We start from the raw sequence: 259,333 nt of genomic DNA on the forward strand, positions 1-259,333 counted from the left end.
TTGCATTCAGTGTTTATCTTTTCCCTCCTCACCCCTTGGACTAGGGGAACGAGGAAGACGCGAGAACAAGACATGTACAAAGTGCTATACTTCCACCTGGTGGAGAGAAGAAAGAGTAGATGTGGACTGTGGAACAAAGCTGCCATTACAAACAGTGACATCTTTCTGGCGCATCATCTATTGCTCTTGGATTTTATATGTATGAAGGAACAGGTCCTTAAATTCTTAGCTCCCCCCAAAAATAAAAAGCACAAAAAAGAAGACAGGTCTCTCTAATTTTTCATGAATGCTTTCTTTTATCTTCATTTCCATGGAAATATTTAATTTTTCTGTCCTGCCTCACCCACTTGTGAATTTCATGGTGATTGGGATTACATATTAAATAACAAATAAGGCCAACATTATTAAATAAATCAGTCTAGGAATTAAAAATATAAAAATTCGAATAAGTCTCAAAAATCCCACCCCACTTTATCCAGCAGAATCTTAATATAATCTAATAGTGATAATAGTTAGCACTTAAGTAACATTGTCCTATGAAAATTACATCTTATGTGTACAACCATTTTATGAAGTGCTATTTTTATCCAATTATGTGGCTGATAAAACCAAGACAAAATGAAGCTAGTATGAAGTTAGAACCCAGGCAGTCAGGTTCCAGAGATCACAATTTGAATCACTACGCTATACTGCCTCTCAGTTAATTCAAAAGAATGCACAATCCAGGCCTTAGTAATAATAAAATGTCAAGTGAAAGAGTTGACCACTTTATAAATTTCTCATGTTTCAAATGAGTACCCTTTTTCTTTTCTTTTCTTTTCCACTTCACTAACATCTTTTCCATCCACAGATTGTCTCAATGGAGAAAGAAATCATCTACACTTTCTTGCCACCATAGAAATACACAACTGGGAAAAGTGTTTACCTGGGTAAATGACTATTACTAAACTATTCTACAATGCTATATATATATTTTTGGAGATTCTATTCTCTCTCTTATTAAAGGGAGAAAATGGAAGCAAAAACACTTTAAAAACATGGAAAATTCATCACAGATCATGTTCTGAAAACTCTATTAGTTATACTGAATTGTTACATAGATATTATTATCTTAAATGTGTTTAGATACAAACATGCATACATTTGTTCTTTAGCCTAGTTATAGGTGATAGGGAAGAAAACAGTAGATACTAGAAATTTGCTTTAGAAAGTTATTGGTATAAATCTTTGTGAATTTATGAATTTAACCTGCTTGATAAGCCCTATGGTTACTGGAATAAGCTACAAATATGCCAAAAAGCTTAATTATGGTATTTGTCAGTATTATTTTATTTCCCTGTAGGTAGATGATTTGATCTATTGATCTACAATTTTTTCCCCAAATGGCTTCATAGTGATTGAGTTCTCAGACTAATATTTAGATCTCTCAGTCCCATCAATCAAACTTCTGAATATGATAAAATAAAGCACCAGAAAATAGTACTTTATCTGGTAACCTCTCAATAGTATCTGTTTTCTAAAGCCTTTACATGTTCATGGAAGATGAGTCTGAGCATGTAGGCAGGAGTTAGACCAAGGCAGAAATTACTCAAAGGGATTTATGGCTCTAATTCCAGCTTACTAGGACTCTACCTGAGTAAGAAGCAGTAATTCCTAATATCTTACCTGAGGTACAGACCAACTAACTGTTTGATGACTATCTCTACACACATAGAATCATCTCAAAATCGTTTGTATTAAATTAAATGCCTTCTTTCCTATCCTCTACCCCTACCCAAAGTTCTCAGATCTGCTCCACATTATACCTAAATGGCTTGTGAAGACATATATGGTGGAGAACTTTGAGATAGTTGAGGATAATGGTGGCTATCTAAATCAAATCTCCTCACATAGCTTTCTCGCAACTGTAGAAATCAACCAGAACAATAAAACCACATAAATGTAATGCTTCCAAAATAACAGGAAGACAGAGGAATTTACAAACTTAAGTAGAAAAGTAAACTCCAAATTCTGGAAGAGATATCTCTTAAGGTCCCACTATAAGCCTTTGCAGAGAGCAAATACAGGAATGGGGTGGGATCTGGAAAAACTGTGAAGAGAGAAGAGGAAACAAAGAGCCTAAGATAGACTTAAAATCATCCCCCCTCCATCCCCTGAAGAGAAAATACATCACAAGTGCAAAAATATTAAGTGTGTCCTGGTAGATCAGAGTATTTGCCCCAGGGAAGGGACGTAAAAGTCATGGATACTGAGGGGGATCAGTCAGTGTGACACTACTCTTGGGCAAGAGGGAAGGGAGAGACTTATCAATCTCTGTCAGAGACTGGATAGTGAAGGGAAAAAGAAGCAAGAGGGATAAACTTGTGCCCCTGCAAGACAAAAGAGAACCCCAAAACTGAAGGACATGCAAATCTCTTCACCACTAATTAAAAAAAAAGTGCTACTCATTAAAGAAACTGAACTTTGGTACAATGACAGAAAAGAACTCTCTTGAGCTAGGATTACTGTCAATTATTACAAGACAAAACCTGCCCAGGAAATAAAATAGAGAAAAGCAGTCTCCACACAAACCTATTACTGGAAGAAAATAGAAATGAGAATTGGACATTTTCATGGATAAAAATCATACCAAAAAAAAAAACCTAAAAATGAAGCAGAAGAAAACTAATACAACACTCCAAACTAATTTAAATATCTTCTAACATTCATCTGGAGATATGAAAAGCACTTTTTAAAAAAGATTTTATTTATTTGGGAAAGAGAGGAAGAGAAAGCATGAGTGGGGTGGGGAGCAGGGGGAGAGGAAGCAGGCTCCCTGGGGCTCAATCCCAGGACCCCAGGATTATGACCTGAGCTGAAGTCAGAGCTTAACTGACTGAGCCACCCAGGTACCCCATGAAAAGCCACTTTGAATCAGAAATTCAAATAAGACTAGAAGTGAAAAGGAAGAAGGGAGGGAGGGAGGAAGGAAGGGAAGGAAGGAAGGAAGACAGTTGACTGAACTCAGGAAAGAAACAAAAGAAAAAGACAAAAAATTATTTCACAGATAAAGGCTAAAAAAACACAAGATGCCAATGAAAATTTAATAAGTAGAATTTTAAAAAGGCAGAACAACAATTAAGAGAATAAAAATGAGAAAAAAAGTAGGAAAGTTTAGAGAGAAAGTGGTTGAAATGGAAGACAGGCAAAGAAGACCAAACATGTTCAGAGACCCAACTAGAGTCTCTGAAGAAAACAAAACAGTGGAACAGAACCAATAATTGAAACTATAAACTATGAAATTTTTCTGGCAACAAAATAAGATCGGAGTATACATATTGAAAAGGCCCATCAGTAGTTGGGAAAACTGAATCAGAACAATCGACTCAAAGATGTATCTGAATAAAACTATCAAAGAAAATACTCTCATAGCCTGCAGGCATAAAGACTAAACTGAAGTGTAGGAGAATGAGAGTGACATCAAATTTGTCAAGAGAACACACCATGCAACATAAAAATATAGCAGCCTTTTGAAGAAATTCAAGAGAAGAAAGTGAAAGCCAGGATTTTACACTCAACCAAGATGTCCTTCAAGTAGCAAAGTTATAGACAGATACAGTTTGAAATATGCAGGACCTCCAGGAATACTGTATTCATGAACCTTCTCAAAGAATCTACAAGGCGATAACTTTCACCCAAGAGCTGACTGAGAAAACTTCAGGAAGAGATCTACAGTAAGCATTTAATATATTTAATTGAAGACTATAGCAAAGGTGAGGAGAAGAGTGGAAGAATAACATAAACGTTAGAAATGCTGACAGTGTAGAAAATAATGCAATTAAAAATATGTTTGGGCGCCTGGGTGGCTCAGTCGTTAGGCGTCTGCCTTCGGCTCAGGTCATGATCCCAGGGTCCTGGGATCGAGCCCCACATCGGGCTCCCTGCTCAGCGGGAGGCCTGCTTCTCCCTCTCCCATTCCCCCTGCTTGTGTTCCTGCTCTCGCTGTCTCTCTGTCAAATAAATAAATAAAATCTTTAAAAAAAAATGTTTAAGAAATGGAAAGGGAAAGAAGAAAGCAGAATAAACTCATTGATAATTGAATAGATGGAAGAGTAAAATATACCATTAAAAACAGACAAACCAGAGAATAGAAGGTTAAATAAGAAAGCAGGGACTAGGAGCATTAAGAAAATATCCAAAGAAATGTAAGAAATAAAAATCAAACACAATACATAGAGAAAGAAACACAGATTAACATTGTACACATAGGGTGCCTGAGTGGCTCAGATGGTTAAGCATCTGCCTTCAGCTCAGGTCACGATTCCAGGGCTCTGGGATCGAGTCCCGCATCGGGCTCCCTGCTCCTTGGGAGCCTACTTCTCCCTCTGCCTCTCTCTCGCTCTCTGTCTCTCATGAATAAATAAAAATGAAAAAAAATCTTAAAAAAATTGTACACATAAAAATTATAATATGACAGAGAAAAGACTAATATCAGTGATATCAATAAATATGAATGAGCTTAACTCATGTATTAAATGAAAAAGATTTTCAATTTGGCTCACAAAGCAAGATCTAAGGATAAGCTCTATGCAAGAGACACATCTAAAGTGACTCAGAAAGGTTAAAAATAAAAAGACAGGGTGCCTGGGTGGCTCAGTTGGTTAAGCAACTGCCTTCAGCTCAGGTCATGATCCTGGAGTCCCAGGATTGAGTCCCTCAGTGGGGTCCCTGCTCAGCGGGGAGCCTGCTTCTCCCTCTCTCTCTGCCCCTCCCCCTGCTCATGCTTTCTCTCCCATTCTCTCTCTCAAATAAATAAATAAAATCTTAAAAAAAAATAAAACAAGCAAAGGTATTCGGGACAAATGAAAACATTAAGAAAGGAGATTTATGATCCTGCTATCTGATGAAGTAGAATTAAAACTACAAAAAGCTTTAAATACAACAAAAGGGGGGTATTTTTAATGCTAAAGCCACAATTCACAGTGAAGATATAAAAGCCCCCCAAAAACATAGCAATTACTGTTATAAAGCAGAAACTTTAGGACATGCAAGAAGACATGTATAGAAACACACTAATAATGAAACTTAAACCCGTCACTCTCTAAAAAAAAAAAAACGTAAAAAAAAAACAACAAACCATCGCTCTCAGGAAAAGGCAAGGTAAATGAACAAAAGATATGTAACTATGTAGAAGACCTAAACAATGTAACCAATAAGGTAGACCTTTAGGAGAGAAATACATTGAATTTATACTCTGATAATTTAAAATATACCTTCTTCTCAAGCACATATGGAATATTTATAAAAAGTGACTATATAGGGTGCCTGGGTGGCTCAGTTGGTTAGGCGACTGCCTTCAGCTCAGGTCATGATCCTGGAGTCCCGGGATCGAGTCCCGCATCGGGCTCCCTGCTCAGTGAGGAGTCTGCTTCTCCCTCTGATCCTCCCCCCTCTCATGTGCTCTCTCTCTCTCATTCTCGCTCTCTCAAATAAATAAAATCTTTAAAAAAAAAAGAAAAAAGTGACTATATATTAGGTTACAAAAAAACATTAGAAAGTTTCATAAACTAGAAATATTATAAAAACATTCTGATCACAAACTATCAAACTAGAAATTAGAACAATTTAAATATATATATTTAATACATACATAATACATATATTATTTATACATACTTATATTTATATTATATATACATATATATACTAAAAAAAGACTTTCTACCTAGAAACTAAAAAAGCCTTCAGTTAAATACCTGTTGGGTAAAGGGGGAAATACAAACTGAAATAATGGAATTAAAAAATAATAATAATGAAAATACTACATATCAAATCAATGAGATACATTCAAAGCAGGGTTTCTCAACTGGGGGTGATTTTGGCCCCCAGGGGAATTTTTCAATGTCTGGAGATATTTTTGATTGTTATGAGTATGCAGAGGCCAAGGATGCTGCTAAGTACCCCTCAATGCACAGGACAGAACCCCACAATACAGAATTTTCTACCCAAAATGTTCATAATGCCATGTTTGAGATACCCTGACATATAGAAATCAGGGGAAAAAAAAATCCAGAGATCAAAACTATATAGAAGAAAAAAAGAGTAAAAATAACAAATTAAACTCAACAACCTAAAAAGAGAACTACAAAATAAACCAAAACAAAGCACAAGAAACAATAAAATTGAAGCAGAAATTAATAGAGGATACAAAAATAATAGGTCTTATTAATAAACCCATATCCTAGTTCCTTAAAAAATTTAAAACAAACCTATAACTAGCTTAATCAAGAAAAAAGGGAGAAAGAATGAATATACAAAATAAGGAATGACAAGAAGTAATATCAAAATAGAACTTTTTTTTTAATCATGAGGCTACTTCGCAGGCATCTATAAAGATGAATCTGAAAACTTAGATGAAATGGATAATTTTCTAGAAAAACAGAGTTTACAAAAACTTACCTAGTTAGAGATTGAGAATTTAGAGTGGTTTCTGTATAATAGTTTGTTTTTTGTGTTTTTTTTTTTTTAATTCCATGAAAAAGCACCGGGGGTCAGAGTTTGACTACTGTGGGGTAAAGAAGTTGGTCAATCCTCCTCCTAAAACATAAGACCAGGCAAAATTTTCAAAAAAAAACTAAAACCAAAACCAAAACCAACCCGTAACAGTTTGGGGGCTCTGGAAATCAACCAAAGGCAAAAAACAAATTGAGAAGTATTTATTCATGATAAGTTAGAATTCTACTAAGGACAATGGGAGTCTGTGGCTTCTTACAAGAGTCTGCTGCCATTCTTCCTCTACCCCCGTCCCCTAGCTCAGCAGGTGCAGCAGTTCTACCACTGTGAACTGGCCATGAACCAGAAGCCTTACTCCAAGAGAAAATGTGCTTGACATGGCTCAAACCTGTGACAGGCTGAAAACCTGTGACAATACCGTCAGTAAAATTCTTACAAATTCAGTAGGAAACAAATGGGGAAAACCCCCACAGCTTTGAAAGCCTAAGGATGTGGTTCCGGTAGGGGTGAGCTGCAGATTAGCCAAAAATTTATGGGAAGATCATGGAAATGAAAGACCAATAGAAGGGTTAGGTTGGCTTTACATATCTCTGGCTAACTGAGAAAATATGAGGAATGCACAGGGAAGGTAAGGGAAGGCCCTGAGGGAAGTTAAAGTTGAGGCAGATTTGAGGACTGACTGAACTATGAATGCACTCTCCAACATACACACTGATCCACTGGAAGAGGGTGAAACACTATGGCTAGAGTTGTTTAAGTCCCACTGCTGCCCAAATTATTGGTGACTACTAAACTATGCACACAATGGTGAGTCCTAGAGAGCCAGGCTAAAAAAATAAAAAACTGAACACAGATATCAACAGTCACACACTTGGAAGGAGATGATGCTGGAATACAGGCAGGTTGCAAAAACAAAAACAAAACAAACCCACAAATAAAGCCCTAGGAAGAAAACTGGAATCCAGCATAGATATATTATCTAAAGTGTTCAGTTTTCAATTAAAAAAAATCATGAGACATGCTAAGTAAAAGGAAAGTGTGCCTGATACTGAGAAAAAAAAAAGGCAATAAAAATGGATTCTGAATGGATCCAGCTATTTTATTAGCTGACAAAGATTTTAAAGCAACAATTATAAATATGTTCAAATAATTAAAGCAATATAATTTATAGAATTAAAGAAAAATACGACAATGACTTAATAGGAAATCTCAACAGCAAAATGAAAAGTAAAAAAGAAAAAAAGAACGAAATGGAAATTTTAGAGTCGAAAAGTACCACTGAAATGAAAAATTCACTAGGTGGGCTCAATATCAGATTTGAGATGGCAGAAGAATCAATGAATCTGAAGACCGATTAATAGAAAAAGACTAGTATGCAAGAGAGGGAAAAAAACTGAAGATGAACAGAGCCTCAGAGGCCTGTGGTACAAAATCAATAGTACCAACATAAATGAAATGACATTCCCAGAAAGAGAAGTGAGAAAAAGGGGAAGAAGAAAATATTGAAAGAAATAATGGCCAAAATTATTCCAAGTTTAATGGAAAACATTGATCTACAGATTCAAGAGCTAAATGAATCCCAAGTAGGATAAATATTAGGAGATCCAGTTCTAGATACATTATAGCCAAACTGTCAAAAACCAAAGATAAAGAGAATATCTTGAAAACAGTAAGCGAGATCCATTCATGTACAAGGGAACAATATGCTTAATGACTGACTCCTCATCAGAGAAAGCAAAAACATCAATAAAACAAAAAGTTGGTTTTTGGGATGCCTGGGTGGCTCAGTTGTTTAAACGTCTACCTTTAGCTCAGGTCATGATCTCAGGATCCTGGGATCAAGTCCCATATTGGGCTCCTTGCTCAGCAGGGAGCCTGCTTCTCCCTCTGCCTGCCACTCTCCCTGCTTGTGCTCTCTCTCTCTCTCTGACAAATTAATAAACAAAAATCTTAAAAAAAAAAGTTGGTTCTTCAAAAAGTTCAACAAAATTGATGAACCTTTAGACTAAGAAAAAAGAGAAAAGTTATTCAAATCATAATCACCTATAGAAATTAAAAATGGTTAACAGAATAATACAAATAGTTTTATGCAGCCAAATTAGACAATGTGGTTGAACAAATGCTTAAAAAGACAAAATATCAAAACTGACTCAAGAAAAATAAAATCTGACTATACCAATAACAAATGAAGAAATTGAATAATAAAAAATATGCCCACAAAGAAAAGGGTGAAATGGCCTCATAAGTGAATTCTACCAGTCAAAAAAGAATTAATACCAAATCTTCACAGACTAGTCCTAAAATAGAAGAGGAGGAAACATTTCCTAACTCAATCCATAAGGTCAATATTACCTTGATATGCAGTCAAAGAAATTAACAGAAAACTACAGATCATTATTCTCATGAATATAGACACAAGAATCCCCAACAAAATAATTGGCAAATCAAATTCAGACACATATAAAAAGGATTATATGCCATGATTATGTGGAACTTATTTGAAGAATGCAAGGTTGGTTTAATATCTGAAAATCAATAATGTGTAAGACCATCATAACTGAATAAAAGACAAAAACCACATGACCATCTCAATAGACATAAAAAAAGCATTTGACAAAAGCCAACACTCATTCATGATAAAAATCTCAACAAACCAGGACTAGAAGGGAACTTCCTCAAGGGCATCTGTGAAAAATGTACAGTTAACCTGATTAAGGGTGAGAGACAATGCCTTCCCCCTAAGACTGGGAAAACGATTTGCTTTTACCACTTCTATTTAACATTGTATTGGAAGTTCTTGCCACTACAACAAAGAAAAAGAAATTAAAGTTATGTACATTGGAAATGGAAAGCAATGTTGTCATTTTCTGGAAATGCCATGACACTGTATGTAAAAAATCCTAAACAATCTATAAAAAACCTACTTGAACTAATGAACAAGTTTGCAATGTAGTAGGATACATGATCAATATACAATAATAAATTGTGTTTCTATGCACTAGCAACAATTTGAAGAGGAAATGGAAACAATTTCACTCATAACATCAAAAGAATAAAATATTTAGAAATGAATTTAACAAGTGAAGTGTAAGACCTGTATACTGAAAATTAAAAATACTGCTCATGAAATTAAAGAAGATAAAAGTAAAAGGAGAGAAATATCATGGTCATGGATTGGAAAACTCAGTAAGATGTCAGTTCTCCATAAATTCACTGACAGAGCAAATTCAATCCCTATAAAAATCCCAACAGACTTTTTTGGGGGTAGAAATTGACAAGATGAACCTAGGATTGATATGTAAATGCACAGTACCCAGGACAGCCAAAGCAACCCAGAATAAAAACAAACTGGGAAGACTTACAATACCTGACTTCAAATTTTACCATAAAGTTATAGTAAATCAAAAGAATATGGCATTGGCATAAAGATAGACATATATATCAGTGAAAGAATAGAGAGTCAAGAAATAATCCTTTTTATTTATAGCCAATTGATTTCGACAAAGATGCCATGGCAATTCAATGAAGATAGAATATTCTTTGCAACAAATGATGCTAAGACAATTGGTATCCATATGTAATGAAATAAAAATAAAAACAAAAAAAACTTAGATACCTAAATGATATACCAAAATTAACTCAAAATGGATCACAGACCAAAATATAAGAGCCACAACTACTACTGACTTCTAGTAAAAATATAGGAGAAAAAAATCTTTCTGACCTTAAGTTAGGCAAAGATTTCTACGGTATGGCACTGAAAGCATGATACATAAAAGAAAAAATTGATAAAATGGAATTCATCAAAATTACAATCTTTTGCTCTTCGAAAAAACTGCTTCATTAAGAAAATGAAAAAAACAAACCACAGACTGAAGAAAATATTAAAGGATTTGTATACACAATACATAAGGCACTCTTACAATTCAACAGGCAGCCGGATAACCCAAGTTAAAAATGACAAAAGATTTTTTTCAAGTAAACTTTACCCCCAACATGGGGCTCAAACTCCCAACCCCAAGATCAAGAGTCTCATGCTCTACCAGCTGAGCCCCAGAAATGAACAAAAGGTTTGAAGAGACATTTCACCAAAGAAGATATATAAATGTCTAATAAGCGCATGAAAGGATATTATTAATCACTAGGAAATGTACATTAAAACCAAAATAAGATACCACTATCCACACACCAGAATGGGTAAAATCCAAAAGACTGACAATATCAAGGATTGATAAGGATGTATAGAAACTGGAACTCTTACACATCAATGGTGAGAATGTTAAACGGCACAGCCCCATTGGAAACAGTTTGGTAATATCTTAAAAGTTAACCATAAATTTAACATAAAAGTTAAACATAAACAGCAATTCCACTCTTTGGTGTCTACCCAGGAAAAATAAAAATATACGCCTATACAAAGACATCCATGCAAGTGTTTATAGTACCATTATTCATAAGAGCTTCAGTAGAAAACAAACTAAATGTCCTTTAACCGATGGGAATGAAAATCCATGCAATACTGATTCAGCATTAAAAGGAAAGTACTGGTACATGCTACTATGTGATAAGCATAAAAAAACACAACTGAAAACATATGCTATGTGGAAGAAGCCAGACAACTCTCCCCCACACATATTGTATGATTCCATTTACATGAAATTTCTAGAAAAGGTAAATGAACCACTGAGAAGGACCCAGCATCTCCTTGGTGGTACTGTTGCCCGAAATGCAAAACCTGAATCGAATCATGAGAAAAAAGTAGACAAAACTTTGGATCCTACAAATAACTGGACTGTGTTTTAAAAAAAAAAAAATGGTAAGGTCATAAAAGACAAAGGTCAAGGTACTGTTCCAGAAGGAAGGAGACTAAAAAGATATGAAAATGAAATATAATGTGTGATCCTAAATTAAATCTTAGAATGGGATAACTGTAAAGAGTAACACTGGGCTAACTGGTGAAATCTAACTATTGACTGTGGATTAGGTACTAAATTTCCTAATTTTGGTAACCTGTACTGTGGTTATGTAAGAAAATGTCCTTGTTCTTAGGAAATACACACTGAACTACTTATGGGTAAAAGCACATGATGTCTATAACTTACTCTCAAAAGGTACAGAAAAATTAACATACATGTATTTATACATGGAGAGACAGAAAGGAAATGATAAAACAAATGGAGCACAATTAATGAAGGTAGATGTATGGGGGTTCATTGTACTTTTCTTGCAAGTTTGAAGTTATTATATCAAATCAAATCAAGCTATTTAAAAAAACCTACATATGGTGCGACTGAAGGGTCTTAACTCACTTTTCTTCTGCATATCTATTTCCGTTATACCAAAAACATCTTTCTCAAACATCAGCATAGTCATATATTGTCCTTCCTCAAAAATGTCTATGGCCTCTGATGCCACAGAATAAAGTTCAGATTACAGCAGGATACTTACAGTCCTTTACACTCCAGTCCCAATGTACCTTTCCCATATTGCTTCTCAAATTCTTCCCCAAACATTTTCAGATCTGTCTCTGCTTATGCCACTGCTGGGAAGTTCTGACCCCGGAATCCTCATCTTTTGCAGTTCAACTCAAATGTCTTGTCTTTTATCCTTCCCCAATCCCTAAAGGCAAGCTCTTTCTCTGCACACGTCCTATGTTCACAACTTCTCCCGCTCCTTTTTTACACTTTATTCATTACACCTGACTTGCCTTCTTAGCCCACTGGCCAGCACACGGCAGGTGCTCAACCTGTTGAAGTCCTGCCATATTTTTATTCTCTAGCCTTTCTGCTAAATATGTAAAATAATTTTCTTCTTTAAGCAAAGGAAATAATCACATTTTGATTGTGAATACAGTATCTGGGCAGGAAATCAAGATCAAGCAGTGATATAGCCACTGACAGGGAACAGATGAAACTGGGTGAAAATATTTTTCATAGTCATTAGTGACTTCAACTGAATTTACATATCTCCTGGCTATGGGGCCTCCTGACTTCAAAATTTACCAAATACTTGACTGTGAGATTAATCAAGTTCTGTGTATAAAGGCAAAAACAGATATAGACTTGGGCCCATTGGTAAATATAGAAAGATATTTGAGTGGATAAGATACTTGAGTGGATCATTAAATTCTTTGAAAGTTTCCTGTTTAATTTCCTTAGTCTGAAGGAAACGATGCACATAGAAACAGAGGAAACACTGGGAGGCAGATTATTTTCCATGATTGTATCACAAAGCAGGTCCTGAGGGCTCAAGTAAGCCTATGGAATGCACTGGGGGAAGCAAAACAAAATTAAGAAAGGGAGAGTAATGGGGTGAAAAAAATATTTATTAATCTCCTAATCTTAAATTTATAGGAAACTGGTATAAACAGCAGTGTTAAGAAGGAGGGAAGCAAGGAGACTTTTTCAAGACCAGGCTAGCCCAGTTAAATTCCGCAGGCTTAAAGTCACAACGTGCTATGTTGTTTATTGTTTCCAATAAGGAAACTTGTAGTATTCATCTTTAATAGAACTGATCAGGAAAATAGGCTGCAAACGCATTCTGCATCTGTCTTATGAACATAACACTGAATGACAGAACTTCGAAAGTACACACACCTGTTAATAAACGTCTTGGAGATAGTACAATCAGGTTAATTAAAAGCATCTCCAGGAAACCAGAAGACCATATAATTTATATAACCCAAGAAACTAATTTTGTTTAAAACATCACATTTCATATGTTCACGTATCTGGAACCTTTACCTCCAGGCCTCTAAAGCCGTCTCGACCCTTCAAAGGCAGTCCAGCTTCTTGGCTACACCTGGGTCTCCCAAAGCGCAGGTGTACCCCGCTGCCCCCTCTGCCCCCACCGGCTGCCCTCCCGCAGCAGCTCGCCTCCCCATGGCCGCACCTCCCTCTAGCCCCCAGGGAGCCGCAGCCGGTGGGGCGTGCGGCCGGCGCGAGCACCCTGTCACCTCTAGCCCTCGCCCCCACTCCGCCTGTCCCTCCGGAGGCTACCGGAGGGGAAGGCAGCCCCGCTCCCCGGCCCTCAGGAACTTTCCCTTTTCTGGGAGCGTGCATGCAGACCCCGGTCCTCTCTCCCTCAGGCCCCCCACCCGCCGCCAGCACCCCCACTTACGGCGCGGACCGGGGGCGCCCGCCACGCCGCCCCGCGCAGCCGGGAGCGGCGCCGACCGGGCGGAGGTCGCTGTGCGCGGGCCGCCACCCGCCCAGCCACTGCGGAGCGAAGCGCCGCGGCGTCTCCGGGGCAACCGGACGCTCAGGGCGCGCGGGCCGGGCGGCTTCCGGGGAGCTCCTCCGGCGCCCGCCGCTCTAGAAGCCCGGGCTCCGCCGCCTCGTCTCGGGGGACAGCCTCTGGGCAGAGCCATAACGTCGGGGGTGCAGACGCGGCCTCCGTTTCTGCTCCAGAGCCCTGAAGATGCCCTGAGGAAGGCGCTCAGGAAACATTTAAACTACTTTTCCGCGAACGCCGTGACTGTAGGAAGTCCTGTTCCTTTCCAAGTCCTCAAGAGCACTTAAAATGAAGCCCGTGTAAACGGTGAAATGAGGCCGCTTCCCTGCCTGGGCCGAGACCTTCAGTTTGTCAGATCCTCTTAGTAGTCATTACTTTTCAGTCTTGCTTTATTGTCCAAAGAGCTTTTCAGCAAACTCGTGGAGGCCTTCCCTTGACAGGCGGCTCTCAGCTGTGGGGCGCGCTGCTGCCGCGTTCACAATCCAGCAGGCACTGCGGTAGCATCTGGAGCGGGTTCAGGTTCCCAGGGGGAAGCAAGTCAAGCATATGATGCGATGAATGCCGTATCGAAGTAAATGCATTAACGCTGCACAAGATCATTTTTACCAAAGCTTACCCTTCTTGTTCTTATGAACTTAAAAATACTACGTTAATATGCACATACATACTTGTTTAGCATCAATAAAACGCTCCCCATCGTGCGGGATTTAGGGTGGTCATACTTCCCCTTCTTCCTTCAGGTGACTGTACTCTTTTCTTCTTCAGTTTTCCATTTGCTTCATTTGTTTCGAAAATAAAACCAGAGACAACCTTTTATCTCCTCTTTCAAGACCAAGCATTCTCCCAATAAACCCAAATCTACATAAACTCACATCTACTCATTTCTGCCCTCATGATGCTACAAAAAATATTCTCCCTAAGGATACAAGGGATCACCTATGCACAAACCCAGCTGCCTGTTTTCACGGGCGTGGGTCAGATCGCTGCAGTTCCTAAGTGGAGCTTCTAGCTCCTTTTCTCGTTAGGAAGCTCTCCACAGTCAGGCTCAACCTTGTTTTCTAGCTTTGTGCCTGTTGCCGTGCCCAGGCTCTCTACACCAATCTCAGCTGCATTTAGCGTCACTACGCCACGAACCTGCATTCAGAGTCCTTGAACCTTAGTTTAGCCTACCGCTCACCACCCTTTCGTACTGCACTTGATAAACCCTTCATCTGTTAACAACCTGGTTTATATAGAACTTTCCACACAAAGGCTTTCTTTTCCCCAAAGTATAATTAGGCGCAGCCTTTTGTATCTTAAAAAAATTTTTTTTTCATTCAAGTGGGCTCCTTGAATACTAGAAATGATGCCTTTTCCATCCTTTTTTCCAGCACCAGTGAGGTGCCTGGATACACTGTAAGTGATACGTAAGTTGGTTAAATAATGGAGTATCTCACAAAAAAAAAAACAAGTCTTTGCAATGAGTTTTGACTAGACTTACTTAATAAGCTTTAACTGTAATTTTATGCAAATCCTTTTATTCTAATATGAAACATTTTGAATAAAGAAATGCTTCTTGGTAAAGCCAAAAAATTAAGATAGGAAGTTGATTTCTCTTGTTGCAGAGACTGTGAAAATCAGAATTTGAAATCTAGCTCCTGGAGAAAATCCATCTAATTTCTGGGGGAAAAATGCTTCATGTATTTTAGAGGGCAGTGGATATACTGCTTGTATTCTGTGTAATACATATTTTAGTATAGTAGTTAAGGGTATACACTTTGAACCAAGTGGCCTGGGTTCAAATCTTAGCTCCACCACTTATCAGTTATATTCTTTGGCAAGTTATTTAAGCTTTCTGTGCCTCAGTTTCATTTGTAAAATAGCATTAACAATACCTACCCACTAGGCTGTTTTGGGGCTTCCGTGAGACAATCTGTGTAAAGTATGTAGAATCACACCTAGCACACAGATATAGGTACTGGACACTTACTATATTCCCTCAAGTAATACTCTTAGTGCTTACCCATTATTTTGTATAGACACATTTTCATCTTTTTCTCTAGTAATGGTGAAAACTATGTCCTTTCTTTCCCAATCTCTCCTGAAATCAGTGTAAGCTGAATGACAGCCAACAGGCCCAGAAACAACTGATCTCATTCTTCTCAATACTACGGTCTAAGAAACTAGCTAATAAGATAGATAGCTTGAACTTCAATCAAGATGAAATATATTCTCTCCAACATTTAGGTGAGTGGCTCTTTTCCTTTTGAGTGAATAAAGATCCTTAATCAAAAGTTACTAGGTAGAGCTACAAAATTTGCATTTTTAAGTCATCAAAGCTTATTCTGACGCATGTGATCCTTGGACCACCGTCAGAAAACTGATTTAAATTCAGGTCAACCAATGTTTCCCACATAGAGCCTGCACATCTGAATAATCTGCATGACTTTATAAAAATAATAGGTTATTGGGCTTGGCCCCCAAAGATTGATTTCAGGGGTCTATGTTTTTAAAAAGCCCATGAGTAACACAGAAACCAGTTGTATATTTTCTGGAAATAATTCCAAGTGTTTGACAGTTAAATACGATTGTTAAATTTTTTGAGATGTGACCATTTATATAACTTACAGGACTTGGAAATTAGAAAAAACAGTGGCCCAGAAAAACGATCAACAACCTGGTCAATAAATGCCAAGAACGGAATCTTGATTTCTTGAAAATCTTTTCCATGAGTCTCTGTTTTTCAACAAGTTGACGATAATGTTATACTGGCAAAGATGTGTTTTTAAAAGTCATTATTCAGTCATTAATGCTAAGATCAGTGACAATGTATTTATTTGGGAAAAGAGTGATACATATACACAACTGCTATGACTATTAACACCTATACGATTTAGAAGTCATGTTTTTAGATAAGGAAACTGTTCTAGAGTCAATAAATTACCTGAAGTCACAGAGAAGGGTAGTGCACTAGCAAAGGTAGAAATGGTGCCTCATGATGCACCACCCAGTTCTTCCCACCTGTCCCCGTTTTTAGTCTCTAGAACTGCATTCCCCAACACTCTCCTGTTCCTTTCTGTAACCCAGGGGTCGGCAAACTTGCTCTATACAGGGTCAGATGGTAAATATTTAAGGCTCTGTAAGCCATACGGCTTTCTTGCAACCACTCACCTCTGTCACCGTAGCACAAACACAGCCAAAGATAACACATAAATGAGGATGTGGTGTGGTGTTCCAATAAAACTTTATTTACAAAAACGGGTGGTGAGCAGGATTAGGCTGTTTGCCGACACCTGCTCCATTAAGACTATGAATGTTTAATTGGTTTTCCTGATCAGAAAGTTGAATATTCTATAAAAGATACCCCTTTATGAAACTGAGATGACAGATCAAAAATATGATCTGAGGAACCAGAATGGATATGTAGGATTCAATGCAGAATAATTAAAAAATTGTTTTTCTCCTTAATATATTTTAGTCTTACTCTATACAGATTAAGCCAGATGACAAGCTACTATACAACCGCATGTTAAAAAACATGTTTATTTTACACTATGTACAATCAGGAACATATTTAAAAGCATTATCAATTAAAATAAATGAAGACCATAAATCACAATTTAGTTTGTTCCTAGTGTATATATCCACATTAAAATATAAAGAACATATACCAAAAAAGAGCCAAGGTGTGCATTTTGCTAAAACTTGGTATATACATATTTCACTGGAAAAAAGCAATCAAAAATGACTTTAAACCAAAACTAAGTTCCTGGGATGTGTAGTAACCATTATATTGTTTATATGAGGTAGTAACTAAATTATTTTGGCCATGTGTTAATACTCTAAGTCAAAAGAAATATGAAAATGATTATAAAATAAGGCCAACCAAAGTAAAAATTTCACTAAAATTTGAACCACTCCACTCTATGGAATGTTATAGTTCTTCAATGTGATTCTATGAAATGTTTAGTGTGGACTCTTTAATAATGCTAATTTATTCTTTGTGCATACTGTAATTCAGATAACTGCAGTGTTACATCACGGTAGCGCTATTCTGTGATTCAAAATTTTTTCAAAGGTATGTTTTTAAGCACAGACAAACAATCTTACAGGATTCTGCTTAATTATAAAAAGACCAGTTACTACAACAGGTGGTTAATTGGTTTGTTTCACATAGAAAACAATCCAAATACATTTAAAAAACATGTTGTGGAGCCAAATGCATATTGACAATGTCACAGCTTACCTTTGTGACTTAATACATCACATATCAATACTTTGTGCAAATATAAACACCAGTGTACTTGCAGTAAAATTAAAAACAAGATTATAAAATGATTATAGCCTCCATTACAATTTTGAAAGTTACAAGATTTGTATTCATATTACTAAATTACATATAATAAAAATACAATAGTGTTAAATGTATGGGTTCATTGCCAGCATCCCATTTTGTAATATAGCCACACCCAAGAATATACCAAGAATTCTTAAAATATTAACCCCAATTGCATTTTCATCAACATTTACATCTGTACAGATAAGACACTTACTTGTACATCTCATAAAAGTACATTATCTACATAAATTCTTAGTGTATGTCTTCAGCAATATGAAGTTTCACAGAAAAATACCCCTGTATGTACAAAGATTACATAACAATGAATTAAGCACTTGTGTGGTTCAATATGCTAAATATATCCATACCACTTAAAACAAAAATCCTCCCCATCTCATCTCATGCCACAATAAATTACAAGTGACTGAAGCCGGGCACGGCAGCTCCGGACAGTCGCAAGCCTTCGTCCCCGCTGCAGCAGTTGTGTTCGTTCTTCCTCACACTGTGCTGAAGCACAGCCGTCCTCAGTAACTGTTCTCATGGCCCGCCAGGATGTATAAGTTGCTATTTGCTGTGGGGTTATCAGTTGGCCTACTTTCCAAAACCACGACCCTAAAGGTGATAACAAACAAAGTCATTCTTGAAAACTAATGTTAGCAGAAACATTTTCCATTGCTGCTTCATTTTCTGCCTCTATAAATGCTGTTTATTTGATTTGTGGGCAGAAAATGATTTGCAAATCACTATGATTAAAGAACCGGTTCCAGCTCCAGGAAGTACTTTCGCTGCCCACCACTCTCTAAGCCAGTGTTGTTCGAAGAATCGGAGGTGGGGAAAACCCGTATCTGGAATAATTTGGGGGAACTTAATTCTCACAAAGTATAAAACAACCTGTCATTCAAGAATCAGAAAATGTGGGCGCCTGGGTGACTCAGTCGTTAAGTGTCTGTCTTCAGCTCAGGTCATGATCCCAGGGTCCTGGGATCGAGCCCTGCATTGGGCTCCCTGCTCGAAGGGAAGCCTGCTTCTCCCTCCCTGACTCCCCCTGCTTGTGTTCCCTCTTTCGCTGTCTCTCTCTCGTCAAATAAATAAATAAAATCTTAAAAAAAAAAAAAAAATCAGAAAGTGTATCAGAATAGAACCCAAAAATTCTATTTGGCACTAAAACCAAAAAATTTTATTTGTTAGTATATGGTATTTCCTCTTTCTTGTGCTGTAAATCATCCTTTAGACACACCTTTAATGCAAAATTAGTACTGACAGATCTATATATTCCTGTTACTTGGAAGATTAGGAGCATTCTCAAAGGCTTTATAACTTCCTGACTTGTGAATTCTTTAGTGTGAAAAATACAATGTTGAATATATGACTGTAGTAATTTCAATTCCCTTGAAAAAGAAATCAGTTTCATGTTGGATTTATAAAATGCATTAAGTACTATGTATTTAATACAACCCCTTTCCATACCTGTCAGATCCAAGCAGTCGGAAAATTCTTGTGTTATCTGAAATTTCTTGTGTTACCTGTTCGATTAAAATATAAACTTAATTTCTGGAATTAAAGGCACAAAATTTTATATGGGCATTTAATTTATAACTCTATAGAAAGGAAACGTTAATTCCTAAGATGAAAATAGATCCCTGCATGACTGTTAGTTTGTTAAGTCAGCACACAGATACATCAGTTTGTTAGTCTAGGAAAAACGTGCCTAATTTTGAATTAATCATGAAATAGGAGAGTAGGAAAACTATTTACTTACTAAATTACAGACCTCAAGGGAAAAACTGAAAAGCAAGCACGCAGTCCATTTATTTATCAGAACCCTCTGTCAGTCACGTTAATGCTAATAGCAAGGCCACGGAAGAAGCAAGCCACTTAGATCTGGTCCTTTTACTTCAAGGCTGCACTGTGGTATGATGGGACAAACTCGAGACTGGAATTTGAATCCCGGTTCTCCCACTTAGCAGCTATGACACTAGGCCACTAGGCAAGGTAGTAATTTGCTGAAAATGGTTTTGCCTTCTGTAAAACAGGAGGGAAAAGCTCTACCCTGCAGCAGTATTGTGCAGTGTTCTCAGAAGTAGTAGTGGGTATAATGCCTAGCTAAGGCAGTGCTCAGCAGATGATTTTTCTTTCCCCTATCTCTCCCAGTCTCCTGAAATAGTATTTTCTGATGGCAGATATCCTTTAAGAAGTCCTCAGTGTGACCCATTACCAGTTGGGGAATTAAAGATTAAGTCTACAGGAGAAAGAAAAACCCACTATTTGTTGCTCACTGAATGTAAAACATTCCAAATTATAATGGCAGTAACTTCTCCCCACAATTTTGTAGGCTGAAAAAACAATTTGATTTCCAAACTAAATGTATTCCGTTAGTACCTCTACAATTAGTTATTCTGGAAACACCAGCGATTCTCAACCTCTTTCAGAACCCAGCACACCTGAAGGATACAACATGCTCACTACAGTAACAGTGGCTCATCATGACTGATCTTCAATGCATTTTGGGGTTTGCCTACTGGAAGGATGTAACATTTTTGGAGGAGCAGTATCAAGTAAGGGCTGCCAGCACAGTTGGAAAAAGCCCCTCAGGGATGGCTGGGTGGCTCAGTGGGTTAAGTGTCTTCCTTCGGCTCAGGTCATGATCTTAGGGTCCTGGGATCCCGTCCTGCATCGGGCTCCCTGCTGCCTGCTTCCTCCTCTCTCTCTGCCTCTTCACCTGCTTGTGCGCTCTCTTTCTCTCTGTCTCTTTCAGATAAATAAGTAACTAAAATCTTAAAAAAAGAAAAAGAAAAAGCCCCTCAGGTGATTTTTTGGACAATCTTCTTTTTCTTAAACTGCTCTCTGATATCCTGCCTATGGTGTCTTTCTTTCTCTGCCTAGTGTTTACTAGTTGTTGACTGTTCTTATCTCCCTGCTCAATTCCCCCAGGTGATTTTAAAACATCTGGAGAAGCCCTCTTGTGGGAATAACTACTAGAAACATATTGGCTACGAAGTTTCTTTTCTTCTCTTTAAATATTTAATTTTTAAGTAATCTCTACAACCCAGCTGGAGCCCAAGGTTGCATGCACGCTCTACTGACTGAGCCACAAGGTGCCCCCTGACTTTTCCTGAAAACTCACTATAAAACGGGCATTATGCCAAGCACATCATATGCTTCCTTTCATTTAATCTTAATAACCCAATGTAGTAAGTACTATTTTGTTATCCTCAATTCACAAATGAAAAGTATAGGCAAAGAGAAGTTAAGTGATACGCCACGGCTACAGTTACAGAACAGCAGGGCAGAGACTTGAACCCGGCGTTTCAACTCGAACTCATGCTCATGGTCACTCTGCTAAAATGTCCACTTGGTTAGAAGAAATACTCTGAGCTTAGAATGACAGTTTGGGATACAAATGAGCTACTTTCCTGCTTGAGGTACCTAAGGTTCTCCTTTTCCTCCAGTGCTAAAATGAAAGTTATACTACTGAGATTGGTTTGGAGATTCTGGGAGAATTTCTGATGATTTCACTTGCCTATGATATTCTTGGGGGCAAGTACCACATCTTGCTCACATTTGTAACCCCAGTGCTTTCTGGCAGAACTGTGGAAATGCTGAGCAGAACCTAGTATGTCCTAGGACTTGGGAGTTAAATTGTTCCTGGAATTAAATTAAGGTAGGAAGAAACAGGGGCGGGGCACCTGGGTGGCTCAGTCGGATAAGTGCCTGATTTTTGATTTCAGCTCAGGTCATGATCTCATGGTCATGAGGTGGAGCCTGGTGTTGGATTCTGTGCTCAGCTCAGAGTCCGCTTGGGATTCTCTCTCCCTTTGCCCCTCCCCTGCTCATGTTCTCTTTCTCCTTTCTCTAAAATAAATGAATGAATGAATAAATAAAATCTTAAAACAAACCAATCAGAACATACAATTGGCATGTCTCTACCAAACCATCTATTAAAAAGGGGGGGAAGGTAAAGAATCTTACAAACAAATGTCAAGTGAATCAAGGTTAAGAGAGACAGGAGGCAAGGGGGCTAAAAAGGAATGTGCAATCCTTTACTTATAAACCCACTCTGGTCATTATTTCTGAAATACAAAGTAGAAAGTTGCCTCAAGACAGAGAGCCAGCATCTACACTCTTGTTCCAAGTGATGGTCTCAGAGAGTTAAAAGGAAATCACTTTTAGCAGTATTAGGAACTTCTTGTTCTAAGCCTAAGAGTATCTGGCTGCACATAAAATACGCACTGAAGTTGTCTGAGTGAATGGAGAAAGAGGCGCTGCGGAGTATGTGCTATTAATTTAATTACCAGGCTGAATATAGTAAATATCAATACAGTGAGTGTATCAAGTATTCCTTGCATCATTTAAGAGTTTTCCAAAGTTAAAGAAAATTGCTTGAATAGAATTTGATAGTTTCATGACTATTTAATGGACACAATTTTGAAAAGGTTACTTACCTCATTAGATCTAAAACTTCTACCTTGCATTCCGTGTTTCCAGAAAGCTAGCACACTGTCTTGTAGGCAAACTAGCAGGCAAGAACAGCTCAGTTACTGTTAATAGTACAAAAGTTCAACTGATAAGCATCATTTTGTCCCTCTATCTTGCATAGCAATACTTCGTTTAATAACTAATGTCAGCTATTCCATATTTATATGGCATCTTTACTTTTGAAATTAAAAATATACATATACCAGATAGAACTTATTCATCTTTTTGGCAAGAAAAAGGAAAATTCTTTGAAAATATTGTTTTGTTTATTGACATTTTTGTTTGGATAAAATGACAATATTTGAAATAAGGTATTTTAAACATATAGGAAAATATGAGAATAGCAAGAAACATATGTATTTACCATCAAATCCTAACATTTTATCACATTTGCCGTTTGTTTTAAGTAAAACCAAATATAGCTGGCATCCATATACAACCCCCTGTAATCCCTTTCCAGCTCCTCTTGCCACCCTGACATAACCACGATTATAAATTTGGTGCTTGTCATTCTCATGCCTGTTTTTACTATTACTACACAATATCAAACTTTATATTGAATGTTTCCAACTTTCATACATGTGATCTGACGAACATAAAATTGTTTCTAGTTTTTTGTTATTACCATCTATAATAAACATTCTGTGCCTCTTTTTGAATACATGTGCAAATTTTCTAATTCTAGAAACAGAATTACTGGGACACAGGCATATGTACTTTCTAAAAATATTAGTGTTGTTTTTAATATTTACATATTTAAATACATATTTTTGTGTGGATTCAGTGAGGAAAACATCTAATCTTCTTTCCTGAGGATAACCAATTGTACCAGCATCATCTGCTGAACGTCTCCCATTTTCCACCGACATATTATGCTATAAATTTCCATTTACATGTGGGCCCATCTCTGAGCCTTCTATTCTAGTGCCACTGTTCTATTTATTTATCCCTATGTTGATCCCACACTGTCTTAATCACTATGGCTTTGTCAAAGTTTCAATATGGAACAGGGCAAGTATTCGTCAAAATTTATTTTACTGTTCTTGGTCTTTGGTTCTTCCATATAAGTTTTCAGATCAGCTTATCAAGTGGCACAAAACATCTTATTAGGATTTTTATTGTAAATGTACCAAATGTGTGGTTTAACTTATAAAGAACTGAAACCTTTCTCATATTCAGTCTTTCTAACCATGGACATGGTATAGTTCTTCATTTGTTCAAATCTTCTTTTATGTTTTTAAACAATAATTTGGAATTTCCCTGATAATGGTTTTAAACATGTTTTGATTACATTTATTTCCACATATTTTATTGCCATTGTCAATGAGATCTTTTCCTATCAAAAATTTCGTAATTATGGGCACACTGAAAAGCTATTCATTTGTGTTAGTCACATCCAGGAACTGAATTCTCCTACTGGTTCATTAGTTTACTCAGAGAACTATACATTCTATACAGATAATCATACCATTAGCAAAAAAGGATCTTTTACTTTTTTCTTTCTAATCCTCATGGTTTCCTTTTTTTGTCCAGTGAGATAATATTGAGATGTGATGACAGCAGGTATTCTTATCTTGTTCTTGACTTTAATGGGAGAGTTTGACCATTGAAATATGGATATTTTTTAATAAGCTTTGCTAGACGAAGAACATTTCCTTCTATTCCTAATCTAAGAAGCTGTTTTTTTCTTAAATCACGAATGACTTGTATTCGTTTTGTGTATTTACTGAAAAATTACGTGACCTTTTGCTTTTAAAATTTAATGTGCTATATTACATAAACAAATTTTCTGATGCTGAATAAACCATCCTTACTTTCATGAGATAAAGTCTATTATTTGATGATGTGGAACTGTATTTGTTAGTACTTTGTTTAGATTTTTTCAAAATTTATTTTCATGAGACTGGATAATTTTGTTTTCTGTACTAATCTTGCTTGATTTTAGTATCAGTGTTAAACACTGATTTGTTCAGCATTCTTTCTTTGTCAATAATCTGAAATAGTTTGTATAGGATAGGGATCATTTCTCTTTTTTAAGGGTGGATAAAATCTCCTAGAAATCCATCAGGGCTTAGGTGGGGAGAATCTTGGTTACTAGGCACCTCAGGCAAGGAACCTGGTTCTGGTTCCCATCTCCTGTGGGATACTTTTAGTCTTATCACCAGGAGCCCAGCACCTCTGTTGGCTTCAGGCCTGCATACTGCTTAGAGTTTCTGTTATTTATCTTACTTTTTGGCTCTGGCTATGTGTTTTTAAGCATGGATTCCATTTTAACATCTTGAAGAGATTTCCCTCATTATTATGATCAGCATTTGCCTGCTGGTAGAGAGACATTCTAGTTGGACGAGAGAGTAAAAATAGAACTAGGAATAAGACAAATGAACTATCTGCCCTTGGTCCTATACTCGACCAACATATATATGTGCAAATATCTTTCACTGATGATGAAGACCAAAAAAATTGTGTCTAGTTAAATACTGAATTAGCTCTCATTCATTTTCCAAGCACCATCTATGATCATTCTTACCTAATTTTTTTGGAATCTAATCATTTTAGAATACTGAGTCTGTAAGAAATCCTTTTTCAGAAAACACTCTAGTCAAGCAAAATGTGAGAATGACAAGGAGATTCCATGATCTCCTTACGGGGATGCTTAAAACGCTCTGATCAGCAGATACAATAGCAAAAATACAACACGGTACCCTAAGGCCTAAATTTTAAATACTTATAGGGAAACTCTATAGAAGTTTGGAGGAAATGGGAATTCATAACTGTGTTATGAAAAATAATTTATTTCTTTTGAAATGTCAAGCCTCTAAGGAGGGTAACATTATTTATAGATTATATCAGTTATTAAACTATTTCAGAGAATGTATAAAAGTGAAGATTGATACTGACCTCATATTCATTACATCCTGTATTTAAAAACAATGTGTCCTTAGTAGTATGTTTCTGTAATTTCAGATAATTATCAGGTAAGTTATTTTAAGCAGCTCTTACTGCAATCAAACAAGAAATACAAAACTTTCACTCACCTATTGATTCAATCTGGAAATCAAAGGTGAGTTCAGATGATAATTTTCTGCTAGATTTTAATCTTCCTTGAAGATTTACTATTTTTATACAACCTAAAGAAGGTGGGGAAAAGTCACTCAGAAACTAAGATAAAAAAAAATGTGTTAAAATAAGATGTTCATAAATAAAAACTTACAGTCCAAGCATACAAGAATGGTATCTCTCTCCAGTTGGGTTACATGAGTAACGCTTGTCTGTGGGCTATCTGTAACACAAACAAACTCAGTAAGCTTACACAAAAAAGTAATATTGAAAGCACAAAGATGTAAAAACAAGAATTCTGAACATCACTGAATCTGAAATGGATTTAAATTTTTAGTTATACATATGCAGTGGGTGAACCAGGCTGCTTGGGTCTAAACTAATGCACTGCTAAATGAAGTGAGTGCTCGATGGAGCGCTAACCCTGGTCCTTACTACTGGTGATGTCATTGTTTCCATTTATATGTGAAATCAGGAGTCTAATCTTCTATATTATGGTTATGAATGATTTTTGCTTTTATGCTCAGAAGGCCAGGGACTAGGCTTTGTACATCATTATATGGTAGTGCCTAGCACCACATGAAATAAGTATTTATTAAGTGAATGAATCAGAGACTCAAACAAATTATTTCAAGTACAAATGAATTAAAAGAAATACTGAAATATTTTGAGAAGTATTAAGTATTACCAAAATACAAAGAGGCATAATTTTTATTATAATGATTTATCAAAGTTCTTACAAACTGAGAATGTTTGATGATTTGCCATAAAGTGAAAAGCAGGATATCCTAAACTCCGTATGAACATTAAAACTGAAATTGCTGAGCTATAGGCCTTTGTTTCTGGCCTTATATTTCCTGCAGAATGAGTCTGATAATGTATAGTCTACCGTTTTCTATTTCCCATAGTATTTAGTCCTAGGCCATCCAAGGACTGCCATATTTCAGACCTTCAAACGTATTTTAGATCTGGTACTTCTGTAACCAAGCAGGGTTGAAAGAACATGCGGGTGCCTGGGTGGCTCAGTCGTTAAGTGTCTGTCTTCGGCTCAGGTCATGATCCCAGGGTCCTGGGATCAAGCCCCACATCGGGCTCCCTGCTCCGCGGGAAGCCTGCTTCTCCCTCTGCCACTCCCCCTACTTGTGTTCCCTCTCTGTGTCTCTCTGTCAAATAAACAAAAATCTTAAAAAAAGAAAGCAAGAAAGAACATAGAATAGATCTCCTGCAAATCAGATCTTCGTAGCTCATACACACGAGTGAAAGTTAACAATCTGAACAAATCTATACAATCTACTTCAGTTCAGGAAGCCAGTTGAGCATTACTAGAGAGAAAGTCAGTAAAGTAAGCTTTTACCAACCACTTGTATCAATTAGTTACCACCGGAATCATCTAGAGATCTTTAAAAAATACTGATGCCTAGCTGCCACGTCTAGGTTTTCTTATTTAATTGGCAGTGTGTATGACTTGAGGTATTAGGCATTTTAAAAGCCTCCGAAGGTAGATTCTAAACTGCAGCAGAGGTTAGGAAACCACTGGCTTAGAATTTCATATGATTCTGAAGTCTAACTATACTTTCTCTCTCAATTTTTATTTCATCATCTCAAAACCAGAGATGAGTTATACTTACCATATTTAACCTCTAATAAAGGGATTTCCTTACAGTAAGAGAATGAAGTAAAAAGTTCCAAAGAAGGAAGGTACCCACAGCTGTATAAAATTCTTTTGCGCAGAGATTAAGCCCCTCATTTAACAATTAGTAGAAAAAGATTTAAAATTAAAATGCTTGGGAGAAATAAGGCATGAAATGAAATTCACTAACAATAAAGTACCAGTCACCCAACAATGCCTTCCTGTTAAATAGGGAAGAAGAGATCAGGAAAGCAGAAGTGCACCCGCTGTCTGAAAGGGAAGATGGGTGTCTAGGGGAGAATGCAATACAATTTGGGGGAGCCAGAGAAGCCACATATGTTGCCAGGGGCCAACCATGTTTTCCTTCAACAATGTATCCTTAAAGGAAAGCTGTTTCAAGTGTCCTGGGCTTCAGTAAGTCATGTAATTGTCTCTAGGTTTTTATGAATGTGTTTGTGACTTTTTTCACTGCCAAAAACACCTAAACTCTTAATTTCTTTCCTTCTGTGAACATTCACGCTTCCAAAAACCTCCTAACTAATCAGTATTTACTGCCAAACTGGCTTCTTAATATTTCCCTAAGAACCCAAAGACTCTGACAGAGGGCCTCTGCAAGACCTTTAAAAATTGCCTTTTAGGGTCACCTGGGTGGCTCAGTTGGTTAAGTGAATGACTCTTGGTTTTGGCTCAGGCCATGATCTCAGGGTCATGAGACTGAGCCCTGCATAGGGCTCTGCACTGTGCATGAAGCCCAGTTAAGATTCTCTCCCTCTCTCTCCCCACCGTCCCTCTACCCCTCTGCCCCTCCCCCCTGCTCTCTAAATAAGTAAAAAGTGCCTTCTAAAATGGCCACTATTTTAGAGCAAAACACTGTACAATGTTATTTTTTAAGGGAAAAAGAGCAAAAAGAGCTCCATAATAAACACGGTACTTTAAAAATAAAAAAAGATCGTTCAGGTCACTTTTTTAAAGTGTAAAAGTTTAATCAGATTTATTTACCACGAAACAAGCTTTACTAATGTGTACTGACTGCAACAACAAAATTGAAGGTTTCAAACTATAATCAAATTTCTGTAAAAAACTCATTAGTTGGAAATATTTCCTAAGATACTAGCTATGAAGGAAAGATCTGCTATGTAACTGGACAATACAGATCAAAATTTAAGGAAACAATTTATATAAAAGAATTATTTTCAAATACCCTCTAATATTTCAGAAGGGGCTGTTTAGTTATAATTTATATCCTAATTACAAATCATTAAACATTTATTAAAGTTATTGCATAGTACCTGTGTTATCAATGCAGGAATATAATGGAAAATAAACTATACTCAATGCAGTTTTTCCTTTTATTTAAGTCAACTTTTCTAGGCCTGACATATGTGTATATGTGTAGTTCTCAAAGTGTGGTTGCCGTATCATCATCATCAGTGCCACCTGGGCACATACAGAAATGAAAATTCGCAGGCCCCACTCCAGATCTACTGAATGAAGAACTCTGGCAGTGGAGGCCAGCAAGCCTCTGGGGGATTCTGGTGCATATTCAGGTTGGGGAATGCATGATGTTTTAAATGCCTCAAACAAATTCACTATTTTAAAGCAAGCCATCTTCTCTTTTTCCAGTTTCATAAATTATTCTAGATTGGATTTTTATGCACTGTTTTTGCCTAATGAGAGATACGGTAAACTTATTATTTATAAAATCAAATGTACTGGCCTTAATAATTCAACAAAAATCACAAACCTGATTCTGTAAACCACGAAGAGGTAGAGTTTGGATTGACCGTTTCAAATCGAACCACTTGGTTGAAGTCTCTCCCTCTACTGACACCAACACAGACTAAAGGGTACTCCTGCTCCGGAACTACCAGCATCTCAAACATTCTAAGTGGACACGGTATAGGAAAATCTATGTGCTAGAGAGAGAAATGAAAATACATTAAACAAAGGAAACAAAAGCCAAATAATTTCATGAGAACACAATTAAGAATTTTTAGTTTTATGAAAATATAGAAAATAACTGTCTACTAAAAACACTGCTTCTTGTCACAGAAACTTTGGATATGCAGAAAAATACAAATTATAAAGTATTTGATTTTAGGTTTAGCACCGTAAAATTTTTTAAAGTTAAAGATCACATAATTTTAGGACATTAGGGCTGGAAGGGAACTTATAAATCACCTGTTCAACCCTCTCTTTTCAGAGGTGGAAACAGAGAACCAGAAATTTAGTGACTGGCTCAGGGTCCCCCAGCCCGTTGTGGCAGTCTCCTGCCACCCAATCTGATGCGCTTCAGTTATCCTCCCTGTCTTCTTATCCAAACGAGCAAACATGGGTAAGAGCACTGAAATGCTAATTACAAGAAACACTCCTCTTGTAAGTGGACAGGAAAAAAACCACAAATAAGAGAAATTTAGTCTTATAGCTTAAGTGACTATTCATGAACTCACAGTTATGATGCAACCAATTTTAATTTTATGTAACTTCAAAATTATTTTTATATTGCTACAAAGAGACTAAATAAATTCATATTTTTTAAGTTTAGAAAAATAGAGAACATTAACATCATCAGTAATCAGGAAATTAAACTACGAGAGACTATATATATCCACCTGAAAGGAGAGGAGCAGACAAATGCTCACAAAGTGATGGGAGCATGACCTATACAGTATGGCCACCCTGGTTAACTACATCATCTGTTCCTGCTGAAGATATGCACCCCTTTGAGACCTGCAATGATGCTCTGGTTATACGTTCCAGAGAATATGAATGTGCACATGCACAGGAGGCATATGCAAAAATGTTCACAGCAGTATTGTTCAAATAACAGAAATGGAAGTAACCCAAATGCCCATCAACAGCAGATAGATAAAGCGATGGCATATTCGGCATATTCACACAATGGGAAATTACAGAGCAATGAAAATGAATGAACTATAGCTATATCCAATGAGATAAATATGCTGCTGCACAAAAGCCAGACATGAATGAATACATACTTTATGATTCTACTTACATACTGTTGAAAAATCAGGTAAAATTAATTCTAATGTTGAGGGATGCATGTTCATACAGTAAAAATGGAAAGCAAGGGAGCTGACTTGGCAGGGGGTACCATGGGATTTCTGAGGTGTTAGCGATATTCTTCACAGTAAAAGGTTGTTTTCATAAAAATATCGGTCTTATACATACTTTAATGAGTTCACTGTTAATATATTTATATTTTTGTTGCTCTTACAAATGGGCTGTATTTTCATTTCATTTCCCAAAAGGTTAGCATTACTAGTATTTAACAAAGCTACTGAATGTATTTTTTAATCTGGCAACTGGTAAATTCTAAAGAAAGTAAAGTCTGGAGAAAACAAACAGGTGAAATGGGGGCTATCATAACTACTATTCTTACAGTGTCAGAAAACCCGACGTGGTCCTTGGGGCTAGAAGGGGAAGCTGTCTGTGCACCTGCTCTTCCTATCCAAATCCCTTCTTCGCTGGGGCTGCCAGAGCGCCTCCACCCCATGGGTGCAGACACTCCTCATCAACACTCTCCAAACCCCCTCTCTAGAAGCTTTCCTATTACCTGAAGAATAGGCTTTGACTACAATTGGTCAGATTTTTAATAAGGCAAAATATTTAAGATAACTCTCTTTGAAATGTGAGAAGAGCAATAAAGCAGAAAACAATGCCTCTGCTTATTTTGTCAGAAAATTAAAAAAACCAAGAGATACTGAATAATTCTATTTAGCTTCTAATAATGTGTTTTAAGTCATTAACAGAAGAGGACTGCCACCTAAGAGCTCTAAATCCAGCTGCTATTGGTATTGGTCTTTGAGGCCAGTGACTGTATCTTACTCATTTTTGTCTAACTAGTTAAAAAGCACTGTGCCTGGTTTTTGTAATAAGTACGTAATTGTTTGCTGGCAAGGTGTTTAGTTTCTAACTTTTATTTATGATGAAAACGTAGTCTAATAAAGCAAAAACTCTGTCAGAAATGTCATTAGGAGGAAGGAAGACTATAGAAAGAATAAAAATGTTTATAAGACTGTATAATAGAAACACCATAAATACTAATCACAATAAAGTCAAATACAGAAACAAAATATCCACAATATCTTGAAGTAGAGAGACAGGGGAAGCAGAGCTGGGTTAAGATTCAGGGTAAGAGCCTACAGAGAGCTCAGGGAGTTTAAGGAAAGTGGGAAGGCACGAAGTCTTGAGGGAGATAGTATTCTAAGTGCAGTATCTTAGAACACTGGCAACAGGCCTCATTAATTAGTCAGGGCCAGGCTCCCCGGGACTAGAGAAGTTGTGGAAAAGAGAAGATATGGATAGATAATTTTTACGCTTCCCATGTCTTCAATTATATATTTTCTCCTGCATGTTCTTCATACCTAAAACTCCTTTAATAGAGAAAAGGGTCTTTCGTTATGTTAGGATAAGTGGTATAACATATCAGGTAACACAAAAAATTCATTCATCCTAAGGTTTAATCAGACTGTATCTCTGAACACTGATACAATGAAATTATTTTTCATTCTGATAGAGGTTAGGAATGAAAGGAATAGAGAGGATGTATCTAAAATGGACTAAAGGGGGGAAGGTAGGAAGAAGACAGGGAAGGGCAGGGCTGCAGAAAAATCAAACCATGTACACTTTAGCACTCCATCTAGGAGAAGGCGTGCTTTTGTCAAATAGGCAAGAACAAAGAGGAGCTAAGAACAAAACAGTTTTTGCCGTAAATGGGCTGTATTCAGAAGCTCTGCTTTAGATCGTTTATAAGGCTATTTATTTTTTCCCCTTCAACTTTTGGTTTAAACAATTTTTGTTTCAGTGATTTGTGGCAATAGCACCTCAATGAGTTCAAGATTCTCGAAGCTATTTTTCTATTTCTTTAGCCCTACTTAATGTTGAGGTTAATAAATGGTGATATGAAAATAAAAATAGATTCCTTAGTCACGTACAGAAATTTAGGTAACAGGAATCCAATGCTTTAAATACCCTAATGCTGTATTGTAAAATTTAGGAAGAATCCATTCCAATTATATTCTGACCCCAAGTTCTAGGGAGATCTCAAATGTTCAGGAAATAAGACTACTTAATTTATATAAAATAGCAAAGAAAACGGCTTTAAAAATTCATTTGGTATCTCCCTGGTGTGAGTGAACCACTTTATTAGTTTTTCCTCCAATTTTAAGTTACAGCTGAGTAATATTAACTATTTTAAAGAATATTCATTGAAGATGCTAGAGAAACGTAGGCATAAAAAACTATCCATGGGAAGGCCTGGGCAAATTAACACCTAGCCATATAACCCAAATAAAGTTGTAAGTTCCCTCTCTGTATGGTTATCCCTAGTCCTCTTAGGCCAAATGCCAACCTGTGGGTTGTTTCTCTGCTGTGACGGAGCAGGTCAACCTTCTTAACACCTCCTGTTCGGGACATGAGACTATATGTGAGAGGCTATTTCTCGCTCCTACTGCCATCTCCCTGAACTATTTCTCTAGTCTCTTTTAAAACTTTTATCTGGCCAACTGATTTCCTTACAATCAGGCAGATTTTCACTACCCTGCCACATAATCCAAAATCATGAAATTAACTTGAGAAGAAACGGGAAAAAAGAAAAAAAAAATTTTTTTTTTTTGAAAGAACAGGAAAACTGACTTAATGAAGCTTTTATACTAAGAATGACTTAGGTTGCTTTTCATGCTTACCTTAATTAACATAAATTTCTGCATTGGTTCAACCCATTCTAATAAAACAATGCTAGTCTGAAGTGCCCCACATAGGTACTTATGGCCTGTGTAAGGATTTCGCACTGTCAAGGCAAAAAAGTATATGTAAGTTATCTTATAATACAAAGTCCTAACAATAGTAGTTGCATGCTCTGAACACAAACAAACAAAAGCTGGCTGCCAGTTCAATTTCTTAATTAGATTGTAGGGTGAAAACACTTTCAGTAAGAGCTGGAAACTCCGCCATCACATGCAGGATTTTTGTCTTATGCACAAATGAAACTGGTGGTTGTTATGGGGTCTGGCGGTGGAAAGGATTTTAGGTCTCATGGTAGCAGGGAGATTAGGTGAGGCAGCAAGATCCCAAAGGAAGGATCCTAAGTAGATCTGGGAGAAGTTGCCAAATGGACAGATTTAGCACATTTAGGGACAGGTGACTAAGGGTGCTTTTGGTAGTAATGTTCAGAGGCAGTGATGCTTTGGTTCTAGCAACATGAAGACATTATTAATCAAATCTCAAAATATAGATTTACAAGTAATAAAGCCTCAGAGGTTTTGAAGGGAAGGAAAGGAAACTCTTTTTTGCTCTTGCTATATGCAAATAAAACAGCTGACTGTGATGGAGGTGGAAGAGGAATTTAGGATGGTGGTGGGTGAACAGGGAGACTATAACTTTCACTTCACAGGCATAAGGTTTCACATATTAAAGGCATGAAAATATATGCTGAATGAGTAAACGCAGTCTCATAAGCCATTACTGAGCAGCATGTGAATGAAAAGGAACAGGCCCCCTGGAGAACAGGGTATGATAAAGTGCTGTAATAAAAAGTCATCCTACTTTCTCCATTTATCCAGTCAATAAATTATCTGCAAAACAACTGTTATGTGCAAGGTACTATATTAGGTTTAGTTTACATGGAGACTGAATGGCCAAGACATTTGTTTTACTTAAGGGGGAAAAGAAACTATTACTGGCAGAATGCCCTGGAGAAGTACTGTTTTATACTAAATTTAAAAATGAGCCTCATAGAGTTTTCTTATCTACTCTGTAAAGCAGGAGAGCTACCTGTTATGGAACGGTTTACTTACCAACACAACATTTCTGACACCACTTGGTTTCAGGGATTTTTGCTGATACAGCAAATTTCCTAAATGTAAATGAAAATGAATATATAATACATGTAGGTGAAGTTAGTATATGATAATGGTATCATTACAGATCAGTGGAGAAAGGATGAGTTGTTAAACCTACTAGGTCATCTATTAAAAATAACAATACATTTGATCTGCTTCTCATCCCTCCTCCAATCAATTCCAAATAGATTAAGGATTTATCAAAGTATGGAAAAACAAGACTATAAAATATTTAGAATAGACTTTGGGATTTCTTTAAAAAATGCAAAAAGAACAAATTATACAGGAAAATATTAATAAACTTTGATACTTTTTCATGGATGGATCCTACCACCTTAAACTACAGGTGGTAATTTGTTGAATGAATTTGTTGAATATACTGATAACTTTGGTTTACCAAAGGATACCACTAAGAAAGTAAAAAGATAAGCCATAAACTGAGGGAAGATATTTTTAGCACATATAATAAATTTAAGCTATGTAAAATGTTGTCTTACCACTAAAACAATTTTTAAGAACTTTTTTTAGACACTTTTATTTCTCTACTCAGGAAGAATGGGATATAGATTTTCTGGCAAAGGTCCTTTAGGGATTCTGCAAACATCTGATTCAAACTTAATATGTAAAAATCCATTTAAAATTACTTTTTAAAACTAAAATTTAAAAAATACACATAAACTCAAGTGTCTTTTATAATGAAAGTTGATAAAACAGACTGTTAGTGCAAGGTTGTACAAACATCAAATTATACTTCTCCATTTCTGTACACATATTTAAACTTTTTACATGTATAAATGTGTCACAGATTAGATGTCATTGCTCTGCACGTCTTAAAAAAAAAAAAAGAGTTGTGTTTTGCTGGTAATAAAACAGTAAAGCCTGCATGTGATGCTCAAAACCATTTCAAACAAGCTCAGAATAATCTTTTTTCTAGATTATTTATTTAATTAGAGAGAGAACATGAGCAGCGGTGAGGAGCAGAGGGAGAGGCAGACTCCCTGCTGAGTAGGGGGTCTGATGTGGGACTCGATCCAAGAACCCTGGGATCATGACCTGAGCCGAAGGCAGACGATTAACCGACGAAGCCACCCAGGCACGCAAGCTCAGAATAACCTCGATGGATGTTCCTGTCCTGTACAATTGGCAACTGAGTAATAACCAAACATATAATGCTGAGGTACCGTAATTTTAGCTTTTAATATGTTTTATATGCTGTTTATATTTGTAAAAATCTTTAATAACTATTGCTAACATTTACTAATAAGACCATACTGTTTGCCCTGAATTTCACATGTTCTATGTCAGTCCCTCTGATAATGCCATGAGATAGGTCACAGCACAGAAATCTGAGGGTTAGATTTAATAATTTCCTTAAGGTCACAGAGTTAGCAATTCTAGGAAGAAAGAATTCTAATCTAGTGTCTTAGTCTAACTGTAGTGTTCATAGCGATTCAACTTTGAAAAAAAAATCTATTTCTCTTTTATGATTCTGGATCAGTTTCACTAAAAAGTATTCTGAGCTTGCAAGAGAAGCTGTTAAAATTTGTTACCACTTGTAAGTACATTATCTGTATGAATTAGAATTTTGTTAGTATTATGGTACCTAAACAATGACAGAAATTTGCCCGATATTGAGGCACTAAATGACAATGATGATCTAGAATACCTTGATTTCAAACTTTGGGTTAAAGCACCTATTGTTTCCCTCACCTACGTTCATACTGGGAAGAGTTTTATGTTCCAATTCATGCATTACATTAATATTTATAAAAATACCGCTTTCATATACAGTGAAATTTCATACAGCTTAAAAAAAAACAAAAATTCCCCACACCTTTAAATTAAGTAAACTGCTTGAACCAAAGTGCTTTTTAGAGTTTAAGAAAACCTGAATCAATTTCCACTGCAACAAGCTTAATGTTCCCAGTCCACACTTGTGAACTTGTCCCCTGCATCCCAAGACTACTTAGGGGTTAATCTACTGAATCCGACAAAACCCAGGAGGATTAACTGACTGCAAGGTTCTGAAAGACTGTAAAGAATACTATACAGTCAATACGAGATCAACTACTAAGTACAGCTGAGGGTTAACAATAATGAAACTACTCAAAATAGTTGTGAGTAGCACACTGAAATGTTATAAAAGTTTAGAACTTCCTACAGTGATCTATATAGATTTACCTTACTTTTAGTCATGATTTTACAATAAGTAAAATTTATATGCCAGCACCCAGTTAACTAGAATCTTAAGTGAACCAACATTCTCAATGTAATTAATGTAAGATATTTTAGGGTACATTACAAACAGTTCAATTTACCATGCCTAACAATGATGACAACAGATCTAGTTATTAAGAGCCTACTAGGTGCCAGAAACCATGAATACTATACATACATAATTTATCATTTTAAAAACAACTTTACAAGATAGGTATATTGGTTCCATTTTATAGATGAAAGGTTGTATAATTTATTCAAGGTTCCAAACCTAGTAAGTGAACAAGGCAGGATTTAAATTCAAGTCTACCTAGATTCCAAAGCTTATGCTTTACTAAAGAAGCTTTACAGTTCAATACAGTGAGTACCTAGATTTATAGTGAGAACCACGGGACATTACAAGATGCTCAAAGGAAGTTTCATTTGTGCTCACTTTACAGTAGAAGAACTAGTACTAATACACATACAAAATCTTATCATGCAAAAAAGGTTCTCAGATTTCCTGCCAGGAAATAAAAGAATTAAGAGTAGATTTTATAATAACTGACTTCTTGATAACAAAACTGAAAGTGGGAAGGACCCAATGGTGAGTGCTACTAACACTGAAGACTGACTATAACAAAGTTACGTGAAATAACAGCCCAGGGGTAAAGTACTCTTAGAGGTAACATCTTCCTCTATGGAAATTCCTTAAAGGAAGAGGTAATACGTTATTCAATTTTGTCTCACGTATATACTAGGAAACTTTCTGCGCATCTGGTATATTCAGTAAAATTTGAAGAATTGAACCCAGCTACAAATAAGCTCAAATGAGCTACAAATGTCTCTATTCTGACAAAATGATATAAAAATAAGTGAATACATTAAAATTTGTGTGCTTTACATTCCTCGGAGGCTCTTGCACCTTACATATATTTTTATATCTTTTAGAGATTTTATTTATTTGACAGAGAGAGCGAGCATGAGCAGGGGGAGGGGCAACGGGAGAGGGAGAAGCAAGCTTCCCATGAGCAGGGAGCCTGATGTGAGCCTCAATCCCAGGACCCTAGGATCATGACCTGAGCCGAAGGCAGACGCTTAACCGACTGAGCCACCCAGGTGCCCCCTTACATATATTTTTAAAGCTTGGTGGTCAGTTTCCATGGCCAGAGGAATTTAAGATTATCAAGTTAGACAGCTAGATGGAGATGTGCTATATAAGAAGACAGAAAATCAACAGCACCAAGTGGCAGCTGGGAGAAAAAGAGGGACAGATAAACTCTATGTGAAGAAAGAAACTCCCTGACTCCATTCTTGGAGCTGGTAATAGCTAACTCCAACTGTAGGTATTATAATGTAGGTATAATAAATCAAGCTCATAGTTGCAACTCTGAGTCATCATGAAAAGGTCCAGTTAAACTCAATGTAATCTATTTTAAGAAGACAGAAAAGCATGCAGTATAATTTTTAAATGATTTTCATCAAAAAGGTTAATTTTTAAAGTCTTTTGCACAATGGGGCTAATTTTAGCTTTACTGTAAACTTAGCAACTGAGAACAACAGCTTTTCAAGGTACTTGAAAGCTAAGGTTGTACGTTAGTTGCTCTACAACTGATACGGTAAAGGAAGAATGGCTATAGTATAATGTCTTTGTAAAATACAACTTATACTAGACTCAGAAGACCTTTTGGCCAACAAATGAGGTGCAATATAATAATAACCAAAGGAAGAGAGAGCATAATGGAAAACTCCTCAAAGTAGAAAAACAAAACCCCTCAATTCCTAAGTAATTATCTTCTAATGTAAAAACCTTGATTTAATAAATCATTTTGATTTTCTAAGTTTAGAAACTACCTTGAAAAAAATTCACTTTATTCAAATTAACACAAATATGTCGGAAGCACTATATGTGATGAAAAATTACTAGCAAATCATAGAAAAAAATTAGTTTTAACCTTGTAGAAAATACTAATCAGTTTTAAAATTCCAGAGGTACCTTCAGTTCTTGTGAAAATATTACCTCTCACAATTTTTTCATTACACATGATTTCTACTAACCCAAACTGAGAGCTTTTTTCAATTTCTATAGTATAACTATTATTTAGAATTAACTAACATATTACTTCTAAGGATGAAACATAAGTAAATGTACAGCTACCTCGGTAGTATTCTGTCAGGGAGTTTGTGTGCTGGAATGGCCACAGGTAACTTCTGCATTTGTCTTGCATAGTCAAAAAGCCCTGGTAAATTATGGGAATAAAGCTGAGAAGCTTTACCTGTAAAGAAAAATAATCATGATATAAAAGCTAATAACAAATAGGAACAGTTGTAAGATATGTAAAAGTCTTTTAAAAAAGGAACAATTGTAAGATATGTAAAAGCTAAAAGACTTACCAGATATTGATAGTAAGCAATTGTTCATTACATATAACCATGTACACCTTCGGGGGAATAGCTGGTTTAAAAAAAAAAAAAAGTGCAAAGTTTACAAAAGATAACAGATAAGATAGTAACATAAATATATACATATTTAACCATGCAAGCTGTCTTATCAATGGGCTAGTTCTTAAAAAAAGAAACTTATTTTTAATAGAAATTCATTTTAGAAGACATTTAAAACCCGATGATATATATACACATACATTTCTATGGGAGAAAAATAAGTAAATTAGCAATGTAATTTCATTACCTAAGTCTCAATATGATATGATTAGTTTGAGTCTCCCTTATGGTTAAGAACTACAATAATCCCAAACTGCAAGGGCAGAAAGCCCATTTTCAAACAATGTCTATTCCTTTATTATGGTTCTGGGGTTAAGTAATTAACTTTTCTGTGTAGTTCTCCAAATACATTTGTATCTAGGCATACGAACATGCATGGCTTCTGGAGCAGAAGAGACAGAAAAAAGGATCATGGTTCAGTGGAACACAGGGTATAGAAACACTAGGTATGGAGGAAAAAAAGGCTGAGGGAATATGATGAAAATGTACAAATAATTAAGAATATAGATATGGAATTCATTTCTGAAATACAGTCCATAAGAACGGAGAGGCACCTCTGGAAGTTTGAAAGTGGTCAGTATGTAGGGCAAAGAAAAGGGAATCCATGGAACACGGTCCATATATTTTGAAGGCAAAACATAACTGCTCTCATAAATATATTTTATTATGAAGCCCAGTGGTCCCTCCATCCACATCAGCATTATTAGCATCACGGGGGCATTTGTTAGAAATGCAAATTCTTGGATTTCACCCCAGACTTAACTGAAGTAGAAGTTCTGAAAGGGGGCCCAGCAGTTTAGGTTTTAAGCAGCCCTCCAGGTGATTCTGATGCATAATGAAGTCTGAGAGCCACTGATGAATGTAATTAAGTATTCTCATTTAACAAGCCCAAGTGCTGGGTTTGCTCTGGCGGCTCCTACTCAGTTACTCCAAACTAGACTGGGATATGGGCCGGAACCGAGAGAATAAGGGACGAATGAAACTACCAAGGCCTCTAAGGGCTTACTTTATTAAAGCACAAAGTCACAATGATGGCCCCGAATAACTAAAGGAGAAAAGGTAATAACAAAAGGGAAAGAAACTAAGTAAAACCTATTTTACAGAAAACCTGATTGTTTCATTTATTTGCAAAATACTCCCATAAAGTATCTAATTTCTCCAAATAAAACATGGCAATATAGTTTTAAAAAGATTGAAACAGAGTTGACATACAATGTTATATTAATTTCAGGTGCACAGAATAGTGATTTGACAATTCTATACCTCATCCAACACTCACCACAGTTTAAGTGTAGTCACCGTCTGTCTCCATACAATGTTATTACAATATTATTGACTATGTTCTCGATGCTGTATTTTTGCCATAGTTTTTAACTTTGAAAAATGTGCCTATAGCTGTGTCTCAGACCGAAAGGACATAAACATTTCCTATTTTATGCTCGTCATAAAAAATTCACAATAGAATTGGGAATTCATTGGCTATACTGAGAAAATTAGGCAGAAAGAGGGGCAATGACTTATTATAAGCCATATAGCAGTATATTATCAAAGTAGCAAAAAACTGATTTTTATTTAATACTCTTGAACTGGGCTTATCTTCATAAAAAACTTAAGTATTTCTCTAGTATTAAATCTATGGCTTATTGTGAGATGATATATTTGTAAATGTAAGTGAGTTAGCTTGTTTAATACAAGCATACACAAAGTATCTGGGCAAGACACAAACTCCTCGCATAATTATCAACACAGGGACAATGAAAAAGCATTTATGCAAAGTTTTATTAAGTGGATTTCACATTGGATTTTTGTTTTTAACCACATTTAATAAAACCTTAAAGCTTTTCTAGATTTCTAATGTCTATTTCCTTTAGCAAAGTAGGCTCTGGGTGAAATAATCCATTCAATGAAAGTAGACAGTAGTTAAGAGTAGGTTCTGCAGTTTGCAGACTCAGATACCTGCTTTCTCAGTGACTGTGACTTTGGATAATGTGATCTCTGTGAGTCAGTGTTGTTATTTGTAAACTGGAGCACCTATACCTAACAGAGTTGCTGTGGTGATTAAACAAGAAAAGGGCATGGAAGACTGGTGCATGCGGAGCACTCAGTGAATGTTAGCTATAAATAATAAAAGCAGATAAAAAATCAGGACCCTGTTTGGTGTCATTTCCTCTCCTTCCAGCATCTTCCCCTATCTAGCAGACTCATGCCACCTGGTCTCCTTCCCCTAGAGGACAGAGAAAATCCACCTAATAATTTCATAGCAAGATGAAAAAAACTCAGGATCTCACATATTCTCATTCCCTACTCTCAAAGGCTTTCTCTTCGAGGGAAAAGGTTTCACTTTGTAGGGCATGTGTAGCTCAGAATATATTAATCAAACAGTGTAGTTTCCCCTGCTGAAGCATCTCAGGAGGGGACTTCCTGAAGACTGCGACCGGGTAAGGTTGGTGGGCACCTTCACTTAACAGTCCCTTGAATTAGGTGGATAAATGCTTACCCCACCTATGCATGAAGTTGGTCTTGTTCCTTATAATTAATATTGTTACCTGCAAGGTGATTTTTATTATTTTTTTAAAAGATTTTATTTATTTGACAGAGATAGAGGGAAAGCACAAGCAGGGGGAGCAGCAGGTAGAGTGAGAGGGAGGAGCAAGCTCCCCACTGAGGAAGGAGCCTGACGCGGAGTTCGATCCCAGGACCCTGGGATCATCCTGGGATCATGACCCGAGTTGAAGGCAGCCGCTTAACCAACTGAGCCACTCAGGCGCCCCTCAGGTGATTTTTAGATATATTATATTCAAAAAAATATCACTACCTTTGAGTTATTTACTAATTATTATAAATAACAAGACCCTTTTCATTTTTCACTAGTTTCTAATATTTTTCAGCCATGTCACTGTATACCACTTCCAGATTGAAAGATTTAAAGTATATCATACAGTTTAGGATCTTGTTGGAAAATCTAATTAAAAAATGCTGCAATGAGGGGCGCCTGGGTGGCTCAGATGGTTAAGCATCTGCCCTTGGCTCAGGTCAGGATCCTGGGGTCCTGGGATCGAGCCCCACATCGGGCTCCTGGCTCAGTGGGGAGCCTGCTTTTCCCTCTCCCTCTGCTCATGCCCTCTCTATCTCTGTCAAATGAATAAATTTAAAAAAAACTTTAAAAAAATGCTGCAATGAGAAAAGATGGAAATGTTTGGTTATGAAGAAAATACCATTACTTAGGGATTTTTTCTCTCCATTGTATTTGTAATCAATTTATATTGATAACGGACAGTTATACAACCCACAGGCACCCAAAACTCAATGTGACCAAACTTCATGCAGTATCATGCCCTTCAAATTTACTTCCCCTTCTGTATACGATACCCTGACAGGTGGTACCGTCGTTCACTCTAGCTGGAGACCTGGAGTCAACCTAGACTTTTCCTGAGCCTCCATGTTGAAGAGGTCATTTAATATGGCCAATTCTAGCTCTTTAATTTTTCTCTAGGTCTGGTGTTTCTCTACAGGAGCCATACAAGTGGGAAAGGCAGTGTGGTGAAGTAGTTAAGGACACGGACTCTGGAGCCAGCTGGCTGGGTTCATATCCCACCCAGTTCAGCTACTTAATAGTTGTGGGATCTCTGAGAAGTTACTAATCCTTTCTGTGCCTCAGATTTCTCATCGGAAATGCAATCCATGATGGTATCTGTCTTTGAGAGTTGTTGTGAAGATTAATTATGTAAAGCGTTTAAAAATAGTATCTGGCAGGGCGCCTGGGTGCCTCAGTCTGTTGGGTGTCTGACTCTTGATTTCAGCTCAGGCCATGATCTCATGGGTCATGGGATTGAGCCCTGCTAATAGGGGAGTCTGCTTGAGATTCTTTCCCTCTGCCCCTCCTCTCTCTTTCTCTCTGGAATAAATAAATCTCTAAAAAAGCTTAAAAACAGTATTTGGCACAAAGTAAGTTTTATATAGGTATTAGCTACTAACACCATCATTATCATTTTGCAGGTTGTTTAGCATTGCTGGCCCCTGGGTACTAAATATCAAAAGCTTCCCCCAGTCACTGGGACAGTAACAAATGGTCCCCATACAATTCCAAACCCCACTTTTTCCTTTCTGTCCTCTCCACTTCTGCCCCGACTCAACACTTCTTCACCCTTTGACCAAAATCTCTCCTGTCATCTCTCACCACACTGCAAACAGATAGTTCTAAAACATGGACCTGGTCATTCTGCACTCATTCTGTACTCCAGTCAGAATGTCTGTTCATGATTCCCCATCCTTGCTGCACCAATTCCCAACTTCATGCCCTCATATTTACCCTCTGTCTGTCTGGGAAGCTTCTACTCATTGCTATGAATGGTCTCTTTTCACCTGCCACAGGTGGTGCTAGTGACTTGCACCTCTGTGGCCTCGACCTTGTGCTGGCTCCTAGTGTGACAGCTGAGTGTTGCAGTGACTGCTATGTCTCTTTCTCTGTTAGATCACGAGGTCCTGCAGGGCAAGGACTAGTTCTGCGAATGTGTCCTCAGTACTGACAGATACAACATGCTCTATGAAGCTCTTATGGATAAAAGAGGCAGAAAATCCTAGAACTGAAACATTTCTTGCCTAGTATCTATATATAACTTTAAAAAACAGAAAATACAAAATAACACACCTGTTCCATTGATGTTTCATGAAGTTCATTAAGATTCAAAGTATAAATCCCTTCTTCAGCACCAAATATCAAGTACTGATCTGAAATGACAAAAGTAATTCACCGGTTTTGATATGTAAAATACTATCAAAAAGGATTTATATAGAAATTAAGTAAATATGTATTAACATGAAGAATTATTGTGATTGATAAGCAGTAAATATATTTTAATACAAATTAAGTGGCTAAACACTCTACCTTAATGAACTGAGCTATATGTAAATGCCAGCCTCAAAGTAGAGAGGAAAACTTTTATGTAAAAGGTTTTGAAGTCTGGAATGATAGGGTTCCTCGCTCATCAGAAGGTGCTGAGGACTGGCAGAGAATCTGTAGCTTCTTTTCTAAAATTCCTTTAAGAGAAGATCATGTACAATTGATGTATAAAATATAAAGAACTGATACAGATTTAAAATATTTTTGCAGATGGGCTACCATTACAAGCAGCAACATCAAAACACCAGGATCTAAAAAAAAAAACCCCAAAAAACAAAAACAAAACAAAACAAAAAAACCCAGGATCTGGCTACTGCCTATTCAAAGTTAACTAAAACTTGGATACCTGCTAGGGTACTCAATATCTGCTAGAAGACGGTAGTTTAGCCACGGTCCTGTCTGATCTGCTTTTGATAATAAAAAACAACAGGTAAAGAACTTCTCCAGACTGAACTGAAGTATGCTGAGAACAACTTAGAATGCCGAGAGCATTCCTAGACTGCCCAGTATTTAGGATTAGTGCTGGCAGATTAAAAGCATAAGCTTTGTGGTCTGACAATACAACTGAGCTGGGTTCCAAGTGCAGCTTTACCCCTGACTGGTGATGAAACAATGAACCTCTCTGAATGTCATATTCCCTATTTGTGAAATACAAGTTCCTCCACCTCGGATTTTTAAAAGATTTAGTAAGAACATGTGTGGGCATGTATTCATGTAGATCTTGCATATACAGATACTAAGATACATAGTGAGAGAATGCTGGTGGTCTTTAGTCAGTGACTAATGACAATGATTCTTATTATGATCCCCTTTAAGGTGGAGAGGTCCTCTAAAGTGTTCACTACACCCTGGACCCTTGGTAGTTAAACTCCTTTAATAACAACTGTGCCTAAAGCATAAAGATACTGAATGTGCAGCTACAGAAAAAAAACTTTTCTGGGGGAAATCAGGGTGGCAGAGAGTATAAGGTTTCACTCTATTGATATGGGGACCATACAGTGAAATTTTAGTGTTACATGTCACCTCCAACACTGCTAATAACACAGAGAAACATATTTACCTTAAATAATTTTTTAAAATTATAACAAAAAATTTTTCAGAAAGGTATTCAGAATATGAAGAAAACTGATTGCTTTCATGGCCTCAAGTTAAAAAACAATTAGATAACAGATAAAAACAAATAGTACTACCTCTTGTATCTGGGTTTATCCATGATGTTGCACAGTGAATTTTTAAGGGACATCCATTAAAAACCTTCGAAAAACATGCACCCATCTGGAAAAACAAATAACAACCAAGTAATACAATATTCCCTGATAAGAAGGAAATCATAACCTCTATAAAGTTGAAAAGTTTCTTATTTCATGACCTAAAATGTTTAATGTTAATCATTAAATTTAATATTACAACATGAAAAAGGCATAGTTGATTACAAAACCGTATTATGTACTTCAAAACATGGTCTGTACCCATTTAAAAAAAAAAAAGCAAAATGTGCTTATTTTCCCTGGATGGTCAATAAAAAGCTTTATTTCTTTATGTTAATATTTACCAAGGCCATTTACAAGTCTTACATATAATAAATACCTTATAAGGAAATATAGTATCATTCATTTGAACTTTTTTTTGATCTTCAAAGAGTAAAATGTTAATTTTGAAACTGTTGTTCAGGTTAGAATAAATAAATACAAGAAAGCTTATTCATTTAATCACTTTTTCTACTAACAACTCGGGGGGGAAAGAATACAAAAATATTTGGTGAGAAGAAGAGCACTGCATCATTTTATAGCTGGAATATTTTCTTCACAAATATGGAGACAATAGCCAGGGACAGAACGCATTACTATAGTTGATTATAAGGGATTAAAAATACTAACATAAAAAAATAAAATCATAAACCTTAAGATTTCCTTTTTCCTAGAAGAAATCTACCAACCAACATTTTTAAGATTTTAGTACCAAAAAACAATAACCTGGCAATACCATCAGGTGGTAGGAGACCAATAAAAAATGTTTTTATGGTATAGGGCAGAAATTGTATCATTTAACTAATTCCGATAATTATTCTTCAAGATCACTGCCAAAATTTTGTATGTGGAGGTGCTACCTAATCCCTAAAAATCCAAATGACAAAATGAGGTGCCGAACAATCAAACCAACCCCAACCATAAGCTAGCCTGGACAGCTGATCGTACTGGGCTTCGCACTGCAGCCAAACAGGAAATCGTGTCTGGCTGTTTAAGTGTCTCTGGGGACTTGGGAGCCCTTTACTCTCAAAACTTTCATTTTGTAAGACAAGGTATATTTAGATCTTTATACTATTACAAAGTGTAGTAAGAAACTAAAAGGGCTAAAAAGAAGAGTCAAGAGGTTACAGACTAGAAACCTTCTAAATTAGCGTCAAACTACATTTTAGGTTACAGGTTTGGAGCAGCGAAAATGCACTTCTATCTATATGATGCAACTCAATTACACTGAGCTAATATAATTTTATAATATAATAATATAATTTTAATCCTAAGGTAGCATGGTCTAATAAAAAAACAAAAAAACCAGGACAGAGTGAAAAAAACCAGAATACAGGAGTGTTATCTAGGAACTGGGTGGAGTTCTGTGATCTTGCAAAGATTCTGGGGTCTCAATTTTACTCATGGTCAAAATAGAGTTTGGGCCAGATGGTCCTTTAATGCTCCTTCTAGTTCTAAACTTCTGTTTTTGATAACTGAAAACGCTAGGAAAAAATGTGTCATATCTACATTTTGTATTTCCTATTGTATCCATGTGCCTTTTCCACATTTCTTCAAAAATATCTACAAAGAAGATATTAACAAATTTTGGAATAAAGGAGTTTTAAAATGTATAATTTACCATAATTTTATTTTGTAAAGCTACTTTTCAGATGTAACAATATTTAAATTAGTAATCTTAGAGATTTTTTTTTATTAATAAAGGAGATTCTTTTTTTTTTTTTTAAGATTTTATTTATTTGACAGAGAGAGACAAAGTGAGAGAAGGAACACAAGCAGGGGAGTGGGCGAGGAAGAGGCAGGCTTCCTGCTGAGCAGGGAAGCCCGACGTAGGGCTTGATCCCAGGACCCCGGGATCATGACCTATGCCAAAGGCAGACACTTAATGACTGAGCCACCCAGGCGCCCCAAGGAGATTCTTTCAAACCGGTAAAAAATTCTAACCAAAGATACATAGTCAAGCAATTAATTATCTTTCATTGTATTTAGATTGAAAACAACCTATTTGATATTTATACTTACATGCACTTTAGGTGTTGGGGGTAGACCATTACTAATAGGCTTCTAGAAGAAGAATACATGCATGAATACACTTCATTTGTTGCTATTTGGTATAACAATACTGTATTTCAAACACATGTATCAAAATAAAATACATGAATACTTTCTTTTTGTAAAACGAAACAATACAGATAAGGCTGAAGTTCCCTATAACCCTTCTATAGTACACTTATTCCTGGTACCTGCCCCCCACAAAAACTGGTTTAGTGTATACCCTTCCAAGCCTTTTTTCTAGACAACTATATGTACTCATGTATTTGTGTATATTTCCATACCTCTTTTGTGTGTGTGTGTATATACATGTGTGTGTGTATATATATACGATTCCCTACAGAAAACACTGTTTGTGTGTGTGTTTTATAACATAAATAGTTATGCACTGTTTTATCAACCTCTTCTTTGCCTTAATGTTGGGTCTTAGATCTTTCTATCAGTACACATAGATCTGGTTCATTTGTTTAACTGCAGCACAGTATGACTATAACATACTTTTACTTAGCTATTCCCTAATTATTACTGGATATTTAAGTTATTTTCCATTTTTCACTATAACAACAATACAGAAATGATCACCGTTGCGAATATCTTACTATGCAATGTGTGAATGATTTTTTTTAAGGTACGCTGTGAGAAGAGAAACTCCTGGAACAAAAGGGCTGAACCTTTTACATTTTGGCAGATACCGCCAAACTGTCTTTCCGAGTGCTCATTTCATATCATACCCATCAGCAATGTAGGAGAGCCCTGGTTCCTTCTGGTCTCACAGACACTTAATGTTATCAAGCGGGTGAGTAAAAAATATTTTCTCCTTAATTTGCATGGCTCTGATTGTTAGGAAGACTGAGAATATTTAAAAAACAGTTTATTGGCTATTTGTATATTCTCTTCTGTGAAGTGTCGTTTCTCATTTTTTTTACTGAGTTATTTTTTTCTTACCTATTTTTTGGAGTTCTTTATATAATTTAGATTTGAATACTTTTTTTAAAGATTTTATTTGTCAGAGAGAGAGAGTGAGAGCGCACAAACAGGGGGAGTGGCAGGCAGAGGGAGAAGAAGCAGGCTCCCCGCTGAGCAAGGAGCCCAATGAGGGGCTCGATCCCAGGACTCTGGGGTCATGACCTGAGCTGAAGGCAGACACTTAACCGACTGAGCCAACCAAGCGCCCTAGATTTGAATACTTTATCTATTAAATATATTACAAATGTCTTGTCCTAGTCTGTAGATTATCTTAACCTTGTTTACAATGTCAGCTGAAGTTTTACATTTTGATGAATTCAAATATATCAATCACTGGTCAAAGTATACTGGTAATTATCAGGAAAGTAAAAATTGCATAATCATTCACCTCCAACATACTCAAGAATACCAGATATTTTTCCAAGGGGCTACATGCCTGGAGTATATGATGTGTCCCCTGGAGAAGGAATCTCTTTGAGAGAGATGATACTTTATTTTTTTAAATGTAGTCTTTCCTAATTCAAGATTAAAAAGAAAAAAAAGAAGTTTAAGACTTTATTCATTTATTTGCCAGAGAGAAAAAGAGAGAGCACAAGCCAGGGGAGTGGCAGGGGGAGAGGGAGAAGCGGGCTTCCTGCTGAGCTAGGAGCCGGAAGTAGGATTCGATCCCAGAACCCTGGGAACATGACCTAAGCCAATGGCAGACACATCAACTGAGCCACCCAGTCGTCCTGAGATGATACTTTTTAAACATATATTTTATGAAAGTCCAGACTTCTTTGGAGGTTAATCTTAATATTTTAAGGAATGACATACTAATTTTTTCTCAATCTAAGTCAAAATCATCTAAATGATGTGACAAAAATTAACTAAAAAGCTATTAATTGATTTCGTATACATGATACAAATGAAATATTCTATGTAGTACTACTTCTGTAACTACTAGACACTTTTGAAATTAAGACCATTTGAAATTTTACTTTGTAGATATGTCTATGAAGATGTACAGCCTATTACGGCCACTAATTTCTGATGTTTTTCCATTTTGCAAATAATTTATGTATTTAGTTTTATATTGATGTCCTTAAATTATGTTAGATCATCTACTTTGGCAAAACATTTTTAATTAGGGAGCTCTGAATGTTGTAATTGTCAGATTTACATTAAGTATTGACAGAACTGGCTATAAATAATTTCAAGCTGCAGAAACTGTAGTCATGTTTCAATATACCATGGATACTGTTTATGCTATGATACAGTCATGGACATATTTCAGAATTACTGAGACTGTTAGTTTCACTACTACAGAACAGTAGTTCCTTATCCTAATGAAGTAAGGTAACAGAGTGAATTAAAAATGCACACATCTCTCACAGGTTCTTATGCTGCCCTACAGTCATGAGGCTGTATCTCTGTACTACTACGTTAACAGGGCTGCGAAAAGTTAAACTGACGAAAACAAAAAGGCCTTTCTCAGTTGGACAGACTTCATAAGAACTTATTCTTGAAGGGCATTTTACACTTTTGTTAACAATGTCCTACCTAAATTTCACAAATTATGATGGATAATCTCAGTTAAGTGTTTTAACTGAAAATAAAAAATGGTATGTCATATTATGTCATGAAATCTTAAAAAAAAAGTTGATTAGATTAGTACAAAAGCCTCTAGCAATGTGCTTCCTACATAAAATCATAGCTAAATGCACATAAACATTTTAAATGTACTATAAATATCTATAAAAATAAATATTAATATATACAAAAACGTAAAAAAAATACCATCTCAACTCATGGTCTCATCTGCTGAATTGGGGATTTTAAGGATTTTTTGTTGTTTTAAGTTCTATGAAGACAGACAAACGTGGTGATGAAGAGCAAATTCTTTACAGATATTAAAATATTTTAGTTCCCTGATAAATAGTATTTATTTATCTGTAACAGGAATAGCTGTTAAGGTTAACTTCATCTATCCTGAAGTGATATTTTTATATCTATTGGAAAGTAATTCTTCCTCCTTGTTATTTTCTTTGAGTAAGAGTAGTAATACCATGAATTATGTAATCTACAGTTAAAAATGTGTCCTGAGTAAATTCTAGCTTTCCTTATCCGTCCATGTCCTTCTTTCCATAACTTCTTGAGACTGAAAAAGGAACTTTTTAAGAATCAATCTCATCACGAGAATAATAAGAGTTACCTGTATACAGAAGGTCACATTTTATAATACACCACTATAACCAACTGGCCATCATTCAAGTTTGCCACAGCAAAGTTACTTTTTTAAAGATTTAAGCAATCTATTATCATTATATTAAATACCATATTGTAAAATATACAACGGCTACAGTTTCATTAATTATAATAACAAAACTAACTTAACAATGAGAAAGAAAAATACAAGTAGAGGTTATAAATATAAATACCTACTGGTACATCCTTCTTTTCTTTCCTTGAAGGGTTTGTGCCTCTGTGTTCATTCTGTTGTTGATATAATGAACCATCTCGTTCACCATTTAACTGGAAGGAACTCATTCCATTTCCTTCAGTGAGATGTTTAAATATATTTAAAAAGAATTAATTTTCATGAAAACTTTCATTCAGAAAATTATCAAGTAGGAAAGAAAAAAACCATCTGATCTCTCAGATGGTTTCTGCCTTCACTTGGGATCACCCAATCAGAAATATTTAGTACTCAAGAAAGAAGACTGATACACATGTTCTGCTACTTATATCTCTATTTTCATACAAATTTAAAATCAGGTTATGCCTAACTAAGCACATGTATTTGTGTAAAAGACAAAGAAATACTGAATATATAACTACTTTCAGGAAAGGGGTAATTTACACTATGTTATCCAGGAAACTTGAGTTGTTCTTTTTTAAATTGCTTCTTATGCATAATATGCAAGAATATAGTATTAAAACAGCATCTTCTAGTATTAATTTGGAGGCAAATACCTAGTAATGGTGACAATCATTTTTCTAAAAATGATAAAATGAAGAACTTAGAGTACCCTCCTCTTTTTCTAAAACACAAGTAGCCTACAACCAAAACACACTGTCCTTGTTTGTTCAGAGTTCAGTTTCTTCTGCTGCCACGCTAAGATAAATGATGAACTGAGCATTCACAATTCTCCAAGAGGGAAGAGGTTAGATATGAGATGAGAAACAAGGACATTTGAATCCCAGAATGGGTCACAGGTAATCCTGTCATATAAACACTTCAAACCATGTGGCAAAAAGCAGAAAACATCTCTATGGTCATTGTCTTTCTTCTCTCCTCTCTCAAAGGAATTTCAAATACTCTCTTAAAAGAAAGATACCCTCCATTTTTCTCACACACTACTAAACCCTGGTAACATGCTTATCTCCCCCTCCCTTCCCCCATTACCTAAAGCAATCGGCTTTTGTGGAGGTAATCTGGGTGGGGGTGGTCTAGGCGGAACTTGGGATGGTTTTGCTGGGCTCTCTGACATGGGACATCTCTTGATGGTTCCTTGATTATCATCATCAGTAGAATGAGTTTCCTGTGGTATGAATACGGACTTAGGCTGAAATAATACAGAAAAGGAGACCAAGGATTAAACATGAAATTATTCATGTTTCATTCAAAAGGAAAAATATTAAACATTTTCCCTTAAGTAAATACCATTATATATCAGAGGCTTTCGAACTGTGTTTACTAGCTAAGCTCCAAGGTTATTCAACTATCTGATTCAGATTATCTTACATACTTCCTTAAAATGTGCAATGACGTGTTTTCTCAGGAAAAAAAAAAAGGCCTCTTAATTCCTTCATAAGCCTTCCTACCTAGACTTGCTAAATAAAAATATTCTGGTTCTTCTAATCTCCAATTTAAATGAGTCTTTATTTTAAATATTCAGGCTAATCAGATTTCAGTTCTTTATAAGGCTAAACTGTCTCTTTTAGATGACTCAATGTCTTTTATGTTAATGCTTAATCTCTCAGACTGGGGCAGGAGAAGATTTAAGGAGAATTAAAATTTTTATCATACTGGAGAATACTAACACAGCAATATGGAATGGCTAAGAAACTTTCTGTGCAGACAATGAAAAAACCTCCAGTCAGCTGACAGTTTGGAGAATTTATAAATTCTTATAAATGTGTCCCTTATTAGGAAGATTGCTCAGCACTTACCTTTTTGAAATTCTAATGTAAAACTAAACAAGTAAGTACAGTATTATTTACCTGCGTGAATCATGATTTTTTCAAAAGTATAAAATGAAAACCAAATACAGTAATACGTTAGATGCCAAGACTGGTCAGACTCCAATTGTCATTTATAATCCTTGATTTCAAACCTTGTAACAGCTCATTTTATAAACAGTTCAATTTTATAATTAAAATTTGCTCTATATATAAATTTATAAATTTTTATTACCTATATTAACTCATTTTATCTTTAAAAAAAACCCATCAGTTGGAATAATTTTAGTATTTTATGATGCTTTTAACAAAAGGATTTTTTGCTAAAAAATTTTTGAAAATTGCTGTCCTATTTTGTATTTTTAACGTAAAAGTACCTTCTGATAGTTAATATCTATGATGATAAATCACTATCCATTAACCATTCTCAAGAAATCAATTACTAGTAGATCATATATTTTGAAGGAAAAAAAATCTTACAAAAAATGTGAGATTTCTAACCAGGTGAAATAATACTAACCCATTAACAATCATTTTCATGCACAAATTTCTCGAACTTATTTAGCATAAACACTAAGTGACACGTTGGAGAATTAAAAAAAGACAAACAAAAATAATCGCAGTCATCTATATCATGGTTAGTCACTTGTTCATGATTTTTTTTTTTTGGGGGGTGGATCCCAAGTGAAAATAAGCTACAGAGAAACTATTAATACAGTACTAAAGTGACAGAACAATCACACACACACCCCCACGTAATTCAAGTTGAAAAACAAACCTGCTTACCTTTGGTGGCAAAGGAGGTGGAACTTTCGCTTTCATGGTTGAACTATAAAAACATGAGAGTTTAGAATCAGAATTGAATTCTTACTAAAATATAATTAATTTTTTCAAAGATATGGTAGAAAATTTGCATAAACAAGTTCCCTTTTCTGAGATTATGAGTGTTTTCCAAAATATTCTGTGAACTGAATGAAGTTTTATTCAGAAGTAATTAAAGAGATATGCTTTCTTGGTTTCAAATTAAAACAGGAAAAGATAACTACAGTTCCAGTTTATATCAATTGGAAGGTAATTATTATAAAAACATAAGCAGCAATTAGTTTATGGAAAAATAGCAAAATGATATAGTATAAAAATATATTACAATGTAAGCTTCATTTTTACTGTTAGATATGAAATATCTCTGATGAAGCTCATCAAAAGCTACATCTATTTGCTGGAAAATTTTAGGTAGAATTTATTTGATTGAAGCTAAAATTCATTACAACTCAGGACTGGCATTTTAGATGTACAAAAAAATGAAAAGATGATCAAGCATTAACTCTCAGATGAGGAAAGGGAGGCCCAGAGAGGCTAAGTGATCTGATTCAAGGTCACAGAGTAGTGAGGTACAAAGGAAAACCTATGCCTCCAGCTGCTCGTCAGGTGTCACTCTCCCATGAAACTGCACCTTTCTTCAAAGGGGGAAAAAAAAATCTAAAAAAACTAAGTATCAATGCTTACATAAGTGAAAATATTCCCTCTTGAAAAATAGATTTATATCCAATGTATGTGTTTATTTAAAACATAACAGATGAAATTTAATCAACCAAGTACAAGCCTCTTTGTAGTTCCAGTAATAATTATAGCATCTACCAATTACAAATTTATGACATTTCAAAGTTCTTTGTCATGAGCCAGTGCTATGAACTGAATTCTGTCCACCAAAATTCCTGTTTAAGCCCTAACCCCTAATGTGATTGTATTTGGACATAGGGCTTCTAGGAGGTAATTAAGGTTAAAGGAGGTCCTAAGGGTGGGGTCCTGATCCCACAGGACCTTATAAGAGGAAAGGAGGTTGCTCCTTCCTTCTCTCTCTCTGTGTACACACTGAGAAAAGACCACGTGAGCAAGAAGGCAGCTGTCTACAACCCACGAATAGGGCCCCCACCAGGAACTGAATAGGCCGTTATTTTATCTTAGACACCTGAGACTCCAGAGTGTGACAAATTGCTGTTATTCAAGTCACGCAGTCCATGGTATTTTCTTATGGCAGGCCGGACTAAGACAGACTTGCTTGGTACCAAGAAGTGGGGTACTGCTATAACAAATAACCAAATATGTGGAAGCAGCTTTGGATCTGAGTAACGGGTAGAGGCTGGAAGAGTTCTAAGGTACATGCTATAAATACGGACACTAACAGTGATCTTGGTGAGCAGCCAGAAAGAGGAGAGCTGCAGGAGAGTTTCCATCTTCTTAGAGAATACATAATCACCAACAGAATGTTGGTAGAATGTGGACATTAAGGCCATCCTGCTGAGGTCTTAGATGGAAATGATGAACATATTACTGGAAACGGGAGGAAAGGGGATCCTTGTTACAGAGACGCAGACAACTTGGCTGAATTGTGCTCATATTCTAGTGTTTAGTGGAAGGTTAACCGAGGTCATAAGAGTGAGGTCCTTATCGGATAGGAAAAGGGGAAGAGATTTCTGTCTCTGCATGCGTGCATTTAGGAAAGCCTACGTGAGAACACGGTGAAAAGGCAGCCACCTGGCAGGCCTGAAAGAGACCTCTCACTAGGAACTAAACTGGCCTGCAGCTCGAGCCTGAACTTCCCAGCCTCCAGAACTGTGAGATCAATTTTTAAACCAACAGGCTATGGTGTTTTGTTAATGGTGCTTGAGCTAACACAACTATAATAGGGAAAGAGAAAGAAACTGTGGTATAACCCATAATACTATGTTACTAATGATATTTATGAAATCAAGTCAAATGACACATTTTCTTTTATCAAAAACAGAAACAGAACTTACTGTTTAGATTCGTCATCATCCCCTTCATCATCTTCTAAATGTGCGACATGCCCTCTAAGGACAAAGGATAATTCCACTGTCACTAAATGGACTTTACCAAAACAGCGTTAAGAGTAAATTTTAGAAAATGCAGGAAAGGCCACTCCAAGACAGAATTTTATTTCTGCAGATTTGCAGGATTCAGAATTAAACAACAACAAAACAATCTTAGGCTACATGACAGAGAGGGGGCAAACAGACTTTACTCATCTATGATATAAAGTATTTTAGGCTTAATTAAAAATCAAAATTACCGCTGATGTAATTCTTCTTCAACAGACTTCAGAAGACTCCTTAAGAGAAAACAAAAACAAAAACAAAAGATAATGTGAATAAATAAGCAAAGGAATACCAAGTACATTTTCATCACTTTAACCTTACCCACAAATTTTAAAATTACTCTTTACTATTTACTAACATCTGCTACAATGATCTCTATACCACAGAACATCAAGTTATATTTAATAATATATCTGTATTTTCTGTTGCTAATGTCTTTATACATGTATTTGAAATGAACAAAATAAGTCCTAATGTTTACTGAAAAATACCAATTCAAACAGAGGACAACCCACCATGAAATGTCACAATAGGACTGACAAAACCATAATTGCAGGGTCATAGCCAGGGGTTTCCAGGATTCAAATTTTACCTGGAACATTTTACCTGACACCTGAAATTATATTTTCTTTTTCTTAAAATAAGGAAGGTGACACACTTTAAAAAAAACATGCTCTCAGGCAATCCTACAAAATGAAACTCAACATGTTGGATCTCTGCAAAAGCATGCATGCATGTGATGTGAATACATGAATGTAGTAGCACTTTGCTTTCACAGAAGACACTCACTTACCTGACGTATCTGTTCTCCAGTGGTGTACTGGCAAACACATTTACACTTTTGGGAGACTAAGCCTGTATCAGACCAGGTGCGAGGATTTTATCATTAGGAGCAATTTATGAAACTTTGATATTTAGGAATGTAAGAGAGCACTCGTGGCATTCCTGAAGTTCCCTTACTTCTTTTCACTGCAAGTTCATGCAGCGTATCTCCTATGTTACACTCTTCAAGCATAAAAACTCCATAGCTTTCTTAAAGCCAATGGGATAGGGAGAAATATAGTTACTAATACATTATTAAGGTAAAAGTGAGTCAACAGAAATTTACTCTCCTTGAAAGTTCTAAGGCAGTACCTTCTAATCATTTCCCCCCTCATATATATTGGAAAAAACTGCCCTCAGAATGATCAAATACCAGACCATAATATCAGAGAAACTGAAAGGTACGGTTTAGCTGGTATACGCAATTAATAGAATAGATTTTGGTCTTCAAATATTTTAATTAGGCCAGCTTACTAACAACCTAAGTATTAAAAAATGACAAAGCTCTAACTCAAGTGTAAATGACATGGGAAAGCCATAAACTAACTGCAAATCCTATTTTGTAGATAAAAAAAATTGAGGTACTACAGTCAAATCTATCATCTAACTCACAAAGGTCTTCAAGGGCTAGCTCAAGGACTTCTGACTAGAAACAGGATAGCCAGGTTATGAAGCAAAGACAGCCTGAATCTGAACCTTGACTCTGTCCCTGTAAGCTGTGTGGCCTGCAATAAGTTACTTTGCAATGCTTCAGTTTCTATATCTATCAAACAGGAATTATAACAGTACCTACATCAAAGTGTTTATCTGACGATACACTGAATATGGGTAAAGTCCTTAGAATAGTAATTTAGAATACAGTAATTACTCAATTAGTATTTTCTTTATTATGATTGACTGAGCAACATTTCTTTAAACTAGCAATTCTCAGTGTGGTCTAGGGATCTCTGAGGTCCCTTTGTCTCCTGTAGGAGGTCTGCAAGAACAAAACTATTTTCATAATACACATACTACAAAAAAGCATTTACCTTTTGCACTCCTGTTCTTTCATTGAGAATGAAACTCTGGAGTTTTCCAGAGATTACAAAATGCATGACAACACAACAGATTAGTAGCTGATATGAGAATGCAGCTGTCTTCTATTAAGCCAGATATTAAAGAGATTTGCAAAAAATATAAAGCAATGTCACTTTTCTTACTATTACTTTGTTTCAGGAAAATAGCTGTTTTTCATAAAAAATATTAGTGGGCCTCAACAAAAAGTCTGTTGAATTACACTGACATATATAAAGACTGTTATCACAATTATTTGTTGCTTCTAAGTTTCATGAGAGGAATCAAGTGCTGTTACAAGGAAGGTATCATAAAGAGGTGGCATTTAAACTGGTCCTTAGTGAGGAGTAATACACACACAAAAATTGTTATTTATAACATGTAATGAGTATATTACTATTTTAAATAATATTTTGAAAAGTTCTTAGTGTAAATTTCCAATACTATAAATATTGACAATTATCACCCATATAAACAAAAGCTCACTAGAGTCCTCAATAATTTTTAAGATTGTAAAGGATCCTGAGACCAAAAATTGAAGAAGCACTGCTTCAAACTATTTTACTAAGTTAAACACAGTATCTCTGAAGTGTAGAGTGGGCTTTTATATCATTTTGGAAGATACGAAAAACACTTTTTCTTACACACGTGACAACAGTTTTTGGGGGGCACCTCTTTTTCCAGAAGAGAATATTCAAATTTGAAAATAAGAGGGAAATTCAAAATGTCGTTTATTTTCAATTATCATATTTAATTGGATTTACATAGCATTCCACTTTTTAAAAAAGAATCTTCCTGAGAGTGTTAGATTCTCCAAGAATAAGAGAGAAAGGCTTAATAAGAACACAGGAAGGCAGCTAGCCTATGGCTAGGGACTCATGTAAATTTTTATTTATTTACTTGTAAATCTCCTACTATGTGTTACAGATATTTTGTTAATAAAGTTATAGAATTCATAAAGTTTTAATGAAAAGTAGGATATATGATTTGCTTTTCAGGCTTTATAGAAGAGAAAATGAAACATGGCTAAATTTGCTAAGAGGTTCATTTACAGTAAATATTGTATCTTCAGAGCCCTAGAGAAAAACGTGACACTGATTTAATCACCAAGATTGGGTGCTCTACAATAAACAGTGTCACTATTCACTAGTCCATGTAGATTCTTCTGTTACGGAAATTTTAGAAAGTAATCAACAAAATAAAACAAAAATGATGCCCACAGATACTGAATTACTAAGTCAATCTAAAATAATCTGGAAATCTGGATGAAAAGTTAAAAATGGAACAATATGCAATTATAGATTTAACTGGTGAAGTGAAGAAACTGATAGAGGGAAGTAAAAACCACAGCCAAAATATTTAGCATATTCAAATTAGCTAAGAAATTCAGGCTGCTGGTTACTAAAATCTGAAATTGCCTAAATGGCTCAAAACAATCTTTTAGGTATTGTCCTGATTATATCCGAAAACAAAACAAAAAAACTTCTGTCTTTAAAACCAAAGTGTAGTTTTATTCACTCATATTTACTTGCTCTTATATCAACAATTACTTACTGAGTAAATACTACAGGTAAGGGCAATTAGTAAGTATTTATTAAACCCCAACTGTCCTAAATGCTTTGCAATGATTACTACCTTTCACCCTTAGCACCCTACAAGGCCGGGACTATTATAATCCCCATTTTACCAGAGAAAATTGAGGTAAATCTCTCAAAGTCACACAGCTTACAGGAAGAGAGCGTTCTGATTCCAGATGTGGCATTTACTATTACTACACTCATCTGTGCCAGGAACTGTGTAATTCAGTTACTCTTTTCGCCATTATTTAAGTCTTCAGAAGAGAATTTATCTTTAGAATTTTTGCTCTACATTAAAAACAAAATTAGAAATAATTGTTTTCTTTTAAAAACAGTATTTGTTGGTTTTAAATGATCAGAAAAGTTGATGCCAATAATAACAGCATTCAAAAGAAAAGAAAACCCAGTAAGTCAAAATACAAATCATTCTGTTAAAAAAACAAAAAAAAACTAAACAATCAAACTATCTTAGTTCCTGTTTGGTCTGGAATAGTAGAAACCCATAAATGGAAATCTGTCTGCCTGATCACCTATGGAGAAAGCAGGAAATCCTGTGAGTTTTAAAACACTGCCTAGTCACAAGAATAAAGCAGACATATCAGTACAGTAAGAGAAGTGCTACATCCATGCTCATGTCACATGTATGTATATACCTGTACACGAAACACAGCCAAAGGCCAAACTTTTGGCCAACCTACCTTGCCAGTGATTCGTTATATAGAATACAGTTCCTTAAGCAGGGATCCAATTAATCAAAAAATGAAGGTTGGGCAAATTATTAACATTTTACCTAGCCAAAGTAACTATATACTATGAAAATGTCTAACAATCAGAAATTAGACAATGGGAACTAAGGAATCTGGAAAAGCATTTAGTGATGGGCTATCTTTTTTTTTTTTTGCATTTTTGCCTGTATATTATTCAAAAATATATTTAAGATGAGCCAAAAAATGAAAAATGAAATATTTCTTCAAATTATCCACTCTCTTAAAATATACCAAAATTTGCTAACAAGGTCCTTAAAACCAGTGACCTTAAATTCAGACAAAACAACACATTAGAATTTTTATTTGCTAACCACTATGAGACAAACTTTCTTTGCTGTCCATCAATGAATTAGGACAGATTACAAATAGCACATAGTTACTCTTTAGATAAAATTTCATTTTTCTACTAGGGAAATTTTATGCTTATTTTCCATTTTAGGAAACCTAAATCAGGTTAATTTAAAAAAAAACACCTCATTGTATTTAACTGAAGTTCAGCTTAAATCAAAACTAATGCATTTCTCTAGGGTCAAAGTCTTTTCTCTGTGTTGAGAAAAGATAGTGTATTAAACATTTAGTCTATAAAAAAGGAGAGAGACATGATTTTGCATTATCTTTAAATCCAAGCTACTTGTTTTTAGTCACCATTTCTCAAATGCTTAAAGTATGGATGTACGATACTTCTCAACTCTCTAACGTAAGTGAAATCGTATGTTGATTTAAGAAATTTAAGTTGTTCTGATTATTAAGATAATATCTACATTGCTGGGAGATTTTAGCAACTTACAAATTAGATTTTAAAATGATAATCTATTCATGAACTCAGGAAATGAGAACCTACGGGAGCAGCAGAGTCCTGTCCCCTACCCTGCTGCTGACTCAGCACCGCGAGCAACTTAAATCGTCAGACCTTGTAAAGGCTGCCTTTTCACCCCAGCGCTGCACCACCCAGGCAGTGCCTAGCGTAGAGGAGGCCTTTAATAATTGTTGGATTTACTTCTTGCATGAACTGATAATTCTTAGGACACTAGACATATTTTAACTACTCTCTACTTTTTGAAAAGCTCTTAACAACTAAAAAGTCAGGATAGAGATTTCTAAACAGTGTGAATATTCCTGGCTATTTTCAGAGCCAACACACCTGGGACATGTACCAAAGCAAGTTTTATAAGGAATAAATAGGTCAACTTTAAAAATAAAAGAAGGGCGCCTGGGTGGCTCATTTGGTTAAGCGACAGCCTTCAGCTCAGGTCATAATCCCAGGGTCCTGGGATCGAGTCCACATCGGGCTCCCTGCTCAGTGGAGAGCCTGCCACTCCCCCTGCTTATGCTCTCTCTGACAAATAAATAAATAAATAGGGCACTTGGGTGGCTCAGTTGGTTAAGCGACTGCCTTCGGCTCAGGTCATGATCCTTGAGTTCCGGGATCGAGTCCCACATCGGGCTCCCTGCTCAGTGGGGAGTCTGCTTCTCCCTCTGACCCTCCCCCCTCTCATGCATTATCTCATTCTCTCTCTCAAATAAATAAAATCTTTAAAAATAAATAAATAAAAATTAAAAAATAAATAATAAAAGAAAAAAATCCTGAAACATGTATTATCTTCAGTTGGAATGTACATTTTTATTAATCAGGTTAGAAAAAGTAGCTTGATATAAAAAACTTAAGGTGATTGTCCCCATTATGACAATTACTGACTAAATGATTAGCAAAGTAGTCATGAAGAAAAGTTAAAAGTATATTATAAAACATATCTACCAGACTAATACAATTTACTTCTGGAAATATTAAAATATATTTTACATATTAAATATTATATATAATAAAATACACAATAAATATAAATATGCAATAAATATACTAAAATATAAAGTAACTTAATTATTCTTGAATTTAAATTTAAAAAGAACTTTACTTACTTGTTTGCACCCAAAAAGTAACTACTTTGGTGTCCTTGTCCATATTCTAGCTGTAGATCCTAATAGTATAAAATAACATATTTAGCAAAAGAGTAGTATATTACAAATCGTGATACACAAATATATATATTTTAAAAGAGAAACCCCAGACTGCAAATAAATCTGTATTGCTATATGTTCTTTATCAAAAAAAGGCATAGTAGGACTTCCAACAATAAAAGATGTCAGAAGTTTGTAGCTGTGGTTTACGTATTTATTTAAGTTCAGTATTTTTCTGGAACTTGTTTGAGTAACATGTGCAATTTATGGTTATTGCTTTTGTAATTAAAATTTATAAAAATCAGTTTTTAGAAAGAAAAACGCTCAAATAAGATACTTGGTATCAAGCTATAATGAAGCAAAAATGATTACAGAAGAGAACAAGCAACAAAAATCTTGACCTTGTATATAAGATCTGCAATAATTATGTATATATACACATTCACATATTTCTCCTATTGCTTCATGCAAATAATAATTTTTTAAAGATATAGAATAGGGTGCTCTTTTTAAGTAAATTATATAGATGAACATGCACAAGGTTGTAAATTATACTTAAAGGATTTTTAATAATTTTTTAAAGAGTTGAGTAGTAAAATTTCAAAAGAGTATTACTAAGGTAGTTCCTTAATTAAACATTTCCACTGAACGCTATAGGTTGTAAAGAGTAGAATTGAAATTTAAAGGGACTAACAATATATATCCTCAACTCAAATGCCTTCTTGAGGGAAAAAAAAAATGTTTTCTAACAACCATGGAAAGTACAAAGTAAAGCTTTCCTTCCTCCCCTTAAGTCACTGTATTCCAAGCATGGTTTTAACAATAAAGGGGGAATATTTAACATTTTAAATGAATTTTATTTTCATTAGACTATAGCATACTTAAAGTGTTTTCTAATTATACAAGATATTGCCAAATGCACAATCAGGATTTAGTGCAAAAGATAGCTCCTTTGAGTAGCCTTCCAAGACTGTGCAGGAAAAGGTGCAACCTTTTCCATCTCTTCAGCATTTAATACACAGTTCTCCTCTAGCACTTAGACTACCTTTTAATTAATTTATTTACCAGTCTATAAAAATAGGAGCCAGGCTGTGAGCTCCTCAAACAAAGGGAAAATGTTAAACCCATCTTTCTTCCCTACAGCCCAGCTAGTACTTTTTTTATAAGGAATAAATAGGTCACTAACTAGGCCCTTAAAATAAATGCTTGTTCAAATGCCAATAGTTTATTTTCCTGTAAAGAGAAAACTAACACTTCAGCCTTGTTAAGATACACAAATTCTAGATCACAAAAATACTTAGCCTAGGAATATGAGGATTCTAAGCAATACATGGCAGTTAAGTGAAAAGCACTTTAACATTTAAGTATTCTAGCACCTGTCAAAAACTGATGAAATAACAGAATCAAAATCCTGGTTCAGACAAGACTCAAATTTTGTCTTCTTCAGTATTTCTGTGCTTTCATGCATAATAAATGTTCTTACCAGTGACAAAAAAAGATAATACATTATAAACAAATAAGATTAGTCAACTCTCACACTGGTATCACATGAAATTCTAATGAAAAAGGATACCTGTTCTAATTCATAATAATATATCTTAATAGGATGACAGCACTATTATCACAAGATTGCCACACAATTATGCTGCACAATTTAAGTGGTCATGACTTTGTACAGGAAACTTTAAACTTTGGCATTCAGTAAAGAGAAGGACTAAGCTCAATGAATGCACTTCTAAATTCAAGTTTGTTTTCTTCAGCTGTAGGTAACTATACCACCTCTACCATACCAGCAATCTCTCTAGCCAACAGAATCTCTTAAGTCCTTAATCAAATGACGGCTTCTAAAATGTGCATTTGTGCGGAGTGGCCACGGTTTCTGTTATATAAACACAGATTTGGCTATTGTAGGAATAGTCAGCTTATGATACATGAGAACTACCAGGTTGATACAATGATTTTTAAAAAAATCAACTGAGATTAGCAGACTACTTAGGAAGGTGAGAGAGGAATCTAAAATAACTAGTGTAGTATTTTAATAGAAAATTGAACATAGGTTCATATGCAGAATAACGTTCAGGCCAGGAAGAAGTTGTAGATATATCCAAGTCAGATGACTAAATGTGTCCTGTCTCAAGCCCTACCAGGAAAGCTAAAATTAAAAGAGGCTCATTCTTTATTAATTCCTTCTCCATAAATCAAGTTATGTTTTTAGCAACCATGGAACAAAAACAATGTGCTAAGAATGTCATCAAGTACAAGAATTATACTAAGTCCTTTTAATAAGTATTGAATTTCATTTAACTCAACTATTATTTACTTAAAACCTATTATATGCCAGGAATCCAGACAGTAAATCATTCAAGGAAAAGGAGAAGAAATAAAAAGGAAAGGAAGAAAAGTAAAACTTGGGCAAAGTTAGTAGCTATTTATATATCTTCAGAACAGTCTAAGAAAGACTGATCTAAAATGCTTGTTAAGAAGCACTTGGAAGCTATTCTATAATAGAAAAATGCTACCAAAATGATGCTTGGAAAAGCACTCAAGATAACCCTAGATGATGGTAAAACACAGCAATCCTTCGTAAGCTAAATAAGAATACATTTGAACATGCCAAGAGAGACGTAAAAAAAATTAGTAGCACATATGAGACATCAACTTATTAATGAATGACGTTTAACTTCACTAAAGTCAAATAAGTAACAAGGACTGAAAACACACAATAGCCTTCTTGTATAGATTCAACCTGAATACTCAAGCAAAAATTGAAGGTGGTCACTCCAGCCCAATGAAAATATCTTTTTGGGTCAGAAAATCCTAACTTCAGTTTTAATGAATGCGGAAGCACAGAACAGCAGAAAAGGAAAATATATGATCAAGAAAATCTTATTACTTTTTTTTTTTAATAAACCCCTTGGGAGTTTGCAAAGTCTACACCTGATGAAAAAACAGCAGGAAGTTAATAGAACTCATATAGCTGGCTACAGAAACATAAAAGAAAAAAATACTTTGACAATACATTTTAACCAACAAAAAAGAGAACAGCACAAGAGGAGAGTTTTTACCTCATCAAAAAATGAGAAAATTATAATATGAATAAAGTCATTTTAAGATAGCTTTTAATATGGTAGATAATTTATAAAGTAAAAAATAACTGAATCGTGGACAAATCAAAAAAGATTTTATTTCTTAAAAAAAGTCAGAGAAGCCAGTGAGGTCAGAACACTAACAGATGAACACTAAGCAGTATTCATGACTCTTACATGGCAAACTTGGAAAATAAGATCAGCAGGGTAGGTTTGCCGTTCCGGAAAATGTCCTACCATTTTACAGCTATGAAATGAATTCTCCTTAGAAACTGTCTTATGTATTAGGTAAGAAGAGTAACCACACCACATAAACTTAATGATAAGTAATAGTTTAACAAACTTGAAATAAACAAAGTTGGCATTTACTGTTTCTTTTTCAGAATAAATTTAACTTTATTTTTAGACTTTATTCAATTTTGACCTAATTAAGGGGTAATTTTAAAGTACTTTTGTTATGTTTACTGATAATGATCAATTGGGTGTATCTTTCTGATGTTTTTAGTTATAATTTAAATATTGTATTCTTACTTTTTCAGGCATAGTGTAAGTTTCTTTAGAGCAAACATTATGTTACTATTTATGTTCCTCCACAGCAATTAACATAGTGTTTTTTGCATATAATTAACTTTAATATATTTTTCATTGGTATATGGGCTAAAATAGCCAGTAAAATTAGGCAAATTAGAAAAAAATTGGTCATCAGTTAAACAGATGTATAATCTTTTAATCTGGAGACAGCATCTTTTACATCAGATAAACCCATTTTATGTTTATGGGCCAAACTCCTACTATTTTTTATTTTTTAAAGATTTTATTTATTTATTTGACAGAGAGAGGCACAGCGAGAGAGGGAACACAAGCAGGGGAAGTGGGAGAGGGAGAAGAAGGCTTCCTGCTGAGCAGGGAGCCCAATGAGGGACTCGATCCCAGGACACTGGGATCATGACCCGAGCCGAAGGCAGACAAGCGCTTAACGACTAAGCCACCCAGGCGCCCCTCTTACTATTTTTTAAATAATAATATTTTACTGAACCAACATACCCAAAGCATTATTATTCTACCATGTAACAAATATAAAAATGATTAAGGATATGTTTACATTTTTTTTTAAACTGGAAGTATAGTTGACACATCTCACATTAGTTTCAGGTGTACAACATAGTGATTCAAAACCTCTATACATTATGCTGTGCTCCCCACAACTGTAGCTCCCATCTGTCACCATACAATGTTATTACAACACCACTATATTCCCTATGTTGCACCTTTATCCTTGTGACTAACTCATTCCGTAACTGGAAACCTGTACCTCCCAACTCCCCTTCACCCATTTTGCCATCTCCCCGCCCTCTCTCTTTTGGCAACCACCCGCTTGTTCTCTGTATTTATGGGTCTGTTTCTGGGTTTTTTTTTTTTGGCTTGTCTGTTCATTTGCTTTGGTTTTTAGATTCCACATGGAAGTGAAATCATACGGTATTGTCTTCCTCTGATTTATTTCACTTAGCATACCTTCTAGGTCCATCCATGGTTTTGCAAATGGAAAGATCTCATCCTTTTTTTAACTGCTGAGTAATTAATATTCCTGTGTGTGTGTGTGTGTGTGTGTGTGTGTACCACATCTTCTTCAGCTATTCATCTACCTATGAACACAAGTTTCAATGTCTTTTTTTTTTAATTTATTTACTTGAGAGAGAGAATGAGAGAGAGAGAGAGAGAGCATGAGAGGGGGGAGGGTCAGAGGGAGAAGCAGACTCCCCGCTGAGTAGGGAGTCCTATGTGGGACTCGATCCCGGGACTCCAGGATCATGACCTGAGCCAAAGGCAATCGCTTCACCAACTGAGCCACCCAGGTGTCCTAAGTTTCAATGTCTTACCTATTATAAATAACGCTGCAATAAACAGAGGGGTCCATATATCTTAGAATTAGTGTTTTCATTTTCTTTGGGTAAATACCCAGTAGTGTAATTACTGGATCATATTGGTATCTCTATTTTTTATTTTTCTCAGGAACCTCCATACTGTTTTCCATAGTGACTGCACTAATTTACATCCCCACTTAACAAGTGCACAAGGGCTCCTTTGTCCCATATCCTTGCCAACACTTTTATTTCTTGACTTTTTGATTCTAGCCATTCTGGCAGGTCTTGAGATGATATCTCATTGTGGTTTTGATTTGCATTTACCTAATAATGAGTGATGCTGAGCATCTTTCCACGTGTCTGTTTGCTACCTACTGTCTTTGGAAAAATGTCTATTCAGGTCCTCTGCTCATTTTTTAACCGGATAGGTTTTTTTTGGTATTATGAAGGGTTTTTTTTTAGATATTTTGGATATTAACCCCTTACTGGATATATCATTTACAAATATCTTTTCCCATTCGATAGGTTACCTTTTCATTTTGCTAATGGTTTCCTTGTCTGTGCAAAAGCCTTTTATTTTGGTGTAGTCCCAATAATTTATTTTTGCTTTTGTTTCCCTTGCCTTAGGAGACATATCTAGAAAACTGTTGCTAAGGCAACAGAAGAGATTACTCTCTATGTTTTCTTCTAGAAGCAAAATTCTTACTATTTAATTATTGTATCATAGTGAGGTTTTTTAACTTTGGCATCTTCTCAAAATCTGCAGACTTTTTTTTAACTAACAATTCTAGAAATCAAGTTCTGTTCTCCTGGTCTCATACATTATGATTATCTAATTAAAAGAAAAAAATCTCTGGGGGCGCCTGGGTGGCTCAGACAGTTAAGCGTCTGCCTTCAGCTCAGGTCATGATCCCAGGGTCCTGGGATCGAGTCCCGTGTCGGGCTCCCCGATTCACAGTGAGTCTGCTTCTCCCTCCCTCTCTGCCTGCCGCTCCCCCTGCTTGTGCTTGTGCTCTGTCAAATAAATAAACAAAATCTTAAAAAAAAAATCTCTGTACTGTTATAATGAAAATTGAGATGTAATAGTCTCAATTCATTTACAAGATTATAAAATGAATACACTTAGCACTTAAAACAGTAAGAAATCACTGATGATATGGGACTTTTAGGCAGCAAAGTCTTTAAAGGGGTAAATGTTTTGGGGTGCCTGGGTGGCTCAGTTGTTAAATGTCCAGACTCTTGGTTTCAGTTCAGATCATGATCTCAAGGTCATGATCTCGAGGCTCCCCCACCCCCCGCCATGGGCTGCACTCAGTGTGGAGTTTGCTTGAGAGTCTCTCCCTCTCCCTCCCCTTCTGCCCCTTCCCTTGCACACCTTTGCACATGCGTGTGCAGACTCTCGAATAAATTAAAAATAAATAAATAAAATCTTTAAAAAAACAAAAGGGGTAAATGTTTCTTCTGGGTCCCAAAAGATTTACAGTTGTCATCTTGGTGCCAAGTGCCTACTAAGATGACAGCCAGGCATTTTGGGTTCATCAGGTTTCTAGTGGCAACAAGTATTTGTAACAGTTGGAAATCTTGCTCACAGTGCCCAAGTTTTAGGACTGATGAAATTAGACAACTGAAATAGTTATGGACACTTCACACCCATTAGGATAGCTGTTGTTACACACACACACACACACACCCCAAAATAACAATTGTTGATAAGGATGTGGAGAAATTGGAGCCTTTGTGTGCTGTTGGTGGGAATTGTAAAATGACACAGCTGCTATGGAAAGTGGCATGGCATTTCCCTCAGAAATTAAATGTAGAATTACCACATGATGCAGCAATTCTCCTTCTTTTTATATGCCCCAAAGAACTAAAAGAATCTCGATAGATATTGCACACCCATGTTCACAGCAGCACTATTCCCAAGAGTCAAAAGGTGGAAGCAATCCAACTGTCCACTGATGGATGAATTAACCAACAAAATGTGGTACAGATGCGCACACATACATACACACACACACACACACAGAAACATCATTCAGCCTTAAAAAGGCAATTCTGACACATGCTACAACATGGATGAATCTTTAAAGATGTGACATGATGCTAAGTGAAGGGAGCCAGTCACAAAAGGGCAAATGCTGTACGGTTCCACTAATATAAGGTCTGTCAAAAAGACAGAAAATAGAATGGTGGTTTCCAGGCGCTGGAAGGAAGGGGGGATGGGAGTTATTGTTTCATGGGTAAGGAGCTACAGTGTGGGAAGATGGATAGTGGTAATGATTGCATGACAATATGAATGAACTTAATGCTGCTGGACCATACACTTAAAAATGGTTCCAATGGTAATTTCTGTGTTATATGTATATCTTACTACAATAAAAAAATAACTATGGAACATATATTGAGTAAAAAGGGAGATCATAAGTGCAAGCTCAGTATTCATGGGAAAAAACCTGATGACATGGGGTAGAGGTAACATGGGCAATGGTTTAGGTTTGAATTCCTGAGCCAGGCTGCCCCAATCAAACCCCACCTCGGCCATTACTTAGCTGGGTGGTAAGACCAATTTCAACTTCTTTAAACCTTAAATCCCCTCATCTGTAAAACAAGGATTTTAAGCTAATACATTTGAAGTGTTTAGAATGCCTTGTGTTTAAAAACTCGTAGATAAATGTTAGCTTTTGTTATCATCAGAAGTGAACTTTTAAAGGTTGATTTTATAACCTGTAGAATCTGACAAATATGTCGTTCATCCCTCTTCTGCCAGAACTATCTAACAAGTTAACTATCCCTAAAGCCCTCTGTCCTAAGAAACTCCTGGTGACTTGGGGGTAGGGGCAGTTGTAGGGAACAGAGCCAAGATAACTTATTCAGGTTACTAGGCTAGTTCCAGAAACAAGGGGCACAGAAAAGAATAACTGTAATTCTAAAGACTATGTTTCTGGGTTTGTTATCTTTTATAGACAATATTAATAAATAAGTCAATTTAAACTTTTGTTTCTGTGGTTTTTTTATTTCCACAACAAATTTTACTGTCATTCTAGCCTACATATGTGTAATTCTGAAAAAATCTTTAATCCGAAAATCACTGACTATTTTCTTCAGACATTTCATCTTTCTTGCCCCTTTGGGCAGTTAATTCTCAATCTTTACACTTTCTGGTCCTCTCTGGACCATTTGATGCATCCTTTCTTTTTTGACAGTCCATATACTGACTCTTCCAGCTTTTCAACTGCTTCTTCCCTCTCTCCCATGTGGTTTTACCACAGGGATCACCCCTCGTGGTAACCAGTTTTCTGCATTCCTTCCTCCTTCAGCCCTAATTAGCGAACACACGCCATCTCATAGTTTCATCTATCATTTCTTCTTTGATGACTTCAATCCTCCTCTTCTGAGCTAATTCCATAATTCCAGTAGTAGTATGACCATTTGATAATTTCAGCTCTTTATCTGCCTTCTCTCAAAACTGTGGTCTGTGCCAATGATCATTCCCATAGCAATTCCCACGAAACACTGGAGACATAAGCCCTTCTCTTCCTAAAGAATCTATAATGGTTCCTACACTACAATGAAATCAGTCTTAGTCCCTTCCAGAAGCCAGATAAAGCCACAATAACCCAAAAGCTTTTCTCCTCTGATTTCCATAGCACCTATTTCATATGTTAGCATCTTGTCATTTACAGTCACCACCTGTTGGCAATCCACTATGTATTTTGCAGTATGGCTGAAAGTTTATATGCCCAAGTATTTTTTGCCCATCAAGACAGCAACTTCCTCCAAGAGAAATTAGGTGTAAACAGTCTCTTCCATGTTCTACAAATATTACAGGGCATAGATTTAAGAATTTATATAATGACTTCAACCAACCAGAATTGAAAGAAGTATGTTATTAAGGCAGAGAGAAAGGAAAGAGAAGGAAAATTCCAATGAAAAGGCAAAAAAGTACAATCTAGGAGTAAATCTGGAAGCAACTTGGAGCCCTGGCTAGCTACAGAGAAAAAACCATTTATAGCAACTATTAAAAGTACTATTTATTTAATATTTACCAGGGTTAATTTTCCTCTTTTCTTACCTAATGGTAACACAGCCTTAATATCTATAACTTCAGGGGGGCTTTAAAATCCAAATTTCGGCCTGAGAAAACCGGATATTACCTAATGCTACAAAGTTAAAATTTCATCTGAGACTCATTTCACTTCTAATTAGGGATACGTTATTTCTTAAAATTATATATGTATACATTTATATGTAATATATAAAAGTAGTTTAATATATATGAATGGATGTGTGTGTGTGTGTGTGTGTGTGTGTGTATATAAATGGATGGTTTCTAGTTCATTAAAGTAAGTCACATTAAAACTGAACATTTTTATAGGAAAATGTAATTTAAAAATACATTTGAGAAAATTAAGTACTTTTCATAAAAAATTATAATAAAAAATTAAAAATTCCTTGAGTAGATATATCTATTTAACTTGTTTTAGAAAAAAATGGCTACAATCAATATATAGAGGCTTGCTAAATGGCAGGAACTTATAAAACAATGCTTAAACTGGTTCATTAAAATTGGACAAAATATTTGATCAAAAAAAAAACCCAAAAACAATTAAGACTAAACAATGCTGACAAAGAAAATCAGAAGATGAGAAATACCAGATTAGATCTTGCAGTGTAGTATATTTCTTCTGAACTGTCCAAAAAACCATCACTGTCGGGCTGTTTAGCAGAGACCAAGAAACCCAAGTTATTTACACTTAGACTAAAAGCCACAAATTCACAAAGGGAAACTGTCACAAGTGAGGTAAGTCCTGCTAACATAATTTTATTAAGGCAAATGCCAAGTCAAATCATATTAAAGAGCTTCTAAAATATCAATAATGCAACAACTTTGCTCTGTGGTGCAGTTATTAAATTAGCACAGAATTTAAACACATGCAATGCCAACTTAAAAAAAGAAACAGAAAACAAACTCCAACTGCCTTAACAAAATATTAGCATTTATAAACATCATGACTAGACTACTTTTTGTTCTTAACCTTCTCCATCCTCTATATAAATGTTGGGCTTAAGTATTTTAATATAATCATTTTAAGAATTTTTATTTAACACTCCTTTCCTCCATACTGGTATACTGATTTAGAATAACTCCATAATTTAAAGGCTAAAGATTCACTTTGTATGTATGCTTTTAGTCAAGTAGGATAAAATAAGCATTAAATTTAAGAAGAAAGTTCCCATTTCAATCCTTAGTCCTCATTAACAGTTACTTTCTTCTCATTACTAAATAGAAAAGAAAAAATGAAACATATAATCTGGAGCTGCAGGAAACTAATTTCATTAAGACTAATTTTGTTTTTTAAGTCTTATTTTTTTATTCTTCCATAGAATATTATCATCTCAAATATTTGCAAAACATGTTGCTTCTAAAAATACATTATCATATATCTGGAAAGGCATATATAAAACATTAAAAAGAATCATGAAAAGAACATTCATATAGTTAGCAAAGCCTTAAATGAATGACAGATTTGATCTACTATGTATGCCTAGTCTCTCCTGAGTTTTAGTCCAAACAGATTTGACTCTACCCTAATGTTTAGAAAACTGGCTTACACTCTTAAAAGGCTGCCCATAAATTCAGTGAGATGTGCTTTTACTGGTCCAACATTCTAATTTAAAATGGTGGCATTTGTCCCAATAAATGCATATACAAAAAGCCCCTTAACAGCTGAGAAACAAAAATCGAGGGAAAAAAAAAGGCCAGCATTAAAAACATGTAATCAGAGAATGGTAAAACTAGTTTCTCCTAATTTTGGAATATTCAATCTCAGCAACACAGATTTATTTTTTTATAAATTTCAGAATTACTTACCTTTTTATTTCCCCAAATGCTTTTGAAAATATCAATAACTAGATTTTTTAGTCAGTACCAACATCACAAAGACTAATTAAAATATTTATATTCAGTGTTAACATTCCAAGACTACACTACTTACAAGTTCATGATGTGGTTCTGTTTCCTTCCTTAAGGGTGGATCAAATTTTACTTGGCCAACTAAAAAAAGAAGTAAAGCCATGATCTGTTTCTATGTTCTTAATGATGTAATAATTTTAAGTCACTCTATGGCAAAACATTTAATTTTATCATCTACCATCTACCATACAGTGATTACAATCCAAAGATGTAAATGAAAAATCTGTTGGCTGAAAAAAGACCAAAAAAAGTCTAGGTAGGATATTAAAGTTTAATCTGTTAATCCTAGACCTCTTCCAGAGTAAAAAAAAAAAAAAAAGATTAGCAGCAAAATTAGGATCTAACTTGCTACTTCACTGTGACCCAGCATTAACTAGAGGCAATCTTAACTCAGGATTTAGGAGGGTAGACAGCAAATGAGGCAGAGTATGTTTGGAAGCTGGCCTTCAAGATGACCTCTAATGACTCCTGCCCTCCTGGTGTTTATAAATGTGTGGTAGTCCCTTCCCACATCACTAGGGTTGGTCTATGTGACCAAATGAATATGGCAGAGTGATGGCCTATCACTTCCAAGATAAGGCTTCTTCAACAGTGGATTCCTCATACCTGTCCACACATGATCATACATCAAGGACCATAAGGTAACTTCAAGTAAGGTATTAAAATTAATATATATATTTCACCTTGATAGAGGCCTAGTGAACAGCTCTCACTTAGATTTGTCACCAACTAGGAAAATTAAATCTGTAATAAAGTTACATGAGGATAGTTTGTGCATCTATCTGTTTTGCGTTATTGTCACATGTGAACAGGCCTGTTTCCCCCCGCAAGTATTTCTTAAAGCAAGTTTTTGCTTATCATATTTAACTGAAGGCAGAAAGGATTCCCTAAAGGGAAAGAATAACACCTTTTCTGCAAATGTGTCCATTTTCACATGTATGTTGCCTACACAGCATTTAGTTTAATAAGAGAAAACCTTGGCTACATGGAGAGATACCATGTAACTGTGAACATAAAACACTGTCAACAGGAACAAATATACACAATTATTAAAACAATTTTTCCAAAGCCTGTCTTTATTGTCAACAGCATTATTAACTATTCTATCACATCTCATATAAAATATTCTAAGAAAGCAGATATTAGAACTTGTGTAAGATTTAAAAGCCTCAAATATCAAACTCATATAAATTATTAAAAGTGGTGGTTGCTACCTCAACACACTAGAAGGATATGACACTTTTCTTACTGGCAGATGGGGGAAAAGGGAAGAAATCCATTATACTTTACCTGCTCCCACCAAAGGGAGGGCATATCAGAATCTCAGAAAAACTGGGATATAACATCTAGTTTCATATAGCATATACAGGCATATGCAGTTAGAAGCTGAGAATCACTAACGTAAATTTGTAAAGAATGATTCAGAAAGAACTGCACTTTGCAAATAAAGTTTAAGCCTGATAATATAATTTTTTTAAAGAATTGGGTAACAAGATAATAGTACTTTAGATTTTCAATAGTACTGAATATAAAAAGTTTTCTAAATCAACAACAAAGGTATCTCTGATCACCATTTGTATTATTAAAGAAATGATAAAGACATCTTGTAATTGCTTTTTGTATATTAAAAAATAGGAAATGTTTATATATAGGTTATAGAACTATGTAAGTATAGTTTTATATATATACTGAGGTTGTCATTTTTAGAAAAATATGTTCGGAGGGAAATTAGCAAATTTAAATCATCTGGCTTCAGATGGAGGTTTAAAAAGGTTATCTTATATATGGTCACACAACCAACTGCTGGCAAACAAAGTACCAAATCCCAGTCCTGGACTTTTCGTACAATTCATGGTGCTTTCTTTCAAGAGTTTCTTTCTTTTAAGAGCATTTTCAATTAGCCCAGCACAAAGCTTTTCTAAGAACTTAATACACAGTGTATGGTCCAGTCAAAGTTTCAAAGGAAAATCTGCAAAGAATCTGCAGTATAAAATCCACAAGGTGTGATGAGGTGGTTTCTGAAACAGAGCAGTGTTGGTGAAAGACCACTGGGCTGGAAGTTGAGAGATCCAAGGCTTGCTATTAACATGGTGTATGACTTTATCCCAAGGCAAATCTCTGCATCTCTGCATTTCTTTTGTTTTTTCTATTAAATGGTGACAGTGTCTGCCACTACTTACTTAGCTTTTCAGACAAAGAGATGGCTTCATCTTAATTAAAGTATGAAATGTACTATTATTATCATTACTAACCTAGCCAAAAATTGGGAACAGTTTCTTTATAGTAGTTATCTTACCATGTTACCTAATTTCACTAAAGTCATTTTGGATATCAAGTCCCTCAGGATAATCTTTAACCCACAGAAAACTGTTACCAGAAGGCTCACTGCACTAAATTAGCATTCTAAGTCATAGAGAATTAATGCTTCCAGAAGAAAAAAGTTTAGGCACTATTTCTGCAGATTCCTGCTGGCAGAGTTTATCACCAATGAGTTGACAGTACCAGATTCCATGTGAAGGAATGGTCTGTCTCACTGGGCCCATAACGCAGCTGTCCATGAGAAATACCTGGAGGGTTCTTTTAAAAGACAGATTCCTGGGCTGACCCAAAACCCAGTGAATCAGGATCTATGGAAAAGTGGGGCTGGAAACTCACTTTTAAAGGTGCTCAGGTCACTCAGATGCTAAGACAGTTTGCAGATCTCTACACCTCTCCTTGCCATTCCAAGTGTGGCCCTGACACCATAAACATCTACATAACTTGGGAGCTTGTGAGAAGTGAAGAACCTCAAGTCCCGCTGCGGGTCCACTGAATTGGAAACTGCACTTTAACAACCTCTCTAGGTGAGTTATACACACCTACCAGTTTAGGAAGCACTGCCTCAATTACTTCTGTCCTGCCTGGCTGAGGAATTTTATTCCTCCTCCCAAACAATGAAAACATAAATACATCCCCTCTCTTGCCACAGAAAATTCCCCAGGGAATAAGGTAAAGGAAATTCTTACTGCCTTAATTAAACTCTACCTTTAAAAAGATTTACTAATAAAGACTATTTGGAAGAAAATGAAACAAAAATAATTGTAACTAAATTACAACTTGAAATCTTACTTCTCATTGTTAAATTATGAAGTGTGTCTAGTATATACTTACAGTTTATCTCTGAGCGTGTCTTTTCTTCTCTTACATTTCTACTTGTTGAGTGAATTCTATGTGGTACAGCAACAACGGGCTAGGAAAGACCAAAATCAACGACATGTGGCATTTGATGAATCAAGTCACAGTCTGGTCCACAAAATTACTCAAATGTGAAAGAGATACTCTATTTTATGCAAAAATGGCACAAAATATAATGAATCTGTGAATATTTTTTTCAAAAAGAGGCAACTACAAACTGGGAGCTTCTAAGATTATGGATATATTTTATCCACAGCAGGTTCCCAATAAATGTTCTCTGAGTTGAATATATATAAATATATAAAATTGAGTGTTTCAATAATTCAACAGCTGTTCAAAAGCTGCAACTTTCCTTGTTTCACAAGAGAATATTTTAATTAAAAAAATCGCAAGTTCTTTTATCAAAAAGAATGAGATAAATAAAATAAAATGACGCTAAAGGTATTCATGATTTGTGGTTCTTTTCCTTAGTAAACGTAATTTTCCCTCCTTTATGTTTTTTCTTGTAGGACTAGTGCTCTATTTTCTTTCCTTTCACTGTATTAAACTCACTCTGCGTATCGCCGCACTCAGAAGCACTCGGGGGTGCGGGGGAGAGGAGGAGTGGTGATGAGTTCTTACAGCGACATCACGGACACTCCTTCAACCTTCCAGGGAGTACAAGGGGCCCCATCTGTAAAACCTCTGCGGCTCCATTCCACACACTTTAAGGTCTCACCTCTCACCAGCATCTATTTCATGTACCAAATAGGTTTTTTTCTGTGTGTGAAACACTTCCATTGAAGTTATTACCTTTGAAGGAGATACACTCTTAGGCACATCTTCATGGAAAATGTAATCATAAACACTGGAGCTCAAATTATCAGATTTGAAAGGCAGATCAAGAACAGGACCCAAGTTAACCATTCTCAGTATAGGCACATCTCAGGAAATAAAGCCATATGAATCTACAAGACCCCAATTACTGAAATACTGACAGTAGTAAAATGGTAGCATAAGTCATTTCAAAAATGAAGTATTTAAACTTCACACATACACAGTGATTTGTAGTTTACAAAGTGCTTTCATACATCTGAGCTCATTTTGTCCTCAAAATAAATTTATGAACCTAGTACTCTTCTTGATTTTATAGATAAGAACACTGAGACTCAAAATTAGGGTGCTCAGTTAATTAGATGCAGAGCTGGGGAAAAAACCCTATACTTCTGATCACAATATATAGTAGCAAAAATAGGTATCATGTCAGGTTAGTCACACAGATTGCTATCATCAGTGAACATGAATAAAACCTATGATTGCCTATGAGAACAGTTTTACTTTCCCAGCTTAAATGGTATAACTATAAAACTATTAAATCTTAGAATGCTGCACATAGTAAATGCGTTAACATGTAGGAGAAGAAAATTATATCAAGTAAATAATTTGTGGAAGTTTTTTTTGTAAACAAATGAAACACACTGATTCTCACTAATATTTTAAGTAACAGTGCACTAGGTAAACATTTGTTTTACTATTTTTTCACTTCCTTATACATTTAAAACTGACAGTAAGAGAATTTTTAATGTTTTGACAAAAATTTTTTAAAGTCACAGAACTGTGGTTTTCCCCGCTGATGATTAAGATCACTTTGCAGGGTGTCTCAGCTTACAGGGGCACTTCTACAGTCCTGTGCCACCATGCAAATTCAGGACTGCCTATACGTTGAACGATGGGAGAAGAGTTTATAAAACCTAAGTTTTTAAAAAGCAAAATTAAGCAAAACAACAAAAATAATTTTTCCCTATTATAAGGTCAATAATACTTCACGTTCCTTAAGTTGTTTTCAAACTTTTACAGACCTTGAACAGAAAGGCAGATAGCTGATTTAATTACAGCTGTGTAATGATGGCAAGCTAGAACAATGGTGAATTGATAGAAAGGTTCGCTCTGACTTAAGATGATATGCAACCATCTTTCTGACCACTGAGAACTATCATTCCCTCAGTATCATCAGTGAAATTTACACCATTTTAAGTGCCTTACATAAAACCAGTCAGGGTCAAGGCTATCCACGTCAGTTACAGACCCAATAACAAAATTCTGCCATGTCACATTTACTAAACTTATGTTAGGTGCCACAATTACTAGCTTAGCTAGGAATGTTAAATATGCTAACAGAAGAGAGGCTTCTTTTGATATCAATCCTTCCGTCATATTAGTTATTCTCTAACAATGATGCCAGCTCATTTTTAAACATTTCCATAGTGGATAATTAGGGTTTTAGTCACTAACAAAAGCAATCCTATACTTTCTACTAACCACTAATAATTCATGAGGTACTGTACAAGGATTTTTTTAAAGAGGAAAATCGAACAGAAATTTTGAGTATATTCTAAAAACATCTGGTTTAAGTGCTTCCCATTTGTGTTCTCTCTTTTATAGTGGACGATCTATTTGGCAACTTCATCTGAAGTGACTACTCTGAAAGAACTATAGTAATTTCACTGAGTGGATTAGATGATTGTGTCTTTGCCATTTTCAGAAAACAGTCATTCATAAGAAGCCAGTAAGAAAAATCCTGCACATGACTTCCCTAAGAGAGACCAAGTCAAAGAGTTAATTACTCCCTTAAGAGATTTTTATTTAAACTAGACCCAGAACTTCAAAAAACTGATTCTGAGATGCACATACCTATATATACATAAATGTTAAATATGGTAAAAACAATTCCTACCTCCGGATCATCATCATCAAAATCATGGTAAGTGGAATGATCTGGATTATTCACTTTATCCAACAGTTCAATTGCCAAAGACCGTGTCAAAGGTTGTGTGACAAACGGGTGCTATATAAATAATACAGAACACTCATTAGGAACCTGATTGGATGGCATTTTATCTTTTGAAAAAAGACATATTTCAGGGCAAAAATAATACCTGTAGTAACTTCTCAGCAGTAGGTCTTTTTTTTGGATTTTTGGTAAGTGCCATTTTCACGAAATGATGAAAACTATTTGACCTAAGAAATTTTGAAAATTAATTTTTAAATTTTAATTCTTTTTTTTACTCATGATTATAAAGTAAGTAACAGAAAAATACTTACCACTTCATTTTATCCTTTAGTTTAGGAGGCTGAAAATTACTTTTTGTCATTAGAAACAATGCTCTGAAAAATCAACAAATCATTACACAGCATGTTAAAGATTTCATATTTTAATATATAACATAAATAATTCTATTACTATTAAGTAATTCTATTACTACTAATAAGGTAGAGCAAGACTAAGAATATTATTTGTTCATAATGTAATAAATACTGGGCAGGGGGAGGGGATTACCCTTAATTTAAGCACAGAGTTCTCCAATTATGACACACTGACCTCATTGGGTGTAAGTCAAACATAGGTGGCTGAAGCTCAGCAAGTTCTATGGCAGTGATTCCTACTGCCCAGAGATCACAGAGCTGATTGTATCCCCCTTTTCTCTCAACGGCTGCAACTTCTGGAGCCATCCTGAAAGAAATATTCCAGGAAAACAAAAACAAAACAAAAAAAATCTTCTATTTATTGTATTTTCTTTCATATTCCCACAAGAGGCACTTGGAACTATATCTAAGTTGAGGCCTATTTAGGCCCTGATATCTGAAAAATACGTAGTATTTCAAAGATCTCTTCCAAGATCTTGACTTTGTAAGATTCTCCATCCCAAGACCCTACTGGTGACTCCTTGGTTACTTTGCCATACTTACTATAAAGGTTTATAAAACTTTATAATTATAATATAGCAACATATCCCACAGTTGTCCATACTCCATCACTTCCTCTGTACAATTCTGCAGAATTTTACAGCGAAATAACATCTTTCAATAAATGATCTATAATTTTTAGCTCTACCTGCTTACACCAAAAAACTACAATCTGGCTTCTGTTTTCATGTGACCGAAACTATTTATTGGGGCATCAATAATCTTCATTTAGTACTTAACTCATATTTACTATAAAGTTAATTGGCAATTTTTCAGTTTTATTATAATGGTGGAAGTTATAAAAATAAGTGTTTGCTTTTTAAAACTGTATTTATTTAGAGGAAATTGACTCAAACTTAGGTTTCTTTTTTAACTTTCCTATTATAGTCTTATTCTAATTATTCTCTATGAAATTGTATTTGACTGATTTAAATGATACTAATTTTCAAATATGAAAATTTTAAATCCTAAACAGTTTTAAAAATAACCAACTCCTACATATCAAAAGAATGATTTAAATAAGTAGCTTTACAAATTCACATTTGTCGTCCTACTATGATTTCAGGCAAGTCAAGTAAGTCAGTGAAGTTAAACACACACACGACACACCAACCCTCTAACTTTCAAGATGCTTGTTCTTAAAATCTTTCTAATCTTAAAATACTCCTTAAACATATTCAAATTACTATAAGAAAAGTAATTTTAAAGTATGTCAGTTGTTACTTTATTGATGGCTAGATTCCAGCTTGCTGGTAGAAATGCACTAGCAGAGAATCAAAGTGCATAAAGCTGATATGCCTGGCTTCCCATGTTAGGTGATGTTCTCCATTTCTCTATAAAACGATGAGTGAAAGTATCCAGCTAGTGTACTTCTACTTCTGCTAGTTAGGCTGTATGCTTACCACTGTCAACTGAGTTCATCTCTGAGCCTGTTTATTCATTATATTACATATATTATTATATAATACTATAAATAATATTATTTAATTAAATGTTATGAAAAAACTGATCTTGTGATGAAGTTAAAAAGAGTTATGAAAATTAAAGTGAATTCTTCCGAAAACCTTGTTAAAGACAAGTTTCTAAAGACAAAACCAAAAAACCCGGCAAATTAGGTAAGAATATGACAACTGTAAAAGACTAGGAAGGCTATAGACTGTATAATTCCATTTGTATGACATTCAGGGAAAAGGCAAAACCATAGAGACAGAAATCAGACTGGGTGTTGACAGAGGGTAGGGATGAGGGAACAGAATTTACTAAAAGGGGACAAAAGAACACTTCCTTGGGTGCTGGAAACCCATCTTTTATATTGATTATGGTGGTATTTCTCACTATCACAGCATACAAGTTTCTCAACCTTGAAGAACTGCACACCTAATAAGGCTAAATTTATACATCATAAGTCTGACTTTAAAAAAAAAGTCACATGCTCTGTACATCCAAGAAACACAACCCCGAAATATAGCTGAGGCATTGTGGGTATAGTTTACATTATTAAGACAGAACTCTAATTAGTGAGCCAGTCAAAGAAAAGGTCTTGGTCCTATGGCAAAGAAAAGAAAAAAGTACACTCATATGCCTTAAATTAAAATAAAATGTTTAAGGTACGTATGTATTAATTTTGAGTTTGCCATTGAACAGACATTTTTTATTAACTGAGTAACTGCCAACCTTAGTCACTTTGGACAAGAGATTCCATTCTGTTCTACATCCCTAGAGTTCATGTGGGAAAGGCATGATACTAGAAAGACAGATGAAGTATGAGAATGTTCCCAAAATTTACTTTGCCTAATTCACAATTTCACATGCTCCCAAGATAGTTCCTACTTTCTTATAAGAGGAATAACATTAGCTTTTAATCTCTGAAGCTGGAGGTGGAGATCAAGTTATCGACAAACATTTGCTAAGTACGTGTAAAAACCATGCCGGACCCCAGAGAATCAATGAGAGTTCCTTTATATCGAGGTTCTCAAAAGCCATTATCTACCTTTTATAGCCTTTTTCACTTAATGAAAATAAACATGATAAACTATTCTTTGGCTGTGTAATCCATCCGCAAGTATACATGTCTAAATTGCTTAAGCTACTGATTATCTTCTTAATCTGTTTTAGTCCTAAAAATTTTGACCAGTCTATTTCTTAATAAATGCTGTATTCAGTAATGATAGAAAAACAAAAAGTTAAATTGTCAATTAAAATACAATTACCAATATGGTGTACCAATGAAAGACTTCCGTTTGGCAATTGTAGCTGTAATCTGTGCAGATACTCCAAAATCAGCTATTAAAAAAATAAGAAACATTTAGAAAAGAAAGCTGAGGGAAAGTAAAATTTACAGTAACATGAGAAGAAACTTTTAATAATTCTTTTCATTAAACTAATTTCACAGAAATGAGATATTCTTAAACATCACATTAAAATTTTTAACTTTTATAGGTTAGCACTAAAATATCACAAAGTAGTATATATCACAGCCAAATAGATTCCTATATATCCCTGCATGAATCAAATGACAACAAAAGTCAAGATCAAATGATTTTGATGAGAAAGAGACAGCTGAAAAAATTTAAGTTGCCAGACTTAATAATAATATAATTTCAAATTCCCAGGACCTGAAATTCAAGGAATATCACTGGAAGGGACCATAAGTTGTAATATATTCCATTCACTTCCTGCCACACTCATGATGACTGACGTCAAACAAACTAATAATCTACTGGCAAATCTACCCTAGCTTGAAAAGACATCCAAACAGAATATTCTACAAAATCTCACCTCAGCAATCCATTCTAATACCAACACCAAATACTACCAGAAAATCTGTTTTTATATAGGATTTGTTGCTATTCTTTACATGTTGAGTTCTAAATATTTTCTAGCTTTTAATGGTCATTTCTAAGTCCTTATCAACCAAGATATATATAGGATGTCTGCCAGGAAGGGACATAATATTAACACAAAATATTACACTGCTGACAGAAAATGTTAGCCATCAATAATTAGATAAATGCTTTTTTCATCTTTAGAGGTGGTTTGGAAAAATTTTATTACATGTTAATTTTCAGATACATACTTTTAAATCCGATTAGTCGTACTGTAGGCTATAGTCCAAAATAGTTTTATTTGTGCTTTTACAAATGTTTTTTGAATTGATTTATCTTACAGTAATATGTAATTCAAAATAACTTTATTTATTAAGAACTTCACTTAACACCTAACAGCCATGATTTTATTTATAAAAACTACTACACTATGTATGTTTCCAGTCTTAAACTTTCAAACTTATTGAGGGTTTAAATTCTATTTCAGTCATAACCAAAAGTTACAAAATAAAAGGTACAGTTTGAAATAAAGCAACATCCAGCACTGATATTACATTCTTATATAAGTAATACTGTATTTTATTTTAAAAGCTAATGTAAAGGATGTAGGATTGCTGGTATAATTGATTTTTTGGCTTTTGTTTGTTTACCTTGTTTTTTGGTTATAAGGTAATTTTGTACAGATTATTCTTACTAAAAGTCACATCCTCAGGTTACAGGTAAAAGAATCTCTAAAGAATTATTATTTTATTATATCTTTACAACAACTCTGTCATATGTGAAGGGCAGACTTTATCCCCATTTAAGAGAAGAGGAACCAGATACAGAGAGGTTATATATGCCCCACAATGAGATTTTCACCTAAAAATACAGAAATGCTGAGGGAAAACCTAGTCCTAACAGAGGAAAATATACGCTTACTATGTTCTGGAATAAATTTGCACAAATGACAAAATTTTAATTTACTTACCCAATTTTACATGACCATTATCCGTTAACAGAATGTTAGCTCCCTTCAAAGTGAGAACATTTTAAAGTAAGAAATATTTTTTTCAGACAGCACATATAGTAGATCAAATATACATATTTAAAATAATCACAAATGGCAGCCTTAGACCTAGAAATACTTAAAATTTGAAGTATCCCCAATCAAAGTGTTACATCATTACATTCACAGGTAAACTTATCGTCCACATTTTAGGCAATCTGACTATTCTTAGAAAATGTCCGCCCTGCAAAAGGCTGCTATTAACACAATATGAATGTTATTATAAAAATGATATTTATTTTTCACCTAAATGTTATTTTCTTACTGATCAAACACTGTGACTGCACTAAAATGTGACCTTATATTGGCATTTTCAATTCCTTGTATTACATTTTAAACTTGTTATTTCCTGTTCAAAACACCTGCAAATTTCCCTTTTCTAGGAATTGATCATTGATGCAACGGTGCTGGTGTTTAAGACAGAACCTTGCTGCTTAGTACATGGGGCTGTCTATCTTAACATGTCTGCCCACAGTTTAGGCCCGTTCAGAACATAAACAACTAGCCATGGGCCAACCAAATTAAAATGTCACCTGTTTGCACGACCGAGAGATAACAGAAAATACTGATTGGTTTCTACCCCCGGTTTCTGGCACAGCCCCCTGGAAACCCTGGTTATTTCATAAGTGACAAGAGCACTAGGAGCATCTTTTATTCTAATATATGATCTCAGATCCTGGTTCTTAACACAGCGCTCTTGAAACTCTTGTAATTTTGGGGGTGACAACAGTATATTCTGTTCTAATGAGGCAACTCTGGGTGGGCTCCTGGACAGCTCCTGGATGAGGGATGGTCACCAGAAAGACCAAGCCATGATTGGAAGCTTGGAATTTTTGGCCCTGCCCCACATTCTCTTGAGAAGGGAGAAGAGCTGAAAATGGAGTTAATGATTGATCACGCCTAAAGAGGAAGCCTCCATAAAATCTCAATAGTATGGGGTGTGGAGAACTTCCAGATGAGTGGAGGTTCCAGGAGAAGGTCGTGTCTGGAGAAGGCAAAGAAGCTCCATACCCCTTCCCACACACCTTGCTCTCTGCATCTCTCCCATCTGGATGTTCATCTCTCTTATCAAATCCTTTAATAAACTGGTAAATGTAAATAATTCCCTGAGTTCTGTGAGCCACTCTAACAAATTAATTGAACCCAAGGAAGGGGGCTCAACTAATTAATTCGGATCTATATAGCCAGTTGCTCAGAAGCACAGCTGATAACCTGGGCTTGCAACCTATTAACTGGGGTGTAAGTGTGTGTGTGTGTGTGTGTGTGTGTGGTGGGGGAAGGGACAGTCCTGTGGGACTGAGCCTGTATCTGTGGGATCTGATGCTATCTCCAGGAAACAGTGTCACAATTGAGTTAAATGGTTGGACACCCAGTTGGTGTCACAGAGAACTGCTGCTTGTGGGGGAAACCTCCACACGTTTGGCGACCACAAGTGTCAGAAGTGAAGTGTTCTATGTGAGTAAGTAAAGGAGACTCAGGAAAAAAGCACACAGTAGGGAAGAGCTGGGCTTTTCCCTACACAGAGAAGAAAAAACTCAGTTTTTTCTCATTACAATGACCTAGTAACATTTTAGCCACTCCTACTTCCTGACCTGAGCCCAAAGTAACCGCTTCAATAAGCTCAAAGCTTTTGGAAGAGGTAGAAATACTATCTCCCAAGATGTATAGACTTTTTAAATTTTATTTTTTGCCTTTTCTATAACTTTTAAATGAGCAAGCAAAAGTAAGCAGGCTCTTTAATCAAAGGTGTCATCAATCATGTAATTATAGGCTTAAAGGAAAAATACTAGGAAACCCCTTTCCACCCAAAAAAGAGGAAGCCATAATATAAGACTGCACCCCGATATTATTGCAGCACTATGGAATAAGGGGAGAAACGAGAAAAAGGAGGGACAAGGGACTACAGCAGGGATTTGTTTTTTTTTAGGAGGGAGGAGGGGGGAGGAGCAGAGAGAGAGAATCTTAAGCAGGCTCCATGCCCAGAGTGGAGCCTGATATGGGGCTCAATCTCACAACCCTGAGATCATGACCTGAGCCAAAATCAGGAGTTAGACGCTTAATTAACTGAATGATACAGCAAGGATTTTAACTTGATCTAGGCCCCAGCTATCTAGATGTCTGCCATAGTGCTCAGTTTGGTCTTTCCCCGGCTCCGGGTTCATTTTACTAAATTATAGTTTATATCACATCACGTGCATCTATGGCCTTTAATGCTTCCTTCCTTCCATTCCTCTCTCCCTGAGCAACCAAGTGCTATTTTAAGCTTTAGGGTTATAGTAATAAATATAGTAATAAATAAAAATAAGCTCCAGCTCTCATGAAGTTTACATTGAATAGGAGAGAAAGAAAATCTAAAAATGAATACACACACACACACACATATGAATGAATGGACACAACAAATGATTCAAAGTCAGTAAAAGATAAGTACTTTAAAGACAGTGATTAGGGCGCCTGGGTGGCTCAGATGGTTAAGCGTCTGCCTTCGGCTCAGGTCATGATCCTAGCGTCCTGGGATCGAGTCCCGCAACAGGCTCCCTGCTTCTTGGGAGCCTGCTTCTCCCTTTGCCTCTCTCTCTCTCTCTGTCTCTCATGAATAAATAAATAAAATCTTTAAAAAAAAAAAAAAGACAGTGATTATCTGAGCAGATATCTGGATGAAGTGAGGGTGCAGAGCCATGCCAAAATCTGGGAGAAAAACATGCCAGGAAGAGGGCACAGCAAATACAAAGCCCTTGGTGCCAGAATGAGTTCTACATATTCCAAAAACATCACGTTTAGTGTGGCTGGAACAGAATGAGTAAAATGGAGAGGAGTGTGACATGAGGTCAGAGAGAAAAGCAGGGGCCAGATCACGGATAACCTTATAGGCCATGGTAAGGAAACACCTGGATTTTACACTGAGTATGGTAGGAAGCCAAGGTGGTTCATAAAGAGAAGAGTGATAAGCTCTGATTTAAAAACATCACTCTGGTTGCAAGGTGGAGAAGTGACTACAGAAACACTCAAATAGAAACACTCAAGAACAGAGCAGTTAGAAGGCTGCTACAGAAGTGCAGGTGAAATAGAATAAATCGGTGGCTTAGACCAGGGTAGAAATAATGGTGATGGGCAGAATCTCCCCAGTTAGAGTCAAACTCTGAAGTCTGGCACACAACTCTTTGTGTAATGGAGCCAAGCCCATTTCCTGTTACTCTCATACCTTCTCTTCTCTTCAGTAATACGGTGCAGCTTCTATCCTCCCTAAAATGACGCCACACTTTCTGATGTCTGTATCTTTGCTTACATTGTTCCCTCTGCTTGGAAGGCACTCCACCATCTACTTCTGACAAAAATCTATCAGTCTTTCCAGATCATCTAAGTGCTGATGTCACAGTACCTTTCTTGATTTACTTATGTTATGATCTCTTCTCCCTTTCAAGTCCAAAGCTCTTTGCTTATGTCTTTTAAGTGGCTTATAAAAAATAAAGTAAATGATCTCAGCAGGTGATCTGACATTCCACTGAAATTTCATGCAAAATATGAAGGCATGTACATAAGGACATTTTCTGAGAAGAGAGTCCATGGCTCTCATCAGAGACTCAAAGGATACCAAAAAAAAAAAAGTTAATAACCTTCACGCTAAAGAAAACTACTTCAGAAAACAAAAGGGAGAAAGAAGTAGGAAAATAGATGAATGAGGAAGAAGGTAAAAGGAAAATAACTAAGTTGGGGAGGTGGCAGAATGTTTAGAAATAACTTCAGGAGTCCTGCCATAGTACCTAGTTTACCACAGAGCTAACCCCAGCACATCCAGTGCACCTGCTCTCCTCTGCCAGTTAAATCAAAGACCATCAGAAAATGTTACAGTCGAACTTACCCATTTTGAGACATAATTAATGATAGTTCCTTGAGATTGTCAAAGTTTACTATAATATTCAAAAGCACGAAATGTTCTAAAAACCCCAACTTAATGGAAACTGATGACCTAATTTGCTTTTTACAAATAAATAACTACAGATAAACAAATATGGGGTATTACAACACTAATCCACAAATGTATCCTTTAAAAGGGTAAATTTTATGGTAATGTGAATTGTATCTCAATAAAGCTGCTTTAAAAAAGTAATAAAACTCTTAAAAAATACCACTTAGTTTTACTATAGTAACATATTTCAATTAAGAAATTCATCAAATAGATTAAGACAATTGCTCAACAGTTTGAGCCGAGTATTTAAAAATGAAGAGAAGCCATTAGGTTAAACATATGATGTATACCTTTATATCTCTGTGCATTTTTCCTTTACTGTGAAGATAGTATAATCCCTGGAGTTTCAAAAAACAAAAAACAAACAAAAATTACTAAGACTTTACTACAGAGCATATTTTGGGATGTAAAGTGATTAACTAAATAATAGTTTCTGTTTTTTATTTACTCATTACAGAAAGTCTAGTGGTAATCATTATTTTACTGAAACAGCCTAAAAGACAAAAGAATCAAGAAAATGAAAAAGACAAAGCTCAGCAGGAACCACTAACTTTCTAAAGACAAATACTTTTCACTAAACTCTGCAAATAGTCTGAAATAACGTTTAAAAAGTATAAATGCAATTAGTATTAGAATGAGTTTCAAATTCCTGTAAGGGTGCTTAATTTTCAAGCCTTTCTTTGGTATTAAGAGGAATATAAAAATATAAAATAACAAATCCATAGCACTTAAAATTTAGGAGGTCATATTATCACACTGAGGCTTTATAGTGTTTATTTGCAAATATAATTTGAGTTTACTACACAATCAAAAATGTATTAAAATCCAAGAGTTTATCAAACTAGAATGCTCAATCCTTACTTTACTTAACAGATAATGCACAATAATTAAACACTGAATCTAAAAAAGAATGGTACTTTTTAATTAGCACTGGATTTACCTGTAGTGTTTCTCTGCTAACATATGCAATTTGCAGTTCTGATAGAGGTCCCGTTACTATAAGAGAAGAAAATTAATATTAATGAAATTAGTCAAAGCACATTTTTCAGTAAATGACAAATTTTTACTAGTTCCACTAAGCAATAGCCACCTAAACAACTGTACTAAAATGTAAGCTCCATGAGGGCAGGATTTTTTAAATCTGATTTTCTCACTGTTGTATCCCCAGTGTTTAGAACAGTGCCTGATATGGGAAAGCTATTAAATAAATGTTTGTGGAATGAGTAAAAGACTGAGTCTCTGAAATTAATTATATTTTCATTTTTGCACCTCGCTGATTAGTACTACCTTTTAAATGTTAAAATAAATAAATTATGGCCAACAGGCTTAGCTAGTTTTTATCAAAGCTTTTCTGAATTGATATGTAATGCATGTATTAAGGACTTTTTTTTTTAAAGAGGGGTGGACAGAGGGGTGCCTGGGTGGCTCAGTTAAGCGTCTGCCTTCGGCTCAGGTCATGATCCCAGGGTCCTGGGACTGAGCCCCATGTCAGGCTCTCTGCTCAGCTGGGAGTCTGCTTCTTGCTCTCCCTCTGTGCTCTCTCTCGCTCACTTTCTCTCAAATAAATAAATAAATAAATTTTTTTTAAAAGCGGGGAGCAGAGGGAGAGGGAGAGAGAGAGAATCTTAAATAGGCTCCACACCCAGCGCAGAGCCTGAAGCAGGGGTCGATCTCACAACCCTGAGATCATGACCTGTGCCAAAATCAAAAGTCAGACAGTTAACCCACTGAGACACCCAGGCACCCCACATTACAGCTAGTTTTAAGTCAATATTTTTTCCCTAAAATTATTAGCTTTATAGCTATAAAATTAGTATGTTCACTATAAAAATCCAATCAATAGACAAGTTTGGAAAGTGAAGGTCTCTTCCTTACCCAAACTATTCCTCAACAACAGGCAATATCAATAATTTGTCCTAAAGCCAACCAGATAATTTTATATAAAGACACATTCTAAATGTATGTATAGATCTCACAGAAGAATATGAATGGAATCATATTACAAACACAATTCTAAAACCTACCTTTTTTACTCACCATGGACAACTTTCTATATCAATACATATAACTCAATCATAATATTTTTCTGTGTGCATCTATCCACTACTGAGACATTTAAGTAGTTTTCTCTTTTTCCCTACGAAATCACTTTAAAGTCTCTCTACATTAGGTGGGAGAGACTATTCTAAAAATTGAATTAAGTTCCAATGATGGAATCTTTTGCTAGATAGTAACCTCTTCGTAAAAATGTTTACTCTGGGTATTTGTGGTATTTTACAATTGTGGAAGAGAGAAATCTATTTCACTTAGATTTTGTTAAGGACAAGTCTGGGTTTGAACGTCTGAAGATAAGCCATATAACTAATTCTTGTGGTCTGTAAGCACCTCTTATTCAGTAAGATGGGACTCCCTTTATATTTGTTTCCCCAGTATGGCAAACACCCTGAAAACAATACCTAGAAATGAAAGAAAAGAATATTTTAAATAATCTTTTAAGTGCCTAGCTAAGTTAAAAAGTAAGAGACTTGCCCAGGAGCCAAAAACAAAAGGGGAAATGAAAATCAGAATGGTAAAAATGTGAAATATTCTGTCTCTAAGAGAAAGGTCAATCTTGGTAAGCTGGGGCTTTAGTTTTATCCCCTACACAGGGAATAGAACAGAAGAAAAGGCCCTTCATCTGTAGAGGAACAGTTAAAACAAATATGCCCCTAAAACCAGAACCTTCAAGGGTTACATCCTCACCTTAAAAGGATAGACAAGGACAAGGAGAAGACTAAGGATTTTGTGTCATGGCCTGGGACCTGGATAGGGGAAAATATCTTCTAGATTCTGTCACACAAGCCTCTTCTTCACTCAGGTTTAGGGTTCAAATACATTGGATACACCGAGGTCTTAGGATCACAGAAAGAAGATTAAAAACAACAACAACAACAAGAATACCACTGTGGAAAGACCCACTCTCAAAAGCCATATGGAATTCCTGCTGAAGCTGACCTCAGAATTCAAAATTATTAAATAAGTGGAAAGCAATTCACCATAAATGACATAATAGAATGTGGAAAACTGTTAAAGAACAGTATTAAACAGAAAGAAAATATTCAATGGAAAAAAGCATTATATTGGAACAATGAAAGGTTCCAATGTTAGTTCTTCAAAGAAAAAAATAAACAAAAGGAGAGAAGAAACTCATGAAAAAATATAAATTCAAAATGTATCCCCACACACATACCTGTGGTAATTTAAAACATGTCTACAAGTGTTGGAACTTAATTCCCTTCCCGAGTATGGGCTGGACAGAAATGACTTGCTTCTAAAGAACAAAACATGGCAGAAGAGACAGTATACACCTTGTGCAACGACATCATAAAAGGCTTTGTGGCTTCCTCCTTGCTCTCTGAGACTATATGCTCTGGGGAAGCCAGCTACCATACCGTGAAGACTATGGCCAGATCCACATAGTGAAAAATGGAGACCTGCCAAGAGCCATCAAGGACCTGAAGCTTTCTGCCAACAGCCATGTTAAGTGAATCAAGGTTAAAGTGAATTCTCGAGCCCTACTCAAGCCCGCAGAGGACTGCAGTTCCAGCCAAATAGCTAGACTACAACTTTATGAGAGAACTTGAGCTAGAATTGCCCAACTAAGCCGTTCTTGAATTCTTGACCCTAAGAAACTGGGACATAATATTTGCTGTTTTAAGCTGCTAACTTTTGGGATTATTTGTTATACAGCAATAGACAACTAATACAGTTCCCTCTTGTAAGATTTAAAATTTTAAAAAATCATATGGAGTGATGGAATTAAGAGCAGTAAAGCAATATAAAAATTGGTTTAATGATACTTTAGAAAGCAGAAATTAAAAAAAAGAAAGAAGTAACAGGGTAAAAAGCAGACTTCGCAAATTCTGCATGACAGATCAAAATATGCTGTGCATACACATATAAAAAAGCAAAATCCCACAAGCATTAGGGTTATTAGAAAAGAAGAACTTCTCTTTCACTAGGTGAGGTAACCCAAGTTAGTACACTACTCCCACAGAATGACAATGTGATAAAAGAGAGAAGAGAAAGAGAAACACAAAGAAACGGAGGTATCTGTCTTATGCAGCTGTGCAAGTAGAGAGCCCTACAGACTAGCCAAAGAGGAGTATACACATTGCCATGAGGAGGTCTCTTGGTGGCAATCAAGATGCAGTCAAGAGTGAATAAGGAGGGCGCGTGGGTGGCTCAGTTGGTTAAGCGACTGCCTTCGGCTCAGGTCGTGATCCCGGGGTCCTGGGATGGAGTCCCACATTAGGTTCCCCTTGCTCAGCGGGGAGCCTGCTTCTCCCTCTCCCTCTGCCTGCCACTCCTCCTGCTTATGTGCTCTCCCTCTCTGTCAAATAAATAAATAAAATCTTAAAAAAAAAAAAGTGAACAGGGACTGGGGTTTTGTATAAGCATGTAAATCCCTTGCATGTATATTTGAGAATATCCAGGGTGTTGCAAATTATCGTTTCTTCCACTGACCAAGTTGCTGATCAGTATAAATAAATCAATATTAACAAATTCATATTACTTTGTTATTTCCAACATTTGGTTGAAATGGAATGACAACAATCATGGCAAAACTATTTCTGTAACTAAACTGGTCTTCTTGCTTCTTCATGAAGATAGCAGAACCAGACACCTAAGAGCAAGAATATATATCTGATGGAATTACTTAACAATCTGAGAAAGACTGAAGAAAAGTATGCTTAAAAAACTAAAGATGTAAAAGAAGGAGTGAAAAATTACAAGAGAGTAAGACACAAATATAAAATGAAGGGAGACTTGAAGTAGAACCAAACACTTTCTAGAAATGAGAAAAACAGTCACCAAAAATTAAAACCTAATAGATGTACTAACCACAGCTGTAAAATCAGTGAACTATAAGATGGTTATGTGTATCCTCAGTGCTCTGAGGGATTAAAAAGTGCAAAATATACAGTTGAGTTTAAGAGACACAGAGAGGGCACCTGGGTGGCTCAGTTGGTTGAGCAACTGCCTTCGGCTCAGGGTCATGATCCTGGAGTCCCGGGATCGGGTCCCGCATGGGGCTCCCTGCTCGGCAGGGAGTCTGCTTCTCCCTCTGACCCTCTCCCCTCTCATGCTCTCTCTCTATCACATTCTCTCTCTCAAATAAATAAATAAAATCTTAAAAAAAAAAGAGACAGAGAAGGTCTAATGTAAATCTAACTGACATTCTAAAACGAGAGATCAGAGAGACTGGGGTAGAAAAGATTTTAAGAGATAATAATCGATAACTGTCCAGGCTTGATGAATAAATTAAATCCTGATAAGCACTTTAAGTCCTCAGCAAGAAAAGCAAATGCAAATCCATGTTTAGATACTAAAAACACCAGAAATTAAGAGAAAAAAATCTTAAAATCGATTAGAAAGGAAGATTACCTGAAAAGGATTAATACGTAGAGTGACAGAAGATACCAACAGCTATAGAAGCTAGAAGACAGTGGTCTAATACATTCAAAATGCCGACAGAAAATATCTGTCTATACTACACTTAAGTTATGACTGAAGAATGAGGGTCAAAGACTGAGAGTGCACCCCTAGAAGACCCAGCTGAAAGAATTTCAGGACAAAGGAAATTAAATGAATATGAGAAAAAAATAGTAGATAAATTAATCCAAATTAAGACAAAAAAAGGGAAATAGCCTTTTGAACTTTGAATAGCTTTCAGAAATACTGTGTATGTCCTGCAATGCAAAATAATGCCAAATATTTCTCAACTTTCACTGAACCTTTGAAATCAAAATGTCATTAATAAAAAAAATTCTCAAATATAAAGAAGAGCCATACTTAATAAAAAAATATTCTCAGGAAAGAAACAACTTTTCATAAAGCAGAAATGTTCTCATGTTCTTCCACTTGGCTTTCAAGGCTCTCCATATCCGACCCTACTCCCCATATATAGACCCTACGCCAATGAGAGTGATCGCACATGTCACACCTTCATGTCACTGTATTTCATCTCCTAGGAGGTACTTCTACCCCTTCTTTCTACCCAGAGCTTATGTATCTTTTAAAGAACAATTAAAAACCCATTTTCTTCACTAAGCCTTCAAAAACAATTCCAGACAATCTATCATTTCCTTTCTCCCATTCCAACTGTAGTTAGTAGTACTTTAAAATACTATTATGTCAATCTTTATGGTAAGCAATATCCACACCAAGAAGATACAGTAAAATGAAGTGCAATGGAGAGAGTAAAACTCCTATCCAAATAGTCTTTTAACATCTGCTTTATTACAATCAGCTGCCAAAATTACTTAAGAGGCCCTAATGGGAAAATCTGAGCCCAAATCCCATATCAAGAAAAATGAAAAAAATTTCCAAAATATTTTCTCGTAAAATTGACACGACTTATTTTATTTTACATTAATCAAAAAGCACAGCTCCAGTAAAAGAATAAACCTACTCTGCAGTTTGTGACAATAACCCATTAAACAGAACCAGAATGGGACAGAGAGAGAAAGAAAAGACCATAAACACTGCTATTGTACTTTACAAATCTTTCTTACATACTCCACTGAAATCTCAATAAAAAAAGCTTTAATAATTTTTAATTCCCCAGAATCTGGTATTTAAAAAAGTAAACAATTTAATTGATGCTTCTTGAATACACGAGAGCAAAATCAATTCTTTGTATTAATACTACTCGTGTATTAACTGGATATTCTTCTGGCTTAGTGTTAACTCTCAAGGCCTTTACATGTTTCTTACAAATCTGAGTTTGAAATTTTGAACTAACTATATACAATATGTCTTCTTTAGAATTAGCAAATAGTTCAACTGCATATTTTTGCAACTTATAATGCAAATGCTCCTTTCATCCGTATAGATCTTAAATTCTTCTATATATCTAAGTAACAATAAAACATACTTTCCTCAAAACAACATTAATGCTTTAATATAGTAAATAACTATATTTTAAGAAATTCTACTTAATGTGTATAAAACATAACTTTTGTCTTACCATGATAAATATCCTGTAAAGAACCACCTCCACAAAACTCCATGCAAATCCAAAGTTTATCTCGCCTGTAAAGAGAAAATAGCATGTATCACATTGCAACAAGTATTGTAAGGTTGTATCATATAACCTTGAAAAACCACATAAATGCAAAGTGCTAAGAAAAAAGCTAATCTCTATGAGTAAAAGAATTACTTAATATGTTATTAAACTCAACCCAAGGCTTTAATCCTTAAAAATACACCATTTGTAGGATATAAAAATGTCATCAGCCACATCCAAATGAGAGGAAATTTCTCTTTCGTTAAAAGCTTCCCCTCCCCTATACTTTACCCACCTACCCCAAGATAGTTAAATGTTATAAAAGTTAAATGTTAATTAAAATGTTCATACCAAAAACTATGCAGAAAATTCATTACAGAATACATCTCAAAGCATATCACTTTAATAGTGCCGTCATCAACAAAACAGATAAAATGTATATTTTACCCTCACATCTAGATTCAACAAAGGTCTTTCGAAAATAATCTGTTAAAATTTATCACTGTGTTTAGATAGCATTTCTCTCTCACACTCAAGATACCATAATCAGTCACAGAAGAAATGATTAGCAAAGATTTAATAGCTTATTCCTTGTTCAGTCTTCACTATTTCATCTCAAAATGTATCAGGAAATATACTATTCTTAGGGTTCAGAGATGGAATAAAAGTCTTTGAACTCAGCAAGTTCAACTGAATGCAGAAGATTCTGCCTTAAGATGTCGGTCTTTTTCACCATTGCATTCACAGTACCTAGAAGAAGAGCCAGCAAATGAATATTTCATAAATGAATGAATGCAACAGTGACTGAAAGAATAAACATATGGATTAGATCAAGAGTCAACCAACCAGAGCCAGTGGGCCAAATCTAGACTGCTGCCTGATTTGTACTGACCAGGAACTAAGAATGGTTTTTGTATTCTGAAATGGTTGGGGGGCAAAAATCAAAAGAAGAATATTTCTTGACACATAACAATTACATGGAATTTAAATTTTAGTGTCCATATAAAGTTTTATTGAAACACAGTCACACGCACTTCTGGCTACTTTTGTACCAAAGCAGCACAGTTGAGTAACTGTGACAGAGAAAAACAGACAAAGCCTAAAATATTTACCATACAGTCCTTTACAACAAAGACCCCTGGATTAGATTATAATTTGATTAAATACATGATCCAGGCATGTATAAAGTTCTATAAGAACCCAGAGGTAAGAACACCTAGGAAAGTCAAGGGAAATCACTAGGGAGGAGGTATCATTTGAGTTCCATCTTGAAGTTAAAGTAGGAATTCATCACAGAGACGGGAAAGGGGTCTGAGCAAAGAATGAAAATTTGAGAGAAGATGCCACACATGAGAGACTGTGGGTAGTTTAGTGTGAGTGGAACACAGACTAGCTGAAGAGACAATGGCAGGAAAGGGAGAGAGAACAGGTTGGGTCACACTGTAAAACAATACTTGTTCGTACACTCCTCAGTTTAGTTACCTTCATCTGGACGGTCTCTACTTTGTCAATGTCTTTTAAAACATGGCATCCAGAATCAAGTATTATTCCAAGCGTTGCATAAACAGTGCAGCTGTTATCAGGAGTAAATCACACATGGTGGTGGTGGTGAGGTTAACCAGACCTAAGAGGTGAGCTGACTGGGTGAGTGTGATGGGACAATGCAGCATGTAACAAGGGAACACAAGTATCCGAGCATGAAGGTCAGCAAACTTAAGAGTACAGAGTGAAAAAACACCGTGATTCTAGAGGCAAAGCTGAATATCGTGAAGACCAGAAGAAATCTGAAGTCACTCTAGTATCTACTGCAGTATGAGCTAGCTGCCCAGTGGCCTGGTTTTAATAACTCTTGGAATGGAAGCCGAGTGCTGGCAAGATGTGTGGCCTTATCCAAAAGGATGAAGGCATTTATGACTGGTGATTGCTACACAGGGAGAAGTCTAACTACCTCAGAGACTCTAACAATTATCTCCTTTATTTGAACACTTATATTTCTACTCACTTGGCTAAAGGCTATCTTCAGGTTCTTAGCAACTGCTCTAAAAACTGCTGGTTTGCAAGGCTGAAGTTTAATTAAAACCTCTGGATCTTTTTTGTGTAAAAAGTAGTCGGATGATTTTCTCCAGCTCCACATTTACCTGGTTCATTAAAAATATGCAGAGAACTTCATCCTGATTTGTTAAATCTCATTCTTTAAAAAAAAAAAAAAAGTCTTGATTCACATAATGTGCTTCTGACGTGCATCTTATTAGCTCTCCCACTGTTTTACTTAAAATACTTAAGCACAGACAGTGTGACACACATTTCTAATTGGAAACACCCCTCTGTGCTGGTGCCCACAGGCCCTTGGAGTGGCTGACTGGCAAGACCCTAAGCGGGAGTCTACCTTCCAGAGGCATCTACTACAAGGGCTTTGCTTTTAAGCTACTTTGATCTGTGAGTGATTGTACTAATGAGCTTAAGGAATGTTAGAAATATCTTTTTCACTGATGACATAAATGCTACTCTGTATAGATGGCTTACAATTACCATTTGGCACCTCTCTGCCTTTGTTTAAACTGAGGTGTAAGACTGGCAAGTCCACCAACCAGTAAACTTTGGAATGCTGCTTCGGCTCCAATTTGTTATGTGTAGATGCAAGATACCCCAGCCTGTTCTCTCTGGGTTAGCTGAATCCTTCCTCTAAGAACAGTGATTCTCAAAATGTGGTCTGGGGGCCCCAGAGGGGAGAGTCTTTCAGGGAGTCTTTCAGGGGCCCAGCAAAGTCAAACCATTTTCATAATAACACTAAAAAGTTATTTTCCCTTTATACTCTCATGAGAATCCAGAGGAATTTTCCAGAAACTAGACAAAGTGATGATGATGTCATCCCTCTGACAGCTACTGCAATATGTGCTTATGTATTCCTGGTCCAAAATTTTCTGAGGTTTTAATTTCTAATATAGTGAGTATCAACAGATATAACCCACATAAACAAAAGCTCTTTGTGGTACTCAATAATTTTTAAGAGTGTAAAATAAAAGGGGTTCTAATACCAAAATGTTTGGGAACCACTGCTCTAACATATTTTCATGTCTGCCCCAAATGACTCTTTCATGTAAAATACCTGTCCCGGGTGCTTCAGGAACAGGTACTGGGGACTTCTCACACATCTTATAAAAACTGGGGGGATGGCTGTTTTGGCATGTGCTCAGAATAAAATGAAATAACATGTAAATTGCTTTGTAAAGGACCCAGAATATAAACCCAATAAATGTATGCCGTTTTCTATTCCTTTTGTTATAATTCATCTTGTAGTATATTTATGTAAGTCACCTAAGTTGCTCCTGGAATTGAACCAAGGTATAAATAAAACTGGCACATTCTTTTTTAATGAAAAAAAAAAAGAAGAGAGATGGGATTGACTGACATGACTTCTTACTAAAGTCATGCTAATCACCACTTCTTTCTTTTAAGTGCTCACTAATTATCTGATTAATAATTTATCCTAGTGGGGGCTTGATGACTGACATCAAATGCAACAGTCTGCTTTGTAGAAATCACGTTTTCATTCCTTTGCAAATTGGTCATTGCTGATCACTAATATTTTGGTACCTCTCCTATTTGTCAAAAGACACTCAGTGATAGTGGGTACCAATGCCATCTGTTAACTTTTCAGTATAACAAGATATAATTAATATAAGTCTAAAAGCTTAGATTCATTTAAAGTGTCTAGCTGTTCTATAATTATCTCCTCACCTATCTCATGCTTCAATTCCTTAATTTTTTTTTACCCTTTCCAATTTTTTTTTAAAGATTTTATTTATTTATTCATAAGAGACAGAGAGAGAGAGGCAGACGGAGAAGCAGGCTCCCCGCTGAGCAGGGAGCCTGATGCAGGACTCGATCCCAGGACCCTGGGGGATAATGACCCGAGCTGAAGGCAGACGCTTAACCATCTGAGCCACCCAGGCACACTACCCTTTCCAATTTGAAAACAATTCTCCTCAGTAGAGAAAATGGACACAGGAAATGAGTTCTCTGCTTTCTTACATATTTCAATATTACATCATCCTCCACTTGATGCTGTTCTATTCCCTTTCCCATCCTGCTTTAGAACATAATTTTCTAGTCATTCTATGAAAAATGACTCTCCAAACTTACAAAGGAAAAAAAATCAGGATTTGAAAAAATACATACTATATACATACTTTACTTTTTAAGATGCCTAAAATACTTTCTATTTATAACATTCTATTTAGTTAAGTCTGGAATTATCAAAAAAGGTTGAATATTCAGAGTCTATCAGAAAAAGGACTTCCATCTATCACATGAATGTCCCTCTTGTGATGACAAATCTGCATCTGCTGGGGCTCCTGGGTGGCTCAGTCGTTAAGCGTCTGCCTTCAGCTCAGGTCATGATCCCAGAGTGCTGGGATCGAGCCCCGCATTGGACTCCCTGCTCTGCAGGAAGCCTGCTTCTCCCTCTCCCACTCCCCCTTGCTTGTGTTCCTGATCTCACTGTCTCTCTGTCAAATAAATAAAATCTTAAAAAAAAAATGTGCAACTGCTTTTGGTCATTCACCAAGCCATCTGCCTAAAAGGAAAAGGACTCAAGTCAATTGGCCCATTTTATGCAGGCGAATACATTCTAAAATCTTTGTCCCTAGACGTATGAATTGAAACAACCACTGAGGTAAATATTCGGGGTATCACTACAGGTATCAAATTTCCTTAGAATTCTTCTCTTATTCTGTAAAGTTGTCTATCTTATAAGGAATAGAAAAATAAATAAAGGGGGAGGAGTTCACTATTTTAATCTTCTAGTTCAATGTTTACTAGAGCATATAGGAACTAACATTCTAATATTAATTCTATTTCACTGAACTGACAATCTTATAATTTCTAAAACATACTTTTTAATCTTCCCATACGTTGTAACACATCAGACTTAAAACCAATTAAACAATATAGAATTATTTATATATTTTGCCCAAATATAACATAATTTAAAAAGTAAAATAAAGGGGCGCCTGGGTGGCTCAGTCGTTAAGTGTCTGCCTTCGGCTCGGGTCATGATCCCAGGGTCCTGGGATCAAGCCCCGCATCGGGCTCTCTGCTCCGCGGGAAGCCTGCTTCTCCCTCTCACACTCCCCCTGCTTGTGTTCCCTCTCTCGCTGTGTCTCTCTCTGTCAAATAAATAAATAAAATCTTAAAAAAAAAAATTAAAATAAAATGTGAGCAAGGTCACCAAGAATCCGCAGCTCTAGAATGTCTGCTAGAAACTGGCATACCAAATCATTCTCCCTGAAATGGGACGGCTAGCCATGGCCCCACACTGTAGTCCCCTGATCCCTGTACTTAAGGGTTATCTTGCTGAACAAAAGCATCTGCCAATAGCTACTCCACCATATTCAGCAAAATAATTCAATTCCTAACCAGAACTATCAAGGTGAAAAATAGAAAGTTTAATAACTGCTAGCTGTTTTAATATAGGATAACTTATTTAATGTGAACTGAATTTAAAATGTTTTGGTGCATTTTTTTATTTTTTTAAGATTTTATTTATTTATTTAGAGTGAGCGAGAGTGTGTGTGTGCACATGAGCAGGGGGAGAGAGAAAGAATCTCAAGCAGACTCCTTGCTGAGCATGGAGCCCAACACAGGGATTGATCTCATGACCCCCAAGATCATGACCTGAGCCAAAATCAAGAGTCGGACGCTCAAATAACCCACCCAGGTGCCCTTGGTGCATTTTTAAACAGACATGCAAAAACTACGACATTTCAAAGGTTATATAGTAATTCATCTATCTGCTTCCCCTTTAATAATGAGGAATAGTTCTGTATTCTGGGATACAAGGTAACCTATTTATCTGTAATTATACTTAACATCCCCCAGTTCTACCTATGAATTTCCAAAGAATGGGTGACTGGACAGCAAACCTATGTGAAGTATACTTCCCATAAAAAAAAAAATCAATGTACAGTTAAACCAGTTTTAGAAATGTCACATACTGTAGTCTTCTCTTGGAAATTAACAATGCCACTTATATTAAAGGCTCTAAGAAATCCTGCAGTGAGGCAGGGGGAGCTGACAGAAGGAAAGAAGGAAAAGGTGGGGAGGGGAGACAGAAGAGAAGAAAGAAAGGAAGAATGGGGATGGAGAAAGCTGGCAAGTGGAGAAAGGGGAGGAGGAAGAAGGAGATAAAAAAAAAAGGAGCAGAGAGGAAAGGGGAGAAGAAATAAAACATCTTTAATTTTGTATAGTTCACCACTTCCCCAAATTATTTATTCCATAGACCCATTTGTTTCAAATCACGTATCAGCATCCCTTAGAACTAATGTTCTGTAGCAAACACCCTAGCGATACTGGTGTAAGAAGGTATTCTCATAGAGAGTTCCACCAAATTTTTTGCTTAAAGCAGTGGTTCTCAACTGGGGGTGATTTTGCCCCTCAAGGAGTATTTGTCAAAGACATTTTGGGTTGTCACAATTGGGGAGATGCTACTGGCATCCAGTAGAGGCCAGGGACATTGCTAACTATCATATACACATTTGAAGCAACTGATATTACTATTACTCCTACTGTACTTGAAGGAAACAAATGATGCTTGTGGCCAAACATCATGTATAACCAAAAAACTTAAAAACAAAATAGGAACACTGGTGGAAAACTGGTGAAATCAATATGAAATATCTTAGTTTGGCTAATGGTATTGTACTGAAGTTGATTTCTTAGTTTTGACAAATATATCATGGTTATGTAAGATGTCAGCATTAGGGAACACTGAGAAGAACTCTTTGTACTATCTTTACAACTTTTATGTAAATCGAACACATTCCAAAATTAAAAGCTTCCTTTTTTAAAAAAAGAGGGTAGCTAGTTATAAATTAAAGTGAACTTAACTATAATCTTTATTTCCAGTGTAAGCATTCAAAAAAGCATTTCCAGTTATTAAGATCCTGTGGTTTCTTTCTCTCTCCCTCACCTCTAGCTCTAAAAGAAAGTTTCTCCCAGTTTCTATACAACTCAAGAGACAACCATGTACTGTAAAAAAATGAATTTACTCTGTCTCAATCCCCTATACACGGGTGCATCCTCCACAGAATATATCACTCTGTGTTAAAACCTTTAGCAAGTATGCTCAATACCTACACATCCTAATTAAGGGATAAAAGGTTCCATTTGGCCACATCTCCATAGCCTTACCTACTGCAACTACACCCTTTCCCTTTAAGCTCTAATATGAAACTATTAGTTGTCTCCCGAGTACCTCATGATTTTTTTCATGCAGGCATTTCTGTTGCCAGAAATTAAGCTTTTCTACACACATACATGTGCTAGAGTAAACACCTACTAATACTTTAACACCCAAAATTTAGGAATCATATTATTCACAGAGTTTTCTCTGATTCCCTTACTTTGACAAAATTATATTTTCTACCATCTTCACCACTTTGGATCTTTCGTGGAAATTATTATGGCACCTAGCGTATTATGTTGCAATTATTTGCTTATGTGTATTTCTTCTATTAGATTATGAACTCCTTAAAGGCAAGGGCTGTGTTTTATCTGTCTTTACATCTCCAAAAACCAATACAGCACTCTATACATCCTGAGAAATGTAAAAACACTTTATGAATAATGGTGGTGATTTACAAATGTTATGAGATAAAATTATGCTCATCCAAATTAGTACTCTTGATTTCAAAGGTTTAAAATATCTGATCCAGGGGCGCCCGTGTGGCTCAGATGGTTGAGCATCTGCCTTTGGCTCAGGTCATGTTCTCCAGGTCCTGGGATCAAGCCCCATGTGGGGCTCTCAGCTCAGCGGGAAGTCTGCTTCTCCCTCTCCTTCTGTCTCTCCCCCTGCCTGTATGCTCTCTCTCAAATGAATAAATAAAATCTTTTAAAAAATAGTAATAAAATAAAATATCTGATCCAAATGAAATTTTTTACTGTACAGTTCTGAACTATTGGCTTATCTTTTGAGGAGCATTTGTTGTTTTTCAACTGCAGGTTTAAAAGTCAAATTAGAGAGAATTGTCTCAATTTTGTTGATTTGTTCTGAAAGGGTATGTTGGGCTAGGAATGCTTAGAAGGAACCTAAAGTTAAGAGTCATCATTCACTTAAAAAAAGCAATAGTTAAGCTCTACTGGGAATAAAGAATAGGTCTATGATGATTTAAATCTGTTGTTTTATAAATACACACATATCTACAGAAAAAATATACACCAAACCAGAACTACTTACTTTTGTTAACTTCAGAGAGACGTTTTGTCTATCCAGTCCTTGTTGTACAGTTTAGGTACTTAGGCATTTAAAAGACATAGGCTTTTAATGATATTGAAGAGAGGAATAGGGAATTCCCTATTAAGAATAACACTAGTGGGCGCCTGGGTGGCTCAGTTGGTTAAGCGACTGCCTTCGGCTCAGGTCATGATCCTGGAGTCCCGGGACAGAGTCCCGCATCAGACTCCCTGCTCAGCGGGGAGTCTGCTTCTCCCTCTGACCTTCCCCCCTCTCATGTGCTCTCTCTCTCTCATTCTCTCTCTCTCAAATAAATAAATAAAAAATCTTTAAAAAAAAAAAAAAAGAATAACACTAGTGGGGGCGCCTGGGTGGCTCAGTCGTTAAAGCGTCTGCCTTCAGCTCAGGTCATGATCCCGGGGTCCTGGGATCGAGCCCCACATTGGGCTCCTTCCTCAGCAGAGAGACTGCCTCTCCCTCTGCCTGTCGCTCCCCCTGCTCATGCACTCTCTGACAAATAAATAAAATCTTAAAAATGAAAAAAAAAAAAAGACTAACACTAGGTATTCTGTTTTTCAGGAGCTCAGTTTCAGTATTTCTTAAAAGAGGCTTCTGAACTTAATGACGTCCTGGTCATCGATTCAGTGAATTCACAGGGTAAGTTTGATTCCCTGAAGGGGAAAGTTATTAATAGTAAAACCACATTAGCTCAATTTCCTCAATTTTTTTTTGGTCTAAATTTGTTATAACAGGCTATGACACCAAGAAGAAGAAAGTTGCTAAGAACAGTATATATTTTAGAGGGTTTGTATCAAGTTCAAAAAAACAAGCTCATTGTCTTTTGTAAAATCATTTGGTAATGAGAAGGAATCCAAGAAACTATGTTCCCTTTGAGATGAAATCTGGCCTTCCCAGACTGAGTAATATGGTATACCAAAAAGACAGCCAGCCAGGGATCTGCAGAGCCTGGTTTAAATCCTGGTTTAAAACCAGAGCCTGGTTTAGATCCATCCATTTTTGGATGACTTTTAAAGAAGTCATTGACCCAGCACCCCATTTTCTCATCAGTAAAAAGAGTGGGCCTAGTGACAAGACCCCTTAATTCCTTCCAGCTCTAGTACCTTGCAAGTCTAATCATTAGTATTCCACACTCTAAATTTGGCTGAGTCTGGACTTTAATTAGGAAAGAAGCGAAGAATCACTATAGAAAAAAAAGAACTAGAGAAAGAGGATTAATTGCTGCTCTGTGTTATACTATTGTTTGCTTTCCTATCATTTTCATCAGCTATGCCAGTTACAGAATAAAATCATCTATTTAAACCAGCATTTCTTATGTTAGATCATACAATTCCAAACTAACACAGATAGCTCTATTGAAAAAAATGACTCTAATTTTGTCTCTTTTACTTTGGTTTCTGGGCAATTTTGCTCTGCATATTCTTCTATTTGAATTAAAAGTACCCTTTAAAAAATTCATCTAGCTATACACAAAACACGAATTTGTGCACCTTCTGTATGTACATTATGCTCCAATAAAAAGTTTACTTTAAAAAGGATATTCAGAATATAGTCAGAATATAGATTTCCTGAAATCTAAAAGTAAATACAATTTTTGTTAAGCATAACCTAACTGGCTCTCTCGTAGCATGTCTAGAAGTAAAAGTTAATGGGTGTGTCACTAAAGAGTTGCACTATTTTGCCCCAAGCCAAAACCAAGATTTATCAATAAAAATGGATACAAACTCAAGAGGAATTCACATTTTGATGGGTAACAAGAACAAATTTTTTGCTGCCTAACCTGTGTAGGAGGACTCGTCCCTAAGTAACCCAGACAGTCAAATGTCCAGTTTTAGTTTAGTGTTAGGGTTTTTTTTGGGGGGGTGGGGGGAATTGGCAGTTTATTTCCAGCTCTCTGGCAAGGAAGAGAAAGACTAAGTCAAAAGTCATGTGATCCATAAGCACACTATTACAGAAAGAACTAGAACTCTACTCTGTCAATAACTAGAAATTAGAGTGTAAACTAAATACTTGGTATTAAACTCTCTCAAGCATCTTATTTATAAAATGGAAATAGTATCTACCAGAGTAATATTAGTAACAGTGTTCTTGAAAACATCAAATGAGACACCAACATGATAACACTTAAAAACAGTTAAGAGGCAGTAACAGTAATAGTAGCAAAAGTAGTAGTAATAGGGGTTAGTATTTATGGAGTATTATATTTTAACCACTGTTCTTAACACTTTACATGTATTTACCCATTATCCTCATAGTTATCATGTCATGTGTCTATTATTATTCCCATTTTATGGATGAGGAAATGGAGGGTCAGAGTGGTTAAGAAATTACTTAGCAAATTAGCTATAAGTTATTCAAATAATAAATGATGGAGTCATGACTCAACCAACCTAAACAATCTGACTCCAGTACTCAAAAGCTCTTAACTATCGAATATGCTACTGTCTCAAAGGCAAAAAGACCAAGGTTGCCATATAAATGGATGGGGCTATCCCAGAATAACAGATTAAGCTTCGAATGGTCCCATAGTTCCAGAAGACTCAGACCATGCTTGAAAAATACTCTTAGATCAAAGACCTGTTTGCCCTTGGGGGAGAAAAACATTTTGTGATGCTTCTCAATTGAGTATAAGTAGGTCATTTTGTTAGGACCAATAACAGCAAAATTGTTTTGAAGTGATGATTTTAACATATTGGCACAATCGATTATTTCTGTCACAAACTTAACTATTTTAAAAGACTGCTTTTGGGGTGCCTCGGTGGGTGACTCAGTCTGTTGAGCACCCAACTTTTGGTTTAGGCTCAGGTCATGATCTCGCGGTCAGGGGATCAAGTCCCGTGTTAGGATCTGCTCAACAAAGCCTGCTTCAAATTCTCTCTCCCTGTCTCTCCCATTCACTCTCTCTCTCAAATACGTAAAATCTTTATAAATAAAAAAAAAGAGAGAGACTGTTTCTTTGACCTGATATAGTAATTGCCTGTGCTGGATCTGTCCATAAAATAAAAATTGATGCAGAAACTGTGTACGTTACTATTTGAACCACTCACCTTTAAAGTGGTTTTAAATTGGCTGTTACAGAACCCATTCAAAATGTATTAACAGTCATTGACCTGGGAGTAGTACCTGTCCCTATGTTAACTGAAATCTCCATTAAACCCACTCTTCAAACTTAATGAAGGTGGGGCAATCAAAACTGTTCAAGAGTGGTTAGAATCAAGAAGAGCTGGTCTGGTTGGCTTTTCGCAAGCTGGAAAGGAAAGAGGGCAGAATTGCCCTGTCTCTTCCATATGCTGTGCCTACGTCAGAAGGGAGAAGTGTTTTTTTGGGTTTTTTTTGTACCTGGATCATAGGACAATGGAAGCTGCAATAAGCTACTTCCTTATATCTCTTACAGTATATCAGAATAAAATTTTAAGAGTTTTTTTAATACATAAGAAAATAGTTGGGGCGCCTGGGTGGCTCAGTTGGTTAAGCGACTGCCTTCAGCTCAGATCATGATCCCGGAGTCCCGGGGTCAAGTCCCATATCAGGCTCCCTGCTCAGTGGGCAGTCTGCTTCTCCCTCTGGCCCTCTCCCCTCTCGTGCTCTATCATTCTCTCTCTCTCTCTCAAATGAATAAGTAAAAATTAAAAAAAGAAAGCATTCTCCAATCCTCCTTTTGGGAGGAACCTTAAAAACAACTAGGTAACAGCATTTAGCTCATAACTGCACACAGAAGCGAACGGAAAAACAGGATTTGACCTCGAGGTCATCCCCTATGGACCATGAGCTGGGGAACCCAGCACAGTCCTGCCAAACCAAAGAGGCCTCAAATTCACGGTCTAAATTTACTTTAAGACCTGGGAAAGAAGTCAGTGAAATAATTACAGTTCCTTGTCCTTTGGACAAAATGAAGGGAAGGGATGATGCAGTACCCTGAGGTTAGAAGCACAAAAGAAGGAAAAAGTCTCTACTAAAACCCTAGCAGTTAGAAGTGCTCCTGACTTTCTAAATCCACCACTTCCTAAGTCCAGAAATAAGGGGCAACAGAATGGCATGTTTAGATCTCTAGTCTACCATAGGAAGACTAACCATAAAAAGTCAACTTTTACTCACCAGCCTCCTCAATGAAACCACATCCAGAATTCCCAAGAGGACAAGAGACAAATCACAAACTATAATACTGGTCACAAAATTAACATAAACAGGTCAGAAATAAAAATTTCATTCACATGAAAATATCCTGTATCTTCAAACCATGAAGAAAATTACAAGACATGCGATTAGAGCTCATTTTGTTGTGTATCAGGTGATGGGAAACAAACAATGTACCTGAGATAGCTTCCAAAATAAGCAACAATATTTGGGTGTTTACAGTCTTTCATCATAATAATTTCTTGCTGTACAACTGCAAAATCTTCTCCTAGAATAAAAAACAAGCATATTGAATAGTTAGTAGTAAGTTTCAAAATGTCAACTTGTTCCAAAACATAATAATGTTACTGATGTTATATTTAATTACAGTCTCAGTCTTGACAGAAAGTACAGTGATTAAAAGCGTGAACTCTGGTCCCAGACTATCTAGATTCAAATACTAACTCTGTCCCTTACTAAGTTGTGTGAGCTTGAGCAACTTACTTGGCCTTTCTGTGCCAATTTCTTCCTCTGCAAGATGGGGATAAAAATAATAACTTGTCTCATAGGGCTGCTGGAAAAGTTAAACGGGCTAATATATGTAAAATGCTTAGAACGGTGCCTGGTACAGAATAAGGGCTATGTAAGCATATGCTATTATTAATATTATGCCTTGGACATAATCATCATATAATTCACTAGAAAACATACATGGCTTTGTTCCTTTATTAACAAGTAACACTTAATACAATTTAAGCACGAGGAAGTAATTCTTTTTTAAGTTAGGGCAGGAACGCTTATCCACCAGGAGTGTCAAATACACCTCCACAGGCTCCAGAGTGGAGAGGCCTACACCCCAGCAGTACTGGATTACCAGATGGCCCACATACACAGGCTTCTCCTGGATTCACGGGCCTTGTTCACCAGCTGTACTGGGATGCAGAATGGGATTCAATTTACCATCGGACTATTAGTAAATAAGCTCTCTCCTCCTACTCCCTTCTTGCCCAAATTCTTCAAAGTAAGATCTGGCAATCCTATAGCAGTGTCACACGCTCTGGCTCCTGAAAGAATACTTGTGATAGAAACAGAACTGCAGTGAATGCAAATGTGGTGAACCAGAGACTGTGCAGAAAGAACAAATGGAAGTACTTATATTCAAATGAAAGTAGTTGTGCGTTACTAATTCAGTTTTTTATTGGTGGCAAAGTAAGAAACAGGTTTCCCAAGTTACAGCTCAAATCGTATCAGGTCATTATGTCATCAAGCCCTGACATTTCTTGCCTTGGCATTTTTCTACTATAAATGTAACTGAGACTTAAAGTAGCCTAGCCATGAACCACTTGAACCCAGTGTCAAAACCTACCCTACCGCCCCAATTACAAGGGAAGAAGTAACAGAGAAAAGAGTATGTCAGGTTCTTAATTTCTGCAATGAAGTGAGTCAAAGATTTCCAAAGGAAAAACAGGAAATTTTTATGCTTCCAAAATTTCGGAAGAAAATCACTGAATTAGGATCCTCTTCTGAGTTATCAAACCATTAAGAATCCCTGATTTTCATTATATTAAGAAAAATCCAATTAGAAATAAATTTTAAAAATCTAATTAGAAATAATAAAACCAAATAAGACTAATACCAATTTTCAGGGATATACTAAATACTTGGAAAGTTCTAAATTTTGCTTTTTCACCTCCTTCTCCACTGTACTTTCCCCAAACCAGGGGAAATGAGGATTACATGAGATCAAAGTTGATCTAGTCAGAATGAACCCTAGGACTTTAGTCTGATGGTTAGAGGATAGCAGCTCTCTTTCTGGGGGTAGTCACTGCACATCTTCAAAGGGAGCCCATTTTAGAATAAAGTTGATCTGTAGAAATCACTGAGGAGAAACAGGAAAACAGGGGAAGGAGGAAGGCTTCCTTGAGCCTCTGTAGCAAGCCTCATCTGCCTCTGTAAGCTTCAGATATACCTGCACATGATCAATAAGTTCCCTGAATTGTTTAAACTACCTTGAGTTGTGGTTTCTGTTACTCACAACTGTAAGCATCGCATCTTCTACTGTGATCTTTGTACATATCATAGCCCTTATGACACTGCATCAACGCCTGAATGTCTACGTTCTCACTAGAATATTATATCCTCTAGGACAGGATTTTGCCTTAATCATCCATGTATCCCTAGCAACTAATATGTGATCCATAAAACTGTTGCCTGAATGAATCTATGATATGACATAATTCCTCTACATGTTGACTCTAAATCAAGAATGTCTGTTTTTGGTTTAATTTCAACCAGTTATTGCAATATTTTACACAATTGCTTATTTGATACTCCTTTGTTTTACAAAAACCTGTGAATGGTTTTAAGTCTTCAACTACATCTTTCCCAGAAAATGGTGTTAATCCAAAGTGCCTCCTTTTTCCTATGAAGTCACTTTCTAGTGATTATGAGAATGGCCAAGTTATATGCAACATTTTTGTGGGGAAAAAGATTTCAAAGAAAAAAAGCCACAATTCAATTTTTAAAGGTAACTGAAAAAGCCAGATTTGGGCAGGAAAAAAGAAGAGTCTCTATACAGCAATAATCCAAAAGAGTCTAATAGATTTAAAGTACTTTCTTCAAAGCTCCAGAGAAATATACTCCAAAGAAAAAACAGGTACTCCTACCCCAAATCCTAGCACACTTAATTGGATACTAGTAGACCAGGATGGTTAGGATAGATAATCTCTAAAAATTCTTTCCAACTCTGAGAGTCTAGGATTTTTTGATAAAATTTTTAGACATTAAAGTGAAGAATACATCTTCCACAAAAAGGCAGGCAGGCAGGCAGGCAGGGAGGCAGGAAGGAAGGAATAAGGGATGGAGGGAAGGAAGGAAGAAACCCTAATTGAGAAAAACAGGCAAGCCTACGAGCAGAGCAGATCATGAATAAACCAAGTAAACAGGCAGAAAAATACAAAAACTTGAGAAGTTCTCAGAATAAACATAACACATATTAAGTGTTCAACAAATGTTAACTATTTGCAGCAGGCTGAATAATGGCCCCAAAGGTAGAAAGGTCCTAATCCCTAAAACCTGTGAGATTACCTTATAAATGGAAAGAAGGTTTTTGCAAATGTGATGAAATTAAGGATTTGAGATGGGGAAATTATCCTGAATTATCTAAATGTAATCACAAGTGCCCTTGTAAGAGAGAATCAGAGGGAGACTTGAATTTAAGATAAGAAGCAAGATGCTATGCTTTGAAGATGGAGGAAGAAGCCAAGAATTAAGGAGTGCAGGCAATGGAGCTCTAGAAGCTGGAAAATGTAAGGAAACACATTCCCCCTTATAGTCTCCAGAGAGAATGCAGCCCTGTAGACACTTGGATACTGACCCAGTGAAACTCACTTTGGATTTCAGAATTCCAGAACTCTAAGAGAATAAATTTGTGCTTTTCAAGCCACCAAGTTGGTGATAATCTGTTACAGTAGCCAAAGGAAACTAATACACTGTTACTGTCAACATTATTATTGTGACAGAGCTGGCTAGCCATTCACAATCTGTGTTCTCCCTTCCACTGTGTAGAAGTTACTGGTGGGAGGCAATCATCTAGTCAAAGACAACACTTCCCTCAGGGTGAACACTAATGTGTCCGAGAGACTAGTTCTTGCCAATGCAAAGTGAACAAAAGTAACGTGTCCTTGTCCCACTATTTATTTCCCTATCAGCAAACTACATGACACTGTGAGGCCCCAGGAAATGCAAGAAGTCCGGGTCCCTGAGTCACTAAAAGGAAGAAAGTCATCCAACAAATTGAGCATCTGCACTGCACTATTACATAAACTTGAAATAAAACTTGATTATGTTAAGCCACTCATATGTTCTAGTTTAGTTATTACAGTAAACATTATCCTATGCTGATATAATAATTACCATCCATTTGTAAAAAAGGTCCGAACTGTAAAACGTGCTTCACAAATGTTTTCGTGGATTAACAAACAAGAGATTAGTTCCTCTATTTAACAGAGAATAGAACCAGATTATAGGCATTCTCTCTATTTTGTATATAATGCTTTCCTGTAAACAGCTATATTTAGTCCTATGTGTGAGAACAAAAGAGGAGACTTGAATGTCATGGAGGTGGGTCTTTCCCTGAAAACTATGATAAAACACAGAATCCCTAATACCTCCTTGCCTTTTAGATACAAACTGACAATCACTGTATTTCCAACATTTCACAAAATTCTTGACTTTTTCTTCAACAAAATAATACATAAGTCGAATGCATATGTAACTGACTGCCATTTTGGTATGCCTAATTATTTTCACTGGTGTAAACTGGGGACATTTATAAAGCCTACTCTTCTTACATTAACATAAGCATTTGAATTAATAAACTATCCACTTATTTTATAAAATTGTAACTAAAAATTTAATAAAATAATTATACAAGTACTGTTCTTTGGATGAATATGGTGAAGCTGTCAAAACAGAACTAATGGTGGGAGGCAGAGCTGTCATTTCGTTCTGCGTAACAGCTTATGCATCTAATTTCAAGTCATCATATGAAGGCAGCTGACACGTCTCTCTTCACACTAAAGAAGTAGAGGTTATTTGAAAACCACACCAGGAAAATTTAAGGATTATCTCTGTTGAGTGGTGAACCAACAGACCAGTATTCAGGGAACCAAGTCTTAGTCTATTTGTAAACTGTGTATCCTATTTCCTTTCTGTCCCCTGTGAAGTAAACACAAATTTACAGGTCATCCTCAAATGCCCTTTGTTTTCTTACTTTGTTTCCTATTTCCTATTTTGTTTCTTTGCTTTCTTATTTTCCTTTTGTCATCTTTATGTCTCTCTTCTAAATGTTTAACATCTTCATAACCCTAATAAGCTGACATGGTTTGACAAATGTCATTATAATGAAATAATTCTTTGCATTATCAACAGTAATTTAGCACAGCAACTGACAACAGAGCAAGTTAGAATTAAAAATGCTTTTAATTATCATTTCTTAAGATTTTAAAAGCAAGTTTTCTCAACTTGTTATACCTTCCAGCTTATAACTCTGTGAAGAGTGAAGAGTGTACGTTTGTGTATATATGTTATTTGTGAAAATATCTAATGCTTTAACTTGGATAAAGGTGAATAGCTACTCTTTGTATAGTCTCTCAGTCTCTCTTGAGAATATATTCAACAACCACAATACACTGAGCAGCAAATGTGATATAAAAAGAATGTGCTTGAGACTGGAGGTAGAGTTTCAGAAATGAACAAGACTTTCCTTGACTTTAAGAAACTTGGGGGGGGAATTAAAATTTGTATATACTAACTGTAATAGCTTAAAGTCAAACCTTAAGTAATTCCCTTATTTCTAGAACATCAAATCTATACTTGGCTACTGGACTTACCATATCTAGCAATTCACCATATCTAACACAGTGTCATGATAAAGAATATGTACTTTGGAATCAAAATATTGATCTATGAAACCTGATTTCACAAATTTCTAGTTGTATGATCTTGGGCAAATTCATTCATATTCTCTCTTTTTCTGAATTCAGGTTCCTCATAAAAAGGAGGTAATAGTGCCTCCCCCTCTTAAGGTTATTTGTAAGGATTAGATGAAAGAATACTTAAATACTTAGAACAAGGCTTCACACATGTTCATTACTATTATCTGCTGTTATCACCACCCAGTAGGACTTTGTAATTTTACATTATTTCTCCTACTATTCTCCCTCTTCACTCTACTTCAGCCACACAGTCCTCCTTGCTTTTCCTTGAATACCATAAACAAGCTCCTGCCTCTCAGCCTTTATACTTTCTATTCAGACTACCTAAAGTGCTCTTTTCCTGCCAGATGGCTTGCTTCCTCACTTTTTTCAGCACTCTACTCAACTGTTGCCTTCAAGGTGAGACCTTCTCTAATATCCCTATGTAAAATAGCAACCCACAATCACAACTCCACAAACACCATTACTGCTCTGTTTTTCTCTATAGCATTTACTATAACTAATATACTGTATGTCTACTTATTCACTGTGTCTCCTCCCACACGATAGGGACATTGAATATTAATGAGTCAATGAATTATTCTGTAAGTTCTAAGCAGCTGAAATCCACATGAAGGGAAAAAAATAAGGTGGATAAATAGTAAAATACAAAATTCTTATTATTTGTAGTATATATGATTATGTTCCTGGAAAACAAGCAAACCAAAATCAACTGAAAAAACAACCAGAAACAGTATTTTTTAAATCCTTAACAAATTAGAATATATCAAATTAAATTATAAGGATAAGCTTTAAAACTTGTAGGCCATAAAGTATTTTGGGAGATAAAAGATAAAAAAATGGAAAGACACTTCACTTTTTTTTTTTTGAAGAGAGATACCATGTGTGCACGTGAAGGGGGTAGTGAGAGGGAGAGAATCTCAAGTGCAGGGCTCAATCTCATGACCTTGAGATCATGATCTGAGCTGAAATCAAGAGTCAGACGCTTAACCGACTGAGTCACCTCAGCGCCCTGACACTTCACTTTTGAACAGAAGAATTTACTATGGTAAAGATTGCAACTATCTCATGAATTAATCCCTGAATTAATGTAATACCAATCTAATACCAACTGAATCTTTTTCTGAACATTAAAAAATTAAAATTATATTCATCAGAAAAAATAAACATGGGAGAACCATTTTGTAATTGGCATTACTTTAAAATAAGTAGCTCTCATTTAAGAATTGATATACCCAGAAGAATTCTCAGCTATTTTGATTCTTTATCTACCCTGGATCACACTAAGTGTCCTCTGCCACAGAGATAAGGAAAAGAAATAAAAAGCATCCAAAGTGGAAAGGAATAAGTAAAATTATGTTTGCAGTTGACATAATCTTATAAGTAAAAAAAAAAAAACAAACAAAACTAAAGATTCCATAGGACAACTGTAAGCACTAAAAAAAAGAATTCAGCAAAGTTGCGGGATATAAAAACAACATACAAAAATCAGTTGTGTTTACATACTTGAGCAATGAATAATCCAAAAAGGAAATTATGGAAAATCTCAATTATAATCTCATCAAAAATAATAAATACTTAGAAATAAACTTAACCAAGGAAGTGGAAGACTTGTACACTAACAACTACCAAATATTGCTAAAAGAAATTAAAGAAGAGATAAATAGAAAAATATCCCATATTCATAGGCTGGAAGGCTTTATATTGTTAAAGTGTCCTTACTACCCAAGGTAATCTATAGATTCAAGGCAATCCTTACAGAAATCCCAGTGGCATTTTTTGCAGAAATAGAAAAAACAACCCTAAAATCATATGAAACCACAAAGGATCCTGAATATCCAAAACAATCTTGAAAAAAAGAACCAAGCTGGAGACCTCACATTTCTTGATTTCAAAACATACTACCAAGTTACAGTACTTACAACAGAATGGTACTGGCATAAACACAAACATACAGACCAATGGAACAGAAGAGAGAGCCCAGAAATAAACCCACACATATATGGTCAATTGATTTTGAACAAGGGCACCAAGACTACAGAATAGGGATAGAACAGTCTTTCCAAAAAATGGTGCTGGAAAAACTGGATATCCACATGCTGAAAAATGAAATTGGACCCTTATCTTACATCATACACAAAAATCAACTCAAAATGGATTAAAGACAAACTCAAAACCTGAAACTGTAAAACTTCTAAAAGAAAACACTGGGGGAAAACATAACATTGGTCTTGGCAATGATTTCTTGGATATGACACAAAAAGAACAAGTAACAAAGGCAAAAATAGACAAGTGGGACTACATCAAACTAAAAGGCTACTGGCAGAACCAGGAAAACAATCAACAGAGTGAAAAGGCAACCTACAAAATGGGAGAAAATATCTGTAAACCATGTATCTGATAAGGGGCTAATATCCATAATATATAAGGAATGCCTACTTCTCAAAAGCAAAACATCTCAAAACACCCTGATTAAAAAATGGGCAAAGGACTTGAATAGACATTTCTCCAAAGAATACATACAAATAGCCCAGATACATGAAAAATGTTCAGCATCACTAATCATCAGGTAAATGCAAATCAAAACCAAAATGTGGTATCAACTAACACTTGTAGGATAGCGAAAGGAAGGAAGGAAGGTAGGCAGGTAGAGGGAGGAAGGGAGGGGAGAAAAGAAATGAAAAAAAATGTTGGTGAGAGTGTAGAGAAATTTGAATACTTGTAAACTGCTGCTAGGAATGTAAAATGAAACAGCTGCTATGGAAAATGGAGTAGAGGTTCTTCAAAAAAACAACAACAAAAAAATAGAGCTACCATATGATCTAGCAATACAACTTCTGAATATTTGCCCAAAGGAACTGAAATAGGATCTCCGAGAGGTATTTGCACTCCCGTGTTCACTTCAGCATTATTCACAATAGCCAAGAGGTAGAAACAACCTAAAAGTCCACTGATGAACAAACAGACAAAGAAAATGTGGTGATATATACAGTGGAATATTGTTCAACCATTAAAGAGAAGAAAATCATGTCATGTGCAAAAACATGGGTGCCCCCTGAGGATGTTATGCTAAGTGAAATAAGCAGTCTCAGGATGATTACGGCAAGATTGCACTTATGTGAAGTATCGAAAGTAGTCAACAATCACAGAAACAGAAAGTAGAATGGTGGTTGCCAGGAGCTGGGAGAGAAATGAGGAATTATTATTCAATAGGTATAGAGTTTTAATCATGCTAGATGAAAAAGTTCTAAAGATCTGCCGTACAACACTGTGTTTATAGTTAACAATACTGTACTAAACACTTAAAAATTTGTTAAGAAGGGTAAATATGTTTACCACACACATGTATGCACACATGTGCACACACAATGTCCTATGGCCAGAGAGAAAAATTTAAGCTTAGACTATGGGAAACAAAGAAGATTTCCCATGCCCATCTTACAGGTACTTCATTCACAAACCTTCCTGCTTCCATTCTATTTTAAGCACAGAGAAGTAGGAATGTCCATCTATGCTATATGTAAAAGTATTTCATAGCTAATTTTAATTTACCTTTGGTATCTGCTATCTTTAAAAATACATAATTTATAAAACTGCATTTCATATTATAGAAACAATAAATGGAATTAACAGTATTTCAGTAATCCATGGCTCACTTCCCAGAGCTGTTATTCTCTTATACAAGCTGTCAACCACTGTCTCAAACTACCAGAGTACCAAGAAGTACCAAAATCCAATTACTATCTTAAACTACCAGAGGACCATGAAACCCAACAGCTGATTTTAAAAAGATGAGAACTGACTTTAAGTAATTACAATATAAAATTATAAAAGTTTTTTGTAAAACCATAGAACTAGGTAACCAATGTTTAGTTTTGGGAGGAATACTCAAATCACAATTAGTACCACTCAGAAATATAAAGGAAGTATTTAATAATCCTATGGACTTCTCAATATTCCAATATAAATGAAATTAATTATGATAGCAGTATTAGTATTCTTAAGGGTTGCACATAAGAAAATGACTCTTTAACTATAACGTCTAATGAAAATACCTTACAGTCTATTTGTTTGGCCATCTTTTCCTAAGTGTTCATGATTAACAATGCTTAAGGTATCATTCAGATTTGCATAAACTGTTACAAATCAACTTTGACCTTGGGTTCAACAGGATCAAAAAGAAATTTCCTTGCTGAAACTAAACAGTAAAAGATCAAAATATCCTGATCCACGTACCAAGAGTTTCCAACAGATGATTAGGTTTAGTTTTTGGTTTCAAGAAAACAAGATTTCTACTCTTTAAAAAAAACAAAACCAAACAAAACAAATCCTAACAGTGTTTTTCAATCCTGTTTTCCTAATGGCCTCTCCCAATAAAATTGTAATGCCACAGATACTGTGGATGTGGGTGTGTGTGTGTATCTGTGCCAAATACATAAAAAGAGTAAGATATTTTTTTTTCACACCCAAAGAACCAAATTCTACCCCCTTTTCATTTTAAAAAAATATTTGAGAAAACATTCCCCAATATGAGCAGACGGTCTCCAGGCAGTGAGGTTAGAGTGGCTTAATCTGAAATTTCCTGACTAACCTGCTAGGTCTCTTTTTCTCTTACCTGGATCCAGCTCTTCTTTTGAGAGCCTGGTTTATCAATGTCGCTCTGATGGAAGGTTCAAAATAAAGCAGGTACCCATAACTCAGAAGTGAATTCTCAGTACCAGTCCTCTGGATTATATCCCTCCTATTTTATTAAAAATTATAGCAGCATACCTAGAGTTTCTTTATGTAAAGTAGGTCTGTAGTAGGCTCGAAAAACATTCTGGAGTAAGAACAGAAAAAGGAAACATAAATCATGGTATAGTGTTTAAACTAAAACTAAAGAATATAATGGGCAATAACTTCTCTACCTTTATCATGCTTACCAACAAGAAACTCAATCCTATTGTTAGGGATAGTTCTAAACCTTCGAGATGCTTCAAGCTCTCTGACGGTCTGGTTTCCTCTCACAAGGCTTGATTTAAAAATACAATTTTCTAGTGGCTCCTGGTCCTGAGGCTATTTAGGCATGAACCACAGCTGAATAAAAGAAAATATCAGTCCCTAAAATCAAAACAGTACAGCAAAACTATTCTCCCCATAACCTCAATTTAGATGTACACTGTTCCTCTCCTTTCCCCATAACCTACCAGCCATGTTTCAGTCCTGTTCTTCCCCCTAAAATCTCATGCAGTCAGCCCTGCCTTCCATGCCCTCAACCGTGGATGCCGTAAGCGCAATAGGTACCCCCAGGGTCTCTCTTCTCAATTTGTATACTGACTGTACTACTAACATGTAAAAAAAAAAAAAAAAAATCCCCAGTCCACAGGGTAAAGTCTAAATCTTCGGGCTACTACTTAGAATTCTCCATAAACTATCATCAATCTGCTTTTCACATCTTATTTCCCACTATACCCAAACAGAGCATATCCCTCTAGTCTTATTTCCCAAACAGGTCTAGTATGCCAACACCACCTTTGCTTTCACACCATCCTCATATGAAATACCCTCCATTCATTCTCCTGTAGCTAGCAAAATCCTAGCCAGCCTTGGAGGCTCAGCTGAACTGTTCCTTTTCTAATTATACCAAGTGAAATGAACCTCACAACCTCTATGGAACCCACCAAATGAATCAGGATAATGAGCTACTCGGTCCTATTAGTGTCCTCTCACAGAGCATCTTGCCTAGATACTCCCTATGTAGAGCATTTCACAGAGTAAACAGTCAAAGCCTGATATTTATTGACCTGGGAATGGATTAAGTTTTTCTAGTCACAGCTACCCCCATTCCTTACTGCCCCAGAATTCATATACACACACTCTTGGCTCAACGAGTGACTCCCTGTAGTTTAGCTGCTACATAAACACTCTAGTTAATTTTCACATTGGGTAACAAGCTCCTTGAAGACAGGAACCCTGTCTTTGTATCTTCTATTCTAACTAAACTGAATGTTAAATAAAGATTCATGCAGTTAAACCCACTGAACAGACACACAGGATTGGAAATGAGGAGGAAATGGCAGATATAGTAAATAAAACGTCCTTTTTTTCTTTTTGAGCATAACCTTCAATGTGTAAATACCTAAGCTGTCCAGTATAGTCAGCCTCAAGCCCACAATGTGCCTTGAATATATTCAAGAATGGCTAAGCAATCCATGATTAATCTTTGAGAAGTAATTATCATAAATGATGTAACAATGATTCTCTTCATGATGGCCATAAACAGAGCCAGGCACTGAGCAAACAAATGGCGGTAAGAGACCTAGTCTACAGCGCTCCAGGGAGGCGGGAAAGGAGCCAGATCAATCATTCCCCTGGTGTCTTCCACTCTATGATGAAAATAAAGGGGAGAAAGCACCTCTCCTACCTCTTGGGAAAGAAAAACTCATGTCAAAAGGAGACAGGAAAGAAAATTTCTAAGATGCAACTTCAGAGAGCCATGAAAAACTAGTGGAAGTGAGGGTCTTCCCAGTGCCGTTCACACTTTCAAAATTTTACTCTACAATTTACTAAATGTTGCTCTCATGGAAACAAAACAGAATACCCTATTCTTCTTACTATGAATTTCCCTGCTCATCAATCTCTCTACTTTTCATTGTGTTGGAAAAGGAATGAGTTTCCCCATTTAGAAGAGTTGCTACCTAATTAAATCAGTGTTATCTGCATTTACATTCTACTTTAAAAACTAGTGTCACAAGCAATACCACATACGAGTAATTAGAACTGTAATTAAATCCTGTTTTTTAGTGTGAAAAACTAAACAATGGGCCAAGAATCAGAGGAGTCAGATCCACAAATAAGACGTGTGAGTTTGGGCAAATTATAAATGCGGTGCCTCCTTTTTCACAGCAGGAAATGTGAGAGTTAGGCTTAAGAGACCGTTCAAATAGTACTTCCCTGTCACATCTTTTCTATGACAAAAGTTTTCAAAGTTGTGAAACATCTGACAACCAATGAGAAAGAAGACCTAAAAAGTTCCTTATGGCTTCTAAAATTGACTTTAAAACACACAAAGAAGAAAAAGACATGCAAGAGACCCACAACACAATGCAGACAGTTGTAACTCTTTCTAAGAACTGGATAGCAAGCTCTGCCATGAGCCCTCATCCTGATTCATTTTTAGTTTTCTTTTAAAATAAGACTCCAAGAGTTGGCAGTGTACTAGCCCAACCAGCTTAAGGACCATAGGAACAAACCTGTAGTCTGATATTCAGATTTAAAGATGCACTGCAATGAAGAAGAATGCACACCAGAGGAATATTGAGCCATCTCACAAAACAAAGGAAAAGATAACAGTTACTGTAAAATTTGGGGAGGAATGGAGTTTAGGTGAAATTTACATGCAGTAGTGCTGTGACAGGCTTAGAGCAAAGCAGAGCTGTATGTAAAGGGGTCTACTTCAGGACTAGACTGCAAAGTGAACCCAACGTCCTCTTTCCTTAGCAACTACCAAGTTAAGATATATGCTGGTGTTGTATCCAGAAACCCCTTACCTGAAGCTGCGCATCTCAGCTGTAAATCAAGATTGCTTCTCTATATAAAAATGACTTAAGATTCTCCAGACAAGAATGGGATGTTTTACTCTTGATATAATTACACATAGCCATGTTTCTGCTGGTCTATGATTTTCAAGAATAGTTTCTCAGGATATTAGCTAGCCACAGTCACTCAAAGATAGGGTTTATTACAACACCTTCCAACTACACCATTCTTGGGAAAAATATTAAGGCTTTATCTGTGTCTATTACTCCAGCAGACAAATTTTTACTTTCTCCATTAGTTACCTGAGATTCCCGTCTCCATTTTATTTGAGTGTGAAGAACAACTTGCTAATTAAACTCTTTACTTGACGACCTTTAGAAAGAGGGGTTTATTTGTTGGTTTATCTTTTGGTTTGTTTGTTTGTTATGCATTAATTTCTCCACAAAAGATGTCCATTTCAGGCAGATATACAGGTTTTGAAGAAACATTTATATCTTACCCAAGTGAAGTTCATTTACTCATTTAATGTGCATAGAAATCACTTAGCTTGTTACGTGGTGGTTCCACCACAAAGGTTTTCATTTACTAGCTCTAGGTTAAGTAAACATGCAACTGAACTTGACAGCACAGTTTCCATACCACTGTCAGCTCCCGAGAGCAGGGAAAGAGCAGGCTCTGGAGCTCCATGGCCAGGGTTCAAATCCAAGATCTACACTATTAGGGCAAGCTATTTAAACTTTCAGTGCTTCTGTTTCCTTATCTATAAAAAACAGGACACTAATATAATGATTAAATGAGTCAACAAACAAAGCACTTCGTACAGAGCCTGGCACAAAGTCCAAATAAACGTTAGCTATTTATTAGCAAAAACAAACAAACAAACAAAAGACTCCTGGTTTAAACCATCTCTAAGAAATCTCTAACATATCTTCTGTAGAGTCTCTATATACTCCTCATTATTTTGATTTATCCAATAAATATTTACTGAGTGTTTACAAGGTGTCAGGCAATTTATCAAACACTGGGAATCTCTTGGTAAAGAAAATGAAGTTTGCCCTCACAGAAATTATAGTCTTGTGAAGACTTCAGGACCACCACATTCTTACCAATAGTTCTTTCAATTTTTTTCTACTAAAACACACACCCTTGTTGCTGAGGAAAAGATGTCGTCTTCTCAAAGAACTGTTGTTATTAGACAGTAAGCTCCTTTAGGACAAGGAGCACATCTTGTTGCTGATAACTCTAATGCCTAACTATAAAGGTCTCAACAACAGAAGAGTCAACAAATATTTTGTGGTGTTTCCCTAATTTTTGGTTGTATAATTCATTTTTTTTCTAAACTGAATTTTACCGATATATACATTTAATGTGTATTTCTCCCTCGTCATCTACACACACACACACACACACAGCAAAAGAGCTATTAGAAATCAGCAGCAGATCTTACGACTAGTGTGACCAACCTTCTGTTTGTCCAGGACTGAAAGACTCCTGGGACATGGCACTTTCAGTACTAAACGTGGACAAAATCCCATGCAAAATGAGATAAACTGGTCATCAACTTAGAGCTGATGGTTTTGAAAAAGGACAGTAAGTACAACTGCATGTTAAAAATAAAACAAAAAACAAAGGCTAGCCAAAATTTCACAACTTTACAAGTTCTGACCATAAAAACTAAACAAGAACATCCTGTACTGTGGGTACCTGCCCAACACCAACCCTTCCTCCTGATATCCATCGTGAGTCTCCCTGCTTGGTCCCCCTTCCTCCTGCTTCCCTCCAGGTTGTTGGTTATGGACTTTAGGCTACCTTAACCTCTGGAGCTTTCCAAAGGACAGCACTGTTAATTACATTTCTTCCCCACTCTATTTTTGCTCCCAACTCATCCCATGCCCTTTTCAAGATATTTTATCATTAGCAACTCTGTAAGGAGACTTCTTTCTCAATTCCAAACAAACATCATAACCTTTCCTACTCCTGCATTTACTTCAGCCCTTTCCTAGTTACCACCTTTTCTCCATCTTTCTGCTACGTGAAAAAATTAGCTGTCCCAGCAGTCCTACTAGTATAATTAGCTACATACCTGTAATCGGTAAGAGTCCAAGTCTCTATGTTTAGCTGCTTCTAAATTTAAGTATTAATATAGCCATAAACATTACTTTCTAGTATTAATATTGCAATGAATAGTTTTTTATAACAGCTTTAACGAGGCATAATTCACCCAAATGAAGTGTACAATTCAATGGTTTTTAATATACTTACAGGATTGTGCAACCGTCACCGCAATCAATCTTAGAAACCTTTCAAATCTCATTAGCAGTCACTCCCCATTCCCATTATTCCTCCCTCAACCCTAAGAAAGCACTAATCTACTTTCTGTCTATGTAAATTTGCCCCGATGGACATTTCATATAAATGGAATTATACCATTTGTGGTCCTTTGTGACTAATTTCTTTTATTTTGCATAAAGTTTTCAACATTCATTCATACTATACATGTATCAATACTTCATTCCCTTTTTTTGGTACAAATATTCCACTGTGGATATACATTTTACTTATCCATTCACAGTTGATGTATATTTAGGTTTTCTCTACTCTTTGGCCATTATGAATAATGCTGCTCTGAATATTCATGTACAGGTTTCTGTGTAAATGCAGATTTTCATTTATCTCGTGTACATACCTAGAAGTGGAAAAGCTAAGTCATATGTAACTCACTAACAATTTTGGGGAGTTACCAAACTATTTCCCAAAGTGGTTACACCATTTTACATTCCCACCAGCAATGTGTGAGGGTTTCAATCACTCCATGATCCTACCAACACTTGTTACTGTCTTTTTTTAATTACAGCCATCCTCATGGGTATGAAGTGGTGTCTCAATGTTTTGTATTTTCCTAATAACTAATGCTGCTGAGCATCTTTTGAGCATGTACCTACTGGCCATCTGCATTCCTTTTTGAGGAAGTGTCTATTCAAGTCCTCTGCCTGTTTTTCAATTGGGTTGCCTCTTTGGGGGGGGGGCTGTCTCTTTTTTAAATTTTTTAAATTGAGTTGAAAGTTCTTTATATATTCTAGATATGGTCCCTTATCAGAAATATAATTTATGAACATTTTCTCTCATTCTGTACATTATTTTTTCACTTTGTTAATTATCAGTCATTTTCTAGGACAAAAGTTCTTAATTTTGATATAATCTAACTTACCTAGTTTTTCTAACCCAAGGTTGCAAAAATTTATTCCTATGTTTTCATTTAAAAGTTTCATAGTTTAGCTTTTACACTTAGATGTCTGATCCATTTTGCATTTATCTCTGTGTATGGTGTGAGGCAGGAGTCCAACTTCATTCTCAGCATCACTTATTTAAAAAAAATTTCTTTTTCCCATTGACTCATCTTGGAGATATTCTCAAAAATCATGACCATAAATGCAAGGATTAAATTCTGAATGCTCAGGGGCCCCTGGGTGGCTCAGTTGGTTAAGCGACTGCCTTAGGCTTAGGTCATGATCCCGGAATCCCAGGATCGAGTCCCGCCATCAGGCTCCCTGCTCAGCGAGGAGCCTGCTTCTCCCTCTGACCCTCCCCCCTCTCATGTACTCTCTCTCTCTCTCTCTCTCTCTCATTCTCGCTCTCTCAAATAAATAAATCTTTAAAAAAATAAATTCTGAATGCTCAATTCTATTCCACTGATCTATAAGTCCATCCTTATGCCAATTGAGACCACACTGTCTTGATTACTGCAGCTTTGTAATAACTTCTAAAATGGAACAGTGTAAGTAAGCCCTTCAACTTTGTTCTTTTTTTTAAGATGACTTCAACAATTCTGGTCCCTTGCATTTCCGTATGAATTTTAGGGTCAGTTTGTCAATTTCTGCCAAAAAATGAGTTGGAATTTTCATAGAAATTGTGTTGAATCTGTGTATCAATTTTAGAAGTACTGCCATCTTAACAGTCTATAACTATCTATAGTTTCTATCTATAACTATGGAATGTCTTTCCATTTAGATCTTCCTTCACCAGTGTTTTATAGTTTCCAATGAACAAGTCTTGTGTTTCTTTTGTTAAATTTATATCTAAGTATTTTAATCTTAGTTTTTAAGCATGTAATCTTAATTTGATGCTACTGTAATTAAATTTATAATTTCATGTTCAGAATGTCATTGCTTGTGTATAGAAATAAAATTATTTTTGAATATTGATCTTGTATCATGCAACCTTACTGAATCTGTTATCAGTTTTAATAATATTTTAGTGGATTCCTTAGGATTTTCTAGATACAAGAGCATATCACCTGCAAATAGGGATAATTTTACATTTTCCTTTCCAATCTCGATGCCTTCTCTTTTTCTTGCCTAACTGTCCTAGGAAGATCTACAATGATGAACAGATACGGTGAAAATGTACTTCCTTGTCTTGTCCCTGATATTAGAGGAAAGGCATCTTTGTCTTTCATCATTAAGTGTGGGTGTTTTATACATGCACTTTATCAGGTCGAGGAAGTTCCTATTTCTAGTCTGTTTCTTTTTTTTTTAATCATGAAAGGGTTTTGGATTTTGTCAATTGCCTTTTCTGCATTGTTGAGATGATTTTTCTTCTTATTCTATTAATATGGTGTATTACAGTAATTGATTTTCACATGTTAAACCAATTTTGCATTCCTGGGATATATCCCATTTGGTCATGGTGTACAATCTTTTTTATACATTGCTAGATGTGGTCTGCTATGATTTTGTTGAGGTCTATAGTTTTCTTGTGAAATCTGTTTGGTTTGATATCAGGGCAATACTGACCTCATCCAATGAGTAGGCAAGTGTTCCTTCCCTTTTTAGGGGTGGAAGGGAGTTGAGAAGGACTGATATTCTTATGGTAGCATTTAGCAGTGAAGCCATCTGTTACTGGGTTTTTCTCTGTGAAAAGTTTTCTGATTACTAATTTAACTTCAATTTGTTATGGGTCTATTCAAAATTTCTATTTCTCCTTGAATCAGTTTTGATGATGTGTCTTTTTAGGAATTTATCCATTTCACCTGTGTATCTGACTTGTTGGCATTCAGGTGGTCATAGTATTTTCATAATCCTTTGTATTTCTGTAAGATCAGCAGTAATGTTCCTCTTTCATCCCTGATTTTAGTAATTTTAGTCTTCTCTCCTTTTTTCTTGGTTGGACTAACTAAAGAGTTGTCAATTTTGTTGGTCTTTTTAAAGAACCAATTTTTCAGTTACACTGATTTTTCTCTATCAGTCTATATTTTATTTATCTCCCATCTAATCTTTATCATTTCTTTCCTTTTGTTTCCCTTTGGTTTAATTTGCTTTTTAATTTTTTTTTTTTTTGGTTTACATTTCTTTATGTAATGTAAGGTTCTTCTAATGTAGCTTATTAATTTGAAACTTTCTTTTTCGATATAGGTACTGACAGCTACAAATTCCCCTCTAAGCACTGCTTTGGTTACATACCGTAAGTTTTTATGTACTGTATTTTCATTTTTATTCCTCTTGAAGTACTTTCTAATTTCCCTGAGTCATTTCTTCTGAGTCATTAGTTAACTAAGAGAGTGTTGCTTAGTTTCCATATATTTGTGAATTTCCCAAATTTCCTTGTGTCACTAATTTCTAACCTTAATACTACTCTTGAAGAATGTACTTTGTATGATTTTAATTCTTTTAAATTTAGGCTGAGACATGTTTTATGACCTAGCATATGGTTTATTCTGGAGAATACTGTATGTATGCTTGAGAAGAATATGTGTTCTGTACTACTGGGTGGAGTGTTCTATAGATGTCTATCAGGTCTAATTGCTTTACAGTATTTCTATTTCCTTGTGAATCTTCTGCCTCGCTGTGCTATTAATTACTAAAAGTGGGCTTTAGGGGCGCCTGGGTGGCTCAGTTGTTAAGTGTCTGCCTTCGGCTCAGGTCATAATCCCAGGATCCTGGGATCAAGCCCCGCATTGGGCTCCCTGCTTGGCAGGAGGCCTGCCTCCCTCTCCCACTCCCCCTGCTTGTGTTCCCTCTCTCGCTCTGTCTCTCTCTGTCAAATGAATAAATAAAATCTTTTAAAAAAATAAATAAATAGGGCGCCTGGGTGGCTCAGTTGTTAAGTGTCTGCCTTCGGCTCAGGTCATAATCCCAGGATCCAGGGATCGAGTCCCACATCGGGCTCCCTGCTCAGCAGGGAGTCTGGTTCTCCCTCTGACCCTCCCCCCTCTCATGTTCTCACTCTCTTTCTCTCTCTCAAATAAATAAATAAAATCTTTAAAAATAAATAAAATAAATAAAATAAAAGCGGGCTTTAAAGTTTCCAATTAAAAAAAAGTTTCCAATTTTTATTGTTTAATTGTCTATTTCTCCCTCCAATTATGAGTTTTGTTCCATATATTCTGGGGCTTTGTTGTTAAGTGCAAGTATTGTTTTCTACTGTTTTTCATAATATATAGAATTTACATTGTGAGCTAATTTTGTTTCCTTTTTATTATATCCTTTTATCAACCTCTCCGTATTTCCCCAACCCCTATCCCCAAGCAACCACTCTTCTACTCTGTGTATCTGAGTTTGACCTTTTTTTGTTTTTTAAGATTCCACATGTAGGGCGCCTAGGTGGCTCAGTCTTTGGGCATCTGCCTTCAGCTCAGGTAGTGATCCCGGGGTCCTGGGATTGAGCTCCGTATCGGGCTCCCTGCTCCGCGTGCTTCTCCCTCTCCCACTCCCCCTGCTTGTGTTCCCTCTCTTGCTGTGTCTCTCTGTCAAATAAATAAAAAAATCCTTAAAAAAAAAAAGATTCTACATGTAATTGATACCATGGAGTATTTATGTTTTTCTGTCTAACTTATTTCACTTAGCATAATGCCATCAAGGTCCATCCATATTGCTACAAATGGCAGCATTTCCTTCTTTCTGGTGGCAGAATAACATTCCATTGTGTATGTACAGACTACATCTTTTTTGTCCATTCATCATCAACAGATACGTAGGTTATTTCCAAATGTTGGGTACGGTAAATTAATGCTATGGTAAACATGAGAGTGCGAATATCTCTTCAATATCCTGTTTTCATATCCTTGGGATATATACGCAGAAGCTGGACTGCTTGATAGCACAGAATTTCTATTCTTAATTTTTTGAGGAACCTCTAAACTGTTTTCCATAGTAGCTGCACCAATTTATATTCCACCAACAGTGCACAAGGGTACCCTTTTCTTCACATCCTCACCAACATTCATCTCTTGTCTTTTTTATGATAAAAAACTAAAAAGCTTCTGCACAACAAAGAAAACAATCAACAAAAAGGCAATCTATGGAATGGGAGAAAATATCTGTAAATCATATACCCAATATTAATATATTTAATATCAAAAAAATATAAAGAACTCACAGAAGTTAACAGAAAAAAAGTCTGAAAAAATGAGCAGAAAAACTGAATAGGCCTTTTTCCCAAAGAAGACAGAAGTAGCCAAAAGGTACGTGAAAAGGTGTTCAATATCATTAATCATTGGGGAAATGCAAATCAAACCACAAGATATCAGCCTCATACCTGTTGGAATAGCTATCATCAAAAAGACGAGTGATAACAAGTGTGGGCCAATATTTTATTGTGAAGACCTCTGGGACTACAATTTCCATTTATCACACATCAAGGAAAGGTACGCTTTGTTAGAATAGTTTTTTTTTTTTCAACTAAAACAGTTGACAGTTTTATTTTCACATTTCACAATACAAATGAAAATTGCTTTTTTTTTGTCCCACCACTCCCCAGCAAAAACTATTCTCTCTTTGATAGGAAGGGGGACCAAGTCTTCCTTGTCCTGTTATGAGAAAACACCCAGAGTCACAGCACCATGATCTCCTGGTGAAGTAGAACGAGTAATATAAAATGAATATAAAAAGGTTCCTGTCTCTTCTTATCTGTCTGGTCGAGTCATTCTTGGCTGAGTGGGCACCATCATGGGACAGGCAGGAGGTCTCATCACTGGGGGCCTAGGCATCACTGGCATGTGGCCTCCCATAGGTGGCCTCATTCCAGGAGCAGGTCCCAATGGGATCATCCCAGGAGGAGGAGGGCCCATCATGGGTACCATGGGAGGGCCCCCCACATGGGGCGCTGGCATCATACCAGGGCGAGGAGGACCCGGGAGACTGAGGGTAGGTGGGATCAACTGCCCCTGCAGGAGGAAGAACAGAGACTGGAGTAGGAAGTATCTTTCCTTGTTGAAATGCAGCGGTTGTTTTGTTGATCAGGCTCTGAGCCTGCTCTTCCATCCATTTCTGATAGTAGTCTTTCACATTCTCTTTGTGTTTGAACCTACCACTGCAGTGTGTCTTTACGTGTCACAGTAGTCACAATAAAACTTAGGCATGTTGCTCTGCAGGCCGTTGGCCACTCTGTCCCGCGTCGCCTGGAAATGATGCACACTAGAAGCAATAGTCTTAAAAGGAAACTGGACTTTCTTCTATACTGGTATTATATGAGAGTGCAATATATATTAAATTTGTGTTAGCAGCATTTCATGTTAAATATCAGGAGTCACTAGTTTGCATGACACATCTGGAATCAAGACTTTATGCAAAAGGATGAGATTATAGAGTGACATATTATGGAGTGACATTTCTCTTTTCCATAAAAGTACTTCTACCTCTCATTAAACATTTGTCTTGGTATTACTGGTATGAGTAAGGCTGAAGATGAATTATGAATATATGCTTGTTATCCTCTGAGACTTTGGAGAACAGGTAGCATGGATGCATAATTAACATTACAGGGACAGGAATTTCACTAATGAGCAGTTTTTAAAAGAGATTAAGTTTACCTACCTGGGAGTAATACCTTGTCTAGTTCCCTTAACACTAATTTCCCCTTAACTCTAATTTCTAGAGAAGAGAGAAACTTTTAATAGCTGAGAACTGATGACATAATGTTTTCAAGTAATGTTCTAATGATAGTTCTTGAACAGTAACATAGCTATGTTAATGGAAACAATAAAAAATGGTTTGTTTCTAAATTCAGTTAGGCACATAACACTGTACAACAGCCCCGTCACTGTAACTAGTCAGTTTTTTCTTCTGTTTCCTACAGTGGATCCTACAACAACAATAAAAAGTCATTTCCATTATTCTTCAGATATCCTACCTACCCACCTCTACTTCACTCTCAGCTAAGGACGAACCTTCCTCCATCTGAGAAAATGGAGGCCCCATTAGGAGATCTTTCACTACCCTCTCCTCAACCTCAAAGCAAATTTGTATTTGTGCCCACTCCTGGCCCTTTACAAAGATGTGATCCCAAAAGAGGTACTCTCTTCCTTTGCAAAAGAGGTACCGTCTGATCCTATCTCTTCCAGGCCCTCCCAGAACCTTGCTTCATCATTTCTATTCTCTTCGATACCTTTATCTCTATCACCACTCCTTTCCTTTCAGCCTACACACATGCTCAAACTTACTTCAAGGTAAAAACTTTCCCTTAACCTTCTCCCCTATTAAACCTGTCTCCCTATTGCTTTTCACAGCCAAAGTTCTTCAAAGAGTAGTCTCAGCTTGGTTTCCTTTTCATGACTTCCAACTATTCCTCAACCCACTATAATCTATTTTTCACCCCAGGACTCTGCTGAAATTACTCTTGCAAAAGGTCCATGTCATTCTTAGGCCCAAATTCAAGGCCTCCTATCAGTTCTGAAGCAGCATTTAATACTAGCAACCCCTTCTTTCTTTCTGAAAACTCTCCAACTACAACTACTATCTGAACAATGATTTTCAAATCCGTGCCTCCTGCCAGGTCTTGGAGCCAGGTCAGCTCTCTCCTGAGCTCCAGACCGCTAGATCAAATTGACAACTGTACATATCTACACAATCTCTAAACACTTCATAATCAACATGTCTCATGTGAATAGAAATATATTCTCTCTCTCTTCATCCTACCTCCTAAATAACTCTCAATTCCTGCCCCACTATAACTATCTTGGTGCAAATCCTCATAATAACACTCAAATTGCCTCTTGGGGTAGACTGCTATTTTTGCCTCCAATAGCCATTCTTTCCTTCTTAGACATATAGCTGCGAGGCTAGAGACCACATGTCCCACCCTCTCATGAATTTGTGTGACCATGTAAGCAAGTTCCCAGCATAGGAAAATGAGCAGAACTGGTGGGTGACTTCCAACTTCACTTGTTAAAAGAAAAGCTGCTTGCCTTAAAATAACTCTGTCTCTCCTCCTACCAGCTAAAGACAGACACACCAATGATTTAGCTTCAGAACAGCAGATGAATGTGTGCACTACCAGGTGATGGCATAAAATGGAAGGAACACACATCCCTGAATGAGCTCATGGAATAGCAACCAGGGCTCACCCCACAACTGTTACATGAGAGAAAAATAAATGTCTATCTTATTTAGGTCACTTTATTTTGGAGTTTCTTTGTATAGCAGTTAACCTGAACCCTAACACCCTTCTCCATATAACTTTTAACTGGTCTATTTCCACTATTAACTTACATTTCAGTACATTTGCCATACTATTGCCAGTTATCTTTAAAACATAGGATAAATATTAGTCTTCTCCCTAATAACCTTCTATGACTCACAGCTCCAGACGTTTTGGCATAGCACAGAAGGTGTAGTGGTACACAATCTGGCTTTATTATCTTTCTAGCTTCCACCATTTATGACCCACTCCCATCCCTGACCACACCCCCATTTCCCTACACAGATACTTTAAAGATTTTATTTATTTATTTATTTAAGAGAGAGAGAATGAGAGATAGAGAGCACGAGAGGGAAGAGGGTCAGAGGAAGAAGCAGACTCCCCGCTGAGCAGGGAGCCCGACGCGGGACTCGATCCCGGGACTCCAGGATCATGACCTGAGCCGAAGGCAGTTGCTTAACCAACTGAGCCACCCAGGCGCCCCTCTACACAGATACTTTAAGCTCCAGCATCATTTGACTTCAACTTTCTCCAGTGTTAGGGAAAAACAAAACATAACCCAAAAGCTCTGCAAAATGAGAGAAGAGGTAAAGAAAATTACTTGAAAGTCTGATGAAGCAACCAAAAAATGTGCGAGTAGACAAAGTATACTTTACACACACTGTCATTAAAATGATAAACCTCAGGGCTTCTTCCTTGTGGGAAGCATTTGAAGATGCACTGCCCATTCCATGGGCTGAAATATCAAAGCACCAACATCTATGAGAAAAAATAAGTGGCTATTTTAATTATATGGATAATACAGATTTTTGAGGTGAAATCCATATAACAAAGTGTACAACTCAGTGGCATTTAGTACATTCACGATGCTGTGCCATCACCTCTAATTCTAGAACATTTTTATCATCCCTGAAGGAGACCCTATACCCTCAAGCAGTTACTTCCTATTCCCTCCCTCTTCCCCAGCAACCACAAATCTGCTTTGTCTCTATGGTTTTACTTAGTCTGTGTATTTCACATAAATGGAATCATACAACATGAGACCTATTACGTCTGGCTTCTTTAATTTTAGCATATTTCTGAGATGCCTCCTTGTAGCATTTATCAGTATGGAGGACATAAATTTTACAAGCAGTGTTATTTGTAAATGCAACATACTGGAATCAACCTAAATGCTCACACATAGGACAGTGACTGAATTAACTATGGTACATATATATGATGGAGTACTATGCAGAATGAGAAAGATCTCTAGCAACTAGTGTGGAGTGATTTCCCAGACATGCTGTTAAGTAAAAAGAACAAAATTCAAAGAGGTATCTATAGTATGCTACCTTTTGTGAAAGAAAAAAAGAAAGTAAAAAAATATTCATGTATCTCATTTGGATAAAAAACAGTAACAACAAAAACAACACAACAGAAAAACATGGAAAGGAAAACTTGAGACCAAAGACAGTGGTTAGAATAGGGTAAAAAGGACAGAAGTAGAATATTTCCCTAAATATACCTTTTTGTATAGTTCTGCCTTTTAGAATCATGTCAAAGTTTCACATACTTTAAAAACACTGTAAAAGAAGAGAAATAAAATCAAAGATGAGGGCGGCATCCCCCAAATGAATACAAACGGAAACAAATGAACTGGCTATATGCCATGGGTTGAACTGTGTCCCCCAAAAAGATATGATGAAGTCTTAACCTCCAGTACTTGTGAATGTGACCCTACTTGGAAATAGGGTCTTTGCAGTAATCAAGTCAAGATGAGACTTTTAGGGTGATCTCTATGACTGGTGTCCTTATATAAGGGGGAAATTTGGACACAGGAAGTACACCGTGGGATGATGAAGGCTGAGACTGGAGCTTTCTACAAGCCAAGGAATGCCAAGCATTGCAGGCCATCACCAGAAGATGGAGGAGAAGCATGGAACATATTCTCCCTCAGGCTCTCAGAAAGAACCAACTCTATCGACACCTTGATTTCCAACTTTCTGCCTCCCAGAACTATGAAAGAATAAATTTCTATTGCTTTAAGCCACCTAATTTGTGGTATTTTGTTATGGTTGTCCTAGAAAACTAATACACCACAGAGATATCAAATGAATAACATAAACACTTTTGAGAGGGTAAGGAAGGTGGGGAACCAGACATTAGAACAGTGTATGTTCTAAAGATAAACAGAACTCTAAACAATGATCTCTAGCTAGTATCTGATTTCTCACAGAGGCATGGACTAACAATTCTGAAATTCCTTTTGTGTTCAAGGATAAAGCAAAGAAACATCCAATATATTGTGGCTAATGGAAACTAAGCTCCTCCCTATTGGAGAAGAGAGTTACAAATATGAAAAGGAGAGAATGAACCCTGTGGTGTTAGACTAGTATTGGTTTTAGACAGTCAGGTGGGCAGAGGGGCAGTGGAGGTATGGGTAAATGTGTATTTATGTGTGTATATACAGAATGTCTATCCCATAAGGCAGCCTAGTAATAAGGATGCTTCAGCAGCAATAACTACACCTAGAATCCAAAACAAAGGCTCAAGAACTCTTTCAGATTAAAGAAAACTCAAGAGACCGGCAACTGAATGCAACACATGATCTTGGATTTTCTTCTGCCTTTAAAAGATATTATTGGGGCAGGACGCCTGGGTGGCTCAGTCAGTTAAGCATCTGCCTTTGGCTCAGGTCATGATCTCAGGGTCGGGCTCCTTGCTCAGTGGGGAGCCTGCTTTTCCCTCTGCCTGACGCTCCATTTCTCTCTCTTTCTCTCTCTGACAGATAAATTAAAAAAAAAAATCTTAAAAAAATTTTTAAAAAAGGATATTATTGGGGCAACTGACAAAATCTGAATAAGGGTTAAATAATAATATCGTACCAGCATTAATTTCCTGACTTTGACCATTGTACTGTTATGTAAGACAATGACATTTCATTGTTAAATACACACTAAAGTATTCAGCAGAAGATGGTTTCTTTTAGTGTAGGAAAGAAGAAAGTAAAAAATAATAAATTGAGTACTGAGAAATCTGGGTGAAATACTGAAATTCTTTGTACTATTCTTTCAACTTTTCTCTAAAGTCTACAATTACCTTAAAAAATGTAAGAACTTAAAATTTAATTAAAAATTAAAAATAAATGAACATGGGTTCTATAGTGGAGAGGCAAACTTTCAAAGAGCATTGCTGGAGAACCAGGAATTATTCTAAGCATTCCATGAAGCATCTGTAAGGCAATACACATAATAGCATAGGCTCTAGAAAAAACATAAACCTGGATTTGAATTTGCTCTACTGTTACACAGCCCTAAGGTAAATGGAGCTTTTCTCCATAAACTAGGGTAGGTAGCCTACAAAAGGCTAGAACATTACCTTGTTCCACAAAGTATAAGAATTCTAGCAATTGAACTCATAAGTGTTTTTATTTTACACAAAAACTAGGTTTTGTGGCTGATAACTCACTGCACCGACCACCAGTGTGGACCACTTCTGTGAGGACTTGGGGACACCCTGGGGAGCTGTGCCCACTCACATGCATTCTTATTTATCCTTTGCAATGCTTGTTCCCCAGTTCAGTGGTAGGCAAGCAAATTAAGCCGATCTCAGTAGTATATCCTTGCCAATCTCTGAACTCCAACCAGCCCTTTGTGGTCTACATAATCATGTGTGTCCCCAGATGTATATGTACATATGGATGTCTGTATATAAGCATACAAGAAAATCTGGAGAAAATCACCAAAAGTTGACAGTGTTCATATAGCTGGTAGAATGATGATGTTTGGTTTCCTCTTTTTAATTGTATTTTTCTTATTTTTATTATAATGATCAAACATAATCTTTGCAATTTAAGTTTAAAAGTGTTATAAACTAATATTACACTGTACATTAACTGGAATTCAAATAGAAACTTAAAAAAGTTATAGTCTGTTGGTTAATTAAAGGATGACTGAGACAACCAAATATAAATTAAAACCACATGGGGGTACCTGGCTGGCTCAGTCAGTGGAGCATGTAACTCTTGATCCTGGGGTCATGAGTTTGAGCCCCACACTGGATGTAGAGATTACTTAAAATAAAATCTTAAAAAAATGATAATAAAATAAAACCACATGAGTAAGACTGGAAGTCCCAGTGACATGTGGACTAAATTCACATTTAAACAAAGAATTTTGTCCTCATGTCCGAATAAGTTTTCATTTAGCTTCAGGTTCAAATTAGATATCGATTGTTAAAAAAAAAAAAAAAAAAAAAAAAGGAACAAAATTTGGATGCAAATTCTTCATTACATTACACTTAAGTATTTCAGATTTGGTTTTTTCAAAAAGTTGTAGACTGGCCATCAGAATTCTAATTTAGAAAAATGTGAACATACCGTCATGAAGCGGTCTCCCTCCACCACATCCAAATCAAATCTAAATCTTATCAATCTTCTGAGGCTAACTACCAATTCACAGAAGAACATATTAAATAATACCACAGGGAGGCAATTAGCAAAATCCAAACTGATGGAATAACTCTACACAACAAATAACCAAGTTTCTTCAACAAAAAACCTCAAGGAAAAAGAACAGATTAAAAAAAAGAGAGAGAGAAGATAAAGAGAAGGAACCTACAAATATACAAGAAATTTGAGACACATCAACTAACTGCAGTATGTGGAACTTATTTGTTGTTGGAAGCTACATTAATACTGTTGAGAGAGACCAATGGCATGTGGTTATATATTTTTATCACTTTGTTAAGCCATATTTTAAAATCATGTAATTCATCCAGATCGAGTGTACAATTCAACAGTTTTTTCTTAGTAATTTACCAAGTTGTGCAACCATCACTGTCAACCAGTTACAGAATATTACCCCAATAAGATCCCTCATGTCCATTAATTGTTAATCACCACACACACCCCCCACACCAGTCCACTAATCCACTTCCTGACTCTACAGATTTGCCTCTTCTGAACATTTCACATAAATAGAATCATACAATATGTAGTCTCTTGTGTCTGGCTCCTTTCACATAGTACGTTTGTAGGTTCATTTATGTCCCTGTATCCATCAGCAGTTTGTTTCTTTTCATTGTTGAATAATATTCCATTGTATGAACATATTTTGTCTTTTCATTTACCAGCTGATAGGCAGTTGTTTCCAACTTCAGACTATTATGAATAATGCTACCACGAACTTGTGACAGTTGTGTATGCAGATGCACAAGATGGAACTGCTCGGTCATTATGGTAAATTAATGTTTAACTTTTTAAGACAATGCCAAACTGTTTTTCCAAAGTAGATGTACCATTTTACATAAGAATTCCTGTTTGTGGTTATACTTTGATTTCTTATCCTTTATCCATACATGCTGGAAGCCCTGAAGATTAAAGGCTGACACTATATGGTATTTGGGATCTGATTCAAAATTATGAGTGGTAGAAGGAGGGTAGTGGGTATAGATCAAACAAGGTTAGTCACATTTTGAAAACTGTAATACATTAGTAGTACAACTACTTACTACAGCAGGTACTATAGTACTTTGTTCCAGGCACTATCTTAAGCCCTTTATATATATTAGCTCATTTAATCCCTACAATAACCTTAAAAGGAAGCTACTATTATTACTTCCATTTTAGAGATCAGGAAACAGAGAACCAGAAAGCTTAAGCAATGTGGTCAAGCCAGGACTACAATCAAAGTAGCAGAACTTTAGATCTGTACTCGTTACCACCAGGCCATATACTTCAAGCTTACCAACAAGTGATATGTGACATTAAAGCAAAGAAATTAAATGCTAAAATTCAGGTGGCTTCGATGAAGATTTAAGCAGGGAATCCAATGTTAACTAAATTTAAGGATTTATCTAATAGCATATATATATATAATAACCCTTGCTATCTCTGGATGGTAGAATATGATTTTTCTTCTTTTTATTTAATTGTATTTTCTACTTTTAAAATAATCAATACATGCATAACAGTGTTCAAGATTAACATCATAACAATACAAACGCTGCATTAATCAGAAAACAAATGACTTGATGAACAATAAGATCTTTCAAGTTCCTAATTTTTTAAAGGAAATATTAAGAGGTACTGAATGAGTACTATGCATCAGACACAAAGTTCAGTACTATGGACACAAACTTGATGAAAGCCTAGAAACAAAGAAAGGCAATTGCAGAATGACAGTACAGCTGTGGTAATAGCTGTGCTATAAGGGAGCTACTCCTGTGGAGGAGTCCTCTTACTCAGACCAGGGGCAGGGAAGACCTGAAGGAGAAGGGACTAAACTGGCTTGAAGGAATGATGTATGTATAAACTACTTCTAATCAGAGACAATTTCATCAAATAACATAGCCACTTCTTAAAGATTACAAATGAAGGCCCTACTTCAAATGCCAAATCTTCCTTCTTTTTTTTTTAACCTCAGATTTCACCAACTTCACAAATGGCCAACAGACACATGAAAAAATGGTCAACATCACTCACATCAGGGAAATACAAATCAAAACCACGATGAAATACCACCTCACACCAGTCAGAATGGCTGAAATTAACAAGTCAGGAAATGACAGATGTTGGTGAGGATGTAGAGAAAAGGGGAACCCTCCTACACTGTTGGTGGGAATGCAAGCTGGTGCAGCCACTCTGGAAAACAGTATGGAGGTTCCTCAAAAAGTTGAAAATAGAGTTACCCTATGACCCAGCAATTGTACTAGGGATTTAACCCAAGAATACAAATGTAGTGATCTGAAGGAGCACCTGCACCCCAATGTTTATAGCAGCAATGTCCATAATAGCCAAACTATTGAAAGAGCCCAGATGTCCATCAACATATGAATGGATAAAGAAGATGTGGTTATACACACACACACACACACACACACACACACACACAATGGAATATTACTCAGCCATCAAAAAATTGAAATCTTGCCATTTGTAATGATGTGCACAGAACCAGAGGGTATTATGCTAAGCAAAATAAGTCAATTGGAGAAAGACAATTCTCATATGATCTCACTCATGTGGAATTTAAGAAACAAAACAGAAGATCATAGGGGAAGAGAGGAAAAAATAAAACAAGACAAAATCAGAGAGGGAGACAAACTATAAGAGACTCTTAATCATAGGAAACAAACTGAGGGTTGCTGGAGGTAGGGGTAACTGGATGCTGGACATTAAGGAGGGCCTGTGATGTAATGAGCACTGGGTATTATAAGACTGATGAATCACTGACCTCTACCTCTGAAACTAATAATACATTATACGTCAATTAACTGAATTTAAATTAAAAAAATAAAAACAAATCTTCCCCTTTTTTTACCTCAGATTTCACCGACTTCAAATATCCCCTAAAACATAAGAAATTCAAAGAAAAAACCTGTCTTATATGTTAAAGTGTTATTAGACTATACAAAATCTGTAAATATGTATAACTGAGAAAGTGTTTTTTTATTCGTTATATTTGAGTGTGATTTGATCACAGTCTGTCAACATATCCTTAAATTTCATCTTAATGGCACTTCTAAAAAGTCTGCTGATGATCTAAATCAGGGTTGGGCAAACTACAGCTGCAAGTGGCCTGGTTTGCTAAGAATGGTTTTTTAGCTAAGAATTTTTTTTTTTTCATTTTAGAGGGAGAAAGGAGAGAGATGGGGAGGAAAGAGGGAAAACTGAATGCCGAGACCACACGTGGTCCACAAAGCCTAAAATATTTTACTGTCTGGACTTTTCAGAAAAAAATGCCCACCTTTAAAAACAAAAACAAAACTACAGGAATGGGTTCTGCTCAAACCAAGGATAAAACCTGTTTTACCAAATTCGTGTATCACCAGTTTGTAGTGGAAGAAGCCATCAGAAAGCCACTACCATCACTGTGGAACTCTCAGTCTAGACACTAGCACAAATACTTGCTTGTGGCAGAAAAGAGAAAGAGAGAAAGGACTTTTAAGAGAGAATAAACAAGATTATGAGAGTTACTCAGAAAGACAGGGATTTTGCAAGGGGTAGGGGATTTCAGAGAGAAAATACAGGTGAAGCAGAAAAAAAATAGAGTCATCCTAGGGGCTCTACAACAAGCTGCTCAAGTTGGAAGGTAACTACTATTACAGTATTAATGACACATAAAATGTGAGGGCTAGGTCTACTGAGAAAACTGAGGCTCAGCAAAGTTACTTGCCCAAGTTCACACAGCAAGAGTGTAGAACACAAAGAACTGGGCCCCAAGCACCCCAATCTCAGTTTAGCTCTTTCCCCTGCATCACACTGCCCTCTGACCGCAAGATAGGGTCAACCTGGAAAAACACCACTAGTGACTGGTGACAAGTTAGCTCAACTGAGTTCAGAAGGAACAAAGTCTCTTCGCAAGTTCGCCTCCCTCCCCCAATTACAAGTTATTTTTCAAGGAAGAACTGAGCCAGGTTTCTACAGGTCTTGAAGAGGAGGAGGAAAGAGTAGACCCCAGTTCTATTTTCCAGAACATGTTAGGAACAATCAGAGAATGCTGACCAAACATCATTAAAATCAGCTTTAAAGTTAACCAGTGCTTACGGCAATAAGAAACATCAAATTTCAATTTACCTGGTTCCAATTTTATTACTTTAATCGCTGCCAATTCACCAGTGTTAACATTCCGTGCCTAAAAGAGAAGAAAAGACAACTGTGAAAAAGAGCTTTCATAAAAAACTTTATGAAATATAATTTTAGTTTACTGTTTATTTTCAGTTATACAGAAATATTTTTTAAAGCAAGAATTGTAGAAGGGGTTTCTATTTACAAAACAGTATATTCTTCAAAATGAATGTCAACATTAATTCAACTGTAAATTTAATAAAGGTAGTAATAAGATAACAACACACACAGACTTCTGTATGTGCCAGGCACTGTTCTAAATGTTTTATAGTAATTTATTTCTCCCACAACAATCTTATGAGGTAGGTACAACTATTATATCCATGTTGCATATGAGGAAACTGAAGCACAGAGAAGTTAAAAAACGTGCCAAGGCCATACTGCTAGTAAGCCATAGCAGCAAGATTCCAATCCAAGAAGCCTGACTTCAGAATCTGAGCTTTTAAGCATTACACTCTACTGTCATTCATTCAAAGGTGAGTTAAAATTTTGAACTGATAAACTAGCCTTAAACTGTTAAACTTAAAAATCTTAGAATATGGGGTGCCTGGGTGGCTCAGTCAGTTAAGCATCTGACTTCAGCACAAGTCCCGATCCCAGGGTCCTGGGATGGAGTCCTCGTCATTCTCCTGCTCAGTGGGGAGTCTACTTCTCTCTCCCTTCCTCTGCCCCTCCTCCACAAACAGATAAATAAAATATTTTTAAAAAATCTATCCATAATATTAGATTGCTGGTATTTACAACTGTAATTATGTATAAATAAGCAGAAGCTGTCTTTTCAATTTGTATGAAAATGGCAGTAACTGTCAACTTAAAATGTTTTACAATTGGATCAGAACTTTCAAAATACTTCAAACTGTTATAATTGTTACATAATACTTAAACTGCTAACTGAAACTTGATTTTCATATCAAGCAATAAAGATCAATATATACAATTCCCTGATCACAGAAAGATACAGTCCTGTGGGCAGAATTACTCTTAGTTGCAACAGTCTCTTTTTTTTTAAGATTTTATTTTTAAGTAATCTCTATACCCAACATGGGGCTTGAACTCACAACCCCAAGATCAAGAGTTGCACACTCCAGTGATTGGGCCAGCCACGCACCCCACAATACTCTTATTAATGGACTGGTGCAGATCAATGAATCACCCACAAGGAATGTAACAGCATTAACAGTGGAATCCTTCTAAGAATATTGGGGCATTAAAAATGTCAGGTAACAATCTAGGAAGGTAGATATGGGACACAGCCACTGCTGCAATATAAAATTTAACCTTCTTACTCAAAGAAGAACAAAGATATGAAAACTTCTCCACCATATCAAGGAGCCTGGCTGGCTCAGTCAGAATGGCATGCGACTCTTAAATCTTGGGGTCATGAGTTTCAGCCCCAAATTGGGTGTAGAGATTACTTAAATAAATAAATATTTTTTTAAAAAAGATCTCCCAATACAAATTAAGAAAAAAATTTTAATTAAATTGGCAGGGAAAATTCATTCCTTCTGAAAAAATCCCCATAACCAATGAACGCTTATCATGGCCAACTTACTATTGGCAGTACAAAACAGATCTGAACAGTTATTTCAAACTAAACTTAATTTCCATTAAATGAGATACACATTTCAAATATAGTGCCAGATAAGTGTTCATTCCCTTCCCTAGGATGAGAAGAGACCACACACACACAATGAAAGAGAAATAAAATCAGAACATCAATCTGGAAGCATTTTGTAAAAGGGGGGAACAGAGTGTACCTGTAAAATATTCAGGTATATCACATAAACATGACTCATAAATCTCCTCAAACACTATCACAACTACTTGCCTCTCCTTACACTTCATGAACTTTCCCTGTTAGGCTCCTCCTAGATACAATGTCTTCTAATCCTCATCTTTTTTAGTACTTCTCCAAATAAAATAAGACATTACTCTCCCCAATTCCCAATTCTCCACTTAAAAATCTTGCCATGGTTTTGTTTTCTGTTTACTGAAAAGAAAGTCAGAGTATGGCTGATTTCCACTATAGAAGAGCAAAGATAATATGAACTCCTAGAAAGCCAGGATGATTTTTTTATTTTTTATAGCTGAAATTTGGTTCCTAATTGACCACAAGAGGGCACTACTGACAATACAAGTTACACAAAGTGTCCAAAATGGCTACTGTACACAATGTACTATTCTTCTAAAAATAGATTTACTAATAGTTAACACCAGCACATATTTAACAGAAAAACTGTGACAGTAAGTGACTTATCAGTAGCACTTATCAGACTAAAGTCAATATTTACTATAGGCTTGACTTACAAATAGAATTTTTAAAAAAATTTAAATCAGTCTAGAATTTTCTTGAGGATAACAAGAGTTTTTAAACTTATGGTTCTTTAGTAGGAACAAAAAAAACAAAACAGCCAAAATTATTACTGCTCTTTTTTACCTACTGAAATATTTTCCAGTACGTAACTTATTTGACAGAATTAAGGTAATTCACAAAAAGGGAAGAAAAATAACAAAAACTGAACTTTTCTGCATCAAAATCCAGATGTTTGTTAATGAAAAGTCTTATATGCTTTTCTTAAAAAGATTTTACTTTTTATTTATTCAGAGAGAGAGTGGGAAGGGGCAGGAGGGAGAGGAAGAGAGGGAACTTCCACCAAGCTCCCTTATGAGTGTGGGGTCTGACACAGGGCTCAATCTCATAACCCTGAGAGATCATAAGCTGAGCCGAAATCAAGAGTTGGACGCTTAACTAACTGAGCCACCCCAGGAGCCCTTAATGAAAAGTCTTTAAAGCATCATGATTCATCAATAATCTTGGTATTCTGGCTAAATCATATTTTGCTGTCTCTAAATTTAAAATGGTCAAGATTATTCACTGAGATAAATATAAAAATTAATAGTATCTCCTATGCTCTGCAACTACTATTCTTTTAAGATTTTATTTATTTATTTGAGAGAGAGAGAGGTGAGGGACAGAGGGAGAAGCTGACTCCCCAATGAGTACGGAGCCCGATGCGGGGCTCAATCCCAGGACCCCAGGATCACGACCTGAGCCGAAGACAGACGCTTAACCGACTGAGCCACCCAGGCACCCCTGCAACTACTATTCTTTTAGCAATCACCTAGAGCAATTTATTAGGAAGAAAATGAGACCAAGGTAAATAATGTAAAATATCACCATGTATGAAGTTAAAAAAAAATTTAAGATTTATTTGAGAGAGAGAGCGCGCACATATGCAGCAGAGAAGGCACAGAGGGAGAGAAAGAGCATGCAGCCCAACATGGGGCTCGATCTCAGGACCCTGAGATCATGATCTGAGCTGAAACCAAGAGTCAGACGCTTAACCAACTGCGTCACCCAGGTGCCCCTAAAGTTAAAAATTTTTAATTCAGTATCAATAATATAAAATTCTCAGACTTGCTCAGGGCAGAAAACTAAGAATAAATATTCTAAGCACCTAGACCTAGGCATCTTCTGCCACCTCACTGGTTTGACCACCGTTCTTCATTTGCTCTGAAAATGATATTCAGATCATGTCGTTCTTAAACTGAAAACTCTTCAGGAATATATATCATTGCAAAGACAAAATTCAAATTCCTTGTCAGAAAATTTAAATTTTTCACTAAATATAGCACTTGTCATAATAGCTTTTATTGAAATATAATTCACATACCATAAAATTCACCCTTTCAATGCATACAATTCAGTGGTTTTAGTATATTCACAGCTAAGTAACCATCACTACTATCTAACTTTGGAACATTTCATCACCCCAAAAAGAAAGCCCAGAGCACTCAGTTAGCAGTCACTCCCTATTCCTCCCCCTCCCAGTCCCTGAGAACTATTGGTCCACTTTCTACTTCTATGGACTTAACTATTCTGGATATTTCATATAAATAGGATCATACAAAGTATGGTTCTTTGTGACTGGCTTCTTTCACCAAGCAGAACATTTTTGAGTTCATCCATGTTGTAGCATGTATCAGTACTTGACTCCTTTCGCTACTGAATAATACTCGATTGTATGGAAATACATATTTTGTTTATCCATTTATCAGCTGAAGGATATTTAGGTTGTTTCCACTTTTTAGGTATTACAAATAACGCTTCTATGAACATTAGTGTACACATTTTTTTTTTTAAGATTTTATTTGAGAGACAGAGCGCGTGCACAAGCACGAGGGGGGAATAGGGGGCAGAGAGAGGGAGAAGCAGGCAGCCTGATGCACCGATGCGGGGCTCAATCCCAGGACCCTGGGATCATGACCTGAGCCAAAGGCAGACGCTTAACAACTGAGCCACCCAGGTGCCCTTAGCGTACACATTTTTGTTTTCAATTCTCTTGGGTACAGACAGACCTAAGAGTAGAACTGATGAATCACATGGTAACTCTACGTTTGGCTTTTTGAAGAACTGACAAATTTTTCTCCAAAGTGGCTGTACCATTTTATATTATCACCAGCAATATGTGAGGGTTCCAATTTCTCTGCATCCTTGCCAATGTTTGTTGTTACGATTTTTATTTTAGCTATCCTAGTGGATGTGAAGTGTTATCTCTCATTGTGGTCTGACTTGCACTTCATCAATAACTAATGATGTGCATCTTTTCATATGCCTATTGGCCATTTGAATATTTTCTTTGGAAAAATGTCATATTCACCTCTTTGCCCATTTTTGTGTTGTCTTTTTATCGCTGACTTAGAATTTTTTTTTAATTTTTTTTTAAATTTATTTGAGAGAGAGAATGAGAGAGAGCACATGAGAGGGGGGAGGGTCAGAGGGAGAAGCAGACTCCCCACTGAGCAGGGAGCCCGATGCGGGACTCAATCGTGGGACTCCAGCCAGGATCATGACCTGAGCTGAAGGCAGTCACCCAACCAACTGAGCCACCCAGGTGCCCAGAAGAATTCTTTATAGATCCTGATATGTCTCTTATCAGTTACATGATTTGCAAATATTTAATCCCATCCTATGGACTGTCTTCATTTTCTTGATGGTATTCTTTGAAGCACAAAAGATTTTAATTTTAATCAAGTCCAATTTGTCTATCTTGTGTTGCTTTGCTTTTGGTATTATAGCTAAGAAACCAATGCCTAATCCAAGGCCACAAAGATTTTTTTCCCTATGTTTTCTTCTAAGCGTTCTATAATTTTACCTCTTCCGTTTAGGTCTATGATCCATTTTGAGTGAATTTTTATATGGTGTCCAGTAGGACTCAAATTTCATTCTTTTGCACATGGATATCTAGTTGAGAAATATAGCATTTCAACAATAAAACTTTTCACTGTCTTGCCCCAGTCTTTCCAGTCATTTCCTAATTTGCACTTTATGCTGCAGCCAAAATAAACAACTTGCCATTTCCCAAAGCTATCCACATGTTTACTCTTTGGAACATACTGCCTAGACAAATGCTTGCCCCAACTCCTTCCCGGGCCCAACTCCCAGATAATCCTTTAAAGCACAGCATAGGTTATTATCACTTCCCACAAGCCTTTTCCCTATTGCTACTCTGGTTTAGGCATCCCACACCCATACACTCCCAAAGATCCTGGGTAACCTTTCCCAAATGGGAGTGGGCCTGGTTAAGAAAGTCCTGCAGATCTAGAATCGGTCTCAGTTTAGAGAAGCTCTTGCAACCTATCATGATTCAAAGCTGTCCCAGAAGTCAGTTGGGTTCAGTCAAGCCTTTTAGAAGCCATGTGTATTAGAACTGATTTGGGAAAGAATTTTTCTGAGTTGATTTCATGCTGACTACTGCATTATCTCCAACTATCAGAAAAGTATTCCTTGAGTGTGAGAGTGGGAGTAAACAACATCATCAAGAAGCAATCATTAAGAGGCAAAAAGTGTGCTACCATACAATATAAAGTGAGTTAGAGGCAGTCACTACCAAAAATAATCTATCGATTATGTACCAAACACTGTACTCAAAGCTTACTACTTAGAAGGGTCTGTCCAACATTAATATGAAGAAAGGGTCAGAAATGGGAGTGAAGATATACAAAGTTTAGTCCTGGCTCTGCCAGTAACTAGCAGTGGGATCTGAGCACATAATTTCCCTTCTGTCTTCTTCCCAATTCCTTCCCCCCAATTTAAAAACAAGAAAGTGAAAAAGACTATTTCTAATGTTCCTTCTAATACTAAAAGTCAGTGTTTATATCAAATAATGTAAGTCTAAATTAACAGATTCCAAATACTAAACCAGCTGGCCAGTTATATAAGAATATTAGGAGTTTAAAATCAAAACGGTAACAAGAAAAACCACCCCTGATTTTCAACCAAAAGATTTAAGACAGGAACCATGGATGGATCTGTATTTAAAGCTACTGATGTGTTTCTGATGTTCAGCCAGGTTTGGGGACCTGGTGTAAGGCACTAATGCCATCTGAGTTTTATAAAATATAAATACCAACTTCTAAGTCTGAAAAGAGTGTTACAGGGATGGCTTTATGAAGGAGATTACCATTTAAGCAGATGTTTGCAAGATGGGCTGGATTACAACAAACATGGAAGAGCAATGGGAAAGAGCATAGAAAGAAGAAAAGCATGAGCAAAGGCACAGGGACAGAAAACACAGGCTATTTTGAGTGTATACGGCGGGCCAAGCCTCAGGGTGCCTCCCATATAAATACTCCCTTTCAGAGGGAAGTGGATAACCCACAGCCCCTGCTGAAGGAATAGTTTTGATTGCTTTAATACAGTTACTTGAACTGGGTGTGAGCCTACCACAGGGCAACTAAATATACAGGAAGACTGATAGAGTTACCTCTGTCCCTGGTTTGCTTAGGACACTCCTAGCTTATGCCACTGTCCTAGCGGAATTCTTAATAGTGCCCACTTTCATTCTCAAAATTAAATTTCTACTTAATTTGGATGATAAAGTATAAAGTCACTCTACCAGTAAACCCTGAGCGGATATGAAAAAAAAGGTACAGGCCAGATTCTCTAATAGGGGTCAGTAAACATGTCCGTTTTCTTAAATTCCAGTATAGCTAACATATAGTGTTACATTAGTTTCAGGTGTGTAATATAGTTATTTAACAATTCCATACATCACCCAGTGCTCATCATGATAAGTATACGCTTAATTCCCTTCACCCATCCCTGCCCCACACCTCCCCTCTGGTAACTATCCCTTTGTTTTCTATAGTTAAGAGTCTGGTTTTTTATTTGATACAGATCTGTTTTTATAAATAAAGTTTTAATGGAACACAGCCATCTTCATTTGTTTAGGTACTGTCTATGGCTGCTTTCACAATACAATGGTTGAGTAGTTAAGTTGGAGACCATATGAAATACCTGTAAGCATTTACTATTTGGCTCTTTAGAGGAAAAACTGGCTGACCCCCACTCTAAAATAGCATTGTCCAATAGAACTTTCTGCGCCGAAGGAAATGCTTTACATCTGCACTGTACAATAGAGTAGCCCCATGCCACATGCAGCTATCAATCAACTGAAATATGGCTAGTACAACTGAAGAAATGAATTTTGTGTATGCAATAAAATATTTAAATTGGGGAGTTGTAATTTTTTTTTTAAAGATTTTATTTATTTATTTGAGAGAGAGAGAATGAGAGATAGAGAGCACGAGAGGGAAGAGGGTCAGAGGGAGAAGCAGACTCCCTGCTGAGCAGGGAGCCCCATGTGGGACTCGATCCCGGGACTCCAGGATCATGACCTGAGCCGAAGGCAGTCGCTTAACCAACTGAGCCACCCAGGTGCCCGGGGAGTTGTAATTTTTTGAGATATAACTACATTTAAAATTTATTAGGTTTAGGTATACAACATAATTTGATATATGTATATACTGCAAAATGATTACCACAATAAGTTTAGTTAACACCTATGACCACACATGCTTAAAAATTCTTTTTCCTTGTGATGAGAACTTTTAAGATCTATTCTCTCAGCACCTTTCAAATATATAGTATTGATATAATTGTAGTCACCATGCTGTACATGACATCCCCAGGATTTATTTAGCCTATAACTGGAAAAAATCAAATTTAAAAAATATAGTTCTGGTAGTTTTAACACATGGATAAATTTGTATAACCACCATCACCAGCCAGAAGCAAAGAAGTTCCATTACTGCAAAAGCTCCTTTGGAAGTTATATTCTCGCCTTACCCTAACTCCTGGCAACCACTGACTGGATCTTTGCCACTATAGTTTTGTCTTTTCAAGAATTTCATATAAATTAAATCACTCATATGTAACTTTTTGAGACTGTCTTTTTTCACCAAGTGGCTGCCTTTACCATTAGTTTGTTCCTTCTCATTGCTGAATTGTATTCCATTGTATGGATATACTACTGCTTATCCACTACCAGTGGAAGGACATACTAGCTGCTTTTAGTTTTTGGCAAGTATGAATCAAGCTGCTATGAACATCTGAGTACAGGTCAAAAAAATACCCAGGAGTGAAGATGAATGGAACAGAATAGAGCGCCCAGAAATGGACCCTCAACTCTATGGTCAACTAATCTTCAACAAAGCAGGAAAAAATGTCCAATGGAAAAAAGACACTTCAACAAATGGTGTTGGGAAAATTGGACAGCCACATGCAGAAGAATGAAACTGGACCATTTCCTTACACCACACACAAGAATAGATTCAAAATGGATGAAAGACCTAAATGTGAGACAGGAATCCATCAAAATCCTTGAGGAGAACACAGGCAGCAACCTCTTTGACCTCAGCCGCAGCAACTTCTTCCTAGAAACATCTCCAAAGGCAAGGGAAGAAAGGGCAAAAATGAACTACTGGGACTTCATCAAGATAAAAAGCTTTTGCACAGCAAAGGGAACAGTCGACAAAACCAAAAGACAACTGACAGAATGGGAGAAGATATTTGCAAATGACATATCAGATAAAGGGCTAGTATCCAAAATCTATAAAGAATTTATCCAACTCAACACCCAAACAACAAATAATCCAATCAAGAAATGGGCAGAAGACATAAACAGACATTTCTGCAAAGAAGACATACAAATGGCCAACAGACACATGAAAAAGTGCTCAATATCACTCGGAATCAGGGAAATCCAAATCAAAACCTCAATGAGATCCTGCCTCACACCAGTCAGAATGGCTCAAATTAACAAGTCAGGAAACGACAGATGTTGGCGACCATGCAGAGAAAGGGGAACCCTCCTACACTGTTGGTGGGAATGCAAGCTGGTGCAGCCACTCTGGAAAACAGTATGGAGGTTCCTCAAAAAGCTGAAATAGAGCTACCCTACGACCCACCAATTGCACTACTGGGTGTTTACCCCAAAGACACAAATGTAATGATCCAAAGGGGTACCTGAACCCCAATGTTTATAGCAGCAATGTCCACAATAGCCACACTATGGAAAGAGCCTAAATGTCCATCAACAGATGAATGGATAAAGAAGATGTGGTGTATATATACAATGGAATATTATGCAGCCATCAAAAAATGAAAACCTGCCATTTGCAATAATGTGGATGGAACTAGAGGGTATTATGCTAAGGGAAATAAGTCAATCGGAGAAAGACAAGTATATGATCTTACTGATATGAGGAACTGTTTCTCAAACAAGGCAGAGGATCATAGGGGAAGGGAGGGGAAAAATAAAACAAGACGAAACCAGAGAGGGAGACAAACCATCAGAGACTCTTAATCTCAGGAAACAAACTGAGGGCTGCTGGAGTAGAGGGGGGGTGGGAGGGATGGGGGGCTGGGTGATAAGACATTGGGGAGGGTATGTGCTATGGTGAGCCTGCGAATTGTGTAAGACTGACGAATCACAGACCTATACTCCTCAAACAAGTAATACATTATATGTTAATAAAAAAGAAAATACCCAGGAGTGAAACTGGGTCTTATATGTCTAACTTTGTAAAACACTAACACTCTTTCTACAGTAGCTATACCACTGCTCATGTCCAGCAGCATGTATGACAGTCCCAGTTGTTCTGCATCCTTGCCAGTAATTGGTATTGTACTTTCAATTTTGGCCATTCTAACAAGTGTGTAATAGTATCTCGTGGTGGTTTTAGTTTGCATTTCCCTAATGGCTAATGATGTCGAACATCTATTCATATGCTCATTTGCTATCCTTTGGTGAAATGTGTTCTAGTCTTTTTTTCTATGTTTTAATTGGGATGTTTATTTTCTTACTGTTGAGTTTTGAGAGTTCTTTATATATTCCAGATGCAAGTTCTTTATCAGGTTTTTAATTTGCAAATATATTTTATCCCAGTCTATAGCTTGTCTTTTCATTCTCTTAATAGTGCCATTCCCAGAGTGTTATGGACTGAATTGTGTGCACTCATTCATAAAATTCATTTAACGCCCCCAGTACCTGAGAATTTAACTGTATTTGGAGACAGGCTTTTTAAAGAAGTAATTAAGGTTAAATTAAGACATATGGGGGGTGGGGACTCTAATCCAGTAGGGCTAGTGTTCTTATAAGAAAAGGAAGGGATCCACAGATGTGCACACACAGAGAAAAGGCCATGTGAGAACACAGCCACCTGCAATCCATGGAGAGAGCTTCAGGAGAAACCAACTCTACCTGAACACCTTGATCTTAAATTTCCAGCCTCCAGAACTGTGAGAAAATAAAATTTCAATTGTTTAAGCCACCCAGTCTGTGGTATTTTGTTATGGCAGTCCTAGCAAACTAATATACAGAGCAAAAGTTTATACTTTTGATAAAGCCCCATTTATCAACTGTTTTCTTTTATGGATTATGCTTTGGTGTCATGTCCAAAGCCTTTTTGCTTAATTCCAAGTCAAAGATTTTTCTCCTATGTTTTCTTCTAAAAAAAACAAGTTTTAAATTTATTTTTATGATATATTTTGATTTAATTTTTGTTTAAGGTGGGGCACTCAGGTTGAGATTTTTGTTTTTTGTTTTGCATGAATATGTCCAACTGTTCTAATAACCATTTCTTGAAAACACTTCAAACACAATGCAAAAAATCCTTCTTGCATTGAACTGCCTTTCACTTCTGTCAAAATCAGCTGGCTTTACCTGTGTGGGTCTATTTCTGCTGCTCCCCCTGCTTGTGCTCACTCTATCTCTGTCAAATAAATAAATAAAATCTTTAAAAAAGCAGATTCCCTGCTGAGTGCGGAGCCCAATGGAGGTCTTGATCCCAAGACCCTGAAATCATGACCTGAGCCAAAGTCTGACTCTCAGCCGACTGAGCAAACCAGGTGCCCCATAAGATACTCATTTCAAAAAGGAAAAAAACAGATTGAGATTATCATCCTAACTTTTTTTATGCACTTAATGATTGAATATAGTGGAAAATAATCTGTGAAAAAAGACAACATATCAATAAATTATATTTCAAATTTTAATTTAGGATTCAAAATGGGCTTGTTCAGGGACGCCTGGGTGGCTCAGTCAGTTAAGCATCTGCCTTTGGCTCGGTCATGATCCCCAGGGTCCTGGGATCAAGTCCCGCATTGGGCTCTCTGCTCAGTGGGGAGCCTGCTTCTCCCTCTCCCTCTGCCTGCCGCTCTGCCTACTTGTGCTCTCCCTCTCTGTCAAATAAACAAAATCTAAACAAAAATGGGCTTGTTCTGTATCACTAACACTTTTAAATGGCAGACTATAAATGTCAATTTAACTAATAATGTAGTTAAAACTTACCAGTGGCATTGAGTTTGGGAAAACACAAGAGTTCGGGTAACCAAATTCCAACTTCCCACTACAGAAGCAACAGCAACAGTATCTCTAGCCCAGTGGTGCTCAAACTCCAGTGTATATAAAAATTACCTGAGGTTTTATTTTTGGAAATATGTTAGATGAAATATGAGAATCCTCCCATTACAAATACCTAGATATGGCAGATAAGATACAGTAAATCTTCTTTTAAATGCACTGCTCAACTCACAAGAAATCCACAGGCAGCAAAAACAAGGAGGAAACAGTAATTAATCAAAACTATCTGTTGAATGTGTTTATTTAATGAAATCAGAGTGGTAAGCAAGAACTAAAGTCATGATCTTAGCTTAAACTTGGAATCTAGAAAGAAACTTGAATTTTGATTTTTATTAGATGTGACAAAAGGTGGAATTGAGACCACTGCATAAAACCGGCAATGCCCTTGAAAAGCCATACCCCTCAGTGAACGGGTAGGCCTGTATGGGGGGGATGTCTGTCCACTGACAAAGGCAGCAAAAAAAAAAAAAAAAAAAAAACTGTATGAATCAGGCCTTCATTGGAATGCGGTCCGCTGAAAATTATTGCAAGCCTGTTCTCAGTTAAATATAAATACACACTTCTTGCAAGGACAAGGAGCCTCAAGCCAATAAATGAATTTAAGCTGTTTCTGGGTTGGTGGTAATGAAAGACACCTGTTAGAAAGAGAAGCAAATTCTGTGTGTGAAGTCAAACACACCTTCAACCCATGTGATCCCAGGAAATCCCTAAATATCACTATTAGCCAAATATGAGATTAAAACAAAATTATCAAACCAAAAGGAAACTACCACAGCAGCAAAAGCTATTAAAAAAAACAGATTACATCTGCAAGAAGTTAAAATTCTGGAATTAACAGATAGAGAATACATAAAATTACAATTAAGTGTGCTTTAAAAGTTTACAGAAATAAGAAAAAATATTAAATATATAGGCCAGAGGGGCGCCCGGATGGCTCCGTCGTTAAGTGTCTGCCTTGGGCTCAGGTCATGATCCCAGGGTCCTGGGATAGAGCCCCACATCGGGCTCCCTGCTCCACGGGAAGCCTGCTTCTCCCTCTCCCACTCCCCCTGCTTGTGTTCCCTCTCTCACTGTGTCTCTCTCTGTCAAATAAATAAAATCTTAAAAAAATATATAACATATGCCAGAAATGAGACCAAAAAAAATGACTTGGGAGACAGGGGGAAAAAAAGAACCGAATAGAATTTCTGGGAAAAAGGGGCGCCTGGGTGGCTCAGTCGGTTAAGCCGCTGCCTTCGGCTCACGTCATGATCCCAGGGTCCTAGGATCGAGCCCCACATCGGGCTCCCTGCTCAGCGGGAAGTCTGCTTCTCCCTCTTCCTCTGCCTCTCCCCCTGCTTGTGAACTCTCTTTCTGTCAAATAAATAAATAAAATCTTCTAAAAAAAAAGAATTTCTGGGAAAAAATACATAATCCTTGAAATTAAAAACCTAATTGGAGGAGATACAGAGAAAGAATTAGTAAACCAAATGACAGATCTGAACCAATAAAAAGAAACAAAAGATGAAAGAGATTGAGACATCTTAAAATCATTCTTAAATCATCTCATCTCATGAAAGAGATTAACATACGCCTAATTACAATTTCAGAAGTGAAGAATAGAAAAAAAATGGAGAAACAGCAATATTTCAAGGGACACTGAAAATCTTCCAGAATGAACAGAAGACCTCGTATTCAGGAGACACTAAAAGTCCCAAGAAGGATAAATAAAAAAGAAATCCACATCCAGGCGCCTGGGTGGCTCAGATGGTTAAGCGTCTGCCTTCGGCTCAGGTCATGATCCCAGAGTCCTGGGATCGAGTCCCGCATCAGGCTCCCTGCTCCTTGGGAGCCTGCTTCTCCCTCTGCTTCTCTCTCTCTCTCTCTCTCTCTCTCTCCCTCTGTCTCTCATGAATAAATAAATAAAATCTTAAAAAAAAAAAGAAATCCACATCCAGATACATCATATGAAACTGCAAAACGTCAAAGGCAAAGAGGTGATCTTTAAAACCAGACAGAGGAGAGGAGTCAGATTACCTATGAAGGAACAATTAGACTTTTCAGAGAAATAATAAAGGTCAGAAAAATACTGTGCCGAGAGTAATTAAGTCACTTTAGAACTGCATTCCTAGGTAAAAACATCATTCAAAAAATAGGACCAAAAAACCCACATTCTTTGACAAACAAAGACAGACTTTAACCACTAAAAGGCACGGAATATATTCTTCTAAAGGTATAGTTCAAGATTTAAAAAAAAAAAAAGACTCAAAGCCTAAAGGCAAAAAGGAGGAAAAATAAAATAATCTGGCAATCTTGGGTCAATCTAAACAAACACTGATGACTGCAGAGACCAATAACAATAATAATGTCTAATTTATGAAACTTTTTAAAAGTTAGAACTCAAATACTGAACAACTGGCATATAAACGGAAAGGTGTGATTGACATTAAAGTGCTCTAAGGGGAACACCTGAGCGGCTCACTAGGTTAAGAGTCTGACTACTGGTCTCAGCTCAGGTCTTAATCTCAGGGTTGTGAGTTTAAGCTCCACACTAGGCTCCACATTTATTTATTTTAATCTAATTTATCTTTGCAAAGAGAAAATCATTTTGAAATAAGATATTATTTTAGAGAAAACAAAGGACAACCAGGGAGACAAGATACAAAGAGTGTCATTGCAGGAATCCCAGCCACACACCAGGATAAACTAACCATTTTCTGGGGGCTTGGGGGGGGGGGACGGCGGGGGGCAAAGAACTGAAAAGAAGAAAGTCTTCTGTTAGCTGGGGTGAGAATGTTGTCTTCTTTTTGTAATTCCTTATTTAGCTGGCTGACTCCTTGAGACCATGCTCTCCTTGTCCCCTTCAATACACATAAAACCCTCCCTTTTACGAACGAGAAACATGTTTTCCTCCCTAGGGAAGCCAGTTGTTCTGCCATTCTGCCAGTTCCAGGGTCTCATTTCATAGTCCTCCTAAGCCGCTAGAGAACTTGAGAGACTCGAGTACAATTCACACAGTGTTGGATGGATCAGGGACCTCGTTTCCCTGGCCGCAGGACTCAGTGATGAATGAGACTCTTGCTGAGGCCCACCCACTTTAAACTTTCTGAAAAGGCTTTGGAAATTATGAGCGTGGAGCCTAGTTTAAAAAAGAATAAAATCTTTAAAAAAAAAAGTGCTCTAAGGAACTTGTATTGTTTAGGAAGAGTATAGAGTTAGTGAGTAATGTGAGGTCTTAGATTAGATATATGTATTAAATTATTAAGAGTAACTTCTAGAATAACATAAGTAGTATATAGCAATGATGTAATTAGGGAGGATCCTAGCCCTTTGTGGTAGAAAGGAGGTGTTTGGGAATGTGTGAAGGCATTCTGCTTGCACTAATAACTGGGGATGATAATGGAATCTGGCAGGTAGGACTCAAGGATTTTAAATGTCCTGCTGTGCCTATAAAGTGCCACACCGTGACAGTCCTGGCCAAAATGCCAACAGCCCTACAACGGTATGAAATAATATATACACCTACCAAAAATGGAATTTAAATAATTCAGCATGGAAATTAAACAATTAAAATCACCTATAGGGCGCCTGGGTGGCTCAGTTGGTTGAGCGACTGCCTTCGGCTCAGGTCATGATCCTGGAGTCCCGGGATCGAGTCCCGCATCGGGCTCCCTGCTCAGCAGGGAGTCTGCTTCTCCCTCTGACCCTCTTCCTTCTCGTGCTTTCTATCTCTCATTCTCTCTCTCTCTCAAATAAATAAATAAAATCTTTAAAAAAAAAATCACCTATAAATGTGCTTTAAGTCATAAATTCTTGGGCTCCACAAGTAAGAGACTCTGAATCAATAGGTCTGAGGTGAGATCCAGCAAATTATGGTTTTAATAACTACCCAAGCAACTGTGATGCAACAGTCCATCAATCACACTTTGAGAAACATTACAGCCTAATGAGGGTGAAGTGGCAGATGAAGGGGGTTTTAGGGACGCCCATTATAGGGAGAGGCTCTGGAGTAAGAGCTGCCCTTTGCTGAGGAGAAATCTAGCAACAGGGAGTAGGTGGTGGCAGAAGTTCACATGCACATACCATTAGGAGTCCCCAAATTAGGAACTGCAGATCAAAAAGAAAAAAACATTTTTCTAAAATTAGTAACAATATAACTAGAACAGTGCTTTCTCATTACATAAAATGCTTTTTCTTTTAATTACTAGAAATGAAGTTATAACAGAATGGATCAGGACACCATCAATAAAACAATTCAATCCACAACCTACAAATAAACCACCTATGAAACAGATGGTGGGAAGATCGGTCTGAGAAGTCCCAGCCATATTTTGACCTACACTCTTTGAGTAAATGCCCTTTATTCACCAATTCCTAACATCTGGGATGTGACTGCCTCACGGCAACAGAATAGTATTTCTGAAAGATATTAAATATATTCTGGAAAAAAAAAGAGTTCCTTGTACTGAAAATAATATTTACTACATTCGCGTCCTAGAGATTAACAATGCACAACAACAAACATCAAAAGATTCTCAAGATTCTACAGTAAGGAAATCCATTTGCTTTTGTCTCCAAATATCCCACCATGATTTGATTAAAAGGAACTCCCAATTCTTCACCATTTTCATTAGAAAATTTAAGATTTAGAAAATGATGTTCACTTAAGTAAATGCTTTTTATTCCCTGCTGTATCTTTGGCACCTAGGACAGTGTCTCAAACACAACAGGCACTCAAAAAAAGTTTGCTGAATGAGTAATTAAAATCAGCTGCATGCTGGTAAATGTTTAAAAATCAGCTTGGGGGAAAAGGGGAGAGCAAGCCTTGATTGGTGGTATTTCAGCATTGTAAACACTCCCACCGTGGCTACCAACTTGAAATCTCTGAACAGAGAGATGGAAAGAGATGCTCATAATTTCACCAGGACAAAAGGCTCCAGGACATCAATGATTAAAATGCTAAATGTAGCTTATTTTATGCAAATGCAGGGTAACACCTCACAACCCAGTACCCCTGAGGAATGAAGACTGAGTTTTCCAGATAATGGGATAAATGTTAAGTGGAAAGTGTACCTTTTTTTTTTCCAAAGAAATACTGTATATTAAGTGTACGGTACAAAATTTAGCATTTTCTGTTAACTCAGTATTGTCAATTACCTATAAACTGACATAAAGTGATGCTCTTAAAGGTTACAGAGGTATGTAAAGCTAACCCAAGAATCCCCTGACACTGAACGCAAACTGATAACATGTTTATGTACTTTTCTGGGAAAAAATTATATAGCTTCCATCAGGCATCTCAAAAGTGTCCATAACCCAAAGATTCACTAAGAACCACTTCTCCAAGAAAGAAACTGAGAATACAAAAACAACCATAAAACAAGTAACAAAATGGCATGAGGAACTACCTGTCAATAATTACTTTGAATGTAAATAGACTAAATGCTCCAATCAAGAGTGTATAAAAAAAGCAAGACCCATCTATATGCTTCCTACAAGAGACTCATTTCAGACCTAAAGACACATACACAATGAAAATGAAGGGATGGAAAAGCACATTTATCATGCAAATGGAAGTGACAAGAAAGGGTAGCAATACTTACATCAGACAAAACAGACTTTAAAACAAAGAGTAAAACTGTAACAAGACAAAGGACACCATATAATCATAAAGGGAACAATCCAACAGGAAGATATAATTGTAAATATTTATGAACCCAACATGGGAGTACCAAATACATAAAGCAGCTAACAACAAACACAAAGGAAGTAATCAATAGTAATACAATAGTGGTAGGAGACTTCAACACCCCACCTACATCAATGAATAGATCATCCAAACACAAAATCAACAAGGAAACAGTGGCTTTGAATGATATATTGGACCAGATGGAGCTAACAGATATATTCAGAACATTCCATCCTAAAACAGCAGGATACATTCTTTTCAAGTGCACATGGAACATTCTCCAGAACAGATCACACATTAGGCTACAAAACAAGTCTCAATAAATTTAAAAAGACTGTAGTCATACCATGCATCTTTTCTGACCACAACTCTACAAAATTAGAAACCACAAAAAAAAAAAAAAAATCTGGAAAGAACACAAATACAGAGGTTAAATAAACATGCTACTAAACAATGAATTAGTCAACCAAGAAATCAAAGAGGAAATAAAAAAAAACACACGGAGGCAAATAAAAATGAAAACACAACAGTCCAAAATCTTTGGGATATAGCAAAAGCTGTCCTAAGAGGGAAGTTTATAGCAATATAGGCCTACATCAAGAAGAAAAATCTCAAATAAACAACCTAACCATATACCTAAAGAAACTAGAAAAAGAACAAACAAAATCGACAACCAAGGAAAAAAAGGAAATAAGATTAGAGCAGAAATAAATGAAATAGAAACTAAAAAAACAGCAACAACAAAAACAATAGAACAGATCAATGAAATCAGTAGCTGGTTCCTTGAAAAGAACAACAAAATTGATGAACCTTTACCCAGACTCATAAAAAAGAAGAAAAAGAGAGAGAGAGAGAGAAAAAAAAAACTCAACAAAATCAGAAAAGACAAAGGAAAAATGGGGCACCTGGGTGGCTCAGTTGGTTAAGGGTCCTGGGATCGAGCCCCACATCGGGCTCTCTGCTCAGCAGGGAGCCTGCTTCTCCCTCTCCCTCCATCTACCGCTGGGCCTACTTGTGCGCTCTGTCAAATAAATAAAATCTTAAAAAAAAAAAAAAGGGAAAAGGAAAAATAACAACCAACACCATAGAGATACAAAGGCTTAAAGAGAGTATCATGAAAAATTATATGCCAACAAATGGGACAATCTAGAAGAAATGGATCAATTTCTAGAAACATAACCTCCCAAAACTGAATCAGAAAGAAAAAGGAGGGGCGCCTGGGTGGCTCAGTCGGTTAAGCAGCTGCCTTCAGCTCAGGTCATGATCCTGGGGTCCTGGGATCGAGCCCCATGTCTGGCTCCCTGCTCAGCGGAGAGCCTGCTTCTACCTCTCGCTCTGCCTACTTGTGCTTTCTATCTATCTGTCAAATAAATAAATAACACCTTTAAAAACAAATAAAAATGTAAAAAAAAGAAAGAAAAAGGAAATTTGAACAGACTGATTACCAGCAGTGAAATTGAACAGTAATCAAAAACTTCCCAACAAACAAAAGTCCAGGAATTCACAGGTGAATTCCACCAAAATTTAAGTAGTTAATGCCTATTTTTCTCCAACTATTCCAAAAAAAATAGGAGAGGAAGGAAAGCTTCCAAATTCATTCTGTGAAGCCAGCATTGCCCTGATACCAAACCAGATAAAAACACAACAAAAAAAGAGAACCACAGGCCAGTATTTCTGATGAACACAGATATAAAAATCGTCAACAAAATATTAGCAAACTGAATCCAACAATATTTTAAAAATATCATTCACCAAAGACCAAATGGGATTTATTCCTGGGATGCAAAGGTGGTCCAATATTCACAAATCAACCAACATGATACATAAGATCAACAAAAGATAAAAACCATATGATCATTTCAATAGATGAAGAAAAAGCATTCGATAAAGTACAACATCCAGCCATGATAAAAACCCTCAACGAAGTAGGTTTGGAGGGAACATACCTCAACATAACAAATGCTATATATGAAAAACCCACAGCTAATTTCATACTCAATGGTCAAAATCTGAGAGCTTCTCCCCTAAGATCAGGAACAAGACAAGGATGTCCACTCTCTACACTTTTATTCAACATAGTACTGGAAGTTATAGCCACAGTAATCAGACAAGAAATAAAAGGCATCTAGATTGGTAAGGAAGAAGTAAAACTTTCACTATCTGCAGATGACATGATACTATATATATATATATATATTTCTATATATATAGAAAACCTTAAGAACTCCACCAAAAAAACTACTAGAACTGACAAATGAAGTAAGGCCACATGATATAAAATCAATGTATAGAAATCCACTGCATTTCTATACACCAACAATGAAGTGCCAGAAAGAGAAATTAAGAAAACAGTCCCATTTAAGATTGCACCAAAAATATTAAAATACCTAAGAATAAACTTAACCAAGGAGGTAAATGACCTGTACTCTGAAAACTACAAAACACTGATGAAAGAAATTGAAGATGACCACAAACAAACGGAAAGATAGTCTATGCTCGTGGACTGGAAGAACAAATATTGTTAAAATGTCCATACTACCCAAAGTAATCTACAGATTTAGTGTAATCCCTATCAAAATACCAACATTTCTCACAGAAGAACAAAAAAATCCTAAAATTCGTATGAAACCACAAAAGACCCTGAATAGCCAAAGCAAAGGCAATCTTGAAAAAGAAGAACAAGACTGGAGGTATCACAATCCCAGATTGCAAAATATGCTACAAAATAATCAAAACAGCATGACCCTGGCACAAAAACAGACACACAGATCAATGACACAGAACAGAGAGCCCAGAAGTAAACCCACAATTATATGGTCAATTAATCTTTGACAAAGGAGGCAAGAATATGCAATGGGAAAAAGACCGTCTCTTCAACAAAGGGTGTTGGGAAAACTGAACAGCTATATGCAAAAGAATGAAACTGGATGACTTTCTTACACCACACAGAAAAATAAACTCAAAATAGATTAAAGACCTAAATGTAAGACCTGAAACCATAAAAATCCTCAAAGAGAGCACAGGTAGTAATTTCTCTGACACTGGCTGTAGCAACAGTTTTGTAGATACGTCTCCTGAGGCAAGGGAAACAAAAGCAAAAATAAACTATTGGGACTATATCAAAATAAAAAGCTTCTGCACAGAGAAGTAAACAACAAAACTAAAAGACAACTTACTGAAAGGGAGAAAATATTTGCAAATGACATATCCAATAAAGGGTTAGTATCCAAAATATATAAAGAACTTATACAGCACCAAAATCAGTGATAGGAGAGGGACATACATATGCTTTTTTTATGACACAGAATTCCAAACTTAAATATATTTATAAGACAGACAGACTAACTTCCTTCATCAAATCAATGAATGTTATTTCCGTAAAGCACTCCTGGCAATATTAGAGACATACTACATAAAATTTTTTTACCATTATTCCTCCTTTCACTAAAAATCCACCTGTATTACAGGAGAATCCCCAATATAAATACCACATCTTTCACATTTCTCCTCTGTTCCTAAAACCTTTCAAAGGCATCTCATTTGCTTCTGTGACTGCAGAGCTTCTACTTCAATTACATTACCGTAATCTCAGCAGATAAACTGGAGGAGCCAGTGGAAGGTGGGACAACCTCTAAGGCCATACTGTACTAGAGCAGGCCTGAAATGATGATCACTGAAACTGAAGTAATTTAATGGGAATGGACAAAAAAGGATTAAAATTCTACCTCACCTCACATTTTCTAGTTTGTGGTGTCCAGAGCCAAAACTGAAAAGAGCCACCTTATATTTGCTTAAGCAATTATTTTCCGGAATAAGCAGCTACGTTTTCTACTGCACTTCCAAACCAGAGTTGTCTAGAACAGTCTTCAAAAGAAGGGCCACAATGGAGCTGGGCCATTCCTCTCCAATGAAGCTGGACCTGAGCTCAGCCAGCCTGCCAAGTATCAAGATAGCATATCCTCAAGTAAGTTATGAAACAGCCTGGCCAGATGGACAGGAAAAAGAAATGTAAGAGCATATTATGGAAAAAAGAAGACCAGTTCACAGAATAAAACAGGGGAAAATGTGGTCATGAGGCCAAAGACAAGACTAAACAGGCATGGCAGTGGCTAAATATACAGATCACTGACAATAACTGGAACTGATCTCCCTGGCGCTGAATATGATTTTCAGGTACTGCATTTTGATAGGATAATTTGTGGTTTCCCATGATAATCTTACACAGGTCTTTAAGGGCTGAAGTAAAGAAACTGGACAATGAGTTCCTACCACCCTTGGTCACTGTTACACCCTCCTCTCAAAGTCAGTCTCGCCTGGAAAGGAACCTTCCTGTGAGTCAGATGGAATGTGAATCCATTAAACAGCTGAAGTAATCATTCTCTAATTATTCTCCCAGAATAGGAAATTCACAATGTAGAACAAATATCTATGAATTCACAACTCTAGTCTTTTTAAAACTGTTTTTTTAAATTAGAAAAGTGAACATTTCACAAGGATCTCCCCTTTTATTTTTGTTTGTCCCTTAATCCCAGGGCTAACCTAGAATAATCCCTCTAGAAACCTTTATTCCATTAAAATTAACTGGTAAGCAGGCAAGATGATACATAGAGGCATGCAAACATGAATACATACAAAGGCAATAAAGATAGTGGTTATGTATATGTTCTAAGAATTTGAGTCCTATCTCATCATTTATTATGAATACACACATAATACATTTGTTAGCCTGTATGATGATGAGCAAATTCTTCAACCTCCATGTGCCAGTTTCCTCATCTGTAAAACAGAGATAATGAGGTAAACTAAATAATGAGGTAGTTGTGAGGTGTAGTCAGTACTTGTAAAGTGCTTAGAACAGAATAGTCAAATACTAAGTATCCACTATCAACTATTATTCTATTATTAATCAAACCCACATATAACTGCATGAAATTTCATTTTAAATTTGCAGTAGGGCAGGTAATGTTTACTTTGTTACAATGTTCTGTTTCCTAAATATGATCAGAAAGACAAATATTTTCATAACCAGAAAAAAATCTTATTTAAAAATTTAAACAATTTCAATGAGTATCTAAGATTAAAGACACGGTATGGGATTTTTGTACTTTTCCACTGTCTTACCTCAGTAAATGATTCTCAAAAATTAGATAAACCAGGAAAATATTGAGAAATCTACATGAATCTGCTTAAAATGAACTATACTAGGTATATTCCAAAAAAACAGTTAATTCCAATTTCTGTAAAAAAGCATTTAAAATCAAGCAGGAGCTTCAGAGTTAAGTGTATATATAGGAAGATGACGTTTATGCAAATAAAGTAAAAAAATCATCTTTTAAAATTATCTGTTTTAGAAATGTGAATTTACATGAAGCTGTTATCCAACAGTAGAGACTGCTATAGTTAATCATACCAGTTAATTCCAAACTTGGTCTGATTATGTTGACATGGTATATCCTACTACAACATTTAAGGACTGAGCTGGAAGGGTAGTAAAGCAAATAAGTATGTTATCTCAAATTGTGCATGATACAAACACACTATCATAATAATTATCCAATAGGACCTCAGGTCTAAGAACAGACTTCTTGTAAATCTGAGCAAATGAAATAGCTCCAAAAGCATGATTTTTTAAAAAAAGGTTTATTTGGCATTTGTAAAGTTCACTCCAAGCAGCCAGCAACAATGAAAGGGCTGAAAATGAAGAAACCTAAAGTCATAACCTGCCGTACTACAATAGTTTCCATTCTGATTGGCTAGTGTGAGCAACAAAAGGTTAGATGCTATACACTAATGCTGAAGAGAAGAGGCAAAGAAGGCAATAAAGTGGCTTCTCATGTTGGTAAGCAGCTTAGAGAGGACAGAGTAGCCAAGAGAAAAGGTAAGAGGCAGTGACAGTCAGTGACGATAATCACAGGAAATAAGTCAGAGGATGGTATGGTCAAAGCCTTGCTGCATAAGCGCAGAGTATCAGATCCTAAAAAGTCTTATGTTCACAACCTAAAAGAGCAAAGGGCATGCTGTCCCATTGTACAAATTGTGAATTTTGTCTAGAAAATATGCAAAGGGCATTCTAAAATACATTTGGAAGTGAAAATGTATGATTAACCAAGGAAATTTTTTCAAAGATTAATGAAAAGGATATACTGCTATATCAAGTACCAAACATGAAAAAGTCACAATAATTAGAAAAGTATGTTTTTGGCATATGAATAGACAAATATCAATGGAATAAAAGAGTCCAAATTTAGGGGTGCCTGGGTGGCTCAGTCGTTAAGTGTCTGCCTTCGGCTCAGGTCATGATCCCAGGGTCCTGGGATCGAAGCCCACATCGGGCTCCCTGCTCCGCATCCCCCTGCTTGTGCTCCTGCTCTCACTCTCTCTCTGTCAAATAAATAAATAAAATCTTAAAAAAAAAAAAGAGTCCAAATTTAGAATATGATAAATATAGAAATTCAAATCAGTGGTGAAAAGACCCTTTTAGAAGTATCTATTCAGGTGGGGCAAAAAAACTGGACTCCTATCTCTTGCTATACACAAAAATAAATTCAGGTGTTTTAAGACTTAAATATAAAAAGTGCAATTATTGAAATACTAGAAAAACCGCATTCTGATAATCATGGAGTGAGGGCCTCTCAAAACTAACATGAACCTAGAAATCACAGAAAAAACAGCAACTTACCTGACCACATACAAATTACACATTCTACATATTGTAGCAAAATAAATAGAAAATGGTCAAAGGATGATACAAAATAGCAATTTGCAGAAGAAATATAAATGATAAATACTACTAAAAATTATCAAGCTCAATAAAAATCAAAGAATGTTAAGTTAAAATAATAAAATACATTTGGCATATCAATTTGGCAAAAGTCAAATAAATTAATGACCTGAATAAACGACATGAATGAAAGGAAAAAATAAGAGTAAAATGGACATCCCCACATATCCATGAGAAAGGTACTGGAAGAATAATTTTTTTTTTTTAAGATTTTAATTTATTTGACACAGAGAGAGAGAGAGAGCCCAAGCAGGGAAAGCAGCAGGCAGGAGAAGGAGAAGCAGGCTTCCTGCGGAGCAGGGAGCCGGATGCGGGGCTCGATCCCAGAACCCTGGGATCCTGACCTGAGCCAAAGGCAGAAGCTTAACTGTCTGAGCCAACCAGGAGCCACTGGAAGAATAATTTTTAAAGGAACGATTTTTACTATAATCACCATTTTAAAGAACATTATCCTTTGACCTAGTAATTTCACTTCTAACACTCTATTCCACACGTACTCTAAATGTACAAATATGTGTATATAAATATTTGCTGCAGCAATATTTATAAAATTAAAAACAACCTAAAATCCCATTACTAGGAAAATGATCAAATAAAATTATGGTAAATTCATACTATGAAATGCCATAGGAAGTAGAACCTTAGATTTCTTTTCTTTTCTTTTTTTTACCAAAAGTATTAGCAAAATTTTATTTTTCAGTCTGGGGAGTGTGCGTGTGACATTTGTTCTATTTTCACTTTTTAACTTGTTCACTTGCTCTCTTTTTGTCTTTTACTCATAAATTCTTTTTTTCCTCTTTAAATTTTTTATTGTTATGTTAATCACCATACATTACATCATTAGTTTTTGATGTAGTGTTCCATGATTCATTGTTTGTGCGTAACACCCAGTGCTCCACGCAGAACATGCCCTCTTTAATACCCATCACCAGGCTAACCCATCCTCCCACCCCCCTCCCCTCTAGAACCCTCAGTTTGTTTTTCAGAGTCCATCGTCTCTCATGGTTTGTCTGAATCTTAGATTTCTAAAACAGGGTCCTGAATTAGAAGAACAAGGTGCATAATGATATAAAGTTAAAAATAACAAAATGACATATATGAATATGTAGCACACACACACATACAGAATCTGCACAAAGAATTAACATATGTATAGAAAAGCTCGAAACATATATATACAAGGAACCAGTGGTTAGATATAGGTAACAGGAAGGGGGAGATGGAAGGAAGGGACTCTCACTTACTTTAGCGTCTTTTTTTTTTTTTTTAAAGTAGGCTCCAGGGGCGCCTGGGTGGCTCAGTCATTAAGCGTCTGCCTTCAGCTCAGGTCATGATCCCAGGGTCCTGGGATTGAGCCCCGCATCGGGCTCCCTGCTCCACGGGAAGCCTGCTTCTCCCTCTCCCACTCCCCCCACTTGTGTTCCCTCTCTCGCTGTGTCTCTCTCTGTCAAATAAATAAATAAAATCTTTTAAAAAATAAATAAATAAATAAAATAAAGTAGGCTCCACACCAAGCGTGAAGCCCAATGCAGGGCTTGAACTCATGACCCTCAGATCAAGACCAAAGCCACCATCAAGAGTTGGACACTCAACCAACTGAGCCACCCAGGCGCCCCTCCCAGTTTTTATTTTTTTTAAAAGGCATGCACTGTTAGAAACAAAATAGAAAAGCAAAAGTGTTAAAAAGTCGTTATAACTTTTTAAAGCACTACAATAATCCATATACAACATAAAAAAACTATACACAAGAAACTAAAGATGTGATTCATCTATGATTTAGGCTAAAAAATTCAAAGTGTTGGCAGATTCTCAATCTCTGAAGGCTTTAAGCAGTGTCACCATATCATGCACAGAGTCAAAAAAAAGCACAGATTTCAGTTTTATGGTTTCCCATGAAAACAAGAGAATGTCCCTAAGACTTCTCATTGAAAGGCATAGATTTATATGAGGAATGCAACTTTGCTAAACCATATGTATTTTCCAGGTAGCATCCTGGCATTTCAAAGTAAGCATATTTAAGGATTAAATATTGGGGCACCTGGGGGGGCTCTGTCGATTAAGCATCTGCCTTCGGCTTAGGTCATGATCCGGGGGTCCTGGGATCAATCCCTGCGTCAGGCTCCCTGCTCAATGGAGAGCCTGCTTCTCCTGCTCCCTCTACCCATCCCCCACCCTCATGCGCTCTCTCTCTTGCTTGCTCGCTCTCTCTCAAATAAAAATTTATGAATTTTATAAATTTTTTTTAAAGATTTTATTTATTTGAGAGAGAGTGAGCGAGAGAGAGCACAAGTAGTGAGGAGGGGCAGAGGCAGAGGGAGAAGCAGGCTCCCTCCCCACTGAGCAAGGAGCCCTATGTGGAGCTCCATCCCAGGACCCCAAGGTCATGACCTGAGCCAAAGGCAGACGCTTAACCGACTGAGCCACCTAGGTGCCCCTCAAATTATATAAAACTTTTAAAAATAAATAAATAAAGATTAACTATTATAAGACAAACAATTCATGAGACTGACAGGATTATATTACTTTGTCAGAGCCCTCATTTCAGATCATGATCTATCTCTTCAACAGTTTTGCAACACCAATACCAGGCTCTTTCAGTCATCCTTGCCAACTTCCACTCTAGCAGGAATTCCTAGTGTGAAGCAGATGAAAACCAGCAATCTCTTTTATGTATGTTAATATCATAAGGGCTCAAAAAGTATAATCAATCTTTGATGATTACAAATAACCTACAACCCTCAAAAAAGTATATTTACTAATTACCTAGAAATTAGGTTATCTTTAATAAAATATTAACTCATAATCAACAGTGTATTTTTAGCACCCTAACACAGCAGAATATTAATTTTATGTAATTTTACAGCTTTCCTACCTGGAAATGTTCTATTCTTGATTCAACATATGAACCAAAATGATGTTGATGATACCACACGAGCAATAAACACAAAAGAACTGCCTCTTCCCAAGTACTTACTATGTGAAAGGCATTCTGCAGGAAGCTTTATGTGTAAAGCTTATTTACTCCACAATGACCCTACAAGGTAGGCCATTATTATTACATCTATTTTACAAAATATATAACTGGCACTCTAAGAAATTAACAAATTTAAACCCAGACTGTCTTGATTCCAAGTTACCCATAATCAGGAATGTTATTCAAAAACAATTCTTTGAAAGTGAATATTCATTATGCAGACACCATATACACTTTCAATTGCCATGTACAAAATTAAAAGATTTAATTGTGAATTTCACTTGTGCCTAGATTTCATTTTTGAGGAAAACATTAAAGAATGCTTACAAAGTCACCAATTGCTTCACTTAACGAATACTGAGTGCAAGGAGCTGTGCAAGATGTTCTTTATAATGAGCTCTTGGGGGAAGACGGTCAAATGTAGAAGAAAAACAAATACAGGGTTGGAAACTGAATACTGTCCTGTACGAAAAACTGTAAGATCTTTAGGCAAAAGGAAGTCAGGGAAGGATTCTCTGATGACCCAACTGTGATCTGATATTACAGGTAGGATATATGCTTTTTGATCAAGATTTTGTGCCTGTGAAGCACAAACACATACAAATACTAAAGATTTGTATTTCCTCTTAATAATCTAAAGCAAAAATAAAAGGAATGGTTCCACTCTCATAGCAATTAGAATCTATCAGTTGAGTTAGCAGTAAGAGCAAATACTAGTAGTTCAGACACTCATGAAATTAAACTTTCTACCATTCTAATTATCTAGTCAAAAAAAAAAAGATCAATGCCGTTGTTTCCATTCAAGAAATAACACCAACTCATAACAAAGCACTAATATAATGTGCAATAAACTCATCTCATCCGCAAGGGTCTCAAGTGTAAAAAATTCCACAGAGATTAAGAGTAGAAACTTGATAGCCTGCTGTTGACAAATCTAAAACAAGTATATAAAAGAGATTTAACCAAACAACACACACACACATTTTTAACTCACAGTGGCTTTAATAAGACAAGTAGCTTTTTCTATATCTGACAATACTGGCTTTTGTTCACTTTGTCAATCAATACATACAGTCTGCCATCAGATTTTCATTAACTATGTTATATCTAAAAAAGGAAAATGTAATGCCTCTGAAACTATTCTCTTATACAAAAGAGAAATTATATAATTCAACTTGGCTAGACTACACAATCAGCTTCTTTTCTCACTATTAAGTGCCATCAGATTTTACTGTGATTTAAGACTCTTTATTAAAATCTACTGTGGCATTCTCTACTTACTCCAATTTTCAATTTTCTTACTTTTCTCACACCCATCAAAGAATCAGAAACCCAAGCACACTATTATAAAGTAAAACACTTGATCAAATAATTCCTTCCCCAATTACCTTAAAAAAAAGAAAAAAAAGGACTGAGATCTCAATTACTCTTCAAAATATTTCCTTATATGCTCTACGTAAAACCTGAAAAGTTTAGTATCCATAAGACTAGAGCCTTTTAAAAGTTCAGGATGATGGATATTATGTTTACTGTGTAGAATATATGTATACTTACTATTAAAATATCAGAAAAGCAAGGAAGGGAAATACAAATATTTTTATACTGACAGCCCCCCTGGGTAAAATAAAAGACAATTCAGTTTATGTTTCTGAACTCTGGGAATATTATTTCACTCAAGACAACATGCTTTAGCTTCAAGCCCCAAATTTTTAAAAGATCAGAGTAAAGCACTTTTCATAAAACAATTTCAGCAAAAATACTATCCCCAAACAGTGCCCTCCCTTCACTTCTTATAAGAAACCATTCCTATTTCCCAGGGAAGTAGATCTTTATTTCTAAAATATGAAAAGACCAGAAAACTCTTCAAGTAGGGCCTACACTAATGCAAAGTCTTGGTCAGCCACAGTAAAAATCTGCCAAGAAACAAACTAGTGAAGTCTTATAGATTCCCTATACTTAATATTTGCATAAAGAAAAAAAATAAGAACTTGATTATACCCAATGAAGCTTCTATGAGATATATTATAAAAATACTATTGTACTATAAAAAATATTACTAAATTATTCAAAAACACATGTACCAACTCAGTTATTTGACTTAACTAAATTACATCACATACCAGTAAATGTTTGGACTTCATATCACCCTTAATACATTCACCAAATAAAAACCTTCAAATTTCAAATCAAATATATTATTCTTTTTCAACTTGCTAGGGTTCATCATACTACATATCTATACCAGAAAAAATGTATAGTGTAATAAACAAGGTCTTTCAACCAAGATTTTACATCCCCCCCCAACCCCCGCAAAAAAAGCAAGCTATTTAACACAGACCACCTCTTTCAAATGGGCTCTAAAACAATATTTAAAATTCTGAACACAAATCTAAGAGAAGTCAGTAAGATGGTAGGCTATAAAATGAACATACAGAAATCAATAGCCAATATGTATATACGTAAACAACAACAGAAGATTTAAAGGAAGAAAATGCCTCATTTCCAATAGCACCAAAACTGTAAAATATTTGTATACTTTCATTTGACCAGAAATGTGCAAGCTTATAAAGAAAACTTTAAAAACCTTTAAAAATGAAAATAGAGGGGCGCCTGAGTGGCTCAGTCAGTTAAGCATCTGCCTTCAGCTCAGGTCAGGATACCAGGGATTGAGCCCCGCATTGGGCTCCCTGCTCAGCGGGGAGTCCACTTCTCCCTCTCCCTTTGCCCCTCCCTCTGCTTGTGCTCTCTCATGCTCTCTCAAATAAATAAAATCTTTAAAAAATAATAAAATAAAAAGAATCATTCTTTAAAAAATGAAAGTAGAATTGAATGAAGAAAAAGCTATAATCATATTCTTGGAGATGTAAACATCACAAATGTGTCAACTCTTAAGGTAATTTATAATTTACACAAATCCAGGGGTGCCTGGGTGGCTCAGTCATTAAGTGTCTGCCTTCAGCTCGGGTCATGTACCCAGGGTCCCGGGATCAAGCCCCGCATCAGGCTCCCTGCTCTGCAGGCCAGCTTCTCCCTCTCCCACTCTCCCTGCTTGTGTTCCCTCTCTCGCTGTGTCTCTCTCTATCAAATAAATAAAATCTTAAAAAAATAATAATAATAATTGACACAAATCCAATAAAAATGCCAACTTGTTTTTCCTCCAGGAACTAGACAGGCTGATTCTAAAGATCTTACTGAAAAATAAACAAGCAATAATTACCATGAAAACTCTGAAAAAGAACAATGAGACAACAGCTCTAACAGATATTAAAGTTTCTTATAAAGCCTCAAAAGGTAAAACAGAGTGTAAGTGGCAAATAGAGAAACCAATGGGACAAAATATAAAGTACAGAAATAGACCCATATAAAGAATTTCTAAAAACAGAGAAGACAATCTGACAGAAAAGTGGACAAACTACATGAAAAAAGAAATACAAATGGTCCTTAAATATACAGATAAGATGCTTAACCAAACTCATGAAAACAGAAATGCAAGCCAAAAAATACACCGAGATAGTATTTCTTATCTGATGGGCAAAATCTGATGGAAATCCAACTACTCTCTAGTCAAGCTGTAGGGAAATGGATGCTCCAAGGACCCTTATACATTGCTGGTGGAAAAACGTACAACCCTTACATGAAGGAAATATAAAAAGACCTTTCAAAATTATAGATGCCTTTACTCTTTCACTTAGCCAACACATTTTCTAGGAACCTAATAAACAAGACACCACAAACATAAAAAATAACACATAAATAAGGTTACTGACTATGAAATTGTAATAGCTAAAGATTGAACACATTCAAGTAACTGGCAACAGAGAATGGTTTGAATAAACTATGGCATCTACACACAACTGAATACTACCCAGTTTAAAAAAAAAAAAAAAAAGGAAGATCTTTATGTACAGATATGGAGAGAGAGCTCCAAGATATAAACTTGAAAAAGAAAACAAGGTGAAGAACAGTAGTATGTTATCTTTTGACTAAAAGGAGGAGGAAATAAAATAAGTATTTAAATTAGCTATTTGCAAAAAGTCTGGAAGAATAAACAGAAATTAGTAAAAATAAGGACATGTAATGGGCTAGAGAGGAGGAGTAGATGAGATAGGCAGGACCAAGACTCCTCAGAGTACACTTTTTAAAAATAGCATTCTGATTTTTCAACCATGTAAGTACATACATTCATTATTCAAAAAACTAAGTTAAAAACAATTAAATTTGAAATAGAAAGATGAAAAGAAAGTGACCTGGCTGATACTTGGTCAAAAAAATTTACTGGACCATGGTTTAAGTCTCCTAGGTGATATTTAAAAGAATAACTGTGGGGCACCCGGGTGGCTCAGTCGTTAAGCATCTGCCTTCGGCTCGGGTCATGGTCCCAGGGTCCTGGGATCAAGCCCTGCATCGGGCTCCCTGCTCGGCGGGAAGCCTGCTTCTCCCTCTGCCACTCCTCCTGCTTGGTTCCCTCTCTCGCTCTCTCTCTCTCTGTCAAAATAAATAAATAAAAAAGAATAACTGAAATTACAACAATACTAATCACTGTGTGAAACATCAACATCACAAATATAATCATACTTGTCTGTATGTTCACACCAAATTTTAAACGAATCTATTAAAACTAGAGAACAGTCTTAACTTTGAAAACTCATGTTGTACTATGCAGCAAAAAAAGCATACTGTTCACCTGTTCAAGTTTATAGTTGCACTCTATAGGTCAACAGAAGTCAGCAAGAGGAGTAAACACTTGTGACAGGCAGTAAATACTTCTGACAACATAAAGGTTTTAGTAACAGCCTGCTCCGTGCAGATCAGGCTGGGATTATGCTAAAACAGCAGCTTTAGACCCAATCAAGGAATGAAAGCATAAAAGGAAAGGCCACTTTCAGTACCTGCCACGTTCTCTTCTAATACAACAAAAAAGGACACAGGAACCATCTTGCTTCCATCTTTGGGTGGCTGAAAGTTTTGCTTAGGACCAGAAGGAGGAAATAAAAGTTTACATTCAGCACCTCACTGACAAGTGAAAGTGGATCATTTTTAGAGGGGCGCCTGGGTGGCTCAGTCATTAAGCATCTGCCTTCGGCTCAGGTCATGGTCCCAGGCTCCTGGGATCGAGCCCCACATCAGGCTCCCTGCTCCGCGGGAAGCCTGCTTCTCCCTCTCCCACTCCCCCTGCTCGTGTTCCTGCTCTCACGTTGTCTCTCTCTGTCAAATAAATAAATAAATAAACAAACAAACAAACAAATAAATAAAATCTTTAAAAAAAAGAAAAGAAACACTGTTTTAGGAACTTCATTAGTTAAATGAAAGCTAAGACAAACAGGCTATATTCTAGTAAAGGCTGCCCCAGCTCCCTCGGAGCGGGTCAGATAAGCCTGGCAGTGACTTCTGGAGAATCAGAATCTAAGTCGTAGCCACACCACTCAGAGAAATCAGAGTACTTACATAAAAACTGTGCCAAGAAGTTAAGGGCTCCTGTTACAAGCATACGTTTTAGTGTTTATTACAAGAGACTGCTCTCTAAGGAGGCTCTTTGTTCTCATATCTAAGATCTAGCTGGGTAAATAATATTTATACGGGGAAGGGTTTAATCTGATTTTTAAAAAAGGTATTTTATATTTCTGGGAACACTTAAAGGCACGCTCATAGAAGAAAAACAAGCAGGTGAATTTAAAAACAAGAACCCAATCCCAGGGGCAACTGGGTGGCTCAGTCGTGTCTGCCTTTGGCTCAGGTCATGATCCCAGAGTCCTGGGATTGAGCCCTGCATCCGGCTCCCTGCTCCATTGAGAGCCTGCTTCTAACCTCTCCCTCTGCTGCTCCTCCTGTTTGTGCTCTCTCTCTCAAATAAATAAAATCTTAAAAATAAAAAAAAAAAAACAACCAATCCTGTGGCAAAATAAGCAGATCCTTTACTCAGACTTCTCCTATAAGCTCAAGACCCACAACTAGACAATCCCACTTGCCCAGCAATATACCTCAACCTAACACTTTAACCCTTCCCTGCCATTCCCCACCTCTCCATTCACAGAATTATAAATGTCCTTTTATTTCTGTTTCCACTCCTCATGCCCTGGAGTTCTGGCCACCATTATCTCTTCTCTGTAACACTAACAACAGTCTCCAGCCTAGACCCTGACTTGACTTTACAATCCCTGCATCTAAGACTTCACTTTTATTAGCATAAATTGCTTGTAACATTCCCTTATGAGTTTTTAAATATTTGCTATATTGGTAGGTATGCCCTCTCTCTGTTCCTAATAATTAATAAAAACCATTTACGCCTTCTTTTTTTATGTCTTATGTGATCTTGTTAGAAACTTATCTTTCTCACATATCTTTTCAAATACAAAGCTTTAGGTTTTATTAATCAACTTTTTAAAAATTTTTCCTTCCGGGGTGCCTGGGTGGCTTAGTCTTTAAGCATCCGCCCTCGCCTCAGGTCATGATCCCAGGGTCCTGGGATGGAGCCCCACATCGGGCTCCCTGCTCCACAGGAAGCCTGCTTCTCCCTCTCCCACTCTCCCTGCTTGAGTTCCCTCTCTGTCTCTGTCTGTCAAATAAATAAATAAAATAAAATCTTTAAAAATAAAAAAATAAAAATTTTTTCTTCCTATTTAATTCCTGTCCCTCCTTTTTATTTACATGTCTTCCAGTGCCAATGAGTTTACTCTGCCCTTTTTCTGATTCTTTGGGGTGAATGCTTAATCTTTTTATTTTTTGTTCTTTCTTGTTTTCTGAGAAACACAACTGTATAAATCAGACTGTATTAATACAGTCCTGGGTAATTTTCAGGGTTTGTAAACTATACATCAGCAAAGCTGGAAAAACTATTTAAAAGTATATTTCAGGAAGAAATCATAAGAGAGAACCGCAGTGACCTTGAGTTTGGCAAATTATTTCTTAAACACAACAAAAATAGCATGAATAGGAGTCATGAGTGAATAAACAAATTGTGTTATACCCCTACAAAGGAACAATACACAGCAAGAAAAAAGTAAAAAACTACTGATACATGCAACAAGGACGAATCTCACAATAATTAAGTAAAAGAAGCCAAACAGAAGAGTACATACCTTATGATTCCATGCATATAAAATTCTAGAAAATGCACACTAATCTAAACTGACAAAAAGCAAATCAGTGGTTCCCTGGAGACTAGTTAGGGACAAAAAAGAAGATTACTTGGGGGCATGAAGAAACTTTTGAGGATTACACATATATTTATTATTTTGACTGAGGTGATGGCTTCACAGGTATATACATATGTAAAAATTTAAATCATACAATTTAAATGTGCAATTTACTGTATGTCAATTATACCTCCATAAAGTATTTTTTAAAAAGAAAAAAGAAAACTTCAAGGTCACTTTCCCCCCACATTGCAACTTTTCTTGGCATTCTCAAGCAGAATCTGTATTCATACCACATCACAGAACTTAAAATATACTTCTAAAGTAAAATCACAGTTGTTATGCTTATTTGTATGTCTGTCTCCCTGTTAAGACTGTGAGTTCCCAGAATGTCTTATTCATATTTTTATACCCAAGACATAGTAGAGTAGTGCTTTTGCATATTAAGTGTTCCATACATGTACAATTAACTGAACTGAATTTATGTTTAATTTTTAAAAACCAAATGCAGAGTCTTGAGTAAATGAAATTTGGCTTGAAAATAGGTACTGGATGGAAATATGAAAGGGAATCAAAGATGAGCAATACTGCAAAGCCTCAATGAAGATTCACTTGAAACTGGATTCAATGCTTCAGTATAAACACTGAGCCAATCTGGATTTATCCAGAAAAATTTAGTGTGAAGAGCAGAAATCAGAAGAAAAAGTAGATACTGCAATAAACTCAGAGGTAAAAACTAAAGAAGACAGAGCAATTTAACACTATGGACAGAGACAGACTAAGAATAATTACCCAGATTCTACACGGAATTGGTGGTTATGTTAGAGTCTATATAAATGCCTGTTTACCAAGTACTATAATAAATGTAAAGACAAACCTCTAATTCACGGCACTAAGATAAAGACAGTGTGGTTAAGGGAAGGAATAGCTTTAAGAGGGTCGACAGTGCATAAACAGAGTTTCCAAGTGCTAGTTCCAATAATGCACTGAAAATAGCAGAGAGGCATTTCTATTGCTAATGGTACTTTGAAAACCTCCCCATGCACTGAAACACAAAATGCTGCACGGGTTTATGTCCAGCATTTTTTAGTTTTTTTCTGATTAGATCAGAGAGATAACTTTGGCTAATCTCTTTGGTTTCAATTACACCTAGGTCTGAGTGAGAGGACAGTAATTTAGAATAGTGGAAGAAGGCCTACTACTCTGTCTTTTAACAATAAGGCTGATTTCTAGTTCAGGAACCGGTCAATTGCATTATTTAAGTAAAAGAGGCAGAAGAATCCTAGATGGATGGGCATGATACACCACAAACAGCCAGAACCAAGAATTCTGAGTTCCCTCTATTCATGCAACAACCTGTGCCCAACTTTAATAATTTAGAGTAATATAATCACAACAAGGCAACTGGTAATATTGAAAAATATCTTAGAATTTTTTTTAAAGCTTTATTATCTACATAAATTTTGGTTCTGTGCCCATACATTACAATAACAAATTCTACTGAAACCATTATAGTTATTAAACTCTAACAGCCAAGAATCTTATTACATGATTTTAGAACAAACACTCAAGTGTATGAAGAAAAACAGAATTTGTCTTCAAGAGACAAACATTAATTTACTTATAATAAAAATGATATATATTTTTCTTTTTCTTAAGTAGGCTCCATGCCCAGCATGAAGCCCAATGCAGGGCTTGAACTCACCACCCTGAGATCAAGACCTGAGCTGAGGGGTGCCTGGGGGGCTCTGTCAGTTAAGCATCTGCCTTAGGCCCAGGTCATGACCACAGGGTTCCTGGATCAAGCCCTGTGTCAGGCTCCCCGCTCAGCAAGGAGTTTACTTCTCCTTTTCCCTCTGCCTCTCCCCCCGCTGTTCTTTTTCTCTTTCAAATAAATAAAGTCTTAAAAAAAAAAAAGACCTAAGCCAAGATCAAGAGTGAGACACACAACTGACTGAGCCACCCAGGTGCCCCTACAAATATGGTATTTAAAGGATTATCTTTTTTTAAAAAGTCTTTGGTTGGGGAGTGCCTGTGTAGCCCAGTCAGTTAAGCATCTACCTTCAGCTCAGGTCATGATGCCAGTCCTGGGATCCAGCCCTGATCCAGCCCTGCATCGCACAGCCTCGGGTTCCCTGCTCGGTAGGGAGTCTGTTTCTCCCTCTCCTCCTGCCCCTCCCCCTGCTCATGCTCTCTCCCTCCCTCTTTCTCAAATGAATAAAATCTTTAAAAAAAAATAAAAGGTCTTTGGTTGAAGATCATAACTTAATACTTTTAATAATATGAAATATAAAAACATTTTTCTAACTTTTGAAAAGCTTTCTAACTTCTCAAAAGTGAAACTTTCTTACCTAGCAATTAAACCAAAATATAGGAAATAGCCATTTGAAATACATAAAAGCTGGAGTGCCTGGGTGACTTAGTCATTTGAGCATCCGACCCTTGATTTCCGCTCAGGTCGTGATTTCAGGGTCATGAGATTGAGCCCCCTGCCAGGCTCCGTGCTCAGTGGGGAGTCTGCTTCTTTCCCTCTCTCACCCTTTGTCTCCCCACCTTGCACGAGCAACACCCGCTCTCTCTCTAAATCTTAAAAAAAAAAAAGAAATACATAAGGGCTATGTGGTATAATGACATTAAAGGAACATATATATCATAGTTATTGATACTAATGTTCTAGCATTGCTCTTTTATACTAGTTTTCCATTCAAATGAAATATATCCACACCATATAATGTACATAGGCATTACATAAAACTTTTAGAAATAATTAAATGTGTTTAAAAGGACCAAAAATTTTGATGTCACTATACCGTTTTAAAGTTGTAGATAAATGGTCACAACCCAATGTCATTTTAAATACAGGATGATAATTAAACAGTAATTTTTAAAAGTAAAGTATACTCTATAATTTTATGCCTTTGAGAGTGAATTTCCTGAGTACTAGAAAATGGACATCCACATCCAAGAAGGAAGTCTTCACGACCTCTATTTTTAGTTAAAGCTGTTATTTGAGATCTAATTTAAAAGCCGAGTACAGACAGCCAGTAAATTTGACTCCCTTACTGCTGGCACAATACAGATGTTTTGCCTGCATTTTTCCTATTTAAAAATGATACCACACAGTTACAGTGCACAATCCAGATTGAATATACCAAATTACATTCCCTCTCTTAACTCCATTTCACTATGTAAAAGAGAATGGTGCATGATTTCAGTGTCTTTTTTGGTTATTAAATACTTATTGGGAGCCAATTACATGCCAGGTGTGGTACTAGGTGTCGGAACACAAAGCTATTATTAGCTTACACTTCATGTCTTTGTTATATGGTAAAACTACAATATTAGAATTCTGAAAGTCCATTCTCCCGGAAGACCAGGTGAGACTGGTGAGGCTGTGACAAAGTAGATAGGACTAGGGAACTTTGATCCAGCAAGGGCTTCATCATTCATCCAGTTTGATACAGACACTGTTCTACACATGAGCACACAAGTCTTCCAGAGTTGAAAAAGTAATTCTATGGGTAAGAAGAAGTGGGATTATTAGCACTGAAAAAATGTGAAGTCTGCAGAAAGGGAAATGGAATGCCTTCAGATTCCAAGGATATCTGCTACCACATTTACATGGTGGCTAAAAGGAGTAGGTTTAAATGCCTGACAAGTCATCCCTTATGGCACTCTAGAGAGTTCTCAAAGTCCTTTCACACTATTTAATTTTAATTTTCCTGAAATTATAATTTTACATGGAAAGGAACCAGTAAAGGTAAACGAGACTTTTAGCAGTAGGCTAGCCCTGCATTTCCCAAACTGCATTCTGTGGAACTGGGATATTATAGTCATTAGGTAAAAGAATAAATAAATAAATTTGTTAAGTTCATGATCAACTAATTTAAGAAAATAAATCAAAGTTAAAAAGTACATCTACTACAGGACTTCTCAGAGTCTTCACTATGCTACTATATAATGCAAATCTCCAAATGGAGGAAGGGGATAGTATCAGTTCCCAAACTCATTTGGTCACAGAATCCTTTAATCTTTTAATTAAGTATCATTTTAAGCATCTCATGTTCCAGAAAACAAACTCTGCACTAATGTACTAAACAAAATAAGAAGAATCAAGTCAGAGGAGAACATACTTCCAGAGGCAAAATCTACTAATAGCCAGAAGGTCAGAGACCTCAAAAAAAGACCACAAAATAGCTCCTGAGAAGGCCAAAATGTCCACCATACCTGGCTGCAAAGTCAATGCCATCTTCCCTTGGATATAGACACTGAACAATTAAATGTAGCAATTAATGGCTTCCTCCAAAATATTTACTGAGCGACTACATTGTTCAAGGCACTATGCTAGAAGCTAGAGGTGTAACAATGAATAGTATGGAGAAGGTCCGTGATCCTATAAAGCTTAGATTCCAGGGGCACCTAGGTGGCTCAGTCGTTAAGCATCTGCCTTCAGCTCAGGTCATGATCCCAGAGTCCTGGGATCAAGCCCCACGTGGGGCTCCCTGCTTAGCAGGAAGCCTGCTTCTCCCTCTCCCACTCCCCCTGCTTGAGTTCCCTCTCTCACTGTGTCTCTGTCAGTTAAAAAAAAAAAAGCTTACATTCCAGTTGGAGGACACAAAAACAAGAAAATACCAGATTGTTTAGTGCTATGCAGGAGGGAAAACAAAAATGTGGATGATGTGGTAGAGGAAATATGACTGAGTCGGGCTGATATTACAAAAAAAGCCTAAAATAAATGAATGAATACAGGCTCAAACTTAGGTAACAATAAAGAACAGGAACAAACAGGGGCACCTGGCTGGCTCAGTCAGCAGAGCATGCAACTCTTGATCTCGGGGTTGTGAGTTCAAGCCCCATGTTGGACGCAGAGCTTACGTAAAGAAAAAAAAACAGGAACAAATACTATCGCAGTTACAGTTAACACTTATGAAGTACTTAGTATGTGCAGGGTACTATACTAAGATTTAAATGCTTTATTATTTAAACCTCACAACAACCTTTTGAGGTAAGTAATATTAATCATTCCCCCATTACAAATGAAACTGAGGTACAGAGAAGTAAATTAGGTGCTCAAGGTCACAAAGCTAAAAACCAGTAGAGCTTAAATTCAAATGCAGCAATCTAGGTCAAGACAATAAATTCCTACTTGGCCATCAGACTGAGCAGTATCTACTTGGCAGATACCAAACTGCCACTGCAATAATTTTAAAGATTTTTTCCACCTTCTCAATGTCTATTACATATAACTAATTTCTGTCTACCTGCCTGAAGTCACCAGTAGAGAGACCCAAGAAATGATATGTGTTTTCTTCCCCTTAGGAAAAGCAGAAACTGAATCCTGACATACAGATTTACCTAGGTTATAAAGAAATTCATCAAAGAGCACACTGTGGGAGTAAAAGACCCAGGCTAAATTCCTTGAATGAGAAGAAGAAAAACTATAGCCCTAAGTGGTTAAGTAACCAAACCACAGTCATTTACTAAGTAACAAGGGAGCCAGGAGCAGAACCAACCTTAATGTGTCTCCATCATTATCCTCACGCCTTGACCACAGGGACCAGATCAGCACAGAGGACGGACTGAACTGGGTACAGAATCAGTGGGGAGACTATATTATATTCTTACCAACACCAAAACAACGTATCTGATACCAAATATTATGAGTGGTAATTCATTAAATAATGGTAATTTATTTATCCAAAATTAAGACCTAAATTGAAAAAGACTCATGACTACTGTCGCCAACAGATTTTGGAAGAACTAAGAAGTTCAAGAGGCTATGCGCAATCCCATAAGCCAAGTGCAATGGCCTCTAACTTGGGTATGGTTCACAACCAGATTTTCTTTTCTGTCAAATGACAGCCTGTACTTGGTAAAGTCCAAAGTCCTCCAGGATGTGAGGTGCTTTTTTAGAGTTATGGTTCTCAAACAGTTCCAAATGTATGGCCATCATTTAAGAATCATGTGGTCCAACTGAAGATGCATCAAAATTAATGATTAAAGTTACATTTTCTACACTAACTGATCTGACTTTGCTTAGGCAACAGGAGAAATTTAACATGCTCCACACTAAAGAAATGGGACTTATTGGCACACACAAAAAAGAGCTTTCCTTTTGCACTTATTGGTAGACAAGCAATAAATACAACCTAGTTTCAACTCAATTATGACTTAGTTGAAACAGGTTTATGAGACTAAATGCCCTTAAAACTGAGTGGGAGAAAAAGAGTAAAGAAGAGAAGGGAAAATGGAATTATGGTGAAAACAAGGCAACTGTGTGCATTATTTCAATGAGAATTAAACCACATTCTGATAGTTTCTAATGGTTTTAATGTCTCTCCAATCTTTACAAGTTAATAATGTTAGGCAGAAACAGTCACCTTTGGTTTCCAGTAATAGCAGTTAACATAAAAAGAGAATTATACAGAGATGATGAACTCACTGACGGGGGGACAGAGACTGTGCTGATTGTAAAAAAAGAAAAAATATATATAAATAAATTATAAATCAACATTTGGAAGAGTAAATTCCATCTATCACTATCTTGTCTCTGATTTTAAGACTCACATTTAAGTCAGACTGGTTGTACAACTTATTGAATTGTATACTTTAAATGGGTGAATTGTATGGTATGTGAATTCTCTCTCAATAAAGCTGTTAAAATTTAAGTCAGATGCTGGGGAGAAGGGGACAGCAGTGTTTGAAAACAATGCTCCAGAACAGCTAGGCTTTTCTATATAAGCTGACCAATGAAACCAAGTGCTAAACAGGCGCTGGTGAAACAGAATAGATTAGATGTTTCTGGCAGGTTAATAAAGAAATCCCTTCAACTGATTTGGTTCTTGATCAGCAGCCAGCTAAACGCCTTTGCTAACTGCAATCCTGACCCACTCCTCTCCCCTCTGTGCAAGAGACATATGTGAAGAGGGTGAGAACCACATGCTTCTACCAGAAGGAAAAAATAATCTTCTGGCAATTGTGGTGGGGTGGTTTGGGGGGGGAAAGCTGTTAATTCCAGAACATTTTCAAAAGCATCAACTACTTTCCTCACAAGCACAATCTCCTCAAAAACCAGAAGAAAACAAACTACCTTATCTCCTAAGTATAAGATCCATTTCTCCACAGTGGCTTTTTAAGGAAATTTACTCTTTTCTAACCACTGTCCCTTCTCTTGTTCAGGGGGAGACTTGGGATTTTTCTGATTATCACTGAATCACTTCTGCCCCTCCTTGGCAGAAAATAATACTTTTCTAAAAATTAGAAACAAACATGACAGATGTATAGCTCCATGTTCACACACCTACTTTTGGCAGTGTAGCCAAATGCATGGACCCCACAGGCAGACTGCTGCTCTGCCATTTACAAGCCGGGGACTCCTGGACTACAGCTTTTTGTGCCCCTCTCTTCTCATCTGTAAAAAAGGGACAATTACAGTTCCTACATTATACCACGGATTAATTTACTACCAATTTTGGTCTTACCAACACTTCACATGTGGTATATAGTAATAATAATAATAACTGTCATTATTATTTCAAAGAGTGAACTGGCAACTTAAAAAGTATGAGAACAGTTTGGTTTGAAAACTTACAGAGTTATGACAATTCTTTAAAAGCTATACAGATATACTGAGAATGAACAAATATGTAAATGGATGGCGAATGGCGGGAGCCAGGTTTCTCACTAATGGAGAAGGAGGCTACAGATAAACAGTGGGGGAAGGCTAGAATGAACCATGTGGCAGTAGATTAGATTTGGAGACAGCAGTATGAACTCATGTTCAGCTTAAAATAGATACTGTTAGATACAGAAATAATTATATGTATGTATAGATGGGTTAGTTACATATATATTTAGCTAGGTTAGTGATACAGTAATTCAGTAATAATTTCTTGGCTCTATGCACTGAGAGGGCCTTGAAGTAATACACACCAGTAACAATAAATACACCCAAAGCCTGTATCATGTTCTTATTCTATTTCCACTAAAAGGAACCAGGGATCCTTAGAGAAATGGCTGGTTATAAGGCTTGGGCAGGGAATATACATGATGAGCCTGGAACATCTATACTGCCAGAAAGTCAGGAATTGTTAAAAACAAAAGGATGGACATCATCAAAGGGAAACAACAGACAACCTGAAAGAGCTCCCAATGGCTAAGTTGAAACAATGTGAACAACTTGACTACTGGATTATAACCCAAAGTATAAAATAAATATCCATAAATCTATTAGATATAAAATAACTAAAGGGCAAAAATATAAATCTCCATACAGAGGAATTCCAAGTAACTTATGTAGTTACTTCCTCCCTCAAAAAGATAAAACTTAACCCCCTAAGTGTGGGGCTGAGTTTGGTAATTTGCTTTCAGAACGCACAACATGGAAAAGTGGGAAAAAATAACTTTATATAAAGTATAGAAACCTAGAAAATATTACCACTGTCAGGTTACCATCACTAGCGATAAGTCATGTTAATTAGCATGGATACTTTATCCTCCCCAAAATTCATAACCCAGTTTAACCATGAGAAAAACACCAAATCTAAATTGAGAAACACACTACAAAATACCCGATCAGCGCTCCTCAAAATTGCTAAGGTCATCAAAAACAAAGTCTGTGAAACTGCCAAGAGACCAGAAAATTCTGCTTAAAAAGATGATGACTAAATGTAATATACTATCCTGCAGGGATCCTGAGACAGAAAAGGGACATTAGGGGAAAACTAATGAAATCCAAATAAGCTGTGGAGTTTGGCTAACAGTGACATGCTAACTGGTTCCTTAGTTGTGACACACGCACCACGGTCAGGTGAGAGGTTAACAGAAGGGGGGAAACTGGGTCAGGAGTACGACAGAAACTCTAGTATCTTTGTCATTTTTTTTATAAATCTAAAATTACTCTAAAATAAAGTTTATCTTCAAAAAATCTTAACTAAAGAGGGGCACCTGGGTAGTTCAGCTGGTTAAGCGTCTGCTTTCAGCTCAGGTCGGGAGCTCAGGGTCCTGCTCAGTGGGGACTCTGCTTCTCCTGCTCCCTCCGCCTCTGCCCCTTCCTGCCCGAGCACATGCGCGCGTGCTCTCTCTCTCTCCCTCCGCCTCTGCCCCTTCCTGCCCATGCACATGTGCGCGCTCTCTCTCTCTCAGACTCTGCCCCTTCCTGCCTGTGCACATGCGTGCGCTCTCTCTCTCAGGCTCTGCCCCTTCCTGCCTGTGCACATGCGCTCTCTCTCTCCCTCTCTCTCTCAGGCTCTGCCCCTTCCTGCCTGTGCACATGCACGTGCGCTCTCTCTCTCCCTCTCTCTCTCTCAGGCTCTGCCCCTTCCTGCCTGTGCACATGCGCTCTCTCTCTCCCTCTCTCAGGCTCTGCCCCTTCCTGCCTGTGCACATGCGCGTGCGCTCTCTCTCTCTCTCTCTCTCTCTCTCTCTCTCTCTCTCTCAGGCTCTGCCCCTTCCTGCCTGTGCACATGCGCGTGCTCTCTCTCTCTCTCTCTCTCTCTCTCTCTCTCTCTCTCTCAGGCTCTGCCCCTTCCTGCCTGTGCACATGCGCTCTCTCTCTCTCTCTCTCTCTCAGGCTCTGCCCCTTCTTGCCTGTGCACATGCGCGCGCACGCGCGCTCTCTCTCTCTTTCAGGTAAATAAATAAAATCTTTAAAAAATAATCAAATGATGATCTTAACTAAAGAATTCAACAATTTAAATATTTTTTTAATGTTATGAGTTTAAAAGGGTGACTTTAAATCTTGGCTGATAAATAAAAAGGTATTTGTCTCCCCAAACAGCTGATCATATCTGGTAAATAAATAATTTCTGCAAACAATGTTGCTAAAAAATAATTATATCCCATAAGCTTAGTTTCCAGACTTTTCTAAGAACCAGCAAAATAAGTTAAATTATATTTTTAAAATACTTTGTCTAAACTCTTGTAAAACACAGTCTAATTAAATTTCACATGTTTTATATGATCACTTATAAAAGTTGTTATAGAAATACTCTTTAAATTTTCATTCAAATACTGCATAACATGATACAAACAGGTGAAGAAATCTCAACACAAACAATTTAAACCTAACGTAAAAATAGCAACTCTGCCCAGTAATTAACAGAAACCTTCAATTTTGGTTTTTGAAGGAAAAAAGTTTGTAGAACCTCATATAACCACAGTTTACTGAAGGAAAAAAAAAACCTCAACATTCCAAATCAAAACCTCTTCCTAGTAGTGTTATCAACATCACAGCACTAACCAGAAACAGGAGACCCCAAAAGAAAAATGTCAACACAATGACTGAAATAAAAATGACAATGACTGACATTACTGTTCAAGCTGAATGACATTCAAAAAACAACATAACTGTGTGTGGCAGTTTTCTACAATAGGCTTTATAGTCTCTACTTGATGCTCTTCGAAGGTTTGGGGTTTAAGTTTTTATTGAAGGAAGGAAGGGTGGTGGAGCATGGGGTGAGCAAGGAATAAAGAAGGGAAAGATGAACAGGTTTTAATAATGACACTGTCCATCCGGTTTATCACTCAGCACCTTCAATGCTTTCTTATTTTCGTCAACTTTGTCACTTCCTAAGAATGACATGGAGGGAGAGGAATACATAGGGACAGTGAGAGATCGTAAGTCATCTATTCCTGAGGCACTGTAAGGATAATAGGAATCCAAAAATGGATTTTAAGGATGTATAGATGTTGAAAGAAAACTCGTAACAACAACAGTGGGTAATCTTTACCTGTATTTACTCCATTAGTTTTACCTGTCTCAACTAAAAAATATTCAGTAACTTGCAATACCAAACCTTTTCCTGAAGACTGTAACTTCCACAAACAAGTATACTTACATCGCAGGTCTTTTGTATCGTATTTCATTCATTCATTTAATATGCCTCAAAAGAAAGCTTGAAACCATGAATCTTGAATTCCTTGGATATTAAAAGTGAAAAGAAAGTTAGATAAGAGCTTTTCTTCCTGGGGCACCTGGGTGGCTCAGTTGGTTAAGCGTCTGCCTTCGGCTCAGGTCATGATCTAGGAGTCCTGGGATCCAGCCCTGCATCGGGCTCCCTGCTTGGCAGGAAACCTGCTTCTCCCTCTCCCCCTGCTTGTGTTCCCTCTCTCGCTGTCTCTCTCTGTCAAATAAATAAAAATCCTAAAAAAAAAAAAAGAGCTTTTCTTCCTTTGAAAAATAAGGACAAAAGATGTCCCTTACCTATGCTCCCATCACTGAATAATTCCTGTTTTCAAGTGTGCTCTTTAACTATAACTCCCTATCAGTCCCTTCAAATCTACTAGTCTACCACTTCAGGGGCAGAGAGGTGAGGGGGATGGGACAACACCTTTCTACTTAAATGTATTATATCTCAATCAACTCGCCCAAAATCTAACTCCACATCTCTCTTCACTCAACTTCTTCTAGGGCATCTACGTCCAAAACTTCCCCTGTTAAATGAAGTCACATCATTACCATTCACTCTTGGATAGGGACAAGACATTCCAGATAATATGAAATATCAGACTGAAGATTATTTGTCCACCCTACATCACACCTGCCTATCCACCATGGGACTAAGTGGTCCCTGCCATGAAGTAGCTCCTTATCCACACTTCAGTTCAAACATCTTCAGTGGTTCCTTTATTTCTATCATATTTAATTTGTCCCTGGAGACAGTTTCTTAAGACATATTTTGGTTTCAACTACCTCTCTGTAGCAAACAGTGACTACAAAGCATAGGTTCTGGAGTTAAGACTGCCTGAAGTCAAATCCCAGTTTTACCACTTACTAGATGTATGACTTTGGGCCTATTCTTGACCTTTCCTTTTGTGCCTCAGTATCCACATCTATAAAATGGAAATAACGTCTACCTCATGCTTCTGAATCACCTGCAATCAGGATTCTTTGCCAACCATTCCAACCTCTCAAGAAAATGACTCTACAGACAGCACGAATATCCTCCTAACTAGACTCATTGGTCTCCCAGTACTTACCTCTCCTAGTTCTCTGCTGTATTTGACTCCAAATTACCACTTTCTATTAATCTCAAACTACCTGTGTTTGAATATGAACAGTCAGAGGGAAGAACATGTAAAGACACCAAGAAAAGAACAGCCATTTATAAGCCAAGGAGAGAATCCTCCTAAGAAACTAACCCTGCCGACATCTTGATATCAGACTGCTAGCCTCCAAGAACTTTGAGAAAATAAATTTCCATTGGCTAGGCCACCCAGTCAGTGATTCTTTGTTAGAAAGCTCTAACAAACTAATACAAGAACCCAGAAACAGATTTACACAAATACAGTCAAGTGACCTCTGACAAAGGAGCAAGGGCAATATTGCAAAAAGGATGGTCTTTTCAACAAATGGTACTGAATCAACTGGACAACCATAGGTTGTAACAAACCAAGGTTTGTTACCTTCCTTCCTTCTGCATAGGTAGATAGGAAGGAAGCAAGGAAGGATCGACCTGGAGAAAGAAAGAAATCTAGACACAGACCTTATACTTCTCCCAAAATTAACTCAAATGGATCAAGACCTACGTGTAAAATGCAAAACTATAACAAGTTTTAGAAGATAAATGAAAATCTAGGTGACTCTGGTTTGGATTTGGAAGTGAGTTTTTAGATATAACACCAAAGGCATGATCAACAACCACAAAAAACCTGATAAGCTGGACTTTGCTAAATTAAAAAACTTCTGTTCTGCTAAAGACACTACAAAGAGAATGAAAAGACAAGCTACAGACTGGGAGAAAATATTTGCAAAACACATAGCTGATAAAGGCCCTATATCCAAAATATACAAAGAACTTTTTTTATTTTAAGATTTTATTTATGTATTTGTCAGAGACAGAGTGAGAGAGCGTGCACAAGCGGGGGGGGGGGAGCAGCAGACAGAAGGAGAAGCAGGCTCCCCGCTGAGCAAGGAGCCCAATTCGGGACCATGACCTGAGCCGAAGGCAGATGCTTAACTGACTGAGCCACCCAGGCGTCCCTAAAATATACAAAGAACTCTTAAAACTCAACAATAAGACAACCAATCGGATTTTGAAAGGACAGAAGATCTGAGCGAACGCCTCATTAAAAAAGATATACAGATGGAAAATAAGCGTATGACAAGATGCTCAACATCAGAGGTCACTGGGGAACTGTAAATTAAAACAACGATACCACAACACACCCATTAGAATGGCCCAAATCCAAAACACTGACAACATCAATGCTAGCAAGGATGCCGAGCAACAGGAACAGGATATGCTGCTGTTGGGAATGCAAAACGGTGCAGGCGCTCTGGATGATAGCCGGGCAGTTCCTTACAAAGCTAAACAGTCTTACCACATGATCCAGCAATTGCACTCCTTGATATTTACCCAAATGAGTTGAAAACTTAGGTCCACACAAAAACCTGCACACAGATGTTTACAGCAGCTTTATTCATAACTGCTAAAACCTGGAAGCAACCAAGATGTCAATCAATAGGTGAATGGATATGTAAACTATGGTACGATTATACACAGGAATATTTATTCAGTGATAAAAAAGCAAATGAGCTGTATCAAGCCACAAAAAGACTTGAAGGAACCTTAAATGCATATTGCTAAGTGAAAGAAGGCAGTGTGAAAAGTCTACATGGTGGGCCATCTGAGTGATTGTGTCGGTTAAACATCTGCCTTCGGCTCGGGTCATGATCTTGGGGTCCTGGGATGGAGCCCAGTGTCAGGCTCCTTGCTCAGCAGGGAGCCTGCTTTTCCTTCTCCCTCTGCTCTTCACTCGTGCTCTCTCTCACTCTCTCTCTCAAATAAATGAATAAAGTCTTAAAAAAAAAAAAGCCTACATACCTATGACCTAATTATATGGCATTCTGGAAAAGGCAAAACTACAGAGACAGTTAAAAGATCAGTGGTTGCCAGGGGTGGGCTCAGGGGGTAGAGGTAGACTCAGATAATTTTCAAAGCAGTGAAAATACTCTATAAAATACAATGATGGATATATGTCTAATACATTTGTCCAAGCCCACAGCATTTACAATACCAAGAGTGAGCCCTAGTGTGTAAACTTAAATCCATTAATGTAATAGACTTTAGTTAATAATAATGGATCAATACCATTTTGTTAATTTTAACAAATGTATTGCACTAATGCAAGATATTAATAGGGGTATATAGGAACTCTGTACTTTTTTTTAGAGAGGGAGGAGGGGCAGAGGGAGAGAGAATACCAAGCAGGCTCCACACCCAGCGAGGAGCCCAATGCAGGGCCCGATCTCACAGCCCTGAGATCATGACCTGAGGCAAAACCAAGGGTGGGATGCTTAAGTAACTGAGCCACTCAGGCACCCCAGAGACTCTGTATTTTTGCTCAATTTTTCTGTAAACCTAAAAACAGCTGAGTCCACAAAAAACAGAAGTAAAACCCTGGGTACCACAATTGAAGGGAAAGGGAAAAGCAGGGTTGAGGCTTCCACCAACAGGGGCACAAAGATAAAAATAGAAGGGATGGGGAAGGGGAGAAATTGGCCTCTGCAAACTAAATGTTTGAGGTTTTAAAATTACTAGAGGATAGGTGAACAGATCTTGGTACAACTCAAAACAATACATTGGAACAGAGATCCCTGGATAAAACTAGGGCCCTGGAAAGGACTGTGCCCTCAGTAAAGTAAAAATAAAAACAAACAAAAAAAGCGACCCACAAGCACAGGAGAAGGATAACAACAAAGTCTGTCTCTGCTTGGGCTCTGAGTAGGAAGAAAGAAAAAAGTCCCTTAAGAATTCAAACCCAAGAGCCCAGCTGCTCATTTGGGTTGGGGGTTCAAATGTGCATTACCCATAACGTGTGGGGAATTCCAAACAGAGAAATTAACATAAAGATCAGTCTCATACCAAAGACTCATGAGGTTCCTGGAAGAAGCAAACGCAAAACTGTTTTGGAAAGACACCCTCACAATTTGAGCCACAAAAAAATCTTACAGAAAAAACTTGATGAATTCAGAATTAAAATAAAAATCTACCGTGAGTCAGCAAACACAACAACAAACAGCAAGATTAAAAATCCTCAAAATCTGAGAAGAGAGAATGGTAATTTAAAAGAGTATGTTAAGTATGTTAAAATAATCAAAGTTAGAAAAAGGAATCAAAACTCTAAGAATAAGAAACCATGTAAAAAAAATACACAGACTTGAAAAATAATAAAACAGAGCTTCTAAACATAGAACTATTAAAATTTAAAAAACAAAAGGGGCACCAGGGTGACTCAATCGGTTAAGCATCCAACTCCTGATCTCAACTCAGGTTTTGATCTTAAGCTCTTGAGTTCAGGCCCCATGTTGGGCTCCAAAACAAAACAAAAAACTGAAGTGTGCTCCACCCCACATACCAAATTGTATGTTGAAGTCCTAATGTCCAAAGTGATGGTGTTTGGACATGGGGCTTTGGTATATAGTTAGGTTTAGATGAGGTCATAAGGATGGGGACCCTCATGCTGAGATTAGCGCCCAGAGAGCTTCCGTCATTCTCTGCCTTGTCAGCATAGTGAGAAGGTGGCCATCTGTAAATTAGGAATTTCTCACCAGAAACCAACTGTGCTGGCACATCCTGGTCTTAGACTTTCAGTCTCCAGAACTGTAAGAAAATAAACTTTTGTTGCTTAAGCCACCCAGTCTATGATATTTTGTTTTGACAGCCTGAACTAAGACAGAATCCAAATGACCAAATCTGAAATAGTTTGATCAAAATAAATTACAGTGATGAATTAGAACTCAATGAAAAAAATAAAAATCCGTAAGTCCAAAAATAAAGTAAAAGCTCTTCATCACAATAGAATGTCAATAAATGCAGAAGAAATTAATGGAATTAGAAAAGCACTATTTCACACCATAACAGTATTAACTCAAGTATGACTCATCAATGGACATTAAAACTAATGGTGCAAGTTAGATGGGGAAGGAGATACTATACAGTCTTAAAATCTTCCCACAAATTATTTAACTACAAAAGGAAAAAATAACTTTATACTGAAGAAACCTGGCAGATCCATGTAACCAAGTGATCAAAACTAATACCAATAATGGAACAAGTGAGCATCACATGACTCCTGATATTGAGAGGACACATCACTTACATACATTTCTGCCAAAAATGCATGACCTGAATTTGAACAAAAGAAACACCAGATATACCAAAAATGAAGGACGGTCAACAAAATAAATGATGTGTACTCCTAAAAAGTGCCAGTGTCTAGAAAGACAAAGAAAGGCTGAAAAACTATTCCAGATTAAAAGAGACTGAAAAGTTTTGGAAACTAAAAGTGATGTATAATCTTGGATTGGTTTCTGGATTAGGAGGAAAAAGCTATTGTGGCTATCATTAGGACCATTGGTAGAAATCTGAATAAGACCTATAAATCAGATAACAGTATTGTATTAATATTAAAATTTTCTGATTTTGATAACTATACTGTGGTTTTATTTAAGTGAATATATTTATTTTGAGAAATATACATTGAATGTTTATGGGTAAAGGAGTATGATGTCCCAAATGGTTCAGATTAAAAAAATATTATGTACAGAGAAAGAAAATGTGATAAAGCATATGTGGCAAAGTGTTAACCAATGGTGAATGTGGGTAAGAGTGTAAAAGAGTTCTTCGTATTATTCTTACAATTTTCCTATGAGTTCAAATTCCCCCCCCAAAAAAGGATTTTTTTAAAAGCAACAAGAGATTATACACAGACACAAATAAAAATTCTAAATATATAAATCATAATACAAGACACAGAATAAAGAGTTGGAAAAATCATGACATTATGCGATATGGTGAAATAAAGAAATATCCTCTCTCTCCTACTGTATGCTTTTTTTAAAAGTCAATCAGAGAGAAAAAATAGATTAGCTACAAGAAACAATTGATAACAGACTTCTTTTTTATCATTTTACTTTATGACAACAGACCTCTTAGCAACAGCAACAGATAACCAGAAGACAACAGAGTATCTTCAAAGTTCTGAGAGAGGGGCGCCTGGGTGGCTCAGTTATTAAGCGTCTGCCTTCAGCTCAGGTCATGGTCCCAGGGTCCTGGGATCGAGCCCCGCATGGGGCTCCCTGCTCCACTGGAAGCCTGCTCCTCCCTCTCCCACTCCCCCCTGCTTGTTTTCCCTCTCTCGCTGTGTCTCTCTCTGTCAAATAAATAAATAAAAGTTCTGAGAGAAAGTTAACTGTCAACTTGGGAGTTCTATACCACGCTAAATTATGATTTGAAAGTAAAGACACAATAATGACGTTTTCGAGAGGAAAAAAAAAAAGATTGAATTCAGCTTGCACAGTCCCTCAGTTGAAATAGAAAGAAACAGAGAAAGAAGATAAAAAAAGAAAGACAGAAAGAAAAAATAGAACCCTTCCAAATAATGCTCACCAGGAGAAATAGTGAACCCAGAATGCAGGAGTACAATGCCAGGACACAATGGTAAGCAAGGAAATTGAAAACACATACGGGTAAATGTAAAGGAGAACTGTCTGTGTAAAATAATGTTAATAAACATTAATCAGGGAGATATAAAACAATGTAAACCAAGATAAGAAACAACACAAAAAGGAAGAGGCAATTGAATTAGGCATTCTGAAGTCGATGTACTTACCAGAAAGAAAACAGATTTTTTAAATTATTTTTTAAAAGATTTTATTTTATTTATTTATTTATTTGACCAAGACACAGTGAAAGAGGGAACACAAGCAGGGGGAGTGGGAGAGGGAGAAGCAAGGTCCTTGCTGAGCAAGGAGCAGGGTGTGGAACTTGATCCCAGGACCTGGAATCATGACCTGAGCTGAAGGTAGACACTTAACCAACTGAGCCACTCAGGCAACCCGAAAACAGAGATATTGATTAACATTATGCATGTTCAAATTTTAAGGTAACCACCAAAAGTGTAAAAATAAAATGTATAACTTTTAACTCAATAAAGGAGAAAGAGGAGGAAATAGAAGAAAATGCACTGAATAACATCCAAATAGTGACTTAAGGTTAGAAAGACAAGATTGGCCCTAATGAATTTGGAAAATTTTATACTATAAATCAAATGAGTTAATATTCTTCAGTTGGCATTCATTTGTCTGTATTTTAGGTATCTGAAACATTATCCATCACATTTCCTAATATGGACCCTTTCTTTGTCAGAATGGCTGGCTGTAACCTCTGCCCACTTTGGTCCCACAGCAGTATTTTTTTTTTTTGAGATCTTATTTATTTGTTTGTTTATTTGAGAAAGAGAGACAGTGTGAGCACATGCAGGGGGAAGAACGGGGGAAAGAGAATCTTTTTTTTTTTAAAGATTTTATTTATTTATTTGACAGAGAGAGACACAGCGAGAGAGGGAATACAAGCAGGGGGAGTGGGAGAGGGAGAAGCAGGCTTCCTGCGGAGCAGGGAGCCCGATGCGGGGCTCGATCCCAGGACCCTGGGATCATGACCTGAGCCGAAGGCAACCGCTTAACCGACTGAGCCACCCAGGCACCCCCCGTGGAAAGAGAATCTTAAGCAGACTCCACACTGAGTGTGGAGCCTGATGCGGGTCTCAATCCCACAACCCTGAGGCCATGACCCAAGCTGAAATCAACCAGCTGAGCCACCCAGGCGCCCCCCACAGCAGTATCTTTACCCATATTTTATAAATATAAAATTCTCTTTTGGAATTGTTTCCTCCACAGTTCTTTACAAATGCAAACCCAATATTTCATTAAGTCCTAAGTCAAGATATGCTCTTCCAGGAAGTCTTTACCAGACTAACCCCAGCTGATCTTACCTTTAAATTGAATTTCTGTAGAATTTATAGTATGTCGTTTTTTTGTTAAAATCCTGCCTTAGAAATGTTCCTTAAATGTTCCATTTAGGCATATTTTGTTTCTTCAATCTGAACATAAACTCCTCAAAATCATAAAGAAATTTTTTAAGATCTCCTAAACAATCTGGCACAGTGTTGATTATTCATTTAAGGATGAAGCAAACTTTAAGTTATTTTTCTTCAATAAGTTCAAAAAATATGAAATCTGCAAAATATGCACACATAAACACATATCTCATATATAAAAATATCTCAGGTTTTTAAAGACTTTGTTTTCATCTTTAGATAAGAAAGCTAAAGTGAACAGATATTTAAGTCATTTCCCATTTTCTTTTCTTTTCACATTTGCCAATTTTAAAAGGAGTCCACATACTCAGAGCTAAAATGTACAAGTCAAGTGAAAGGAAGTCAGACATCACTAATATGGAGAAGATTTTAATAAAAACTGAAAATGTGCCCCACATTCTGATTACTGCACCATCTTGAATAAGTATTACATAATAACTATCTTTTACTACAATATTAGAAGAAAACGCTAAGAATAAAATTCAGAAGTTAAAAGAAAAGCAAAACATCGATAAGATAAAGATCTAAATAAATGGAGAGAAATAACATATTCATACATTAGAAGACTCAATGCTGTTAAGATCTCAAACTTCCAAACTGAGCTGCAAATCCTACATAATCCCAATAAAACCCAGCAGGCTATCTACATGATAAAATGTCACAAAATTATGCACAAAGATTAAAAAAAAGAGAGTGAGAGCATGAAAAAGTGGTGAAATCTAAGGTCTAGTTAATTGCACTGTGGCAATCAAGCTCCTGGTTTTGATAATGCACTACAGTCATATATAAAGATGTCACTATTGGGGGAAGCTGGATGTTCGGTATATAGGAGACCTCTGCACGCTTTTTGCAACTTTCTATGAGTTTATAATTATTTCAAAATAAAAAGTTAAAACATTCAAAATCCCAGCAGACATTTTTATATAATCTGAAAAGTGATTCTAAAACTCATATGGAGGCTGCCTGGGTGGCTCAGTTGGTTAACTGACTGCCTTCAGCTCAGGTCATGATCCCAGAGTCCCAGGATCAAGTCCTGCATTGGGCTCCCTGCTCAACGGGGAGTCTGCTTCTCCCTCAGACCCTTCCCCGTCTTGTGCTCTCTCTCTCAAATAAATAAAAATAAATAAAATAAAATCTTTAAAAAAATAAAAATAAAATTCATATGGAAAAAAACAAAGGGGGCACCTGGGTGGCTCAGATGGTTGAGCATCTGCCTTCGGCTCAGGTCATGATCCCAGGGTCCTGGGATCGAGTCCCGCATCGGGCTCCCTGCTCCTTGGGAGCCTGCTTCTCCCTCTGCTTCTCTCTCTCTCTCTCTCTCTCTGTCTCTCATGAATAAATAAATAAAATCTTTAAAAAAAAAAAGGACTTAAAATAAATGGAACAATTTTGAAAAAAATAGAACCGAGTTGGAAGACTCACTACCTGAATCCAAGACTATCCATAAAGCAAGGCAGTGATGCATTGGCAGAAGTACAGCCACATGGCTCAACAGAACAAAACAGAGGTCAGAATATCCCCATACATGTATTGTAAAAGGTGCTAAGGCAATTCATTTGTAATTCATTTACATGAAGTTCTAAAAGAGCTTTTACCGTGACAAATCAGAACAGTGATTGCTATGGGGGAGAGGGGTGTGAGACTGACTGGGAAGGGGCATGAGGGAACTCTCTGAGGTTAAGGAAATGTATCTTTTTTTTTTTTAAGATTTTATTTATTTATTTGAGAGAGAGAGAGAGAGAGCGCACATGAGGGGGGGAGGGTCAGAGGGAGAAGCAAACTCCCCGCTGAGCAGGGAGCCCGATGTAGGACTCGATCCTGGAACTCCAGGATCATGACCTGAGCAGAAGGCAGTCACTTAACCAACTAAGCCACCCAGGCGCCCAAGAAATGTTGTATCTTAATAAGGGTGTGGGTTACACAGTTTTATGTATGTCAAAACTCTTCTAATTGAAACAAGATCTATACATTTCCCTGTAAGTAAACTGTAATTTTATCTTAGAAATATATAACAGCATACAAGCTTTATAAAATATTTGTCTATAAAAAAAAACAGAAAAAAATACATCAAAATACTCAGTACTTATCTCTTGGGAGTTAGATCATTATTTTTTAAATTATTAATTATTATTATTTAAAAACATATATGTACACATAATATATGTCATAATAAGAACAAAACAAGAAGATTTTAAAACTATATGTCACGATAGGGGCGCCTGGGTGGTGCATTCAGTTTAGCATCCAACTCTTGGTCGGATGGAGAAAGAGGGGAAAATGCACCGAATACCATCCAAATAAGTCTGTTTGAGACACTCTTCCTTTCCCTCTGCCCCTCCCTGCTATGTGCTCTCTCTTTCTCTCTCTAAAAAATAAATACATCTTTTAAAAAATGTACGCCCATCTTTTAAAAATATCTAGCCCATATTCTACTGTTCCACTCACTAATTCTTACATCATTACCCTCCAGATCTGTAGCACTGTTCGACAGGAAGACATCTTTGCAGGTCTTCTAGTAATCCGTCAGTAAGAGCTGGGAGAAAGGTACTGACCCTTATCAATTTCCATTAGTCCTAAAGACACTGCTAAAGAATCGTTACACTCCACAGAAAATGGAAAAGTCACTATTAGTGTTTCTTTAGAGAAATTACTGCAAGAAAATAATGAAACGAAATCTCACAGGTATCTATTTTCTCATGTCCTAACTTCCACCATAGCTCCTCCCTCTCAACTTTACTGTCTTTGTAAATGACATCATTCTCCCCACTACAAATGTATTTGAACCAATATCTTATGTGATCCTCAGTCGGACTTAAAATTTTGAAGTCCTTTTCAAATCATCTTTCTCCATCCTCATATTTCTTCACAAAGCCCCATCAAATGTTTCTTCAAGATGCTTCTCATCAATTCCTTTTCATTCTTTACTACTTTTCACTTTGTTTGCTCCATCATCACTTACCTCACCCTTCGCTTGCTCCACATACTCTAGCACAATTCTATGAATCCTTGAGAGCCCCTAGAATTCTTTCTTGAGGCTTTGAAAGGTCAAAATGATTTTCATAACAATATGAAAGTGTTATTTGCCCCCTTTTACTGTGTTGACATTTGCACAGCAGAACAAAAGCAATGGTGATAAAACTGCTGGTGCCTTGGCACCAATCAAAGCAGTGGCCCCACAATGTACCACCAATCACTGCATTCTTCACTGCCATGCACTCAAAAGGAAAAAAAAAAAGCCAGTTTCACTGAAGAATTTCCTTACTGAAGCATAAACATTATTAATTTTATTAACTCCTAACCCTTAATACAAGTCACTTTTATATTCTATTTGATGAAATACATAAAACACTTCCATTGCATACCAAAGCACAATGGTTGGCTCAAAGAACAGCATGTGTGATTTTGAGTTGCAAACTAAACTAGCCACTTTTTCCACAGAACACCATTTTTAACCAACTGAGCCACTCAGGCGCCCCACAGAACACCATTTTTATTTGAAAGAACTGGCAAACTGGTTATTCATGCTGACATTTTATTGAAAATGAAGTAATGATGGGGAACCTGGGTGGCTCAATCAGTTAAGAGTCGGCCTTCGGCTCAGGTTATGATCCTAGCATCCTGGGATCAAGTCCTGCATGGGGCTCCTTGCTCAGCAGGGGCCCTGCTTTTCCCTCTGCCTGCCACTTCCCCTGCTTGTGCACCTGGGCGCACGCACTCTCTCTCTCTCTCCCCCCGGACAAATAAATAAATAAAATCTTAAAAAAAAAATAGAATTGAGAATCTGTCTTCTATTTAACCAAGTATTAAACTTCTCAGGTGTAACTGCTAATAGAGTCAATAGCAATAGATATAACTAGCATACACAATCTTGGGGTTCTCAATGGCATAAAGGGCCTCTGAAACCAAAAATTTGAGAATCGCAGATTCTACTTAGCAGGTATTTCCATCTTTCCTCTCTGATCCATTCTCATCATGACTGTCAGAATAATCCTGAGCACTTTCAACACTACTCCTGTACAGAAACCTTTAAAGCTCCCAATATCCTACCACTTCATAGCTAAATGACTTTATCTAGCTTCCAAGTTTATAAATTGGCCCTACCTTATCTAGCAAATCTTCTTTCTCCATGCTCCCCAACACAAGCCTTCTGTGTTAGTCCCCAAGCCTTTATCCACCCCTGTAGTTACACATTCCTGGGAATACCAACATCCCCATTCCCTTCTCTGCCTACTTTCTCTCTCTTTCTGTCCCCTCCCAGCTACCTAAACTTAACTCATTCTGAAGGGCGGGGGGGGGGGGGCAAAAAATACAGTTCTTTGAATGTTAGGCTTACAAGTCTGTACTTTAGTCTACAGGAAATGTAGGAAGATTCTTTGACCAGGAGAGGGGGGATGACCATCTCAACCTTCTAACAAGACTTTAATCAAACAAAATAAATATCTTATTTGAACATGACTAAAATTCATTGTCAAATCTAAAATTCTTCCACAGCATTTAAGGACTAAGGTAAAAAACACATTGTCACACTAGGAATCCAAACCTATAATCTCAGGTCAAGGCAGCCTGGAACTCTGAAACGTGGCATCTTCCAGAACAAAAAAGACTAAAAAACAAAACTAAAGCAGAAAACAAACATGTTCTCATCTCTTGAATATAGGGCCTTTTGGTACTGAACAAAATCCTTTCCTAAAAGCCCAATTCTGATAGAAACAAAACACACACACACAAAAAAACAAAATAAAACCAGTATGTAACAGCTACATATATTCACTAGTCACTAAAGGTCTTTAGTTTAAAATGACAGAATATCTTCATATGCACTAATAGGTAGGACCATCACTTAATATGCAAAAGACACATTAAGCCTACTGATTTAGTTTAGGCCTAATAATAATCCACAGTGCTTAATTCATTCTGTACCCACTACTGCCAGAACTCTAGGTCAAGCCCAATACATCATCTTTTCTGTAAAACCTGCTATGATTTCTCCCAACCAGAAACAATGATCTCCTCTTTCTCTAAACTCATGTTGCATATGGTTTGTCCCCTTCAAGTCAGTTCATTCATTCATTCCACAAATATGAACCAAGAATCTAATATGCGCCAGGTACTCTTCTAGGCTCTAGAACACAGCAGTGAACAAAACAAAACCACCAGCTTCCTGGATTTACACTATAGTGGGAAGAGAAAGGTAATACACAACTAAATATAAGGCAACAGATGTCATAATAAAAATGAAAATTAGGTAAAGAGCAGAGGTAAACTTTCTATAAAGCTAACAGAACTCAAAGTTCAGCCTCCCCCACTCACATGGGCCTGTGAGTGCTTAGGAATTACTGGGACATGCAGAATGCCACAGAAGGTGACCAGTAGCAGCCAGTGCTAACAGTGAGCATTTCATGAGTGCATTTCTGAGTAAATGCCTAAAGAAACCTCAGAAGGAAAGGACCTGACCCTAAGGTTAGAGCATCTTGTTGGGACATCTTTTCTCATTCTAAATAAATATTAACTTTCATACCAAATTTTTTATTCTTATTTGTTTACTTAATGAGGGCCCCCCCAAACCTATCAAAATCTGGATCCATCCCTGCTAAAGATGGAAAGTGACAGTAGGGTGCTGTTTCCTATAGGGTGGTAAGGAACAAACATTTAAAGGTGACACTTGAGCTGAGACCCAAGGGAAATGAAGAAGCAAACCATACAGCTATTGGGGGAAGGCAGAACACCAAGCAAAAAAACCCTGAGGCAGGAGCGTGAGAAGCAAGGTATGTTAGGACAGTAGCAGGAGAAATATATAATAATAAGTGATACTAGAGCAATTAATGATTACAGAGTATTGTGTGTCAGGCACAGTCCTAAATACTATTCTAAGCATTTCTTCTTTACAGCTGAGTAAACTAAGGCACAGAGGAAAGGATTAAAGTAATTGGCTAATGGTGGTGAAACCAGGCAGTCTGACTCCAGAGCCCAGCTCTTAAACCACTTTGCTAAGCTACAGAGAGGTCGGCTGTCCAGATTATGGAATGTCTAGACAATCTCTCAGCCAGTAAGAGTGTTAATATGCTAGAAAAGAAAATATCAACAAGGTTTTGATCTCAAACTATGATAGCTAAAAGTAGGTACACATTTTATGTCCCTATAAATACCAAGTGCCAAGTCTTGTCATTTTTGCTCCTCCACTCATAGTCCCTAACACATTTCCTTTCATATTATAGCTATTCAATGTAGGATGGCTGTTCAATGTACTCTCAAGAGAGAACTAGCAACTATTCACTCTCCATGCAAAACAACGTATTAGATGTTCTTTCACAAGTAAATACATATATACATCAAATCCTGGAGGTAAGTACTTCCTTTAGGGGATCAGATCCATATCAAAGTCAGATAACCTGTTCTTTTTTTAAAAGCTCTCAAGAGAAATGATTCCACAATCTGTTCCACTGTCTCTTTCCATCTTGAATAAATACTGATGCTGGAAAACCCCTTAATTTACGTTAAATACTCAAACACGCTTTCTGAAGTTTAGGACCATTTTCCCTCTAGACTTTGTCCTCCATGAAAGTAAAAAATAAGCATAATCCCAATCATGCTTTATTTTCCTTCAGCTATTCTTTTCTAAATGCCTAAGGTATTCATGTTCCTCAACAGAAGTCAGGTTTCAGAACTCAAGTTTTCCAGTCTTATAAACACCGACTATAATGAAAGAATTAGTCTTTGATGATACAAATCAGAACACCTTGAAAGATACAGAACTACAAATAAGCCAACATAATTCACTAAATGCTTGAACAAATTAATTTCCTGATTTCACTGCCCAATCTTCCATTTTTTTCCTGTCAGCTTTCATAGAGACTCTGTTTACATAAACTACCATGTGAATGGCTTTGGAGCTTAGCAACATTGCAGCCTCTGCTTCATGGGGAATGGCTTCCAAACACACATAGATAAAATCAGTATCAACATTTCCAAAGCATGTTCTCTACAAGACAGTAATTCTAAGGACAAGCAATATGTATTACAAAGAAAAAGAATCCCACAGTCAAGTAGTTAGGAGTTTGCTGGATTAAGCAACACTTAACAGGTTTCTTTACCATATGACTTCTCAATCTTCAGTATACTCCTAGTAATGCTTACCCTGGAGGATCCCCACCACATTTTGAAATGCCTACGAAGTCCTGTCCAAAATAAAAGATGATTCCAAGGCCCCAAGTCTTAGCAAACTATCAACAACTGGAGCTTTGGACAAAAGTGGGATACAAGGAAAGGCCCATTTGGAGGTAGATGTAGTCTGTGAAGAGGTCAGGTAGACAATGGGCTTATAGAGCTCAGGAGGAAGCACAAGCTGGAGTCATCTGGGAGTCGTTCACAGGGATCAAGCTGAAGTCATGAGACTAGACAAGATACTTCCTTAGATACACAGTAATAAGACTGGTCTTTCAAACATCCTTGCCTTTAGTCCATCTCCAGTTTTAGTATCTTCTGCTTCTCTCTAGCAATAAATCTAGAAAAACATCAAGACATGGGGTAGGAATAAGGCAAATCCAACTGAAAAACTGCCTGTTAAATACCAGCACAATGTGTGTGAAAATCCTATTAATGTTGATAATGTGATCTGGTATAGAACTACCAAATTTCTCCAAGAGAACTCTTTGAAATGACAAACCTAGAGATGATTCATTCTTTTTTTTGTCAATGTAATGAATGCTATAAGGCCATCTCTACAGAAAAACACACACACACAACATTAAAACTATTAATTTCAGAGGGCTTCACGGGCCTCCTGAGGCCCAACCACCGAGCTCTCTAGTTGTCAACTCCTAGGTCCCTAGGTAATCCCGGCTACAAACTTCATCACACAGATGAAGGCCACAGAGTTACAGGACATTTAAAAGTATGACTTTTTTAAAAACCGTATTTTCCATGTACTTTAAGACAGTGCAGAGAAAATGTATACTTGTATTTTTTAGCCTTGAAAACATGAAAACCTACTAGTTGAGTAAAACTCAAGTCATTTATCTAACACCATAAACAGAAGGGCATACAATGATAATAACACCTTCACAACAAAACAGCCGAGAGGCCACAAAGCTAATAAATTCCAGATCTTCCATACTCAACTTCAGTGCTTTTTAACTAAACCATGTCACCTTAAATAAGCATATTATTACACTGGGTAGGATACAGTTTTTAAAATAAAAATCCCTTGAAACACCCACCTTCTAAGAGTGACTATAAATAATTAGGTGTCTAACTTACTTAATCTGATCACTCCATTTTTAGCACCTAAACACAAATTAGGGAGCAAATTATACATACTGGCTTTTGAAAACAAACCCTCTAATGCACTCCTCTCTAATCAACACAATTTGTATAAATAAGAAAAATCTAAAACAGCAAAACAAATACAAAAAAATCCATTATCTTTATACATGGACATGATTACAGACAAAAATACAAACAGCTTAAGCTTTGGGTTATTTAGCAAGCAGGGGGTATGATGCCAAAACCACATGGAGTTTCTCGGCTTTGGGCCCCTGGTATGGGAAGAGGCTGAAAGGCGGGGATCAGCATCTATTATCTGATGTCCATTTGGCAGACTCTACAAAAACAATGAGGCCTGGCTGCACAGCAGGAGTTAGGTATTCCAACTACTGCTTAAAGATCCACTCTAACACAGAGTATGGCTACAATTCACATGCTGAACTAAACGTGTGCCTTAATTTCTCCACTGGAAATTCAGTCATACGTTATATGCCCATATCCTATCTTTATAGAAGCAGTAGTGCTATCGTTAAGAATGAAGTCTCCAGGCGCCTCGGTGGCTCAGTCAGTTAAGCCTCTGACTTCAGCATCAGGTCACGATCTCAGAGCCCTGGGACTGAGTCCACATGGGGCTCCCCTCTCAGCCGGGAGTCTGCTTGTCCCTCTTCCTCTCCACCTCCCCCTGCTAGTGGTGTCTCTCAAACAAATAAAATAAAAAAAGAATGCAGTCTCTAAAGGGTAAGGTTCAAACTGTGGCTTTGCCACTTACCAACTTTGGCAAGTTACTACAACTTCCTTGTGCCTCAATTTCCTCAAATGCAAAATGGAGTTAATAACAGCTCCTATTTCATGGAGTTGCTGTAAGGAGTAAGTAAATGAATACATGGAAAAACCTCAGAGCAGTGCCTAGCAAATAATAAGCACTCCATAAATGTTAGTTCTCATTATTATTACTTTAAACAGATGACAAGAGTAATCAACTTATACCTGTATAGCACTTAGATGTATTTAGGAAATTATAGGCCTTAATTTTTTTACTTTTTAATCATGTGGCTTAACTACCAGCTGTTTCTTCTAAATATAGTAAATACACGGCCAATTATTTTTGTAAAGAACTCGAAAAGAACTTACTATACACACTGCCACCTAAGATTTACACACTAGTAAAGTTTTAGTTAACTTTTCAACTGAATATAACTAGACTCCCCTAACACTTCTAATCTCCTTGGATCCATTTACTTCGACTTTCATAATCACCACCAATTCCAAAACACAGCAATGGTTATTCCTACCCGGACTACTGCAATGGCTGCCTAACTGTTCTTTCCCCTCCAATCTACACTGCAGGACAGGTAGATCTTTTAAATCTAATTTTACTCCTCTACGTAAAACCCTACAATGGCTCCCCATGGTCCTAAAGAAAAACCTGTCCTCCTTAAAGACCTAAGAGGCCTGTATGATCTAGGGCCATTCTCTTTCTCTGGCTGCTCAAGCCACTGAGGCCTTTCAAATCCTTACCCCTGTTCCTTGGGGCCTCACAGCCTTCACAGATGATGCTCCCTCTATCTGGCATAATCTTCTCTCCCCACTGCCTCTGACTCCCAAAAGGAGATCAGGTCCTCCTGTGACATGCTCTCATAACCCTAATCCTAATCCTCTTTTCTCCTGGGCAGCACAATATAAAACTGCAATAAAATAATCTAAGTGGTTGTTTAGTGTTCCTCTTGCGCCGCGCCCCCCCCCAAAATATAAACTCCAAGTAAGACTTAGGAATATGTCTACCTTTTCCTGCTACAACCCAAGTGCTTAGATGTCCAGTACCTTATACTAATAGGTGTACGCAAAACACCCGTGTTATCTTATGGGAAAACCTGAGGATACAAACGATGACAGACAGCAAATCATCCGCAAAACAAGACTAATGCAGAATCCTGGCTGCACTGGGAGTCACCATCCGTGGTACAGACACTCAAGTAAAAGCAAAAACCTATTGCTTAAACATGGGCAAAAAGTTTAGTTAGAACGAAACTTTCCAAAGCAAAATTGTGCATCCTCAGATGTTATGTGATGCAGATGTTATGTGAAACAGGAGGAGTTCCACTTCAGTCATCAGTAAGAAGATACACAACTAAATCAAGACTGCGGCCACATTTGGCACTATCCGCTTCTTGGCAGTCTCTCCGAGGCCAAGAGTGGAGCTGGCCAGGGAAGAGTGATTTATCTCCCACGCTTAGAAGGGGTCCCCTCTACAACAGGAATGCTGCACTACTAATGGACTTTGAATTCTAACCTCGTCAAACCAGTACCTTTACTGAGTATTCAATTCGCTTAAAAAAAAAAAAAAGGCCGAATTTTATGTGTCACTGACAAAAGCTAAGTTTAATGAGGCATCACAGTCCAATTCGATTAGGAGAAAACAAAGTTGCTTTTTCCTCCGACACAGGAAAAAAAAAATTATACTGACCAGATTTCTTTTCCAAACGAAAGTCATTATTCGGAAAATTAAAAGAAAACGGTACGCGGATGCTGAGAGGCGAAAGGTTGGGGGGCTGTGGGTGGAGGCTGCCCAGGGTAGTAACTACCGCCGGGCCCGGTGGGCAGCAGTGCCAAACCTACAGCGGGCCGTCCCAGGTCCGTCTGACGGACACAGGTTTGACATACGCCAAAGCCCCGCCGTCTGCTTCGTCGCACTGACCCTGCCAATGCAACAAACAGCCAGACCCTCTCCGCACGTCCAGCCCTTCCCGGGCACCGCGCGTCCAAGGGGAGCGCTCAGGTAAGGGCTCCGACGTCTCGGGGTTACCCGTTTGGCCCTTTGTTCGTTCCAGGGCAGCGGAGCCCCGGGCGCCCGCTCCTCCTCCTCCTCAGCTCCCGGGCGCCCGCGTCTCCCGCGGAGGAGCAGCGCGGACGCGGGCGCACAGACGACGGCGGCGCCCCCCCGCCCTCCCCGCGGCGGGTCCTGACCCCCGCGGCCTCGGCGGCGCGCGGCCCCTCGCCCTTACCTTGTAGACGTCGCCGTAGGTGCCGCTGCCGATGCGCTGAATCAGCTCGAAGTCCTCCTGCGGATTCCGGCGGGACAGATCGAAGCCGGGGTTCATGGCGGGCCCCGGGTGCCCCCCGCCTCCCTCCCGGGCAGGGGAGGGGGGGCGCTCAGGGGGCCACACGGAGAGTGGGAGCCGCGGCCGGCCCCCTGCTCCCCCGGCGGTCACAATCACCCGGCTCCACGCTGCGGCCGCCGCCGCCGCTCCTCTCACGCCGCCGCCGCCGCCGCCCGGGCTAACCGTCCCCGCCCCCGCAGCCCGTCGCCCGCCGCCGCGCCAAACCCGGGTCACACCCACAAGGAGAGGAGAACGCTCGCAGCCCCTCGCTCGGGGTGCAACTCCAACATGGCTTCCGCCTTCGCTGCTCCTCCCCCTCCCCTTACTCCGGCTCCTCCACCCTCCCTCCCCTTTTCCCGGCTCCGGCCCGACTGCGCAGCCGCGATCCCGGAGGGAGCGCTCTTCGGCCCCGCGCGCGTGCGGCCCCGTGCGCGCTCCGGCTCCGCGCGCCTGCCGGGTGTGGGCGGGCGGCCCCGCAGCGCCTGACCCCGAACTCGCGCCGCGTTCCCGGGCCGCCAACCTGCGCTTCTTGACAGCGGGCAAGGCTTGCTGGGAGGGCGTGACTGCCCCGGGGGCCACAGGGGGGGGTCCAGGGGGGTCTGAGGATGAGGGAAGAAAGTAGCTCGTATTCGCTTCTGATTCCCCTAACGGCAAAGTTTGACGTTGCTGTATTACCTCCCAACCCTAAGCAGGTAGTATAGTTTTAATTTGCAAGACAGCCAGTGTCCCCAACTTATTTTTAGAAGCACCTACACATAGGACACAGCCGAGTACCAGAGACTTTTCTGAGACTGCGGGGAAGGGGTGGCCCTGAGGAAAGCCCCTGAGAAAAGTGAACCGTGCTAGGTTTGACACCGGACACTCGGGGTCCTTGGAGCTGGCCTGCCGCGGTGCAAAAGAGGGCAGGCCTGGAGGGCGACCAGGAGGCGTGTGGAGTGGATAGGGCGTGGGAAGCTCTGGGGGGAAAAACATGCTGAGCGGCCGCCCACCAGCCCGCGTGGAGGGCGTGGGAAGCAGGCCGAGTCTAGAACTGAAGCAGTGATTGACCTTCTCCAGAGACGCGAGATTATCAAAGACCCGGGCGAGGACAGTGCAAGCTGTGGAGCAACCTTGCAAAGGAGAGGTGGTGGAGGGTGGAGCATGAACAAGATCCATCCTGCACCTGAAACGTAAACACATGATGTGGCGGAAGCTCTTTAGTTTACCCAAAGCCCCACCCTGCGTGAGACCCAGATTGTGAGCATTACGTCCAATCTATGTGGACACCAGCTAAACTGTTAATACCTGTCCAAGAAAGCATGTGGAGTGTTAATTTTCTGTACTCAATAAACTGCCCACTAGGCATTTCCAAAAGCTTTAATCAAGTAGGTGATGGCCACTTGGACGATAGCACCTTGAGTTTTGCTTCAGAAATGCCTTCCTAATAACCAGAAGGCACCACACCTTCTGACCACCAGTGCTCCCTAATGCCTGGTGACTCCTGAGAAACTAGGTCTTATCAAATTTAAGGATAAAATAAGTATAATCAAATAATAGTCAAGCTACTTATAGTTAACTGCCTCATACATTTTTATCTTTTCAATCCTTTTGCCTACAGTAAGATTGCATATTTATTAAGTTCTCAAAGAAGTTGTTTTTCTGAGTATCTATTGACTAGAAGATGTTGGAAAATGACCATCTCTTCACCGATATAAGTAGCCTCCAATTGTCTAATTTTTAATTAAAGCATCAGTAATATGTGCATATCATGTAAATTACTACCATGTGAGTGCTTATCACTGGATTTCTTCTAGCTAGATCTCACCTTAAGGCTCTGATATCTTGAGAATTAAACTCCTGAATATAAATGTTATTCCATTCCTGCTTTTGCCTGTTTAGGGCACTTGCTGGGGACCCAGACTGCAGGCCTTTCTTCAACTTGTACACATTTGGAGAATTGTTTGGCCTCTTTAAGCCAAACATAAGAATAATTAGTCCAGGATTCAGATAGCAGACCTAATAAACTATCCCAAATAGGAATCAGTTCTGCTCTCTTTCTCTGCCTTTTTAATTCTGGAAAGCCAAATTCTCAGCACTGTCTTGTTTGCTAGGATTATCATCTGTGCAGATAACTTTATATTTGCATCACTAATAGACTTCTTTCAAAGGGAAAAGACATTTCAGTAGGGCTGAAATGGTCTTTAAGGTTTTGTTTGTTCGATTTTGGCAGGACCAAGCTATTCCTTTTGAAAAAGGATTGATTTTCATGTAAGGGCCTGATTTGCCATATGGGTTACAACATAAATAAAAGGGCTTTTGCAATTAACTGCTCACAAAGAATAAAATATTTTGTTCTTTGTAATATATACATGCAGATGCCAAATCTGATGTGTTTGTTTTTCCTCTTCCAATGCTCCTCAACTTTGCTGGAAGTAACACTAATGATCACACTTCTTTGAATCCGAGAAATAGCTTCCCTCTTCTATGATTAGAAGCATCCTTAGAAGTCATCTAATCTTTTCAGTTCAAGAACTGCTTCTACAGCATCTCTCCTGAATTTATTGCTACTTGAATACCTTCAGAAAAAGGAAACTCACTGCTTCCAAAAGCAACCCACCGCATTATGAGATAGTGCTAGTGAGTGATCATAATAACAATAATAAAAACAATAGTAATATCTAACATCCCCAAGTGCCTACAAGGTGCCAGGAACTGAGCCAAGTACTTTCCATGTGTTATCTCATTTAATTCTCACAACTTGATGACATAGGTATTATCATAATTTTTTGAGGTACAGGCAGATTAAGGTGGCTCAAAGTAACAGAAAGCTGAAATTTGAACAGAGGTAAGACACAAAGGCCAGATACTTTTTTTTTAAAAAGATTTTTAATTTGTTTATTAGAGAGAGCGACTGAGAGAGCACAAGGGGGAGGGGCAGAGGGAGATGAAGACGCCCCACTGAGCAGGGAGCCTGCCGCAGAGCTCAATCCCAGGACCCTGAGATCATGACCTGAGCCCAAGGCTTAACTGACTGAGCCACCCAGGTGCCCCAGAAGGCCAGACTCTTAACCCTTAATCTATACTCTGCTTTATAGTATACTTTTTAAATTTTCTCTTATGCAGGGGCACCTGGGTGGCTCAGTCAGTTAAGCATCTGCCTCCAGCTCAGGTCATGATCCCAGGGTCCTGGGATCCAGTGCCACATTGGGCTGGGGAGTCTGCTCAGTGGGGAGTCTGCTTCTCCCTGTCCCTCTGCCCCTCCTCCCTGCTTGTGTGCTCTCTCTCCCTCTCTATCTCAAATAAAGAAATAAAATCTTTTAAAAAAATAAAATTTCTCTTATGCTAAGCCAAAATCTGCCTCCTTGCCATGCATTTAGACTCAACGATTATTAGATTCTAATGGTATAGAATACAGAAAAGAAAACCACAGTGTCTGCCATCAGGGAGTTTACAGTCTCACAAAACTGTGAGAAGCACAGAAAAGGGGCAGGAATGCAGACAGGAAGATACAGGGAGGATGCTAAAGCTAAATCTTAAAGAATGTGTTGGAGTTAGCCAGAGAAATGAAGGGGAGGTTGTACACTCCAGGCTGGCCATGTAGCCCTAGCCCTTTGAAGCACCCACCCATGTAAGCATCACACTGTAGGGAGTGGGTAAAGGCTGAGATGGACAGTATATCCAGACCACCCTTCTCTTAGCCCATCCTTCATGGGTCTGTGGCTTAGGGTTTCTTTAGTCTCTGTACCAGCTCTCAGTTTTAGCCTCAGGACTTCTTGTCTAACCACCCATTGGATCCACTTCTTTGGCTTACTGACTTCATAATCACCACTCACATTTCAGTATGCCAACAGCTCTGGGAAAGGAATACTGAGCAAGCCTTAGCTCAAAAAAGACCCTACAACCAGGCCATCTACCAGAGGAAGAGAATCAGACTCAGACATACGTGCAACAATGACAGAGTTCCAGCATGTTACACAGCCTAGCCTAGCACAGCTCTGAGCCAGGCTACCAGGATTCATATCTTGTCTCTCTGTCCCCTACTGAACGACCTTAGGAAGTTATTTCAAAATGAGGCTCTTATGGAGTCAAAACTAAAATACGTGTTAAGGGGTGCCTGGGTGGCTCAGTTGGTTAAGCATCCAACTCTTGGTTTCAGCTCAGGTCATGATCTCATGGGTTGTGGGATCAAGCCCTATTGTCAGGCTCTGCCCTCAGCAGGAAGTCGGCTTGAGAATCTCTCCCTCTGCCCCTCCCCCTCTCCTGTTCTCTTTCCCTCTCTCTCAAATGAATAAATCCTTAAAAATAAATAAAATACATGTTAAAGTCAGCAGCGCCTAGACCACAACAAGCCCACAAGTATTAATTACTATTATTCTGAGTATATTTTAGATTTTATTTTTTTACTTATTTTGGTGTAACTATTTTTTTAGTGTTATATTGGTTTTAGGTGTACAATATAGTGATTCAACCATTCCATACATCGCTCGATGCTCATCACAAGTATACTCCTTACCCCATCACCTATTTAACCCAATCTTCCATCCCCCTATTTTAGAATGTTTTAAAGTGTGACAGTCACGGGGATGGGAATAGAGATATTATTTAGGAAACAAATGCAATAACATATGTAAGAGAACCTGATTTAAGGCCAGGGATGCTGAGGACAGAGAGAAGAGAAAGAACACAAAAATCATTAGAAGGTGGAATTGAAGGTTTGGTGGAGTGAGGAAGAAGGCAAACAATGGGCAACATATAGGCTTAGACAATGGGAAGGTCCCAAGAGGGTGAGAGCATTTTCCGTAGTAGGAGGTGTTAGGGTTATTTGGGGGAAGGTTTTAGCGTTGGGTCAAAGTAAATGATTGTTTCATATCTGTTAAGGTTGAGACGCTCAACTAGAAATGTAAAATTAGTGACAAAAAACAGAGTTGAAACTTAGAAAAGATGTCAGGGCTAATTTTTAAATTTTGAGGGTCATAGTTTAGGAATATTTATTATCTATTATGTGCCAAACACTATATTAGGTTATAACAGTGCAACAGGGCATGGTCCCTGAATTCAAGTTGGGCTACAGACAAATTCTCAGATAATTCCCTTACAAGGAGATAAGTACTGAGGTGCAGGAAAGAAGAGCCAGAGGAGATACTAGGTGCTGCTTAGGCTAATAACTTGGCTCTTTTTCAAGCCAATATATATATATATATATTTAAATTTTTAAAAATATTTTTTATTTATTTATTTGAGAGAGAGACAGAACGAGAATGAGAGAGAGCATGAGCAGGGGAGAGGGAGAAGCAGGCTCCCCGCCAAGGAGGGAGCCCAATTCGGGACTCGATCCCAGGATCCTGGGATCACAACCCAAGCCGAAGGCAGACGCCCAACCAACTGAGCCACCCAGGCACCCCACGCCAATATATATTTTTAAATTTTCTTTTAATATATATTTTTAAATCGTGTATTCAACATTTATTTACAGGTAAGGTGGAGCTCTGCATGGGGAGTAGGTGGAGATGGATGTCCTCAGGTGTCAGCTTTCAGCTTTCCACACTGATATTCTGAGCAATTCAGTTCTGCTCCCAGATTTGCATATGTCCCAGCACAGTGTTTCTCAATGGAGGTTTTATTAGCATTTTGGGTAGGACAATTCTTCCTTGTGTGGGACTGTCCTCTGTTTCAATACTGCTCCCAGCCACACTGACATCAGCCACAAAAATAGCCACACATATTTCCAAATGTCTAGGGTTGGGCTGGGGTGGGGGATGGGAGTGACTGCATTGAGAATGTTTGCCTATCATGTCCTTGAGAGAACTGTCACCCACACCAAACCATTTATCATAGTAGTCCTTTCTATCTCATATAGAATATTCCCTGAGACAAGTTCTGATATGTAAAATATCATCCCTCTTATTTCCAATGCTTGGCACCCGAGTGGGGGTTCACGGCCCTCTTTAGATGCACAACCAAGAGTCCACCTGCTCTTTTTCACATAGCTTCTGGGGCCACATAGGAGGGGACCAAATCCAGTCTTCACAGGTTATGGAAGTCTTCACAGAGGAAGGATCCTCTAGGCTGAGACTTAGCCTAGTAGAGGCTAACAAGTAGAGAATTAGCCAAGCAAGAATATATACTCCAGACAAAGGGTACAGTGGTTACATTCAAAGAAACGAAAGTAGTTCTGTTTAAGGAGAATAACAGATGAGGCTAGTGTGGTAAGCAGGGACCAGTCCATTAAGGAGCACATAAATTGTATTAAATAATTTGTATTTCTTCTTGCGAACAAAAGGGTGCTATTGGTAGATTTTCAGCACAGGAGTAGCATGATCTCATTTGAGCCTTAGAAATACTCCACCAGCTGCAGATGGAGAATGAATTGGAGTCAGGTGGCAGGACTGGAGATGAGTTGGGAGAATAGTTCAGAGACCATTGTAGCAGTCCAGGTAGGAGAAAATGATGGTCTGAGTTAACATATGGCCTCAGCATCAACATTCACTCATGTATTTGAATTGTGGGTTGAGATGAATTTTCACAGGGAAAATAAATGGAATAGGCAGAAAATGGGTTCCTAGAAACCCCCCAACATTTAGACTGTGAACAAAGGCAGAGAATCTAGCAAAGGAGACTAGGAAGGTGGGATCCAATATGATATGTGGAAATGGAATGGTATGGGAGCCACAGGAGTGCACTACTTGGGACTCCCTTCAAGGAAGCGTGTGCTGTAAGGAGTGTGAACCACTGACATCCTCTAGCCTCCATGCCTTTGGGATCCATCACAGCATTCATGCAGAGGTCTCAGTCTCCCCAGAGGCTCCCAACCAATGACTGAGCACAGCCAGCCATTCCTGCCCAATGCAATTTGCTCTAATGGGCAATCTTTGCTCTGGGACACCCCACTGGCATCACTGAGCTAGTCTCAGAGCTTCCCTGCAGTCCTTCTTCCTACCCAGTCCTTCTTCCTTCTTTCTCTTCTTTCACAGGTATTAAGTCAAGCATTGCAGTCTGAGAGTCTTCTTTCTTACTCTTTCTCCCTTTCCTCTTTATCCTTCACAGGTGCATCTTGCACTTCGAATTCGATTTTGCCATCTGCTGAACTAGTACAATTGATATCAATGCAGCAAAGGAGGAAATTTTAAGAGAGTGACCAAGCTGTGTTAAATGCCAGAGAGAGACTAAGGAGGAGGGAGACAGAAAAGTTTCATCAGATCTGTCATTATGGAGGTCAGTGCTAATCTAACCATTGAAGTTCATAGTGCCTCTTCTGCTATTGTGTCTCCTCTTAGTTATATTCTCCCAGATCCTCTTCAACATCTCATCCAGACAATGAACTCATTTAATTTGTTAATATCTTTTTAAACTCTGGCACTAGGAAGTGAGTTCAGTATTCCAAATGCAGTCTGGTCAATGTTGACTATAGGGAGATTATAACTACTTGTTATTTGAACACTCTGTTATAGCCTAAACTTTGATTCAGTTTTTTTATAGCCACAAAAACTCAGGGCCACTGTACTGTTCAACATCAGGGAATGCCATTCAGATTATATAATTCTCAAGTCCAACCTGGCCCCTGGGTCCTGATTTTAAAGATCTCCAAAACCCATATTTGCTCCCCTCTGAATCAGATCATCAGAGGTGCTCTTGAACCCTCATTGTCATAAAATGCCAGGGAAAGAAACCTGGTCTCATGCATCCTACTGTAAAGTTCCTGCCTTGCCAACAGTTTATCAGACCAGATATCATCTTCTCATCACCGAGCCATATATAACAACACCATGAACAAAACAGGGCACAGAGTACCTCTACCCAATATTGCTTCCAGGTGAGATCTTGCAAAGACAAACAAGTCAGACAAAAGCCTAGAACCTTGTTTAGAAAGACAAGAATTTCCAATCTTCTTGAGAAGCCAGGATTTCAAAGGGGTGCTCTTTGGCTAGCACTGCAGGTAACTGATATCTTTTTAGATTTAGCTAATCCTCGAGGGGTGCAGGCTGTGTGAAAAATAGACAACAAAGTATCAAAGGATTACAAGGAAGTACAGGTGGAATATAGGCTGGGTAAGAGACTAAGAGATGCTGAGATAATCTTATTGATGAAACTTCTGATTATATTCATCTTTTATCACATGATAGATTAGAGCATAGTGTTTGCCTGGTTCCCTTTTATATAATATCTAGCCTACAGTTCCCCTTAGATCTCCCCAGTTAAACGGTGTTGCCCTGTACCTTCGTTCCCAAATACAGTGAGGTCACTGTTGGACCAGATCTAGTTGGTCCAGAACAAATGTGGTTGCATACACGCTGTTTCCAGAGTATATTACTGCCCAGAGTATTATCCTGCTGGCCTTTTTTAAAAGAAGCTTATTCTAGTTAATCTTACTCCCTTAGGAGGACTCCAACCCCTACCCCCAACAAAACCTGTAGTAAAGCAATCTGCTTAAAGATCTAGGAAGTTCATCACTTTGGGGGAAAAAAAAATCCTCTAATTTGGTTTAAACCTGGACTGAAGGTTTGTTTCCTTGATCAAAACAAACAAAAAATAGAAATAAAAGCTCTGTTAAATAATTCAAATAACATGCCAGGAGTTTTCTATTATTCCTTACTCCCTGCTCGTAGTTCAAGGTGATGTATAGATAACCCAAATCTCAAACTGACCCAGATCACTGCTCCAGGGGATGGATCGATTTGCTGGGTCTGGGCTCATAGCAAAGCCCACTTGGATCAAGGTATGTCTCTTCTCGGCAGTAGAGTCAAAACTTCTGCCTGGAATCTGATCATCTGGGTTGTTTAAAGATACTTTAAAAATATATATATATTTAAATCAGGACTCATCTGGTAGTATGAACTTTCCCAGCTAAGCATCTGATACCATCAGAATAGTTTAAACATGAGTTGATGGAATAACAAAAAGAAGGAAACTCATGAACACTTCCCTGCTGCTTTATATTTTATTTACCAACTGTTAAGCCACTATATGAAATTTGTGAATAGACTTTTTTAAGCATAAATGTGGCACCGCATACAGGCAGTCTTTTTCTGTGTTAACCTCAAAACAATTATCTGGGCACCAATATCTGAAAATGTTTATATAAACTTTTCTTTATTTTTTTAAATTTAAATTCAATTAATTAACATATAGTTTATTATTAGTTTCAGAGGTAGACTTCAGTGATTCATCGTCTTATATGACAGCCAGTGCTCATTATGACTCGTGTCCTCCTTAATGTCCATCACCCAGTTATCCCATCCCCCACCCCCATATGAACTTTTAATGCCAAAAAGTATAACACTCTTAAGTTGCTGATGCCAATATTTAGGGTTTACCTCTCACCTAGAGAGAGCACTCTTCAGCCATTCCAAATAAATCCAAAACACCGTATCTGCAAATCTGAATGCGGTCTGTTTTCTGCTATGTGGTGCAAGTCTTTTAATTAGGCTCTCTGGCTCCATTCTCTTCTGCTTCTGATAATACTACACCTGGGCAATAAACATGTCTCTTAAAATGCCAAAAATGGAAATATAGAAGTCCTGAGGGAAAGCTAAATTTGGAATGAATGTGAGTTCACTTTGAAGCATGTTGGGTTTGAGGAGATGGAAGGGCCTTAAGGAGGGGACATCACAAAGACAGTCACAGATTTAGGAAGTGCAAAAGGGAATTACATCGTGATGTGTAAATGTGAGTCATAGAAATAGAGATGGTAGAATCATGGGATCTCCAAGAGAAAAGGCTGAGAGTGTAGAGCAGTGGTGAGCAACCTGTTTTTCTTTCTTCTTCTTCTTCTTCTTCTTCTTCTTCTTCTTCTTCTTCTTCTTCTTCTTCTTCTTCTTCTTCTTCTTCTTCTTCTTCTTTTAAGGACCATTTAGGGGCACCTGGGTGGCTCAGTGGGTTAAGCATCGGACTCTTGATTTTGGCTCAGGTCATGATCTCGGGGTCATGAGATCAAGCCCTGCAAAGGGCCTGCTTGAGATTCTCTCTCTCTCCCTCTGCACACTCCTTCTAAAAAAAAAGGATAACTTAAAAGGAGCAGAAAATGTTTGTGAACCTTATTTTTAAAACATTCAAGATGAAACTAGTGTTACTGACTTCAATAACAAGAACTTATGTTCTGGGGTGATTATTAAGGTATGAACATCTGTTCTTCTCTCAGGCAGTACTTTCTAGCTTGTCTTTGCTTGCTATATTTGTGATGTGGAATTTAAGGTAAGGGGAGTGGAGACAGGAGTGGAGAAGTGAGAAGAGAAGGGGGATAAGTTAGCCAGAAAGGAGCTAAGTCAACCTTTAAAGTGTTGGAAGAAAGGGAGAAGGGAGATGACCAAAAGCCCAATAAACTGGGTTCTAGAGAAAGAGTGTGGAGGTTATATGTGAGACTAGAAGAAACAGAATGGAACTCAAGGGGGGCTCCGTAACCATAAATGGGGTCCTCTGATGTTCTTTGAGAGCCATAAATGTAAATAAAGGTTGGAATACCTTTTTAAAATTACTGTGATCCTGAGCAGAATCTGAAGTGTGTGGGAACCTCAGAACTTATTAGGGTCGCAAGAAGAATGCGAATGAGAAATTTGGCAATGGTTCTGAACTGCTAAAAATGTTATCTGCTCATCCTAAGAAGTCATGACACAGAAACAGCTTTCAAATCTTTTATAACTTAATTTACATTGCTTTTTAGAGCTTCTGTATGTTTTCACATTTATATCTTATGTTACCTTTGGAATGATTCCTTAAATTGTTATCATCCATAATTTACAGATGGGGAAATTGAAGCTTAGAGAAGTGAAAGCCAGAAACAGATCAGGATTAATGATTAGTTCCAGTCAATTGAACATCTACTGAGCCTTGCTTACTGAGATTCAGGTTGTGCTATATATTGGGGACATAAAAATGATGAAAATGTGCATGCCATCCTCAGCCATTACACCATTCTTTCTTTACTTTTTCCAGTTCTCTCAGAGAGGATTGATATCTCCTCTAAGCCTGGGCCAGGCTGGTTCATAACAAGATCCAACTCGGAGCATCACTGACACAAACAGCAAGTTTACAGGAAGAATCGGTTCCAGGGCACTCTGACTGTTTCATGCATGTGATGTAGTCATCAGAATTGCAAGACAAGGAAGAGATGGGAACTCTTATGCGCTATTGAGTGGAGATTAAATTGGTACAATTACATTGGAAGGCAATTTGGCAAAATCTATGAAAACAAAAGATGCCCTTACCTTACAATCTAACAATTTCACTTTGCTATATATATCCAAGAAACTCTCCCTTAAATACATAAGGACACATGTAAATGATTATTCAGTGAAGCATCCTGTATAACAGGAAAATAATTGGAAACAACCTAAATATTCATCAGCCTGAGAGTGGTTAAGTAAATTGTTGTATGATCACACAGAGGAATACTATATGGTAGTTAAAATACATGAACTAGAACTGGAGCTATCATGTGCATCAATCTCAAAAAATAGACTATCTAGTGAACACAAGAAAGTAGAGGAGATACATAAAGCATGCTATCATTTATATTAACTTTAGACCCATGAAACAATAGTACATCTTCCTATGTGTGATAAACATTTTAAAATATTCACAGTAATAATAACTCCCAAATTCAGGATAGTTGTTACCTCTGCTGAAGAAGGATAATGACAAGAGTTTGCAGAGGACTTTAGCCAAATATGGCAAATATGGCAAAAAGTAAATATTTGACAAAATTTGGTTGGAAAGGCGAGTTCATATTATTATTTTCTATACCCTATATACTTGAAATATTTCATTTAAAAGTATATAGGGGTCTTCAACCCTGGAATTCTGGGATTTTTTTTTCTTTGTGCAGAAATTTCTTTTTTTTTCTTTTTCTCATGTTGAAATTCCATCCATTTTTTGATATTTAATTCAAGTCTCACTACCTTATTGAGAACTTCTGTGACAATCTTGTCAGTCTATACTATGCTTTATAAAATTCTATAGGTCTATAAAATTCTCTTTATTCTATGATGATTTTATCAAAATGACTTTCATTCTTCTGAGTATGCTTAAGCCACATATTAGATACTGAGAAAGAGTAGAAAAATAATAAAATTCTCTTGTACACTATGTTTGTATGACCAGAATTCTTTCATGTTGTTGCTTAAACATATATTGCCTTGCATTAATATTTGGCTTTATTGTACACAAACCTTTTTTCTCCAATTATATTGTAAGAGCCTTAAGAGCAGGGACAATGTCTTGAACTTTTAAAATTCTTCCCCAATGCCCAGTAGAGCCTAACCAAATACTTAGTAATGAAAAGTGATACATAAACTAATAATTATTACCCTTCCTACAAAACCTTTCTATAGAAAATTGAAAATACTAGTTGGAGCTACATTTGCTTTTATTTTCCCAGAGAGATAATAGTAATGAGCTGTGAAATGACCAAAACTCAGGCAGCAGAAGGGAAAAAAAAGAAATAACGGGTTTGTATATTACACATTCTGGATAATCAGCTCTTGAATGATTAAGTGTGGAAAATCTCTTATGACTAAAAGCAGATTTTAAAATTTTGTTTTATGACTATGGACTTGTTTTATAGATCATTTCCAGTGCTCAGATGATCCCAGGCCAAACTTACAAATTATTTTGGAAAAACATTTCCTCTTACGATATGCTACATAGCCACACACAAAACACCTTGTTATCATTCTGCCTTCATTCCCATATTTATTGGGCTACACATGGGAATGGTGGTCCAGGGAAACTAAAACACAAAAGGTGTTCCCCCTGTGGAATCAGAAAAGGGTTTTGGAGAAAGACAAATTACTTTGAGTCTAATTTATCCTTAGTACCTCTTGTAAAAAGTGTTTGGTACTTGAGGCAACCAGGTTGCTTGAAACCTCTGAGTAAAAGGTTGGTCTATATTAGTCCAGGATTAAAGCTAAACAGCATAGGGAATGGTAAGAGGTCTGGACTACATTGTCTCTCCTCAGAACCAAAAGTTGGGTATTGAGGCATGAGATAAATTGAAGAATCAGTACAGCTACTTTTAGTAAAAGCAGGAGCTGCTAGGTCAAAACTGCTACCACGTTGTGTCTGAGGAGTTTCCTATGAAACTTAGTACTATTTTATTAAACCAGGCCACTATCTTGTGGTTCTTTGGCCTAAGTACTCTAACACTAAATATAGTTCTCTGAATTAAAACTTACCTACATCTGTATATATGACTGCATTTTTAACACCACAGTAAACCTCAGGGAATTATGTCTCTTCTTACCCTCCTCTATTTCTATGTCATTTGTATCTGAGTGAAGACAACTAAAGGCACAAAAATATCTTGCAGTTTGGTAAGAGATCATATATTCCCTCATTTTCACTTATTTGTAAATGTTAATGTTGAAGCAAAACCCTGAAGCAAAGTGACCAGAGTATTCCTATAGTAATGAGGAGCCTTATCATTGGTCTCTGCTTTTTTCCTTTCCCTAAATAAAGTGAAGTAAGAAAAATGCTATTATATAGATAATACATATATTTAATAGATTGGGTTTTCAAAGTTCCCTAAAGGATAAGTGTTTGTAACTTAGAATTAATTTCCCATGGAAATACTGTGATTATGGTTAGATTTAAAACCTAATATATTAGTAGGTGTGAGAGGATAGTTGATTAAAAGTTGTATCTTGTTTTCTTGTCTATAAACTTATCATAGAAAAACAAGAAGTATTTTTCCCTTCTCCAATCTAGAGGGAGGGTTAAGATGGTGATTTTCTAAAGTCTCAGGGAGGCAGAAAACACAACTGTCTGGCAGGGGCAGTGTTCCAAAAAAAAAGGGAAATGGCTTGGCTTCAGGAGAATTTGGATCTGTTGAACCCAGAAGGAGTGAGAACCAGACAAGAGTCAGTTTCCATAAATGGTAAGGATCTATGTCTACTCCCAGATAACAGATCAGAAAGGTATGCACCTCTGATGAGGATGTCAGCAAGGATATCTTGTCTCAGAAGTAGTAAATTAATTAATTTATGCTAAGCTGAAACAAGTCAAGGGTACATATTATGAACTCTAGGGTTACTATTAAGAGAATATTAAAATTATGTATAAAATTATGTGTAGTAATGCATAAATAGAAGAGAGATAGCATAGTAATTTTTAAAAATAGTTAATGAAATCAAAGGAAGGCAAGAAAGAAGATAAAAAGGACCAAGTAACCAGTAGGATAAATAGAAAACAAATAGTAAGATGTTAGCTATGAATCCAAATATATCATTAATTACCATAAATATAAATGGCATAATTTTCCATTAAAAACCAAAGATTTCCATACTGATTTTAAATATATGGGGCGCCTGGGTGGCTCAGTCAGTTAAGCATCTGACTCTTGGTTTTGGCTCAGGTCATGATGTCAGGGTTGTGTACTGTACTCAGCAGGGAGTCTGCTTGAGATTCTGTCTCCCTCCTTCTGCCTGCCCCACCCCTGCTCATGCATGCACATGTGTGTATGCACTCTATCTCTTTCTCTAAAATAAATAAATAAATCTTAAAAAAATAAATATATATTTAATAATGTAATATTATAATATATATTATATGTGGTTTTTCAAAAGATATAAAAGTTACAATCTAAAATAATACCACAGAAGTACCTGAGGGCTGAGAGTGTGCCATGCCCCTTTAGACTAGCTGCTTCCATTAGATTTCCATGGTCATAGTCCCAATTTGAAGCTGTAGTACCTCTGGATGGGGGTGGTGCTGGGCTCTGGCCTTTTCACAAAGAGAGGTCAGGGACAGGGTCAGTATTATGGGCATGTGTATATCTTTCCAAGTTCTTTTACAGTCCCTGCTGGGACTCCCCGACTTATTTTGGTTGGTTCCTACTGCTACTTCTTTTACAAAATAGACTTTGTAGAACTGATTAGATCACCTTGTTTATTTAATGTGAGTTTGTGCCTTTTTCGTCTCAACCTTCTGAAACAGGTATATTTGGGAAAAGGCAGTCTAATAAAATCCTAGACAGGGAAAAAGTAAGCAAGCAAACAAACAAATAAAATAACACCACAGAAAAGTTAAAGGTAAAAGAAAGAAAGACATTTTATGCAAACACTAACCCAAAGTAAGCTGATATAGCTATACAACAATATAAAAAGTAGACCTTAAGGAAAGAAGCATTATTAAAAATAAAGTGTGATATTTCACAATAATAAAAATATTAACCTATCAGGAAGATGTAACAATTCTAATTTTGTATACAACTAACAACAAACTACCAAAATATATAAAGCAAAGGATTGCAGAAACTGCAAAGAATAATAGATAAATCTATAATCACAGCAGGAGGCCTTAATACATCTGTCAGTGTCTCAAAGAATAAGGAGACAAAAATTAGTAAAGGTACACAACATTTAAACAACATGATTAACAAAGTTGACACAATTGACGCACATGGAATATTTCATGCAACAACTGCAGAATTCACCTTTGTTTCATGTGAGCAGTGAACATTTACTAAAAGTGACAATAACTTGGCCGTAAAGCAAGCCTCACCATATACCAAAACATTGAAATTATACAGAGTATGTTCTATGAGCAGAGGGGAATTAAGCTAACGGTCAACAATTTTTTAAAAAGTACAAATTTCCCAAACACATAGAAATTAGGCAATATACTTCTAAATAACCCATCAGTCAAAGAAAAAACAACAATGGAAGTGAAAAAAACATTTTGAACTAAATAAAAATAAAAATATGGCATATCAAAATTTTAAGATGCAGCTAAAACTGTTTGGTGGGAAAATTGTAATCTTAAGTGCCGAAATTTATAACTTTAAACAAGAATAACTTAAGTATCCGTCTCAAGAACTTAGAGAAAAAAACAATTAAACCTGAGGAAAGTATAAAAAAGGTAATGATAAAGTAGAGAGAAAAAAATTAATGAAAAAAATGTGTAGTAGGGAAGAGTCACTGAAAAAAATAAACTGGTAAATTCATAGCAAGACAGATCACACATATAAAACAGAAATAAAAGCAAAAAGGGTACATATTACTTCTATCAGGCTTGGAAAAGGGCATATCACTATACGTCCTACAGACATTACAAAGTTGAAGTGAAAATATTTCAGACAACTTAATGTCAATAAATTTGAAAATTTAGATGAGATGGGAAATTCCTAAGACAACCCAACTTATAATAAGTGACACCAAAGACATAGAAAATAGACCTATATCAACCAAAGAAACAAAACAGTGATTAAAAATCTTCATACAATAGATCTCTGGATTCTGATGATTTCACCAGTGTATTTTTCCAAATATTTAAGGAAGAAGTAACACCAATTGTATATAAACTCTTTCAGAGAACACAAAAAGGAAATGCCAACATATTTTATGAGGTCAATAAAATGTTAATCCCCAAACCTGAGAAGGTCATTACAAGAAAGGAAAATTACAGACTGATCTCTCTGTTATCAAAGATGAAAAAACTTCTGGGGAACTTGGGTGGCTCAATTGGTTAAGCGTCAGACTCTTGATTTTGGCTTAGGTCATGATGTCAGGTCATGAGATTGAACCCCATGTTAGGTTCCATGCTCAGCAGAGAGTCTGCTTGAGATTCCCTCTCCCTCTTCCTCTGCCCCTCCCTCCACTCTCTCTCTAAAATAAACAAATAAATCTTTTAAAAAAGATGAAAAAACTTCTAAATTAAATATCGGCAAAACAAATCCAGTAATATATTAAACATAAAATGTGTGTTTATTTCAAGCATTCAAAGTTGGTTTAACACTAAAATCTCATATACCCAACTAATAGTATAGATGAAAAAAATATATATATATTCATCCTTGTAGATACAGAAAAGGAATTTGATAAAATTCAACATTCATTCATGATTTAAAACTCTTAGCAAACTAGGAATTTCCTCTTTTTGGTAGTCTTTTATTTTGAAATAATTTTAGACTTCTAGAAAAGTTGCAAAAAAAAGAGAAAGAACTCCTGTATCACCTTCACCAAGATTTGTAATTGTTTACATTTTATCACATTTATTAATGCCACTCTGTCTATATCACTTCTCTGAACCATTAGGAGTAAGACATATCTCTTTATCACTAAAATACTTCAGTGTGTACTTTTTAAGGACAATCCACTTATATAACAGAGTAAAATTACCAAAACTGGGATATATTATCTAATCTAATCTACAGACTTTACTAAATCTCACCAATTTTCCTAATACTATTTTTTGTAATTAAAAAAAAAAGTGTTTTTCTTGTCCAGGATCCAATCCAGGAACACATAGTACATTAGTTATCATGTCACTTTAGTCTTTAAAACCAAAATACTTCATTATCTTTACTTTTTATTTTATGACTCTCACATTTTGAAGAGTACAAGCTTGTTATTAAGTAGAATGTACCCCTACTGGGTTCAATTAATGTTTCCTCATGAATACATTCAGATAATGCATTTTTGGCAGGAATACCGAAGAAGTGGTATTATACCTGTGACAGGGTATTACATCAGAATGCCCATGGTGTTGGTTTGTCCCACTACTGGTAATATTGACTTTAATCACCCAGTTAAGATGATGTCCATCAGCTTCCCTGGTTGTAAAATTACATTTTCTTCTTTGTAACTAAAGTATTTTATGAGGAGATACTTTGAGACTATGTAAATATCTTGTTTTTCATTAAATTGCACCCACTAATTTTTAACATCTTTTGATGATTCTTTCCTGAATTAATAATTACTCTGATTACAAAGTAATGATTTTCTAATCCAATCATTCCTTATATATTTATTGGTTAGAATTCCAAAAGTGGGTCAGAGACTTGAACAGGTACTTCAAAAAAGAGAATATCCAAGTGACCAATAAACACCAGCATAAGTACAAATTAAAAATTGGAAGATGTGATACAACTAGAACTCTCTTCGATGCTGCTGGTGAGAATGTAAATTGGTATACCACTTTGGAAAACTGGCAGTTTCTAAGAAAGCTGAATATGTGCATAACCTATAAGCCAGCAATTTCAGTCCCATTTTCAGTGGCCAAAGTTTGGAAGCAACCAAAGTGTCCACCCATAATAGAATAGATATATAAATTATGTATATCTGTGCAATCCAATGATACACAGAATGAGAATGGATGAACTGCTGCTACACATGCATGAAGCTTATAAACATGTCGAGTGAAAGAAACAGTACACAAAAGGGTGCATTTGTCTAAGGTTCAAAAACAGAAGAGATTAGGTTACTGTGATAGAAGTCAAGACTGTGGTTATCTGACAGGAGGTTGTAATTGATTGGGAGCATAAGGGGGCTTCTAGAGTGCTAGTAGTCCTCCTTGATCTTCATACTGGTCTCATGGGTGTGTTTACTTTGTGAAAACTCATTGAGATCCCACCCTCATAATTTGTACCATTTTATTTATTTATGATATTTTCAATAGGAGGTTTATTTAAAAAGTTACACTCACATGAATACTTATATAACAGTCATAACACAGAGCACGATTTACAACCAAGTAAATTCTATTTGTTTGAATTTGCCCAATCTGAGACTATCTTATAAATGGAAATCCAAACATACAAAACAGGAAAATACATGTAGCACAAAAGCACTTTTCACTTTACAGAGCAAAACATCAAATGCATGAAAGGAACAAGGATAATACCCATAGCAGATCCATTTCTCAATTTTGTAAATTTATCCTAAGGAAAAAAATGACTCAACACACAAAGCTTGCTATGAACATGTTCATTTTAAACATTATGTCTGCCAACAAAACACTAAAATCAACTCAGATATCCAACCACTGGATCAAGAGTTAATAAATTATGATATGTCAGTACAAGAAAATAACATACATTAAAAATGATGTATAGAAGACTTTATAGAAATACTAAACATTTCTGCAGGTACAATGTTAGGTAGCAAAATCCTAATGTAAGATGATATGCATACCATGATGCTAACTACATAGAAGTGAACCAATAGGTAAAATGAAAATATAAAAACCTTGTGTTGGAGTCATAGCTTTATGAATTTTTTTTGAGGGTTAAACTTCCCTCCATTCCGTATGAATATTCTCTCTCTTTTTGAAGATCTAATTGGCTTTATTAAATGATTCATGAATGGGACAGCATTCCATCTAGCAAGTAGAAAGTCCCTCTTTTCCATGAATATTCTTTATTATTATTATTCGGTCAGTTAGAGTTCTTTTGTTGCAAGCAATAGAAACTAACTTAAATTTTAAAAAAGAGATTAATGGAGCCATAGAGGAATAACTTACAGAATCAAAGGAATAACTAAATGCTCAAGAGGAAAGAAGAGCCAGGAAGTTTACAGAGATCTTAGAAACTAAATTCTCTAACCGATTCCCTGGTATTCTGCCTCCTGATGACTTGTTTTAAATGCCTTCTGTTCCCGTGTGCCTCTACTCAGGATTCAAATTATTGGGAAAGAAAATCTGATTGTCCCGAGTCAAGTATCCACCTTGACCTTTGATTGGCGACCACCTCAGAACAACCTGGAGTCGGGGAAAGGCACTTTCCTAAGAAGGGGGCGGGTAGTGTTGTTACCAGGTGAACAGGGAGCCGAAAGATGCTGGGTGGAGAAAGCAACCGGTCCATGAAATCTTAATCATCTTTTCAATAAATCAGAATATTACTACCTTCTTCTTATAGTAAATGAAAATATGCTTATTGTAGAAAACTTGTGCAATTTAGAAAAGTATATAGTAAAAGAGTAATGAAAAACAAGCATCCTTTATCCTACTATCCGTAACCCTGTGTTTATTATCCATTGCTGCATAACAAATTAACCTCAAAACTAGGGTGCCTAGAGACAGAAAGTAGACTAGTGGTTGCCTAGGGCTGGGAAGACTGGGGGTGATAGCTAAAGAGGGCAGGATTTCTTTTTTTTTTCCCAGGGTTTTTTTTTTTTTATCATGTTCTAAAATTGGATTGTGGTAATGGTTGCACAATTCTGAATATACTAAAACCACTGAAATTTTAATGGACGAATGTTAAGGAATGTGAATTATATCTTAATAAAACTGTATTTAAAAAATAGTAGGGTAACCAACTATCCCAGTTTGCCCAGACCTCTCTGGTTTTAGCATTGACAATCTCATATCCCAAGGAAACAGTCCTGGTAAAACCTGGACAGCTGATCATCCTATACAAAATGGAACAGCTTAAATCAATAAACATTTGTTATCTCTTAGTTTCTCTGGATCAAGAATCCAGGAGGAGGGGTGCCTGGGGGGCTCAGTCGTTAAGCATCTGCCTTTGGCTCAGGTCATGATCCCAGGGTCTTGGGATTGAGCCCCGCATCGGGCTCCCTGCTCCGCGGGAAGCCTGCTTTTCCCTCTCCTGCTCCCCCTGCTTGTGTTCCCTCTCACACACTCTCTCTCTCTCTCTTTCTCTCTCTCTCTCTGTCAAAAAATAAATAAATAAAATCTTAAAAAAAAAAAAAAAGAATCCAGGAGGAGGTTAACTGGGAGACTCAGCGTCTCTTAGAACGTTGCAGTCAAGATGTCAGTAGGGCTGAGGTCATCTGAGGGCTTGAATTGGGCCGGAGGATTTGCTTCCGAGCTTACTTGTGTGGTTTTGCCATGAGGCCTCAATGTCTTGCCATGTGGGTCTCTCCACAGAGCACCCTCATGACATAGCAAATGGCTTTCCCCAAAAGCATATGATCTGAGAGAAAGAGCCAGAGACTAGCATGGATGCTGTAGAGTCTTTTACAACCTAATCTTGAAAGTTGTGTGCCCTCACTCCTGTCATCTTTGATTGCTCACACGTATAAATTTTACTTCTATCTCTGATTAGGTAGGATAGATCTCTAGATGTACAATTATTAGAGCACATGGTTTAAGTATCTTAAGACTTTTTACATATTGCCAAAATGCTTTTTGGATATTTGCATTGTATCAGAGTACCCATTTGCCATACCCTTGCTAGCCTTAAGTATTTTTGTTAGTAACCCTGCCAATTTCTATGTGAAAAATTGTATCTCCTTGTTTCAGAGTGCCTTTTTAACAGTAAGGTTAAACATTTTTCCATGTTCAGTGGCCATTGCTAATAAGTAAGCATGTAACAGGCCATAAATCCTTTCCAGATAATTCATGCATTCATTTAATATTTGTTGAGTGCCTACTGTCAGAACCCGGAAGTGTCCCGGCTCCCAAGAGGCTCAGAGATTGGAGAAGGAAGCAGTTCGATACATTCTAATCTGAGGAACTATTTAAAAAGCACAGAGTCAAGAAACCACTGAAGACTGCAAGTACTTTTCTCTTGTTGGAGCATCAGGTACAGAGGCGGAGGATAAGGGAGTGAGTAGAGAGTCGGACCAGACTAGGGAGCTCAAATCGGATCTCGTTGGCTTTCTCAGCCCTATTAAGGTTAGACCTTATCCCAGGGGGAAGGGGAAAGCAGGAAAGAGTTTTTTGGTTTGTGCTTTCTTGTTTTTTTAGGTAATCTCTATGTCCAACGTGGGGCTCGAACACATGACCCCAGATCAAGTGTCACATGCTCTACTGACTGAGGCAGCCAGCCACCCCAGGGAAGAGTTGTAAACATGGGAGTGAGATAATCAGATTTGTTTTTTGGAATCTCCCTTTGGGTAAAGTGTGGAGAAAAAAACAGAGAAGGGTATTAATGGAAGTAGGATGGATGACCAGATAGGAAACACCTATAGTCCAGGAAAGACGTGGAGATGTGTCTGATCCTGGGGACCAGTGGGAAGGATACTGAGAAATACTTGAGGTTTAAATAGCATCCCTTGTCCCAGTCTAGGTTTCTGAGAAAATTAAGTAATAAACGATTGGCAGATAGACTCCAAAACATGCCATTTTTGGCTGAAAAAAACTATGGTGAAGGTTTTAGCTGAGTGTGAAAGCCAAATGAGATGCTAAGTAAACCCCTGGATCAGGGCAGGCCTCTCTGAGGTGAATGTGGTATGCCACGTGGATGCCTCTTCAGAAATAAAGGACGTATTCCCCCGGCTTCTGGGAGTGCTGTGAGAACCCTCAGCCAGCAGCCCTCTTTTGGGATGGCCTTGGCTATAGAGAACCACTAGCCCAAAGTCATGTTCCTTCTTGGGGTGGCTGGCATCCAATGACAGACCGGAGTGGGGAATATCAAGTCTTGGTCCCCTAGCCCCAGTTTGAGACAACTTTGAGAGGTTATCTCAGCTTTGGAGCCACCCCCCTCAAGGTCATCCGAAGGCTTTCTTGATACTGAATCTCAGCTCAACTTCTCCCTTTGTTCAATCTTGCCTCCCTCCCCTCCCCTCCTCTCCCCTCCCCTTCACTCCCTTCCCCTCCCCTCCCCTCTTTCCCTTCCTGTTCCTCTTCTTCTCATCCTAACCTTATCATGCCCTTTCTCTTCTTTTTCTTCCCTTCTCTTCCCTTCCCTTCCTTTCCCTTCCCTTCCCTTCCCTTCCCTCCACAAGTATTGATCCTGAGAGTACTGCCTAATAAACCTCCTATACGCTAATACCTATCTCAGTGTCTGCTTCCCAGGGAGCCCGAACTCGGACATCCTCTGGGGAATGCTGCACCTGGATAATTATTAGAATGTGTGTCCCTGTAGGGGTGCCTGTCAGGCTCAGTCAGAAAAGCCTGCAACTCTTAATGTTGGGGTTGTGAGTTTGAGCCCCATGTTGGGTGTAGAGATTATGAAAAAAATAAAATAAAAAATAAACTTGAAAAAAGAATGTGTTTCCTTGTAGTTAGCAGCCAAGAGAATGAAGGGAGGCTCAGAACATGCCCAATTTGTCCTTTCCAGATTTACAAATCATGGGTCACTCCACCTTCCTTGAGACAAAGCAGTTAAATGCATGGAGAGATGCCATCCATTATACCATCTATGTTTTTTCAACAAAGTAGGAAACATTAGGACGATATTGAGTGACATTAAAGATAGAATCTTTAGGGGGCGGGCGCCTGGGTGGCTCAGTTGGTTAAGCGACTGCCTTCGGCTCAGGTCATGATCCTGGAGTCCCTGGATCGAGTCCCGCATCGGGCTCCCTGCTGAGCAGGGAGTCTGCTTCTCCCTCTGAACCTCTTCCCTCTCATGCTCTCTATCTCTCATTCTCTCTCTCTCTCAAATAAATAAATAAAATCTTTAAAAAAAAAAAAGAATCTTTAGGGGGCGCCTGGGTGGCTCAGTCGTTAAGCATCTGCCTTCGGCTCAGGTCATGATCCCAGGGTCTTGGGATCGAGCCCCGCATCGGGCTACCCGCTCCGCGGGAAGCCTGCTTCTCCTCCCACTCCCCCTGCTTGTGTTTCCTCTCTCACTGTGTCTCTCTCTGTCAAAAAAAAAAAAAAAAAAAAAGATAGACTCTTTAGGAATTAATGTAGTAGATACAGGTGAGGAAAAATAGGGCCAGTTAAGAATTACTCCTAGGTTTCATACTTGGGTAACTGACAGATGGTACTGCCATTTACTGAGATAAAAGAAAAAAACAAGTTTGAAAGAAAATAGGAATTCAGTTTGAGGTGTCTTTAGAATGTCCAAGTAGAGTCATTCATAGGCAATTAAAGATATAAATCTGGAGTTCAGGAGCATGACCTAGAATAGCAATATAAGTGTGTGTACTCAGCAGCATATGCCTAATGATGAGGATCCCACAGAGAAATAATTTAGGGAACAGAAATAAATTTAAAAAAAAACTCCGACAACCTCTAATTAGTATTTTCAGAGATTTGAGAAACTATTACCTGCCCAAAACAAGAGCAAGGATGCTATCATATGAATATTCAGAAATATGAGGAAATCTTGGGAATGAAAAGTATGATTGGCAAGATTAAAAATTCACTGGAAAGATTAGATGATAAAATATCTCAGAAAGTAGAATATGAGTAGAAGGTGAGAGACGTAAAGGGTGATTGATTTCAAAAGATCCAATAGTCAGTATTTTTATGTAGCCGTCATCCTGATTCCCTTTTATTTATTACCCGTCCTTGGATGTTTCTGGACCAGCTTTTAGCAGGAAGTTCATATGATGAAAGGCCAGGGTTTTGTGTCCGACGGAAGGAAAGGATTCAGCAGAGGGGAAGAAATGGAGGGGGGGAGGTAACTGATGGGGTGCTCTCCCTGAAAAGACTAAAGGGGGTAGCTGCAAAAATGTGGTGCAGGAACTCACCTTAATTGAAAGGACACTCTTTCTTTATGCAAGATGGAGAAAATGTGTGCAGGGGCAGATTGCTCTAACAGAATACCATAGACTGGGTGGATGATAAACAACAGAAATTTATTTCTTACAGTTCTGAAAGCTGGGAAATCCCAGATCAAGGCTTGGTACATTCAGTGTTTCCTGACAGCCTGCTTCCGGGCTGTTTCTCGCAGCCTGATTGGGGGAGGTGGGGAGCTCTCCGGGCTGTGTGTTATAAGGGCACTGATTCCAGCCATGGTGGCTCTACCCTCATGACCTCATCACCTCCCAAAGACCCCCCCTTAAATACCATCATATTGAGGATTAGGTTTCAGCATACGAATTTTGGGGGGCGGGGACACACAGAATCAATCAGTGTATATGGGTGAGGTGACGACTGGAAATGAAAGGAGTCCTTTTCTGATGGTTTGTATTTTCTCTCTAAAGTTCGAGCACAGTCATCTGTTGAGGCTGACTGCGCAAGTGTGGAGCCTGGGGTGGGGTGTGGGGAGGGAACTCTGAGGAGCATGGAGTTTTTTTTTTTTTTTAATAGACTAAACGAAGGATGAAAAACACCAAAGCTGCATAAGGAAACAAGAAATGATTGCCAGGCGACTCTGAGGGCCCAGAGGAGTGGTAGGCCATTAGCAGTGGATGATTGAAAGTAGACTTTGACAATAAGAGCAGAAGTGAGGGGCGCCTGAGTGGCTCAGTTGGTTAAGCGACTGCCTTTGGCTCAGATCATGATCCCCGAGTCCCGGAATCGAGTCCCGCATCAGGCTCCCCGCTCAGCGGGGAGTCTGCTTCTCCCTCTGACCCTCCCCCCTCTCATGCTCTCTCTCTATCTCATTCTCTCTCTCAAATAAATAAACAAAATCTTTCTTAAAAAAAAAAAACCAGAAGTGAGGAATCTCTATTAAAAGGAGAGACAAACTCTTCTTATAACGAAAAGTCTTCTAGGCTCTTCCGAGAGGAGATGTCAGAATGAAAAATAGAAAAAACATCCTCTGAGTCATAGGCTTCGTTTTCATCAGCTCCCCGGTCCTGCTTATTTTCCTTTGATGTTTACAAAGGGCCATGTGATTATAAAGGGGAAAGGTGAAGGGTATAATAATCCAAGGATGCCGGAGGAGGAAAGGACCGGAGAGCCGAAAGGACGAAAGGACGGGAAGAACCGCACGCCCCAGCTGAGGGCACACAGCCAGGGAAAGGGTTTCCTCCAGCCCTCTCCGTGGGGCAGCCCCCTGCACAGCAATGCCCTGCAGGGATCAGACACGGTTATCTTCACTGCTCTACCCTCAGCATCTAGAACAGAGCCTGGCACCGCGGAGGTGCAAAATAGATATTTGGTGAATGAATGAAGTCCACAGTGCAGTTACCGGCTTTTTCAGTGGCTCAGCGCACCGAAGTTTCCTTTCTTTTTTTCCCCTTCCCTCCTTTACAAAAAGTTTTCAGACAGCCTTTGGGCCTGCTGGGGCCTTTTCAAAAGACAAATAGTCCTACCGCTGCGCCCAAGGACCCACCGCCCACCTTCCATTCAGAACTGCCTCTCTCTGTTCTTGTTGGAACGAGGCACAGCTTGCTTTTGCAAGAAACTTGCATAGGAAATGGTGCAATCTGGGCTGTCTTTCAGCCTTTTCAACCTCATTTCCTAAATTAAAGAAAGAAATGTAAGGAATCTTAGGAATATGAAACTTCTCCGGAATAATCTTTATTGAGCTGTGCTTGGAGCCAGCTGAAATCCTGAAGGGCTGTCAAGGCAGCCAAGAAGAAAAGAAAATGAGAAATATCTTTAACAGTCTCAGCCAAACTCTGAAAAAGATATCTAGAGCAGGGGCTATTTTTTCCTTCCCAGAATGGTTTGCCTTTCCCCCAGTTTGAGGATTGTTTTTAGATTATTTTGGGGGCTAAGAGGAGAAAGGAGGAGGGAACCCAGTGTTTAGGAAGTAGCGTGATGCGGTTAGTCGTAGCCTGTACGCTTTGGAATTTACACAGCTGTTTTATAACATGCTGACTTCCTCTCCTTTTCGGATGCCACTGACTGGTAAGTGAGGAATTTATTCATGGCGTTCTCTTTAGGAGGTTGTTCATAGCACTCGGGTTCCCCCGCCCAATTCGGCGTATCTTTGTGGTCTATGGATCATCTCTCCAGAGCTTCATCCATGGGGTGAAGGGCCATTTTGTCTGCCCTACAATTACGCAAAAAGAGTGCAAGAAAAACTGTATAGTCTGCCAGATGGGCAGGGAACACTTGACTGCACTAAAAAATTTCCAGCAACGGTATCCCCAGCTTGCCCTTTTGCTGTGAACAGTGCCCAAAGTCCACAAGCATTTCCCCTGAACTCTCCACCTCCCCACTGCCAGACAGGTTTGGCTGGTTAGCAGAGGCACCGAGAAGGTGGGTGGAGTCAGCCCATGGAGTGGCGATTTGCTCGACCCTCATTCTCCATTCTGTGATATCTGTTCCAAAAATGAGCTGGATGCGAGAAAGGAACTGAAACTGATTTGCCCATGGTCCGTCCTTGTGAATGTTGACACAGGAGTGAAGCTCAGAATTGCTGTACCCGAGCCTGGCCCCGGGGCACCCTGGGCTGCCTCACTGCTTCACCAGAAATGCAGCTAGTCTGGAATGCAGTGTAGGTTACCCCCCCCACCCCCGCCCCCCATGCCTAACACGGAGCAGGACTTTAGAAAGGGGAAGGTCTTTTCCTAAACAGAGTGAAGACCTACATTCATAAAGCTATAAGGACTCTTTAAAAAAAAAAAAATCACACACTACAGATAAACAAAACATTTTCTCCCTACCCTTCCTCCCACCTCCATTTCAGGTTTCTGTATTGGGCAAACGCTGAGCTCAATTTGGAAAGCATCTTTTCAGATATTTATATATCTGCATTATTTACCTGTATATTATATATTTATATACATATATGTGTGTACATATACACAAACACACAGATTTAGAGAGAGAGGGAGAGCAGATTTTGCACATCATATAGTGTGGATTGTTCCTCAAATTTTTTTTTTAATTTAGCCATGTCTCTTGGAGATTTTTCTGTGTCTGTGTGTTCTAATTCTTTTTAACCACCGCGTACTCTTATGTAACTCAGATGCATCGCTGTTTATTTAACTGTCCCTCTTTTGACGATCATTTAGGTTGCTCTAAGTTTTTAATACATCAGTGAACAACCTTGTCCCTGCTTCTGTTTTGCCCATTTGCAAGTATTATTTCTGCGGGGTGGATACCAAAGTGTGAGACTGCTGAGTCAAAAGACAGATGCATCTAAAGTTGGAAGGACCACTGCCCAATTTGTTCTCCAAAAAAGCTTGACGAGTTTATATTCCCAGCAATGGTCTAAGAGAGCACGTCTTTCCCAGAATGCTTGTCAACACTGGATAGCAATCTTTTTGTTTATTGCTAGTCAAATGTGTGAAAAATGGTATCCCCTTGTTTTTATTTGCATTCCTCACCCCACCCCGAAACTGATGAAACTGAGCATTTTTTTCAGATGTTTGCCATGTATGTTTCCTCTTTTGTGAATTGCCTGTCATATATTTTGTCCATTTTTCTATTCTGTTCATCTTTTTCTTGAGGACATAGAAGAGCAAGTCCTTTGCTATATATGTTACAATGTGCTCACCCAGTCTACAACTGGAATTTTAATTTAATTTACAGATTCCTTTGTTGAACAAATTTAAAGTGTTAGTAAAGTAAAATTTATTTAGCTTTTCAATCCCCTTTTTTATGGCTTTTGCATTTTGCATTTTGTTTCAGGAGATCTTTCCTACCCCCAAGTTCGTAAACATGGTCTTCTATATATTTTCTTATAATGGTTTGATATTATTTTTGTTTTCCTACCTAAATCCATCTAGAATTTATTTTAATAAATCATGTGATGTAAAAAAGTAAATTTTTTCCTAATAGCCAACTGTTTCAACATCATTTATTGAAGAGTCCATTCTTTCCCTCATTATTTTGAAATATTACCCTTATAACATACTAAATTCTCTTATACTTGAGCTTGTCTCTGGGCTCTCTACTCTGTTCCACTGAGCTATTGATTAATTCTTGTTCTATTGGAAATACATTGAATTTATGAATAATTTGGGGACAATTGTTATCTTGACAACATTAAGTCCTCCTATTCAGGTCTTTGTCTAAGTTTTACATCTTTTCTTGTAGTTCTTTTTTTTTAATAATAAGTTTCTTTTTTTTAAAGATTTTATTTATCTGACAGAGAGAGAGAGTATAAGCAGAGGGAGAGAGAGGGAGAAGCAGGTTCCCTGCTGAGCAAGGAGCCCGATGTGGGACTCGATCCCAGGACTCTGGGATCATGACCCTGGCCGAAGGCAGCCGCTTAACCGACTGAGCCACCCAGGCGTCCCTCTCTTTTTTTTTTTTTTAAGATTTTATTTATTTATTTTTGAGATAGAGAGAGATTATAAGCAGGCAGAGGCAGGCAGAGGGAGAGGGAGAAACAGGCTCCCTGCTGATGTGGGGCTCAATCCCAGGACCCCGGGATCGTGACCTGAGCTGAAGGCAGATGCCTAACTGACTGAGCCACTCAGGCGCCCCTTCTTATTGTAGTTCTTGCACATACCTGCAAGATATGGTGGTATTGGTGACTACTTTCTAATTTTGTTGCTATTGTAAATGGAATCTGTTTTTTTCTTCCTATCACACTTTCGCTTTTTAAAATGATCAGTTTGTTGACTTTTTTTTTTTTGCATTTGGCCCTGCATCATTAGTTTTTGAAAGTTTTTCAGTGATTTTTTTGGATTTTCTAGGTAGCTGCTCATGTTATCTGCAGATAGAAATAGCTATGCCTCTCTGGTTTTGTTTTGTCAGGAAGCTTTCAGGTAAGAGTAATAGAAACATAATTCAAACCAACTTGATCAAAAAAGGAAACTCATGGGCTCACTTAACTGATAAGAAGCCAACATGACTGGATCCAGGATATCAAACACTGTCATTAGATCTTGGTCTTGCTTTCTCCATCTCTCTAGGATACGTCTCTCTGTCTTGGCTCCATTTCTAGGCAGGATCTCCCTGTGTGGTGACAGAAAGTCTGCCAGAAGCTCCAGGTTTACATCCTAGTCTCTCAGCAATACCCAGAGGGAGCCTGCTTCCTTTTAAGTGTTGCTACCCACAAAAATTTAAAGATTGGTTCTAATTCATTGATTTGCTCACATGCTCATCTCTGAGCCAATCATCTTAGTTAGGGGGTTACAATATGCATATAGGCAGGGAGTGAGTCTGGTTCTCCAAGGAAAACTGGAGTGTTGTCATTAGGAAAAAATAAAACAGATGCCAGAGAGACGAGAAACAAAAGCTGTCCACTCCACCATATTTAAACCTCTTTCAATATTTTCAGTATTCCAATATATAAACCTCCAATTTCTTTTCTTTGTCTTATAATCTTCCCCTCCCTTTTTTGTCTGGAATGAACTCTTCTCACTGTTGTTGCTTCTATTTTGGGCGCATTTTCTTAGCTCTAATTTCTTCCCTCCCACCTTCCCTCCCTGCTTCCCTTCCTTCCTTCCTCTGTCCCTCGGAACTCAACCTTCCCTATTTAGTAGTTCTGTGGTTATTTCCATCTCGTTTCTGGGACTCTCAGGGCAGACCTTGGTCTTATTGTATAGTATTGTACATCCAGTCTCTTCTCCAGGATTGCATTCTGGCCGTGAGACTGTGTCTGATTCTTCCACCCCCCTAGATATCTAGGTTTGTACAAGCCTGTAGCCCTAGGCAGCTGCTGACTCTTGATCCCAGCCCTTGATTTCAGATGGGTCTTCTGCCTCACATGGAGATGTTTAGCCTCCAATGCCCTGAATGAATCCATCTCCTGAATACCTCTGTTTGCTTTTGGCAGAATCCAGTCACTCACCATATTGTTTCTGTTCCCTTTCTGGGCTGCAGAGGTGTTTTTAAGTGTGAACATGCCCAACATTTCTCCCATTTTATATTCCATCTGTTATCACTATCATTTTGGACTGGAGTGGTCCTCCAAGCACCATTGTGGCTATAAGTCCACGCCCGTTTGTTCTCAGCTGTCTGTGGTTTAGCTTCCTCTCCTGCTTTTCTTTTGGAAACCACGCTCTCTCGAGGTCACCACTGTCATTTCCCAATCACCAAATTGAACAGGTTTTCTCTTTGGTCCTCATTTTCCTTCACCTCTTGGCAGCATCCAACAATGTGGACCGCTCTTCCTTTATCCCTCTCTCCCTTTGGCTGATACGATGCTCCACTGTCCTGGTTCACTCCCACTTCTGACTCTTCCTTTATTTACTTATTTTTTTTAACCTACCTTCACTTCCTTCTCTCATTTTGTAACTGTAGGTGTCCCACAAGGCCATGACCTTTGCACTCTGGTTTTACCCTCTCTTTTTTAATCATTCTCATGTCTTCGGTAATCTCTAAAATGATCCCCTATCTTCACCCTAGGATATTTTTCCGCCTGAGTTCTATAGCTATAAATTTGTTGCGGTACATCCGCTCGATGTCCTGCTGTCCCATCAAATTTCCTTCCTTTTTTGGTTGAAGAGGCACAAACTTCCAGTTATGGAATAAATAAGTCACAGAGATGAAACGTACAGCATAGGGAATATAGTCAATAATATTATAATAGCATTGTATGGTGACAGATGGTGACTACACTCAACGTGGTGAGTACTGAGTATCGAATAGAATTGTGGAATCACTATGTTGTACACCTGAACCTAATATAACATTGTATGTTAATTACACTTCAATAAAAAGAATTCTAAAATTAGAAAGAAATTTCTTCCCCTTTTGAACCTTCCAGATTCCATCACAGATACTATCTTTCTCTTAGTTTCTAAGGCTCAAACTCAGATTCCCTCTTGATTTCTCCTACTTTCTCCAGAGCCAGTTAATTATACCTTCTATTGATCCTTCTTCCTTGAATTTTCTTTTTGCCATTGCCCTGTTCATGTGTCTGCTGTGATCCCTTATCATTCATCTTTTAGGCAATTTCAATGTTTTTCCAATGAAGCATTATAGTTAAATGTAGCAATGTTTTGATGAGTTTGTGTCAGAATGTATTATTCTAGACACCCTACACAAAAAAGACTTAACATAAATATTCATAGCTTTATTCCTTCTCCCACCCCAAAGGAGGAACAATCCTCTGTTGAATGGACAAAACATCAAGATTGATGTGTTGTGCTGATCTGAGTAATGGGTTCAGTCTAGAAAGGCTAAAAGGTTATATTAGAAAGAGCAAGACACGATCAAAAGAAAATTCATTCAAGCTGGGACTGGAAGGATGAGTAGGAAGTATTTAAGCAACCAGGGAAGAGAGGCTTGTATTCCACACAGTGGGGGGAAACAAGCAATACAGAAAGGTGAAACAACATGATACCTGTGTGTGTGTGTGTGTGTGTGTGTGTGTGCGCGTGCGCGCGTGCACGCACACGGCAAGATCTACAAAGAGTCACTGTGAGGGAGGGACAGGGGAGATCCGAAGCTGGACAGGAAAGCTTTTTACCCCAAGTTAAGGACTATCACGTGGTGTCATGGAAGCATTAGAAGTAGGGATGAGGTCACCTGTGTGGCCAGGTTTCTAGTTTGGATGGCATCTTTCATCAAGCAGGACTCGAGAGAGGGGGGGAATGGGTATCTGGTGAGGGTTCTGATGAGACTGTGAATGCTGCTTGTGAAGGGCAGAACTGCTGAACGGGGAGTCTCTGTGGGGGAAAGAGTGCGGGGCAGCCGTCAGAAATGGGCCTCCTCGGATAGTCAGAATATGTTTGCCTGGTGGGGAGGCAGCACCAAGGTTTGGACCAAAGGAGCTGGCACCATGCTGGGAAGATGACTGTGTGGTTATGATATCTAAAAGGGGTTTCATAAATGAAAAAGAGAGCAAGAGTCAAGTTGACAGCTTAGCCCCTCATTTCACTGACCCCCCCCCATTTGTGATACTCCTGTTGGCCCTTCAGGGCTCATCTGGAATGCTAGCTTCTGTCTGAAGCTTTTCCTCCAGCCACCCCTGGCAGTTATCTCTTTTTTTTTAGGACCTCTATAACTTGTGGTTTACAAGTATTTTATCGCTTTGTATTTCCCCTTATGGGTAAAATCTCTCAAGACTGGCCTACCTATCTTTGCCCTTCCTCCATTGCCCAGACTCTGCTCTGTACGTTCTCTGTACTGAAGAAAGGAGAATTGAACTGAATCTTCACTTCCACAGAAAAGTACATCCTACAGGGTTTAATAAATATGAAACTTATATAATAAAATATTTCAAGGAATTTGAATATTTCAAAGCTCCATCCATCCAAAGCCCGAATAATTCATGTAAATATTTGAAGGTAAGAACAAAAACTTATCTAATAATTCAAGACACTTTTTTTTTCAGGCACAGAGAACATTTTATTTTCTTACTTTTGAAAGTGTTATAAGATTTTCCAGCACTAGAATTCATTTTCAAGTACGATGATGAAGAAATAACAAGACACTAAATTATACAGTTTCAAAATTTTCTTTTGCTTCTTAAGCCACTGAAAATTTCACAGTACAACACTTGTAGGCAGCTTCATTGTTACTTTCTTTGGTTTCTACTCCTTTGGGCAACAATGGCTCCATCTTTAGTCACAAACTTCCAGGGAAAGCACCGACTGCAAAGGGTCCCAAATTCAGCAGTCTGTGCCTACAATGATAGCAGATCAAGGGCTAGCAGATTGGCAGCTATCTGGTCACTTGCCAGATCTACTATTGCTATTTGGTCTTGAAAATGTTCTCCCTTTCTTCGTCTACCTTAATTTCATATCCAGTTTTAAATAATGCAAGAACTTTGGGGAAGTCACAGGCAATGGAATTCCAAGTAAGCATTGGAAATCTTTTTTTTTTCATTTCCTTCTTTAATGGATTAAGCTTGGGCATTATTTCTGGAACAGCTACATAAAAGTCTGATTGAATTTCATCATCCTAAATCTTCTGAATCTTATTAGTTCCTCCTCAAACAGCAGCTCCCTTTTCTTCTGCTATTTTAATCTCTGATGCATTCCCTGTAAATACAGCAATTTTGTTGATTTCTGAAATACATGAGTATGGAGAACGCCAATGGCTCCCCATTTTTCTTCTTCCCCAGTGCCATGTCTGGTGTCAAATCAAGATAAACACTTTGCTTTGGATTGGTAAAGTCTGGAATTTGAAATGTGTTAAGTAAGCAATTAGCTGTCTTGGCTCATATAGTTGCCTTGGATATAAGCAGTTGTTGTTGTTGTTGTTTTTTAAATATTTTATTTATTTATTTGAGAGTGAGTGAGAAAGGGAGAGAGAGCATTAGCAGGGGGAGTGGCAGGCAGAAGGAGAGGGAGAAGAAAACTCCCCCCTGAGCAGAGAGCCAGACATGGGGCTCCATCTCGGGACCCTGGGATCATGACCTGAGCCAAAGGCAGACACTTAACCGACGGAGCCATCCAGGCGCCCCTGAATGTAAAAGAGAAGTAGACCTTATCTTCAGGCTCACCTTACATAAAGGTTCATCTTTTTTCTCATCTGATGCTTTTTCTCAGCATCTTTTCTGTTTACTTTGCAGGAAATTTATAGCAATAAAATGTCCGTTGGGCACTTGAACATGGATAAGGATAAACAGGGGTCTGATAAGCCATCTTGGAAAGACTATGCCCTTGATGATATATGGAGGCTCTATCATCTTATGGCTACCACCATGTTGACCGTTCTGGATTGTGTTCAATATACTGTTCTTTGTTCTGGTCCATAAACAGAGATCTCATGCTTGGTGGAAAGCTCAACTCAAGAAGTGTTGAGATGCAGATTAGATTAATTACACCAGAATTATATTTGAAAATTGAAAAGAAGCATTTTCTACAAGGCAAATTCCAAATATATGCCTTTTCAAAGGAAGTGTCATTTGGAAAGAAACTGAATCACACCATGAAATCTGTGGCATTTCTTTTGGTTTCCATTCTCTTCTATACTAGTGGTAGGCTCATGTGATATGTAGAAATGTGCTTAATCAAATTTAGCTTGACTTCTCAAGTTAAGAAAATGTATATGCAGTATTTCTGAGATAAGAAGAGGCACATTCTTTTTTTAGCACACATACTTCTTATGCTGCTGCTTTTGCCTTATTCCCTTATTTGAAAATTTGGCTTTGCTTATAAAATCTACAAATTTCTCTTTGTTTAGAACAGGGCTAGAATAGCCTGGGATCCTGTGGAACTGAATGGTATTTTAGACTGCTGATTCTCATTTTCTCTTCAATAAAGATTGCAACACGTTACTTGTATGTATCTTATAGCACACACACTGGGGATTACACACCTGGGAAAGGGATTCTGGTGCAAGCCTTCTGTTTGCTGAGCTATGTGTTGTTAAGCAAGTCACTTAATCTCTGAGGTAAATTGAGGGACTGTTGCCTAAAACTCCATGATTCTGTAGTTTAAGTATAATCAACTTGAAAGTTTGATGATTTCTTTGAAAATTAAAAAAAATGCTAGTGACCATAAATGCATACCGCTGAGCCCTGAGTTTATTTTTGAAATAATGTAAGACAGGGAGAGAGGTTTGGGAGGTCCCTTCCTTCATATAAATTTTATAATGGGATATGTTTGTCTAAGGTAGCACATGCTAAGAGTTCTGGGTCTATAGATGCTACCAGAATTAGAGACGTGGAGATAAGGATAATGATTTTTTTTTTTAATTTGAAAAAAAAGTAAAACAGAAACGAGTTTCTAATTTTATTGCAAATAACTTGTAAGACTGAAAATGATTACACGGTCACACACTTCTACACTGAATAAACACTATGCAAAAGGATCAGTTACAATGCAGTAATTTACCAAGATTAAGGAGAGTCCATTTTTTTTTAAAGATTTTATTTATTTATTTGAGAGAGAGAGAGAATGAGAGATAGAAAGCACGAGAGGGAAGAGGGTCAGAGGGAGAAGCAGACTCCCTGCTGAGCAGGAAGCCCGATGTGGGATTCGATCCCGGGACTCCAGGATCATGACCTGAGCCAAAGGCAGTCGCTTAACCAACTGAGCCACCCAGGCGCCCAAGAAGAGTCCAATTTTTAAAGCTCATTTTAAGGGTTGTTGATTTTTAAATCAATTTGCTTATTGTTTCATAGTTCATCTTATGTTTTGAGAAGCTTTCTCTCAGGAAAAGAAATTTTATGCAGGAAATATATGTGATCATCTTTGTGATGTGTTAAAATTGAAAGAAAATTAAACTTTAGTAAGAAAAATCATACTAGATGCAGAAATAGACAAAGAACCACATATTAGATGTAGATTAGATATAATATATAAACATGATTTTTTATAATGGCTTTTAAAATTCAACCTTAAGATACAGATTTTTTTTTTACTGAGGAAAGGAGAGCAATGTATTTGTGTTGGAATTTAATCATATGTGTACATCTACATATGAATACTGGTGTATATATAATTATATGCTAAATATTATGCATATATAGTATACACACATGTATATCTGTTGGCATTCTTGTCTATTCTGTAGAAAGAAAATGCTGCTGTATTTAAAAATGTCTAGCATTCAGTTAATTCTGAAAAAAATCACATTGTTTCTTGGCTTTTTTTACTTCCTGTTGGCCTAGTGGCAATGACTCATTATAATGTAATACATACGGTTTCTAGTATCACATGATGAATATAAATGGATATATAAGAAATCTGAAACACTATTCTTGTTTAAAAAATGTAAACATTGAACAGAAGCTTATTCATCAGAGAATTTGATGTCACTAAATAGTAAGTGCTTTGATTTCAATAATACTAAGACTCCGATAGAATTGATCTTCAGTGAAGAAAAGTGACTGAATTTTACTTTTTAGTAATTATTTTATAGCTAATATGTAAAAACAAACAAACAAAGAAACCTTTTAAACCGGTTCATTGTCCCTTTCTGCAAATAGGTCACTTTTATTATAGGTGCTGAAATATGTTTTCTTAATATTAGGCTTATGGTGATACAGGTACTCATTTCAAAGTTGGAAAAATAAAGTCCCCGATGATTAACTTGAGAGGGGAAGAGAGTAAACAGAAATACAAGCACAAAAGAACAAATATTTTTGAGTTAACAGCCCCCTAAGGAGAATGGCAGAATTAGATTAACAAACATTTCAATTGAAGAAGGTCTTAAAGTTTAATCTACTAATTTAATGATAATTAATGGAAATGAGTAGAATTCAAGAGTGAAGAAATTTCTACAATTCTAGCTTGAAAGAATGAATTGAATTTTGTTGGAGAAGCTGCTATTGTTTTTGAAATGAAGAGTTAACAATCAAGCAGTAAATTAGGAAACTAACAATTACATGGTAAAGAGAATCCAATATATGTAAATTACCCTCACTGTAGGTAGAAGAGTTATTTGATTCTATTTCCTTAAGCCACTTTAAGAACCACCTACTAATAAAGTAAGTTACATCTTTGGGCTCAATTTTCATTATCTAGATAATATTCCCGGGGCAAGTAATCATCCCCATTTGGGGTTGGAAACATTTGCATTAGAAATCAATCTGCCTTTTTTTTTTTTTTTAAGATTTATTTATTTATTTGACAGAGAGAGAGACACAGCGAGAGAGGGAACACAAGCAGGGGGAGTGGGAGAGGGAGAAGCAGGCTTCCCGTGGAGCAGGGAGCGCTATGAGGGGCTCGATCCCAGGATTCTGGGATCATGACCTAAGCCGAAGGCAGACGCTTAACGACTGAGCCACCCAGGCGCCCTGAGATCAATCTACTTCTAAATGATGTATTTGCTTTCCCATGATTTTCATCTTGTTCGGTTGAAATGTGTTGTTTTTCAACAAGCTGATGTTCCAATAATATTAGAGATATAAAAAAAATACAATTCTGGAGTTCTGACTGGACTTGGCCAAGTTTCAAAACTGTAAATGATAAACCACAAAGGTCCTATATTCATGGTTCTCCTCCCCCAAAGGATGAAGGGGCTCTGAGGTTTATAAATAGATTGACTTCACAAGTATTCCAGAGATTCTTTTGCTTAGCTTGGCTCATTTCCTTCCTGATAAGATTCTATTTCCTTTCTCTTCCTCTTCACTCTGTTACTTAGCATAGTTTCAAAGTACGGTGTAGCCCTCTTGAACCACTGCTTTCAGCAAATGACTCATCTTGAGATAACTGAAGATTTGGGGGCATATGTGTTACTTTTGTTCCTGTTAATTCTTTGCTTTCCACCTTACTATGGATATAATAAACTTCCATAGTTGGCACCAGAATTTTTTTTTTTTTTGCTACCGTTCTAGCTTTGAAACATCAGCTGGTCTCATTTTCTTTGAACCAAGATTAAGCCACAGTGCAGTCTTGAAACAATAAGTAGTGGATTTACTTATTGTTCTTGACCCTTGGTTTAGTAATGAGGAGTCTTGGAAGAAAATGAACTTCTTTTACTCTTTTAAGAATGGTACAATATACTGAATGTTTGTGTCCCCCAAATTCATATGTTGAAACTTAATTCCCAATGTGGTAGTATTTGGAGGGCAGGGCTTTTGGGAGGTGATTAGGTCATGACAATGGAGCCATCCTGACTGGAATTAGTGCTCTTATAAAAGGGACCCCAGAGAGCTCTGTTGGCCCTTCCCTCATGTGAGGACACAGCCAGAAAATTGCCATCTGTGAACCAGGAAGTGGGCTCTCACCAAACACCAAATCTGCTAGTGTCTTTATCTTGGACTTCCTAACCTCCAGAGCCGTAAGAAATTTCTGTTGTTTATAATCACCTAGGCTATGGTATTATTATAGCCTCTCGAATAGACTGAGACATATGGTGACCTTGTCTGGGGAAAAGAAGGGTTTCAGGGCAATATGGACCCCTTCTTTTCCCCACTACCCATCCCTTCCCCTCACCTGGCAGAGAAGGAGCTTTGCTGCTTGGATGCCCTACACAAATGGGTACCTGCACCAGTTGATTCCAAATCTTGCTCCCTCATCCCAACCCCTTTATACCCTAAAGCTAGCATTTGTTCTGTTCCCCAAAAGTTCTGTTTAATTCCATCTATTTTAAATGTGGGCTAGGAGTTGTAATGAAGGGTAACTTGACTGTGGACCTTGATGGATTTAGAATCTTTTCCTGATATTAGTCAGGCCTCACTGACCACCTTCGTTTTTCTTCATTTTTGTTCTTACATGGGATTGGCATCTTACTGATTGTATTTCTCCCCGCTTCCAACTTGGTTGCCGTCTCGGATTCAGTAGGTCAAGCTGGGGCCTGAGATTCTGCATTTCCAACAAGCTCCCAGGTGAAGCCAATGCTGTAGATTCTCAGACCACACTCAGCAAGGGTCTTGAGAAATAATGAATCAAATATTGTACCAGTTTCTTCCCCATTCTTCATATAACATCTGACATTGAAACAGCACTTAATATGGGCCTGATAGCATTTTAAGTGCTTTGCGTGTGTCAATTCATTTGATCCTCACAATGCTCTATGAGATGGGCACTATTATTAGCCCCACTTCACAGCTGGGGAAATCAAGGCACAAAGTTAATTAATTTGTAAATATCACACAGTAAGTATCTACTGCTGCCCGGATTCAAACAGTCTGGCTTCAGAGCCCATGTGTTAAGCTTCATTCCTATTTCAACAGTTTACAAACTCATCACCTTCATCTGGACATACTTTAAGTTTTCGATGTTTCCCCCTTAAAGTGTGCAACCCAGCTTGAAAATAATGTTCCAATGATGTGATTGACCAAAAAGATGTGATTGTTCCAGATCATCATGATATCGATTCACCATTATATTAGCCACACTGCCAATTTTGTGCCTGATGTAAATTTGATAATTAGAGCCAGTACTCAAGGATTGACTGTAGGATCCCAAGGCAGCTGTGGTTTTGGCTGTTTTCTGTTTTCATTTATTTATTTTTTTGTCAAGGAGAGGGAGCAGGGATCAGCTGAGGTTAATAGCTCTAGCTGATCATTGAGGCAGCAAGAGAAACAGCTCCAAGACAAACACATTGTTCATTGTGTAGCCCGAGGGGAGAGATCTGGCTGGAAGGGCTGAGCCGGGCAGAGGTGAGAGGTGAAATAGCATCTACTGTGTGGGTGAGAAGGTTGGTGGCTGGTCGGGGCAGAAAGCAAAGTGGAGTGGCTGGGGAAGCGAACTGGAGTCTTATAAATGAGCCAGGTTTGGATCAAGGAAGACAAAGATTCATTCATTCATTCATTCAATATTAATTTACAATGTACTACGTTCCAGACACATGCTACATGCTGGTGATACAGTGATGAATAAGACAGACCTGGTCCCTACCCTCAGGGGATTCTAATTCTTTTGGGGATACTGACAAGATAAAGCCAAACCAAAGCAGGCAAGAAAGCAGACAAATAAATCAATGCAGGTTGTAATGAATGTCCTAAAAGAAAACAAGAGTCAGAGATGGTGAAACTAAGGGGCACCCTAGCTTTAGGTAGGGTGGCCAGAGAAGGCCTTTAGCTGAGGCCTAAAATCAGAGAGGCTAAGCATGGGGAAAGGGCAGTCTAGGGAAGAAGCAGCTGTGCCAAGAGCCCAAGGGTGGGAATGGAAGAGAGGCTGGCAGGATTTTGGGGACCTATAGTCATTTATTGGGAATGGGTACAAATTGATGTAAGGATTAATGATGAGAATAACCAATATGAAACAAAACTAATTGGCTTTGACAGCCTGGTCAGTTCTCATCTGGAGTATCATGTTGAATTCTTGACATATCAGAGTATCAAGGCTCACGAGTGATTGGCTGCCATAGCCTCTGAAATTGGGGAAAATTTTTGGCAAGTCCCAGCATCTTTTATTAGGCTTTCTTTTTTTGGATTTAAAGGCCCATCTCTGAGTTGCAAGGGTCTCACTGAGGTCCTAACAATCCTTACAGAGAAACCTTTACCTAGGTTATTGTGATAAAGGGCAAGGACAGAAACAAAGCACAGGGCAGGGTTAGTATGGAGAAGTCAAGGGACACTGACCATCAAACTCTTCTCTGATTTCTCAATCTGGCTGACCTATTGCAAAGGAGAGGAGGTTGGTCTGGATGCCTCTTTGGGTGTACTGCTAGTAGTTCTAGTGATCAACGCATTTTCTAAGGCTCCTCAATGACCTTTTAGGTGACTTTTGGAGAGTTTTCTAGAGAAGAAAAGGTAGTTCAATAATCTATAGTTTCCAGAATCTGTCCTTTTCTACCCTTTTGAGAATCAGAGCATTTGTCATCCCCCAGGCCCTGCCAGTTGTCACTTGGATTACTGTACTGGTGTCTTACAACTGGTCCCCCTGACTCCTCTCTCACACCTACAATCTGTCATCCACAGAGCTTTCAGAAAGATTCAAATGAAATTCGCATAGTATTTTGTCTCTATCCTTGGCTTAAAGTGGTTCCTCATTACCGTTAATAAAAATCTAAACTGCTTTTGTTGACATTCAATGCCTTTAGTGATCTGATGACCTTTGCGTAAATTGCCACTCTCATCTCCTGCCATATCTCTCTACTCTGAATTATGGCCATACCACGCCACTTGCTCTTTACTGAAATAACCATGTTCTCGTATCACATCTCTGCTTTCTCATATGAGGTTCCCACTTGCTTCTTCCTCAACTAATTCCTATTTATCTTTTAGAATTGAGTTTAAACTTTACCTCCTTTAGGAAGTCTTCCTTGACATCCCTAGTCAGGATGAAGTGCTTTATCTGAGTTTGTAACACATTGTACATGCCTCTGTTACAATAGTTAGTGTCTGTTTTTCTGTCTTCCCTACAAAACCTTAAGCCTTTTGAGGGCAGGGACTGCATCCTCTAGTGCTTAACTGTGCCCTACACATAACAGCTTCAGAAAGGGTTATGGAATGGCTGCATTTGCACGTGCCACTTTCTGGATTTATTGTAGTTTTCCATGATTTCTCACAGATTACAAAGACCTCATGTTAATTTCTACATCACATATATTCTCCATCTCTACCTCCCCTTTTGGGGAGTAGGAGGAAATGATTTGCTTAAGCTTAGGTCTAGAGACCTATTTCTACCTTATTTATCAGTCTCACAGAAACCTCTAATACAAATTTTTTATTACCTATGGTTTAAACCAAGGGCTCATATTTTGCTATGATTTAGGATGCCAAATTATAGACGTTTAGACCTAGAAAGGATCTTAGAAGATCAAATCCAGTATTTCACTTTACAAACAAGGACATGAAGGTTCAGGGAGAGGTAAAGTGACCACTCTAAAATCACCCTACTAGTTGTAGTTGATGGCAGAGTTAGCCCTAGGGCCTAGGTCTCCATCCTCCCGGCCCTGGGTCCTTTTCCCTACATATGGCCGCTCTTCAAATCTTTATCCTCTTTTGGTGTCAGAGACCCACTGTGAATTTGACCTTGGTTTACTCACCAAGCTGAAGTTTTAATTTTGCCTCTGGAACTAGTCATTTGGTTACTAGCAAATGAATTAATATTATACTTTTTCATTTGGAGGCCTGCTAAACTCTGAACCTCTTTCTTAAAAATCCTCAGGGGACTTAAGAAAAAAAGAAGCATAAATAAGTGTTGGATAGATTGTTAGTCTTTTGTTGGTCTCTCAGGAGCCTTTCATTCTATCACAGATTGGTTCACAGCAGAGTAGCTAATAAGCACTAGCACCTCCTTTATAATGCCAAGACATTCACGTTGTCTTTTTTACAAATGCTCTAGAAGGGAAGTGGGAAAGTTACACATAAATATTATTTCTCATAGAAGCAAATAAGTTCCTTTGCTAGAATTTAAAAATTATATGTGCAGTTTGCTCATTTTTTACTTTAAAATTTTTGACTATTTATTAGATTTGGTTAGTAACACTGTACACTACTGTTATAAAGATTTAGCAATCCTTCATTTTAACATAAAAATTTCCTTTCTTTTAAAGTTTTATTTATTTATTTTAGAGAGAGAGAGAGAAAGCGTGCTTGTGTGTACACGCAGAGAAGGAGCAGAGGGAAGGAGAGTCTTAAGCAGACTCCAGGCTGGGCATGAAGCCTGTTGTGAGGCTCAGTCCCACGACCCTGAGATCATGACCTGAGCTGAAACCAAGAGTGGACGCTTAACCAACTGCGCCACCCAGGCACCCCAAGACTATTTCAAACATACAGAAAATTACAGAGAATAATATAAGAAAAAAATCATATATCTGCTACCCAGCTCAGTCATATAATAAAATGTTGCCTATTTGCTCTGGATCTCTCTTTTCCTCCTTCTCTCCCTCCCTTATTCTTGTTTTCTTCCCCTTCTCCCGACCAAATTAAAATCTTACACATATAGTTAAAGTCCCTATAACCAACATGCCCCATTCTTCTCCTGCTATTGACAGAGTTTACACCTATCCTGAATTTTGAGGGTTTTTTTTTTAATAAAAGATTTTATTTATTTATTTGATAGACAGAGACACAGTGAGAGAGGGTACACAAGCAGCGGGAGGGGGAGAGGGAGAAGCAGGCTTCCCGCGGAGCAGGGAGCCCGATGCAGGGCTTGATCCCAGGACCCTGGGATCATGACCTGAGCCCAAGGCAGTCGCTTAATGACTGAGCCACCCAGGCGCCCCCATGGAAGATCTTTTAGACTTAGCATTGGTTTCTATTGACAGGATACTTCAGTGAAAACTTGCAATAGGGAAAGGTTTTATCTTTTTGGCTTCAATTGGAGCTTCAATCAGAAGTTTCATATAAACTTTAATAAAAATGACTAATAGGGGCATCTGGGTGGCTCAGTCATTAAGCGTCTGCCTTCGGCTCAGGTCATGATCCCAGGGTCTTGGGATCGGGCCCGCATCGGGCTCCCTGCTCCACGGGAAGCCTGCTTCTCCCTCTCCCACTCCCCCTGCTTGTGTTCCCTCTCTCACTGTGTCTCTCTCTGTCAAATAAATAAATAAAATCTTTAAAAAAAATGACTAATAAAGCAGAGAAATCACTTAAAATTTGACCGTAGACGCTTGCAGTGTATGATTTGTAGGCGTCAGCATACAGTTAATTTTAGGAAAACTTTAGTTTTACAAATTACCAAGAAATCACCTGCAAAATTCTTTCTATTCTCATTTAGGGATTTAATTCTTTATCAACAGTTAAGATTTTCGGGGGCACCTGGGTGGTTCTGTCGTTAAGCATCTGCCTTCGGCTTGAGTCATGATCCCAGTGTCCTGGGATTGAGCCCTGCATCAGGCTTCCTGCTCTGTGGGAAGCCTGCTTCTCCCTCTCCCACTTCCCGTACCTGTGCTCCCTCTCTCTGTGTGTCTCTCTCTCTGTCAAGTAAATAAATAAAAAATCTTAAAAAAAAAAAAAGATTTTCAAAACCCTTTATTCCTATAATCTGGGATACTGGGGTTTTGTCTTATTAGGATTGCTAATGATTAAAAGAAATAGTTCTTCTAAAGTGTTTAGCCCAATGTTTGGCAAACAGTAACTGAATAAATATTAGCTTCACTATTATTGGCTGATTCCATACTTAGATTCCTCTCATTTATACCATGTGCTTCTTGGTATGTATTTGTTTATCTATCCATACATTTGGAATAGTGCATTGATTAGTAAAGCTGCCAGCTCAGAAAAAAGAAGGCATCTCAAAATTCAGACCTTAAAATTAAGCACATAATGGGAAATTCTTGAATATTTCGTCAATCAGATATGAAAAACATCAGAGGATAATATATTATAAATATATTTTTCAAAATGTAGAAAAGTCATTGGAATATTATAAGAAGGCTTACTCCTATCTTAGGAATTGCTTATTATGAATAATAGATCACATGCATGATAGAAGGCGGTAGCTAGTTTCATTTCCCCAAAAACATCTTTTCAATGGTAAATTTGAGGCAGCTGTGGTTTGCCAAAGTATAAACCAGTGGGGTCCACCATAACTAGTATGTGTTTACATTTTGACTCATGGAGCCTTGTCAGGCTTTAATCACAGGAGAACAAGCAATCTTACTCAGACTTCATTGTTTAATCTTCCATTCACTTGTTTTCCAAGTTTGTTTCAGTCTGTGGCAAGGTTCCTCTTTGATTACAACATGTAGTCCTGATTTCTGCAATTTATCTTCATTTGCCATTTTGAGGTGGCTATGAAGATCCTATGATAAGCTCCTTATTTCCCCAATCTATGCATGTAAGCCTCATTGAGTTGGATTCATCTTAAATACATTTTGAAATCACATCAGCACTTTCAGATCAGCAAATTACTTCTTAATCAATTACTGTGTTACTATTAGATGCTATTTTAAATACATGAAAGAGAGCAGTTTCCAAATGTGAGTAACAACTTCCAGGGAAGAGTAAACCAGAGCCTTTAATTTAAATGAAAGTCCCAAATTTTTATTATGCTGTCATAGGATATTTGAATAACTAGCTGTAAATGAGTTCTATTTGTACAAAAGGAACTTTCTCAATCCAACTGTCCCTATTTCAAAATATAGTTTTGGGGCGTCTGGCTGGCTCAGTCGGTAGAGCATGATGCATGCGACTCTTGATCTTGGGGTAGTAAGTTCAAGCCCCACGTTGGGGGTAGAGTTTACTTAAAAAATATTTTAAAAATATATAGCTCTAGGTCCAGAGCAAAACTGGAAATGGAATGGCCATGTCTCCATTGCTAAACAAAAAAATTAGAAGCTTACAGAAATAAACTGAACCAATAGACAGAGGAAGACAACCTCTGAGTGCCCCCCCTACTTTTTTCCTGAGCTGATCAGACAATTTACTCAACTAACTTTGTCTAGTCATTAGAAAGTCAATTCTTCACTCTAGAATTTCTTCCACTCAAGTAAACAATTTGATGCATATAATTTGGATTAAAAAAAATCCCTCTAATAAAGATCTAGATATATGCCTTGAATAAACTCCTTCTTTTGGGTCACAGAAATTTATTCAAAGAAAAACCAAACAGAGATAATAACAACATTAATTACCATTTATTGAGCTTCTCCTATGTGACAAAAATTTTATATACTTTAGACCTTACAGCAAATTTGTTGAATGAATTTTAGATAGGAGGAAATTTCTGCCCAGACTGGTTAAGTAACCTGCCCAAGTTTGCAGAGTTGGTAAGTATGAAGGCTGATATTAAAATCCCAGCCCATCTGGTAGCAGTGCCCAAGAACATTTGTTCTTTCCTCTACAAAACAGTTGATGCAAAGTGAAATTACTTTATGGTCACTTTGATAGCTGATTTTTCAGAAAAGCTATAAGACATGGATTCAATGGTGATAAAAATATGTCCAGTTAGAATACAATTGCATTGTCCTTAGTAGTTTCTTTGTCATCTGGTTTTCTCTTTTCCCACTTGAGATACTTGCAGAATGATACTGTGAACTAACCTACCAACTTTACCTCTGTCCTCACTCCCCTCCTGCTCCCACATACCGTTAACAGAAAGAAATTTCCTTTCAAATGATATAACCAAATATATAACTCGCATAGATGATTATCACACAGAAACATTTATTAATCTAACCGACAGCCACATTTTTGCCAAGATTCACCAGTTCTGAAGTTACTTGCCAAGAAAACAAATTTCTCAATAGTTTGGTGAAATTAGGTGCCAAATTACCCAGAGGATGGATAACAATTACTGCTGGTCTTGTTGGCCAATCTGCTCAGCTGTTCACGAAATTTCCAGTGTCTTGAGAGAATTCAGCCAGAAGGGCCCCCAAAATCTGCACTGTGGCTTTACCTACTGATAAGTCAGAGTACAAAGGCTGTGAACAGATCCAGTAGAGGTTCAAGTGGCCACCCAAGCAGGAGTTCACAAAGTCTCAGATGCACAGTAGCTACACTAGCTACCATGGACAGACCAGTTTCCAAGAGCCAGACACTGTGCTAGGAGCTGTATGTACATTATTTCATTACTCTTCTTAGGCCAGGTTGCATAATAGTTCACCCCACGGACACAGAGCCAGACTAATATGGCTGTGGGTTCTTGGGCAAGCAATGGAAATTGTGTTTCAGTTTCTATGTCTTGTAAAATACTTCACAGAGTCGAAGGGAGAAATGAATTCAGTTACACACAGCCTTTAGAACAGTACATGGTATGGAGACAGCACTCAGTATCCTCAATATATGTTGGCCCCGTTCTGCCTGTCAGGACAAGATCCATAGAGCGTGCAGAAGAACTTATCATGTCGGCCTCAAGGCCTCTTGTTGCCATGTGATGAATGGCCTCCATATGACTTGTGGGGACGGTGGGACAAGCATTCTGGGGCTTCCTCCTTCCAGATGGGAATGGGAGCCATGCAAACCTCCTCAGTGAAGACTTAACCACAGCCAGGTGACTCCACCAGTGGTGACGAAAGTGTGCACAGGGAGGACAGGAGGTGGGAGCCTTTGCACACCTCCAACCTTTCCTGTCTCCCGGCACAGTCATATCCCCTGGCACAGATCAGCCAGAGAAATCCATATCTACTCACTCACGACCTCAAAGAGAATCACACAGCAGACTTTTCTGCCTGTTGGATGATAATTAGAATTGAGCTTTGAGTGTAAATCTTTTCAAAGATCTTACGTCTTAGGTATAATTATCCCATTTAAGAAATGAAGAAATTAAGGCCCAGAGGAATTAGGTGAACTGCCTGAGGTTATTACACAGCTTATAAATGGACAACCCGGATTCCAACATCGGTTTATACCTTAATCCCAAACCCATGCCATGTTCCTCTCATTATTCAGGTATTAGTGCTCCTTTGGCTCGGGGATATTACAAACTCATTGTTTCTCCTAATCTTTTTGTTGCTATTACTTGACCATCTCATTTTTTGTCACTGATTTTATCCAAGAGCAAGAATATGCTATGGAATTCTTGGGGTAGCTGTTGAAATTAAATGTTCTAATTTAAGATATTGCATTACAGATTATCTGTGGATTGTTATTTCTCCATACTCTCTCTTTCTTCCTCCTACTACCTCATATATTTGACGTCTGATTATTAGACTCTTTTTAGAGGTTCTTGAACATGCTCCTTTGTGGGAAAGTGTTAGTTAAAATTGTTACAGGCAGACATTTGTGTTCTCACAGCCTTTCAATAGAGGCGAGAAAGTAACTTTTGAGCTCATGAAAATATACACTGCAAAGGTTTTCTTAAAATTCTCCACAAGGTGTAGATAATTGGTCAATCGTACATAGTCAAATAATTAGTCAATACAGTAGCGAAATCAGGAATGGTTATGGGTTTTGTATTTCGAGCTCACAGCAAATTATTCGTTCTGAGAGTTCAGTCTCTGGGGTGGTCAGAGGACTTGAACAGCCTCCCCTGTCACTCTTCAGTGCCATGGAAGGGACTGAAGCATCATACACATAGACCTTCACCCTGCTAGCTCTGACTCTCCCCTTCCTATAGGTAATGAACATGTTGCCTGCCGTAGGTGTTTGTTCAACATTTTCATACCATCTCAGCACAGTGATGATCAATAAATGTGTCCTGAAAATCTTTTATATGCACACCTTGCAGTCGGACCGCATACATTCTTCAGTGCAGAGCCTGGCCCTTGTACACACGGGACCATAAAGGGCATGCCCAACATCCGTAAGTGGTAAACTCATCCCTTAATGTTGAAATGGTTTTACTTTCCTCTACTAGCTAGGATAGCAAATACCTATCTGGCTTTTATTTCCTTATAGCATATATATATATTCGCCATATCTAGCACATTTTCAAATTTGAAAGCATTGATTCCCATAACCAGTCTAATTCAGGAAGAAATCTTACAACCACCAATCTCTGCCAACACTCTTTCCAGTGGCCACCCCCACCTCCAATTTCACGTAAATAGCAAATACTCTGTAATATTTTATCTACAGGAGACACTGTTGACTTGCGGGAGTAGTAACCATATTTGCTTATTTTTTTCATGCAAGAAGCTTAAAAATGCTTCTATGCTCTACAAACAAGAAGAAAAAAAATCTGGAAGAACTTACCTCTGTCATAACATCATCCATAACAAGTGATTTTAAGGTGGAGACTTCTTTGTGAGAAATAAAACCTGCTGGATTTAGCATTCAGCTCTCACTTTTATTAAACAGAGTTGTCATTTTAGACCCAAGCCTTCCCTAGAGATGGTGATCCCACCAGGGGAAGCAATATGTGAAGTTATTGCAAGAAAGTTTTTGTGTGAAATTGTGACTCTTGCCAGAGATGTCATATGTTTTAGTTAACTTCCTTCCCAAGAGCTAGGAAACTTTCCCAAGCCGCGGCTACATACAACTGGAATGCTCTGCAGAAGTCAGTAGCATGGGGCTGCCGAGAAAGACTGAATTTTATACACTCCATTTGTTTCTGGAGATAAAGCCTCTGTTCTATTTTCCTCAAGGTCAAAGTCCAATTCACTTTGAAAATTGTAAAGCCTTATTCCATTGGAAGGAAATGATTATGATTTCTGTCACCGTTATTACTATTTATACCATCATAAATTTACCTAAGGAAGGTGATAGCCTCTATTGGATTCCTTCCAGAGCTCCTTAAGGAGTAAAACCATACCACTGACAACCTACAAGACATTCTGTTCTGTCTTTTCCTTGTCAGCCCCTCGGTGTAGCCAGCTATCTACCACAACACTGTTGATTAGCAACTCTGCACAGACACAGTGCGAGAGTAATTAATGTTCCCCATGTTGACTCTCAGGAAATACAATGCCATGAAGTACTCTCCAGGATTATCAAGGTGAAATTAAATTATGCTCAATACAGTTTGAGAGCAATTTTACTCGTGGCTTAGAGCACCTCCACAGGGATGTTCTGAAGTTGGTGCCTACCAGCTTGTGAGAGGCGACTGTTAAACACGAAGGAATTGTGGAAGCCAGATGGTAAACCTGTGCGGCCAGGCCACGGTGAGAATATGTCTATCACAGGAATTAGCTTCCGTGCTTCTCCTTCCACTTTCTCAGGGCAGTAGCAATATGGATCATGGAGAGTACCTTTTTCTCCTGTGGGAAAGGTTCTCTGACCTCGTTAGCTCCCTGCCCACTCCCTCCTGCCGAGCCCATGAACTCCACCTCAGTGAGAGTAAGCGACACTCAAAACAACCTTTGCTTTGTTTACATGCTTATCTCTGTACCTCAAGACTTTCAGTGGCTTGAGAGCAAAGAGGATATCTTATTTTTAAATCTTTACTAACTAGCATAGTTCCTGGAACCTGAAAGGGGCATAAACATTCTCAACGAATGGGGTTTGAATAAAGTTTCAACTTTTTGAAATGGAAACAAAAAAGAGTAGATTGAATATTTATTCTAATCTAATCTTCTTTGATGGGAAAAGAGATCGATGCCATTGCTATGTTTTTTACATTCCTTCCTAAACCTTGTTTACTTTGGCTGTTGTTTGGCTCTTGGGACAGACAGAGGCAATGTTCAACTTTGAGACTTTAGACCCTCTCTGAATGACTAATTACTGATGTACTGGATTTTGGCTCTATTTCATCATTTGGTGAGTCAGACTAGGGGGAATTTGGGGTTAATACAATGGGGAGTGACTGGAGCCTACTATTAACAGTATAGCTAATATTTGAGGGCACTGAGCTAAGTCCTTTGTGTGTAGTCTTACTCGATCCTTTCCACACCCCTATGGAGTATTATTATTTCGCTTATTTTATAGCTAAAGAAACTGAGGCATAAGGAGTGACTAGACCAGGGTCTCCGTAGGGCTAAGGTTGAACCTGCGTCTACAAGACTTTAAAGTCTGGCTTTTGAATACCATGCTACCCTGCTTAGAGACTCAACTCTTAAGCTGCATTAGAGAGACGGTTCTGAGACACAGAAGGTGATTCAGCCTTACAGGACATGCTGAGTGGGCACGTCTTTAGCTTTAGCTTTGGCTTCCAGAGCAAAACACTATCATGGGGTGGCTTAGACAACAGACATTTATTTCTCGGTTCTGGAGGCTGGCAAGTCCAAGGTCAAGGTGCCTGCAGATTCACTTCCTGGTGAGGTCCCCTTCCTGGCCTCTCCGTGTGCTCACATGGCCTTTCCTGGGTGAATACAGGGGAGAGAGTTCTCACTCTGCCTTCCTCTTCTTATAAGGGCACTAATTATATCATAAGAGCACCACCCTCTTGTCGTCATCCAAACCTAATTATCTCCCAAAGGCCCCACCTCCAAATACCATCACACTGGGGGTGAGGGCTTCAGTAGATGAATTCTCTGGAATGTGCTAGACGGAACTCTATAAAAGAAAACAGAACAGCAAGGTCTGGACTAGGGTAAGGCAAGCAAAGGACCTAGGGCTTCGCATGCAAGGAGGTACCCACCCTCAGGTGGTATCTGCCTTCCGCTCAGGTCGTGATCCCAGCTCTCGAACAACCCTGCAACTCCATGAACCCATGCGCCTTGCGTGCTTCACCCCAGCCCTGCAGCACCGACCGTCCTGTGCCCTTGGGGAGCTCAGTGTCTCAGAAAGGCCTTTTATCAGGATGGGTCAGAACAGGAGGGAGAAGCCCTGCCATCATCCGAACAGGAAAAGTTTAATATAAAAAATTATTAAATAGCGGTTTATTGTTTAGAAACCCTTGAGGACACAGAGGAAGAGACTAGGACAAGAGAAGCCAAAGAAGTTTGGACCTTCAGGATAAGAGTGAGGACTTTTGTTTTTCCCTTCAGGCTATGCCTGAGTGAGCCAGACTTGCCCTGTTTCTTAGGCAACGTGACTCTCTGCAGCATTTCCTTTTAGATCACCCCAGGCATTTAGGCTATTTAAAAAATCTAAATAAAATCTCAGTCAAACTCACATTCCGAGGGTGAAATGTTTTAATCTGTCTTTTCTCAGAATGACCCTTAAGTCCGGGAGGGAGTGCAAACAGGCTGGGTGATGGTTGATATATTTGGATATTTATGGGAACCCAGAGGTTTTGGCAAAAGTGCATATACATCTTTTTTTTTTTTTTTAAGATTTTACTCATTTATTTGACAGAGAGAGAGAGATCGAGCACAAGCGGGGGGGACCAGCAGGCAGAGGGAGAGGGAGAAGCAGACTCCCACCTGCCCCCCCGACCCCCACTGAGCAGGACCCTGAGCTGAACCGACCTGAGCTGGGATCACGACCTGAGCTGAAGGCAGATGCCTAGCTGACTGAGCCACCCAGGTACCCCAAAAGTACATATACATCTTAAAGAAGATTTAAATAGAATATATATATATATAATTTGATATCACACAAACTGCACAGTAGAACTCGAGTGCAGGTCAAACGCAACAGCTGTTTGTGATCTCTCCTAAACTATAATAACAAAAGTGCTTTAAAAAATTCCTTTCCTTTCTCCAGCTTTCAAAGTACATAACATTTGCATAATGATTAATCTCAGGCTCCAGAGGAAATTCCCAAAGGGAGTGGAAAATCGAGAGGAGGGAGCGCATCAAGTCTTCAGCTTTGGAGCCTGCTCTCGGGGGAATTCTACCAACGTGGCCATCCTATTGACCATGACACTGGAACCTGGATAGCTGAGGGAACACAACCCCAGACATTGGACAGTAAGTACGAGCTTGGCCAAAAGTACAGCCCCAATTAAGGCATGATAACACATCTCCTATTTCCAGAAGTTAGACCTGGAATATTTCAAGAAAGTTTTATTCTGTGCTTTGAAAGGGCCGAATCCTTATTCTCAGAACCCTGGCATACGCCCACATCAGCCCAATCAAGGAAAGCTCTGAGCATTTTCCTTTCCACAGAAGGTCTTCAGACCAGCTGTGTATTTGCTGTGATGTCAGGGGGCCCCCAGAAGCTTTTGGCTGGGGCAAGGGCAGCAGGTTTGAAGTGCATTTCTCGGCCTCAGTATTTGACCTGTAAAATGAGGGCATCCAGCTAGCTGAATGGCTCCCAACCTGGCTGCATTTTAGAATTTCAGAATCTGGGGAACTTTCAGATAAGACTCAACCCCTGCAGCCCGCTTCAGGCTAATTAAATCAGAATGTTTGGCAGGTGGGCCCAGAAGGTTAGTATTTTAAGAAACCCTCTCAGTGAGGCCAATATGCAGTCAGGTTTGAGAGGCACCTGCAGCTCTAACATACAATACTGTTGATACCTCCACGATGCTCATCCTGTGGGTGAACCTTTGTGCGTGAAAGCATTGTTTTTGTTACGACATACTCTCACGGACTGTTAGCTGTTTGTGAACATGTGTATGCATTTGGGCGGAGTCTATATGAGAACACATAAAAACAAAAACAGCTGTCTTAGGCACAAGGATAAAGGGAATTTTTCTTTAAAATTTAAAAAATACTGTACTGTCTTCACAACAACAAAAAACAACCCTAATTACCAAATACTCCCTCCCCACTCACTCTTGCAATTTTGGGTCTGGGCTGCTTCCAGAAGGTTGTTGAAGCCTGACCTCTGATCATAATAAAAGCAACTGTGTTCTTTGGTCAGAGCTGGGTTTGTCAAAGAACTTTCTGTCTCTCTGCCCTGAAATATTATTTCACGAAAGAAGTTGAAACTTCTATGTGGGTATGGACCTTCTCATTGTCGAGGGCCTAATGTAAGCGGTCATTCAATGTGTATTCAATTATGACCGAACATAGCTCGTGACTCTGTCCTGAAATCCAGTACTAAATGCATAGTTCATGAATTATATTCATCAACCCTGGCCATCACAAATATTCGTCTAATGTCTGTCTTCATTAGGTGGTTAGTAACATGTCAAAGATATTTGTAGAGAAAATGAAAGTGATACATTCTATCTATATTTACTCTTATTTGAAAGGCTAATTTATTTTTAGAGTACTCTGATAAAAGGCTTTTAATAAAGGAATGTTTCCTTTAGAAATAGTCTTCTGTTTTTCAAGCTAATAATCTTACACAGAGTTTATTAATGTTTTCCTTGTTGAATGACATTAGTCAAGTGATGGGCTATGTAAATAGTGCAGTTCAGAGAAGGACGACATAAAGCACTACTCTTTTTTTTTTTTTAAGGATTTTATTTATTTATTTGAGAGAGAGAATGAGAGAGAGCACGAGGGGGAAGAGGGTCAGAGGGAGAAACATACTCCCTGCTGAGCAGGGAGCCCGATGCCGGACTCAATCCCAGGACTCCGGGATCATGACCTGAGCCGAAGGCAGTCGCTCAACCAACTGCGCCACCGAGGTGCCCATAAAGCACTACTCTTAAAAGGATGCCTTCTCTACTAACGGTACTCTGGAGTTGCTTTTCCAATGAAAAGAGGCAGCGGTGGTTCATTTCCACACTTACCTGGTCTCCTTGGTAATTGATAACCCATCACAAGATTGCTGCATGGATGGGATACAGTCTGAATAGAATAAAGCAGAGATTGGCAAACTTTTTCTTTAAAGGCCCAAATACTAAATATTTTTGGCTTTACTATCCAACTCCGGCTGCAGCGCCAAAGCAGCCAGAGATAATATGTAAATGAGTGTATGTGGTGGCATGCCAAGAAAAACCCCTTTATTTAAAAACAAAACAAAACAGGGCGCCTGGGTGGCTCAGTCGGTTGAGCGACTGCCTTCGGCTCAGGTCATGATCCTGGAGTCCCGGGATCGAGTCCCGCATGGGGCTCCCTGCTCAGCGGGGAGTCTGCTTCTCCCTCTGACCCAATCCCCTCTCATGCTCTCTCTCTCTCTCTCTCTCAAATAAATAAATAAAATCTTTAAAAAAAACAAACAAAAAAACAAAACAAAACAGGTGGTGGGCTGGATTTGGCTTTCAGGCGATAGTTTGCCCACTGGTGGAATACAGCAAACCCAACAGGGTGTCAAACCGGCTCTCAGGTGGCCAGGATTGGGAGTTTTAACTCAACCCAAAGAAGCCAGGCTGTCTTGGGGTTCCATTTGAACAAGTAGGTCCACCATGATAGGAAAAATCACAAGAATACATTAACAATTAAAGAGTAATAACAGCAATGGCTAGTGTTTGCAGAGGACGTGCTTTGTAACTTGTGTCAAACACTTTCCATGTAATCTTTATAATAACCTGGAGGTAGATATTGTATTCTTGTTTTATAGATGAGGAAACTGAGGCACAGAGGGGTCAATTAAGTTTCCCACTGACATAAAGCTAGCAAGTGGCATGGCTGAGATGTGAACCCAGACAATCTGACTTTAGAGATTGCTCTTTTTTTTTTTTTAGAGAGAGAAAGAGAGAGAGAGAGTGTGCACAGGCGGGTAAGCATGGGGGTGGGGTGGGGTGAGGTGGGGGCTGGGGTTGGGGGGGAAGGACAGAGGGAGAGGAGAGAGAGAATCTTAAGCAGTTTCCATGTAGGGCTCTGTCTCACGATCCTGAGATCATGACCTGAGCCGAAATCAAGAGTCCCACACTTACCCGACTGAGCCACCCAGGGGCCCCTAGAGACTATTCTTCTAACCATGATGCATTATTACCTCCTGCCAAGGGACACAGCAAGTCCAAAGTCATCACAGCTGGGAGGGAAGAGTTTCTATATCAGTACTCTAGTCTTGGTTCAAGTTCTAGGGGGTCACCATGCTGAGGATAGACCAAGAATAGTGTCATGGGGTGTGCACTGTGGGGAGACTATTCTCTATGGGGCTCTCATGTTTCTGCATGTCTTTAAGCAAAAACATTGGCAGCCTTTTGTTGGGGACTATGTTTTCATATTGAACAGCCTTGGCAGATAGAGATAGCATTTCCCTCTGGAGCAGAGGGAAGGTTAGTTTGCTGTACTATTATCCTAAAGATCATGCCTCCCTCGGGGGCAAAGTTGGGCAAGCTTGCTTGCAGCCCATTACAAAAGACTGGGGTTCTTTTGTGCTCTTATAAGAGAGGGTTCAAAATGCCGCTGAAATGTTTGCTTTAAAATGATTAGTTTTATGTTATGTGAATTTCACCTCAATTGAAAAAATCAAGTCAAAAATGAAAAGAAACAAACAAAACTTAATGAAAAGACAGCCATATAAGAAGCAGACTCTCAGTAGATGCTGAATATGCTCATGCCTTGATCTTGGACATCCCAGCCTCTAAAACTGTGAGAAATAGATTTCCATTGTTTATAAGTCACCAAGTCTATGGGATTTAGGTTATGGTAGCCTAAACAGACTAAGGCCAGAAGACCTGTGTTGAAGGCAGAGAGAGGCAAGCCTCTGTGAGAACCTATAGCTCTTGTTGGGGACTATGTAGTAGAGTGGTATGGTCCTCTGAGAAGTTCTAAAACTGCCTAGAAAGTGTTAGAGATGTATAGCTGATGCACTGGAATGATTTTTCAATGAACCATAGCTGTAACTTAAGTACTGCATCTGGCAATTTAATACAGTGGTTCCTGAACCTAGCAGCTCATCAGAATCACATGGTAATTTAAAATAATAATAACAAAACAACAGATTCCTGAGCTCCACCTTATATCTAATGAATCAGAATATCTGGGGGTGGAGCTCAGAAATCAATATTTTACAAAGTTTCCCCAGATTATTCAGATGCACTGAGTCCCTGCAGTATTCTGATGATAAAGATTAATGGCTCAGTTGGTTGGACGTCTGCCTTCAGCTCAGGTCATGATCCCAGGGTCCTGCTCAGCGGGGAGCCTGCTTCTCCCTCTCCCTCTGCCCTTTCTCCTGCTTGGGCTCTCTCACACGTGCTCTCTCTCTCTCAAATAAATAAATAAAATCTTAAAAAAAAGATTGAATTCGATCACAGACAAGTCCTTCTGCTTCTCTCTACCTAGCTTTCTTCAATTGTTACTCAAATAGTTAAACTCTAGAATTGTGTTGTCCAGTGGCAATTAGCCACATGTGGCTATTTAAAAGGAAATTAATCAAAATTACATAAAATCTAAAATTCAGTTCCTCAGTTGTATTAGCTACATTTAAGGTATTTATAGCTACATGTGGCCAGTAGCTATAGCACCATATAGTGCAGGGACAGAACATTTCCATCATCACAGAAAGTTCTATTGGATAGAGCTGCTCTAGAATAGCTTAGAATACCCAGAAAAGAAGGAAGCAATCAAAGACTGCTGGGGTTATACCAAAAAGACTCAGGAGTCAACACGAATAAGTCAATATCCCGTTGACCAAAGGTAGGATAATTTGAACACCACTTAGAATAATAACTGCAATGGGTTGAAGTATATGAAATCTATTTAAATCCATGGCTCATACTTGTCCTAGAATAAAATTTATTGGTGTCTTTTAGAGGATGCTAGGGAACCAAGGCATCACTTGAAAACTGAAAAATAAAGGGTTATCAAACATTTAATCAATACTTTCTGAAGGAAAGTTTGGATAAATGGAGATAGTACTGAGATGCATTATCAGAAGGCCCATTAGCAGGTCCCGCAGGACCGAGCACCTGTTGCCCTTCACCATGGTTAATTCAATAACTCATCTTTGTGCTAGTTTTTCTTCCCTCTTTTACTTTCCATGTCTTGCCTTCTTGTTCTCTGAGATTCCCAAATAAATTATTGCATGCAAACTTCTATCTCTGGTTCTGCTCTGCAGGGATCCCAGGCTGGGACAGCATTCTAGTAGAAATTCTTTTTTTTTTTTTTTAGATTTATTTATTTATGTGAAAGAGAGAAA

General features: G+C 37.5%; 1 protein-coding gene, 1 non-coding gene and 2 pseudogenes across 2 annotated transcripts; 1 reads left to right on the forward strand and 3 right to left on the reverse strand.

The window, feature by feature from the left end:
• Positions 1 to 18,139: 18,139 nt before the first annotated feature.
• On the reverse strand, positions 18,140 to 203,084 carry MAP4K3 (mitogen-activated protein kinase kinase kinase kinase 3). The gene is made up of 33 exons (XM_028117156.2): positions 202,693 to 203,084; positions 138,232 to 138,289; positions 106,441 to 106,531; positions 93,840 to 93,904; positions 87,768 to 87,823; positions 87,118 to 87,165; positions 82,783 to 82,825; positions 81,198 to 81,270; positions 78,623 to 78,754; positions 78,346 to 78,408; positions 78,180 to 78,261; positions 77,978 to 78,088; positions 75,241 to 75,319; positions 72,113 to 72,171; positions 61,130 to 61,188; positions 55,188 to 55,226; positions 54,895 to 54,948; positions 52,883 to 52,925; positions 51,321 to 51,480; positions 50,357 to 50,469; positions 46,937 to 46,978; positions 44,858 to 44,942; positions 43,416 to 43,495; positions 38,660 to 38,720; positions 38,424 to 38,541; positions 34,025 to 34,083; positions 32,915 to 33,018; positions 28,951 to 29,122; positions 25,731 to 25,799; positions 25,555 to 25,647; positions 22,486 to 22,556; positions 19,511 to 19,566; positions 18,140 to 18,655 (listed from the first exon to the last, which is right to left on the reverse strand). The coding sequence occupies exons 1-33, from the start codon at positions 202,786 to 202,788 to the stop codon at positions 18,568 to 18,570; spliced, it is 2,622 nt and encodes an 873-aa protein (XP_027972957.1). The 5' UTR covers positions 202,789 to 203,084; the 3' UTR covers positions 18,140 to 18,567.
• LOC114219628 (U1 small nuclear ribonucleoprotein C pseudogene) lies at positions 127,068 to 127,614 on the reverse strand (annotated as a pseudogene).
• An 11,653-nt stretch (positions 203,085 to 214,737) lies between the features above and the next one.
• On the forward strand, positions 214,738 to 214,812 carry LOC114219716 (small nucleolar RNA SNORD59). Its single transcript, XR_003611445.1, has one exon. It is a non-coding gene; the product is annotated as a small nucleolar RNA SNORD59 (small nucleolar RNA).
• A 20,568-nt stretch (positions 214,813 to 235,380) lies between these two features.
• Positions 235,381 to 236,562, reverse strand: LOC114219608 (large ribosomal subunit protein uL1m pseudogene; annotated as a pseudogene).
• Between the last annotated feature and the right edge of the window lie 22,771 nt (positions 236,563 to 259,333).

This window comes from Eumetopias jubatus, unplaced genomic scaffold (assembly GCF_037043125.1).
Source record: "Eumetopias jubatus isolate StellerSeaLion01/CBP00866 unplaced genomic scaffold, mEumJub1_p1.0 scaffold_9, whole genome shotgun sequence".
NCBI classification, from domain to species: Eukaryota; Metazoa; Chordata; class Mammalia; order Carnivora; family Otariidae; genus Eumetopias; species Eumetopias jubatus.

Bases quoted from the DNA above. Each gene is read 5' to 3' on its own strand.
- MAP4K3 (XM_028117156.2), bottom strand. From the start codon at position 202,788: ATGAACCCCGGCTTCGATCTGTCCCGCCGGAATCCGCAGGAGGACTTC. The intron at 87,824-93,839 runs GTAAGACAAAAG...CTTCTCTTATAG, and splicing joins TTTACAGGATATTTATCATG to TAACGGGACCTCTATCAGAA. The intron at 22,557-25,554 runs GTGAGTGAAAGT...CTTGCCTGCTAG, and splicing joins TTTCCAGATTGAATCAATAG to TTTGCCTACAAGACAGTGTG.